The 283251-nt window shown below is 39.0% G+C and overlaps 5 long non-coding RNA genes, 1 other non-coding gene and 3 pseudogenes across 9 annotated transcripts; 4 read left to right on the forward strand and 5 right to left on the reverse strand.

Annotated features, from left to right (window-relative positions):
* Nucleotides 1–5770: 5770 nt before the first annotated feature.
* On the forward strand, nt 5771–11137 carry LOC145536832 (uncharacterized). The gene is made up of 3 exons (XR_014076039.1): nt 5771–8515; nt 9766–9993; nt 10405–11137. It is a non-coding gene; the product is annotated as an uncharacterized LOC145536832 (long non-coding RNA).
* A 26628-nt stretch (nt 11138–37765) lies between these two features.
* Nucleotides 37766–78450, reverse strand: LOC145536833 (uncharacterized). Its single transcript, XR_014076040.1, has 3 exons — nt 76478–78450; nt 40708–40807; nt 37766–40442 (listed from the first exon to the last, which is right to left on the reverse strand). It is a non-coding gene; the product is annotated as an uncharacterized LOC145536833 (long non-coding RNA).
* On the reverse strand, nt 58792–63034 carry LOC145536827 (dnaJ homolog subfamily B member 6-like; annotated as a pseudogene). Its single transcript, XR_014076027.1, has 2 exons — nt 63007–63034; nt 58792–62577 (listed from the first exon to the last, which is right to left on the reverse strand). The product of XR_014076027.1 is annotated as a dnaJ homolog subfamily B member 6-like (transcript).
* Nucleotides 78451–78485: 35 nt separating the features above from the next.
* LOC145536831 (uncharacterized) lies at nt 78486–188458 on the reverse strand. Its single transcript, XR_014076038.1, has 7 exons — nt 188321–188458; nt 123659–123714; nt 122298–122471; nt 114724–114885; nt 95576–95694; nt 81244–81406; nt 78486–78667 (listed from the first exon to the last, which is right to left on the reverse strand). It is a non-coding gene; the product is annotated as an uncharacterized LOC145536831 (long non-coding RNA).
* A 4228-nt stretch (nt 188459–192686) lies between these two features.
* LOC145537250 (U6 spliceosomal RNA) lies at nt 192687–192791 on the forward strand. The gene has a single exon (XR_014076281.1). It is a non-coding gene; the product is annotated as a U6 spliceosomal RNA (small nuclear RNA).
* Nucleotides 192792–201452: 8661 nt separating this feature from the next.
* On the reverse strand, nt 201453–280093 carry LOC145536828 (uncharacterized). 2 transcript variants are annotated; one of them, XR_014076028.1, is made up of 6 exons: nt 279868–280093; nt 253103–253206; nt 229990–230111; nt 207570–207710; nt 202981–203164; nt 201453–202412 (listed from the first exon to the last, which is right to left on the reverse strand). It is a non-coding gene; the product is annotated as an uncharacterized LOC145536828 (long non-coding RNA). The 2 variants fall into 2 exon arrangements; XR_014076029.1 differs by having other exon boundaries at nt 207582–207710; nt 279868–280031.
* On the forward strand, nt 213884–214633 carry LOC145536826 (small ribosomal subunit protein eS6 pseudogene; annotated as a pseudogene).
* On the forward strand, nt 245217–264196 carry LOC145536830 (uncharacterized). The gene is made up of 7 exons (XR_014076037.1): nt 245217–248547; nt 250181–250270; nt 253093–253218; nt 254408–254617; nt 254932–255255; nt 255649–255779; nt 256867–264196. It is a non-coding gene; the product is annotated as an uncharacterized LOC145536830 (long non-coding RNA).
* On the reverse strand, nt 268869–271115 carry LOC145536825 (AP-1 complex subunit gamma-like 2 pseudogene; annotated as a pseudogene). Its single transcript, XR_014076026.1, has one exon. The product of XR_014076026.1 is annotated as an AP-1 complex subunit gamma-like 2 pseudogene (transcript).
* Nucleotides 280094–283251: the final 3158 nt, after the last annotated feature.

A 283251-nucleotide genomic window follows, 5' to 3' on the forward strand; every position in this document is an offset into this window, starting at 1 on the left:
AAACTTCTTTATCCATTCATCTCTTGATGGAAACTTAGCTTGCTTCTGTATCTTGACAAGTGTAAATAATTCTGCTATGAATTTGAGGTGCGTGTATCTGTTGTAACAGTTGTAACATCTCTTCTTTCCTTTCTTCTTTCATTTCATTAATTGCTCTCTCTTCTTGGTGAGTATACCTAAAGTTTTGTCAATTTTGTTATTTTTCATGTAACCAGCTCCTTCATTGATCTTTTCTGTTATCTTTTTTAGTCTCTATTTCATTTATTTCTTCTCTAATCTTTCTTATTTCCTTCTCATACTAACTTTGGGCTTCATTGGACCTTCTTTTTCTAGTTTCCTGGGGTGCAAGGTTGTTGAGTCTTGTTTCTTGAAGTAGGCATTTATTGCTATGGACTCCCCTCTTACATATACTTTTGCAGCATCCCATCAATTTTGGTATGTTTCACTTCCATTTTCATTTATCTTAGGTATTTTAAATTTCTCTTTTGACTTTTTCTTTGACCTACTTCAATAGCAAAGGGGACGACAGAGGATGAGATGGTTGGATGGCATCACCGACTCAATGGACATGGGTTTGGGTGGACTCCAGGAGTTGGTGATGGACAGGGAGGCCTGGCGTGCTGCAGTTCATGGGGTCGCAGAGTCACACGCGACTGAGCGACTGAACTGACTGACTGACTGACTTAAATAGCATGCTGTTTTATCTCCATACATTTGTGAATTTTCCAGTTTTCTTCATATAATTAATTTCTAGATTATACAATTGTGGTCAGAAAATATTTTTGACATAATTTCAAGTTTGTGACCTAATATATGATCTATCTTGGGCAATGTTCCATGTGCACTTGAGAAGAATGTGCATTCTGTTGCTTTTAGGTGGAACGTTCTGAAAATATCTAACTCCATCAGGTTTGAAATATCACTTAAGGCCAGTGTTTCCTGATTGATTTTCCATGTGGATGATCTACATGTTGATGTAAGTGGGCCATTAACATCTCCTACTGTAGTTGTATTGCAATCTATTTCTCTCTTTAGGTCTGTTAATATTTGCTTTATATATTTAGGTGCTTCCATATTGAGTACATAAATATTTACAATGTTATATCCTCTTGGTAGATTGATCCCTTTATAATTATGTAGTATCCTTCTTAGTCCCTCTTTTTTTTTTATTGTTCAGAAAGTCCCAATTTTATTTGTTAATCTCTTATTACAATCTTTGTTTTAAAGCCTACTTTGACTGATATAAGTAAAACGACCCTAGCTTTCTTTTGATTTCCATTCATGGGATACCTTTTTCCAACCCTTTACTTTCAGTCTTTTTCTGTCCTTTTGAAAGGTTGCTGCTGCAAGCCTTGTGTTATGCCAGGATTCATGACCTCTGGAGGAGAGGATTTCGATCCGGAGCCAGAGACCAGGCTTGACCTCTTGGAGATTTTTGTGTAACAGAATTTTATTAAAGTATAAGAGAGAGAAAGCTTCTGACATAGACATCAGAAGGGGGCAGAAAGAATGCCCGCCTACTAGTTTTTAGCAAGGCATTTTCTGTCTGTTAGCGAGCTTCTAATCAGATGAAAGAAATATGTCAAGGCTGAAGGAGTTTCACCAGGCCCCTATTCCACAATATGCATTTTTGAGATAGGATGGCACGAGGTGTGTCATCTCTGGCCATAAAACAATTGACATGAATACTGGTTGAGTGGTTGAACCATTATCAGCCCAAGGTTTGAGAAAAGAAAAAAAAAAGGGTTAGTCTTAGGCAGAACCGGTTTTGTCAACAGAGAAAGGAACAAAAAAAAAAAAAACACCTGCCATTTGCAGTTTATTTCCTCCTGCCGCTTGGGGACCTCTGACCTTCCTACCTGTTACCCTCTCACTTTTATCTAAAGTGCATTTCTTGTAGGAAGCATATAGATGAGTCTTTTTCTTAATCTATCCAGTCTCTCTAGGTCCTTTGATTGAAGAATTTAGTCCACTTGCATTTAACTTATTATGCAATTATTATGCAATTAATTTATTAAAGTATGCACTTATTGCCATTTTGTTCACTGTTTTATATACATATATATAACAACTTAGTTTGATTCCATTCTAAACTCAACATGTTTACTCTCTTCCCCACATTTTATGTTGTTGACATCATATTTTACATCTTTTTTATTTGTAGTTATAGTTAACTACAACTTTAACTATTATAGTTATAGCTATTTTTACTACTTTTGTCTTTTAACTTTAATCCTATCTTTATAAGTGATTAATACACTACCCTGACTATATAAAGAGTATACTTACTGGTAAACCTGCTGTACATCCATCTTAACTTTAAGACTTTTACATGTGAATTCATTGAATATATTGTGTTTTATGCAGATGATATATTGACTCATTCTGCAGTTTTCCTTCTTTGCTTAGCTATATTTTTGAGATCTATGCATGTTGCTAAATGTAGAAGCAGTTCATCCTTTGTAATTGTTAGGTAGATTGCCATTATTTGACTCTACCACATTTTATTTACCCATGTCTCATGTGATAGGGAGAAGGCAATGGCACCCCACTCCAGTACTCTTGCCTGGAAAATCCCATGGACAGAAGAGCCTGGTAGGCTGCAGTCCATGGGGTCGCGAAGAGTCAGACACGACTGAGCGACTTCACTTTCACTTTTCACTTTCATGCATTGGAGAAGGAAATGGCAACCCACTCCAGTGTTCTTGCCTGGAGAATCCCAGGGACAGCGGAGCCTGGTGGGCTTCCGTCTATGGGGTCGCACAGAGTCGGACACGACTGAAGCGACGCAGCAGCAGCAGCAGCAGCAGCAAACCTTTACCTACATTTACCAGTTGGATTTATACTTTCACATGTTTTCTTGTTATTAGTTAGCACCCTTTCTATTCAGTTTAAAGGAATCCATTTAATATTTCTTGTAAGCCTGGTTTAGTTGTAATGAATCCCTTTAGCTTTTGTTTGTCTGGAAAATTCTATCTCTTTGTCAATTCTGAGTGATAACTTTGTGGAATAGATTTTTGGTTGGAAGTTTTTTCTTTCAGCATTTTGAATATATTGTCTCACTCCCTTCTGACCTGCAAAATTTGTGCTGAAAAACCTGCTAATAGTCTCAGGGAGGTCCCCTTGTATGTAACAGGTTGCTTTTCTCTTGTTTCTATAACATTCTCCCCTTGCCTTTAACTTCCGTCATTTTAGTTTGGTGGGCATTTCTCATTTTCCTTTACTTGCTGAGTATTTCTCTGCCCTTTCATCTTGTTTAGATTGCTGTGTTAGGCGTGGCCTTTCTGTATTCTGGTAGTTTGAAGTTCCTCTTTATTGTGGAGGTTCCTCACTGTGGGTGGGGTTGGACGGGTGGCTTGTCAAGGCTTCCTAGTTGGGGGAGCTTGTGTCGGTGTTCTGGTGGGTGGAGCTGGATTTCTTCTCTCTAGAGTGCAATGGAGTGTCCAGTATTAAGTTTTGAGATGTCTATGGATTTGGCGTGCCTCTGGGCAGCCTGTATATGGATGCTCAGGGCTATGTTCCTGCGTTGCTGGAGAATTTGTGTGGTATGTCTTGCTCTGGAACTTATTGGCTCTTGGGTGGAGCTTGGTTTCAGTGTATATGTGGAGGCTATTGGATGATCTCTTATTAATTAATGTTTCCCCTGGCTTTCAGTCTTATTCTTGCAGTAGCCTCAAGACTTCTCCATCCATACAGCATCAATCAATAATATAACTTTTAGGTTAATGGTGAAAAGATTCTCCACAGTGAGGGATACCCGGAAAGGTTCACTGAGTTACATGGAGAGATGAAGTGGGGGGGGGGGGTTGAGGTGACCAGGAGGGGAAGAGGGGGACTCAAACGTGGAGAGAACAGTGTAGCCAGTAAGCACTTCCCTCTGTGCTCTCCACAGTCTGGAACCCTCAGAGTGGTTCACAGAGATACATAGAGAGGGGGGAGGAAGGTAATAGAGGTGAGCATGAGTAGAAAGGGAGGAATCAAGAGGGGAGACAGAGATCTGGGCAGTATTCTGTTCCCGAAGTGTTCTCCGGTACCCAGAACACCCTCAGAGATTCACAGAATTGGGTTGAGAAGAGAAGGAGGAGGGTGGGAGATAGAGGTTCCCTGGGGGAGAAGAAAGAGCGTCAATAGGGGGAGAGAGTAATCAAGCCAGTAACCACACTCCTGAGTAAAAATGGGTCCTAAAGATTGGGTTCTTCACCATACACAAAAATAAACTCAAAATGGATTAAAGATCTAAACGTAAGACCAGAAACTATAAAACTCCTAGAGGAAAACATAGGCAAAACACTCTCCGACATAAATCATAGCAGGATCCTCCATGACCCACCTCCCAGAATATTGGAAATAAAAGCAAAAATAAACAAATGGGACCTAATTAAAATTAAAAGCTTTTGCACAACAAAGGAAACTATAAGCAAGGTGAAAAGACAGCCTTAAGAATGGGAGAAAATAATAGCAAACGAAGCAACAGACAAACAATTAATCTCAAAAATATACAAGCAACCTCTGCAGCTGAATTCCAGAAAAATAAACGACCCAATCAAAAAATGGGCCAAAGAACTAAACAGACATTTCTCCAAAGAAGACATACAGATGGCTAACAAACACATGAAAAGATGCTCAACATCACTCATTATTAGAGAAATGCAAATCAAAACCACAATGAGGTATCATTTCACACCAGTCAGAATGGCTGCTATCCAAAAGTCTCCAAGCAATAAATGCTGGAGAGGGTGTGGAGAAAAGGGAACCCTCTTACACTGTTGGTGGGAATGCAAACTAGTATAGCCACTATGGAGAACAGTGTGGAGATTCCTTAAAAAACTGGGAATAGAACTGCCATATGACCCAGCAATCCCACTGCTGGGCATACACACCGAAGAAACCAGAATTGAAAGAGACGCGTGTACCCCAATGTTCATCGCAGCACTGTTTACAATAGCCAGGACATGGAAGCAACCTAGATGTCCATCAGCAGACGAATGGATAAGGAAGCTGTGGTACATATACACAATGGAATATTACTCAGCCATTAAAAAAATACATTTGAATCGGTTCTACTGAGATGGATGAAACTGGAGCCCATTATACAGAGTGAAGTAAGCCAGAAAGAAAAACACCAATACAGTATACTAATGCATATATATGGAATTTGAAAGATGGTAATGATAACCCTATATGCGAGACAGAATAAGAGACACAGATGCATAGAACAATTTTATGGACTCTGAGGGAGAAGGTGAGGGTGGGACGTTCTGGGAGAATAGCATCGAAACATGTATATTATCATATGTGAAACAGAACACCATTCCAGGATCGATGCATGAGACAAAGGCTCAGGGCCGGGGCAATGGGATGACCCAGAGGGATGGGATGGGGAGGGAGGTGGGTGAGGGGTCCAGGAGGGGGAATACATGTAAACCCATGGCTGATTCATGTCAATGTATGGCAAAAACTATTACAATATTGTAAAGTAATTAGCCCCCAACTAAAATAAATAAATTTATAAAAACAAAAAGATTGGGTTCTTAAATGTACAAAATTGATATCAAATATGTAAAACAAACATTAAAAATCTAGAGTAGAGGTTAGACTCTTATAAAACTTACAATATAAAAAAAAGAAAAAAGGAAACAGTGTAAAAAGAAAAAAAACAGTAAAACAGTAAAAAAAGAAACAGTAAAAAAAGGAAAACAGGGAAAAAAACAGTAAAAAAAGAACACAAAAGGTATAAGATATATGTATGCAGTTTGCTTTAAAAATAGGGTTTTTTTTTTTTTGCAAGGTAATAGTGGGTTATGAAAATGAAAGTTAAAGGTGTAATAGAGGACTTAAAGAAAAAAGAAAGAAGAGAAAAAAATTGAAAAAAAAAAAGATAATAGTAAAAATATATATCCCGGACTTTCTCTGGAGCTGTTGTGAGCAGTGTGGGGTCTGTTCAGTTTCAGATAGATCCTTGTTCCTGCTTATACTTTTCAAGATCTATAGGCCCCTTTCAATGCAGTCGGTATTAACTACAGGGATTTTAATCTGTTGGCCTGTCACTTCCAACGCGCTTCCCTCTGTTTATTTGGCTTCTGTTTGGAGGTCTCTTCAGTATCTAATTTCCACCCTGCAACAAAGGGGCGGATGTGGTCTCTTTAGGTTCGCTTGTTCAGTCGTGCTGTGGGGAGGGAGGAACACTGCAAACCTATATCACTGGCGTGTGTGTGGCGAGCTCGCAGTGTCTCGGCCGCACTGGGTTCACCCCCGCTCACGGCGTGTGTGCTTTCCCCGTCTACCCTGCTCAGGCTTCAGGTTACTCGGCCGGGGAGTGGGCCCTGAGATGCGTGCACTTCCCAGGTCTAAGCCGCTCAGGTTCAGGCTCCCGGTTACTCCACAAAGGCGCAGACTCGGTTGCGCCCGCGGTTTGTGCCGTTCCCGGTCGGAGCTGTTCAGGCGGCCAGGAGTTTGGCGAGCGCACTCTCCCCTGTTGGGGCGGTGCGGCTTATCACCTCCCTGGTCCCCACCTCGGTTTACGGTCGCGCCCGGTTCCGGTGTGCTTTGTGTCGGTTCTGGGGAGCTGGTCTCTGGCTGCGACCCTCCCGGCGGCACCCTCCGGGATCTCAAGCAGTCTTTGCTTAGAAACTGGGAGCCTGTTTGCAGTTTGGTAGGGGGTGCCCTCTTTGGGGCCGAGTTTGCCCCTTTCCAGCTCTGGCTGGCCCCGCCTGCCTGCTGTGTCCGGCGAGGGGGATGGGGCAGTCCGCAGCCGGCTAGCTCTCCTCTGGTATCGCTCAGTCCTTTGTTCTGTGAGCGGGCCGGCAGTGCCTTAGAGTTGGGCTTTTCGCGGGATAGTTCTCTCTCTCTGGCTGTCCCACAGTTTAGGTTACTATCTCACGTTAGCTCCCTCAGATTGCCCTCAGGGCATTCGGCCCGGTCCTTACCCTAGGCAGTGCCGCCCGCTCCTCTCTGTTCAGCCCCCACTTGCTGGTGGCCGATGCGAGCGTCTGGGGTTCTTTGCTGGGAGTTGCCTTTAGGCACGTAATCTGTGGGTTTTATTTATTTTTTCCCCCAGCTATGTTGCCCTCCGAGATTCAAAATCTTCCCCCAAACCCGCCGGTGAGAGGGTTTCCTGGTGCTTGGAAATTTCTCCTCTTTTAGGACTCCCTCCCCGGGACGGGTCTCCGTCCCTAACTCTTTTGTCTTTTTATCTTTTATAATTTCTCCTACCTCCTTTTGAAGATAATGCGCTATCTTTGTGGATGGATGCCTGACGTCCTCTGCCAGCGTTCAGAAGTAGTTTTGTGAAGTTTGCTCAGCGTTCAGATGTTCTTTCGATAAATTTGTGGAGGAGAGAGTGGTCTCCCCGTCCTATTCCTCCGCCATCTTAGCCCCGCCTCCAACTTCTGTCATTTTAATTATAATGTGTCTTCATGTGGCTCTCTTTGGGTTCGTCTGGTAACTTTCTGGGCTTCCTGGATCTGGATTTCCATTCCTTTCTCAATTTAGGAAAGTTTTTAGCCACGATTTTTTCAAATAAGATTTCTGGCCTTTCTCTCTGTCTCTTCTCCTTCTGGGGCCCTATAATGTCGGCTTGTCTGCTTGATCTTGTTCTGTATGTCATTTAAGCTATCTTCACATTTAAATTATTTTAATATTTTGCTTCTTGCTGATCTTATTGGATGATGTGCCCTGCCTTGTTTCTGAATAGACTGATGCTTCTGCTTCATGTAGTCTTCTATAGGACCCCTCTAGTGTATTTTTCATTTCAGTTATTATATTCCTCAGTTCTGTGACTTTTATTTGGTACTTTCTTATATTTTCCACTTTTTTGTTGTTCTCAGTGTTCATCCATTCTTCTACCTAGTTCAGTAAACATTTTTATGACCATTACTTTGAACCATTTATCAGGTAAATTATATCTCTTTCATTATTTTTTCTGAAGTTTTATCTTGTACATTCATTTGGAACATATTTTTCTGTTTCTTAATTTTGCTTGACTATCTGTGTTGGTATCAATACAATATTTGAAACAATCGCCTCTCCCAGTCTTGGAGGAGTGGGCTTGTGTAAGAGATGAAACTTTTCATTCATTCCTGCCCCAGCCTTTTGTTATTTCTCAAACCTCTGTAATTATCCAAGCAGACTATTATATTTCTAGTATCTCCAAGTATATGAGAATGTGTGAATACTTGTTAGTGTCCCAAAGAAGGGATCTCAGCACCTAGATTCAGGGTGACTGAAAGCCAAACCCTCAAGCAGTAGCTTAACGCACTCCCAAGGGATTAGAAGCATTGGCCTCACTGGCCACCAAACCAGGCAATCAAGAGGTGTCTCCTGGGCAGCAGTCACAAGAATTCTGGCTCCAGAAGGGTGGATAAGCTCCTTTCTGAGAGATACCAGTGAACTGGAATAAGGCAAAGGGAGAATGCCATGATGTTATCTACAATCTACGTTCCTTGAGAGCAGCTCTGAAGACCACTAAATGTGCCCAACCCTGAAGCCTGAACCTCAGTCTGGAGCTCCAGGACAAGTAAGGTGGCCTCCTTCACAGAAAGACAGGGAGAGTATGAGTGCCTCATTCTGCTGTTCTGTGCAGTACCCTGCAGGTGCTAGCTTGCTAAGAACTGTCCCTTTGACTGATGTAGTCTTGTGGTACCCAGGAAGGCAAACTATTCTCGCCACTAGTGCCTCTAGGCATCAGCCACAAAGTCCTTGAACCAGACACATGTAAAACTCCCTTCCAAAAGACACTGGTTCTCTGGAACATGGCAGAGGTTAAGTATGAAGATAGTGCCTTCCCTCCCAGTTCTCTGGAAAGGTTTACAGTCAGCATCTAGATGCATGTTTAATTAGAACCCTGCTCCTCAGGCCACAGTTTTGATGATTAATTAGCAGGCCTCCTTCACAAAAAGATCAAGATTTTGGGTCTATTGTCTCTTGCTGTGACCTAAAGGTGGTAGTTATTTAGGAACTCTTTCTCCATTGGTAACAGTGGTAACAGTCCAGTAGGATCCATATTGTGCTTCCTTCTGGGTAGGAATATGAGCTTCCTTCTGGGTAACACAAATTATTACTGTCTCATGGGACCAGAAAAGATAGTTCCCTTGGTCTCTATAGCCAGACAATGAAGAGGCATTCCTTGAGTGTCAGCTGATCAAAATTGGGACATGACATGCATGTGAAGTCTCCTCTCTGGGAGATACTGGTGCTCTGAAGCATGATAAAGGGAGAGCACAAAGATGGTACCCAGCAGTCTCCATCCCAGGAGAGTTTTCTAGCAGGCTCCTAGATTTATGTATGAAATTAAATGCCTGCCCCTCAGGTCAAGGTTTTCATATAAGCAGGTGTAAGATAGCATTTAACAGGAGGCTACCTGTATGCTGCTTTCAGTCTTGCATAAATCCTTTGTCCCTCATAGCACCTGAAGGCAGGCGCTGGAGGAACCGCATGCGGTTCCTGGAATAAAAGGAATTTATGCATCTCATTCGTATAGAAAATAGCTTCTCCATACAGTGAATAGCAGCCATTTACAACTCTCTTCCCTTCTGATATGGAAAGTAACTTTTACAATCCCCTCCCTTGAAAATGATTCTAGCCTCCAGATTCCTGGATAACTTGTAAGATTTTTGATCCCTAGCTCTGCTAAAAAAGCTATCTTGTAAGACAGTACATATACACCCACAATATGTTGAATAAACGCCTTCGCTCCACCAGAGCACTGGTCCCCGTGTCTTTCCTCATTTCGTTCGCACACACTCTCTCTCTCCCTCTCCCTTTCAGGCTGCTTCCACGGAGCACAGGTGTCCGCCGTGTCTCGCCCAGGCGTTCAAGACCTCTTCGAGAGGGCACACTGAGCCTACGTAGATGGTGCTAGCTCTTTGTCCTAGAGTTATATTGACATACTGTGTAAACCAGGGAATATCAGCCTCTTTTCTTCCTTCTTTCACTTTCTTATTGGTCGACTCTGTACCCGCAAGTTCCGGTCCATTAAAGGACCACAACAAGCAGGTGAGTCTCTGTCACTTTATGCATTATTGGCTGCCTCTGAGTTGTACCCTGGGGCAGATAAATCAGAGCACCTGAGCACTTTAAGAGGTGTTTCTCAGATTGCTACTGTCTTGTGGGTCTCAGGATGTGAGCCCTGTTGGTTTTCAATTTTAGATGTTTGCGGGACTTGTCTCTCAAGCGCATATCTTAAAAGTTGGGATGTGTAATGTGGTGTCTGAACCCTTTGCTCTTCAGGGAGTAGCTCTGGGATTTGGGTTCCCTTCCACTTGTGGGTTGCTATGCCAAGGGTGGTGAGATTGCCACATCCTTTATGGTGAGATTGTCTCCCAGCCACTCCTACCTGTTTTGATATAGTTTTCTTCTCCTTTGCCCAATATATAGTCAACACGCAGCAAGACTTTGTCTTTTTAGAATGAAATTTTCCATATGTAGCTACAGACTCAGAGTGTGAGTGGGAAGAGAGTTCAGGATCTTCCTGTGTTGACATCCCGAATATTCATTGCAAGGACTGATGCTAAAGCTGAAACTCCAATACTTTGGCCACCTGATGCGAAGAACTGACTCATTGGAAAAGACCCTGATGCTTGGAAAGACTGAAGGCAGGAGAAGGGGACAACAGAGGATGAGATGGTTAGATGGCATCACCGACTCAATGGACATGAGTTTGAGCAAGCTCTGGCAGTTGGTGATGGACAGGAAAGCCTGGCGTGCTGCAGTCCATGGGGTCACAAAGAGTCAGACACGACTGAGTGACTCAACTGAACTGAACTGAAACTTGAATTCTTGCCATAAATTCTACTTGGCCATAATGAGATAGGCCTTATATATATATTGGATACACTGTACTAAATTTCTGTTGAAATTTGCATCTCTACTCATCATGGATATTGTCCTGTAGTTCTATAATTCTGTGGTGTGATAACAGAGCAATACCTCATGAAATGGATTGGTAACTGTTCCTACCTCACCTATTTTCTAATATTTGTGTAAGATTATTAATATTTCTTATTCAAATGTTTGATATGATTCACATCTGGACCTGAACTTTCATTTGTGGGAAGAATCTTTTACCAATTTAAATATGCTCATTGATATAAGTTGCATTTGTTTCCTATTGTTACTCTAAAAATTTACGACAAACCTAGTGTCCTTGTTGTTGTTCAGTTGCTAAATCGTGTCCAACTCTTTGAGACCTGGACTGCAGCATGCCAGGCTTCCCTGTCCTACACTATCTTCTAGAATTTGCTCAAACTCACATCCATTAAGCTGCTGATGCCATCCAACAATCTCATCCTCTGTCGCCCTCTTCCTGTCCTCAATCTTCTCAGCATCAGGATCTTCTCCATTGAGTCGGCTCTTCACATCAAGTGGCCAAAGTATTGGACCTTCAGCTTCAGCACCAGTCCTTCCAATGAATATTCAGGGTTGATTTCCTTTAGGAATGACTGGTTTGATCTCCTTGCTGTCCAAGTGTCTCTTAAGAGTCTTCTCCAGCACCACAATTTGAAAGCATCATTTCTTCAGTGCTCAGCCTTCTTTATGGTCCAACTTTCACACCCATACATGACTACTGGAAACACCATAGCTTTGACTATACAGATCTTTGTTGGCAAAGCGATGTCTCTTCTTTTTAATACACTGTGTATGATTGTCATAACTTCCCTTCAAAGCAGCAAGCATCTTTTAATTTCATGGCTGCAGTCACTGTATGCAGTGATTTTGGAGCCCAGGAAAATAAAATCTGTCACTGCTTCCATTTTGTCCCATCTATTTGCCATGAACTGATGGGACCAGATACCACGATACTAGTTTTGTGAATGTTGAGCTTCAAGCCAGCTTTTAAAATTTCCTTGTTCACCCTCATCAAGAGGCTTTTTAAGACACAGATATAAAGAACAGACTTTTGGACTCTGTGGGAGAAGGCGAGGGTGAGATGATTTGAGAGAATAGCATTGAAACGTGTATATTACCATATGTGAAACAGGCGACCAGTCCAAGTTCAATGCATTAAACAGGGCATTCAAAGCTGGTGCACTGGGGCAAACCATAGGGAAGGAATGGGGAGAGAGGTGGGAGGGGGGCTCAGGATGGGGGGGACACATATACACCCATGGCTGATTCATGTCAATATATGGCAATAACCACCACAATATTGTAAAATAATTAGCCTTCAATTAAAATAAATAAATTCATTTAGAAAAAGACACTCTTTAGTTGCTCTTCACTTTCTGCCATTACAGTGGTATCATCTACATATCTGAGGTTCTTGATATTTCTTTCAGCAAACTTGATTCCAGCTTGTGACTCATCCACCCTGGCATTTTAAATGATGTACTATGCATGTAAGTTAAATAAGCCAGGTGACAATGTACAGCCTTGTCATACTCCTTTCCCAATTTGGAACCAGTCAGTTTTTCCATGTCTGGTTCTATTGCTTCCTTGACCTGCATACAGATGTCTCAGGAGACAGATAAGGTGACCTGGTATTCCAATCTCTTTAAGAATTTTCCACAATTTGCTGTGATCCACACAAAGGCTTTAGTGTAGTCAACAAAGCAGAAGTACATGTTTTTCTGGAATTCCCTTACATTTTATCTGATCCAATGAATATTGGCAATTTGATCTCTGGTTCCTCTGCTTTTTCAAAATCCAGGTTGTACATCTGGATGTTCTTGTTTCACATACTGCTGAAGCCTAACTTGAAGGATTTTGCACATTACTTTGCTAGCATGGGAACTGAACACAATTGTACGGTAGTGTGAACATTCTTTGCCATTGCACTTTTGGGGGACTGGAAAGAAAACTGACCTTTTCCAGTACTGTGGCCACTGCTGAATCTTCCAAATTTGCTGACATATTGAGTGCCACAACAGATTGGGAAAGACTAGAGATCTCTTCAAGAAAATTAGAGATACCAAAGGAACATTTCATGCAAAGATAGGCTCGATGAAGGACAGAAATGGTATGGACCTAAGAGAAGCAGAAGATATTAAGAAGAGGTGGCAAGAATACACAGAAGAACTGTACAAAAAAGATCTTCACGACCCAGATAATCACAATGGTGTGATCACTCACCTAGAGCCAGACATCCTGGAATGTGAAGTCAAGTGGGCCTTAGAAAGCATCACTATGAAGAAAGCTAGTGGAGGTGATGGAATTCCAGTTGAGCTATTTCAAATCCTCAAAGGTGATGCTGTGAAAGTGCTGCACTCGATATGCCAGCAACTCTGGAAAACTCAGCAGTGGCCACAGGACTGAAAAAGGTCAGTTTTCGTTCCAATCCCAAAGAAAGGCAATGCCAAAGAATGCTAAAACTACTACACAATTGCACTCATCTCACATGCTAGTAAAGTAATGCTCAAAATTCTCCAAGACAGGCTTCAGCAATACGTGAGCCGAGAAATTCTGGATGTTCAAGCTGGTTTTAGCAAAGGCAGAGGAACCAGAGATCAAATTGCCAATATCCGCTGGATCATCGAAAAAGCAAGAGAATTCCGGAAAAACATCTATTTCTGCTTTATTGACTATGCCAAAGCCTTTGACTGTGTGGGTCACAATAAACTGTGGAAAATTCTGAAAGAGATGGGAATACCAGACCATCTGACCTGCCTCTTGAGAAACCTGTATGCAGGTCAGGAAGCAACAGTTAGAACTGGACATGGAACAACAGACTGGTTCCAAATAGGAAAAGGAGTATGTCAAGGCTGGATATTGTCACCCTGCTTATTTACCTTATATGCAGAGTACATCATGAGAAACGCTGGGCTGGAAGAAACACAAGCTGGAATCAAGATTGCCGGGAGAAATATCAATAACCTCAGATATGCAGATGACACCACCCTTATGGCAGAAAGTGAAGAAGAACTAAAGAGCCTCTTGATGAAAGTGAAAGAGGAGAGTGAAAAAGTTGGCTTAAAGCTCAACATTCAGAAAACTAAGATCACGGCATCTGGTCCCATCACTTCATGGGAAATAGATGGGGAAACAGTGGAAACAGTGTCAGACTTTATTTTGGGGGGCTCCAAAATCACTGCTGATGGTGATTGCAGCCATGAAATTAAAAGACGCTTACTCCTTGGAAGGAAGGTTATGGCCACCCTAGATAGCATATTTAAAAGCAGAGGCATTACTTTGCCAACAAAAGTCCATCTAGTCAAGGCTATGGTTTTTCCAGTGGTCATGTACGGATGTGAGAGTTGGATGGTGAAGAAAGCTGAGCGCCGCAGAATTGATGCTTTTGAACTGTGGTGTTGGAGAAGACTCTTGAGAGTCCCTTGGACTGCAAGGAGATCCAATCAATCCATCCTAAAGGAGATCAATCCTGGGTGTTCATTGGAAGGACTGATGTTGAAGCTGAAACTCCAGTACTTTGGCCACCTCACGCGAAGAGTTGACTCATTGGAAAAGACCCTGATGCTGGGTAGGATTGGGGGCAGGAGGAGAAGGGGACGACAGAGGATGGGATGGTTGGATGGCATCACTGACTCAATGTACATGGGTTTAGGTAAACTCTGGGAGTTGGTGATGGACAGGGAGGCCTGGCGTGCTGCAATTCATGGGGTCGCAAAGAGTCAGACACGAGTGAGCGACTGAACTGATGTGAACTGATACAATATAACTTAAGAATATTTATTACTCATTTGACAATACTTCCCATGTAATTTAACATACCAAATGAATCTAATTAGCTTAATATTTCTCTTTGGGGTATTTCAGGGGCCCTTTGAAGTGTCCTGAAATTAGATAGATGTCAAAAGACTTCATTAAATTTTGATTTAGTAAATTTTATCAATAAATATCAAGAGGTTAAAACACTCATTCAGATAGAATCATAGGTCACCATGAAACAATATTTATTCACTTAGCTGAAGCTACAATAAAAGATTTCAAAGTCTAATACGGAGCAGATCACTTAAAAGTAAGGAACTTAAAATCTGTTATCAAAGGTAGTTCATCATCTTAAGAAAACTTGTACTATGCACAAAACTCTTTTTTTAGTGTCTACTTTCCACAAACCTTTCTCCCTTTCAGTAGCCATTACCTAATTTTCCCATCCAGTAACAAACACCTATAAGTCAGACCTACTACCTTTTTCCTTAATAAAATGTCCTTATCTCATTTACATTTCTTTCCTTAAAAGTTTCTTCATATTGAGTTACTTTCCTTGCTGACAAATTTTCAACAGATATAATAAGATCTTATTCAGCTTATATTAAACCTAGGCACAATACAAGTATTATACTTAATGTTGATACTATCAGTGCTTACTTTTCTTTAAACCAATTAAATTGGAGCTTATTACAAATAAACCTCAGCAATACTATCCAAAGACAAAGACATATACTGAGACATACATATGTCCAGCCAGACACGACAAGATATCCAGCTTTATTCTCTAACCTTAGTCATGAATCAGATATCACAGTATAAAACTCACTAGTTTATAAATAGCAGTTGGAACTTTTTTAAAAAATTAAGGCTTCATACTCCTTTTTTCCCCTTCAGTTTCAGAAATTAAAGATGATCTACATAAGATGTGATCCTGAGATTTGTCTACCATGAGATGTGTCTACATAAGATGTGATCCTCAGGGTACAGGAAGCAAAAATCAGGTTCTTTATATAGGACTTATCCCTTCAGAACTTATTATTTTCTTTCAAGCGAACTTTCTCTGTGGGTTGGAATGAAACTGGTTGGAAGCCAGTGTAACAAATGTTTGTGTGTAACTTGGACCAACCTACATTGTCTTTTTTCTAGAGTAGTCAAATCCACATCTAAGCCTTCTAAAAAGACAGAATTAAGTAAAGGATCATTTTTGATGGTTAGAGAATGACTCAGGCGTTAAGCCAGAATATTGCTTAAAAGTTTTTTTTTTTTTCCCCAAACCCTTCCTAACAATCCAGAATTGATTTGTTCAATTTTTGCTTGCACTGTTGAATCTCTGTCCATTCTACAGTTTTAGGAAAAAGCTCTGGGATACATTTGAATTATCTTTGAGATAATTCCTTACATTCACTTTGAGCCTGTGTTTCCAAATCCACTAAGGGATGTTTCCATCCTGCTTCCTCTATTCATTCCCTTACTTTGCTTTCAGAAACTAACAGCTGTAATTGCTGATATAGATCTGAAAACTTGGGCTTGTAGGACTGGATGGTTAACCTGAATTCCTTAGCAAATCCCAATGGATCCTGACTTGGATCAGGAAATTCCTTAGTTAAAGCTTTAAGTTCTCCTTAAGGGAGCTATAATTACTTCTGATTTTTTTTTTCAATCCTTCTATGCTTGAGCAAGGGGAGCAGCATGATGTGGAGGCATTGGAAAATTTGGAAGAGATAGCATCTGGCCAGTTAATTCAGATAGAAGAAGATACTTGGGGGGAGCAGAGGGAGAGACAGTCAGTAACAGAGTACCCACAGCCTTTTTTGTTCTGATACAGTTTCAAGGGAAGTTTCTAAATACCAAAGTAAGTATTCCATTCAGTCTGCTTGATCTTATGGCCAGCTTGTTTAACTGTGTATATCAATTTTGGAATATCAAAAGAACCCCAATTTGGCCATTTTAGGTTGAGATCTCCTTTAGTATAATTTCCCCAGTTAACTATGTATTTGCAAGTATGAGCTCTGTACATATTATACATGAATCTGGCTGGAGTGTTAGTCAGAGGTTGGCTCTCTGAAGCTCCTCATTTCTGTCTTTGAGAGATTCTATTTCCCATTTTTTGTTGAATTTGTCAGGGATAAAATTCACTACTGAAATTGTGTGATGGGCCTGTGTGCTGCTTGTGAGCTTAATTCTTCCAAGCTTCACCCCAGACTCATTTCAGCTCTTCTTATATGTCTTGGTTTCTTTCTTTAGCAGTTTAAGGCCACCATGAGTGCTCAGATTGCCAATTTTTATCAATGACCCCTGGTGAGCAAGTGTTTTAATTAATGAGTGGGTTTCCCTATGGAACCACTGCCCAGTATGAGGACATGGCCTCTACCACTTCTGTAAATTTCTCACTCACCTGAGAAAGCCATAACTGGCCAGGAGGACTGTTGTCCCTTTTCTTTGGAGCAAAGGTCTCATGTATTAATATTTTCCGTTTTATCCCCACAATTTCTATTAAGGCAGCCGAATTGAGGAAGTGTCAGGTTGGCCTTTTACCTAACCGCTCAGCCAAGACTGCTTAGTCTCCTACAACTGAGCAAACCCTGCTATCTTTCAACCAGGGCAATGGGCTGCTGCTGGTACCAAACCTCCACTTCCTCATAGAGTTCAGGCAAAGGAGAGAAGTCCACTCTGGGTCACATCACTGGTTGCCATGCAACTATTGATTTTAAAAAAAGCACATTGTGAGAGCTGTGAGTTGTTTCATGTTGGACAAAATGAGGACTGCGGTCTGGGAAAAAGCATCTCAGATAGCTCTGAGAAGGGCATCCCAGGTGGCAGTAGTGGTAAAGAATCTGCCTGCTAATGCAAGAGACGTAAGAGACACAGTTTTGATCCCCGGTCAGGAAGATCCCCTGGAGGAGGGCATGGGAACCCTGTCCAGTATTCTTGCCTGGAGAATCCCATGGACAGAGGAGCCTGGAGGGCTATAGTCCAAAGAGTCGCAAAGAGTTGGACACGACTAAGTGACTTAGCACGGGTTTGGTGGAGGCGGAATACATGCAACCTAGCATATATTTTCCCAGAAGATTTCTACCAGTCTTGTGAAGCTTTTTCCAGTCACAAGTAACAGTCATCATCATGAGGGATTTTAGTGCTTTTCTAAATATGAGGAGATACAAGAATTGGGCTCCTTAAATTGGCTCCTGAAAATATCTATCTGAAGACCTGTCCTGCCAGTTTTACCCCTGGTACAAAGTGCCTCATTTCTGCTTTCCACTCTGAATTCCTTTCAGGGGGTGTTGAAGGTCGGTGGCTTCAGTAGCACATGATTCCATCCTTGTAGAGGTAGATGGCAAGTGCCCATGGCCAGTGCCAATTTGTAGTTGACACATGATAAATTAGCTTTGCAGGTGGCACTAGTGGTAAAGAACACGCTTGCCACTGCAGAAGACACAAAAGACTCAGATTTGATCACTGGATTGGGAAGATCCCCTGGAGGAGGGCATAGCAACCCACTCTAGTATTCCTGCTTGGAGAATCCCACAGAGGGAGCCTGGCAGGCTACAGTCCATAGGGTCACAAAGAGATGGACACAACTGAAGGGACTTAGCATGCACACAGGCATGATACATTAAACTCTAAAATTCTAGGACATAGAGCTCATAAGATAAATTTCAGTTTCATTATAAATCGTTGATTAATATTTTAGTATCTTTTAGGTGACAGACCTATTCTTAGGGGAACTAAAAGCAACTGTCTTTCTCTTGCAAATCTCTACAAATACCAGAATGTAAACATCCAGTCCCATCACTTCATGGCAAATAGATGGGGAAACAATGGAAACAGTGACAGACTTTATTTTCTTGGGCTCCAAAATCACTGCAGATGGAGACTGCAGCCATGAAATTAAGACACTTGCTCCTTGAAAGAAAATCTATGACCAACCTAGACAGCATATTAAAAGGCAGAGACATTACTTTGTCAAGAAAGGTCTGTCTAGTCAAAGCTATTGTTTTTGTAGTAGACATGTATGGATGTGAGAGTTGGACCATAAAGCAAGCTGAGCACCGAAGAACTGATGCTTTTGAACTGTGGTGTTGGAGAAGACTCTTGAAAGGCCCTTGGACTGCAAGGAAATCAAGCAAGTCAATCCTAAAGGAAATCAGTCCTGAATATTCAGTGGAAGGACTGATGCTGAAACTGAAACTCCAATACTTTGGCCACCTGATGCAAAGAACTGACTCATTGGAAAAGACCCTGATGCTGGGAAACATTGAGGGCAGGAAAAGAGGATGATAGAGGATGAGATGGTAGGATGGCATCACTGATATGATGGACATGAATTTGAGTAGGCTCTGGGAATTGGTGATGGACAGGGAAGCCTGGCGTGTTACAGTCCATGGGGTCGCAAAGAATCAGACACGACTGAGTGACTGAACTGAACTGAAATACAGTCCACAAGGATGAGACTGAACCTAATTAGCTCAATCAGGCAAGACCAGAAATCAAAGGAAAAAATGACAAAGTTGTAGTTTTAAAATTCAAAACGCCGAGAATAACTCCCTTAGCCAAGCTTTACAAATAGCAAAGCGTTAGTCATCTGAGCAAACAGCTTTAATGTATTCTAACTGTACTTTGTAAACTAGTCAGTCTACATAGTAATACCTGATTCATAACTTAGTTTTTTTTTCTGTTTTTTTAAACTTTGTATTATTGAGGGAGTATAGCCGATTAACAGTGCTGTGCAGTGTCAGGTGAACAGCAAAGGGATTCAGCCACACATATATATGTATCCATTCTCCCCAAATCCCCCCTCCCATCCAGGCTGCCACCTAATACTGAGCAGAGTTCCATGTGCTATACAGTAGTTACTCGTTGATTATCCATTGAAAATATAGCATTGTGGACATGTCTATTGCAAACTCCCTATCTGTCCCTTCTGCCTGGCAGCCATAAGTTGATTCCCTAAGTCTGTGAGTCTGTTTCGGTTTTGTAAGTTCATTTGTATCGTTTCATTTTAGATTCTGCATATAAGGGATGTAAGATAATACTTCTCCTTCTCTCTCTGATATACTTCTTTCAGTATGACAATGTCTAGGCCCATCCATGTTGCTGTAAATGCCATTATTTCAGCTTTTTAATGGTTGAGTAATATTCCGCTGTATATATCTACCACATCTTTATCCATTCCTCTGTCAATGGGCATTTAGGTTACTTCTATGTTTTGGCTATTGTAAACACTGCTGTAATGAACATTGGGGTGCGTGTATCCTTTGGGAACAACAAGGCTGTATATTGTCACCCTGCTTATTTAACTGCTATGCAGAATACATCATGCGAAATGCCAGGTTGGATGAAATCACAAGCTGGAATAAGGATTGCAAGGAGAAATCCCAATAACCTCAGATATGCAGATGATATCACTGTCAATGCAGCATGTGAGAGGGACTAAAGAGCCTCTTGATGAGGGTGAAAGAGGAGAGTGAAAAAGCTGGCTTAAAACTCAACATTAAAATTTAAGTTCATGGCATCTGGTTCCATCTGATGGGCGGGGCCACACTCAGTAAATCTTTAATCAATTTTCTGTTGATGGGCTCGGCTGTATTCCCTTCCTGTTGTTTGGCCTGAGATTAGACTATGGTGGAGGTAATGAAGATAATGGTGACCTCCTTCAAAAGGTCCCTTGCACGCACTGCCACACTCAGTGTCCCTGACCCTGCAGCACTCCACCGCCGACCCACGCCTCCGCCAGAGAATCCTGGACACTCACAGTCAGGTCTGGGTCAGTCTCTTGTGGAGTCACTGCTCCTTTCGCTTGGGTTCTAGTTCACACAAAGTTTTGTTTGTGCCCTCCAAGAGTCTGTTTCCCGAGTCCTGTGTAAGTTCTGTAATCAAATCCCACTGGCCTCCAAAATCAAATCCTTTGGGAGTTCTCAGTCCCTTTGCCAGATCCCTCGGTTGGGAAATCTGTTCTGGGCCCTAGAGCTTTCTTAACAATGCAAGAATTTCTTTGGTATACTTGTTCTGCAGTTTGTGGGTCATCTGCTCAATGGCTCTTTGGCGGGGTTAATGGTGACCTCCTCCAAGAGAGCTTATGCCACAGGCTGTGTGACACAGGTAGCTGCACCAAGAGCCCCTGCCCATGTAGCAGGCCACTAACGACCTGAACCTCTGCAGAAGATGCAAACACAGGTCTGGCTCAGTCTCTGTGGGGTCTGTGAACAAGACCCAGATTGCCCCAAAGTCAGTCTCTCCCATCCGGAAGATTCCATAAGTCTCTTATCCTTATCCATCAGAGGGCAGAGAAAATGAAAATCATAATCACAGAAACCTAATCAAACTTATCACATGGACCATAGCCTTGTCTAACTCAGTGAAACTATGAGCCATGCTGTGTAGGGCCAGCCAAAATGGACGGGTCATGGTGGAGAGTTCAGACAAAGCGTGGTCCACTAGAGAAGGGAATGGCAAACTACTTCAGAATTCTTGCTTTGAGAACCCCATGAACCGTATAAAAAGGCAAAAATATAGGACACTGAAAGGTGAACTCCCCAGGTTGGTAGGTGCCCAATATGTTACTTGAGATCAGTGGAGAACTAACTCCAGAAAGAATGAAGAGACAGAACCAAAGCAAAAACAACTCCCAGTTGTAGATGTGACTGGTGATGGAAGTAAAGTCCAATGCTATAAAGAGCAATATTGTGTTCAATTCAGTTCAGTTCAGTCGCTCAGTCGTGTCCAACTCTTTGTGACCCCATAAACCGCAGCACGGCAGGCTTCCCTGTCCATCACCAACTCCCAGAGTCCACCCAAACCCATGTCCACAGAGTCGGTAATGCCATCCAACCATCTCATCCTCTGTTGTCCCCTTCTCTTCCTGCCTTCGATCTTTCCCAGCATCAGGGTCTTTTCAAATGAGTCAGCTCTTCGAATCAGGTGGCCAAAGTACCACACAGTCAGCAAACACAAGACCGGGAACTGACTGTGGCTCAGATCATGAACTCCTTATTGCCAAATTCAGACTGAAATTGAAGAAAGTGGGGAAAACTACTAGGCCATTCAGGTATGACCTAAGTCAAATCCCCTATGACTATACAGTGGAAGTGAGAAATAGATTTAAGGGACTAGATCTGATAGACAGAGTGCCTGATGAACTATGGACAGAGGTTCGTGACATTGTATAGGAGACAGGAATCAAGACCATCCTCAAGAAAAAGAAATGTAAAAAGAAAAATGTCTGTCTGAGGAGGCCTTCCAAATAGCTGTGAAAAGAAGAGGAGCAAAAAGCAAAGGAGAAAAGGAACGATATACCCATTTGAACGCAGAGTTCCAAAGAATAGCAAGGAAAGATAAGAAAGCCTTCCTCAGTGATCAATGCAAAGAAATAGAGGAAAACAATAGAATGGGAAACACTAGATATCTCTTCAAGAAACTTAGAGATACCAAGGGAATATTTCATGCAAAGATGCGCTCAATAAAGGACAGAAATGGTAGGGACCTAACAGAAGCAGAAGATATTAAGAAGAGGTGGCAAGAATACACAGAAGAACTGTACAAAAAAAGATCCACACGACCCAGATAATCATGATGGTGTGATCACTCACCTAGAGCCAGACATCCTGGAATGTGAAGTCAAGTGGGCCTTAGGAAGCATCACTACAAACAAAGCTAGTGGAGGTGATGGAATTCCAGTTGAGCTATTTCAAATCCTGAAAGACGATGCTGTGAAAGTGCTGCATTCAATATGTCAGCAAATTTGGAAAACTCAGCAGCGGCCAGAGGACTGGAAAAGGTCAGTTTTCATTCCAATTCCAAAGAAAGGAAATGCCAAAGAATGCTCAAACTACCGCACTATTGCACTCATCTCACATGCTAGTAAAGTAATGCTCAAAATTCTCTAAGCCAGGCTTCAGCAATACGTGAATCGTGAACTTCCAGATATTCAAGCTGGCTTTAGAAAAGGCAGAGGAACCAGAGATCAAATTGCCAACATCTGCTGGATCATCAAAAAAGCAAGAGAGTTCCAGAAAAACATCTACTTCTGCTTTATTGATTACGCCAAAGCCTTTGACTGTGTAGATCACAACAAACTGCAAAATTCTTCAAGAGATGTGAATACCAGACCACTTTATCTACCTCTTGAGAAATCTGTATGCAGGTCAAGAAGCAATAGTTAGAACTGGACATGGAACAACAGACTGGTTCCACATTGGGAAAGGAGTCCGTCAAGGCTCTATATTGTCACCTTGTTTATTTAACTTATATACAGAGTACATCATGTGAAATGCCTGCTCGATGAAGCACAAGCTGGACCGGAATCTAGATTACCAGGAGAAATATCAATAACCTCAGATAGGCAGATGATACCACCCTTATGACAGAAATTGAAGAGGAACTGAAGAGCCTCTTGATGAAAGTGAAAGAGGAGAGTGAAAAAGCTGGCCTAAAACTCAACATTCAAAAAATGAAGATCATGACATCTGGTCCCACCACTTCATGGCAAATAGATGAGGAAACGATGGAAACTGTGACAGACTTTATTTTTGCGCACTCCAGAATCACTGCAGATGCTGACTGCAGCCATGAAATTAAAAGATGTTTGCTTCTTGAAAGAAAAGGTATGACCAATCTAGACAGTATGTTAAAAAACAGAGACATTTTTTGCCGACAATGGTCGGTCTAATCAAAGCTATGGTTTTTCCAGTAGTCATGTATGGATGTGAGAGTTGGACCATAAAGAAGGCTGAACGCCGAAGGATTGATGCTATTGAACTGTGGTGTTGGAGAAGCAGCCTGAGAATCCCTTCGACTGCAAAGAGATCAAACCAGTCCATCCTAAAGGATATCAGTCCTGAATATTCATTGGCAGAACTGTTGCTGAAGCTGAAACTCCAGTACTTTGATCACCTGATACTAACAACTGACTCATTGGAAAAGACCCTGACGCTGGTAAATACTGAAGGCAAAGGGAGAAGGGGGCAGCCAAGATTGAGATGGTTAGATAGCATCACCAACTGAATAGACATGAATTTGAGCAAACTCCCAGAGATAGTGAAGGACTGGGAAGGCTGATATGGTGAGTCCATGGGGTCGCAAAGAGTTAGACATGATATAGCGACTGAAGAAGCACAAATCCTTTCAAATCATGTTTTTCTTTGGATATATGCCCAGGAGTGGGATTCCAGGATCATACGTTAGCTCTATTTTTAGTTTTTTAAGGAACCTTTGTACTGTTCTTTATAGGGGCTTTACCTTTGCACCAACAGGGCAGGAGGTTTCTCTTCTCTCCACACCCTCTCCAGTATTTATTGTTTGTTGATTTTTTAATGACAACCTTTGTGGCTGGTGTGAGATGATATCTCATTGTATTAGGTTGGTGCAAAAGTAATAGCAGTTTCAGGCTCTGAATTTAAATCATTATAACTAGGCTCAAACACATCTTTATTAATCAAAATAGGAATCATTACAATCAACACATTTTTGCCAATGAGAAATAAGTTTGTTTATTCTTGCAGCAAAAAAAAAAAAAAAAAATCCATGCTTCAAAATTGATTGAACTCTTGGAAAACATTTTCTGTGATTTTAGAGCCCAAGAAGAGGAAATCTGTCACTACTTCCACATTTTCCCCCTCCAATTGCCATGAAGTAATGGAGCTGGATGCCATGATCTTAACTTTTTTAATATTTAGTTTTAAGCCAGCTCTTTCACCCTTCTTCACCCTCATCAAGAGGCTCTTCAGTTCCTCTTTGCTTTCTGCCATTAAAGTTGTATCACTCGCATATATGAGGTTGATGTTTCTCCAACCTATCGTGATTCCAGCTTGTAATTCATCCAGCCTGGCATTTCTCATGATGTGCTCAGTGTATAGGTTAAACAAACAGCATGACAGCAGACAGCCCTGTCGTATTCCTTTCTAGATCTTGAACCAATCAGTTGTTCCATACAGGGTTCTAACTGTTGCTTCTTGACCCATATACAGGTTTAAACTATATATCCACATGTGAAAGACTGAAACTGGACCCTTTCTTATACTTTTCACAAAAAACAAGTCAAAATGGATTATACACTTGGATTATAGATATATGACTTGAAAGTAATAAAAGCACTGAGGGAAATTTATAGAAATAACTGCTATATATACAAAGAAGAAAAATCTCAAATAAACAACATAAGCTTTACCCTCAAGGAACTAGAAAGAAAGAACGAAGCCCAATGTTAGCAGAATGAAGAAAATAATGAAGACTAGAGTAGAAATAAATGAAATTGAGAATATTTAAAAATATTAGAAATGGACAAAACTGAGTTTTTTCTAAAAAATATAAACCGCATCAAAAGATCATTAGCATTGCTAAGAAAACAAAAAGACACAAATAAAACCAGAAATGGAAGTGAAAACATCAAATAAATGCTTCAGAAATAAAAAGGATCAAAAGGGACTATTATGAACAATTATATGCCAACAAACTGACAACCTAGAAGAAATAAATTCCTTGTTGTTCAGTTGCTAAGTCATGTCTGACTCTTTGCGACCCCATGAACTGCAGCACGCCAGGCTTCCCTGTCCTTCACTATCTCCTGGAGTTTGCTGAAACTCATGTCCATTGAGTTGGTGATGCCTTCCAACCATCTTATCCTCTGTCGCCCCCTCCTGCCCTCAATCTTTCCCAGCATCAGGGCCTTTTCCAATGAGTCAGCTCTTCACATCAGATGGCCAAATATTTGAGCTTCAGCATCAGTCCAGAAACACACAACATACCAAGATTGAATCATGAAGAACCAGAAAGCCTGAATGGACCAATAACAATTTAGAGAGTTTGAATCAATAGTCAGAAAATTGTCAATAAAGAAAAATCTAAGACCAAATAGCTTCACAGGTGAATTATGCTAAACACTTAAAAAGAGTTGATATCAATCCTTCCTAAACATTTCCAAAAAATGAAAGAATGGAAACACTTCCAAAACGAACCCAGCATTACCATGATACCAAAACCAGAGATGCCACAAGAAAACTAGAGGCCAATGTTGCTGTTGCACATGGATGCAAAAATCTTCAACAAAATATTAGCTAATTGATTTTAACAGCATATTGAAAGGATTATATATCATGACCTGTTGGGGAGCATTTAAGAGGAGGCTTCCTGTGTGCTGTTTTTGATCTGTCATGAACACTCTGTTCCTTATTAATTCCTGAATATTCAGGAATGAGAGGAGTAGCAAGCTGCTCCCAAGACTGAGGAATGCACGCATTTCCTTCATTAGCTTTTCCATACTCAGAAAAGTAACTATTTACGACCCTCTTCCTTTTTGATATGGATCACATGGTAAAAGTGATTATTTCCTCTTTGATATGGATTGTCTTCTAGCCTTATGTTTCCTTGGTAATTTGTAAGTCTGGTCTTTTGATCTTTATCTTTGCTGAAAAAGCTACCTTGTAAGACAGTATATATACTCACACTATATTGAATAAAGTACCCTTGTTCCATCAGAGCTTGGGTCCCCATGTCTTTCTTTCTCTCTCTCTTTCTCTCAGGCTAATTCTCTGAGGCATGAAAGCCCGCTGAGCTCACTTTCTTGCCCGGGCTTTGAAGACCTCCTCTAGAGGGCGCCCTGTGCCTTCATGAAGCAGTGCAAGCCTTGTGTCAAAGGCTTTATTGGCTCTCTGCGTAAACCAGGGAATATCAGCCTCTTTCTCTCTTTTACTTTCTTATCGTCGACTCTGGACTGCCAGGTTCCAGTCCATTAAAGGACCTCAACAATGACCAAACTGGGTGCCTGGATGGTTTGACATACACAAATCAGTGTGATACACCTCACTGACAGAATGAAGGATAACAATCACATTATCAACTGGATAGATGTAGAAAAAGCATTTGACAAAATTTCAACACCCTTTCATGATAAAAACTCTCCAAGAAATTAGGTATGGGAGGAACTTACTTCAAAGAATATAGGTCATATATTAAAATCCCACAGCTAGAATCATATTAATTGAATAAAATGAAATCCCTTGCTCTAAAATCTGGAATAAGGAAAGAATGCTCAGCTCATCACATCCATTCAATACTAGAAGTTCTAGCCAGAGCAATTTTTTTTTAAAGACATAATTTGAAGAGGAAATAAACAATTTCATTTACAATAGCATCAAAAAGTATAAAATACTTAGAAGTAAACTTAACCAAGGAAGTGAAAGACTTCTACACTAAAAATTGTAAAGCACAGATGAAAAAAATTAAAGCAGACACAAATAAATGGAAAAACACCATGTTCATAAATTGAGAAAATTGTATTATTAAAATACTCACTCTTACCCAAAGTGATGTACATTTTCATTGCAATCTCTATCATATCCAAATGATATTTTTTACAGAGATAGAAAAATTAATCCTAAAGTTCATATAGAAGTATAAGACCCCAAATAGCCAAAGCAATTTTGAATTTTGAGCAAGACCAAAGGCAGATGCATCACACTTCCTGATTTCAAAACATATTACAAAGCTACAGTAATCAAAACAGTATAGGTCTGATATATATGGGATTCCCCAGTGGCTAAGAATCTGCCTGCAGTGCCGGAGATATGGCAGGAGCTGTGGGTTCAATTCCTGGATATTGCGAAGATATACACACACACACACACACACACACATATATATATGTATATATATAAACAGAACAGAGAGCCCAGAAATACAGAAATAAATACATGCAATTACTGGATCACTTACAATCAATCCTTGGATATCAGGAAGATACCTTGGAGATTATATATATATATATACACACACACACACACCAGAGAGCCCAGAAATAAATACATGTAATTACAGTCAACTGATCTTCAGCAAGGGTGACAAAAATACACAAAGGAGAAGGAATATTATTTTCAATAAACGGCAGTGGGAAACCTGAATATTCACATGTAAAATAATTTAATTGTACCCTCACCTTTTACCATAAACAAAAATCAACTGATAATGGATTAAAGAGTTAAATATAAGACTTGAAACTATAGGAATTCTATAAGAAAACATAGGAGGAAATATTGACATTGGCCTTGTCAAAAATTTCTTGTATATGTCACCAACATCACAGGCAACAAAAGCAAAAATAGACAAGTAGAATCACATAAAACTAAAACAGTGCTTCACATCAAAGGAAACAACCAACAAAATGAATAGGCAAATTATGTAATGGGAGAATATGAATATTTTAAAACAATACATCTGATAAAACTAATATCTAAAATATATAAGGAACTCCTAGAACTCAGTAGAGGAGAAAACCTGATTTAAAAAGATGCAAAGGACATGAACTGACATTTCTCCAAAGAAGACATGCAAATGTTCAATAGGTCTATGAAAAGGTGCTCATCACCAGTAATTAGTAGGCAATGAAAATCAAAACTACAATAAGATATCACCTCACATCTGTTAAGATAGCTATTATCAATTAACATAAAATATAAGAAATGATAGTGAAGATATGGAGAAAACAGAACTCTTGTATACTTTCAGTGGGATTGCAAATTGGTATAGCCACTATGGACAACAGTAAAGAGCATCCTCAAAAAGTAAAAATAGATCCAGATTCCATTTCTGGGTATATATCCAAAGTAATTAAATTTCGGGACTCAAAGAGATATCTGCCCTCTCAAGTTCATTACAGCATTATTCATAATAGTTCAGACATGGAAGCAATCTAACTGTCCACAAATAGATTAATTAAGAAAAGTATGGGAGGGGCAGTCCTGAGATGGCAGAGGAATAGGATGGGGAGACCATTTACTCCCCCACAAATTCATCAATAGATCATTTGAATGTTGAGCAACTTCCACAAAACAACTTCTGAATGCTGGCAGAGGACACCAGGCACCCAGAAAGGCAGCCCAAACTCTTTGAAAGGAGGTAGGATAAAATATAAGAGACAAAAACAGAGAAAGAAGATTTAGGGATGGAGACCCATCCTGGGGAGGGAGTCGTGGAGGAGAAGTCTCCACACAGTAGGAAACCCTCTCACAGGCGGGTCTGTGGGGAGTTTGGGAATCTCAGAGGGCAACATAACTGGGAGAGGAAAAAAAAAAACCCACTGAATATGCACCTGACCACAACTGCCACTGGAGAAGTAGCCCAGACACTCATGTCCACCACCAGCAAGAGGGGGCTGGGCAGGGAGGCCCAGGCTGCATCATTGGTCCTTAGGTTAAGGACCCGGCCTGAATGCCCTGAGGACAATCTGAGGGAGCTAACGTGAGATAGCATCCCAAACCTTGGGATTGCCAGAGAGACAGAAAAAAAAGAACTTTCTCAAGAAAGGCTCTAACATGCAGCCTAGTGTGCTCACAGAACAAAGGATTGAGAGAATACCAAAGGAGAGCTAGCCAGCTACGTATAGGCCCCTGCCCCCAGGCAGGCAGGAGACAGCCAGAACCAGAAGGCAAGGGGCTGCTGCAATCTCGGCCCCAGAGACAGCATCTTCCACCAAACTGTGAGCAGGCTTCCGGTTTTGAAACACATCTTCCTGGGATCCTGACGTTGCCATCTGCCAGGAGTGTCGCAGCCTGAGATCAGCTCCCCAGAGGAGACACATGGCACACCTGAGACGGTGCTCTCAAGGCGCACCAGGGAAACCGAGCAGCCAGGACCAGAGAGGTGATTAAGATGCATGGCCCACCTGCTTGCCAAGCACCCGGTCGCCTGAGCTGCTCAAACCTGGGAAGGGCACAAAGCACAGAGCCCAACCAGGTCTGTGTTCTTGCGGAGTACCTGAGAACCTGAGCAGTTTAGACCTGGGAAGTGCATGAAACGCAGGGTCCACTCGGAACAGTGCCTTGCAGAGCACCCTGAAGCCTGAGCAGTGTAGACTTGGGAAGCACATGCCACTTTGGGCCGTGGTAAACCCAGTGTGGTCCATACACTGTGAGTACTCCTCATACATGCCAGTGATATTTGTTTGCAGTGTTCCTCTCTCCCCACAAAACAACTAAACAAGTGAACCTAAACAAGTGGTTACCTTTGCCCCCTTGTGTCAGGGTAGAAATTAGACATTGAAGAGACATGCAAACAGAGGAAGCCAAAATAAACAAAAAAGAGGGAACTGGAATGGAAGTGACAGGTGAAACAGATTAAAACCCTGCAGTTAATATTGACTGCATTGGAGGGGGCCTGCAGACCTTGAGAACACGTACAAGCTGGAACAATGAACTATCTGAAACTGAACTGACCCCATACTGCCCACAACAGCTCCAGAGAAATTCCTAGATATATTTTTACTATTATCACTTTTTAATTAAAAAAAAATTCAGTTCTTTATTATAATTTTCATTTTTATAACCTACTATTATCTTGCAAAAAAAGAGACCCTATTTTTAAAGCTAATTTCATATATATTTTTTTTAATAATTTTTGTTATTGATTTTGTTTTGTATTTTTTATATTGTATTTTGAGAGTCTAGCCTCTATTCTAGACGTTTAATCCTTGCTTTTTGGTATTTGTTATCAATTTAGTACATTTAAGAATCTAATCTTCAGTATCCATTTTCACTTATGGATTTGATTACTGGCCTGATTGCTCTCTCCACTTTTGACTCTCCCTTTCTTTCCAGGTCATGTCTATTTCCTTCCTCCCCCATCTCTTCTCTACTTAACTCTGTAAATCTCTCTGGGTATTCTGGGCTGTGGAGAACACTTCAGTTCAGTTTAGTCGCTCAGTTGTGTCCAATTCTCCACCGTGCAGACACCACGGACTGCAACATGCCAGACTTCCCTGTCTATCACTAACTCCTGGAGCTTGCTCAAACTCATGTCCATCGAGTTGGTGAAGCCATCCACCCATCTCACCCTCTGTCGTCCCCTTCTCCTCCTGCCTTCAATCTTTCCTAACATCAGGGTCTTTTCCAATGAGTCAGCTCTTCGCATCAGGTGGCCAAAGTATTGGAGTTTCAGCTTCAGCATCAGCCCTTCCAATGAATATTCAGGACTGATTTCTTTTAGGATGGACTGGTTTGCTCTCCTTGCAGTCCAAGTGACTCTCAAGAGTCTTCTCCAACACCACAGTTCAAAAGCATCAGTTCTTCGGTGCTCAGCTTTCCTTATAGTCCAACTCTCGTATCCATACGTGACTACTGGAAAAACCATACCCTTGACTAGATGGACCTTTGGAAAGGGAAAACATGTACACCCATGGTGGATTCATGTCAATATATGGCAAAACAAATACAATATTGTAAAGTTAAAAAATAGATAAACAAACTAATAAAAAAATTCAATATAAAAAAGATATATGTAACACAGAATTTGCCATTTAACCATTTTTAAGTGTATAGTTCAATGTCACTGATTAATTATAATGTTGTATAGCCATCATCATTAATCTATTAAATCAGTTTATCTATTTCCACAAAAAAAAAAGAAAGAAAACACAGACAAGGTTTATAAACTCAAACCCAAAACAACAAAGTGCACCCAACATAGGAGCACTGCAACATGTAAGGCAAATGCTAACAAGTATGAAAGGGGAAATTAACATTAACACAATAATACTGGGAGACTTTAATACCCCATGGACACCTATGGATAGATCAACCAAACTGAAAATTAGCAAGGAAACACAAACTTTGAATGATATAATGGACCACTTAGACCTAATTGATATCTATAGGAAATTTCACCCCCAAACAATGAATTTCACCGTTTTGCTCAAGTGCACACAGAACATTCTCCAGGATCTTAGGCCATAGATCTAGCCTTGGTAAATTCAAAAAATTGAAAGCATTTCAAGCTTCTTTTCTGATCACAATGCAGTAAGATTAGATGTCAACTAGGGAAAAAACTATTGAAAATACAAACATATGGAGGCTAACCAACACGCTTCTGAATAACCAACAAATCAGAGAAGAAATCAAAACAGAAATCAAAATATGCATATAAACAAATGAAAATGAAAACATGACAACCCAAAACCTATGGGATTCAGTAAAAGCACTGCTAAGGGGAAGGTTCATAGCAATACAAGCTTACCTGAAGAAACAAGAGAAAAATCAAATAAATAATCTAACTTTGCATCTAAAGCAACTAGAAAAAGAAGAAATGAGGAACCCCAGGGTTAGTAGAAGAAAACAAATCATAAAAATTAGGGCGTACATATGACCCAGCAATCCCACTGCTGGGCATACACACTGAGGAAACCAGAATGGAAAGAGACATGTGTACCCCCAATGTTCATTGCAGCACTCTTTACAATGGCTAGCACATGGAAGCAACCTAGATGTCCATCAGCAAATGAATGGATAAGAAATCTGTGATACATATACACAATGGAATATTACTCAGCTATTAAAAAGAATGCATTTGAATCAGTTCTAATGAGGTGGATGAAACTGGAACCTATTATACAGAGTGAAGTAAGTCAGAAAGAAAATCACCAGTAAGTATACTAATGCATGTATATGGAATTTAGAAAGATGGTAATGATGACCCTATATGTGAGACAGCAAAAGAGACACAGATATAAAGAACAGACTTTGGACTCTGTGGGAGAAGGTGAAGGTGGGATTATCTGAGAGAATAGCATTGAAACATGTATATTACCTTATGTGAAATAGATCACCAGTCCCGGTGCGATGCATCAGATAGGGTGCTCAGGGCCGGTGCACTGGGACATCCCTGAGGGATGGGATGGGGAGGGAGGTGGAAGGGGGGTTCAGGATGGGGGACACATGTACACCCATGGCTGATTCATGTGAATGTATGGCAAAAGCCACTACAATATTGTAAAGTAATTAGCCTCCAATTAAAATAAATTAATCAATTTTAAAAAAGGAACACATTTCAATGAGTTCTAACGAGGTGAATGAAACTGGAGCCTATTATACAGAGTGAAGTAAGTCAGAAAGAAAAACACCAATACAATATAATAACGCATGTATACGGAGTTTAGAAAGATGGTAACGATGTCCGTATATGCGAGATAGCAAAAGAGACACAGATATAAAGAACAGACTTTTGGACTCTGTGGGAGAAAGTGAGGGTGGGATGACTTGAGAGAATAGCATTGAAACATGCATATTACCACATTTGAAATAGATCACCAGTCCAAGTTCGATGCATGAAACACGGCACTCAAAGCCAGTGCACTAGGACAACCTTGAAGGAGGGGATGGGAAAGGAGGTAGGAGGGGGTTTCAGGATGGGGGACACGTACACCCATGGCTGATTCATGTGAATGTATGGCAAAAACCACTACAATATTGTAAAGTAATAAGTCTCCAATTAAAATTTAAGAACAGAGAAAAACAAATTTGGTATATTAATGCATACATATGGAATCTAGAAACAAGGTACTGATGAACCTATCTGCAGGGTAGCAAAGGTGACGCAGATGTAGACTTGTGGACAGAGCAGGGGAAGGAAAGGGTGGGATGAATTGAAAGAGTAGGAGTGAAACATATATATTACCATATGTAAAACAGATAGCTAGCGGAATGCTGTTATATAGTACTGGGAGCTCAGATGGGTGCTCTGTGACAACCTAGAGGAGTGGGATGGTGTGAGAGGTGGGAGGAAGGTTCTAGGGGGAGGAGATATACGTATACCTATGGCTGATTCATTTTGATATATGGCAGAAACCAACACAATATTGTCAACCAATTATCCTCCAATTAAAAATAAACAAATAGGGACTTCCCTGGTGGTCCAGAGGTAAAGACTGTGCTCCCAATGCAGGGGGCCCAAGTTCAATCCCTGGTCAAGGAACTAAATCCCACGTGCTGCAACTAAGGGTTCACATGCCACAACTAAAGATTCTGCATGTCCAAATGAAGATCAAAGATACTGCATGCTGCAACTAAGACCCATTTCAGCCAAATAATTAAAATAAATAAATAAATATGATTTTTATAAGTTTCAGCAAAGAGCCTATTTGATCAGTTATAGTTATATAAATTATTAGGCCAAGTTTACTGAAACCAGACTTGTTTATTTGCCAGAATTTAGTTTTAATTTGGATATATTTGGTAGAAATGAGAGAAATTTTAGAGAGAAAAAGATTATGTTTCAATGAATATTAAATACCAGTTACACTAATGGAGGTCTGTATTTACTGACTCATTTCACAGATGGTTCTTTGATGTTATGCTTTAAGTTAATTAAATTATTTAAAGGACATTCTAAGTTTTGTTTCTGAAGCTTATCTCAGTAATCTCTGGATGAAGATCAGATGCCCCATGACCTGCATGCAGGGGATTATGTATACTGGAAAAGACACAATTTAAAGGACTGTCTCCAACCTGGATGAAAGGACTTTTTATCATGTACTCTTAACTAGCTCATGCACAGTAAAATAAGGGAAATTGACTCTTGGATTAATTCCCACTTGTAAATGCCCCTGCACCAGACTGGTCTATAAAGAGGACTGAAGACTTCAAACTCACCTTAAAACAATAATCAAAGGAAACCACATCTAAAACAGGCCAAGAAGAAGACAACATCAGAAAATAGCTTACCCAAGATGCTGGACCTGATTCATATGATCATTTAGTTTATAATGTTTTCTTGACTTCTTGGACATTTGCATATAGATCAAGTGGTTTCTATCATGGACGCAATCCTATGCTAATTTTAAAAATCAATCCAATTGCTGGGTTCTGGCCAATTACCTGTATGTAATACATACCTGCTCTGACCCTGGCCATAAATATGACTAAGTTACTCAAGCTCAATCAGAGCAACAAGCAAAAATTTAGCCAAGGAATAAACCTTGCCACAATTATGGGATGGATTTATGTGGTTAACACCAGGCTGTGGTCATTTAAGTTTTAAGGCTCTCCTTTATCTGGGAACAATCAAATTATACTGAGGATAACCAGCCTAGTAACATTAGAAATTGGGCTGGGATCCTTATGAACAATGCCAATGTATAATTTCCCTGAAAGATAAAGATTGGTACAGAATAGACAAAGTTAGATGATCTGAGAATATACTGGGCTACACTTGGCCACCTGATGTGAAGAGCCAACTCATTGGAAAAGACCCTGATGCTGGAAAAGATTGAAGGCAGGAGGAGAAGGGGAAGACAGAGGACGACATGGTTGGATGGCATCACCGATTCAATGGACATGAGTTTGAGCAAACTCTGGGAGATAGTGAAGGACAGGGAAGCCTGGCGTACTGTAGTCCAAGGGGTTGCAAACAGTCAGACATGACTGAGCAACTGAATAACACCTAATGGAAGTTCTTGGCTTAATTCTTACTTATGACTTTAATAATACTGCTAGCTATGTTATTTATACTTTGCCAGTTTTATAAGATTGCTGTTTCTTATATTACCAAATGTGTGACAGAGCCTCCTACAAAAATAGCTTTATATTAGATCAATGATTGTAAAAGTATAACTCTAGATATGGATGCAACAAGAGGGAATTTTTCCTGGACCATAACAAACTGAGTAAGACAGGTTGGCCCAGAACCCTTTGATTACTGTTGATAAGACCTAGTCCAGTAATAGCATAATGAGCAGACTATCAGCAAAACCTTCACCAAACATAGGAATGAGATTTCCTAGGACCATGGGATTGAAATGGTCATGAAATGTCTCCCAAAGTATGGTCAAATTTAGGAACAAGAGGGGGCCCTGTCAACTACAAATTGGCACTTGCCATGGGTACTTGCCACCTGCCTCTACAAGGATTAAATCATGTGCTGCTATAGCTGCTGATCTTCAACACCCACTGAAAGGAGTTCATTGTGTAGAGTAGAAATGAGGCACTTTGTGTTCAAGGAAAAACTGGCAGGACAGATTTTCACTTAGATATTTTCAGGAACTGATTTTATGAACCCAATTCTTGTATCTCCGCATATATAGAGAAGCACTAAAATCCTTCATGGAGATGACTATTCCTCATGACTAGCAAAAGCTTCATGAGATTGGTAGAAACCTTCTGGAGAAATATGTGCTTAGTTGCATGTATTCTCCCTTTACCAAAATCACATATATACTGATCTTTCCTCCCTGGCTCTTTGGAACAGTTTCTTAGAGCTATCGGAGTTGTTGTCTCCCAGGCTGCAGTCCTCATCTTGCTCCAAATAAAATTTAACTCACAACTTTTATGTTGTGCATTTTTTTAGTTGACACATGCCCTCAAAGGTTTATATAAGGCATTCAGCAAAGACCTTCTTTCTGAGATAATAAATTAAACCCACAACAAAATCACTATTTTTATTTGTATTAGCCCTTGAATGTTAGTTTCCAGTTTTTATTTATTTGTATGGCTCAGGTAACCCTATTGTTTTTCTTTAATATTTACTGAGGTACAGATTTATATGCTTTGTTTATAATACCACACAGGGGACGAATTCCCCAGTGAAACATGCCTATTCCACAATATAATTAAACAAAAGAGATCTAATCATCTTATTTAAGGTGCATTCAAGTATACCAATTTTATACACTTTCATCTCAATTCTGTCAACTTTTATATCATTAACTTTACTCTGCATTAGGATCATATCAACAAGCTTTGATCTTACAGGAGGAGTTTTAAGACTTTTCTTTTCCTTCATTTCATTTCCTGTCCATTTTACCCACTTTTATATAAAAGGCTCCAGGATCCCCACAGGGTTGTTGAGCCAAGGAATTCAGGCTCTTTGACCTAATTGTCACCCAAATAATTGCTGGTCAGGCATCTCAGTGTAAATTTTTTCAGCCTCTTAAATATTTTAAAACTGGGATAAATAGAATGCTCTTGTCTAGCTTTCAATGCTAGAGACTAGTAGGGAGTCCCTTTTGGCCCATTTAACTTTAAGTAGTGTAGTAGTATTAAAACCTGTTTAAATCACATAAATGTCCATTTTGTTTGTCTCATTTTAAATAACCATCTAAAGATTTCATTATTCACTTGAGATAATTCTTTAAAAATTTCTACCTTGATCACGTGTACCACAATGTTCATCGCAGCACTGTTTAAAATAGCCAGGACATGGAAGCAACCTATATGTCCATTGGTAGACAAATGGATAAGAAAGCTGTGGTACATACACACAATGGAATATTACTCAGCTATTAAAAAGAATGCATTTGAATCAATTCTAATGAGGTGGATGAAACTGGAGCCTATTATACACAGCAAAGTAAGTCAGAAAGAAAAACACCAATACAGTATATTAACGCATATATATGGAATTTAAAAAGATAGTAACAATGACCCTATGTGTGAGACAGCAAAAGAGACATAGATGTAAAGAACAGACTTTTGGACTCTGTGGGAGAAGGCAAGGGTGGGATGATTTGAGAGAATAGCATTGAAACATGTATATTATTATATGTGAAATAGATCGCCAGTCCAGGTTTGATGCATGAGACAGGGTGCTCAGGGTGGTGCACTGGGATGACCCTGAGGGATGGGATGGGCAGGGAGGTGGGAGGGAGGGTCAGGATGGGGAACACATGTACACCCATGGCTGATTCATGTGGATGTATGGCAAAAACCACCACAATATTGTAAAGTAATTAACCTCCAACTAAAATAAATTTTTTAAAAAAAGAAAAAATTTCTACCTTGTTGGAAATGGTATCTAGACTTTCCTTACAAGTTTTTCCTGTTAACATTAACTATTCTAATACTCTTATAAGCATCTGTAAGACCCACTGAGGGGAAGCAAAGACCACAAACGAAGCTTCTCAAGCCAGTTTTTCTTACTTGTTTTAAACTAAAGAATTTCTTAGGTTAATCATTAGATATATTTTTTCAATGTGTAATTTGATTTTTGTTTTTATAGGTACCAATAAAACAGCTGTTTATAATGAGAGTGCTCTAGATTCACTGATTTGTTAGTGTTGCCAACATTTGTCCATTAATAAAACCATTATATATATATAATATATATAGTGGTTCAAACCACTAAGACACAAGAGGTTTCTTCATAAGAGAGTGGGGGAGGATGTAACCAAAGTAAACTCTGGAGAGTTTACTTTCAAAAATAGCATGGCAGAGGTCAAGGTTTCAAAACATGTACATGCAAATGCACACGTACAAAGAAAGTCCTAGGAAAGTCATTTACATCTCAAAGACACTGAGAAATGCAAGTTCCCCTTTACAAGGCCTTTGTTTAAAGTCAGAAATCTGAAATGATATTTTTACCAAGCCAGCTTTTTAACCTTAACTGTGTATGTAATAAAAGAGCTCCCACATTTTTAGGGCAAAATATCCTTTAATTTCTAAATGAGTAAATACTAATTGATACTGATCTAAAAACCTGGGTTTGTAGGTCTGGATAGTTAATTCAAAATCCTTAGCAAATCCCAATGGATTTGGACTCAGATGGGGAAATTCTTTAGCCAAGACTCTAAGTTCTGCTGGGGTCCAGGGTGTGTATTTAAGCACCAAGGACAGTTTACCTCTCCTTGTAATATGTTTCACCTTAAAGGGAGATATAATCACTTCTGATTTTTTTTTTTCTAATCTTGTCTTGCTGGGGAAGGGAGCAGCAGGAGGCAAAGGAGTTGGAAGAGAAAAAGACAGCATCAGAGCCAGGTAATTCAGATAGAAGAGGATATATAGGAGAAGCAGAGGGACAGTCAGTGCTAGTGACCTTTTTTAGTCCTCATATAGTTTCAGCAATTTCATGTTGGTTTCCTGCAAAGAAGTTACCCTATCATTTCCTCTTTCAGATGCTTCTAAATACCAATCAAAATAAGCATTCCATTTAGTCTATTTGATCTTATGGCTAGCTTTTTCTAATTGTGTGTGTAAAAATATCAATTTTGAAATATCAAAAGAATCCCAACTTGGCCATTTTAAGTTGGGATCTCCTTTAGTATATTTTCCCCAAATAACTAGGTACTTGCAAGTGTGCGCTCCATACATACTGTACATGAATCTGGCTGAGGTGTTAGTCAGAGGTTGATTTTCTAATGCTCCTTGTTTCTCCACTTGACAGTTTCTATTTCCCATTTTACTTGAATTTGTCAGAGATAAACTTTACTAATGAAGTTGTGTGGTGGGCCAATGTGCTGCTGTGAGCTTAACTCCTCTAAGACATCAACCCAGTGTTGTTTCAACTTTCTTATGTGTCTTAGTTTTCTCCCTTTAGCAGTCTAAAATCACTGAGGTTTCTTGGATCGCTGAATGGCCAATTGTTATTTTAGATTCCTGGCGAGCGTTTTATTTAATGAGTGGGTTTCCCTATGGGACCACTGCACATTATGAGGACTCTCCTCCACCACTCCTGTAAATTTCTGATTCATCTGAGAAAGCTGTAACCAGCAAGGAGGAGTCTTACCCCTTTGCTTCAGAGCAAAGCTCTCATGTAACATCTTCACATTTCAGTTCAGTTCAATTCAGTCCCTCAGTCCTGTCTGACTCTGTGTGACCCTATGGACTGCAGCACGCCAGGCTTCCCTGTCCATCACCAACTCCCGGAGCCTACTCAAACTCATGTCCATTGAGTCAGTCCACCTTCAATCTTTCCTAGCATCAGGGTCTTTTCAAATGAGTCAGTTCTTCGGAACAGGTGGCCAAAATATTGGAGTTTCAGCTTCAGCATCAGTCCTACCAATGAATATTTGGGACTGATTTCCTTTAGGATAGACTGGTTGGATCTCCTTGCAGTCCAAGGGACTCTCAAGAGTCTTCTCCAACACCACAGTTCAAAAACATCAATTCTTCAGCACTCAGCCTTCTTTATAGTCCAACTCTCACATCCACACATGACTACTGGAAAAACCATAGCCTTGACTAGACAGACCTTTGCTGGCAAAGTAACATCTCTGCTTTTTAATATGCTAAGCTGGTCATAACTTTTCTTCCAAGGAGTAAGCATCTTTTAATTTCATGGCTGCAGTCACCATCTGCAGTGATTTTGGAGCCCCCAAAAATAAAGTCTGACACTGTTTCCACTGTTTCCCCATCTCTTTGCCATGAAGTGATGGGACCAGATGCCATGATCTTAGTTTTCTGAATGTTGAGTTTTAAGCCAACTTTTTCACTCTCCTCTTTCACTTTCATCAAGGGGCTCTTTAGTTCTTCTTCACTTTCTGCCATAAGTGTGGTGTCATCTGAATATCTGAAGTTATTGATATTTCTCCCAGAAATCTTGATTTCAACTTGTGCTTCATCCAGCCTGGCATTTCTCATGATGTACACTGCATATAAGTTAAATAAGCAGGATGACATTATACAACCTTGACGTACTCCTTTCCTGATCTGGAACCAGTCTGTTGTTCCATGTCCGGTTTTTACTGTTGCTTCTTGACCTGCATACAGATTTCTCAGGTGGCAGGTCAGGTGGTCTGGTATTCCCATCTCTTTCAGAATTTTCCAGTTTCTTGTGATCCACACAGTCAAAGGCTTTGGCATAGTCAATAAAGCAGAAACATGTTTTTCTGGAACTCTCTTGCTTTTTCAATGATCCAGCGGATGTTGGCAATTTGATCTCTGGTTCCTCTGCCTTTTCTAAATCCAGCTTGAACATCTGGAATTTCACAGTTCACGTACTGTTGAAGCTTTGTTTGGGGAATTTTGAGCATTACTTTCCTAGCATGTGAGATAAATGCAACTGTGCGGTAGTTTGAGCATTCTTTGGCATTGTGTTTCTTTGGGATTGGATTGAAAACTGACCTTTTCCAGTCCTGTGGCCAATGCTGAGTTTTCCAAATTTGCTGGCATATTGAGTGAAACACTTTCACAGCATCATCTATTAGGATTTGAAATAGCTCAACTGGAATTCCATCACCTCCACTAGCTTTGTTCATATTGATGCTTCCCAAGGCCCACTTGACTTCACATTCCAGGATGTCTGGCTCTAGGTGAGTGATCATACCATCGTAATTATCTTCACTTTTATCCCCACAATTTCTATTAAGGCAGCTGAATTGAGGGAAAGCATCAGATCAATCTTTTATCTAACCACTCAGCCAAGACCGCTCAGTCTCCTACAACAGAGCCAAACATTGCTGTCTTTCAACCAGCCCTCACTCCCAGTATCTTCACCTGGGCAGGCATTCCCTGGTATCTCTCAACTGGGCTTCCAGTATCTTTCAACTTTGAGGGAACAAGTACCTGTTATACACCGCCCAATAAAACTCAAGATCACCAAACAATACAAGAAATCTGAGAACCAGGGGAGACTTACTCATTTTGTCTGGAATCCTCAAGGAAGTTGAAGAGGGCTGGTACAAAGGCCCTGGTTCCTTGTGGAGTTCAGGTGAAAGAGGGAAGTCCACTCTGGGTCACTTCGTTGGTCGCCATATGGTTGGAAACAAAATTTTGCACAACGTTAGAGTTCCATCTGGGACAAAATGAGGACTGCAGTCTGGGAGACCAAGTTTCAGATAGCTCTGAGAAACTGCTCTGAAGAGGCAAGGGGTGGAGTCAGGTTAAATGGAAATTTTGCAGCAAAGGGCAGGTAGTCTGAACATCAAAACATTGTTAAAGAAAACCAGATACGTCAAAGGGCTTCCCTCATAGCTTGTAGCTCAGTCAGTAAAGAATCTGCCTGCAATGCAGGAGACCCAGGTTTGATTCTTGGGTCGGGAAGATCCCCTGGAGAAGGAAATGGCAACCCAATCCAATATTCTTGTCTGGAGAATCTCGTGGACAGAGGAGCTTAGCAGGCTACAGTCCATGGGGTCACAAGAGTCGGACACAACTTAGAGACTAAACCACCAAGGAATTTAGTGCTTTTCTATGTATGGAAAGATGCGTATCTGGGCTCATGGAAATCATTCCTTTGACATGCACATCACCTCTCTGGAGCCTGAGTCCTGTGTTTACACATCCTGAGTTTCCTCAGGGCTCACTGTAGCAAGTGCCTGCAGTCTGATGGCTGCTAGATGGCAGGTATTTTTTCCTTCCTGAGTTCCCTCAGTACTCACAGGCTCACCATCTCTGGTGGCCGCATTTGCTGGAGACTGTGACATCCTTGTTCACTGCTATGGCAGCAAATATTTCATTTCTCACTCTACATCCAGTTCCTGCCCATGTACTTTGAAAGCTTTTCTCCTTCTTGTAGTCCCTAAGAAGGAGCAAGATCATATTCCCAGGACTTCCTTCCATCCCCTTCCAGAGGGTGCTCTTTTTCAGAACAAATGAAAAACAGTGGGAAAACCTCCTGAGTGAATCTTTCAGCTTTTTTCCCCCACTCCATGAATGTATCAGGGATCCTTAATGGAGATCCTGAACTGGCCCTAGGCTCAAGGCAGAAGTAGGGACAGGAGTGGGAGTAGAGGGAAGGAAGCTCAAAAGGCAGAAAGGAAATGAGAAAGCAGGGAAGAAAAAACATTCTTAGTTTGAATACCCTTCCCTTCCCACCAGCTCTAACAATAACTATACACAGACATCTATATAACTTTCTACAGACCCTACAAGTCCCAGCCTTATCAGGCAACCTCCTCTCCTAACACTCTCCCCCTTCCCCTTTTTCCTCTCATTTCACACTTTTTGCCATAGAAATAAAGTACACTTTACATTTCTAGGTTTTATTTCTATTCTGGCCACTTTATAACCTCACTAAGGGCAATAAGAATTGAACCTCGAGGCTGCGAAGGATGGAGGCCCTGGAGAGGTTGAAAAGTTGTGCCACACTGGTCACACCTCAATCCCCAAGTTATTATAGCTGCTGCTGCTGCTGCTAAATCGCTTCAGTCGTGTCCAACTCTGTGTGACCCCATAGACGGCAGACCACCAGGCTCCTCTGTCCCTGGGATTCTCCAGGCAAGAATACTGGAGTGGGTTGCCATTTCCTTCTCCAATGCACGCATGCATGCTAAGTCACTTCAGTCGTGTCCGACTCTATGCGACCCCATAGACAGCAGCCCACCAGGCTCCTCTGTCCACAGGATTCTCTAGGCAAGAATACTGGAGTGGGTTGCCATTTCCTTCTCCCATTACAGCTAACAAACATCAATTTAATGACTTTGAGAACACAGAGGTCATTTTAAGGGAGCACAAGAGTCTGCCTGCAACTTTCTCTTCCCCAAGGAGGGCTGTTTTCCTTTACCAACTTGCAGGCTATAGAACATCAACCCACAAAAAGTGGCAGCGAGCACTTTGGAAGATTGGTCTACTTAATGAGATTCTAGAGTCCATATAGCTGTCATTTTCTTCCTATATGTGTCTGTTGGTAAGGTTTTGTAGTGTTTGAACCCAGATGTTATAATATGTGTTTTCAAATAAGGTGTCATGGCCCCATCCCCTCCCTCCAGCAGTTTCATTTTAAACCTCTAAACTGCTATGGGTGGCAGGGGAGGAAGGAACAGTTAGGGAATTTGAGATGGACAGGTAGACACTGCTAAAGCCTTTGACTGTGTGGATCAAAATAAACTGTGGACAATTCTTCAAGAGATGGGAATACCAGACCACCTGACCTGCCTCTTGAGAAACCTGTATGCAGGTCAGGAAGCAACAGTTAGAACTGGACATGGAACAACAGACTGGTTCCAAATAGGAAAAGGAGTACATCAAGGCTGTATATTGTTGCCCTGCTTATTTAACTTATATGCAGAGTACATCCTGAGAAACGCTGGGCTGGAGGAAGCACAAGCTGGAATCAAGATTGCTGGGAGAAATATCAATAACCTCAGATAGGAAGATGACACCATCCTTATGGCAGAAAGCAAAGAGAAACTAAAGAGCCTCTTGAAATGAAATGAAAATGAAAGAGGAGAGTGGAAAAGCTGGCTTAAAACTGAACATTTAGAAAACTAAAATCATGGCATCTGGTCCCATCACTTCATGGCAAATAGATGGGGGAAAATGGAAATTGTGACAGACTTTATTTTCTTGGGCTCCAAAATCACTGCAGATGGTGACTACAGCCATGAAATTAAAAGATGCTTGCTTCCTGGAAGAAAAGCTATGACAAATCTAGACAGCATATTAAAAAACAGAGACATCACTTTGCCGACGAAGGTCCATATAGTCAAAGCTGTGGTTTTTCCAGTAGTCATATACAGATGTGAGAGTTGGATGAAGAAGTCCGAGGGCCAAAGAACTGATGTGTTTGAACTGTGGTGTTGGAAAAGACTCTTGAGAATCCCTTGGACAGCAAGGAAATCAACCCTGAATATTCACTGGAAGGACTGATGCTGAAGCTGAAGCTCCAATATTTTGGCCACCTGATGCGAAGAGTTAACTCATTGGAAAAGACCCTAATGCTGGGAAAGACTGGAGGCAGGAGGAGAAGGGGACAACAGAGGAGATGGTTGGATGGCATTGCTGATTCAATGAACACGAGTTTGAGTAACTTTGGGAGATTGTGAAGGACAGGGAAGGCTGGTATGCTACAGTCCATGGGGTCACAAAGAGTCAGACACGACTGAGTGACTGAACAACAACAATCTACAGACTGCTATATTCAAAATGGATAACCAACAAGGACATACTATGTAGCACATGGAACTCTGCTCGAGGTTGTATGGCAGCCTGGATGGGAGGGAAGTTTAGAGGAGAGTGGATACATATATATGAATGGCTGAGTCCCTTCAGTGTTCACTGGAAACTGTTACAACATTCTTAATTGCCTGTAAGTGTACACATGCTCAGTTGCTCAATTGTGTCTGACTCTTTGCAACCACTTGAACTGCAGTTCACTAGGCTCCGCTGTCCATGGAATTTTCAAGGCAAGAATACTGGAGTGGGCTGACATTTCCTACTCCAGGGGATCTTCTTGACCCAGGGATCAAACTTGCATCTCCTGTGTCTCCTGCATTGGCAGGTGGATTCTTTACCACTGAGCTACATGGGAATATCCCAGTACAAAATAAAATGTCTAAAAAAAGTAAAAGCTCTGAAACTCTATGGTGCATGTACTAAATTCACAAAGTTTTTATCAGGTATAAAACAAACTATAAGGATATTTTGTAACTTGCAGAATATCCATGGAAGGGCAATAAGTAAATTCTGTTCCATTTGCCTGAGGGAAAAACAACTGGTGATCATTAATCTTAAGCCCATACATTTGGTCCATGGTAAAATGGCCAAGGGGAATGAAAAAGGGTGATGACTTAATCCAAGGGTCAAGAGAAGCCATAAAAATGTTAAGTATCTTGACCTTTAAATTGATTGGTTAGAAAGGATATAAAAACTGCTGTTAGTCCCGCCTTGGGGGGACTCTTTACCCCCTCTCAGTGTCTATGCCAAGAGCTTTGTACTTTCCTTCTGTTTACTAAATCCTATTTGCTTGCTACCATGAGTGTTTACATGTTCGTGGATTCCATTCTTCCGCTCCGTGGACAAGAACTTGGATTCCCGTCTCACTAGTAGGGTTATATTTCACTCCTGGACAATACTGCTGAAGTTTTTGAAGTTTCCTTGGTTCAATCCCTTCTTTTCCCAGCTATGCTGAATTTGCATCAGAATTAATAATGAATCCAGGGTCTCTTGATTTACTTTTGCTTGAGGGAGAGGGGGAAGCCCTTGGGCTGGAAGTGACTGAGTCTCAGGAAGCTTCTATGGAACAAAGAGGCTTCTAAATCTCTGTGCCTCCACATGCTAGATGTGTGTATGGGGAGGTGGTGTGAAGAATTGGATGGGATAGAGAGCAAATGCCTCACCCCAGGTTCTGTTCAGATGAACCCAGCATGACCATTTTAAACCTCAGATTCGCAGCAGCAGACTAAAGTGGTGCAGTGTTTTGTGCTTTGGACCTAGAGGAGAAAGTAGAAAAGCCTGTGAAAGAATGGCCTAGATAACTGCTGGTCTGTTTTTGTTTGCTTGTTTAGTTAGTTCTGGTGAAATAAAAATTCATAAAGAAAGTCAAGGAAAATTTAAGCATAAATTTTTTCACTGCCCTTTTGCCTTGTCTCTCCCTTCTATGCATTTTGTATCTGCATTATGCATTGACCAGACCTCCCCAAAGGCAGAAATACCTGCTCAACTATATACAGCAATACTCTCCTAATACCAGCAAGATAATTCTTTTGAAGATAATATATAAGGGGTCATGATGACCCACTACTTTGTTCAAGCAGATCTGGATTATGTAAACTGTCAATATACCATGTGATATATAACCTTCTAGCTCAAAAAACTATGTAACTGTGCTTTGACTTCTTAACAGGTAGAACAGTTTTCAGAGCTCTCTGAAAGACTATCTCCTAGGTTATACTTCTCATGCTGGCATGAATAAAATTTTTCACTTCTTTCATAGATGGACTACTGATTACTTTTTCATTGACATTTGCATGGCATTCCTGTCAGGATATCAGAAACACCTACCAGAGAACACCTGGAAGACACCACTAACTGGCTCTTTGTACCAACATGGGCCCTTTGAGACTCACTGGCTTCTCCTAATATTTTGATCTCACTGTTTGAGTGATCCTAAAATTTTTATTTGAGCTGTTTAAAATTAAGACTTGGAGTCTTAAGAAGCATTGGTGCATTTTCTTAGGTACGGACCAACAGGGATCTGGGCAGGTGGTCCAGGGAAACATAGGTGGCTGGGTTTTGCTAAATTTGGTTTAACTTTAGAAAAACAAGTTGATTATGGCCTGAACAAACCATTTGCTAGTGAAATGAGAGACTGAATTATTCAGCTTCAAAGAACAAGGGACATTTGTTCCTTCCAGCTACAAGACATCCTGAGGTGATTAAGAACCTAGCACAAGTATCTGAGGATTAATCCTTGTGATGTTTAGTGGTCCCATAAGGAGTTTCACTACACTCATTAAGTAAATACTGCCCTTCCAGGGAGTATGACAAAGGCTAATCACCTAGTGCTCCAAGCATCCATGGCAGTTTTAGATTGTCAGAGTTGAACAATTGAAGAGTTGAACTGATTGAAGGGTAACTCCTTGAGGAGCTAGACTCTGAAGTAGCACACATCCAATTAAACACATCATCCTCAGAAAGTTTATTCAGCTCATATCTCATATCTGAATTAGGCCACCAAACTAATAGTGGGAAGCTGTGCCTTGAAGGCCTAACAACTCCCAAACAAACAGGTACCTATGGGAAACTCAGCTGGGTTCATGTATAACATCAATGGAATTGACACCTTCAAGGATTTAACCAAATGGTAAGGTCTGACCAAATATAATTTGCCCCTGAGTTGGCCAAGGTGGGGCACTTTAGATTTACCTAAGTTAGTTTCTTTGCAATCTCAATTAGAAAAATCCAGCTATAAGATCAAACAGCCAGAATGGGAAGTGTATTTTAATCTGTATTTAATCATTTTGAAAGCCTGAAAGTGAGAGAATGATAAAACGGTCTCACTGCAAGAGACAAACCAAAAATTATTAGAAACAGGGGCCTAATAAGAAAGGAACTCAGAAACCATTGCTTATTCTCCCACTCTCTTTCCTCTTCCGTCTGGTTCTTCGAATTTTCTTCTTTTTGAACTTCCTTGTCCTGACCTTCCTGCTCTTCCACCTTCAGTTTGAAAGGAAGAACTTATTGAGTGTAAGGGAAAGGATAAAGACAGCCCTAAAAATTAGCTGTCCCCTTTAAGGAGAAAGCGGCAAGTAAAGGGGAGCTTGCTCTTATCTATATCTCTTGGACTAAGACAGAAGTTAAGAACTTAACTAAGGATTTTCCATATCCTTTATACGATCCTTTGAAATTTGCTAAATAATATGACCTTACAGTAACAACTTATGAGCCTGGATATTCAGACTTGTAACAGCTTATACAATTACTAGTCTCTGAAAATAATGCAAAATAATGGCTCCAAGAGATGGGTTAGAAGGCACTTATAGATGATTTTCATAAACCTTCACCAGAAATACAAAGAAATTGCCCACAACCTATATTAATCTATAAGTAAAATCTTTCCAAAGGAAATAGATTGGGCAAAAATCCATCATTGTAAACAAAAACCAGAAGAGACTTTTCTTGATTATTCCAAAAGATTTGAAAATATAGCCAAACAGCATTCCGGCACTCACCCAAAGAGTTTTCTGAGCCATCAGAATGATCCACTATTTTCCTTGAAGGAATAGATGAATTGATATGATTGGTAAAAAGATATGGACTTGATTGAGCTACTACGTATACTAATACACTTGTCACTGTTGCCGACAAACTCTCCAAAACTTTAGACAAAAGAGAAAAGGAAAAAGCTGCTAAAGTTATGAATATGCAGTTACAACAGCTCAGCAGTCCATTGAGACTACCTAGCCTAAATCTCACTCAATCTCGAAACAACCACACCTGCCTTTGGAACCAAGCAGAAACCTGCAGATCTCCCCTCCAAGTACAAAAGCCCCTTTCATGTTCATTGCCTTTTGTTTGTAGAAAAGTGGAAATCTCCCAGACCTCTGTGAGTCACAAAAAAACAAGCTCAAGTAGTTAATGATAAGGCAATAAAGTCACAGAATCAATATCTGATGCATATTCTTGAGTTGTTTTACAGATACTATTACTGCCACCAGAAGGAAAAAGCTAACTGCATGATAGCTAGACTTTAGCCATGACAGAAAATGCCTATCTTGCTGATGGCCTGAATCTATGTCTACCACAGTTCCAAGAATTATCCTTAAGAGAGTAGGATTAATACTATTGCTCGTAGGTATCACCTCACCACAGTCAGAACGGCCATCATTAAAAAGTCTACAAATCCTGGATAGGATGTAGAGAAAAAGGAACTCTCCTACACTGTTGATGGAAATGTAAATCGGTGCAATCATTATGGAGAACAGTATGGAGGTTCCTTTAAAAACTAACAATAGAGTTACCACATGATCCTGCAATCCCACCCCTGGCCATATATCCAGAGAAAATTCTAATTAGAAAAGATACATGAAACCCAATGCTCATACAGCACTACTCACAAGGACTTCCTTGGTGGTCCTGTGGCTAAGACTCTGCACTTCCACTGCAGGGAGCATGGGTCACAGTAGCCAAGACATGGAAGCAAATCTAAATGTCCATTAACAGATAAACAGGTAGAGAAATAGGGAGATACACACACACACGTATACAATGGCATATTACACAGTAATGAAAACAATGAAATAACGCCATTTTCAGCAACATGGATGAACCTAGAGATTATCATATTGAGCAAAGTAAGTCACAGAGAAAGACAAATATCATATGATATCATTTACTTGTGGAATATTTTTTAAAAATGGTATAAATGAACTTATTTACAAAACAGAAACAGACTCACAGACATAGTATACACACTTATGGTTACCAAAGGGGAAAGGTTAGAAGTAGGGATGATAACTTAGGAGTTTGCAATTAACATATACACACTACAATATATAAAATAGGTAGACAAGGACCTAGTATATAGCACAGGGAAATATACTCAATATCTTGTAATAATCTATAATAGAAAATAATCTGAAAAAGAATATATATATGTATGCATGTATAACTGAATCACTTTACATTTGAAACCAATGCAATATTGTAAACTAGACTTCAAAATAGGAAAGGAAAAACAAAACAAAAAACACCTTTGCTCATGATAAATATCTTTGTAGGTATCAAAATAATTATACCTTGTTCTACCCATATAAGTAAATGGGCAAACTAAAACTGTCAGTGAAGAGATGCTACAGAACCACACTGACATCTTCCACTCTAAGAATACAGCACCCTGTTAGCATGAAGAGACGGACCTTCACCCATAATCCCACAAAAATGGAATGATGTTCTGACAAGTGGGAATTTGTACGCAGCTTTTAGCAAGAAAGAGCTCTCTGCTTGAAAGAGCTCTCTGCAAGAAGCCCCTTTGTTCTGTCACTTTAACAAAGCTATATTGTAACTAATCTTAAAGCAGGCACCACCATGCTCTACTCATCTCTGGCCCTATCATACCATTCATATCTTTTGATCACACAATACTTTACCTAACCTGTTGGTTCTTTCATAGATCAAAGAAGTAGAAATGACAAAAAAGTAATTAACACATGCTCAGATTGTTTCCCTAGCTTCCCTTAACCTCTCAAATACCAAGGGAACTGTGTGAACAAGAAAGCATATAAATGGCAAAAACCATCACAATATAGCAATTATCCTCCAATTAAAATAAATAAATAATATTTTTTAATTAAAATAAGAGAAAGATCAAGAGAAGTCAACAAGCCTGCATGAATTGGGAGATAGAAATGACTCCGATCCACTGTGTCTATTTTTAACTGAATTACTTGCCCTTTTCCCTTTAAAACCTTTCATGGCCATGCAGAATCTTGGGAGTTAGTTTTTGGAAGACAAGAGTCTGCCTTCTCTCCAGATTGTCAGCATTCTAATTAAAAGCAACTTTTCTTTCTACCAACAATTGCCTCTTGGGTATTGACTTTCAAGTTGCAAGCTGCCAGACCTGAGTGTGGTAACTCCTTTATTGTGGAAAACCTGGACATTTTAAAAGAGACTGTCACAAATTTAAATACGATTTAGAACAAGGCAGGAATAACAAAGAATATGGGTGCTCTGAGGATTATGAGAAGGCATTCCTTATCCTAACTACCTTAAGGGAAATTAAAATAACAATCATATAGAAAACTTCTAAAGCCCTTGGATACCTGGGGGCTACATTATTTATTCTTAATCCTACCCTTATTCATTGCCCTCTTCCTCAAATTAAACAGTGCATTCAAATGATAGGGGTTTCTAATTTACCTATACAAGTTTTTAAACCAGAACAGTTACTTTTCAGTTAGGAACTATCATTGAAAGACATGTGTTCCTTTTGGTAAATGTGCTCCAATTCACTTGATAGGATGAGACCTTTCAGAGGCATACAATGCCCATATTATCTTTTCACCAAAGGGTGGAATGATTTTAGATTTATAAAACCTAGATGCAGACAAGAACATAATTACCAAGAAACTGATGGCAGTGAAAAGAGTACAGACAGATGGAGAGAAAGTTAACCATTTACTGTTACAAGTGTCTGAGGAATTGCGGTCATCCTCAGACATTAGGAAAATCAAATCAGCTATTCCAGTGGTTTTTCCAGTAGTCATGTACAGATGTGAGAGTTGGACCATAAAGAAGGCTGAGTGTCAAAGAATAGATGCTTTCAACAAGGGCGGGGGGGAGGAAAGAGAGGGTGAGATGACTGGAGAAAATAGCATGAAGCATATACACTACCATATGTAAAATAGATAGCCAATGGAACTTTGCTGTATGACTCAGGGAATTCAAAGACAGCTCTGTAAAAACACAGAGGCGTGGGAAAGGGTGGGAGGTGGGAGGGAGGTTCGAGGGGGAAGGGACATGTGTACATGTATGGCTAATTCATGTTGATGAATGGCAGAAATCAAACCAATATTGTAAAACAGTTATCCTTCAGTTAAAAATAAATAAATTTTTTAAAATCTTGTTTTCTTCTTCCATTTTGGTTTTTTGTCTTCAGAGACTAATCGTTGAACTTGTAGGGGAAGTTTATTAACAGTTAAATTGGGGTCAAGTTTAAGTAGTGGACATTCTCAGGGCTGGAGATAAATAGAACTTAAAGCAGCCTGTTTAGGTGCTGAGTCAGCAAGTTGATTCCCTTTAGCCTCTATTGAATCAGATTTGGAATGTCCAGGTATTTAGATAATGGCTAATTGTTTGGATAATTATGGAGTCTAATAATTCTTAGACTAATTTCCCATAGTTTTATGAATTGCCCTGAGGAAGTAAGAAATCCTCTTTCCTTTCAGAGCATTCCAAAATCTTGAGCCAGTCCAAAAGCACAGAGGACTATCAGTGTAAATATTTGCTATTTGATCTTTGGCTAATTGAAAGCCCTGATTAGAGCAATTAATTGAGCTTGTTGTGCCAACTTTGGTTCTGGTAAGTAAAAACTTCAATTATGTCAAAAGGGGACATTATTGTATATCCAGCTTGGTAATGTTCCTGTTCATCCTTTAAGTAAGATCCATCTGTAAACCAAATTAAGTCAGCATTATTGATAGGATTTCTTGTAAATCATTCCTAGGAGTAAGAAGATAATCCATTAGTAAAATGCAGTTGTGGCTGTTTTCTTCCTGTGGTTCTAGAAGCAAAGTTGTGGGGTTAAGATTAACTCATTGAGCCAAAGTAACATTAGGCAAAGAAAGCAACAATACCTTGAAAGAGGTGAGTATACTCACAGAATAGCGCTGAGTATAATGGGAGTTTAATGGAGATTCCACTGAATGTGGAACATGGACAGTCAAATGAGACCCGAACATGAGCTCTTAAGTAGTTTTGAACAAGAGAGCTGTTGTTGAAACAACTTTCATCCATCATGGGAGTTCTTTTCCCTGAATCTAGGTGGTGGCTGTACTATACTATGGGTTGATGCTGGTCACCATGTTTCTGAGTTAACACACCTTTAGGGCATTTCCTTTATCTTCATGCTCAAAGAGAAAAAATGCTAATTTATAGTTAGGATGGCCTAATGTCCAAGCCTGAGTCAATGAAGATTTTAAGACATCTATAGCCTTTTCTCTTTTCTATTGTCCATTCAATTAGGCTTGATTGGTTGTACTTAAGTAATACACAGAGGCTTCCCTGGTGGCTCAGATGGTAAAGAATCCACCTGATGGTAAAGAATCCGCCTGCAAGGCTAAGTGCACACACACACACACACACACACACACACACACACAAGCATAGACAAAGAAGTTGGGAAATGAGGGGGGAAGTAGGTACTCAATTCCTATAATATCCAGTCAAACCTAGAAATCCTCTCAGCTATTTCTTTGTTTCAGGGAGCAAGAAAGCCAGAATTCTCCTAATTCTTTCACAATCAATTAACAATCCTTCCTTGGATATCAAATGACCCAAATATTTCACGACTGGTAAACAGAATTGCAGTCTGTCTTTGGACACTGTATGGCCCTCAGAGGCTGATTGTTCCAACAGACGGATAGTATCTCTCTCAGAGCCCTGTTCGGTTTTAGAACACAAAACCAAATTCTTTACATACCAAATTAAAACAGAGCCATTAGGGAAGTGAGCAGCCAAATCAGGCTTAAGTATTTGAGAAAAATAAGTGGAGCCTTCAGTATAGCCTTATGGTATAACTATCCAGGTATACTGAAGATCTTCCCACACAATGGCAAAATAGTACTGGCTTTCTTCTTTCACTGTAGTACTAAAAAATGCACTACACAGTTCTATTACTGAGAAATAACAGGTAGTTTCTGGAATGGCTGAGAGCAGGGCGTGAGGATTAGGAAACACAGGGTGGCAAGGGATCACAATGCTATTTATAGCTCTCAGGTCCTGAACAAATCTCCAGTCTTCCTCATTTGACTTTCTTGCTGGTAAAAGCAGCCTATTATAAGAATTGGCACAAGGAATTATAAGTCCTTTATCAAAGAATTCCTGAATAATAGGAATTCCATTTAATGCCTCCAATCTAAGCGGATGTTGTCAAATATTGAGTAGAGGCTAGGAATTATCAATAGTTACTTTATGGGACTTGTTGTTCTTGTTTTTAATTAATTTATTTAATTGGAGGATAATTATTTTACAACATTGTGATGCTTTTGCCATACATCAACATGAGTCAGCCGCAGGTCCACCCATCCTGAGCCCTCCTCCCACCTTATCCCTCTGGGTTGTCCCAGAGCACTGGCTTTGGGTGCCTTCTTCATGCATCAAACTTGCACTGGTCATCTACTTTACATATGGTAATGCACATGTTTCAATGCTATTTTCTCAAATCACCCACCTTCACCTTCTTCCATTCAGTCCAAAAGTTTGTTATTCACATCTGTGTCTCCTTTGCTGCCATGCACGTAGGATCTTCATCACCATCTTTCTAAATTTCCTATATATGCATTAATATACAGTATTTGTCTTTCTCTTTCTGACTTACTGACTCTCTATAGTAGGCTCCAGTTTCATCCAGCCCATTAGAACTGACTAAAATGCATTCCTTTTTATACATGAGTAATATTCATTGTGAATATGTACCACACTTCCGTATCCATTCATCTGCTGATGGACATCTAGGTTCCTTAGTCACAAAGTCATGTCTAGCTCTTTGCGACCCCATCGACTGCAGCACACCAGGCTTCCCTGTTCTTAACTATCTCCTGGATTTTGCTCAAACTCATATCCATGGAGTCAGTGATGCCATCCAACAATCTCATCTTTCATTGCCCCCTTCTCCTGCCCTCAATTTTTCCCAGCATCACGGTCTTTTCCAGTGAGTCAGTTTTTTGCATCATTTGGCCAAAGTATTAGAGCTTCAGCATCAGACCTTCCAATGAATATTCAGGGTTGATTTCCTTGAAGACTGGTGGTTTGATCTCCTTTCAGTTCGAGGGACTCTCAAGAGTCTTCTCCAACACCACAGTTCAAAAGCATCAATTCTTTGGTGCTCAGCCTTCCTTATGGTCCAACTCTCACATCCATACATGACTACTGGAAAAACCATAGCTTTGACTATATGGACAAAGTGATGTCCACATTGTTGGCAAAGTGATGTCTCTGTTTTTTAATATGCTGTCTAGGTTTGTCATAACTTTACTTCCAAGGAGCAAGCTGTCTTTTAGTATCAAGGCTACGGTCACCATCTGCAGTAATTTTGGAGCCCAAGAAAACAAAAATCTGTCATTGTTTTCATTGTTTCCCCAACTATTTGCCATGAAGTGATGGGACAGGATGCCATTATCTTAGTATTTTGAAGGTTGAGTTTTAAGCCAGCTTTTTCACTCTTCTCTTTCATTTTTATCAAGAGGCTCTTTACTTCCTCTTCCCTTTCTGCCACAAGGATGGTGTCATCTGCATATCTGAGGTCATTGATATTTCTCCCTGCATTCTTCATTCCAGCTTGTGCCTCATCAAGCCTGGCATTTCACATAATGTACTCTACATAGAAGTTAAATAAGCAGGGTGACAATATAGAGCCTTGATGTACTCCTTTCCCAATTTGGAACCAGTCTGTTGTTCCATGTCCAGTTCTAACTGTTGCTTCTTAACCTGTATACAAGTTTCTCAGGAGGCAGATAAGGTGGTCTGGTAATCCTATCTCTTTATGAATCTCCCAGAGTTTCTTGTGACCCACATAGTCAAAGGCTTTAGAGTAGTCAATGAAGCAGATGGTTTTACGGAATTCCCTTGCTTTTCCTATGATCCAACAGATGTTGGCAATTTGATCTCTGGTTCTTCTGGCTTTTCTAAATCTAGCTTGTTCATCTGGAGGTTCTCAGTTCACATACTGTTGTAGCCTAGCTTAAAGAATTTAGATCACTACCTTGCTAGCATGTGAGATGAGTGCAATTGTGCAGTAGTTTGAACATTCTTTGGCACTGCCTTTCTTTGGGATTGGAATGAAAACGGGCCTTTTCCAGTCCTGTGGCCACTGCTGAACTTTCCAAATTCACTGGCATATTGAGTGCAACGCAATATGCATCATCACAGCATCATCTTTTAGGATATGAAATACTCAGCTGGAATTCCATCACCTCCACTATCTTTGATCATAGTAATGCTTCCTAAGGCCCACTTGACTTCACATTCCAGGATGTCTGACTCTAGTCCAGTGATCACACCATCATGGTTTTCTGGGTCATTAAGATCTTTTTTGTACAGCTCTTCTGTGTATTCTTGCCACCTCCTTTTAATATCTTCTCTTTCTGTAGGTCCATACCATTTCTTTCCTTTATTGAGATGAAACTTTCGTGGGCCTTTATAGTGGGTAAATGTCTTTTGCATGTGGGGAGGTTGTATATGATTTGTGGCCATATGGGGAACCTATAGCATTTTAAAATTCACATGTACATGACATAAAATTAATCATTTTTGTGGTTTGGGGGACATTCACTAGGATCTCCAAACATCACCACTAATTCCAGAATATTTCTGTTGATACCCTCACCCCCAAAACCAAGCCATGCCTATTAGCAGTTAGTTCTAATTTGTCTCTCCTCCCACATCCTAGCCATTACAACTCTACAGATTACTGTCTCTACAGATTTGTCTATTCCAATTATTTGGTATAAATAGAATCATATGATACCTAACATTATATAAGGTTTCTTTCACTCAGCATGTTTTCGAGATTTATTCATGTTGCAGCATGTATCAGTTCTTCATTTTATTGCTGTATAAAATGCCATTGTATGGTTATGCCTCATTTATTTGTCCACATCCATTTTATTTCTTCATCCAAAAGTGAATGTATATTTGCATTGTTTTCATTTTTGGCTATTATGAATAATTCTCTTATAACCAGTCATGTTCAAGTATTGTATGGAAATATGTTTTCATTTCTATTGGGTATATGCCTAGGAGTGGAATTTCTGTATCGTAAGGTAACTTTATGTTTTTGAGGAACTGCCAAACTTATTTTCCACAGCAAAAGCACCATTTTATATTCCCTTACAGTTGCCTTTTTAACCAACTGATCACTTGGTATTGTGTTGATTAATTTTCACATTTTTTTTTCAAAATTTCCTTCTTCTATAAATTTCACATTTCATTTCATTTTAATTACAACACTTGTTTTGTGTGACTAAAATTCTTCTAAAAAATTATTAAGACATGTTAATGACCTAAGATATAATCTATCTTGGACAATATTCCAGGTTCACTTGAGAATAATGGATATTCTGATGTGATTGCATGAAGTGTTCTACAGGTAACGATTAGGTCTGCTTCGTAATTAGGGATGTTCAAGTATTCCATTTCCTTGCTGATCTTCTATCTACTTTTTCTTTCCATTATTGAAAGTAAGGTATTGACATATCAAACTATTGTGATTGAACTACCTATTCCTCCCTTCCATTCTCTCAGTTTTTACTTTATATGTTTTAGAGCTCTATTGTGAGATACATATAAGCTTAAACTGCTACTTTTTTTTTTTTTTACCATGGATTGATGATTTCATCATTATATAATGTCCTCTCTCTCTAATGGCAATTTTATCTCAGTCTTTTTTGTATTATATTAGTATAGGAACTTCAGCTCTCTTCTGAGTACTGTTTCCATACACTATCTTTTTACTTTCAAGCTATTTGTGTCTTTAAAACTAAAGTATCTGCAAACAGTATTTAGTTGGGCCACTTTTTAAAAATCATTCTCTGCCTTTTAATTGGACAGTCTAATCCACTTACATCCAAAGTAATTATGGATAAGGAAAGACTTATTTGTGGCATTTAGATATTTAATGTTCCATATATCTTATGTCTTTTTGGTTTTTCCATAACTTATTTTATTTCCTTTTTTAGTACTGAATATATTCTAGTGTATTTTCATTCCTTTTACTATATCTTTTAGTCATTATTTGACTGGTTGCCTTAGGATTACAATTAACATCTTAATTTATAACAATCTAGTTCAGGGTAACACTGACATAATTACAACAGTATACATTTTGCTTCTGTATATCTCCATTCCTTTCCCAATCTGTATGCTATTAATGCCACAGACTACATTTTTATCTTTTTATTCCTTTATTGAAGGATAATTGCTTTACAGAATTTTGTTGTTTTCTGTCAGACCTCAACATGAATCAGCCACATGTATACATGTATCCCCTCCCCTTTGAAACTCCCTCCCATCTCCCTCCCCATCCCAATCCTCTAGGTTGATACAGAGCCCCTGTTTGAGTTTCCTGAGCCATACAGCAAACGCAAGTTGTCTATCTATTTTACATATGGTAATGTAAGTTTCCATGTTACTCTTTCCATACATCTCACCCTCTCCTCCCCTCTCTCCACGTCCATAAGTCTATTCTCTATGTTTGTTTCTCCACTGCTGCCCTGTAAATAAATTCTTCAGTACCATTTTTCTAGATTCTGTACATACGCATTAGAATATAACATTTATCTTTCTCTTTCTGACTTTCTTCACTCTGTATAATAGGTTCTAGGTTCAGCCACCTCATCAGAACTGACTCAAATGAGTTCCTTTTTATGGCTGAGTAATATTCTATTGTGTATATGTACCACCACTTCTTTATCCATTCATTTGTCGATGCACATCTAGGTTGCTTCCATGTTCTAGCTGTAGTAAATAGGGCTGCAATGAACAATGGGATATATCTGTCTTTTTCAATTTTGGTTTCCTCAGGGTATATGCCTAGGAGTGGGATTGCTGAGTCATATGGTGGTTTTATTCCTAGTTTTCTAGGGAATCTCCATACCCTCTATCATAGAGGCTGTATCAATTTAAATTCCCAACAGTGTAAGAGCATTCCCTTTTCTGCACACCCTCTCCAGAATTTATTGTTTGTAGACTTTTTGATGATGGCCATTCTGACCAGTGTGAGGTGATATCTCATTGTACTTTTGACTTGCATTTCTCTAATAATGAGTGAAGTTGAGCATCTTTTCATGTGTTTGTTAGCCATCTGTATGTCTTCTTTGGAGAAATGTCTGTTTAGGTCTGTTTCCCACATTTTGATTGGGCTGTTTGTTTTTCCGGCATTGAGTTGTATGAGCTCCTTGTATATTTTGGAAATTAATCCTTTGTCAGTTGTTTCATTTGCTATTATTTCCTAAGGGTTGTCTTTTCACCTTGCTTATAATATCCTTTGCTGTGTGAAAGCTTTTAAGTTTAATCAGATCCCACTTGTTTACTTCTGTTTTTATTTCCATTACTCTAGGAGGTGAGTCATAGAGGATCTTGCTTTGATTTATTTCACTGAGTCTTCTGCCTATGTTTTCCTCTAAGAGTTGTATAGTTTCTGGTCTTACATTTAGGTCTTTAATCCATTTTGAGTTTATCTTTGTGTATGGTGTTAGGAAGTGTTCTAATTTCATTCTTTTACATATAGCTGTCCAGTTTTCCAAGCACCATTTATTGATGAGGATGTCTTTGCCCCATTGTATATCTGGCCTCCTTTGTCAAAAATAAGGTGCTCATAGGTACATGGGTTTATTTCTGGGCTTTCTAGCTATTAGTCTATATTTCTGTTTTTGTGCCAGTACCATACTGTCTTGATGACTGCAGCTTTGTAGTATAGTCTGAAGTCAGGAAGGTTGATTCCTCCAGCTCCATTCTTCTTTCTCAAGACTGTCTATTCGGGGTCTTTTGTGTTTCCACATGAATTGTCAAATTTTTTGTTCCAGTTCTTTGAAAAATGTCATTGGTAATTTGATAGAGATTGCATTGAATCTATAGACTGCATTTGGTAGTATCGCCATTTTCAAAATATTGATTCTTCCTACCAGGAACATGGAATATCTCTCCATTTGTTTATGTCATCTTTCTTTCATCAGTGTCTTATAGTTTTCTGTGTGCAGTTCTTTTGTCTCCTTAGGCAAGTTTATTCCTAGATATTTAATGCTTTTTGTTGCAATGGTGAATGGGATTGATTCCTTAATTTTTCTGATTTTTCATTGTTACTATATAGAAATGCCAGTGATTTCTGTGTATTGATTTTATATCCTGTAACTTTGCTAAATTCACTGGTTAGCTCTAGTAATTTTCGGATACTATCTTTAGGGTTTTCTATTCACAGTATCATGTCATCTGCAAACAGTGAGAGTTTGATTCTTTTCCAATCTGGATTCCTTTTATTTTACTTCTCTGATTTCTGTAGCTAGGACTTCCAAAACTATGTTGAATAATAGTGGTGAAAGTGGACACCCTTGTCTTGTTCCTGAACTTAGGGGTAATGCTTTCAGCTTTTCACCATTGAGAATAATGTTTGCTGTAGGCTTATTATATATGGCCTTTACTATGTTGAGGTAAGTTCTTTCTTTGCCCATTTTTTGAAGAGTTTTAATCATAAACGCATCCTGAATTTTGTCAAAGGCTTTTCAGCATCTATTGAGATTATCATATGGTTTTTATCTTTCAGTTTGTTAATATGGTGTATCATATTGATTGATTTGCATATATTGAAGAATCCTTGCATTCCTGGAATAAACCCAACTTGATCATGCCGTATGAGCTTTCTGATGTGTTGCTGAATTGTTTGCTAAAATTTTGTTGAGGATTTTTGCATCTATGTTCATCAGTGATATTGGCCTGTAGTTTTCTCTTTTTGTGTTGTCTTTGTCTGGTTTTGGTATCAGGGTGAAGTTGGCCTCATAAATGAGTTTGGAAGTGCTCCTTCCTCTGCAATTTTTTGAAACAGTTTTAGAAGGATAGGCATTAGCTCTTCTCTAAATGTTTGACAGAATTCTCCTGTGAAGCCATATGATCCTGGTCTTTTGTTTTTGGGGGAGATTTTTGAACAGGGCTTCAATTTCAGTGCTTGTAATTGGGTTGTTCATAATTTCTATTTCTTCCTGGTTCAGCCTTGGAAGATTGAACTTTTCTAAGAATCTGTCCATTTCTTCCAGGGTAACCATTTTATTGCCATATAGTTGTTCATAAGAGTCTCTTATAATCCTTTCTATTTCTGCATTGTCTGCTGTAACCTCTCCTTTTTCATTTCTAATTTTGTTGATTTGATTCTTCTTTTTCTTGATGAGTCTGCCTAAAGGCTTGTCAATTTTGTTTATCTTCTCAAAGAACCAGCTTTTAGTTTTATTAATCTTTACTATTGTTTCTTTCATTTCTTTTTCATTTATTTCTGCTTGGATCTTTAGGATTTCATCCTTCTACTAATTTGGGGAGTTTTTTGTTATTTTTCCAGTTGTTTTAGGAGTAAAGTTAGGTTGTCCATTCGATGTTTTTATTTCTTAAGGTAGGATTGTATTGCTATAAGTTTCCCTCTTAGAACTAATTTTGCTGCATCCCATAGGTTTTGAGTTGCTGTGTTTTGTCATATATTTCTAGAGATTTTTTTTATTTCCCTTTTGATTTCTTCAGTAACCTATTGGTTATTTAGAAACGTGTTGTTTAATCTCCATGTATTTTTGTTTCTTACACTTTTTCTTGTAATTGATATCTCATCTCATAGAGTTGTGGTTGGAGAAGATGGTTGATACAATTTCAATTTTCTTAAATTTACTGAGGCTTCAGCAATACATGAACCGTGAACTTCCAGATGTTCAAGCTGGTTTTAGAAAAGGCAGAGGAACCAGAGATCAAATTGCCAACATCCGCTGGATCATCAAAAAAGCAAGAGAGTTCCAGAAAAATATCTATTTCTGCTTCATTGACTATGCCAAAGCCTTTGACTGTGTGGATCACAATAAACTGTGGAAAATTCTGAAAGAGATGGGAATACCAGACCATCTGACCCGTCTCTTGAGAACCTGTATGCAGGTCAGGAAGCAACAGTTAGAACTGGACATGGAACAACAGACTGGTTCCAAATAGGAAAAGGAGTACGTCAAGGCTGTATATTGTCACTCTGCTTATTTACCTTATATGCAGAGTACATCATGAGAAACGCTGGGCTGGAAGAAACACAAGATGGAATCAAGATTGCCGAGAGAAATATCAATAACCTCAGATATGCAGATGACACCACCCTTATGGCAGAAAGTGAAGAAGAACTAAAGAGCCTCTTGATGAAAGTGACAGAAGAGAGTGAAAAAGTTGGCTTAAAGCTCGAAGTTCAGAAAACTAAGATCATGGCATCTGGTCCCATCACTTCATGGGAAATAGATGGGGAAACAGTGGAAACAGTGTCAGACTTTATTTTGGGGGGCTCCAAAATTACTGCTGATGGTGATTGCAGCTGTGAAATTAAAAGACGCTTACTCCTTGGAAGGAAGGTTATGGCCAACCTAGATAGCATATTTAAACGCAAAGACATTACTTTGCCAACAAAAGTCCATCTAGTCAAGGCTATGGTTTTTCCAGTGGTCATGTATGGATGTGAGAGTTGGACTATAAAGAAAGCTGAGTGCCGCAGAATTGAAGCTTTTGAACTGTGGTGTTGGAGAAGACTCTTGAGAGTCCCTTGGACTGCAAGGAGATCCAATCAATCCATCCTAAAAGAGATCAATCCTGGGTGTTCATTGGAAGGACTGATGTTGAAGCTGAAACTCCAATACTTTGGCCACTTCATGCGAAGAGTTGACTCATTGGAAAAGACCCTGATGCTGAGTAGGATTGGGGGCAGGAGGAGAAGGGGATGACAGAGGATGAGATGGTTGGATGGCATCACTGACTCGATGGACATGGGTTTGGGTAGACTCCGGGAGTTGGTGATGGACAGAGAGGCCTGGCGTGTTGCAGTTCATGGGGTCGGAAATAGTCGGACACGACTGAGTGACTGAACTGAACTGAAACATCTGAGCACTCACACAAAGTGCATGTATAGATTTAGAACAATTTTAAAGACCAAAACATATGGAACTATTATGAGGTCCCAACAATAAACTTGAAAGTCTATGACAAATAGGGGATCCAGTGAACTGTTCATAAATAGTTTAGATTAGGTACAGTTGACTTCATTTTAAATCTTCAACAAATGTTCCTATTAATCCTCAAATATGTATAAAACGGGCTTCCCTGATGGCTCGGTGGTAAAGAATCCACCTGTCAATGCAGGAGATGTAGGTTTGATCCCTGGGTCAGGAACATCCCCTGAAGAAAGAAATGGCAACCAAATCCAGTATTCTTGCCTGGGAAATGCCATGAACAGAGGAGTCTGGCAGGCTACAGTCCATGGGGTCACAAAGAGTCAGAAACAACTTAGCGACTAAACAACAACTTTAAACAAGTTAATATTTCAGTTAAATGCATGCAATTACTCTTTACCCAAGCATAGCTGCTGCTCCTTGCCATTTTATTGTTAAGGACTTGAATTGACCATCTTTTTCAACTTCTACTCTTTCTTGACCATTCTTGACAATTCTCTTTGTAATGATTTTTCTGCCATTAATTTAATAGAAGTTGATATAAACTTAAAGTTGCCCATCCCACTGCCACTAAATGATGTGGAAGAGAATGAAGTGAGGTCCCCGTGACCTAGTGAACTGAAGAATGTAAATTTGTGTCAAAAGAAGAAATTCTGCCTCCGAAACTTGGAAATCCACCTATGGCTGAGAAAAATGACCCTATGCCCATTGTTTCCATGGGGCCCCTTGAATTCCCCAAAATGTCTTCAAACAGGTCTTTGAAGAAGTTTCCAGGACTCTCCATCAAATAATTTCCTGACGACAAAATTTGGATTATGAAATGTGTAGCCAAACTCAAATGGCCTGTCAAAATGACTTCCACCTCCATCACTTGTTTGTGGTATACTTGTCATAGACGTCCCATTTTTTAGTATCTCATGAGTAAGTGAAAGTCACTCGGTCGTGTCTGACTCTTTGTGACCCCATGGACTATACCGTCCATGGAATTCTCCAGGCCAGAATACTGGAGTGGGTAGCCTTTCCCTTCTCCAGAGGATCTTCCAACCCTGGATCGAACCCAGGTCTCCTGCATTGCAGGTGGATTCTTTACCAGCTGAGCCACAAGCGAAGCTCAAGAATACTGGAGTGGGTATCTTATCCCTTCTCCAGCAGATCTTCCCGACCCAGGAATCGAACCGGGGTCTCCTGCAATTTGCAGGCAGATTCTTTACCAACTGAGCTATCAGGTAAGCCCTAGTATCTGATAACACCTCATATGCCTCAGGTATTTGAATTTTCTCTCCTCTTCTTTATTCTCAAGATTTTTATCTGGTTGCTAGGCTGTTGACAGTTTTCAATATGCCTTTTTAATATCTTTGGCTAAAGCATGTTTTTGCATTCCTAGAACAGTAGTCCACTGTTTCAGCAAGCTTTTAGAAGGAGTCCAAGGATATGGAAGCAGGTAGCAAGAAGAAGCAGTGGTGGAGTGGTGGACTGGGTCTCCTGTTGGTTGAATCTGGCATAGCTGCACTGGTGATGGCAGTGCAGATGGCAGCTCCTCAAGATTTCCTTTCTCTCCTTGGATTTAATTGTTTAGATACTATTATAAATGGAATTGCACTCTTAATTTCATTTTTGGATTATTTCTGCCATACAGAAATACAACTGGTTTTTGTTTTCATCTATACACTGCAATTATGAAAAACTTGTTTTCTAGCTCTAGTACATCTTTTGTGGAGTCTTTTGGATTTTTTAAAGGTTAGGTCATATAATCTGTGAACAGAGGTAGCTTTAGCCCTTCATTTTCAATGTTGATGCCCACTTTTTGCCTTGTATAATAGCAAGAAATGAATGGCAAATGATGAAAGTGCGTATCCTTCTCTTGTTAGTGATCTTAGGGGTAAAATTGCCTTTCAGCAATGAATATGATGTTAACTGCAGGGTTTTTCATAAATGCCCCATATCATGTTGAGAAATTTTCTCTTATGTTCTTAGTTTTCAGAGAGGCTTTCTCATGAAATGATCCTGGAATTTGTCAAATGTCTTTCCTGCATCAACTGAGATGATCATGAGGCCGTTTTTCCCTTTGCTGTAATCATATCAAGTACTACACTGATTGATTTTCTCGTGTTGAACCAACTTTGCATTCCTGGAATAAATTTGACTTGTTCATGATGAGTAATCGATTTAATGTGCACCTGGATTTGGTTTGATAACATTTTATTGAGGACTTCTGTATCTATATTCATAAGGGATATTGAACTTATGAATTTTCATCATTATGGTTTTATTTGGTTTTGTATCAGAGTAATGCTGCTCGCACAGAATGAATTAGCAAGTGTTCCTGTCTTCTTAATTTTCTGAAAGAGTTTTATAAGTATTGTTTTTATTTCTTCTTAAATGTTTGGTGGAAATCTCACCAAAATTAATTCAGGACTTAATTTTGTTGTCACATGTTATGTTAGTGATTCATTCTTTTAACTTGTTATGGGTCTGTTGAGATTTTCTATTTCTTCTTGAGTTAGTTTAGGTAAATTGTGTATTTCAAGAATCTATCCATTTTTTCAAAGTTATCTAATTTGCTGGTGTACAATTTTTCATACCATTTCATTTTTTACAATCCATTTAATTTTTTTAAGGTCAGTAGTCGTGTCACCACTTTCATGTCTCATCTTATTTATACATATTCTCGCTCTTTTTCTTAGTGGACAGGGAAGCCTGGCGTGCTGCATTCCATGGGGTCGCAAAGAGTCAGACATGACTGAGTGACTGAACTGAATTGATGGAAGTTGAACTGAACTGATGGAAACTGTATTCTGAATTGAGGAATCTCCATAGCATTTTCCATACTTGGCTGCACAGTTTCCATTTCCAACAAAGTGTATGAAGGTTCCTTTTCACTATAACCTCATCGACATTTGTTATGTCTTACCTTTTTAATAACAGCTATTCTAACAGGCATGAGGTAATATCTCATGGTTCTGATTTTCATTTTACTAATAATTATTCATGCTGAACATCTTTTCATGTGCCTGTCTTCGTTGGGAAAATGTCTTCTGTATGTCTCCTTTGGGAAAATGTCTATACATTTCCTCTGTTTTGTTGATGATTTCCTTTGATAGGCAGACTATTTAGTTTGATGTAGTCCCATTTGTTTATTTTTGTTTTGTTCCCCTTGCCCGAGGAGACACATTCAGAAAGACAATGCTGAGACTGATGTCAAAGGGCATACTGTCTGCTTTCATCTAGGAGTTTTATGGCTCCAGTTCTTACATTCAAGGCTTACATACAATTCGTTTCCAGTTTCAGTCTGGTTTCATTTTTTTACCATCCAGTTTCCCCAACACCACTGAAAACAAGACTGCTTTTCCATTGTATGTTCTTTGCTCCTTTACCATAATTGTCCATATATGTGGGCTTCTGCCAATACTATGATGTTTTCATTACCATAGTTACATAATACACTTTGAAATCAGTGAGTGTCATACCCCCAAGCTTGTTCTTTCTCTCAGGATTGCTTTGGCTATCTGGGGTAATCTGTGGTTCCACATAAATTTTACAATTTTTTTGTTCTGTTTCTGTGAAAAATGTCCTTAAGATTCTGTTAGGAATTGTACTGAATTTATAGACTACTTTAAATAATATGGACATTTAAACAATGTTAATTTTTCCAATCTATGAGCAAAAAATATCTTTCCATTTATTTGTGTCTTCTTCAACTTCTTGCAACAATGTCTTATACTTTTCAGAGTACAGGTATTTCACCTTATTAAATTTATTGCTGAGTGTTTTATTCTTTTTGGGCTTCCCTTGTGGCTCAGCTGGTAAAGAATCCTCCTGCAACGCAGGAGACCTGGGATCAATCCCTGGGTTGGGAAGATCCCCTGGAGAAGGGAAAGGCTACCCACTCCAGTATTCTGGCCTGGAGAATGCCATGGACTATAGTCCATAGGGTAGCAAAGAGTCAAGACACGACTGAGCAACTTTCACTTATTCTTTTTTGATACAACAGTAAATGGGACAGTTTTCTCCACTTCTCTGACAGTTCATTATTAATGTACAGAAATTCAACAGATTCCTGTGTATTAATTTTGTATCCTGCAACTATACTGAATTCATCTCTTACTTATAATAGTTTTTTGGTGAAGTCTTCAGGGCTTCATGATCTGTGCTTGATGAAAGTGGTGTGTTAAGTCTGCTATTATTATTATATTGTCAATTTCTCCCTTTATGTCTGTTAATTTATATAATTGCTTTATATACTTAGGTGCTCTTATATCGGATTCATAAATGTTAACAAGCAAAATATCCTATTCTTGTGCTGATCCCTTTATCATAGTAAAATGTCCTTCTTTGTCTTCTGTTAAAGACTTTGCTTTAAAGATTTTTTTCTGATATGATTATTGCTATCTGCCCTTTTCCTAACATTTCCTTTTCCATAAAATCTTTTTCCCATCCCCTCATTTTCAGCATCTATGTGTCTTTAGTTCTGAAGTGAGTCTCATGTAAGCACATATGTATGGGTCTTATTTTTTACCTAATCAGCCACCCTAATGTCTTTTGATTGGAGCATTTAGTACATTGACATTTTAAGTAATTATTGATAGGTATGTACTTATTGCCATTTTATTACTTATTTTCTGATTATTTTTGTCAGTCTTCCCTGTTTTTTTTCTTCTTTTAGTTTCTTCCTTTTTGGTTGGTTGATTTCCTTTTGTGGTATGCTTGTTTCCATTTCTCTCACTGACAGTAACACAATAATAGTAGGAAACTTTAACACCCCTACTTACATAAATGGATAGATTATCCAGACAAAAACTAAAACACTGGTCTTAAATGACACATAAGACCAGTTGAACTTAATTTATATATTTATAATATAATATTAATATATTAATTATATGTTGATGTATATATTATAGTAAATAATATATAATAACATATATTAACTGATTTGTATTTACATATTATGTTAACAATATTTATTAAATATATACTATACTAATATTGCATTATAAATATATATTCTTATATATTTATATATCATTTATATATATAAAGCATTATATCCAAAAGTAGTAGAATATACATTCAAGTGCACATGGAAGATTCTCTAGGATAGGTCACATAATAGGCCACAAAAGAAGCCTCAGTAAATTTAAGAAAATTGAAATCATGATAAGCATCTTTTCTGAACACTATGAGACTACACATCAACTACAAGAAAAAAACTGCAAAGAACACAGAATGTGAAGGCTAAACAATATGCTACTAAACAACCGATGGATCACTGAAGAAACCAAAGAGGAAATAAAAAACTACCTAGAGACAAATGAAAATGAAAATATGACAGTTCAAAACCTATAGGACACAACAAAAGTAGTTCTAAGAAAGAGGTTTATAGCAATATAAACTTGCCTCTGGAAACAAGAAAAACATCAGTAAACAAAGTAACCTTATGCCTAAAGGAATTAGAGAAAGAAAAACAAGACCCAGTCAGGAGAAGTAAAGAAATCATAAAGATCTCAGCAAAAATAAATGAACTAGAGACTAAAAAAAAAAAAAAATCAAACTAAAATCTGGTTCTTTAAAATGATAAACAAGAGTGGTAAACCATTAGCTAGATTCATCAAGAAAAAAAGGGAGAGGGCTCAAATCAGTAAAAATAAGAAATGAAAAATAAGTTATAACTGACATACAGAAATACAAAGGATCATAAGAGACTACTACAAACAACTATATTCTACTAAAATGGACAACCAAGAAGAAATGAACAAATTCTTGGAAATGTACAATCTTCCAAGACTGAATGAGGAAGAAATACAAAATATGAACACATCAATTACCAATAATGAAATTGACAGTAATTTTAAAACTCCCATCAAAGTCCAGGACCAGAGAGTTTGTCAGGTGAATTCTACCAAACAGTTAGAGAAGAGCAAACATCCATCCTTTTCAAACTACTTGAAAAAATTGCAGAGAAAGGAACACTTCCACACTCATTCTATGAGGCCAGCATCTCCTTGGTACCAAAACTAGACAAAGTTATCACAAAAAGAAAAGAAAAGAAAATTACAGGCAAATATAACTGATGAACATAGACGCAAAAATGTTCAACAAAATATTAGCAAACCAAATCCAACAATATAAGGATCACATAACATGAACAAGTGGAATTTATTCCATGGATGCAAGGAATTTTCAATATCTACTAATCAATGTTATACACCACATTAACAAATTGAATAAAAATCATGATTGGGGGTACTCTTTCTGCCCCCTTCTGATGCCTATGTCAGAAGCTTTCTCTGTCTCCTTTATACTTTAATAAAACTTTATTACACAAAAGCCCTGAGCGATCAAGCCTCGTCTCTGGCCCTGGATTGAATTCTTCTCCTCCAGAGGCCAAGAATCCTGGCGTCTTTTCGTGATTCAGCAAACAACCTTTCATCTTAGGGGCTCATCTGGGATTCTTCAGGACAAGGTAAGGATGCTTGGAGCTCTAGTTCTCCTAGCGAACATGTTTTCTGCTATACTTTACTAACTCTACGGTGTGCTAGTGTGAATGAATGAAATGCCCTGTGTGAAGCAGTGAGGAGCCCTGCTCTGCGGTTCCACGGTGACCTCATACAGCTTATGGCAGAAACCTGTCGGGGGTTCATACCGACCTGCCAATGCCAAGAGGTACCCAGTGTTTCCTTTGGACCGACCAGAAATGGGCAAAGCGTGTGGACCGAACTCTCCTTTCTTGGTCAAACTTTTCGGTCTCTTTGACCATTTCATAACTCCTTGGAAATTAGAAGTACTAACCTAATCTATCGGATCATAGACTTTCAAGGGACTTGTGATCTATGCTGTTACTGCGTACTGTGACTTAGGTCCCAAGCTTGGATTGGTAGTCAGGAAGCACCTAGCCTCGTTAGGAAATGAAAGTTCGGAAGTTAGACGGAGCTCTAGCTACAAGAACATCTCTTAGGTTAAAGGATATTCAGATTGGAACTGCAATGTTTATTTCTTTTGGTAGCACTGGCTCTTAGTGGACCAGAAGAAACACTTATACTGGTGTGGTGACACGTGGAAGGAACATCTCAGTTTTATGTTCATATCAGTCTTATTGTGGTCAGGAATATACTCAGGGACATGCACAGGCACTCAGGTGATGAATGTTTCCCCCAGCGGTCTTAGCCTGGGAGGCATTCCGGAAGGTTACTCTGATTGCACTCTGGGTGGCATCAGAGGCAAGCACGGTTTTAATGGTGAAGAGCTGGATGTCAGTTAAGGATGCCATCAGGTCTACCCCTGGTGCATCCCCACCCCATCTCGGTGGTAGAACAGAGAGGGATGAATACGGATAGGGATGCCATCAGGCCTACCCCTGGTGCATCCACACCCCACCTTGGTGGTAGAACCGGGAGGGACGAGTATGTCCCCTGCGTCGCTAAGGGACAGACTAAGTCTGACCAGGAAGGAAAAGCTTTGGTGTAAAGTCTGTCTACACCCCCATCTAGAGCAGGGAGGGATGCCTCCAGTAGAAAGAGGGCGCTGGTCGCTTTTTTTCTCTCTTACAGATGGGAGCTAATAATTCCAGCCTCACTCCTTTAAACTGTGTACTGAAGAACTGGGATAGATTTGATCCCCAGGGCTTAAAGAAGACACACCTGGTCTTCCTATGTGATATTGCATGGCCCCGGTACCCACTGGAGGACAGCGAATGGTGGCCAGTTGGAGGGTCTCTTAAGCATAATAATGTTTTACAATTAGACCAGTTCTGTAGAAAAAAAGGGAAATGGGTAGAAGTAGCATATGTGTTGCCCTTTTTCTCTCTGCGAAATATGCCAGACTTGTGTCCTAAGGGTATAGATTTGGGTGTGACTCCTTCAGCTCCCTCCTGTCCTCCTACTTTGCCCCTGTACCCAGGGCTCCCAACTGAACAAACTGAAAGCCAGAGAAACCCCACAAGAAGGGCTGCCTTGGTCTCAGTGGAAACCCAAACTGAGATTCAAACTGCCCATGCAGAGGTCCAAACACCTCCTGTCTCAGTGTGATCTCAGACCACTCTGGTTTCAGTACAAACTCAGACCATCAAAGTAAGAGATGAGAAGGAGGACAGGAGACAAGGAGATAAAGTGAAGCAGGTTTCTCCACTCCATCCCTGGGATCATATGCGCAGAGCAGCCAGAGAGACTGAGGAACAGCCGCACAAGCTGTTGCCTCTTCATGAAACACCCACCGGGAGAAATAACCAGTCTATGAGAATTAATAAGCCCTTTTCTTATCAAGAAATACAAAGAATTAAGGAGGATCTGGGAGACTATTTAGAGGACCCAGAAAACTATATTAGAGCTTTTAAAGGTGTTACTCTGCTTTATGACCTTACTTGGAAGGATGTGATGTATATCTTGGGACAAATGCTGACTCCCGACTCAAAGAGTCGGGTTTTGGGGAAAGTGGTTGCTTACAGAGATGAATGGCTTGGTAATGAATCAGTAGAGAAGAGGGAAGACGAGATAGCCGCCCTTCCCACTGGGAATCAGGCGGCCCCAACTATAGAACCAGACTGGGACTACAACACAGCTAAAGGAAGATGAGATCAGAGTCATTTTGTCAGATGCATTCGTGAAGGACTCAGGCAAGTGCGTGCTAAGCCTTTAAACTATGGCAAATTGGCAAGCATAGAACAGGAGGAGAAGGAAGCTCCTGGCAAATTCCTAGATAGACTGAGAAAAGCCCCTCGCAGATTCACTGAGATTGATCCCGAAAATGAGGAGGGAAAAGTGATCTTGAAAGATAGATTTCTCACTCAGTCGGCTCCAGATATCCGCCGTAAGCTATTAAAATGGGTGTATGGACCTAACCAGTCTTTACATAATCTGTTACAACTGGCTCAGACAGTCTATTATGGTAGGGAATATGAGGAAAAGAAAGAAAGACAGAAAAAGACAAAGGAACAGGCTGAAGCCTTCGCAATGGCTGTAAGAACTGTTCTTAAACAGCCTGAGAAAAATGCCCAGAAACACCCAGGTGAAAAGGGATGGGCTTGCTATTACTGTGGAAAGGAGGGGCCTGAGGCATGCAGGCCACCCCCAGCTCCATGTCCGGTCTGCAAAGGACCACAGCTCCATGTCCGGTCTGCAAAGGACCACACTGGAGGAGAGACTGCCCCCAGAGGCGTAGGTTTCAGGGGTCGGACTCTCAAGACAATCAGGACTGAAGGTGCCCGGGGGTCCCCACACAAGCTCCCGTCCTAATTACACCTGAGGAACCCCGGGTATTAATAACTGTGGGAGGCCAATCCGTCGATTTCCTTTTAGATACTGGGGCGACTTACTCCTTGCTTACTGAAGCCCCTGGCCCACTTTCTTCCAGATCCGCTTCCGTAATGGGACTGTCTGGATGAGCCAAAAGGTATTACTTCTGTGTTGCTGTCAGTTGTGACTGGGATTCGGTGCTATTTTCACATGAGTTTCTGATCCTGCCAGAATCGCCCTCAACTCTTTTGGGGAGGGGTATACTGAGTAAGGTCCATGCCTCTGTTTTCATGAATATGGAGCCCTCCCTTTCTCTCCCTTTAATTGAACAAAATGTAAATCCTATAGTATGGGCTGATGGAAAATCTGTGGGTCAGCACAAAATGCTATTCCTGTAGTTGTCGAGCTCAAAGACCCACACTTATTTCCACATAAGAAGCAGTATCCACTGAAGCCTGAGGTTAAGAAAGGGTTAAAACCCATTTTTGAGAATTTAAAGGAGCAGAGACTATTAATTCCCTGTAACAGTCCATGAAACACTCCTATTTTGGGTATAAAGAAATCAAATGGTAAATGGAGACTAGTTCAAGATTTACGAATAATAAATGAGGCTGTAGTTCATTTACACCCCGTTGTGCCTAATCCTTATACTCTATTGTCTGAAATATTTCTCAGTGATTGATTTGAAAGATGCCTTCTATTCAGTGCCTTTGGCGGAGGAAAGTCAATTTCTATTTGCCTTTGAAGACCCTACGCAGCCAGCTTCTCAGTTAACCTGGACAGTTTTGCCCCAGGGATTTCGTGACAGTCCTCACTTATTTGGACAAAGTTTCTCACAGGATCTACACAACTTTACTAGTTCTGAAGCGGTGATATTACAATATGTAGATGATATTTTGCTCTGTGCTGAGACAGAGGAAGCTTATTCACGAGCCTCAGGAGATTTCTTAAACTTTCTGGCAGGCTGCAGTTACAAGGCATCAAGAGTAAAGGCTCAGCTTTGTCAACAATCTGTTAGATATCTGGGCTTAATCATATCAGAAGGGACTAGGGCCATAGGTCCCGAGAGAATTAAATCTATACTAAATCATCCCCTACCTATGACTTTAAGACAACTGAGAGGATTTTTGGGAATCACAGGCTACTGTCACATTTGGATTCCGGGTTATGGGGATCTTGCCTGGCCTTTACATAAACTTATAGCTGAAACTCAGCAGGCCCAAACCGACAACCTGGTTTGGTCTCCAGATACTCAAAAGGCTTTTAAGGTTCTTCAGACTGCTCTCCTGCAAGCTCCCACTTTGAGCTTGCCCACAGGGTCAGAATTTAATTTGTTTGTCACTGAAAGAAAAGGTATGGCCTTGGGAGTTTTGACACAGCCCCGAGGGCCTCACCAGCAACCTATTGCTTATCTAAGTAGAGAATTAGATGTAGTTTCACCTGGGTGGCCCCATTGCCTAAGAGTAATTGGGGCAGTGGCTTTATTAGCACCTGAAGCTTTAAAAATAATTAATGGACGAAACCTTACTGTATTGACTTCTCATGATGTGAGCGGAATCTTAAATTCCAAGGTCAATATTTGGATGACAGACAGTAGGCTTCTTAAATATCAGTCGTTGTTAGAAGGACCAGTAACTCAGCTCTCAGCTTTTCAACAGGCATTAACAGAACTCTGGGAGATGACTTCTGACCCAGCCTCTGAGTCAAGCAAGCCTCTATTTGAGCCAGGAACTGAGGTCCTCATGAAAACATTGGGGTCTGCGGAGCATTCCCCTCTTAATCAGTAGAAGGCTTCCCGTGGTGGACATCTCCACTTCAAGGAAAAGACTTTCTCCAAGTGTGCGAATACCTTCAACAACTATTATATGTGATGCCTCTTCTTCAACCGATGACATCTAACAACCTTAAGATAGACTGATGTAACTATGGACATAATGTGACTTTTCATTTTGATTTTAACTTGGTTAAATGACTATTTTGCCTTACGTCTGTAACTGTATAATGGGGTTTTCTAACCATCTAAAAGCTTTTAAGTTACAGATGGTTGTCCGAGCTCCTACGAGTGCCACAGCCTCCTCCAACTATTACTTGGGGCCCCTGGATCACAGACCCTCAATATGAAGGTTAGGAGAATATGTTGCCTCAACAATTTAGGGAATATGCCCCTAAACAGCAGGAAGTAGTTATGGAACAAAATCAATGCCCCTTTCCCTTGGCAACATAATTCTCCTAAAAGAAAAGGGGGGAATGAGAGAGTCCTTTCCTAGGCAGGTTGATAAGAAGTCTAGGGGTCCCCAAGGAGAGAGGGGTCTGGAATTCTCAAGGAGGAAGAAGGACAAACTTTTTTTTCTTTTCTCTCTACATTCCTTAGGATTATATAACAATAATGTATCCTGCCTGAGGACAGTCTCTGGATTAAACTCTCTGGATTCTAATTCTGTTATCTTAAAATGTAAATTATGGGAGTAGGTCTGTCTTTACAAGGATTATAACAATAATGTATCTTGCCTGAAGGACAGTCTCTGGATTAAACTTTCTGGCTAATCCTGTTATCTTAGAGTGTATAACTCCACTGCTAACACTAGCAAGGAGGTACTCTTTCTGCCCCCTTCTGATGCCTATGTCAGAAGCTTTCTCTATCCCTTTTATACTTTAATAAACTTTATTACACAAAAGCTCTGAAAAAAAATCATGATTATCTCAATACATGGAGAAAAAGCTTTTGACAAAATTTAACATCCATTTAGGGTAAAAAAAAAAAAAAAAAAACTCTCTAGAATGTGGGCCTAGAGGGAACATTCCTCAACATAATAAAAGCCATATATGACAAACTCATAGCTGAAATCACATCGATAGCTAAGATCAGGAACCAGACAAGGATGTCTACTCTCACCAGTTTTATTGAGAATAGTATTAGGAGTCCTAGCCGTAGCAATCAGACAAGAAAAGAAATAAAAGCAATTTGAGTGATTATACTTATCCAGTTTAAAATTTCTATTTAGTTATTACTCTATAATTTTTCTTTTAATTGATATCCTCAATTTGGTAAGACATTTTCTCATACTTTAGTTTGTTAGATAATAGTTTTCTTTAGCTCTTGAACACATTTAAAAAAACCAACTTAAAGTCTTTGTCTTGAAATATGTCATTTGTACTTCCTCAAGCAGGTTGTTTGTATCGATTTTTCTCTGGTCAATGTGCTATATTTTCCTTTATTAAAATGTCTTATAGTTCTTCTTGAAAACTGGATGTTTTGAATATTATAATATGGCAACCATAGAAATTAGATTGTCACTCCTCCCCAGGATTTATTATTGCTGCCTATTGGAGAAGTTGTTGATCATGTAGTGATTTTTTTTTTAATGTAAGAAAAATAATTCTCAAATTTATTTTAAATGGTAGCCTTTTAACACAACCATTCTTTTTTCATAAGTTTTATAAGTTTCATAAGTATAATTTACAATGTGTTAACTTCTGCTGTACAGTAAAGAAACTCAGTTATACACAGTTATATATTCTTTTATATTACATTTTATCACAGGATATTAAATATAGTTCATTGTGCTACACAGTAGAACCTTGTTTACCCATCCTATATATAATAGTTTGCATTTACTAACCCTAAACTCCTTAATCTTCCCTCTTTTATCCCCTTCCCTCCCCCTTGACAAACACAAGTCTGTTCTCTATCTCTGTGAGTTTCTTTCTGTTTTGTAGATGTGTTCATTTGTGTCTTATTTAAGATTTCACATGTAAACAATATCATATGGTATTTGTTTTTCTCTTCCTAATTTACTTCACTTAGTTAACTTAAGCTTTCTTAATAATGTTTTTTCTTTCTTACTAAATCACATGGTATTATTTTTATATTTTCCCCAGTTCCTCTCAACAGTCATTTGAATCTACCTGTGGTTCTTTTATTTTGTAGACATTAATATGCATGTTTCTCTACTATAGGTTGGCTACTTTTATTTTCTCAATAATAATAATAATATTTGGGTGGATTTGTAAATATTCAATCTCCTTTTTATAGCATTAATAAAGATGCTACAGAAACTGAACCAAGTATAAAACCAGGTCCACAGAGCTTAGCAGTGCAGGTGGATGTCAAAGATGTAGAGATTTGCTGGAATGTGATTAAACTTTTCTTCAGCAATGGCTCAAAGATGAGATGCTTAGAGAAAGGAAAAGATAAAACATCACTCTGTATAGCAATATGATTGTGTTTCTTCAGATTCCACAATCTTTCAATGAGTTTACTAACCACATTACTAATATATGTGGTAAGCTGCTACTTATAACTAGACTTATAACTAGTCTTCTATTAAAGTCCAAAGTTTTTAACTGGAGCTGGAATGGAAAAACATCAGAATGACTAAGTTACTCAATTACCAAACTAAGCTACAACCAGCATACCACTTAGGTAAATAATTTCATGCTTTTAAAATTTAAACCAAGCATGCTATTTTCCCCCACAAATTAAATCTATTATCTCACAGTTTGTTAAGTTTAAAATAATAATTTTAAAAAAGCTACTACAAATATACTAGCAAAACTGTATAAGAGCATGAGTGTATGTTAGGGGGAGGGAAGAGACAGAGTAGTTATATGCATAGCTACATAATTATTTCAATATCCCTTTGATTTTACAAATTTATATTTTATAGATTTCTCATTATTACAAATACAGCTGACTCTTGAACAATGTGCAGGCTAGGGCACCAAACCCTCATGTAGTCAAATACCTGCATATAAGTTTTGACTCCCTAAAAACTTTACTAATAGCCAACTGTTGACCAGAAATGGTACTGATAACATAAACAGTCAATTAACATATATTTGTATGCCATACATATAATATACTATATTCTTACCATAAAGTAAGCTAGAGAAAAAAATGTTATTATGAAAGTCATAAGGAAAATGCATTTACAGTACTGTATTAATTGATATCATAAGTTAACAACATCTGTTTATAAGATGAATTGTCTGTCAGTACCCACGTCAGTATTGTTTTATATGATACAAAACACTACAGATATAATACATATTGTTAACACTAGACATCAAAAATTAAATAATGTAAAAAAATAAATTCATATTTACAAGTATAATGATTGATACATTGATAACAGAAGCAACAATATGACTGCTTTATGTTAGCCTAGTGTAATCGATATGACTATATACTAATGAATGAAACGTTATAAAAATTTTATAGCATACAATATTACAATCATACTAATAATACAGTATTGGAAACATTATTACACTCTTAAAAAGCCACTTATCTGTGATGATAAGCTGATATACGGTTTCTTCAATTATAAGAGAGATATAAGTATACTGTAATACAATGTATTTCTTTGAAAGTAAAGTTATAAAACAGTAAGGCAACTAACCAATTATTAATTTTATATTAAGTGTCATTCACATTATGCCTATGTAAGGATAGGTTATCCACGTCAGTACAAGTCTTATATAGGATGTTCTATACAATGAATACTTATGGGATGATGACAAGAAAAGGTCTCATATTAGACACACAACAGTTAAGTTTCTATAGAGAATTATGATTACTTACTATCATTAAGTGGAAATGGATCATCATAAACTTCATCCTCACCATTTATATGTTGAATAGACTGAGGAGGAAAAGGAAGAGTTGTTCCTGCTGTCTCAGGAATGGCAGAGGCAGAAGATGGAGGAGGTAGAAGGGGAGGCAGGAGAGGTAGGCACTTTACAGGTAACTTTACAGAAATACATCATAATTTCTGTCTGAATTTTTTGCCTTTTCATTTCTATAAAACTGTTTCTATATGGTACAAATCCTTCTTCCACTGTTTTAGTTTCAGCACCTGTATCATGGAAGGGTCCATGTTACAAAAGAAGTCAAAAGTAGTCGAGTAACTGGACACTCTGCTAGATTGTCTAATGTCAATTTGTTTTCTGGCACTGCTACTAAGTCTTCTTCCTTGTCGTCTGGTACTGGTTCAGAAACACTCATCTACATCAAGTTGTTCTCTCTTAATTCTCTGGTGTGGTGTCTATTAGCTCTTGAATTTCTCCAAGATCCATCTCTTAAAACATTCACCCCTTCCCATTTTTTTTTGTCATATCCACAATCCATTTCATGATTTATTTGATTGGCTCTGTAATAAATCCTGTGAAGTCATGCGCAACATCAGTTGTGGACACAGTTTTCTCCATCAGAAACTTATTGGTTGGGGCTTAATGGCTTTTTATATAACAATGATGACATGTCCGATGGTGTAATTCTTCTAGACTTTCAAGACACTCTATCGTGGATCTCTTCCATAGCACTGGCAAACTTTTCCATATAGTACTGTGTGTGTAATGAGCTTTAAATGTTCTCAGGACCCTCTGATCTACAGGCTGAATTAGAGACATTGTGTTTGGGGGCATAAATCACTTTGACGCCTTCAGTATTGAACTCATGGGGTTCTGGACCACCAGGGGCATTGCCCAATATCAGAAGAACCCTAGAAGGCAGTCCCTTACTGGCAATATATTCCTCGACTTCAGGGACAAAGTATTAATGGAACCAATCCACAAAAAAGGGTTTTCATCCAGGCCTTCTGCTGTACAACCAAAAGAATGGCAGATGGTATTTATCCTCTCCTGTCAAGGCTGAGGGGTTAGCAGCTCTATAGATAAAAGAAGTCCTGTTCATAAACTCAAATCCATTTGCACAAAACAGAAGTTAACCTATCCCTTTCTTCCTTAAATCCTGATGTTTGCTTCTATTCATTACCAATAAAAGTCCCTTGTGGTATTTTCCCCAGGATAGGGCACTTCTGTCTATATTTTAAAAACCTGCTCAAGAAGGTATCCTTTCTCCTCAGTGATTTTCTTAATGTTATCTGGGGACTTGTCTGCAGTTTCCTCAATGGCAGAAGTTGCTTCTCTTGTTATCTTGACATTTTTAAAGGCTCAGTTCAGTTCAGTTCAGTCGCTCAGTCGTGTCTGACTCTTTGCGACCCCATGAATCACAGCACGCCAGGCTTCCCTGCCCATCACCAACTCCTGGAGTTTACCCAAACTCATGTCCATCAAATCGGTGATGCCATCCAGCCATCTCATCCTCTGTTGTCCCCTTCTCCTCCTGCCCCCAATGCTTCCCAGCATCAGGGTCTTTTCCAATGAGTCAACTCTTCGCATGAGGTGGCCAAAGTATTAGTTTCAGCTTCAACATCAGTCCTTTTAATGAACACCCAGGGCTGATCTCCTCTAGGATGGACTGGTTGGATATTCTTGTAGTCCAAGGGACTCTCAAGAGTCTTCTGCAACACAACAGTTCAAAAGCATCAACTCTTCGGTGCTCGGTTTTCTTCACAGTCCAACTAAAATGATCAAACCATACTTTGTGGACCTTCATCGTTCTTTCACTTTGCCATATACTAACATTGCTTTATTTTGAATATAGAATCTATAGGTGGTGACTTACTTATATCCTGCACCTACACAGAAGCTGCATTTTCAATATGAGATTAAAAAAAAAAGTTATTTCACAAAAAGTGCAAGGTTTTTAGGTCTGTTGTTAGCCACAGCAATGACTTTCCAAATTTCCCTTTTTTTTTTTTTTTTACAATGGATTTTTATACTGGATTTATCTTGAAATGGCAGGTATATGTAATGTCATTCTTGTAATGTCACAACTTTTCCCTGCTTCTTGGGAGTACTTCCAGCATCATTAGTGGCATTTCAAATCAGTATCATGATGTTACAGCAATACAAGGTTTACGGTATTTCACTAATATGAAAAAGACACAAAAACAAGGAAAAATCACTTTGTATTGTGATACATAATTTGCTGGAGACAAACTACTCACACAAACATGATTAACAACACACAGTGTTTCAAACACATCCTCCCAACACTTCTCTCACTGCCATAGCAACAAGTGTGTTGTGTGCTCAGTCGCTGAGTCGTGTCTGCCTCTTTGCAACCCTATGGACTATAGGCCATCAGACTCCTCTGTCCATGGGTTCTCCAGACAAGAATATTAGAGTGGCTTGCCACATCCTTCTCCAGCAGATCTTCCCAACCTAGGGATTGAACCCAAGTCTATGCTGTCTCCTGCATTGGCAGATGGTTTTTGTTTTTTGTTTTTTTACCACTGAGCCACCTGAGAAGTCTGCAACAGGAGGTGGCTGCAAAACAGAAGCGATGGTATATGATTCAGGAGGACTATATCACAAAAGGTATTGCAGGTTTCTTCCTTGATCTCTCTCTTGGATTATTCACACTGGAAAAAGCCAGCTGCTGCACTGATGCCCACATACAAGGAATGAAGTATCCCTACCAAAAGCAATGTGACTCAGCAATGTTACAAGTGAATCCTACAACCCAGTCAAACCTTCAAATGATTCCAGTCTCATCAGATTACCTGGCTCCAATATTCTCAGAACTGCTGTGCCAGAACTATTAGCTAAACTACATGGAAAGTTCTCACACCTACAAATTGCAAGGAAATTAATGTTTGCTGTTTTAAGCCATCATATTTTGGAGCAATGTTTTCTTTTTCTTTTTGGTCGCTCCAGACGGCTTGCAGGATCTTAGTACCCTGACCAGCGACTGAACCCAGACCCCTGGCAGTGAAAGTGTGGAATCCTAATCGCTGGACCACTGGGGAAATTTTTTACACAACAGTAGATAGCTCATAAACATACTTGCATTGAAAACAAAAGTATTAAAATTTTAAAAGCAATTCTGAAAAATACACTAGATGATAATCCTTTCCAATGGTAACCAAAAAAGATATTTGTAGAACAGGTCAAAGAGTATTCAAAAGGATTCAAGATATAGACAGCTTCTCTGTTAAAACTCTGAAATGATCTCCACAGAAAAGGAGACATTTATAAGCTGAGTGTCAATTTCCAGCATGAAACTCTGAGTTTGAGGGGGTTTCTGAGCTTGAGGAAAACTATGTGACCACAAGGTGGCAGTAACATACAACGAGCTTTATTTGCGTGCTACTTCAATAGATTTGTATGAACGATGGGGTATGTGGAATTTATTCAGAGCATGAGACTTTCCAGAGGCCCATCAATCAGAAGGATAAGAGGGCAAAAGAACTCCCAGAAAAAAATAGGGAATAGGAGAAGGGACTTATTGTCGAGATGATATCACTCAACAGCAAGATGCGGCATTTGGTTCAGGGAGCTCTGAGGGCATCACTGGCTCGGGCTTCATTCATACTACCAGGGCTTACCTTATTTGTGGCCAACAGATTTGTTAGTGCAGTTTTTCAAAGTATACACATCAGGCAAGCCCTAAAAGGCTAAAAAATATGCTTATAAGGGCACATTTAAAGCAACTGTGTAAAATGTATTATTTGTAAAATGTGTTAATAACTGAGTTAAACACTGGTGGGCTTTCATGCTAGTTATTCTGGCCTGCTGTGAAGGAAAAAATGTAGGGCCAATATACTGGGACTCTCTTTGGCTTATTTATATAACAGCACACCCTACCACTTCGTATGTAGACAATCTTGGTAAGTTGTTTAATAGAAAATGTCATTCAATACAAAATAACCTTTTTCCATTTTAGGTCACAGGGATTCTTCATTGGGTTCTCTATAGGTTAAATAAATTAAATAAGGATTAAACTCTTACCTTGGAAAAATACTTGAAACATAGGTTATTTACAGACAACCAACTAAGTCTCACTTTAAATCTTGTATTTGTTTTCTATTCCTGAATAAAATTACCATGAACATAAAAGCTTTAAATAACACACATGTATTTTATCATGTTATCTGTGTGCCAAAGATTCGGGACACCTTAGCTGCCTCCACTTAAGAATCTCACTAGACTGTAATCAACATGTTGGCTAGGCTGTATTCTCATCTGAAGGAATAGTTAGGAAAGAATATACTTCCAAGTTCATTCAGGTTGTTGACAGAATTCACGTTCTTGTGGCTATATAACCAAAGTTCCAGACATTTTGCTGGCTGCCAGCAGGAGACTGATGCACACAGTACCTGTTTCCCATGTGTCTCCCCAACATATTCGCTTACATTTTCAAAACAGTAATGAGTTTCTTCCTGCAGTCTGATAAGACAGTTTTATATAACATGATATAATCATAGAAGTGATTTTGGATCATATAATATAACCTAATCAAGCCAATGACATTCCATCACCTTTGCCATTGTTTACAATTTGCTAGTGGTTAGAAGTCACAGGCACTGTGTGTACACAAGGGGAGGAGAATAAACAAAAATGTGAACACTAGTAGACAAGAAATCATTAGGGGTTACCTTATGGTTTGTCTGCTACAACTTTTTTTTTCTTTTAATTGGAATAAGAGGAGCTGTTACTTACACATGATATCTCCCAGGGCCTCCCTGGGGGTTCAGACGGTAAAGAATCCACCTGCAATGCGGGAGACCTAGGTTTGATGCCTGGATTGGAAAGATCCCCTGGAGGAGGGCATGGCAACCCATTCCAGTATTCTTGCCCGGAGAATCCCCATGGACAGAGATGCCTGGTTTAAGAAGATACCCAACTACTATCAATTTTATATACATATATGTATGTATATGTATATATATATATACACATACACACACACACACACGCACACACATATACACTTGTGCCTCTGTTGTTATATGGGCTTCCCAGGTGGCCAAGTGGTAAAGAAGTCATCTGCCATTGTAAGAGATATAAGACACGTGGGCTCAATCCCTGGGTCGGAAAGATCCCCTGGAGTAGAAAATGGCAACCCACTCCAATATTCTTGCCTGGGAAATTCCATGGACAGAGGAGCCTGACAGGCTACAGTTCATGGGGTTGCAACGAGTCAGACGCGACTGAGCAGTTGAGTACATACATAGACAGTTGTTACACATGACATGGATTCTTGGGAGAGGCCAGTGTCAGTTCAAGCCCTTGCAAGCGACTGAACCATAAAAAATGGATGCTGAGGAAGCAAAATTACACAGTAGTTTAAATGTTCAACAACATATAAAACTAATCCTCACAGTAGTCAACTTCGTAATACTATATCTCGTTCTTTCTACATTTTAAAAAATACGCCGATAAAAGGAATATAGAGAAATACGAACGTTTGGGGGAACCAAATAAGAAAATGCATAACAGAATATCATTTATAAATTGTTTGAAAATATAGGATTATGTCATTACATCATCATAATGAGTTCAATTAAATGTTTTATATCTATATGATACCTTGCACTGAATCATTTTAAAAAATTAAGATCTCACAGTTGTTAAATTAATTTGACTAATGGAAAACTAATGTTCAGAGGAGCCTCAAGTTGAAGAATAAGTTCTGCAAAAAGGTTATTTGTAATGTATTTTTTGGTCACTTATTTCAACAGTAAATCATACAAAAATAACTGAAATTATTTAGTAGGTAGACAGTGTACTAACTGCTTGGATCAAGTTTGGAATACTGTTACTTCTACAGATAAATTTGAGAATTGGCATCCTTACTATTGATGAGTCTTCAAATCCATAAAGTATGTTTCTCAATTAATTGACTGTTTTTTAGATTTCCTTCCCATTTATGTCACCACAGAGCTCTCAGTAGAGTTTTCTGTGCAATACTCTAGGTTCACATTAGTTATCTATTTTACATTATAGCGTATATATGTCAATCTCAATTTCCCAATTCATCCCAGATCACCCCCTCACCATTTACCACCTTGGAAAACATGTCAGTTTTCTACATCTCTGGCTCTTACTTCTGCTATGAAAATAAGTTCATTTTTCTAGATTTCACATATAAGTGATATCATACAATATTTGTCTTTCTCTTTCTGATTTACTTCACTCTAAATGACAATCTCTAGGTCTATGCAAATGTCATTACTTCGTTCCTTTTTCTACAGCTGAGTAATGTTCCATTGTATATATGTACCACTTCTTCTTTATCCACTTCCCTGCTGATGGACATTTAGGTTGCTTTCATTTCCTGGCTATTGTAAATAGTGTGTAATAAACACTAGGGTACATGTATCCTTTAGAATTATGGTTTTCTCCAGATATATGCCAAGGAGTGGGATTGCTGGGTCATATGGTAGCTCTATTTTTAGTTTCTTAAGAAACTTGCATACAATTCTACATAGTCGCTATACAAATTTACATTCCCACCAATAGTATAGGAGGGTTTCCTTTTCTCCACAAGCTCCCCAGCATCTACTGTTTATAGATTTTATGACAGCTATTCTGACTGGTGTGAGGTCATAGACCTCTCACTATAGTTTTGATTTGTATTTCTCTACTAACTAGTAATGCTGGGTGATTGACTTCCTCCACCAAAATTTACAAGTTGAAAGATTATTTAAAAACAAATTTTAATTGAATCATAAATATGGGTTTATTCAAATTATATATTTTGAGGGAGGTTATACTAGTTGGTGTCTTAATATCTTTAAATGTCTTCAAAATTTGTAATAATGTCACTTATTTTATTCATAATATTGATAATTTTATCATCTCTTTTTTCTTGGAGATTGTAGCAGGTAGCTTACCAAATTAATTGATTTTAAAAAGGTTTGCTTACCTTAACACCAATGGACACATCATCTACACTGAAAACTAATAACAAAACACAAGGCTTAAATTACACATCAGACCTTATAGATTTAACTGTGATATAAATCCTGTGACTTATAGGACACTCCATCCAAAAGCAACAGAATACACTCTCTTCTCAAGTAAACATGGGACATTCTCCAGGGATTCCAACCTGGGCCACAAATCAAGTATCAGTAATTTAAGAAAATGGAAATCATATTAAGTAGCTTTTCGAACCACAATGCTATGAAATTAAAAAACAATTATGGGGAGGGGGATGTAAAAAACACAAACACATGGAGGGTAAACAATGTTTCTAAATGACCAATGGCTCACTGAAGAAATAAAAGAAGAAATAAAAAATACCTAGAAATGAATGACAACAAAAACACAATGACGCAAAACCTATGGGATGCAGCAAAAGTTCTAAGAGGGAAGTTTATAGCAATATAATTGTACCTCGGCAAACAAGAAAAACCTCAAGTAAACAGCTTAACCTTATACCTAAAGCAACAACAAAAAAGAACAAACAAAACTGAAATTCAGCAAAAGCAGACAATTCATAGCAGAAATAAATGAAATGGATATGAAGAAAACAATAGCATAAATCAATGAAAAATGAAAGCTAGTTTTTTGAGAAGATAAACAAAATTGATAAATCTTTAGCCAAGACTCATCAAGAAAAAAGGAGAGGACTCAAATCAATAAAATTAGAAAAGAAAAAGGAGAAGTTACAAATGACACCACAGAAATACAAAGGATCATAAGAGAATACTACAAGAAACTATATGCCAATAAAACAGACAACCTAGAAGAAGTGGACAAATTCATAGAAAGTTCAAATTCACAGAAAAGCAGGGAATGCCTTTGAAGGAAAGCTGGGCAGCCATGCTGAGTCACACAATGGGTGGCGCCACCACTGTTGCCTCTCATTCCCCACACGCCAGAACCAGCAGCTGAGCAATAGTGAAAGTGAAAGTCACTCAGTCGCGGCTGACTCTTTGCAACCCCATGGACTGTATAGTTCACGGAATTCTCTAGGCCAGAATACTGGAGAGAGTAGTCTTTCCCTTCTCCAGGGGATCTTCCCAACCCTGGGATCGAACCCAGGTTTCCTGCATTGCAGGCGGATTCTTTACCAGCTGAGCCACAAGGGAAGCCCAAGAGAAAGATGCTAAAGAAGGTGGCTCTTCAGTGCCTGATGCACTGAGCAATAGACAAGGACCAGCCAGGGAAGCTCTTTGAGCACCAGCTGCCAGAGGCTAGAAAAGAATCCTAACAGAGCCATACCTCCTGCATCTGTGACCACCAACTTTCCTGTGCTTCTGATGCCACTGGGGTCCCTACAATCTAAGCAGCTCTGCAACCTTCACACCCAGAACCTACTGGGTCAACCCAAGTTTTCCACTGCAGCATCCAGAGGAAACTCCTATGAATAGCCCACGTGTAGAGGTGGGAATAAAACTATAATTGAGCTCCAGAAGCAGAGAGACTAAGGTAGAAAATCAAAAACTTTTCCATCAGCTGCACAAGCTGCAGACTACATCCACACGATCGACTGTGCAGACTCTTGTGTCTGAAGAATATATAAAAAGACAATGAGTGGTTCCACAAAAGAAAACATTCTAGCTCTGGCACCTATGGACATTGGAGGCAAGCACACATGGGAGTAGGGTCAGATTAGAGTCCGAGCTGTAACCACAGGGACCACAGCAGATCCAAAGACCAGCCCTCCTCAGCACTGAAGGTCTTCCTAGGGAGGCAGAGATGGGCTGTGGCTCACAAAGGGGGGAAGGACACTAACAGTTCAGACCCTAGGAAAACATTTATTATTATTTTTTGTTTGGATTCATTGTTATTGATGCTGGATTTCTTTTTCTTTCATTTTTACTCCCTTCTTTTTTCTTTGTTGTTGTGGTTGTTTTTATTATGATTATTTCTACTTAGGCTCTTGGGAATTTTTTTTCTAATCACACTTTTATTTCCTTAATATATTTCTCTGTCTACTTTGGTCTTCTGCTGTTCTATGTATTTGAGGGTGTTCTCTCTTTGTTGTAGCTTTTCTTTAATATATATGGATCTTTTTATATACTTCTACTTAACTTTGCTTTTCTATTCTTTTCACCATTTTTGTTTATGTGTTTTGTTTTACTTGCTTTATTCCTCTCTTGGCACTCGGCTTTTGTTTCATATTCTGTTTTGTGTTTCAGTTTTGTTTTTAATTGGTTGATATCATGTTTAGTTTCTTTTGTTCTCTGGGTCACTCTCTCGTACTTTTGTCTTCTTTGGTCTGTCTTTTTCCTTTGTTTCTATGTATATATCTGTGTGCGTTATGTTCCGTTCTTTTTGTTTCTGTTTGTCTGATTTTGCTTTTACCATTTGTCTGGGCTTCGTTTTTTGTTTCTTGTACTGGGTTTATTGTACATTTGTTTTAATCCCCTTTATTAATATAACAAATGGCTCATGCGGTCTTGGTACTCTGACCAGAAGTTGGGCCTGACCGTCTGGAGTTGGAGTGCCCAGTTCAGGATGCTAGTGCCAGAGTAATCCTGACCCCAGAGATTATTAATCATGAGAACTTCCACAAAGGCTTCCATCTGAATCAAAGACCTGTGACCACAAAACTGCCTGCAGCACACAGGGCTGGACACCTCACCCAAACAACAAGCAAGACGGTAATATAAAACCAATCATGAACAGACAGGCTGCCACAGACGCCACAATACACACCACCTCCCCTCCACACACCAAAACGCAGGAACAAGTACCTCCCAACACAAAGCCTACACAAGCAACTAGATGAACCTCACCCACCAGAAGCAGAGACCAAGAGCAAGAAGTATGAACCTATAGCCTGAAGAAAGGAGACCTCAAACACAGTAACTTAGACAAAATGAAAATACACAGAAATATCATGCAGATAAAGGAATAAGGTAAAACCCCACAAGACCAAATAAAGAAAGATGAAATAAAAAAAATTACCTGAAAAAGAATTCAGATTAATGATAGTAAAGATGATTCAAAATCACAAAAACAGAATGGAGAAAATGAAAGAATCATTTAACACATTTAACAAGGACCTAGAAGAAATGAGAAATAAGTGAACAGTAATGAACAACTTAATTACTAGAATTAAAAACATTCTAGAAGAAATCAATACCAGAATAACTGAGGCAGAAGAATGGATAAGTAACCTGGAAGATAGAATGGTGGAAATAACTGCTGAAAAGCAGAATAAAGAAAACAGAATGACAAAGAATTGAGGATAGTCTCAGAGACCTCTGGAACAATATTTAATGCAACAAAATTCTAATTATTGGGGTCCCAGAAGAAGAATCAAAAGAGAAAGGATCTGAGAAAACATTTGAAAAGATTATAGTCAAAAACTTCCCTACAATGGAAAAAGAAACAGTCAATCAAGTCCAAGAAGCACAGAGAGACCCTTACAGAATAAACCCAAGGAGAAACACACTGAAATACATATTAATCACACTAACAAAAATTAAACACAAAGAAAACATATTCAAAACAGCAAGGGAAAAGCAACAAGTAACATAAGTAATATACAAGGGAATCCTCATAATGTTGAGAGCAGAACTCTCAGGAGAAATTCTGCAGGCAAGAAGGGAGTGACAGGATACATTTAAAGTACTGAAAAGGAAAACCTACAATCAAGTTTACTCTATCAGCAAGGATCTAATTCAGAATCAATGAGGAAATAAAAAGCTTTACAGATAAGAAAAATTTAAGAGAACTCAGCACCACCAAACCAGCTTTACAACAAATGCTAAAGGTACCTCTATAGGCAAGAAACACAAGAGAAAAAAAGACCTACAAAAACAACCAAATCCAAAACAACTAAGAAATGCCAGCTAGAAAATATTTATTAATAATCATTTAAAAGGTAAACAGAAACAGATTAAACACTCCATCCAAAAGACAAAGACTGGCTGAAAGGATACAAAAACAAGACCTGTATATATGCTGTCTTCAAGAGACACAGAATTAAAGTGAGGAGATAGAAAAAACATTCAATGCTAATGGAAATCAGAAGAAAGCCAAAGGAGCAATTCTAAAATAAGACAAAACAGACTGCAAAATGAGAATATTAAAAAGACAAAAAATGACACCACATAATGATGAAGGGATCAATCGAAAAAGAAGACATAAAAACTCTGAATACTGATGCAAAGAAGAGCATCTCAAAACATAATGCTAAAACTCATAAAAGGGGAAATTAACTGTAACACAGTAATAGTAGGGGACTTTAACACCCAAATTACACTAATGGACAGATCATCCACACAGAAAATCAGTAAGAAATTAAGTAGTGTTAGTGGTAAAGAATTGCCTGGCATACAAAATTTGCCTGACATATGGATGGATTTGCCACACATACGAACAGACATACACACCAAGGGAACAGAAAAGGGAGCCTTGAAATAAATCCACATACATATTGTCAATTAATCTTTGACAAAGGAGGCAAGAATATACAATGGGAAAAACTCTCTTCACTAAGTGGTGTTGGAAAAGTTGAACAGCTGCATGTAAATCAATGAACTCGGAACACATCCTCTTACCACACACAAAAATAAGGATAATAGCTGATCTTTCAATAGAAACTCTTCAGGCCAGAAGGGAATGGCAGGACATACTTAAAGTGATGAAAGAAAATAAACTACAACCCAGATTACTGTATCCAGCAAGGATCTCATTCAAATATGAAGGGGAAATCAAAAGCTTTACAGACAAGCAAAAGCTGAGAGAATTCAGCACCACCAAACCAGCTCTCCAACAACTGCTAAAGGATCTTCTCTAGAAAGAAAACACAGAAAGGTGTATAATCTCGAACCCAAAACAATGAAGTAAATGGCAACGGGATCATACGTATCAATAATTACCTTAAACGTAAATGGGTTGAATACCCCAACCAAAAGACAAAGACTGGCTGAATGGATACAAAAACAAGACCCCTATATATGTTGTCTACAAGAGACCAACCTCGAAACAAGGGACACATACAGATTGAAAGTGAAGGGCTGGAAAAAGATGTTTCACGCAAATAGAGACCAAAAGAAAGCAGGAGTAGCAATACTCATATCAGATAAAATAGACTTTAAAACAAAGGCGGTGAAAAGAGACAAAGATGCACACTACATAATGATCAAAGGATCAATCCAAGAAGAAGATATAACAATTATCAATATATATACACCCAACATAGGAGCATTGCAATATATAAGGAAAATGCTAACAAGTATGAAAGGGGAAATTAACAATAACACAATAATAGTGGGAGACTTCAATACCCCACTCACACCTATGGACAGATCAGCTAAACAGAAAATTAACAAGGAAACACAAACTTTAAATGATACAATAGACCAGTTAGACCTAATTGATATCTATAGGTAATTTCACCCCAAAACAATGAATTCCACATTTTCTCAAGCACACACGGAACGTTCTCCAGAATAGATCACATCCTGGGCCATAAATCTAGTCTTGGTAAATTTAAAAAAATTGAAATCATTCCAAGCATCTTTTCTGACCACAATGCAGTAAGATTAGATGTCAATTACAGGAGAAAAACTATTAAAAATTCCAACATGTGGAGGCTGAAAAACACACTGCTGAATAACCAACAAATCACAAAAGAAATCAAAAAAGAAATCAAAATATGCATAGAAAAGAATGAAAATGAAAACACAACAACCCCAAACCTATGGGACACTGTAAAAGCAGTGCTAAGGGGAAGATTCATAGCAATACAGGCTCACCTCAAGAAACAAGAAAAAAGTCAAATAAATAACCTAACTCCACACCTAGAGCAACTAGAAAAGGAAGAAATGAAGAACCCCAGGGTTAGTAGAAGGAAAGAAATCTTAAAAATTAGGGCAGAAATAAATGCAAAAGAAACAAAAGAGACCATAGCAAAAATCAACAAAGGCAAAAGCTGGTTCTTAGAGAAGATAAATAAAATTGACAAGCCATTAGGCAGACTCATCAAGAAACAAAGGGAGAAGAATCAAATCAACAAAATTAGAAATGAAAACAGAGAGATCACAACAGACAACACAGAAATACAAAGGTTCATAAGAGACTATTATCAGCAACTATATGCCAATAAAATGGACAACTTGGAAGAAATCGATAAATTCTTAGAAAAGTACGACTCTCCAAAACTGAACCAGGAAGAAATAGAAAATCTCAACAGACCCATCACAAGCACAGAAATTGAAACTGTAATCAGAAATCTTCCAACAAAGAGAAGCCCTGGACCAGATGGCTTCACAGCTGAATTCTACCAAAAATTAGAAAAGAGCTAACACCTATCCTACTCAAACTCTTACAGAAAATTGCAGAAGAAGGGAAACTCCCAAACTCATTCTATGAGGCCACCATCACCCTAATACCAAAACCAGACAAAGATGCCACAAAAAAAGAAAACCACAGGCCAATATCACTGATGAACACAGATGCAAAAATCCTTAACAAACTCCTAGGAAACAGAATCCAACAACATATTACAAGGATCATACATCATGACCAACTGGGATTTATCCCAGGGATGCAAGGATTCTTCAATATCTGCAAATCAATCAATGTAATACACCACATTAACAAACTGAAAAATAAAAACCATATGATTATTTCAATAGATGCAGAGAAAGCCTTTGACAAAATTCACCATCCATTTATGATAAAAACCCTTCAAAAAGCAGGAATAGAAGGAACATACCTCAACATAATAAAAGCTATATATGACAAACCCACAGCAAACATTATCCTCAATGGTGAAAAACTGAAAGCATTTCCCCTAAAGTCAGGAACAAGACAAGGGTGCCCACTCTCGCCACTACTAATCAACATAGTTTTGGAAGTTTTGGCCACAGCAGTTACAGCAGAAACAGAAATAAAAGGAATCCAGATTGGAAAAGAAGAAGTAAAACTCTCACTGTTTGTAGATGACATGATCCTCTACATAGAAAACCCTAAAGACTCCACCAGAAAATTACTAGAGCTAATCAATGAGTACAGTACAGTTGCAGGATATAAAATTAACACACAGAAATCGCTTACATTCCTATACACTAACAATGAGAAAACAGAAAGAGAAATTAAGGAAACAATTCCATTCACCATCGCAACGAAAAGAATAAAATACTTAGGAATATGTCTACCTAAAGAAACAAAGGACCTATATACAGAAAACTATAAAACACTGGTGAAAGAAATCAAAGAGGACACAAATAGATGGAGAAATATACCATGTTCAGGGATCAGAAGAATCAATATAGTGAAAATGAGTATACTACCCAAAGCAATCTATAGATTCAATGCAATCCCTATCAAGCTACCAACGGTATTTTTCAGAGAACTAGAACAAATCATTTCACAATTTGTATGGAAATACAAAAAGCCTCGAATAGCCAAAGCAACCTTGAGAAAGAAGAATGGAACTGGAGGAATCAACCTGCCTGACTTCAGGCTCTACTACAAAGCCACAGTCATCACGACAGTATGGTACTGGCACAAGGACAGAAATATAGATCAATGGAACAAAATAGAAAGTCCAGAGATAAATCCACACATCTATGGACACCTTATCTTCGACAAAGGAGGCAAGAATATACAATGGAGAAAAGACAATCTCTTCAACAAGTGGTGCTGGGAAAACTGGTCAATAACTTGTAAAAGAATGAAACTAGAATACTTTCTAACACCATACACAAAAATAAACTCAAAGTGGATTAAAGATCTAAACATAAGACCAGAAACTATAAAACTCCTAGAGGACAACATAGGCAAAACACTCTCCGACATACACCACAGCAGGATCCTCCATGACCCACCTCCCAGAATATTGGAAATAAAAGCAAAAATGAACAAATGGGACCTAATTAAAATTAAAAGCTTTTGCACAACAAAGGAAACTATAAGCAAGGTGAAAAGACAGCCTTCAGAATGGGAGAAAATAATAGCAAATGAAGCAACGGACAAAGAATTAATCTCAAAAATACACAAGCAACTCCTGCAGCTGAATTCCAGAAAAATAAACGACCCAATCAAAAAATGGGCCAAAGAACTAAGCAGACATTTCTCCAAAGAAGACATACAGATGGCTAACAAACATGAAAAGATGCTCAACATCACTCATTATCAGAGAAATGCAAATCAAAACCACAATGAGGTACCATTTCACGCCCATCAGAATGGCTGCTATCCAAAAGTCTACAAGCAACAAATGCTGGAGAGGGTGTGGAGAAAAGGGAACCCTCTTACACTGTTGCTGGAAATGCAAACTAGTACAACAACTATGGAGAACAGTGTGTAGATTCCTCAAAAACCTGGAAATAGAACTGCCAAATGACCCAGCAATCCCACTGCTGGGCATACACACTGAGGAAACCAGAATTGAAAGAGACACGTGTACCCCAATGTTCATTGCAACAGTGTTTATAATAGCCAGGACATGGAGGCAGCCTAGATGCTCATCAGCAGACAAATGGATAAGGAAGCTGTGGTACATACACACAATGGAATATTACTCCCATTAAAAAGAATACATTTGAATCAGTTCTAATGAGGTAGATGAAACTGGAGCCTATTATACAGAGTGAAATAAGCCAGAAAGAAAAACACCAATACAGTATACTAACACATATATATGGAATTTAGTAAATCAGTAAAGATAACCCTGCATGCGAGACAACAAAAGAGACACAGATATACAGAACAGTACTATGGACTCTATGGGAGAGGGCGAGGGCAGGATGATATGGGAGAATGGCATTGAAGCTTGTAAATTATCATATGTGAAACGAATCACCAGTCCAGGTTCGATGCATGATACAAGGTGCTCGAGGCTGGTGCACCGGGATGACCCAGAGGGATGGGATGGGGAGGGAGGATGGGAGAGGGGTTCTGGAAGGGGAACACATGTACACCCTTGGCGAATTCATGTCAATGTATGGCAAAAGAAATACAATATTGTAAAGTAAAAAAAAGATAAATAAACTAATCTAAAATTTAGAAAAAGGGGGGGGGCTTAAAGACTTAAACATAAGACAGGACACTATAAAAGTCCTCAAAGATAGCATAGGCAAAACATTGTCAGACATAAATCATACCAATGTTTTCTTACGTGAATTTCCCAAGGCAATAGAAACAAACAAAAACAGGAACCTAATCAAACTTACTAGGAAAAAAAATAAAAAGGAACTTAATCAAACTTACTAGGAAAGACTAGAGGTTTCTTCAAGAAAATTAGAGATACAAAAGGAATATTTCATGCAAAGACGGGCACAATAAAGGACACAAATGGCATGGATCTAACAGAAGCAGAAGATATTAAGAAGAGGTGGCAAGAATACACAGAAGAACTATACAAAAAGATCTTCATGACCCAGATAACCATGATGGTGTGATCCCTCACCTAGAACCAGACATCCTGGAATGTGAAGTCAAGTGGGCCTTAGGAAGCATCACTATGAACAAAGCTAGTGGAGGTGATGGAATTCCAGTTGAGCTATTTCAAATCCTAAAAGATGATGCTGTGAAAGTGTTTCACTCAATATGCCAGCAAATTTGGAAAACTCAGCATTGGCCACAGGACTGGAAAAGGTCAGTTTTCATTCCAATCCCAAAGAAAGGCAATGCCAAAGAATGCTCAAACTACCTCACAATTGCATTCATCTCACATGCTAGCAAAGGAACGCTCAAAATTCTCCAAGCCAGGCTTCAACATTATGTGAACCATGAACTTCCCGATCTTCAAGATGGACTTAGAAAAAGCAGAGGAACCAGAGATCAAATTGCCAACATTCGCTGGATCATCGAAAAAGCAAGAGAGTTCCAGAAAAACATCTATTTCTGCTTCATTGACTATGCCAAAGCCTTTGACTCTGTGGATCAGAAGAAACAGTGGAAAATTCTTCAAGAGATGGGAATACCAGAACACCGACCTGCCTCCTGAGAAACCTGTATACAGGTCAAGAAGCAACGGTAAGAACCAGACATGGAACAAAAGACTGGTTCCAAATCAGGAAAGGAGTACGTCAAGGCTGTGTATTGTCACCCTGCTTATTTAACTTATATGCAGAGTACATCATGAGAAACGCTGGGCTCAATGAAGCACAAGCTTGAATCAAGATTGCTAGGAGAAATATCAATAACCTCAGATATGCAGATGATACCACCCTTATGGCAGAAAGTGAAGAAGAAAAAGAGACTCTTGATGAAATTGAAAGAGAAGAGTGAAAAGGTTGGCTTAAAAATCAACATTCAGAAAACTAAAATCACGGCATCCAGCCCCTTTACTTCATGGCCAGTAGATGGGGAAACAGTGACAGACTTTATTTTTTGGCTCCAAAATCACCACAGATGGTGACTGCAGCCATGAAATTTAAAGATACTTGCTCCTTGGAAGAAAAATTATGACCAATCTAGACAGCATATTAAAAAGCAGAGACATTACTTTGCCAACAAAGGTCCATCTAGTCAAAGCTATGGTTTTTCCAATAGTCATGTATGGCTGTGAGAGTTGGACTATAAAGAAAGCTGAGCACTGAAGAATTGATGCTTTTGAACTGTGGTGTTGGAGAAGACTCCTGAGAGTCCATTGGTTTGCTAGGAGAGCCAACCAGTTCATCCTAAAGGAAATCACTCCTGAATATTCATTGGAAGGACTGATGCTGAAGCTGAAACTCCAATACTTTGGCCACCTGATGCTCACTGGAAAAGACCCTGATGCTGGGAAAGATTGAAGGTGGGAGGAGAAGGGGACGACACAGGATGAGATAGTTGGATGGCATCACGAACTCAATGGACATGAGTTTGAGTAGGCTCCGGGAGTTGGTGATGGACAGGGAGGCCTGGCGTGTTGCAGTCCATGTGGTCACAAGGAGTCGGCCATGACTGAATGGCTGAACTGAACTGAACTGAATCAAACTTACAAGGTATTGCACAGCAAAGGAATCCATTAAAAAAAAAAAAAAGAAAAACCACAGGTCAGTCTCCCAAGGGAAGAAAAATAAATGGAGGAATTCCATTGGGGTCCAATGGTTAGGACTCTGTACTTTCACTACGCAGGGTATGAGTTCAAACCCAGGTCAGGAAACTATGATCACACAGCTGCATGGTGCAGTCACAGAGAAAATAAAAATGGTTCCTAATCAAACTTACAAGCTTTTGCACACTCAAAGAAAACATAAACAAAACACAAAGAAAATCTACAGAATGGGGAAAATACTTGCAAGAGATGCGAATGACTAGGGCTTAATTTTCAAAATATAGAAACAGCAAACACAACTCAACAACAACAAAAACAGACAACCCAATCCAAAAATGGGGAGAAGACCTAAATAGATATGCCTCCAAAGAAGACATAGAGATGGCAAAAAGGCACATGAAAAAATGCTTATCACCACTATGTATTCTGTTCAGTTCAGTTGCTCAGTCGTGTCCAACTCTTTGCAACCCCATGAACCGCAGCACGCCATCTCTTTCAGAATTTTCCACAGTTTATTGTGATCCACATAGTCAAAGGCTTTGGCATAGTCAATAAAGCAGAAATACATGTTTTTCTGGAACTCTCTTGCTTTTTCGATGATCCAGGGGATGTTGGCAATTTGATCTCTGGTTCCTCTGCCTTTTCTAAAAGCTGCTTGAACATCTGGAAGTTCACGGTTCACGTATTGCTGAAGCCTGGCTTGGAGAATTTTGAGCATTACTTTACTAGCATATTAGAGAAATGCAAATCAAAACTACAATGAGGTACCACCTCACACTGGTAAGAATGGCCACCATTAAAAAGTCTACTTGCCTGTGCTATACACTAGGTCCTTGTTGGTTATCCATTTTAAGTACAGCAGTGTGTACATATCCATTCCAAATTCCCAAACTATCCGTTCCCCCTAATGTTAAGTGACAGCCTGGATGAGAGAAGAGTTTGGGGAAGAGTAGATACATATATATCTATGGCTGAGTTCCTTTGGCTGTTCACCTGAAACTATCACAACACTGTTAATCAGCTAAATTTCAATATAAAACAAAAAGATTAACAACAACAAAAAAACCCAATAACAAGGACGTGGGAATTTACCTGGCTGTCCAGTGGTTAAGATTCCACATTTCGACTGCAGGGATCACAGGGTTCGATCCCTGGTTGGAGAACAAAATTCCACAGGCTGTGTAGAGCAGCCAAAACAAAACAAAAAACACCTAAAAAGGGGAAAAAAATGTCGACAAATTACAACTGCTGCAGAGTATATGGAGAAAATGGAAACCTCCTATAGTGTTGGTGGGAATGTAAGGTGCACCCACTGCGCAATATAGTATGGAGGTTCTTCAGAAAAGTAAAAGTAGAAATACCATATGATCCAGCAATCCCACTCTTGGGCATATATCCAGAGAAAATTATAATTGAAAAGGATACATGCATACATGTTCATGGCAGCACTAGTCACAATAGCAAAGACATGTAAACAACCTAAGGTACGGTGACAGACAAAAGGATAAAGATGGTATGGTACACATACACAATGGAATAACACTCAGCCATGAAAAACAATGAAATACTGCCATTCACAGCAACGTGGATGCAACTACAGATTATCAGACTAAGTGAAGTAAGTCCGACAAAGAAAAATACCATATGATATCTATATGTGGAATCTAAAATAGGACACAAATTAATCTACGAAAAAAAACAAATTCACGGACATAGAAAATAGAATGGTTGCCAAGGGTGAGGGCTTTAGGGGAGGCATAGAGTGGAATGTTGGATGGAGGAGCCTGGTAGGCTGCAGTCCATGTGGTCGCTAAGAGTCGGACACAACTGAGCGACTTCACTTTCACGCATTGGAGAAGGAAATGGCAACCCACTCCAGTGTTCTTGCCTGGAGAATCCCAGGGATGGAGGAGCCTGGTGGGCTGCCGTCTATGGGGTCGCACAGAGTTGGACACGACTGAAGCGACAGCAGCAGCAGCAGAGTGGAATGTTAGACTTCCTTCCACTTCATCCAACAGATGAAGACTATTATATATAGAATGAATAAACAAAAAGGTCCTACTGTATAGCAAGGAGAACTATATTCAACCATAATGGAAAAGAATATTTTTTAAAAGGCATATATATATATAACTGAATCATTTTGCTGTACAGCATTGTAAATCAACTATACTTCAATTTAAAATTTTTAAAAAATAAAACACTAGAAAAAAAGAAACTAGCCAAGCTTAAATAATGCTTTCAAAAATGGATATAAATTTGATTTGATTTATCCATTAAGAACGTATGAGAGTTTCAGTTTTTTCACATCTACCTCAGGATTTTGTATGGTCAATGTTATGTATTTATAGCTCTTCTATCAAGTAAATGATGGTATCCCATCCTGCTATTAATTTGCATTTCTCTAATTGTTAGCAATTTTCAATACCTTTCCATGTCCTTGGTGATACATCAGTAAAATGTTCCTACATGCATTTTGCCCAATTTCTAATTATATGGTTTGCATTTCTATTGTTGAATATTGAATATATAAATAGTAACATTCCCAGTGACACACTAGTGGTTCGTGGATATTTTCTCTGAGAATACAAATTATCTTTCCGTTTTCTTCATAGGGACTTATGCAGAGCAAAAGTATAACATTTTAATGTCATCCAATTTATCAATTCATTTTGTTAAACGAATATTTTTTTGGCTATCATCATTAAGAACAATTTGCCAAGTGCTAGGTCAAACAAATTTTGTCCTATAGCTAAGTCTAAATGTTTTATACATTTGGGCATTTTACATTTAAATCCATGATCCATTTTGAGTTAATCTGGGTAGATGTGAAGTTTAGGTCAAAGTCCACTTTTAAAATTTATGCCTGTTTAATTGATCCAGAAACTAGTATAAAAAAGACTGATCCATGCAATTATCCTTCAATTAAAAAACAAATAAAATTTTAAAAAAGACTGTCTTTCATCCAGTAAATTGATTTTAGACATTAGTCAAAATTGGGCTGAGTATATTTCTGAAAATCAATTTCTGGGTTCTCTTTTTTGTTTGTTTCATTAATATATGTCTCTTTTCCTCCACCAAAACCATGTAGACTTGATAAATGATAACAGTTTAATGATGTAAGATCAGGTAGAGAACTGTTGCTGGGAATGAAATTGGTATTGCCCCTATGGAAAACTATATGGAGGTTTCTTATGATACAGCAATCCACACCTGGGCACAATAGTCAGAAAAAACATAAATATATAATTTGAAAAGATACATGCACACCAATGTTCATAACGCACTATTTAAAATAGATGAGACATGGAACCAAACTAAATGTCCACCAACAGATGAATGGATAAAGAAGATGTGGCATATATATATGTGTATATATATACATATATATATATGGAATATTAGTGAACCACAAAAAATGAAATAATGCCATTTGCAGCAACATTTACTAAGTGAAGTCAGACAAAAAAAGATAAACATCACATGATATCACTTATATGTGGAATCTTTTTTAAAAATGATACAAATTACCTTATTTGCAAAATAGTAATAGACTCAGAAAACTACATTATGGAAATCAACACAAAATTGTAAAGCAGTTTTCCTCCAATTAAAAAAAAGAGAAAACTAAGTTATGGTTACCAAAGGGGAAAGGTGGGAAGGATTAATTGCAAATCTGGGATTAACAAAAACAAACTACTATATATAAAATTATCAACAACAGTCTACTGTATAGCACAGGAAACTATATTCAATATCTTGTAATAACCAATAAAGGAAAACAATTTTTAAAAAAACCATAAATACACACATATACACACATAACTGAATCACTTTGTTGTAAACCTAAATCACTGTAAACAACTATACTTCAATAAAGTAAATTTTAAAAATCAGGTACAGAGGTAATGCTCACTGTAGAATTCTTTCAATTAATTGTTTATTCTACTTACATTTTCTCTCCTATTGAGGGACATCTTAACTGCTTCCAAATTTGGTCATTAATGAATTAAGCTGCTAAAAGTATACATGAGCAAGTGTTTGTGGGGACATAATTTTACAGCTCCTATGGGTAAATACCTGGAGAAGGCAATGGCACCCCACTCCAGTACTCTTGCCTGGAAAATCCCATGGATGGAGGAGCCTGGTAGGCTACAGTCCATGGGGTCGGTAACAGTCAAACATGACTGAGCGACTTCACTTTCACTTTTCCCTTTCATGCACTGCCGGGAGCCAGCTCACGACATCCCACCCATGACAGAGTCATGAAGAAAAGACCTCACGAGCAGAGCAACTCAGGCCTCAGGGATTCTTGGAAGGCTGCCTCAGCGCTCACCTTAATGATATCTCTCTTTCTGATGCTTGCTATAATAAACCTCTTCTTATTTTCTGTGACTTAGGTAAAAGGCCTTTCCTGATCTCTTCGTAAATAGATCAATCTGGAACCCTGATCGATGCGGCCCCCGAACGGTGGCACCCTATTAGATTATCTAGGATATAGAGTATTTTAATCTAAACTCCTCTTGCTAGCATATTACTTTGTTTAATAAATAAGCCTGTGCCTTTGGAGCTAATGTACATGACTGCTCCTTAATAATAAAACAGCATTGAAGAGCCTCCACACAGAAAGCCCCTATGGGCACAAAACCCTTCGCAGGAAAAAAGGCTTGTTGGGAAATATAAAAAATATTGCTTTATGAAACTGTTACTTAGTCTATATTTACTCACTATGTTTTTACTCTTAACGTATTTAGCCTATATAATGAAAGCATAACAGTTAAAAACTTATATAAATAAAAGTTTAGCTTTAATACAAATAATAAGACAATTGTTGATATAACTGATGATTCTTACTTAGAGCTGACCTTCAGCTTGCTGTTCTATGACTTTATGGGACCACATTCTTTTCTGTTAAGTTCAAGGCGTAAAATAAATTACCAAAAACAGGTTTTACCTTAAAACTTTCTATTGATGAATTCTTTCCTGCTGTGCCTGATGCAAAAATGTTCTGACTGATCAACCCTTGTCAATGGCGAGTCACGAGATGTTAGCAGGCCCCCAGGCCAGAAGATGATGTAAACAAAATGAGACTTTTTGTAACTAAAGACATGCAAACGGTTTCGATGAGGGTCAAAACTGCTGGCCCATTAAGCTGAATTGGTTTGCCCATTAAGCTGAATTGGTATGACTCTATACATTTGTTTCTATGTACCACTAAAAATACAAAAGCTGTCTTAAAAACAATAAAGTTGGGAGACACTTGGAGACGCTAAGATTCACTGTGTCTTCTCATTTCGCATCGCCGACGCCGTCCTTCCTGAGGGAACCCCTGGACCAGCTGGAGCTGGACTCTGGCAATGCACTGGAGAAGGAAATGGCAACCCACTCCAGTATCCTTGCCTAGAGAATCCCAGGGACGGCGGAGCCTGGTGGGCTGCAGTCTATGGGGTCGCACAGAGTTGGACATGACTGAAGTGACTTAGCAGATGGGTAAATACCAATAACCACAACTGGAGAATTGTGTGGTAACGGTATGCTTACTTTTGTAAGAAGCCACTGAACCATCTTCAAAAGTGGCTTTACTACTGTGCATTCCCACCAACAATGTACAACAATTGCTGTTACTCCAGGCCCTCACCAGAATGTAGTTTCTAAGTGTTCTGATTTTCATCATTCTAATATGTGTACAGTGGTATCTCCTTTTTATGTTCATTTGCATTTTCCTGATAACATATTTCCCACCTGTATATTTTCTTTGGTGAGATGTATGTTAGTTCTTCTATTTACTATTTAATCAGAGTGCATTCTTACTATTGAGTTTTTATTAGAGTTTTTGTACAACCTGGATAGTCTTTTATCAGATGTTTCTTTTACAAATATTTTCTACCAGTCTCTGGCTGATCTTCCTATTCGCTTAACATTATCTTTTGCAAAGCACAACATATTAATTTTTTTTAAACTTTTTATTTTCTATTGGGAAATACCCAATTAACAATACTGTGATAGTTTCAGGTGAACAGCTAAAGGGTTCAGCCATAGGTACACATGTATCCATTTTCCCTCATAGTCTTCCCTAGTGTCTCAGACGGTAAAAAGTGTGCCTGCAATGCAGGAGACCCAGGCTTGATCCCCGGGTCAGGAAGATCCCCTGAATAAGAGAATGGCAACCCACTCCTGTATTCTTGCCTGGAAAATCCCATGGACAAAGGAGCCTGGTGGGCCACAATCCATGGGGTCACAGTGTCAGACATGATGGAGCGACTAGCATACATTCTCTCTCAAACTCCCCTCCCATCCAGGCTGCCACATAACATTGAGCAGAGTTCCATGTGCTATACAGTAGGTTCATGTGGGTTATCCATTTTGAATATAGCAACAACTTTTTAAGTTTAATGAAATCCAGCTTTTCAACTATATATTTCATGAATTGGGCCTTTGGTGTTGTACCAAAAATACACTGCCAAATCAAAGATCATCTAGGTTTTCTCCTAGATGACATGACTGAGTGACTAACCCTTACGGTTTAGCACAGGGAACTCTATTCAATATACTGTAAAATCCTACAAGGAAAAGGAATCTTAAAAATATACGTATATTCAGTTATACATATGTATGTATATATTTATGTATAACTGTATCACTGTGCTATACACCCAAAACTAACACAACATTGCAAGTCAACTACTTTTCAAGTAGAAAAAACAAAACAGAAATAAACCCATGCACTTATGATCAATTAATCTACAACAAAAAGGGGCAAGAACATAAAATGAAGACAGTCTCTTCAATAAGTGATGCTGGAAAAACTGGAGAGCTACCAGTAAAAGAATGAAATTAGGGACTTTCGTGGTGGTTCAGTGGTCAAGAATATGCCTTTCAACGCAGGTTTGATCCATGGTCGGAAAACTAAGATCCCGCATGCCAAGGGGTAACTAAGCTTGCATGCCCCAACTACTGAGCTCCTGTACTCTGGAGCCCACAAACCATAACTAGAAAGCCCACATGCCACAACTAAGACTGAATGCAGCCAAATAAAGGAGGAATGAAATTAGAACATTCTTGAACAACACATACAAAAATGAACTCAAAATGGATTAAAGACCTAAACATAAGAGTGAAACCACAAAACTCCTAATGGAAAACACAGGCAGAACAGTCTGACATAAATCAATAGTAGGAATAGTTTACTGGATCTCCTATCCAAAATCGAAGGATATAAAAGCAAAAATAAACAAATGGGATCTAATTAAATTAAAATGCTTTTACACAGCAAAGGAAACTATTAATAAAATGAAAAGACAACCTAGAGACTGGGAGAAAATATTTGCAAATGATATGATGCATAAGAAGTTAATATTCAGCATGTATAAACAGTTCAAATAATTCAACAAAAAAAACAACCTGATTTTAAAATGGGCAGAAGAACTGAACAACCATTTTCCAAGGAGGAAATGCAGATGAGCAACAGACACATGAAAGGATGCTCAACATTGCAAATCATCAGGGAACCGCAAATCAAACCACAATGAGATATCACCTCATACCTTTCAGAATGGCTATCATCAAAAAGTCTATAAATAACAAACATTGGTAAGGATGTGGAGAAAAGAGAACCCTAGTACACTGTTGGTGCAAATGTAAATTAGGGCAGCCACTATGGAGAATAGCATGGTGTTTTCTTAAAATACTAAAAAATTAGAGTCACCATATTATTCAGTGATCCCACTCCTAGGTATATATCCAGAGAAAACTCTAATTTGAAAAGATACATATTCATCCAATGTTCCTGACAGCAGTATTTCTAATAGCGAGACATGAACGCAGCCTGTTTCCATGAACAGATGTACAGATAATGTGGTACATATATAGAATACCACACAGACAAACAAACGAAATAATGCAATTTGCAGCAACATCCATGGACCTAGAGATGATCATACTAAGTAAACTCAGACAAAGACAAATATAATGCTTATATGTGGCATGTAAAAAATTATACAAACTAACTTGTTCCAAAACAGTAATAGATTCACACAGAAACGAAAACTTATTAAGGATACCAAAGGGGAAAGGGAGAAAAAAGGATCAATTAGGAGTTTGGGATTAAAATATACACTAATATGCACACTACTATATATAATGTATAAGTAGATAACCAACAAGGAACTACTGTATAGGACAGGGAACTACAGTCAACATCTTGCAATAATTTATCATATAAAATAAACTTGAAAAGAAAAAAATATATATCTAAGTAATTTTGATGTATGCCTGAAGCTAACACATTGTAAATGAACTGTATTTCAATAACGCTTAGAAATACATAATTAAAAAAACATTGCCTGTGTAGGATTTTCTTAATAAGTTCCTTCTTTTTTCTTTTTTAAAAGAATTATTTACATTGGAGGATAATTACTTTACAATATTGTAATGGTTTTTGCCATACATCAGTATGAATCAACCATAGGTATACATATGTCCTCTCCATCCTGAACCCCCCTCCCAATGCCCTCTCCACCCTATCCCTCCAGGCTGTCACAGAACACTGGCTTTGGGTGCCCTGTGCCATACATTAAATTCACACTGGTTATCTATTTTACATATGGTAATGTATATGTTACAAAAGTATTCTCTCAAATCATCCTGCTCTGTGCTTCTTCCACTGAGTCCAAGAGTCTATTCTTTATGTCTGTCTCCTTTGCTGCCTTGCATGTAGGATAATCATTACCATCTTTCTAGATTCCATATATATGTGTTAATATACAGTATTCGTCTTTCTCTTACTTTGCTTTTCTTTCACTCTGTATAATAGGCTCTAGGTTCATCCACCCCATTAGAACTGACGCAAATGCATTTCTTTTCATGGCTGAGTAGTATTCCACAGTGTAAATGTACCACAACTTCCTTATCCATTCATCTACCAAGGGACATCTAAGTTGCTTCCAAGTCCTAGCTATTGTAAACAGTGCTGCAATCAACATTAGGGTATGTGTGTATTTTTCAATTCTGGTTTCCTCAGGGTACATGCCCATGAATGGGATTGCTGAGTCACATGGTAGTTTTATTCCTAATTTTGTAAGCAATCTCCATACTGTACTTCATAGTGATTGTATCAGTTTGCATTCTCATCAACACTGTCAGAAGGTTCCATTTTCTGTTTTCAGTTTTTTCTGATGATGGCTATTCTGACCAGCGTGAAATGACACCTCATTCTGGTTTTAATTTGCATTTCTACAATAATGAGTGATGTTGAGGATCTTTTCATGTGTTTACTAGCCATCTACATTACTTTCCCAACAAAAGTCCGTCCAGTCAAGCTATGGTTTTTCCAGTAGTCATGTACAGATGTGACAGCTGGACCATAAACAAAGGCTGCATGGCAAAGAATTGATGCCTTCGAACTGTGGTGCTGGAGAAGACTCCTGAGATTCCCTTGGACTGCAAGGAGATCAAACAAGTCAATCCTAAAAGAAATCAATCCTGAATATTAACTGGAAGGACTGATGCTGAACCTGAAGCTCCAATACTGTGGTCCTCTGATGCGAAGAGCCAGCTTATTGGAAACGATCCTGAACTGGGAAAGATTGAGAGCAATAGGAGAAGGGGACAACAGAGGACAAGATGGTTGGATGGCAACACCGACTCAAAAAAGAAGAACTAAAGAGCCTCTTGATGAAGGTGAAAGAGGAGAGTAAAAAGGTTGGTTTAAAACTCAACATTCAGAAAACTAAGATCATGGCATCTGATCCCATCACTTCATGGCAAACAGATGGGGAAACAGTGGAAACAGTGACAGTCTTTATTTTGGGGGGCTCCAAAATCACTGCAGATGGTGAACGCAGCCATGAAATTAAAAGAGCTTGCTCCTTGGAAGAAAAGTTATGATCAACCTAGACAGCTTATTAAAAAGCAGAGATATTACTTTGCCACAAATGTCCATCTAGTCAAAGCTATGGTTTTTCCAGTAGTCATGTGTGGATGTGAGAGTTGGACTATAAAGAAAGCTGAGCACTGAAGAATTGATGCTTTTGAACTGTGGTGTTATAGAAGACTCTTGAGAGTCCCTTGGACAGCAAGAAGATCCAACCAGTCCATCCTAAAGGAAATCACTTCTGAGTATTCATTGGAATAATGAAGCTGAAACTCCAATACTTTGGCCACCTGATGCGGAGAACTGACTCATTTGAAAAGACCCTGATGCTAGGAAGGATTGAAGGCAATAGGAAATGGGGATGACAGAGGATGAGATGGTTGGATGGCATCACCGACACGATGGACATGAGTTTGAGTAAGTTCCAGGGGTTGGTGATGGGAAGCCTGGCATGCTGCAGTCTATGGGGTCACAAATAGTTGGACACGACTGTGTGATTAAAATAAACTGATACTTCCCAGGTGGTGCTAGTGGTAAAGAACTCACTTGCCAGTGTAGAAGATGCAAGAGATGCGAGTTCAATTCCTGGGTCAGGAAGGTCCCTTGGCAGAGAGCATGGCAACCTATTCCACTATTCTTGCCTGGAGAATCCCATGGACTGAGGAGCCTGGCAGGCTATGGTCCCTAGAGTCGCAAAGAGTCAGACACGACTTAAGTAACTTAGCACGCAAATATACACACATCCATAAAAATTATTTTCCATGATATGTTATTACAAGATATTGAATAGTTTCCTGTGCTATACAGTAAATCAATGTTGCTTATCTATTTTATGTGTAGTAGTTTCTGTTAATTGCATACTATTTTTTTCTAATTTTTAAATTTTTAATGAAGTATAGTTGATTTACAATGTTGGGTTAGTTTCTGATATACAGCAAAATGAATCAGCTATACATATACATATATCCCCTTTTTTGGATTTCTTTCTTATTTAGGTCACCACAGAGCACAGACTTCCCTGTTCTATACAGCAGGTTCACATTAGTTATCTATTTTAAAAATTGTTGTTTAGTCTCTAAATCGTGACCAATTCTTTTGTGATCCCATGGACTCTGGCCCGCCAGGCTTCTTTATCCATGGGATTTCCCAGGCAAGAATACTGGAATGAGTTGCCCTTTCCTTCTCCAGGGTATCTTCCCAACCCAGGGATCGAACCCGCATCTTCTGCATTAGCAGGTAGATTTTTTACCACTGAGTCACCAGGAAAGCCTATTTTATACATATGTGCTCAGTTGCTTCAGTCGTGTCCGACTGTGCTACCCTATCGACTATAGCCTGCCAGGATCCTGTGTCCATGGGATTCTCTAGGCAACAATACTGGAGAGGGTTGCCATGCCCTTCTACAGGGGATCTTCCCAACCCAGGGATCAAACCCACATCTCTTATATCTCCTGCATTGGCAGGAGGGTTCTTTACCACTAGTGCCACCTGGGAAGCCCATTTAATACACAGTATTGTATATATGTCAATCCCAATCTCCCAATTTATCCCACCCCTACTTCCTCCCTTGGTATCCATACAGTTGTTAGCTATTTCTGTGTCTCTATTTCTGCTTTGCAAATAAGTTCAACTGCTTCATTTTTCCAGATTGACTATATTAGCAATATAATACAATATTTTTCTCTTTCTGACTTAATTCACTCTGTACGACAGTCTGTAGGTCCATGCACATCCTGAAAATAGCACAATTCCATTCATTTTTATGGCTTAGTAATATTCTACTGTATATATGTACCTTATCTTCTTTATCCATCCCTCTGCTGATGGACATGTAGGTTGCTTCCATGTCCTGGCTATTGTGAATAGTGCTGCAATAAACACTAGGGTGCATGTATAATTTTGAATTATGGTTTTCTCTGGATTTATGCCCAGTAGTGCAATTCCTGGGTCATATGGTAGCTCTATTTTTCGCTTTCTAAGGAATCTCCATACTGTTCTGGATAGTGACTGTATCAATTCACTTTTCCACCAAAAGTGGAAAAGGGTTCCGTTTTCTCCACACTTTCTCCAGCATTTATCATTTAAAGATTTTTTGATGATGACCATTCTGACCAGTGTAAGGTGACACCTCAAGGTAGTTCTGACTTGCATTTCTCTACTTAATTAGTGATGTTGGGCATTTTTCATGTGTTTGTTGGCCATCTGTATGTCTTCTATGGAGAAATGTCTATTTAGGTCTGCCATTCATTTTTTGATTGGGTTGTTTTTTTGAGATTGAGCTGCATGTGCTGCTTCCACATTCCTAATGTATCCATCGCCAACCTCCCCTTGACCATTAGTAACCATAAGTTTGTTTTCTATGTCTGTGGGCCTGTTCTGTTTGGTATACAGATTCATTTGTATTATTATTTGATTGAACATATAAGTGGTATCATATAGCATTTGTCTTTCTCTAACTTACTTTATGAAATACAATATACTCTATGTCCATTTGGGTTACTGCAAATGTCAACATTTCATTCTCTTCTATGGCTGAGTAGTTTTCTATTGTGTATATACCACATCCTCTTTATCCATTCATCTGTTGATAGACACCAAGTTTGCTTCCTTATCATAGCTACTGTAAACAATGCTGCTAAGAACAGTAAGTCGCACATATATTCTCTAATAGTTTTCATTTTCTTTGGATATATATATACCCAGGAGTAGAGTTGCAGAGTTCCAAAGAATAGCAAGGAGAGATAAGAAAGCCTTCCTCAGCGATCAGTGCAAACAAATAGAGGAAAACAACAGATTGGGAAAGACTAGAGATCTCTTCAAGAAAATTAGAGATACCAAAGGAACATTTCATGCAAAGATAGGCTCGATAAAGGACAGAAATGGTATGGACCTAACAGAAGCAGACGATATTAAGAAGAGGTGGCAAGAATACACAGAAGAACTGTACAAAAAAGATCTTCACGACTCAGATAATCACGATGGTGTGATCACTCACTTACAGCCAGACATCCTGGAATGTGAAGTCAAGTGGGCCTTAGAAAGCATCACTACGAAGAAAGCTAGTGGAGGTGATGGAAATTCCAGTTGAGCTATTTCAAATCCTCAAAGGTGATGCTGTGAAAGTGCTGCACTCGATATGCCAGCAACTCTGGAAAACTCAGCAGTGGCCACAGGACTGGAAAAGGTCAGTTTTCGTTCCAATCCCAAAGAAAGGCAATGCCAAAGAATGCTAAAACTGCCGCACAATTGCACTCATCTCACATGCTAGTAAAGTAATGCTCAAAATTCTCCAAGCCAGGCTTCAGCAATACGTGAACCGTGAACTTCCAGATGTTCAAGCTGGTTTTAGAAAAGGCAGAGGAACCAGAGATCAAATTGCCAATATCCGCTGGATCATCGAAAAAGCAAGAGAGTTCCAGAAAAACATCTATTTCTGCTTTATTGACTATGCCAAAGCCTTTGACTGTGTGGATCACAATAAACTGTGGAAAATTCTGAAAGAGATGGGAATATCAGACCATCTGACCTGTCTCTTGAGAAACCTGTATGCAGGTCAGGAAGCAACAGTGAGAACTGGACATGGAACAACAGACTGGTTCCAAATAGGAAAAGGAGTACGTCAAGGCTGGATATTGTCACCCTGCTTATTTACCTTATATGCAGAGTACATCATGAGAAACGCTGGGCTGGAAGAAACACAAGCTGGAATCAAGATTGCCGGGAGAAATATCAATAACCTCAGATATGCGGATGACACCACCCTTATGGCAGAAAGTGAAGAAGAACTAAAGAGCCTCTTGATGAAGGTGAAAGAGGAGAGTGAAAAAGTTGGCTTAAAGCTCAACGTTCAGAATACTAAGATCATGGCATCTGGTCCCATCACTTCATGGGAAATAGATGGGGAAACAGTGGAAACAGTGTCAGACTTTATTTTTTTGGGTTCCAGAATCACTGCTGATGGTGACTGCAGCCATGAAATTAAAAGACGCTTACTCCTTGGAAGGAAGGTTATGGCCAACCTAGATAGCATATTGAAAAGCAGAGGCATTACTTTGCCAACAAAAGCCCCAGTCAAGGCTATGGTTTTTCCAGTGGTCATGTATGGATGTGAGAGTTGGATGGTGAAGAAAGCTGAGCACCGCAGAATTGATGCTTTTGAACTGGGGTGTTGGAGAAGGCTCTTGAGAGTCCCTTGCACTGCAAGGAGATCCAATCAATCCATCCTAAAGGAGATCAATCCTGGGTGTTCATTGGAAGCACTGATGTTGAAGCTGAAACTCCAATACTTTGGCCACCTCATGCGAAGGGTTGACTCATTGGAAAAACCCTAATGCTGGGTAGGATTGGGGGCGGGAGAAGGGGACGACAGAGGATGAGATGGTCGGATGGCATCACCGACTCGATGGACATGGGTTTGGGTAGACTTCGGGAGTTGGTGATGGACAGAGAGGCCTGGCATGCTGCAATTCATGGGGTCGCAAAGAGTCGGACACGATTGAGCGACTGAACTGAACTGAACTGAGAGTTACTGGATCATACAGTAGTTCAAAATAATTGGTTCTGACAGTATTTAGTAGCTTGCTATTTCAGTAATGAGACATATTTTTTATGCTCTCTACTCACCCATCCCCACTGACATCAACTTACAGCCTCTTTTATAAATAAATTTTGATTGAACACGTATGTATTCATTGATTTGCATGCTTTCCACGACTATAGAGTTCAGTAGTGTGACAGATATCATATGGTTTAAGGCACAAGATTTAAGACATTTACCATCTGGCACATTAATGGAATAAGTTGTTGGTCTCTCTATTAAGATATCATCAAAGAAGAATTACATTAATTTATTTAAATAGTACGAAGCATGAGGAAACATCTTGATAACCAAAAATATCACTTCTTTTTTCTGCTTCATTTCACATTTAACCTCAGGAAAACATCAATTTATTTGAGGCTGTTATACTTGCATGTTCCAAAACATCATCTCTGTATTTGTACTTTCACTATGGACACTTTTACATAACAAAATCCATTTGAGATTCATCTATATTGTTATCATTTCAGTTCAGTTCAGTCGCTCAGTCGTGTCTGACTGTTTTTGACCCCATGGACTGCAGCATGCCAGGCCTCCCTGTCCATCACCAACTCCCAGAGTTTACCCAAACTCATGTCCATTGAGTCAGTGATGCCATGCAACATCTCATCTTCTGTCGTTCCCTTCTCTTCCCACCTTCAATCTTTCCCCACATCAGGGTCTTTTCAAATGAGTCAGTCCTTCACATCACACGGCCAAAGTATTGGAGTTTTAGCTTCAACATCAGTCCTTCCAATGAACACTCAGGACTGATCTCTTTTAGGATGGACTGGTTGGATCTACTTGCAGTCCAAGGGACTCTCAAGAGTCCTCCCTACCACCACAGTTCAAAAGCATCAATTCTTCAGTGCTCAGCTTTATTTATACTCCAATTCTCACATCCACACATGACTACTGGAAAAACCATAGCCTTGACTAGATACCCTTGCTTTTTAATATGCTGTCTAGGTTGGTCATAACTTTCCTTCCAAGGAACAAGCGTCTTTTAATTTCATGGCTGCAGTCACCATCTGCAGTGATGTTGGAGCCCAAAAAAATAAAGTCTGACATTGTTTCCACATCTATTTGCCATGAAGTGATGGGACCGGATGCCAAGATCTTAGTTTTCTGAATGTTGAACTTTAAGCCAACTTTTTCACTCTCCTCTTTCACTTTCATCAAGAGGCTCTTTCGTTTTTCTTCACTTTCTGTCATAAGGGTGGTATCATCTGCATATTTGAGGTTATTGCTATTTCTCCTCGCAATCTTGATGCCAGCTTGTGCTTCATCCAGCCTAGTGTTTCTCTTGATGTACTCTGCATATAAGTTAAATAAGCAGGGTGACAATATACAGCCTTGACATACTCCTTTTTCTATTTGGAACCAGTCTGTTGTTCCATGTCCAGTTCTAACTGTTGCTTCCTGACCTGCATACATATTTCTCAAGAGGCAGGTGGTCTGGTATGCCCATCTCTTTCAGAAGTTTCCACAGTTTATTGTGATCCACACAGTCAAAGGCTTTGGTATTAATAATTCATTATGCTTTTTTTGGAGAGTAATGCTACATTAACTGGATGTAGAATATTTTATAGATCCACGAACCTGTTGTGAGCCATTTGACTTCTTTCAAGTTTGGGCTGACAAAATAAAGCTACTAGTTATAAAGGTATACATTAATGAATACTTCTATACAAGAAGAAATGTTGTTATTTCAACTTAGATAAATACATATGAGAGCAATTGCTGGGTTATATCATAGCTATAGAATTAATTTTATTAAAAAAACTGACAAATTGCTTTTTTTTTTTATTTATCTATCTTTTAACTTTATAATATTGTATTGGTTTTGTTATACATTGACAAATTGCTTTTGCAAGGTACCTGTTCCATTTCACAAACAATGCCTAAAGCTTCCATTTATTCTATATCTTTAGCAGCACTTCGAAATACTGGGTTTTTTGACTCAGCCACTCTAGTAGAGATTTATTGATATCACAGTGATTTCTAATTGGCATTTCCTTACTGACAAGTGATGTTAAGTATTTTTCCATTTGCTTACATATCACTTTATCTTTAATGAAGAAGAATATTTCCATCTTTTGTACATTTATTTTATTGTACCTCATGTACAACAAAGTTCAATTTTTCATATCCTTCTAGCCTCTAAAAACTACTCTGTCTTTATAAGTTTCGCATTTTAGACATATTGCATAAATAAATCATGCAGAAAGAGGCATCTGAATCTGGCTTTCACTTGAATAGTATTTTCAAATTCACCCATGTTAAACAATGTATCAGTACTTCATTCTTTTTATTTATTTATTTATTTTTTAATAAATTTATTTATTTTAGTTGGGGGCTAATTAAGCTCCGGTACATATACAGAATGGAATATTACTCAGCCATTAAAAAGAATACATTTGAATCAGTTCTATTGAGATGGATGAAACTGGAGCCCATTATACAGAATGAAGTAAGCCAGAAAGAAAAACACCAGTACAGTATACTAATGCATATATATGGAATTTGAAAGATAGTAAGGATAACCCTACATGTGAGACAGAATAAGAGACACAGATGCATAGAACAGTCTTATGGACTCTAAGGGAGAAGGTGAGGGTGGGACGTTCTGAGACAATAGCATTGAAAGATGTATATTATCATATGTGAAACAGAACACCATTCTTTTTATTATACTTTATTTCACTTTCTTGATAGTATCTCTTCAAGGACAAAAGCTATTGTATTTTGATTTTGCTGCTTGTGGTTTAGACTTAATATAAAATCTAAGGTTCTGTAGATGTACAACTATGCTTTCTCTTAAGAGTTGTGATGTTAGCCTTAAAATTTAAGTCTTTGATTCATATTTTACTCATCTTTGCAAAGTGTGAAGTTGCTGGACCAAATTTATTCATTTCTGTGGCGATATTCACTTGTCCCAACATTATTTGTTGAAAAGACTGATGTTCCCCACTGTAGTGTCTTGACACTTCTTGTCAGGAAATCAATTAATAATATATAAGTGGGTACACTTGTGGATTTTTCATTTCTGTCCTTCCATATACTTATATAATCTGTATGTTTACCCTTACAATTTTACCATGAGGTCTTAATTATTGGATCTCTGTACTAAGCTTTTTTAACAGCTTACTGGTTTCTTTTCTTAAATTTTATTTATTTTTGGCTGCATCAGGTCTTAGTTGTGGCACACAGGATCTTTGTTGCAGCATGCAGGTTCTTTTGTTGTGGCACGGGCTCCAGAGTGTGTGGGCTCAGTGGTTGTGGCATGTGGACTTAGTTGCCCTGCGGCACATAGGATCTTAGTTCCCTAACCAGGGATCAAACTCATGTGCCCTGCATTGGAAGATGAATTCTTAACCACTGGACCACCAGGAAGTCCCTGTACTGAGATCTAAAATCAGGAAATGTGAGTTTTCTAATGTACTTTTTTCCCTAGACTGCTTTGTCTATTCTGTATCCATATTTCCATATGAATTTTATACTCAGCTTGCCAATTTATACAAAAATGCCAGTTGCAACTGAGGTGTCACTAACTCTCTAGGTCAATTTGAAGACTAATATCAATTGTATTCATTTCTGAACGCTGCCTAACAGTCAACAACTGGAAAGCTTAGCAAAGAAAATTTAGTTCTTCCACAGTTCTGGAGACTGGAAGTCTGAAATTAAACCGTCATGTTAACACAAGTAAAATTAATTATCTCACAGTTCTAGAAGATAGAAGTCTGAAATAAAAGCACTCACAGAGTCATGTTTCCTGTGAAGGATCTAGGAGAGAACATATGCCATGTCTTTCTAAGCTTCTATTGTGGCCATCTGTTGTGGCCTTCTTTGTGCCTCTGTTCTTGAAGACACATCACGTCAATCTCCGCCTTTGTAATTACACAATATTTTCCCTGTATATCTCTGTCTCTGTGTGCCCTTTCCTCTTCTAAGAATACCAGAAATACTGGATTAAAATCCCAATCTCCCCAGTATGACCTCAGATTAACTTAATGACATCTACAAAGCCCCTATTTTCAAATAAGGTAAATTCGTAAGAAGCAGAGATTAGAACATTAACATATCTATTAGGGATACATAATTCAATTGATGATACCATCTTAACATTACTAACTCTTCCAATCCATGAACATGAGGTATGTTTTGAACTGCTCAATTCTTAAATTTCTTGCAATATGGTTCTTCTGGATCTCAATGTAAGTCTTACACTTATTTTGTTCAGCTTATGCCTAAGCATTTTATATTTTGGATACTATTGCAAATTGAATTGTTTTTGTATTTATTTATTCAGATTATTCATTGCTACTATACAGAAAAATAACTCATTTTTCTATAGTTTCTTATATCATGCAATCTTTCTGAATTCATGTATTAGGTCTAATTATGTAATGTGGGTTACCTAGGATTTTCCATACACAAAATCATTTCATCTGTGAATATAGTTTTTATGCTTCAGTACCAATCTAGATGTAATTTATTTTTCTTGCCTAGCTGACCTGGATAAAAGTTCTACTATAACGTCAAACAGAAGGAATAAGAGTAGACATTCATATCTTGTTCCTGAACTCAGGGGAAAAATACACAGTCACTGAGTACATTAGCTGTAGGTTATTCCTAGATATATATTATCTGGTTAATAATGTGTATTACCTAACTTCTCTTCCTAGTTTGTGAAATGTTTTCAATATGAATAGGAACTGGATATTTCCAAATGCTTTATATGCATCTATTGAGTTTATGTACATTAAAGAAAAAAACAGGGTTACTTCTTTTAATGTCATATTTAAGAGCATTTCATAAATATGTTGGAAATATACTCTTTCACTCTATGACTGCTTTTTTCATTTTCCTAGCACTTTCCTTTGAGAGAAAAATTTAATTTTTGTGAAGTCAAATTTACTTATTTTTTCACTTATGGGTAATCCTTTTGGTGTGCATGCGTGTATGCTAAGTCACTGCAGTCATGTCTGACTCTGCAACCCCATGGACTGTAGCCCACCAAGCTCCTCAGTCCATGGGGATTCTCTAGGCAAGAATACTGGAGTGGGTTGCTGTGTCCTCTTCCAGGGGATATTCCCAACCCAGGGATCAAACCTGCATCCCATATGTAATACCATAAATGGTATTAACTAAATTTTGTTTTCCAAATATTCATGGCTAGTACACTGAAATGCATGCCCTTTATTGGTTTTTCTTGCCTTATAGTATTGGCTAAAACTTCCAGAGCAAATTTGAACAGTAATGGTGAAATCTAAGATATTCTCCCAGTTTCTGTTCATAGAAAGGGAAATCATTCTGTCTTTAATGATTGATACTACCAGTGTTTCTGAGATTCCACTTATGACATTAATGAGGTTGCCTTCTATTCTAACTCTGCTAAGCATTTTTATTATGAATAGGTTTCAAATGATGTCAAATGCTTTTCTTTTTGCACCTACTGAGATATGCTTTCTTTTCCAGTTATATGATTGCCTTCCAAATACTGAATTACTCTTTCAGTTCTGAACCAAATCATTCTATTCTCCTTTAAAAAGGCATGCTCTTAAGGGAAACTATTTTATCACGGTGAAACAAACCTCACAAAAGGGAAATACCCAACTTTTGTTCCCTACAGCCTTTGATATAGAGGAAAGAAAATACCTAACTCCAGAATTCTTGAGCCTCTGACAGGAGGAAGTTCAGTTCAGTCATTCAGTCGTGTTCAACTCTTTGTGACCCCATGGACTGCAGTATGCCAGGCTTCCCCGTCCATCACCAAGTCCTGGAGCTTACTTAAACTCATGTCCATCGAGTCAGTGATGTCATCCAACCATCTCATCCTCTGCATCCCCTTCTTCTCCTGCCTTCAATCTTTCCCAGCATCAGGGTCCTCCAGCTTCTGACAGGAGGAAGGGAAGCACCCAAATCCAGCCCTTTCTAGCCTTCCTGTCCAATCTGAAGTGGGAAAAAAGCAAGAATCATTTGGGAAGGTCACAGACAAGGGATATAGGTCAACTAAAAGACTAAAAGACTGAGACTTTATAATCACTTATAATCATAGGATTATAAATGCTACTCTTCTCCCCTACATACCATACCAATATATTAACAAAGCTCCTCTTTACACTTTTTAGAGTTCTCCTTGGGTTGCCTCCTATTTCCAGGGATTATACTGTACTTAAGAGTGAAGAAACAGGGGGGAATGTTTCTATGTCACCCTTTCTAAAACAGAAGTCCTGGTACTTGTTTTATAAATAAAGTCTTAATGGAAAATAGACACACTCATTCATTTATTGTCAAAGGTGACTTGTGCTACAAAAACAGAGGTAAGTAGTGTCAGAGATCAGGATGTAAAAAGCTTAAAATACTTTTGATTTGGTCTTTACAAGAAAAGCTTTCTGATCCCTGTGTTAGAGGGCATAATGATAAAATCCCAATAGCAACAAAAAGGATAAAATATTATGAATAAGCAGAACAAAAATGTTTAAAATATATACTAAGATAACCATAAAATACACATTAAAAATTCAAAAATAGCCTTAGATAAATAAAAAGACATCCTTTGTTTTTGGATTAAGCTGTCTCATGATCTTCAAGACATTATTTATAAGTTTATAAATTTTACAAACATAATTTTATAAATGTAATTAAATTCTCCCAAAAAAAATCCCAATGAATTTTACAGAGGTACATGAATGGATCCTGAAATTCACATGGAAAAATAAATTCACATTAATGTCAATGGAAAAGAACAAGAAAGTCCAGAAATAGATCCAACTATATGTAAAAGCTTACTGTATCACAGTCTATATGCAGTTAATAATGTATTGCTTTACATCTTGCAGTGTTATAAGCTCATAGCTCTTTGTTCTTTGTTACTTTTTTATATATAATACATGTATAAATGTTATAGACATCATAAGATAATGTTATAGTTTTAATTTTTAATAAGGCATTCATCTTATAAAGCTATTAAGAGAGAAAAGGGGGAAAAAATAAACGGTTTTGTATTTACCCAGATATTTACCAGTTCTAATGCTCTTCATTTTTTTCTGAAGATCCAAGTTTCCATGAAATTTCATTTACTTCCATCTTAAGAACCTCCTTTATTGTGTTATAATATAGATCCATTTGTAATAAATACTCTTATAGCTTTCCTTATTGAAAATACCTTTATCCCATTTTCATTTTTGAATATTTTCACTGGATATTCATCAAGGGTTGACAGGTTTGTTTCTTTTTTCCCCCCTAACTTAAAGTTGCTGTTGTATGCCGTTTCACTGAAATGGTTTCTAATGAGAAGTCAGAAAGTAATAGGATCATTGTGCCTGATTATATGTAACTTTTCTGTTGCTAAGATTTACACTTCGTGTTTGGTTACAGACACTTTAATTATGATGTGCTCAGGTGGACTTCTTTACCTTTATCATACTTAATATTTAACATATTCTATCTGTAAATTTTTACATTTATTCGAGTTTGAGAATTTTTCAGTCACTAACAAAAAGTTTTTCCCCATCTCTCTCTCTCTCTTTTATCTCTTCTGATATCCCAATTACACAAGGTTCTGTGGCTCTGTTCAGTTTTTCTCACTCTTTTTTAACTCTTTTCTTCACATAGGATAATTTCTATTGATCTGGCTTCAAGTTCACTTTTTCTTCTGTCATGTGTGTGTGTGTATATACACACACACACACACACGCACACACACATATATATATAAACAAAAGTTAAATCCCTTCAATGAACTTTATATTTCAGAAATTATATTATTCCTTTCTAAAATTTCCATTTATTTCCTCTTCATGAGTTCCTTGTTGAGAGTTCCCATTTTTCTGCTGATATTTTCATGCATTGAAAATATGTTGTTTCACTTCTTTGAGAATAGTTTAAAATGCCCACTTTAAAATACTCAAATCCTAGTTTACAATTTTGGTTTACCTTAGAGTAGAAACTTTCTATTCTGTAAAGAATGTGTAACATTTTTTTTACCAAAAAGGTTCTTCATAAGAATGAACACTGTAATCCATAGAAAGGCCACTATAAAAATAATGCACAAAATATAAGCTAAATATAATAGAAAAAAATAGAATTTTAAAAATATCCAACTGTTCCCAGAAAAGCAAGAAAGGAGGAACAAGGAAATTAATAATACAGGAAACAAATAAAAAGCCAAAACTAAAATTCTAGACCGCAGCTGAGGCACATCAATAACTACATTAAATGTTAATGGAATAAATGCTCCAATTTAAAAGGTAGAAACTGTTAAGAACAGATTTAAAAATTAAGATAAACTAAATATGAAGTACAGAGATTAACTTTAAATGTAAAACACAAACAGAATGAAATGGATGGAAAAATGGTATCACGAGGAAATGATAAGTATAAGTAGTTGCATTAATAGTAAATAAAACAGATTTTAAAACAAAACTTATTACTAGAAATCAAGGATTCAGACTGGGACTTCTCTGGCAATTCAGTGGGTAAGACTCCACACTCCCAATGCAGGTTGCCCGGGTGTGATCCCTGGTCCGGGAACTTGTTCCCACATGCCACAACCAAAAGATCCCACAGAAGGCAACAAAATCCCCAAATACCGCAACTAACACCCAGCACAGCCAAAAAAAAAAAAAAAAAGCCCAGTAAAGGACTTATTCAACAAGACAGAACAATCATACATGTATCTGTACTCAGTAACAGAGTATCAAAGTACAGGAAATCAAGACTGACAAAAGACAATTCCACACTCATGGTTGCTAATTTTAAACCCCTCTCTAATGGAATTCCAGTTGAGCTATTTCAAATCCTAAAAGATGATGCTGTGAAAGTGCTCCACTCAATATCCCAGCAAATTTGGAAACCTCAGCAGTGGCCACGGGACTGGAAAAGGTCAGTTTTCATTCCAATGCCAAAGAAAGGCAATGCCAAAGAATGCTCAAACTACCACACAATTGCACTTATCTCAAACGCTAGGACAGTGATGCTCAAAATTCTCCAAGCCAGGCTTCAACAGCACATTAACCGGGAACTTCCAGATGTTCAAGTTGGATTTAGAAAAGGCAGAGGAACCAGAGATCAAACTGCCAACATCTGCTGGATCATCAAAAAAGCATGAGAGTTCCAGAAAAACATCTATTTCTGCTTTACTGATTATGCCAAAGCCTTTGACTGTGTAGATCACAACAAACTGTGGAAGATTCTTCAAGAAATGTGAATACCAGACCACCTGACCTGCCCCCTGAGAAATCTGTATGCAGATCAAGAAGCAACAGTTGGAACTGGACATGGAACAACAGACTGGTTCCAAATCAGGAAAGGAGTATGTCAAGGCTGTACACTGTCACCCTGCTTATCTAACTTATATGCAGAGTTCAGTTCCATTCAGTCACTCAGTCATGTCCGACTCTTTGCGACCCCATGAATCGAAGCACGCCAGGCCTCCCTGTCCATCACCAACTCCAGGAGTCTACCCAAACTCATGTCCATCGATTCTGTGATGCCATCCAGCCATCTCATCCTGTCGTCCCCTTCTCCTCCTGCCCCCAATCCTTCCCAGCATTAGAGTCTTTTCCAATGAGTCAACTCTTCGCATGAGGTGGCCAAAGTATTGGAGTTTCAGCTTCAACATCAGTCCTTCCAATGAACACCCAGGACAGATCTCCTTTAGGATGGACTGGTTGGATCTTCTTGCAGTCCAAGGGACTCTCAAGAGCCTTCTCCAACACCACAGTTCAAAAGCATCAATTCTTCGGTGCTCAGCTTTCTTCACCGTCCAACTCTCACATCCAAACATGACTACTGGAAAAACCATAGCCTTGACTAGACGGACCTTTGCTGGCAAAGTAATGTCTCTACATCATGAGAAATGCTGGACTGGATGAAGCACAAGCTGGAATCAAGATTGCCAGGAGAAATATCAATAACCTCAGATATGTAGATGATACCACCTTTATGGTAGAAAGCGAAAAAGAACTAAAGAGCCTCTTGATGAAAGTGAAAGAGGAGTGAAAAAGTTGGCTTAAAGCTCAACATTCAGAAAACTAAGATCATGGCATCTGGTCCCATCACTTCATGGGAAATAGATGGGGAAACAGTGGAAACAGTGGCAGACTTTATTTTTTTGGGTTCCAAAATCACTGCAGATGGTGATTGCAGCCATGAAATTAAAAGACGCTTGCTCCTTGGAATAAAAGTTATGACCAACCTAGGCAGCTTATTGAAAAGCAGAGACATTACTTTGCCAACAAAGGTCCATCTAGTCGACGCTATGGTTTTTCCAGTGGTCATGTATGGATGTGAGAATTGGACTATAGAGAAAGCTGAGCGCTGAAGAATTGATTCTTTTGAACTGTGGTGTTGGAGAAGACTCTTAAGAGTCCCTTGGACAGCAAGGAGATTCACCAGTCCATCCTAAAGGAAATCAGTCCTGAATATTCATTGGAAGGACTGATGCTGAAGTTGAAACTCCAATACTTTGGCCACCTGATTCGAAGATCTGACTCATTTGAAAAGACCCTTAGGTTGGGAAAAATTGAAGGTGGGAGAAAGAGGGGATGACAGAGGATAAGATGGTTGGTTGGCATCACTGACTCAAGGGACATGAGTTTGAGTAAACTCTGGGAGTTGGTGATGGACAGGGAGGCCTGGCGTGCTGCAGTCCATGGGGTCGCAAAGAGTCAGACACTACTAACCGACTGAACTGAACTGAACTGATGCAACTGAGAGACCCACAAAAAAATTTAGGAATTTATACATGCATAACAGATATGAACAATGTTAACAATCACCGAGATTCAATTTATGTTCTTAGATACTACACCAAAAATGACATAATGCACATTATATCCAAATGTACCAGGTAGTTTTACCAAGATGGACAATATTCTGGACCATACTACAGTCCAAGTATAAATAAAAACATTAAGATCATACAAAATATAAAGTAACAGGAAACCCCCAAATATATGGACGCTAACCATTCCTTTAAATGAACACTGACTCAGTGAAAAAAATTACAAGAAAAACTAGATGACATTTGGCACTGAACAATAATGAGACGATATTTTAAATCCGTGTGTGTGTGTTAAGTCTCTTTAGTCATGTCCGATTCTGTGCTACCCTGTCAACTGTAGCCTACCAGGCTCCGATGTCCGTGAGATTCTCCAGGGGATCTTCCCTACCCAGAGATCAAACCCACATCTGTTACACGTCCTGCACTGGCAGGCAGGTTCTTTACCCCTAGCACCACCTGGGAAGCCCTTTAAATCTGTGAGATCAGCTAAATAGAGAAATTTATGACTTTAAATGTCTATGTTAGAAAAGAAGGAAGGTCTCAGATCAATGCTCTAAGCTGAGGGCTAGGGTGGGGGAAGGGCACTGATCTATAACCCCCAGGCCTGTGTTGTCAGAACACAGTCACATTCACTCATTTAAGAATTATCTACGGCTGACTTCTGCCACAATGCCAGCACTAAGCAATTCTGAAAGGCCATATAGTCCATAAAGCTACAATATTATGCCGTCCTCTAATAAAAATTTTGCTTAAGCTTCCGCCTTATCAAAGTAGGAAAGGAAGACAAGTCAAATTCAAAGCAAGCAAAAGGAAATTATAAAGAAAAGAACAGAAGTCACTGAAATAAAATTTGAAAAACATTAGAGAAAATAAAAAAACTCAGAACTGATAAACTAGATTAAAAAAGAAAACATCATTTCAACCCTCAAACAACAAAAAAACCCCACAAATTTCTAATATCAGGAATTAAATAAGGAATATCACTACAGATGTTTCATACATTCAAAAAATAATACAGGGATATTATGAACTGATATGTAGTTTCTAAGAAGTACTATTAAAAGGAAAATTCAAAGTGCAATATGTTAAAGAACAAATATATCATGCTACCTATTGTGTGAGAAGGGAAAATAAGAAAACATATATCTGTGTTGGCAGAATAGAGCAGAAGACAATGAACCTGGTTACCCATAAGGGATGAAGAGACAAATGAGGTAGAATGGATACAGGAGAGAGTGATTTACATTTCTCTGAATGTAACCCTTTGTATATTTTTTACTTATTAAAGCACATTACTATCCTAAATATTCAAAAAATAAAATTATATCAATAAGAACATAATGGAAGGAAAACTAAAACTAAACAAATGAACACAGTTACATTTTGAGTTTAGACCATAACCACAGGGAAAGAAGGAAAGGAGGCAAATGAGATGGGAAAAAGGAAGAGAAAGAAGAAGGATCATGGCAATGGACAAGGAAAGGGGAAGAATGGAATGAAGGGAGGGAGGGAGGAAGAAAGGATGGATTCAAATATCTTATAAACATAGTATCTGACAATATACCCTCAGTCTTGGGGGATGCAGTGGGGTGTCAGGGGGTGAGCAGCGGAGATGTGAAAATAAACCCTTAGCTATTTTTAATAGATTTGTTTATTGACTTTTGTGTGAAGCAGTTTTGAAAATATTTTAGATACATTGTAAGATTGCACAATTGAGTAGATATTTTTGATGTTGTGGGAGCCAGTTTTCTCACTGTGCACAGACAGAAAAGACAAACATGGAGTGAGGTAAAGCAAGAAAGAACACTATAAGGATGGATTAGAACTGAAGGTACAGTATGAACAAACAAAAACATGTATATGTTTGTGTGTATATATATTTATGTATTTGTGTGTATATATGCATGTACTTTCTAACTCTATACACTGAAAGAGCTAAGAATAAAAGACCTCAGGAGCAATGAGCAACCAAGCACCAAAGTCTTGGTTTGTAAATACTATCCCTCCATTAAAAGGAACCAAGGCTCCTAGAAAAAACAGACAATTGCAGGATGAGGCAGGATAGGTATAAGATGAATCTTATGATGACAAAAGTAAGGAAATGTTCAAATAAATGTTAGGGACATATTACAAGCACATAATAAATAGTTTTCAAGGGCTCCCACTGGCCATATCTAGAACATTTTGAACATAAAAATAATTAAGAAATATAATGAATTATAAACCATTGAAAAAAGGCTAAGAATTTCAATCCCTCATAATAATAAATCGAGGAGAAGGTAGGTCTTGTTCTTATAGTATTTTCCTGAGGCCTGACTGGTAAATGTGAAGGCAGTACTAGAGTTACAAAACAACCGGAGTAAAGAATGGGCAAGGAAAAAGGCTAAGTACAGGGGGATTTTTTATGGTATGCAAGATATTTTCATGATCTCAAAATGTCTCACTACATTTTGATGGAAGCATTAACAATGTGAATATTCTGGTTGCCATACTGTACTACAGTTTTGCAAGGCTGTAGAAATGCTGCAGATTAAAGAAGACTAAAAAGATTATGACAGCTAAATTTAATATTTACCTGTAGGCTGGATTTTGGAGAAGGAAAAGGCAACCCACTCAAGTATTCTTTCCTGGAGAATCCCATGGACAGAGGAGCCTGGCAGGCTACAGTCCATGGGGTAACAAAGAGTCAGACACGACTTAGCGACTGAGCAGCAGCAGGCTGGATTCAGGACTAGACGGGGTAAAAATGCTATAAAGAACATTGTTATGAAATGTGAAGAATAGTTTAGAAATATGAGGTTGACACATGTACTGTGGTTATTAAAAAAAAAAAAACACTTTGTTTAGAAAGTATCCACTGAAGTATTTAGGTGTAAAGGACCAAATAGTCTAGAAAAAAAAAATTTTTATACAGAGTGGAAAGGGAGGAGCACAAAAGAAACTAGTAGTGGAAAATCTAAACAACAGACAAATCCTGATAAGAGAATACATGTGTTCCTTATATTACTTTTGGTATGTTTTTGTAAGTTTAAAATTACTTTCAAGTGAAAAAAATTTTTTAAAGGAATGATATCCAGAATATTTTTTAAAAACTACTATAGACTGGAATTCAGAATATTAAAAATAATACTATCACAAATCAATTAACAAAATTAAAAGACGAAACAACCCAAAAGATAACAGTAAATGATAAAAACAGAAACATTCAGAAAAGGTAACCAGAATTATTAAAAAGCATATGAAAAGATCTTCAACATCACTAATAATTAGTGAAAGGCAAATTAAAGCACAAGATATAATTTCATATCAATCATATTGGCAAATTATAAAAATAATAACAAAGTTTGCAAAGAATAAGCAGAGGGAAAAGGGATATGGAGAGGAAAGAAAATGTTACTGAGAAATCAATATTTTCATATTCTTTGGTGAGAGTGTAAATTGGGACAATCACTCTGAAGAGTAACACATATTTCACTTTACATACTACATAATTTCATTTTAACAAAAACACTACAGAAATTCTCATCTGTGCATAAGAAATCCTCTAAAGATTTTACTATAGCTTGGTATTTCATAGTAAATAACTGGAAACAACCTAAACATCTATCAGTGGGATAACAGATCCACTGTATTTTCACCAAGCGCACTATGATACAGTAATTGAAATGAATGTGCTAGACTAATATACTTATCAATATAGATGAATCCCAGAAAAGACACTGTAAATAACTACTATGGCTACACCACTCCATAGTTACTGAATATCCTGTACCTCAAAAATAATGATGAGTGAAAAAACCAAGTTGTGGAATACATAAAATATGATAGAATTTTAATAAGCTTAGTAGCAAGGAAAAACTATTACTATATAACTAAGCCATGAAAGTATTTTAAAAAGCACATGGTAATGACATACAACTTCAGAATAGGACTTACGTGTGGCATGTGATGAAGAGGGGGCTTTGACCGCACTGTTTAAAGTTTTTAAAAATCTGAAACAGAATATGATAAGGTTTAAGGTTTGTTAAAGCAGGGTGGTGATAACAAGCACTCCGTTTGTCATTCCCAATATATTCTGTTTGAAATATTTCATTTAAAAATTTCAGGAAACTCAAACAGGGGCTCTGTGTCAACCTAGAGGGGTGGGATGGGGAGGGAGATGGGAGGGAGCTTCAAAAGGGAGGGGAATGTGTGTACACCTATGGCTGATTCATGCTAAGGTTTGACAGAGAACAGCAAAATTCTGTAAAGCAATTATCCTTCAGTAAAAAATAAATTAATTAAAAAAAATTTAGATGGCTTACTTTCCAGGAGAACCAGAGGGTAGAAGAGACTCAACTCTTAAGGAGCACACCCAGAATCTCACATACTCTGAGATCCTGAGAAGAAGCAATAATGTGAAAGGAGCCTGGATCAGATGCTCCTGCTGATCCTGCAGAGGCTCTGGGAGAGGCAAGAGGCAACTATAGCTCACCCTGGGGTCACACATGCTGGCAGTAACTATCTTGGGGAGCTCATTCTGTCAGGAGGATACTGGTGCTAGAGAGTACCATTTTGAAATCTTCCCTCTAGCTTATTAGGGATGGAACTGGCCCCACCCACCAGCCAGTCACCATCAATACTGGGATGCTTAAGATCAAGCAGCTAGCCAGATGGCAACACAGACCCACCCACCAGCAGGCCTTAGGACCCCTTGAGCACCTAGCCACCCTCAGACATAGGCCACCCACCAGTGCACCAGCACTAGCCCAGGGATGCTGAGGGCTTACAGTCAGCCAGAGAGACCCAGCTCACCTACCAGTGAGTGGGCAGACACCAAATCTGAGACCCCAGGTTCCTGCTCACCTACCAGTGAGTGGGCAAACACCAACTCTGAGACCCCAGGTTCCTGCAGCCAGAGACACCAGGACCCAGTTCTGGCTATCAGCAAGCGGGCATTAGCCCCAGGATATCGAGGGTTCTGGCTGCACCCACCAGTGGGTGGGCACTAACCCTGGGATCCCCTGCACCCTGGTTGTGCCCACCAGTGAGAAGGCACCAGCCCTAGGACCACCACAGCCCAAAAGCCTACTACTGTCAAGACCCATCACATGCACCAGAGGCCGCACCAACTCTGGGACCTGCTGGGCCCCAGCCTCATGCACCAGAGGAGTTGACATCAGTTTCAGGGTTCCCCAGGGCCCTGCAGTCAAAAACCGTGGGACCTGGCTCTGCACACAAACAGATTGGTACTAGCCCCAGGAAGACTGGGACCCAGCCTCACCTACCAGCAGGCCAACAGCTGCACTGAGACACTGTGGGCCCTTTAGTCAGCTACCCCAGGATCCAGCCCACTTACCAGCTGACCAACACCAGGTTTGGGACACTCCAGGCCCTTCAATGATGAGTGGATAAAGAAGATGTGGTATGTGTACAAACACACACAAACATACACACTAAACAGAATATTACTTAACCAAAAAAAAAAAAAGGAAGTCTGACCTAGAGGGTATTATGCTATAGTTCAGTTCAGTTGCTCAGTCGTGTCCAACTCTTTTCGACCCCATGGACTGCAGCACACCAGACCTCCCTGTCCATCACCAATTCCCGGAGCCTACTCAGGCTCATGTCCCTTGAGTCAGTGATACCATCCAACCATCTCACCCTCTGTCATCCCCATCTCCTCCAGCCTTCAATCTTTCCCAGAATCAGGGTCTTTTCAGATGAGTCAGATGTTCGCATCAGGTGGCCAAAGTACTGGAGTTTCAGCTTCAGCATCAGTCCTTCCAATGAATATTCAGGACTGATTTCCTTTAGAATGGACTGATTGGATCTCCTTGCTGTTCAAGGGACTCTCAAGAGTCTTCTCCAGTACCACAATTCAAAAGCATCAATTATTATTACGCTAAGTGAAATTTAAAAAACAAAACAAATGAACAAATATAACAATACAGAAATATAAATACAGAGAACAGATGGTTGCCAGAGGGGAATGAGTGGGCAAAAGAGACAGATAGATGAGGGTAAGTTTAAGAGGGGCAAACTTCCAGTTGCAAGATAAATGAGTCACAGCTATGAAATGTACAGTGTGGGAAATAAAGCCAATAATTATATAATAGCTTTGAATGGTGACAGATGCTAAGTAAACTTATCATGATGATCATTTTGAAATATACATAAATATGAAATCAGTATGTTTGCTGTATAACAGGAACTAACAGTATTGTGGGTGAATTATACTTCAAAATAAACTAACTCATACAAAAAGACACCAGATTTGTGGCTACCAGAGATTAGAAGGATGGTGCTGGGGGGACTGGATGAAGGCAGTCTAAAGGTACGATAAATAAGCACTTATATAAGATAAATAAGCTCTAGGGATGTTAGGTACAACAAAATAAATTAATATTGATAAATGCTACATATGGAAACTCTTAAGAGTAAACCAATCCTGAGTCCTCATCACAAGAAAAAAATTTATTTCTTTAATTTTGCATATATATGAGGTATGGATAGTCATCAAATTCACTATGGTAATCATTTCATGATGCATGTAAGTCTAATCATTATGCTGTACACCTTAAAAGTATACAGTGCTATATGTCCATTATATCTCAATAAAACTTAAAGAAAAATATAGAAAAATATAAAATGAAAATGAAAAATATCGGTAAATTAAAAAGTTACAAATAATTTCATTAACCTAGAATTAAATCACTGTTGCTAGGTAGGGAGAGGTGAATTGATTGGAAAGGAGCACAAGGAAACCTTCATAGGTGATGGAAATGAAACACTTATGATGCTTTAGGGGTACAAAATTTGCCACCCCAAAATGTTTCTCTTTGGCATGAGGATTAATTTTGGCTGATTATTTATAAATAACAGAAGACTCTGGAAGACTTTCTTCATACCTATCCTGAAACTACCTAAAGAATAAGGATTAAGGGCCTGTTCCTGGAATAAAGCTATCACCAGAAATATCTGCAAATAATATGGACTAGCTGTGATGGGAGGAAATTCAGCAAGACCTAGAGATCAAGAATCTACTCCCTGTCAGGTTCTCTGCATTTACATACCAATTGTTTCCTTTTCCATTTATCTGTGAGGTCCCAAACCACTACCCTCAACAACCTCTTCTGTCTTTAGCTAAAGATGGTATTCAAAGTGAAAGTTTCAGCCATTTTGACCAGTTACTCAATATTCCTGGCTCTGCCTCAAGTACACATATTCTTGAACTTTTGTTTGATTTTTCTCCTGTTACTCTCCTATAAATCAATCATGTCAATTTAATTATTAGACAGGCCAGAAGAACCTATAAGGTTAGAGAAAAATTTCTTCCCAACAATACATTCTAATATGTGTAAACTATACTTCAAAGTTTTAAAGTGGGATTATATGAGCTTTTATTTTAAATAGTTCAATCTTACTTTACTTGTTTTAAAAAAGAAGAGAAATAAAATGACACTAAAGCACTTGCTGAATTTCAGATGCTGTTTCACAAGAAATGTAACTTTCAAAATGACATCTTAAAGTCTTTTTGGATGAAAAAGCATTAGTGTATAAAACATATTTTTATCACATATTAAAGTTTTCAACTACAAATTGGCAATTGCTAACTACAAGGATTGGAGAAGGTAATGGCACCCCACTCCAGTACTCTTGCCTGGAAAATCCCATGGACGGAGGAGGCTGGTAGGCTACAGTCCACGGGGTCGCTACGAGTCGGACACGACTGAGCGACTTCACTTTCACTTTTTACTTTCATGCACTGAAGCGACTTAGCAGCAGCAGCAGCAGCAGCAACTACAAGGATTAAATCATGTGCTGCTGCAGCTGCTGACTTTCAACACCCCCTGAAAGGAGTTCAGTGTGGAGAACAGAAATGAGGACAGGACTGAGCGACTGAACTGAACTGTGCCGGGGCGGGGTGGGGTAAGGGTGTGGAGACTGGTACGACAGGTTTTCAGACAGGTATTTTCAGGAGCCAATTTTATGAGCCCAATTCTTGTATCTCCTAATATCTAGAAAAGCACTAAAATTCTTCATGGTGACTTCTTCAACTGTTCCTTGTGACTAACGAAAGCTTCACGAGACTAGCAGAAATCTAGAAAAACATGTACTAGATAGCATGTACTCGCCCTTCACCAAAATCACGTATATACTGTCCTTCCCCTGACCTCTTCCCTCTCCCAGAGCAGTCTCTCAGAGTTCCTTGAGGTACTATCTCCTGTGCTGCAGTCCTCATTCTACTCCAAATAAAACTTAACTCACAACTCTTACGTTCTGCATTTTCTTTAAGTCTACAAAGTACTGACGCTATACAGTGAAGAATGAGGATAATTACTTCCACAACTCCTCACAAAAGGACAAATTTCTGTGGCTCATGCATTTCTATTTTCTTTTATAACACATTTTGTAGTGTAACCTTAACTCCCTCAGTTTTTCCTCTACTTACCATGGATTCAATGTTTACCACCAGCGCTTTTATAACAGTTAATTCTACTCCTATTGTTGACAAAAAAATCAACAGTCAATCTATGAAGGAAAAGGAAAATTTTATTCAAGTCAAATTGAGGAGTATAACCCAGTAACAGCCTCTCAGGAAGCTCGGAGAACTGTTCCACACATAAGAGGTCAAAACTTTTGGGACAGAAAGGTGTACATTAAATAACATACATAGTTTGCACAATTCAGATCTCTAAGTGGTGGACATTGTGACTCCATACAAGATTAAGAAGGAATGTTATCTTTTAAAGAGTTGTCTGGTTGGTGCTAGGAGAATGTTGCTCCTTATGATTGAACAGGTATTTCTGCTGATGGAGAGGTTTGGTCGATGCGTTACGCAGATACACAACTCACGGAAGATGGGAGAGAGGAGGCCAGACAACAGAGAAAAAGCTTTAGTTTTAAATACTCCTTGACTTGCCTTAAAATACGAATTTTTATATTTTTATTTACTTCTTGATTGACTATATTTCACTGTTAAATACCTTTTTCAAGAAAGGTTCATGGATGCTAATTTCGCGAATAATTTTTTATTTCATTATTTCTATCTCCTTAATATTTGAAAGACAGCTTTTCTCTTTTGAGTGATATGGTAACAAATTTGGTGACATCTTTAAAGATGAATTCCAGTCATCATGGTGAACTTAGAGTTCTAAGGGAAACCACCCCTCACACAACTCAAAGTAGAAAGTGAAAGTTGCTCAGTCCTGTCCGATTCTTTGCGACCCCATGGACTATACAGTCCATGGAATTCTCCAGGCCAGAATACTGGAGTGGGTAGCCTTTCCCTTCTCCAGAGGATCTTCCCAACCCAGTGATCTATGTCTCCTGCATTGCAGGCAGATTTCTACTCAAAGTAGAAATGCTGGATAAAACAGAACATACTGATAAAAGATCAAAGAGAAAAAAATAAATTCCTCAGATACCAGAAACAAAGACAGAACTCAAAGCCACTGATGTGAAGTCTAGGTAAGAAGTGTGGTCTCCAGAAAGTAGAAGAGCTTGGGGCAGGGCTTCCTCAGTGGAAGGTCTTACAGGACAGACAGTGACAATTCAGTTTCACAGCCAACATATAAACGTACCCTTCTCCCACCATTGCCAATACTAGTTGTCTATTTAGTTTTATTCCAATCTAGCAGGTAAGAAAATATTGCACTTAAAACGTAATTTGCATTTCCTTCAGTATATTTTCTATACTTATTATTGATTTGGACAGGCACTTCCAGGGAATTATCTACTCATATCTTTTACCCATTAATCGACTATTTTTCTTACAAACTCTTTGAAACAGCAGAGATAGAAACCCTTTACCTTTTGTGTGCAACACAAATTAGTTTTCTTTCAAATTCTGTTTAAGGTGTATTTTACCATAAAAGTTATTTTGGAACTTCAATGTATCTTTTAAAAGGATTCAAGTCATGCTTTATCTGGGGTCTGTAATTTTCACAAGTTAAAAAAAAGCTGAATTTTCATATATATTAAAAAATTCAAAGTCCTCATATTTTTATTAACTCTTCTACTTCATGCACTCATAGCCTAACCTTAACAAGTTTAGTATCAACAATCACCTGGATCATATCCTCTCCTCAATTTTCTCCAAGTTTGTTTTTTCTTCACGGCTCAATTTGCTAGAAACGAAGGACTTTGGGGCAGACGAAGCAGTCTTCTGACTAAAGAATATTACCTACCTATCATAATGATAAAGGGGTTAAGCAAGACTTAACAATGACGAAAGCCTCAAAACAAATTAAGCAAAAATTAACAGAACTTCAAGAAGAAATGGACTAATTGCAATTACATGTAGAGATTTCAATATATTTCTCTCTATAATTGATATAAAAAGTGGACAGAAAACATATAGATTGAACAACTCAATCAACTAACTTGACCTGGCTGATATTTCTGTAACACCAGCCAACAGTAAAACACATATCCTTTTTTAAGTACATACTGGGCATTTTTAAGATAGATCATAACCAGGACTATAAAACAATCTTAAGTAAATTTGAAAGAATGCAAATAACATAAAGTATATTTTTGACTATAAGAGAGTTAAAATAGATAATCCAGAAAGATCTCTGGAATATCTCCCAAATATATTCAAGCTAAACAGCACACTCATGGATCAAAGAAGAAATCAATGCAGAAATTAGAAGTAGTTTAAACATAATAAAAATTAAAGTAAATCAAAATTTATGGGGTGCAACCAAAGATGTACATAGGAGAAAATAGCATAAAACCCCTATATGAAGTCTTAACTCAGTGACCTGACCTTAAGAAACTATCAAAAGGGCATATTAAACTAAAGGTAAGTAGGAGGTAAAAATAAACAAACAAAATCAATGAAATTGATAACATAAAATAATAAAGAAGATCAATGAAACCAAAATGTAGATCTTTGGGAAGATCAATGAAATTAATAAACTTCTGGCCAGGCTGATTAGAAAGCAGAGAAAATGAGAGAAAGCAGGACAGCATTACCACAAATGAGAAAGCTGACATCACCTTATTATATACATATAAAAAAATGATAAGTGAATTTTAAGAACAAGTTCTTGTCAATAAACTCAACGACTGAAATGAATGGTCATATTCTTTAAAAAATGCACACTATCAAAGCTCACTCAAATATAAGTATATAACCTAAAGATATACATTAAACGTTAAAAATCTTCCCCAAAAGAAAACATCAGGCTAAGATGAATTCACTGGTGAATTCTACCAAATATGTAAGCATGAAATAATATGGATTCTACAAACACTATTTCAGAAAATTAAAGAGGTATTACATCCCAACTCATTTTAATGAATTAGGCCACAATCATGTTGATACTAAACCCTCACAAAGACATAAGAAAAATACAGAGGAATCTCCCTCGTGAAAGTAAATGCAACAATTAACAAACTTTGAGCAAATCTAATCTAACATCTTGACAAAGTAAGGTTTATCCCAGAAACTCAGACATGTTTCACAATTCAAAAATCAATGTAGTTAGATACATTGAATTCCAAAAGAAAAACCACATAATCATCTCAATGAACATAAAAATAGCACCTCACTAAATTCCAAGCTCATTCAATACTTTAAAACTCAAAAATCTAAGAATGAAAACAACTTATTTAACCTAATAAAGGAAATCTACAAAACAAAAACCTATAGCTACTAATATCTTTAAGGTGAAAGTCTAAATGCTTTCCCCTAAAGGGAATAAGACAAAAACGCCCATTCCTACCACTCCTGTTCAACACTGTATTGGAAGTTCTAGGCAGTAAATAAAGGGAAAAAACTAAAGAAAATGAGATTAGAAAAGAAGTAAAATTGTACTTATTTGCAAGTGAAATAATCTTATGAGTAGAAAGTCCTAAGGAATCCATAATAAAACAAAAAAACTAACAAAAAAGATTAGGAAGCAATAGATTACACGATTTAAAACCCCAAATCAATTTTGTTTCTATACTACAGTAAGTCATCCAAGAATGAAACTGAGAGCTCCGTTCTGAATAGCATCAAAAAGAATAAAATATCTAAGAATTTTAACAAAAGAAAAGATTTATACTTAAAAACTACAAAACACTGCCTGGAAAAATTGAAGGATATATATAAATGGAAAGAAAGTTATGAAAATCTACGTTTGGATTAGAACACTCTCATCAAACTGATCTACAAAGTCAATACAATCTATGTCAAAATCCCAACAGGCTTTCTTTTTTTTTTTTTTTGTAGAAAATGGCAAATGATCCTAAATGCAAAAAATACAGAATACCTGAAACAATTCTGAAAAACAACAAAACTATTAGGTCTTTCATCACAGATTTTTTTTTTTTTTGACCACACCCCAAGGCATGTAGGTCTTAGTTCCCCGACCAGGGATGGAACTCTTACCCCTGCATTGGAAGCATGGAGTCTTAACCACCACTGGACCATCAGGGAAGTCTCTCATTACCAGATTTTAAAACTTTACCTTAAATTTACAGTAAACAAGACACTGAAACATTGATAAAAGATTAGATACAGAAAATAACTGATATATTGGGCTTTATCAAAATTAAAAATCTTAGTGCTATGGATAAACACTATAGAAAACGAAAAGACAAGCTACCTTGTGGGAGAAAATATTTGAAAATCTTATTTTTCCTAACTTTGTGTTCAAATTCTGAAGATACAATAAGAAAAAAATTAGAAATGGAGAAAAGGTTTAAATGTTATTCCTTCAACTACATATGAATGAGCAATAAGCAAATGAAATGATGCTCAACCTCATTAAGCTTAATGAAATGCAAAATAAAACCACAACAAAATACCACTTCACACAAACTAAAATGGGTATAATAAAAAACACAGGCAGTAACAAGTGATGATGAGGATGTGGAGAAATGTGAACTTTCATATATTGTAGGTGGGAATGTAAATAGTACAGGCAGTTTGGAAAACAGTTTGCAGTTTCTTTAAAAGCTAAATAAATATGACCCAGATAGTCTACTCCAAAAAAATCTACACAAGAGAAATGAAAATATACAAGAAGATGTACATCAATGTTCACAGCAACATTTATTAACAGACAAAAGAAAAACAAAAAGGGGAAACAAATGAACTTTGTCAAGTGCCAAATGGAAAAAACAAAAATGTAGTATATTTATAAAACTGAATAATATTCAGCTCTAAAACAGGAATAAAATATTGTGATATGCTACCACAAGGATCAACCTCAAAAAGATTTTGAGAATTCTCAGGCAGTCCAGTGGTTAGGACTCAGTGCTTTCACGGCCTTGGTCCCAGGTTTAATCCCTGGAGGAATTAAGGTCCTGTAAGCCTTGTAGCATGGCCAAAAAAACAAAGAAAAAAAAAAGACTTTAATAAGTGAAGAGGGGGGTCAAACTATATAAACATTATATAATTTCATTAATATGAAATATCTAGAAAAGGCTCATTTTAGATAGATCAGTGGTAGCCTGGGGCTGAGGACAGAACAGGACTGAATATAGATAGGCTTGAAGGAATTTTTGGAACTAGTGAAATGTCCTAAAACTGGATTGTGGTTAACAGATGCACACGGTACACAAATTTAATGAAAATAAGTGAATTGTGCACATACAGTGAATAATTTTTTGGTATGATATTATATCTCAATAACACTTAAGAACCAAATTGAAATTTTAACTAAAAAATACATCACCTACAACAACAAAAAAAATTCACTTAAGATCTCAATAGCAGAATGGAGACAGGGAAAAAGAGTCACTGAATTTGAAGACAGAAATTACCCAATCTGAACAACAACAACAAAAAAGGCTGAAACAAAACAGAGACTCGGGCCCTTTGGGGCAATATAAAAAAGTCTAGTATACAAGTCTTCAGATACCAGAATGAGAAAAACAATATACTGCAGGAAAAAAATATTTGTAGGAGCCAAAAATTTCCCAAATTTGATTGAAAGATAAATATACATATATATATTCAACCACCTCAGCAAGCCCAAACAAGATAAGCTGAAAGAAAAATCATTCCAAAATATTAGCCAAACTGCTAAAAAAGAAAAATAAAGAAAAAACTTGCAAGCAGCTACAAAAATCAACACTTTTCCTATGGGGAAACAATGATTCTAAACAACTGCAAATTTCTCATGAGAAACAATGGAGGAGATAGATGGTAGCAAAGTATCTTTATTTAAAGAGCTAAAAGAATAAATAATGGTTACCTTATCTAACATCTCCTTATCCAATAAAAACGTCCTCCAGGAATGAAGGTGAAATGAACACATTCTTAAGATGCAGGAAAATGAAGAAAATTCATTTCAAGCAGCATTGAGATGAAATGATAGAGTTCTTTATTCTTGAAGGTAAATAATGACCAGAGGGAGCTAGGATCTTTAGGAATGAAGGAAGAACAACAGAAATGGTAAGTGACTAAATGACCATTTTTCTTCTTCTAAATAAGTTCTTTAAAATATGTAAGACTCTAAAATAATACAGTCTGGTGGGCTTTCAAAACATATAAAAGGAGATCAGTCCTGAATATTCATTGGAAGGACTGATGCTGAAGCTGAAATTCCAATACTTTCGCCAGCTGATTCGAAGAACTGACTCATCTGAAAAGACACTGATGCTGGGAAGATTGAAGGCGGGAGGAGAAGGGGATGACAGAGGATGAGATGGCTGGATGGCATCACCGACTCAATGGACATGGGTTTGAGTAAACTCTGGGAATTGGTGATGGACAGGGAGGCCTGGCATGCTGCAGTCTATGGGGTCGCAAAGAGTCGGACACAACTGAGCGACTGAACTGAACTGAACTGAAGACACATGGCAACTACTTTTAAAAATATGAGGGAGTTTAAAGAGATCTAAGTGTGTGTTTTACCTGAAGTGGTAAAACATTAAATCTATACAAACTGTTAGGTGATTAGTAGGTCTGTATATTGTAATCTCTATAGCAATAACAACAAAACAAATTGAAGAGATGCAACCAAAAGTTTTAAAAAGAACATTAAGTTTTGAAGTGAAGTTGCTCAGTCATGTCCATGCATGGAATAATAAAAAAAAGTTGAAATAATGCAAGTGAAAAAATATCAACAAACAAAAGTAACAAGGATGACAAAGCTCAGATACATTAGAAACAGCATCACTATGTTCCTTAAGAGAAGAAAAAAAGCTTGACAACTGCAAATTAATGATTTTCTTGACCTTAAAGTTAAGCCACTGTGGCAAAGAGTTATGAAGAAATTTAGAGAAGGTGCCTACAGGGAATGATAGAGCAACTGATTACTAGAATAATGCCACAGAAAGTCATATAAAAGCAGGTAGGAATATTAAACTACAAATTATAATCAATCATTAATGGCCAAATGCAGGGTTCCATGAGAATGAGAAGCCCCTCAAGGTTTCAAAAACAGGTGTCAGGTTGTACTGGCCTGCAGTCTTTATCAACGGGTGGCCCCAGGGAAGATCACAGAGACAGATTTCATTTGTGCTGTATGGGGAAGGGGGAGCAGCAACTATGGGTGAAATCCTGCCAGAGGTATCTCTTCTCTCTCTCTTACAAAAAATAAATAAATAATAAATTCTGAATCTCAAAGTAAGCTCACCAAAACCTGTGGCCTGAAGCACTGGGTAGAGTAATAGACGGCAGACCAAAATTAATACCAGGCCCATCTCCCCTAAGGAACAAAAGCCTAAATGCACAATGTGGGGAAACCCAGTGGTGGAAACCAACTACATCTGGGTAAGGGAGGAAAAAAAACAAACCTTTAGCCCTAGGGGAGGAACACGAATACAAGCTGGGAGCAGCATTAAATATGAAGGTGCAAGAAAACATGTACAGACCATACTCTAAGACCCAGAATCAAAGAGCCAGTTTAAAATTCAAATAATACACAAGAGAAAACTGAAGAGGAAAGACACTCTCTGGGAAGAAGTGCAATGGGGGAAAACCAAAGCCAAGCAGGGACAGAGAAATAAGTTATCATTATATGTGCCAGAGTCCCGCTCCAGCTGGTCCAGGAGTCCCCAAGGGATGAATGGCGTCGGCAAAAGGAAAAGAAAGGGGACAGAGAGTTTTTTGATGCCCCAAAGACCATAATCTTTATTGCTTTAGTCTCTATTTATATAGCACATGATTTTCTATGTAATGATTCTTACAATATTTTTCCATTCAGATCAACATCCCCTGATTCTAAGATGTGTTAAAAGTTTTTTCTTAGTCTATTGTCACATTTTGGTTACATGTTTACCCCGAAACCTATTTTATTTTTATTTTACTAAAACATAATCTATAAATCATATTATTCCATCTGCTTATTTTGTACAGCCTGCTACTACAGTGAGTTCAGCGTCTTGCTTCAATGACTAAAAACTATAGCGGTGGCTAAGGGCAAAGTTTTTCATAGTACAGCCATTGTCAGTGGTGGCTTGTTTACCATCTACCCACATACCACAAGACTATTTCTGGCAGGGGGAAGTCTTTTGCAGTTTACCTAGAAACTATTTACAATACAATTTATATGTATCTTTTCCATTTATGCTTAGATTCTGAGGGAAAAAGGCAATTGGCTTAGTTTCTGTAACTTTCCCTGATACATGACCCAAATTTTCCAGTCATCAATAACAATTTCTTCATGAGGCCAGGTCACAATAGGCTTAGGGCTTGTTTTCCAAATGATCATGGCCTTATTCCCTGGCTGAATGTTAGGGACCCACCAGTCAGGGGCCTCAGTAGGTTTAATCATTTTTGGAATGTTTCTCTGGGGCAAGGGATCATTTTTCTTTTTACTGGACTCTCATGATCTCATCATGGAAGCCCCTACAACTCCAGCCATCAAAGAATGAAACAGAGTTAGCCACAACAAAAGCATAGAAACAGGACGGAGGGAGGGTTCCGATCCTAGAGAGAAACTGCATTGCAGTTTCTTCTTGAGTGGTGCCGTGACTTTGTCATCCGGCAGTACATCCAGAACAGCTCCAAACAGAAAGAAAGAAACACAGCTAGCTACAACAGAAGCATAGAAACAGGAAGGAGTGAAGGTTCTGATCCTGGAGAGAAACGCTTTGCAGTTTCTTCTTGATTGGTGCCGTGACTTTGTCACCCGGCAGTAGTTCCAGAACAGCTCCCAACAATATGGTTCAAAGTTTCTAGTGCACTGAGATAACATAGTAACAAGCTTCAAAAAAAGCCCACTTCTCACTAGTTTGATACAAAATTCCACATTAAAAGCCGAGATAAAGGAAAGGTATGTTTTTCTCAAAGAATAAAATATATTTACTTCAATATCCACTATCTTATATAACATATCTGACTTTCAACAAATTATAATGTAAATCAAAAGAGTGATAAAAATAAATGCCTGAAAAAGTGTAATCTTTAAAACCAGACTCAGATACAAGATGTGGGAACTAACAGAAAAATTTAGATAACTAGGATAACATGTTTGAAACATAGGCAACAGACAAGATCCCGTAAGTAATATCAGAAGAGAGGCAGAAACTATAAGAAGTAATCAAATTAAAATGGTAGAAATTAAAAATGCATTAACAGAAATCAAGAATGCCTTTAATGGACTCATAATTATATTCAACACAAATGAATAATCAGGAAACTAGAACACAGGTTGACAGAAACTATCCAAAGTAAAATACAAAACTAAGAGGAAAAAAAAAACATTCAGGACAAAACAACGGAGACAGTAAAAAGGTCAGTGGATTGCCAGAGGTTAGGGGATGGAGGGAGGGATAAATAGGCAAAGTACAGAGGATTTTTTCAGGGCAGAGATTCTGATTAATAGTTTAATCTTGGGTATACTGTCATTATCAATTTGTGCAAACCCATAGAATGTACAACAGCAAGACTGAACCCTAATGTAAACTGGACTTGGAGGATGATGGGTTAATGTAGGTTCATCAGTTGTAGCAGAAGTACCACTGTGGTGGGGAATGTTGATAATGAGAACGGCATTACATATGTGAGGGAAGGGAATATATGGGAAATCTCTGTACCATCACTCAACTTTACTATGAACCTAAAACGGCACTAAAAGAGCAAATTCTGTTTTTATAAAAAATGACTTTAACTCAAATCCATACAAATAAATAAACAGGGCCAGAAAGTTTAACTATATAGGTAAAAATAAATGACAGAATATAATGCTTTACTCTTTAATTCTAAAATGATTTAAAAGAGAACTGGATAGAGACTTTCCTGGCAGTCCAGTGGCTAAGACTCCATGTTCCCAATGCAGGGGGCAAAGGTTTCATCCCTGGTCAGGGAACTGAGATCCTGAATGCTGCACAGTGCGGCCAAAAATAAAAATAAAAAAGAGAGAGAGAACTGCATAAAAGATATAAGTATAAAACAACTATAAAACAGTACTTTGGGTTATAACATGTAAAGATCTCATTTGCACGGCAATAGCACAAAGAAGAGAGGATGCAAAAAAAAAGAATATTGGAAGATTTCACACAGTATTGAACATGAATTAGTATTAACCTGAAGTAGATGGTTTCAAGTTAATCTCCATATTATAATTTCTTGAGCAAAATTAAAAAGCACACTAAAAGTAAGCATTCCTATCGCCTGCAATTGGTATGTATAGGTTTTAAAATTTTTTAATCATTCTAATATGGGAATAGGGATATCTTTTTTTTAATTGAATTCCACTAATTGCAAATGAGCACCTTTTCACTGGCTCATTTGCCATCTCTGTATTTTCTTTGGTGAAGTGTATGTTCAGATCTTCTGCCCAATTTTGTCTTCTTTTGTTTTCTTATTGTTGAGTTTTAAGTTGTTGTTGTTTAGTTGCTAAGTCATGTCCGACTCTTTGCGACATCATGGACTGGAGCCAGCCGGGCTCTTGTGTCCAAGGGATTCTCCAGGCAAGAATACTGGAGTGGGTTTTAAGAGTTGTCAGTATATTAAAGTTCTTTATCAGACAGGGGTTTTGCAAAATGTTCTCCTGGGTGTGTTAGTCACTCAGTCACATCTGACTCTTTGCAACCCCATGAACTGTAGTCAGCCAGGCTCCTCTGTCCATGGGATTTCCCAGGTAAGAATACTGGAGTGGGTTGCCATTTCCTTCTCCAGGAGATCTTCCCAACCTTGGGATCGAACCTGGGCCTCCTGCATTGCAGGCAGATTCTTTACCATCTGAGCCACCAGGGAAGTCCCAGAATGTTATCCTAGTCTGTGGCTTTTGTCTTTTCATTCACTTGACAGTGTTTTGTCAGAGCAAACTTTTTTTTTGGCTGCACCCCACGGCTTATGGGATCTTAGCTCCCCAACCAGGGATTGATTGAATCCAGACCGCCTGCACTGGAAGCATGGAGTCCCAACCACTGAACCACCAGGGAATTCCCAGAGCAAATATTTTTAATTTAAGCCCTACTTATCAATTTCTTTTCTGATGTCATGTCTAAAACCATCACCAAACCCCAAATCACATGTTCTCCTGTATTTTCTTTCAGAAGTCTTACAATTTTCCATTTTCTACTTGGGTATATATTTCATTTTCAGTTCATTTTTGTAAAAGGGTGAGGGCCTCAAAGTAGGTTCACTTTTTAACCTGTGGACATACAATTATTCCAGTACTTGTTGATAAGACTATCCTTTTACCATTTTACAGCTTTTCTGCCTTTCTCAAAGATTAGTTTGCTATATTGTATGGATTATTTCTGAGTTGTCTATTCTGTTCTATTGATCCATGTGCCTATCCTCTTACTAGCTGCATGTTGCTGTCATAACTACAGCTTTATATATACAGTAAGTTTTTAAATCAAGTGGTATTGAAACCAACGTTGTGCTTCCTCTGCACTATGTTACCTGTTATAGATAATTAGCCTTTCCATAAAAGGTTTAGTCAGCTTATCAACAAAATATTTTGGTGGAATTTTGATGCAAATTACATTGAATCTATAGCTCAAAGTAGGAAAATTTGACATTTTAACAATATTGAGTTTTCCAAACCATGAACAGAAAGTATCTCTCCATTTAGATCTTATTTGATCTCTTTCCTTAGAATTTTCTAGGTTTTCATCAATAGATCCTGTACATATTTTGTTAGATTTACACCTAAGTACTACATTTTTGTTTGGTGCAACTGGAAATGTCATTTTTTAAATTTATTTGACTGCACTGGGTCTTAGTTGTGGCATGTAGGATCTTCGATCCTTGTTGCAGCATGCAAACTCTTAGTTGTGGCATGTGGGATCTAGTTCCCCAAACAGGGATCGACCCAAGGCCCCCTACATTGGGAGTGCTGAGTCTTAGCCACTGGACTACCAGGGATGTCTCTGGAAATGGGAATTTTTTTAATTAAAATTCCAATTGTTCATTCCTGGTATGTAAGCAAATTATTGACTTTTATATATTCAAAATGTATCCTGAATCCTTCTTATTCTTGATTATTAGTTCTACATTTGGGGGTTAGTTTTATTACTCTTTCGTAACTTTGCCTTAAAGAACTACATCACTACTTAGTATACTTGTCTCTCTTACATTAATAATTAGAGAAAATGTGCATCTCTTTATGTCATAGAGGTGTATTTAAATGCAACAATGTTTCCAATACTGTATTATGAATATGACAGTAATATTGTACACCATAAAGTTTTAATAACACTTCATTCAGTATAATAAAGGTTATCATATTGATTACACCCAGCCTCAGTCCTGTTTCTGCTTAAAGCCAGTGCAATTTTTGTTGATGCAGTGAAAAAAATAAGTTGTCCATTGCTCATCCATTAGACTGGGATACCCTGTCTACCTCTAGCATTCCTGATCTTGAGTGCTGGCTATCCAAGTCACCATTTTCAGTTAATGGACAGAATCCCATTTGTCCCATGTTAGAAACAAGAATCCATTCACCCTTTGCATTAATGTTAAGAAATGTTAATTAAGTGAGAGCTTCATATCAGACAATTAGCTTATAAGTCTAGTTACTCATAATCTTCTCAATTCCCTGTCTTTAAGGCAGAAACCATTTCTCTGTCATTGCTGCAGTACCCACAATCCTAGTTTTCTGGACAGTGCATATTCACTGAGCTGACCACCTAAACTCTTTGCACTGAGTGAAGTTGTAATTGCCCATAACCCTGCTTATTGGATTAGATTCCAGTCCAAAACCCTCTTGCATTCAGCAAAGGGCACAGAAAACCCAATTTTTTTGGTTAATGTGCTCAGTCCCAGTTGTCATAGCCTTGTCCTTTAAACAAAGGCATCCTACCAGTTTTGCCCTGCTTCTGGGGAGTCCTGTTCTTGGACAATTAAAGTACCCAATCATAATTTTACACTGTTTCCCCCACTAACCAATGATCCTCCATCCTAATTTGCATTGCTCTTAAGCATTGCTGACTACCTGAGACCATGTTCCTTGAATTATTAATGTGTAGAATCCCAATTGTTCATTACACAAGTCCTTTGCAACTTCTTTGCAGTGTAGCAGAAGTGCTCATCCTAAAAGTCACTTACTTTGGAATATTAACAGATTCAGTTGTTGTTGGTCACAGTCCTGCCTAACAGGTAAGACCCAGCCACGCTCTTTTCATTGCCCCTAGGTAGTGCCGACTACCTGCCACCTTGGATTAATATGTAAAATTCTCATTTCCCATGATCCTACCCATTAGTCTAGGATATCTCTTATCTCGAAGCCATTTCTTCTGAGGAGTTCTGATTACCCAAAGTCCCTTCTCTTATTAAAAAACTGATGTGTATAATTGCATATATCCATGGCCCCATGCAATAAAAAATGAAATCCCACACTTGGTGGAATATTGCTGCGTCGTGCAGATTATTCAAGAACTCAGCTCTTGGACGGTTAATTTGCATAGTTGCAGTTGTCCGGAGTCCTGTCCGTTTAAATGGGCCATTGTATCCTATTTGCAAGCTACGTGGGTTAAACTCTCAAGGGCCCTTCTCTTGAATTTATAATGTCCATAACTGCTTTTGTCCATGTCCTGTAAACTAGTCACACCAGTCCACTTTGTCTTCCACCAGGGCACCCTTACTACTTAAAAAGTCTGAACTAGAACAGTTTATGTGCACAAACCTAATTGATTACACCTCAGCCTTTTGTATCAGGAACTCTGCATCATCTTTACTTCTGAAAGGTGCTAATTACCCAAGGCCATTTCCTAAAATTGTTCACTTGCAAAACTGGAATCCCTAGAGACTCCTTCCTTTTAACTAGAATCTCGTCCCCAACTAACTGCCTTTGCATTACAGCAGAGGATACTTGGGGCAGTTAATGGGCTTGTTTGCACGTAGAGACCCTTTGACTGGTTTAGCATCCATTCCCCTACTGAATGATTTGCAGTACCACAGGCAGTACAAAGGAATGATAATGGGCTTACAACAGCTACAGTCCAGTATGTTAATCTAGAAACCCATCCCCACCTAACTCTGTATGACTGCATAGGGTACTTGTGACTGTTAATGAACTTTATTGGAGCTACAGTTCCTTTTGTTAGTCTAGAATCTGTTCCCTTCCTGCTTGATTTCCATTACCACAAAGGGTACAAGGGACTGTTAATGTGCTTAAGTGGAGTTACAGGCCTTTAGGTTAACCTAGGATCCCATTTGCACCTAACTCCCTTTTTATTAATGCACAGCACATGTGGGACTTATTCATGGGCTTAATTGCACTACTGTCCCTTTTGTTAGTCTAGAATTCCATCACTCTACTCAGTTTGCATTACTCTAGAGTGTACCAGAGACTGTTGACATGCTTTTAAATGCATCTGCAGTCTCTATGGAGAAGGCAATGGCAACCCACTCCAGTAATCCTGCCTGGAAAATCCCAAGGACAGAGGAGCTGGGTAGGCTGCAGTCCATGGGGTCGCTAAGGGTCGGACACGACTGAGCGACTTCACTTTCACTTTCACCATGAAGCAATCATACTGCTGCTTCTTCACTGTCAATGCATGAATCATTATACCTATAACGATATATTAACTTTTGTTTTTTACACTATGTTTTCATTTTTGGTATCTATTGTCAGTAATATGGAAGAGGGCATGGCAACCCAGGATTCTTACCTGGAGAATCCCTATGGACAGAAGAGCCTGGCAGGCTACAGTCTATAGGGTTGCAAAGTTGGATATGACTGAAGCGACTTAGCACGTGAGTAATATATATAACATTTATAGTGTTTTGTATCATACAAGACTGATGGAGATACTGAGAGACATCTTGTAAACAGATGACATACGCTTATGGTCTCGACAAATACAGTAGAGTACCATAAATGTATTTTCCTTATGATTTTCTTAATAACATTTTCTTTCTTTTAGCTTACTTTATTGTAAGAATAAGTATATAACACATATATCATATAAAATATGTGTTAACTGTTTATGCTATAGGTAAGGCTTCTGTTTAAGTTCTTGAGAAATCAAAAGTTAATATGTGGAATTTCAACTGCTTGGAGGATTCATGCCCCTAACCCTTGCACTGTTCAAGGGTCAACTGTACTTGCAAATCACTTATCTGCTAAGAGCCTAATACCCAAATTATACCAGAAGTTATTATAACTCAGTAATGAGAAGGTAAACAATCTACTTAAAAACTTGACAAAATATTTAAACAGACATTCCAGCAATAAAAAAGATATATAAAAAGCTAATAAAAACATGGAGGGAATTCCCTGGCAGTCCAGTGGTTAGGACTCCTCACTTTCACTGCCGAGGGCAAGGATTCAATCCCTCGTCAGGGAACTAAGATCTGGCAAGCAGCAGGGCAGAGCCAAAAAAAAAAAAAAAGGAAATATCCCGTAATTCATTAGTTATTAAGGAGATGCAAATTGAAAGTACAATGAGATGTAATTTTATTACAACAGAATGCAGTAACATATGTAGAGAAAAATGTAAAAATCATTAACCATACTACACTGCTGGTGGGAATGTAATATTAAGGTTAATTTGAAAAAGAATTTGAAAATTCCTTAAAAAGTTAAAGATAAATTATCCAATATGATCCTAAAATTCATACATAACAGAAGTGAAAATATCCACACAAAGATTTCCATGTGAATGCTCACAGAAACATAATCTATAATAGCCAATAAAACAGAAACAATCTAAACTCACAAGTGTTTAATGCAGAAGCAAAAACTGGTATACTCATATAACTGAATATTATTTACAAACAAGTGAAATGTTGATACATATAAAAATACAGATGTTTTTAAATAATTAACCTATGTAAAATAAATCAAATACAAAGACTACATATTATATTATTCCTGTTGTATAAAAGGTCCACAAAAGGCAAATCTACAGAAACAAAAGTAGATTAATGTTTGCCAGTAGTTAGAGGTAGGAACAGAAATTGTAAACTAATATGAGGAATGCTACTGGGATGGTGAAAATGTTATAAAAAGGAATTAGGGTAATGCTTGCAGAACTCATTAAATTGATTAAAAAATATTTAATTGTATACTTTAAATGATCAAATTAAATGGTATGTAAGTTTTATCTCAAAAAAAATTCGATTTTTAAAATTGGAATGGTATCACACCAAAAGAAAGATGGACATTGTCATATGGATAGCCAAGCCACATATCTATTTACTCTAATTATTTGACTTAAAAGGTGGTTCACATGGTAAAGCATCTGCCTGCAGTGTGGGAGACTTGGGTTCGATCCCTGGATTAGGAAGATCCCCTGGAGGAGGGCATGGCAACCCACTCCAGTATTCTTGCTTGGAGAATCCCCATGGACAGTGGAGCCTCACAGGCTACAGTCCACAGGGTTGCAAAGAGTCGGACATGACTGAGCAATTGAGCACACACACAAAACCCAACCACGAACTTACTGTGAAACACACACACACAAACTTTGCATATACACAAAGATTAAAAGTGATGAAACAAGATATAGCATGAAATAGTAACCAAAGTAAAAGGTTGAGAAGCTATACTAATTTGAAACAAACATCAGAACAAGAAAGATTATCATAGAATAAAGAGGAATAACATGGAAAGATAAAGGAATGACATCTCTCAAAAGATAGAATAACTCCATATGCATATGCACCTAACAAGATTTTAAAAATACAGAAGACAATAAATGATAGATGTGAAAGGAAAAAACAAATTCAAAAGTATTTTGACATTTCAGCATTGTTCTCTCAAAAGTTAATACAGTCAGAAAACCAGAAAAAATATGGAAGGCCTGAACAAAACTATCAACCACCTTGATATAATTATAGGACACACCAAACAACACAATAAAATACATATTCTTCTAAAATACACGTTTAATATGATGAAGCCAGATCATGTTCTGATCGATAAAACAAATCTTACTGAATTAAAAAAATAGTAATATAAAGGGCATTCTAGAACATAAAATTAATCTAGAAATCAACAACAGAGACACATCTGGAAAATTCCCAAATAAATGGAAATTAAACAACAAATGTCTAAATAACAGAGGTCAAAGAGAAAATCTCTAGGAAAATTAAAACTGAAGACACTGAACTAAAAGACAATGAAAATATAATACATAAAAATCTGTGGGATGCAGCTAAAGCAGTGCTAATAGAGAAAGGGCTTCCCTGACAGTTCACTTGGTAAAGAATCTGCCTGCAATGCAGGAGACCCCGGTTCAATTCCTGGGTTAGGAAGATCCCCTGGAAAAGGGAAAGGCTACCCACTCCAGTATTCTGGCCTGGAGAATTCCATGAACTGTATAGTTCATGGGGTCACAAAGAGTCGGAGATGACTGAGTGACTTTCACTTCACTTCATTTCACTTCACAGCACTAAATACCTACACTGGAAAATAATAAAGACCTAAAATCAATAACCAAAGTTTGTATTAAAGAAACTAGAGAAAGAAGAGCAAATAAAAGGAAGAGGAATAGTAAGAGCAAGCAAAAGGAAGAAAATAGTAAAATCTAGAACAGATACAAAAACACCAAAAAAAAAAAAATCAATAAAACCAAAAGTCGGTTCATTAAAAACCTTAAATAACATAGGTTTCAACTGCATGGCTCCACTTAGACAAAGTTATTTTCAGACTTCCCCAGTGGTCCAGTGGTTAAGAAGTGAAAGTGAAAGTTGCTCAGAGAGTCCTGTCCAACTCTTTGCGACCCCATGGACTAGACAATTTATGGAATTCTCCAGGCCAGAACACTGGAGTGGGTAGCCTTTCCCTTCTCCAGGGGATCTTCCCAACCCAGGGATCGAATCCAGGTCTCCCACACTGTAGGCGGATTCTTTAGCAGCCGAGCCACAAGGGAAACCCAAGAATACTGGAGTGGGTAGCCTATCCCTTCTCCAGCGCATCTTCCCAACCCAGGAATCGAACTGGGGTCTCCTCCATTGCAGGCAGATTCTTTACCAACTGAGCTATTGGGAAAGCTGAACTCCACCAGTCAATTCAGGGACACAGGTTAGATTCCTGGTCCAGGAAGATTCCACATGCTGAGGCAACTAATCCCATGCCTCGCCACAACTACTGAGCTCATGTGCCACAATTACTAAAGCCTATGCACCCTAGAGCCCGAGCTCCAAAACAAAAAAAAGCCATAGCAATGAGAAGCCCACACATCACAACTAGAGTAGACTCTGCTCACCGCAACTAGAGAAAGTCCACACGAAGCAACAAAGACCCAATGCAGCCAAAAATAAACAACAAATAAACCTTCAGAAAGCAACAAATTTGTTTTTCAATAGTACATACAACAATACTACATGATCAACAATTGGTTGAATTCGCAGATACAGAGGATATAGACAACTCGTCTATAAGTTATACATAGATTTTCTACTGTGCCCAGGGTTGGCTGACCAAAATAAACAACAAAAAAGAAACCACCAAAGATAAACTATAAATTATCAGTATTACAAATAATGCCCAAGACTTTATAAGGAAAATAAAGTAATACTACAAACAACTTATGCTTATGAATTTGATAAATTACATGAAATGGAATAATTATTTGAAAGATGTAGACTACCAAAACTTGCTCAGGAAAATCTGAATAGCCCTATATCTTGTAAATAAATTGGACTGGGAAGTTAATAACCTACCAAAGGTGAAAAATCCAAGCCTAGATGGTTTCATTGGTGAATTCTATCTATCAAGGAAGAAATAACACAAATTCTACACAATCAATTCCATTAAAAAGAAAAGGAGTGAACAGGATCCAAATATGAAACCAATACTACTACCAAGTTCACAAATCCAGAGAGAAACATTATCAGAAAATTACAAATCAATATCTCTAATGAACATAACAGATATAAAAACTGTCACAAAATGTTAGCAAATCAAATCCAGTAGTATTAAAAAATACCATAATCAAGTGGGTTTCATCTAAGGAATGTAAAGTTGGTTCAACATTCAAAAATCAATGAAATTCCATATCAACAATTTAAATAAGGAACACCGGGACTTCTGTAGTGCTCCAATGGCTAGGACTCCATGCTTTCAATGCAGAGGGCCCAGATTCCATCCCTGGTCAGAGAACTAGATCCCACATGCTGCAACTAAAGATCCTGAATGCCGCAACTAAGACCTAGTGTAAAGAAACAAATATTTTAAAACAAATAAATAAATAAGAAAGACCATGCAGCCATCTCTATACATTTAGAAAAAGAAACTCGAAAAATTCATACTTTCATGGTAAAACACTCACAAAACTATAAACAGAATGGGAACTGCTTAACCAAATAAAGGGCATCTATATAAGACCTACAGCTAACAGATACAGGAAAGAAGGAAAGTATGCCCTTCCTATCTACCCTACTTAACATTGTATTGGAAGGTCTATCAGATCAATAAAGCAAGAAAAACAATTATAAGACACACATGTTTAGAAAAAAAGAAATTTTAAAGGCCTTTATTTCTTTATCTGCAGAAAAAATGTGTCCATCCAGAAAATCGCAAATAATCTACCAAAAAAAAAAAAACCCTGTCTCTTAGAACTAAAAAGTGAATTTAGCAAGGTTGAAGAATATAAGGTCAATAAGCAAGAGTCAATTATGTTCGTATATAGAGCTACAAATATTAGAAGTTTAAAATAAATAAAAAAATAAAAATAACACAACTTATAATACCATTCAAAAAATGAAGTTCTTAATATAAATAAAATGTGTACAGCATCTGTATGCTAAAAACAACAAAATATTAATGAAGTAATCAAAGAAGATCTAGATAAACAGGGAGAAATACCATGTCTATGAATCAGAAGATTTAGTAAGGTATCAAATCTACCCAATCTCATCTATAGATTCAATGTCATCCCATTCAAAATCTCAGCAATCTTTTTGTAGATTTTCTAAAAGGTATTTTTGCAGATTACAGTAGGACAATAAAATGGAAATAGACCTCAAAGACACAACACAAAGGGAAAATTTAACCTAAAGGCTGACAATCATTTAGGAAAACCAGAGGCTACTACCCTAGGTAAGCACCCCTGCTCACTAAGTAGGTGTGTCACTCAGAAAAGCAAGCCACTTCCTCTATCCTCAGCTCCAGATCAGCAGTGCAGAGGTTCTGCCAACGGGTAGAAATAGGCTATAATAACAGAGCACAGAGGTATCGCCAAGGGAACCAAGTTAATTTGGAACACACTGGGGGAAAGTTGAATCCAAAAAGTACTCTTATGGTGCTGCTACTTCTACTGCTAAGTCCCTTCAGTCGTGTCCGACTCTGTGCGACCCCACAGACGGCAGCCCACCAGGCTCTGCCGTCCCTGGGATTCTCCAGGCAAGAATACTGGAGTGGGTTGCCGTTTCCTTCCCCAGTGCATGAAAGGGAAAAGTGAAAGTGAAGTCGCTCAGTCGTGTCCGACTCTTAGCAACCCCATGGACTGCAGCCTACCAGGCTTCTCCGTCCATGGGATTTTCCAGGCAAGAGTACTGGAGTGGGGTGCCATTGCCTTCTCCAAAGTACTCTTATAAAGAATAGAAATTTTGGTGGTAAGCAATTAAGAGGAGACTGGCAACTGCATGAGAGCAACACACTGAAAGAACACCAGTTATAAGTTTACCAGAGAGAACCAGGGAAAGAGATAGGTAAGAATAGCCCTTCTGAGGTCTGTACATATGCTCTCAGACTATAGTAAAATTAAACTAGATTGATAACTAAAAGAAAATTGAGAAATTCCCAAATACATGCATTTTAAATAACACACTTCTAAGTAGCACACGGATCAAGGAAGAAATCTCAAGAGAATTTAAAATAAATTTTGAGCTAAATGAAAATAAAAATACAATTTGTTAAAAGTTGCAGGATACAATGTAAGCAGTGCTTAAAGGGAAATTTATATACTGATTGCATACATTAGAAACAAATAAAAATCTAAAACCAAAAATTTAAGCTTCCACTTTAGGAAACTGTAAAAGAAGAACAAATTAAATCCAAATTAAGCTTAAAAAAAAAAAGAACACAGCAGAAATCAAATTAAAAATAGCAAATAAGACAAAATCAGTAAAACCTAAAGCTGATTTTTTCAAAATAGCAAAAAAGTCAATAAGCCTCCAGCAAAGATAACTATGAATTAAAAATAAAGAAGACACTAATCACTAGTATCAGAAATGAATGAGGGGTGGGCATCACTATAGATTCCATGGACATTAAGAGGATAAGAGAAAAGCATTGTTAGGGGAAGCACACTGATTGAAACCGCCCATCCTAGCCAGGTACCATAGTGACTATTTGCATGACTTGTTTTATGACAGGAGGTTCTGGTAAGGAACATGGAACTAATAAGCCTCCACCAACCGGAAGAGTTTGGGAAAGGTCAAAAGGAGACACCACATCCGACCACCTCCCAGAATCCTCCTCTCTGGCATCCATCTTGGCTGAACAAGGCGTGCACCACCAGGAAGGACTCTGAGTCAGAACGACTGGCTAAAGACAACCCAGAAACTAATCCCATCACTATAAAACCGGACTGCAAGCCATGTGACAGAGCAGTTCTCCTGGGTTCCCTTACCCTCCTGTTCTCCGCCTGGGCGCCCTTTCCCAATAAATCTCTTGCTTTGTCAGCACATGTGTCTCCTCGGACAATTCATTTCTGAGTGTTAGACAAGAGCCCAGTTTGGGGCCCTGGAAGGGGTCCCCCTTCCCGCAACAGTATGAGTAATTATAACTACAAACTTGATAATCAAGATGAAACAGACCAATTTTTTAAAAGAAACAATCTGCCAAAACTGATACAAGAAAAAATATACGATTTCATTAGGCCTATATCTATGAAAGAAATGGAATCAATAATTAACAGCCTTCCAAAACAGAAAGCACCAAGTTCAGATGAGTTCACTGGTGAACTTAATCAAACATTTAAGATATTACACCAATTCTCTACAATTTGTTCCAGAAGATAGAAGCAGAGGGAGTACTTCCTCATTCTATGGAGGCCAACATTACCCTAATACCAAAACAAAAGACATTGCAAGAAAACCACACACCAATATCTCTCATTAATATAGATACACAAATCCTCAGCAAATAAGCATTCTGAATCCAACAAGATAAGACAAGAATTATACACCATAAGGCGCTTCCCTGGTGGCTCAGATGGTAAAGAACCTGTTTGATGGTAAAGAATCTAATGCAGGAGACCCAAATTCAATTCCCTGGTTGGGAAGATCCCCTGAAGAAGGGAATGGCTACTCACTCCAGTGTTCCTGCCTGCAGAATTCGATGGACAGAGGAGCCTGGCAGACTACAGTCCATGAGGTCGCAAACAATTGGCCATTACTGAGTGACTAACACTTTCACTTTTTTCACACACACCATGACCATGTGGGGTTTATTCTAAGTATGCAAGGCTAATACAATGTTAGAAAAATCTATGAATGTAAGCCACTGCATCAACAACTAAAGAAAAACCATTGATATGATATGATCATATCAATAGATACAGAAAAAGCATCCAACAAAACCCAATATCCATTCATGATTAAAACTCTGAGCAAACTAGGAATATACGGGAACTTCCTCAACTTGATAAAGAGCATCTACAAAAAAAAAAATACAACTAATACAGTTAATGGTGAGAGACTAGAAGAATTTCCACAACAATCAACAAGAAGTCAAAAAAGGCCCCTCCCACCATTCCTTTTCAACACTGCACTGGTAGTTCTAGTTAACATAACAACAACAACAAGGATAAAGAAAAGGAAGTAAAAGGAATACAGATTGGGAAGGAAGAAATATAACTTTGTCTGGAGATAACATGCCCAGCCATGTAGAAAATCCTAAAGAATTAACCCCCAAAAATTAATAAATTTTAAAAACTTGGAACTAGTAAGTCATTACACCAAGGTTGAAGGATACAAATTTAATATACAAAAGTCAATTGCCTTCCTATATACCAGCAATAAAGAAGTGGCATTTGAAGTTAAAAACACAATAATATTTACATTTGCACCCCCTCAAAATAAGGATATAAATCTAAATATGTATAAGATCTATATGAGGAAAACTACAAAACTCTGATAATAGAAATAATTAAATAAGCAGAGTTACATTTCATGTGTATGGAGAGGAAGAGTAAATATCATCAACAAGTCAGTTCTTCAAACTCAATGAATGTTACAGCAGGCAGGTAGCTAGGTGTGAGCAGAGAAATGGGGGCAGGGGCCAGGTGGCCGGAAATCATGCAACTTGTAAACCGCAGGGGTCCATAGACAGACAAAGAAAAGTAAGAACCTTCACAATGACTGGAAATTGGATGATCAGGGTCCCAGTAGCAGACAAAAAAGGTGGGGAAAGGCAGGAATCTCCTGAGTCCAAATGCAATCTTTTTCTCATTGTGCTCCTATTTTGATAACGATAACTTTAGCCTTACAGATAAGTATGCATCATGCACCAACACCATAATACTTCTGATATAAGCTAAATGAGGACAAAAATCCCTCCTGCCCTGGGGAAAATGGAGCTGGAATGAAAATTCTCCCCCTTCATTTCTTTGCCCCTCATAAACCACTTGCCAAAGAGCCCAAGGGCAGCAGCTCCTCACCTGCCAGCCCACTCTGAGAACTTATTCATGCTTAAATCAACTTCCACTATACTTCCTCAAAATCTCTGCTTCTTCTCTGAATTTTTTCTAGAGGAAGAAAGAACCTCAAATTTACCAGCAACAGACAGATTCAATCCAATCCAAATCAAAATTTGAGCAAATTATTTTGTGGATATCAAATACTGATTTTAAATTTTATATAGAGAGGCAAAAGATCCAAAAGAGCCAGCACAATACTGAAGAACAACGTAATGGGACAGACATTCTAATTTAAGACTTACTGTAAAGCTATAGTAATCAAGATGCTGTGCTACTGATGAAAGAATAGACAAACAGGTCAGTAGAAGAGAACACAGAGCATAAGCCTAAAACTAGACCCACATGAATGCAGTCAACTGATTCCTGATAAAGAAGTAAAGACAACAGAAGAGAAAAAAAGTCTTTATCAATAAATGGGACGGAACAATTGGAAATCCACATGCAATAAAATGAATCTAGACAGATTTTACACTCTTTACAAGTGAAAAGTGAAAGGGAAGTTGCTCAGTCGTGTCTGACTCTTAGTGACCCCACGCACTGTAGCCTACCAGGCTCCTCCGTCCATGGGATTTTCCAGGGAAGAATACTGGAGTGGGTTGCCATTTCCTTCTCCAGGAGATTTTTCCAACCCAGGGATTGAACCTGGGTCTCCTGCATTGTAGGCAGACGCTTTACCATCTGAACCACCAGGGAAGCCCACCTTTACAAAAATTAACTCAAATAGATCATAGACATAAGTATAAAATACAGGTAAGGCTATGAAATTCTTCTAAGGAAACAGGAGAGAATCTAGATGATCCTGGATATGGTGATGACTTTCCAGATACAATCTCACAGGCAAGATTCATGAAAAAATAATAGATAAGTTGGTCTCAGGGATGGTTTCGGGTATCTCCTCTTGTATGAACCTCTGTCCATAGTTCTTCAGGCACTCTATCAGAGCTAATCCCTTACAACAAGAAGAGATAAGAAAGCCTTCTTAAGGGAACAATGCAAATAAATAAAGGAAAACAATAGAAGGGGAAAGACTAGAGATCTCTTCAAGAAAATTACAGATACCAAGAGAACATTTCATGCAACACTATGGACCTAGCAGAAGCAGAAGTTATTAAGAAGAGGTGGCAAGAATACACAGAACTGTACAAAAAAGGTCTTAATGACTTTCAAACTACTGCACAACATTCTTAAACAATATTCAAACTACAGCAAGATTGTGCTCATTTCACATGCTAGCAAGGTAATGCTCAAAATCCTTCAATCTAGGCTTCAACAGTACATGAACTGAGAACTTCCAGATGTTCAAGCTGGATTTAGAAAAGGCAGAGGAACCAGAGATCAAATTACTAACAACCACTGGATCATAGAAAAAGCAAGACAGTTCCAGAAAAACATATACTTCTCCTTCATTGACTATACTAAAGTCTTTGACTGTGTGGATCACAACAAACTGGAAAATTCTTAAAAAGATGGGAATACGAGACAACCTTATCCACCTCTTGGGAAATCTGTATGCAGGCCAAGAAGCAACAGTTAGAATCAGACATGGAACAACGGACTGGTTCCAAACTGGGAAAGAAGTACGTCAAGGCTGTATATCGTCACCCTGTTTATTTAACTTACATGTAGAGTACATCATGTGAAATGCCGGACTGGATGAAGGACTGGATGAAGCACAAGCTCGAATCAATATTGCTGGGAGAAATATCAATAACCTCAGATATGCAAATGACACCACCCTAATGGCAGAAAGTGAAGAGAAACTAAAGAGCCTCTTGAAGAAGGTGAAAGAGGAGAGTGAAAAACCTGGCTTAAAACTCAACATTCAAAATACTAAGATCATGGCCTCCTGTCCCATCACTTCATGGCAAATAGACAGGGAAACAATGGAAACAGCGGCAGACTTTATTTTCTTGGTCTTCAAAATCACTGTGGACAGTGACTGCAGCCATGAAATTAAAAGACGCTTGCTCCTTGGAAAAAAGCTGTGATAAACCTAGACAGCATATTAAAAAGCAGAGACATTACTTTGCCAACAAAGGTCCGTAAAGCTATGGTTTTTCCAGTAGTCGTGTGTAGATGTCAGAGTTGAACCATAAAAAAGGTTGAGTGCCAAAGAATTGATGCTTTCAAACTGTGGTGCTGGAGAAGACTCTTGAGAATCCCTTGGACAGCAAGGAGATGAAACTTGTTAACCCTAAAGAAAACAACCCTGAATATTCACTGGAAGGATGCTGAAGCTCCAATACTTTGGCCACCTGATGTGAACAGCCAACTCACTGGAAAAGACCTTGATGCTGGGAAAGATTAAAGGGAGGAGGAGAAGGGGGGAACAGAGGATGAGATGGTTGGATGGCATCACCAACTCAATGGATATGAATTTTAGCAAACTCTGGGAAACAGTGAAGGACAGGGAAATCTGTTGTGCTGCAGTCCATGGGGTGGCAAAGAGTTGGACACAACTAAGCAACTGAACACAACATAGTTGGACATCAGTAAAATTAAAAACTTCTGCTCTGCAAAATACACTGTCAAAAAAAGAGAGAAGAGAAGGCACAGACTGGAGGAAATATTTTTAAAACATGTATCAGATAAAAGATTGTCATCGAAAATATATAAATATGTTTAAAACAATAAGCAAACAAATAACCCAATTAAAAACTGGGCAAAATGCTTGAACAGAAACACCTCATCTAAGATATACAGAAGGCAAACAGCATATAAAAAGATGCTCTACATCATTTGTCATTAGAGAAATGCAAACTAAAGTAACAGTGAGAAACCACTATTCACCTATAAGAATGATCAAAATCCAGAATACTGATAACACCAAATGCTAGCAAGGATGCACAGCAACGGGAATTTTTTCATTCACTGCTAGTAGGAACGCAAAATTGTAGAGCCACCTTACAAAATATGTGGGTAGATTTTTACAAAACTAAAGATGCTCCACGCAGAAGCGAGGCGGCTGCGACGGCTCCGCGCAGAAGTGTGGCTGAGAGGTGCTAGGCTGGGCCAGGGGCCGGGGGCGGCGGCCGACAGGAGCAAGGCGGGGCCGGGGGCCGGGGGTGGCTGCGACAGGGGCTAGGCCAGCCAAGGGCTGGGGGCTGCAGCGAAAGGAGTTACCCAAGGCCCAAGGAGCAGGGGCTGCGTGGGCACAGGAGGGCCGAGAGGAGTTACTCCACATTCAAGGTCAGGAGGGGCCGTCGTGAGTAGATACCCCTTGTCCAAGGTAAGGAGCAACGGCTGCACTTTGCTGGAGCAGCCGTGAAGAAATACCCCACATCCAAGGTACGAGAAACACAAGTAAGATGGTAAGTGTTAGGAGAGGGCATCAGAGGGCAGACACACTGAAACTAAAATTACAGAAAACTAGCTAATCTGATCACACGGACCACGGCCTTGTCTATCTCAATCAAACTAAGCAATGCCGTGTGGGGCCACCCAAGACGGATGGGTCATGGTGGAGAGGTCTGACAGAATGTGGTCCACTAGAGAAGGGCATGGCAAACCACTTCAGTATTCTTGCCTTGAGAACCCCATGAACAGTATGAAAAGGCAAAAAGATAGGACACTGAAAGATGAACTCCCCTGGTCAGTAGGTGCCCAATATGCTAATGGGGATCAGTGGAGAAATAACTCCAGAAAGAATGATGGGATGGAGCCAAAGCAAAAACAATACCCAGCTGTGGAGGTGACTGGTGATAGATGCAAAGTCCGATGCTGTAAAGAGCAACATTGCATAGGAACCTGGAATGTTAGGTCCATGAATCAAGGCAAATTGGAACTGGTCAAAAAGGAGATGGCAAGAGTGAACGTCAACATTCTAGGAATCAGCAAACTGAGATGGACTCGAATGGGTGAATTTAACTCAGATGACCATTATGTCTACTACTGTGGGCAGGAATCCCTTAGAAGAAATGGAGTAGCCATCATGGTCAACAAAAGAGTCCAAAAGGCAGTACTTGGATGCAATCTCAAAAACGATAGAATGATCTCTGTTTGTTTCCAAGGCAAACCATTCAATATCACAGTAACCCAACTCTATGCCCCGACCAGTAATGCCAAAAAAGCTGAAGTTGAACGGTTCTATGAAGACCTACAAGACCTTCTAGAATGAACACCCAAAAAAGATGTCCTTTTCATTATAGGGGACTGGAATGCAAAAGTAGGAAGTCAAGAAACACCTGGCATAACAGGCAAATTTTGCCTTGGAGTACAGAATGAAGCAGGGCAAAGGCTAATAGAGTTTTGCCAACAGAACGCACTGGTCATAGCAAACACCCTCTTCCAAGAACACAAGAGAAGACTCTACACATGGACATCACCAGATGCTCAACACTGAAATCAGATTGATTATATTCTTTGCAGCCAAAGATGGAGAAGCTCTAGACAGTCAGCAAAAACAAGACCGGGAGCAGACTGTGACTCAGATCACGAACTGCTTATTGCCAAATTCAGACTTAAATTGAAGAAAGCAGGGAAAACAACTAGTCCATTCAGGTATGACCTAGATCAAATCCCTTATGAGTATACAGTAGAAGTGACAAATAGATTTAAGGGACTAGATCTGATAGAGTGCCTGATGAACTATGGACAGAGGTTCCTGACAGTGTACAGGAGACAGGGATCAAGACAATCCCCATGGAAAAGAAATGCAAAAAAGCAAAATGGCTGTCTGAGGAGGCCTTACACATAGCTGGGAAGAGAAGAGAAGCAAAAAGCAAAGGAGAAAAGGAAAGATATTCCCATCTGAATGCAGAGTTCCAAAGAACAGCAAGGAGAGATAAGAAAGCCTTCCTCAGCGATCAATGCAAAGAAATAGAGGCAAACAACAGATTGGGAAAAACTAGAGATCTCTTCAAGAAAATTAGAGATACCAAAGGAACATTTCATGCAAAGATAGGCTCGATAAAGGACAGAAATGGTATGGACCTAAGAGAAGCAGACGATATTAAGAAGAGGTGGCAAGAATACACAGAAGAACTGTACAAAAAAGATCTTCACGACCCAGATAATCACGATAGTGTGATCACTCACCTAGAGCCAGACATCCTGGAATGTGAAGTCAAGTGGGTCTTAGAAAGCATCACTACGAACAAAGATAGTGGGGGTGATGGAATTCCAGTTGAGCTATTTCAAATCCTCGAAGGTGATGCTGTGAAAGTGCTGCACTCAATATGCCAGCAAATCTGGAAAACTCAGCAGTGGCCACAGGACTGGAAAAGGTCAGTTTTTGTTCAAATCCCAAAGAAAGGCAATGCCAAAGAATGCTAAAACTACTACACAATTGCACTCATCTCACATGCTAGTAAAGTAATGCTCAAAATTCTCCAAGCCAGGCTTCAGCAATACGTGAACCGTGAACTTCCAGATGTCCAAGCTGGTTTTAGAAAAGGCAGAGGAACCAGAGATCAAATTGCCAATATCCGCTGGATCATCGAAAAAGCAAGAGAGTTCCAGAAAAACATCTATTTCTGCTTTATTGACTATGCCAAAGCCTTTGACTGTGTGGATCACAATAAACTGTGGAAAATTCTGAAAGAGATGGGAATACCAGACTATCTGACCTGTCTCTTGAGAAACCTGTATGCAGGTCAGGAAGCAACAGTTAGAACTGGACATGGAACAACAGACTGGTTCCAAATAGGAAAAGGAGTACGTCAAGGCTGTATATTGTCACCCTCCTTATTTAACTTATATGCAGACTACATCATGAGAAACGCTGGGCTGGAAGAAACACAAGCTGGAATCAAGATTGCCGGGAGAAATATCAATAACCTCAGATATGCAGATGACAACACCCTTATGGCAGAAAGTGAAGAAAAATTAAAGAGCCTCTTGATGAAAGTGAAAGAGGAGAGTGAAAACGTTGGCTTAAAGCTCAACGTTGAGAATACTAAGATCATGGCATCTGGTCCCATCATTTCATGGCAAATAGATGGGGAAACAGTGGAAACAGTGTCAGACTTTATTTTTGGGGGCTCCAGAATCACTGCTGATGGTGACTGCAGCCATGAAATTAAAAGACGCTTACTCCTTGGAAGGAAGGTTATGGCCAACCTAGATAGCATATTGAAAAGCAGAGACATTACTTTGCCAACAAAAGTCTGTCTAGTCAAGGCTATGGCTTTTTCATTAGTCATTGATGGATGTGAGAGTTGGACGGTGAAGAAAGCTGAGCACCGCAGAATTGATGCTTTTGAACTGTGGTGTTGGAGAAGACTCTTGAGAGTCCCTTGGACTGCAAGAAGATCCAACCAATCCATCCTAAAGGAGATCAATCCTGGGTGTTCATTGGAAGGACTGATGTTGAAGCTGAAACTCCAGTACTTTGGCCACCTCATGCGAAGAGTTGACTCATTGGAAAAGACCCTAATGCTGGGTAGGATCTGGGGCAGGAGGAGAAGGGGACAACAGAGGACAGAGGATGAGATGGTTGGATGGTATCACCAACTCGATGGACATGGGTTTGGGTAGACTCCGGGAGTTGGTGATGGACAGGGAGGCCTGGCGTGCTGCAATTCATGGGGTCGCAAAGAGTCGGACACAAGTGAGCAACTGAACTGAACTGAAAGATATTATTACAATATGATCAGCAATGAAGTTTCTTGATATTTACCCAAGGGAATTGAAAATTTATGTTCCCACAAAAACCTGAACACTGATGTTTGAAGCAGCTTTATTCATTAATTGCCAACACTTGGAAGCAACCGAGATGCCTTTCTGTAACTGAATGAAGAACTAAACTGATATATTGAGAAAATGAAATCTTATTCAGTGCTAAAAAGAAATGAGCTATCAAACCATGAAAAAGGAAGCAGAACCTTAAATGCATATTACTAAGTGAAAGAAGCCAATATGAAGAGGCTATATATTGTATGATTCTAGTATCTGACATTCTAAAAACGATAAAACCACTGAGATAGTAAAAAGATTGATGGTTGCCGGGGTCTAAAAGGGAGAGAAGTATGAACTGGCAGAGCACAGAGGATTTTTAGGGCAGCTATAGAAAAACCAAGAAACTAGGATAGCCAAAAAAATTTTGAGGAAAAAAAAAAAAAGATTAAAGCTGGAGCACTGACACTACCTATGTTCAATGTTTACTTCAACACTTACTATGCAGTATCAGCCAAATGACTGACACATGGGTCAGGGGAACAGAATAGGGTATCTAGAAAGAAACCCATATATATATATTCAACAAAGAGTCCTTGAATTATTAAAGTATAAGGGAATAGGTTGACTTCAAAAGGGCATAAAAGAAACTTTTTAGGTTATGATACAATTCCATATTTGGATTGTAGTGATGTCTATACTATGGAATGTGAAAACTCATACAACTCTAAACTAAAGACAGTGAATTTTACATTATATAAATTATACTTCAAAAAATCTAAATAAAAAATTTACCAGACACTACATAATGAGAAAATCAAAATCATGATATAAATATATTAAGATAACAGAAAAGAACAGCAATGAGCATGTATATAACATACCTGAATTCAAGATGGGGGTAAGAAGGATATGTACATGAAGGAAAGTTAAATCATCATCTAGAATGGGCAATTAATAGATAATGACTAAAACTTAAAAATAAAGCTATACTAGCATATTATTCAGATAGATGGATCTAAGTAACCAAAAGATCAAAGTTCAAAGTGATTTAGTTACCTTTGAGAATGGAAAATTAAGGGGTAAGGGAAATAAGACATGTGGCTTTTTCTTTTTTTTTTTTAAACAAACTTAAAAAACTATATAACTCTACTATATGCATGTTGAACTTTTATTTCTAAATTTAAATTTTTCAAAGTATATCCACTTGGTGAATATGTGCCACTAGTTCACTGGTACATTAAACTACTGTCTAGTTAATCTATAAACTGCATTTTACATAAAGGTAGCTTCCCCAGTAGCTCAGTGGTAAAAGAATCTGCCTGCAATGCAGGAGATGCAGGAGATACTCGGGTTCAATTCCTGGGTCAGGAAGATCCCCTTGAGAAGGGAATGGCTACCCACTCCAGTATTCTTCGCTGGAGAATCCCACAGACAAGAGGTGCCAGGCATGCTAGAGTCCATGGGGTTGCAAGAGTCAGACACAATTTAGCCACTAAACCACCACCACCAAGAATTCTTTAAAGTATCCCCAGGTGGGGATGGGGAAACTTCTACATATGAATGAAAAGCATCTTCCCTAAAACCAAACATTACCATAAACAGCAGGCAGCCATCTAGAATGAGAAAGCCCATGCACAGCCAGAAAGACCTAGGGTAGTCAAAAATAAATTAATTAATTAGAAAATAGTTAATTTGCTGATTCAATAATTTGGCTAATTAAATTAACTAAAATATTTAATGTTTCCTTTAAAAATATTACATGTATTTTTAACATTTACATTACATGTTAACATAAATAACAAATTTTTCTGGGAAATGGCTGTATTTTCAAACCCAAACAACCTTATGGATGAATGATGTTGTTTTTTAGCTCAGCTGGTAAAGAATCCACCTGCAATGCAGGATACGATGGTTCGATTTCTGGGTCAGGAAGATCTCCTAAAGAAGGGATAGGCTATTCACTCCAGTATTCTTGGGCTTCCCTGATGGCTCAGATGGTAAAGAAGCAGCCTGCAATACGGCAGACCTGGATTCGATCCCTGGGTTGGGAAGATCCCCTGGAGGTGGGCATGGCAACCCACTCCAGTATTCTTCCCTGGAGAATCCCCATGGACAGAGGTGGGCTATAGTCTATGGGGTCACAAAGAGTCAGACACGACTCTGCGACTAAGCACAGCACAGCACACATATACTTTTGCATATATTCTTAATGTCTAGTTAAAAAGACAGCTAGAGCCTCATATCTGTTTCTGCATTCAAACTACTATGAAATATTTCACTTGGGTTGAAATATATGAAAAAACTCCTGCCTAACAAATTCATAGTTGAAAACAAATATATTAAAATCCTTTCAGATAATTATGGATAGTTTTCATCGATAGCATACCAAAATTCAACATGTAGTTTATCAAAGATTAGTTGAAATGTAAGAATCTGAAACCATATCAACAAACTGTTCATACTCAGTTATATAATGGTTAGGTAGCATCACTGACTCAATGGACATGCTGCTGCTACTGCTGCTAAGTCGCTTCAGTCGTGTCCGACTCTGTGCGACCCCACAGATGGCAGCCCACCAGGCTCCCCCGTCCCTGGGATTCTCCAGGCAAGAACACTGGAGTGGGTTGCCATTTCCTTCTCCAGTGCATGAAAGGGAAAAGTGAAAGTGAAGTCGCTCAGTCGTGTCCGACTCCTAGCGACCCCATGGACTGCAGCCTACCAGGCTCCTCCAGCCATGGGATTTTCCAGGCAAGAGTACTGGAGTGGGGTGCCATTGCCTTCTCCTCAATGGACATGAGTTTGAGCAAACTCGGGAGATAGTGAAGGACAGGGAAGTCTGGCATGCTGCAGTCCATGGGGACGCAAACTGCACGGACACAACTTAGCGACTGAACAACAACAAATATTAAAATACATCAATCTGTCTTACTTTTCAATGGATATTTGACCCATGCATGATTTTGGAACATTCTACAGAGGCCCTTTGTTGTGGCAAAGGGGTTTTGCGTAACTCGATGAAGCTATGAGCCATGACATGTAGGGCTACCCAAGACGGATGGGTCATAGTGGAGAGTTCTAATAAAAGGTGATGCACTGGAGGAGGGAATGGCAAACAACCCCAGTATACTTGCCATGAGAACCTCATGAATTATATAAAAGGACAAAAAGATACGACACCGAAAGATGAGTCCCCCAGGCCTGAAGGTGTCCAATATACTAATGGGGAAGAGCGGAGGAGAACTACTAATAGCCCCAGAAAGAATGAAGTGGCTGGGTCAAAGCAGAAATGACAATCAGCTGTTGGTGTGTCTAGTGATGAAAGTAAAATCCAATGCTGTAAAGAATATTGCATAGGGCCCTGGAATGTTAGGTCCATGAATCAAGGTAAATTGGATGTGGTCAAGCAGGAGATGGTAAGAATAAACATTGACAACTTAAGAATCAGTGAACTAAAATGGATTGGAATGGGCGAATTTAAATCAGATGACTGTGGGCAAGAATCCCTCAGAAGAAATGGAGTAGCCCTCATAATCAACAAGAGTCCAGAACGCAACCTCAAAAATGACAGAATGATCTCAGTCCGTTTCCAAGGCAAGCCATTCAACGTCACAGTAATTCAAGTCTATGCCCCTACCACCAATGCTGAAGAAGGTGATCAGTTCTATGAAGACCTAGAAGACCTCCTAGAACAATCACCAAAAAAAGATGTTCTATTCATCATTGGGGATTGGAATGCAAAAGCAGGAAGTCAAGAGATACCTGGAGAAAACCGGCAAGCCTGGCCTTGGAGAACAAAATGAAGCAGGGCAAAGACTAACTGAATTCTGCCAAGAGAATGCACTGGTCATAGCAAATATCCTTTTCAACAACACAGGAAACAACTTGACACATGGACATCACCAAATGGCCAATATCAAAATCAAACTGATTACATTCTTTGTAGCCCAAGATGGAGAAGCTGTATACAGTCAGCAAACACAAGTCCTGGAGCTGACTGGCTCAGATCATCAGCTTCTGATAGCAAAATTCAGGATTAAACTAAATAAAGTGGGGAAAACCACTAGGCCAACCAGGTATGATGTAAATGCCCTATGAATATGCAGTGGAGGTAACAAATAGATTCAAGGGATTAGAACTTGTAAACAGTACACCTGAAGAACTATGGACAGAGGTCCATAACATTGTATAAGAGGCAGTGAACAAAACTATCCCATAGGAAAAGAAAAGCAAGACGACAAAGTGGTTATCTGAGGAGGGCTTCAAATAGCTAAAGAAAGAAGAGAAGCAAAAAGCAAGGGAGAAAGGAAAAGGTATACTCAACTAAACACAGATTTCCAAAGAACAGCATGGAGAGAGACAAGAAGGCCTTCTTCAGTGAACAGTGTATAAAATTACAAGAAAACAACAGAAGGAGAAAGACTAGATATCTCTTCAGGAAAACTGGAGGCATCAAGAGAACATTTGGCCCAAAGATGGGCACAATAAAGGACAGAAACATAAAGACCTAATGGATGCTGAAGAGATCAAGAAGAGATAGAAAGAATACACATAACTGTACGAAAAAGATCTTAATGAACCAGTTTATTAAAATAACCAGATTATTCATTATTATAATGAACCAGATTATTATGATATTATAATGAATCAGATCATTATTATCAGTAACCCAGAGCCAGACATTCTGGGCCTTAGGAAGCACTGCTGTTAATAAAGCTACTGTATGCAATGGAATTCCAATAGAACTATTCAAAACCCTAGATGATGATGCCATCAAGGTGTTGCATTAATATGTCAACAACTCTGGAAGATGCAACAGTGGCCACAGGACGGGAAAAAGTCAATCCTCATCCCAATTCCCAAGAAGGGTAGTACTAAAGAATGTGTTAACCATTGGACAATTGCATCTCCCATGCTAGTAAGGTCATGCTTAAAATCTTGCATGCTAGGCTCCAGCATTATATGAACCAAGAACTTCCAGATGTCCAAACTGGGTTTAGAAAAGGAAGACGAACCAGAAATCAAATTGCCAACATTTGCTGGATCATAAAGAAAGCTAGCAAACTCCAGAAAAACATCTACCTATGTTTCATCAACTATGCCAAAGCCTTTGACTGTGTGGATCATAATAAACTGTGGAAAGCTGTTAAAGAGATGGGAATACCAGACCATAGTACTTGTCTCCTGAGAAACCTGTATGCGGGTCAAAAAACAACAGTTAGAACCCTCTATGGAACAACTGATTGGTTCAAGATTGAGAAAGGAATACGACGGGACTGTCTGCTGTCACCCTGTTTGTTTAACCTATACGCTGAGCACATCATGAGAAATGCCAGGCTGGATGAGTTACAAGCTGAAATAAAGACAGCCAGGAGAAACATCAACATCAGATATGCAGATACCACCACTCTAATGGCAGAAAGCAAAGAGGAACTAAAGAGCCTCTTGATGAGTGTGAAGGAGAAGGGTGAAAGAGCCAGCTTAAAACTAAATATTATGAAGAAGGGCATGACAACCCACTCCAGTATTCTTGCCTGAAGAATCCTATGGACAGAGGAGCCTGGCAGGCTACAGTCCATGGGGTCACAAAGAGTCAGACATGACTGAAGTGACTTAGTATGCACCTATCTTCCACAGCTCGATCAAAAATATAAATAAATAAATATTAAAAGATAAAAAATAAATAAAAAATATTTTAAAAACTAAGATCATGGCATGAAGCCCCATTACTTCATGGCAAAAAAAAGGGTGAAAGGTGAAAGTAGTGACAGATTTCCTCTTCATGGGCTCTAAAATCACTGCAGATGGTAATTGCAGTCATGAAATCAGAAGACGTTTGCTTCTTGGCGGGAAAGCTATGACAAACCTAGACAGCGTGTTGAAAAGCAGACATTACTCTGCTGACAAGGTCCATATAGTCAAGGTTACAGTCTTCCCAGTGGTCACATATGGTTATGAGAGCTGGACCGTAAAGAAGGCAGAGTGCTAAAGAATTGATGCCTTCAAACTGTGGTGCTGGAGAAGACTCCTGAGAGTCCTTTGGACAGCAAGGATATCAAACCAGTCAATCTTAAGGGAAATCAACTCTGAATATTCACTGGAAGGACTGATGATGAAGCTGAAGCTTCAGTATTTTGGTCATCTGATGCAAACAGCTAACTCACTGGAAAAGTCACTGATGCTGGGAAAGATTGAGAGCAGAAGGAGACGAAGGCATCAGAGGATGAAATGGCTGGATGGCATCACTGATGCAATGGACATGAACTTGGGCAAACTACAGGAGATGATGAGGGACAGGGAGGCCTGGCATGCCACAGTCCACGGGGTTGCAAAGAGTCAGACACAATTGGGCGACTGAACAACAACTACAGAGGTCATCTGGAAAATACTGGTTCAAAGAGTAACAGATTTTCAAAATGTTGGCATATTTCATTAAATAATATTTTAAAAATCACATTCATTAAAATCTCATCTTATGTCATCAAAAAGTCTTCTAATATTGGGAAGCTATAAAGTTCACACAGGTGGATACAAGTTTACAAAAATTCTAAATTTTGTTTGAAAGCTCAAATTTAAGATGGCTAACAAGTAGTATCAGTTGTTTTCCTTGAAGGAATAAACTTACTTCATTTATTTAGGAAAAATATATATGCCTAATACCCAAATATGAAAACTCATAGCTTGTCTATCAGTAATTGTTATAAGTAAAATGCTGAAAGTGAAAAAACTTAGTAACACAGTTTGCAATGCTTCAGGCGATTTTCCTCAAGGTGATCATCACAATTCAGTTTGCAGATGTACTTCAAAGACTTCCCTTTTCATCACACAATATTAAGACATACTCTTAATAAAATTTATAACATTTACTGTTCAAAGGTATTTTTTAAAGAGTAACTGGCTTTTCTTTTAAACTACAGGTACATGGTAAAGAACACCATGTCTACTGGTAGTTTGCTTCATACTCAGGCAGAAACAGATTTATTTTCTGCTTCTCTGACACCATCACTGCAGATATCAACACAGCAAAAACAAATTTAACAACTTATTACAACTTTTTTTCCCACTTTGCAGATCCTTCAAAAAGCTGAAAAATGTTTTATACTGTTGGCCACCACCTCAGGTGATACATTCCCCTAGATTTACTCTCACCCTATTGTAGCTTACTGCCCATTCCCAACAGTACTACTGATGTCTAAACAATGACAACTTCACTATAATTTAACCTAGTATCTTATAGGAAGCAAGGGATCAAAACAGACAATCCATTCATTCCCAAATCAATAAAGGTCTGCCACCTCTCACAGAAACTTAAGCTGTGTCTTCTGAATTATGTTCTCAATTAGCTGAAAGTTTTAGACCATTACCAAGCTTCCTTTTTTTTTTTTTTTAACTTTGGAAGGGAATCCTAAATGCATAACATATATTTCTACCTAACAAAACAGAAGATGTAAATATAACAACCTTTTCTGGATGCCCCCTACATTAAACTGCCTCAGACAACTCTGTTTTATATGTTTGTCTCCTCACTTGCAGTCATAATGATTGCTGTATCATACTATCAACCCTCTTCTAAAAGTGCCATGAACCTAGAAACCATATTTATTAGAATTATGTATTAAAGGCTCCAAGTGAGGGATACATTGAAATGTATTCAGTACGTTGGACATAGCTGATTTTCTTTCAGTTGTACAAAATCCTTTTTATTCTACATCTCTGTTGTGTGCAAGACAAATTAACTGGCTAAACAAAAGAATTCCAGACATTAAGATACTGTACTTGTGTTTAAAATGAAGGTTTATCTAGATAACTCGAAAACCACACAAAAAGAGGTTTGACAAATCAACAATTGAAGACCAGTGTTTTAAATAAACTTTTAAGATAATTGTAGATTCACATAGTTTAAAGAAACAGTAAAAGATAACCCTTTTATTATTTATCCACATTCTTCCAATCCATCAGTATCCACCAGGGTATCGATAGTCAAGATGCTGAACATCTCCATTAACACAAAGGTACTTCATGTGATCTTTTATAACCACATCCACCATTCTCCTTTATCCAACCTCACCTCTAAAACTTAAAAATCACTACTCTACTCCCCGTTTCTATAATTCTGTCATTTCAGAATATTATACAAGTGGTAGCATACTTTGGAAATTGGATTTTTTTTTTCCCATTCAGCATAATTCTCTGGGGATTCATCCAGAGAACTGTGTGTTATCAACTTCATTCTTTCTTATTCCTGAGTGGAATTATGTGTGTTGAGAGTTTGGCTAAGCTATTCCATAGGTTTAATGCTCTGGCATCCATTTTGTTTGGCCAAGAGGCCTGAGGGTGCCTTGAACTGACACTAGTCCCTCTGTGCAAGCACATGCCCTCAATAACAGTCTGTGGAGTCACCAGCAAATTTAAGTCCTGATACAACTGCTCCAATGATCACTGTAATAAACAGTCCCCCCTGCCTCTCAGGGTTTTTCCCTTATATACCCCTTAAATTAGACTCTTGCTCTTTTTGGTTTGTATTGATCAGTTCAGCCTTAGCCCAGAAACCCCAAAAGCACTCTACCTATAGACCCTAATAAAGGCAAATACCTCAGGTCCTGCTCAGCTCTCTCTGCCTGCACCCTGCCTTGACCTTGACCTCTCCCCATGTGGCCCCTCAAGACATGCTATGTACTTACCTTCAGGATTTGTGAGTGATAAACTTCTCTATTTCATTTTTCCTTGTGGTCTCTGGTTGAACCTTGGCTCATCATCCAACAACACCCTAAGGGGCTCCACTTAACAAATGTTAATTTAACAAAGTCACAAGCATGTGTAATGAATGTACCACAATATATTTCGCTATACAATCAGTTAAAGACCTCTGGACATTTCTATATTGTTACTATTGAGAATAAAGATGCTATGAATATTCATGTACAGGCTTTTGTGTCAACGTAGATTTTCGTTTCTCTGGGATTTAACTTTTTTTTTACACTCAAGAGTATAAATGCTGCATCACATGGTACCTTCATGCTTGCTCTAATAAGAAAACTGTCAAACTTTTCCAGAATGGCTATACCATTTTACATTCCCATCAGGAATGTATGAGTAATCCAGATTTTCTGTATCCTAATCAGTACTCGATGTTAGAACTATTTTTCATTTTAATCATTCCAGTAGATAAATGGTTATATTTTCTGTGGTTTTATTTCAAACATGGCTAATGAGTGAATATCTTTTCTTTTTTCTCATTTAATTTGCGTATCTTCTTTTGTGAAATACCCCTTCATGTCTTTTGTACACATTCTAATTGGATTGGTTGCTTGGTTTTTTACTATTTGACTTCCAGTTTATGTATTCTAAATACTAGCAACTTAAGAGGTATGCAGTTTACAAATAACTTCTGCCACTTTTTAGCTTCTTTTTTACATCCCCTTAACAGAGTCTTTAGCAGAGTAAGAGTTCTTAATTTTATTAAGTTTACTTCATCAATTTTTCCCTTTACAGGTCATGTTTTTGGTATCAAGTATATGAACTCCTTGCCTAGTCAAATATTCTATACTTTTTCCTATGTTTTCTTCTAGAAGGTTTATAGTTTTAAGTTTTGTGTTTTACCCTAAGTCTGTAATTTGTTTTTAGTTCATTTTTATATGACGTGTGAAACTTGGGTCAAAGTTCATTTTTTTGCCTATGGATATCCAGTCTTCCCTAGTGGCTCAGACAGTAAAGAGTCTGCCTGCAATGCAGGAGACCCAGGTTCGATCCCTGGGTCAGGAAGATCCCCTGGGGAGGGGAATGGCAATCCACTCCAGTATTCTTGCCTGGAAAATCCCATGGACGGAGGAGCCTGGCAGGCCCCAATCCATGGGGTCACAAAGAGTTGGACACAACTGAGCAACTAACATACTCACATCCAGTTGCTCAAGCACTATTGCTAAAAAGGCTCTCTTTTCATAGTGAACTATTTTTCCACTTCAGTCAAAAATTAGTTGGGCATAATTAATTGTATTTGTCTATTTCTCAGTTCTCAGTTTTTTTCTGCATTGATCTACGTGTCTATCCCTCTACCAATATAAAACTCTCTTGATTATTGCTGCTGCTGCTGCTGCTAAGTTGCTTCAGTCGTGTCCGACTCTGTGTGACCCCATAGAAAGCAGCCCACCAGACTCCCCCATCCCTGGGATTCTCCAGGCAAGAACATTGGAGTGGGTTGCCATTTCCTTCTCCAATGCATGAAAACGAAAAGTAAAAGTGAAGTCACTCAGTCGTGTCTGACTCTTAGTGACCCCATGGACTGCAGCCTACCAGGCTCCTCCATCCATGGGATTTTCCAGGCAAGAGTACTGCAGTGGGTTGCCATTGCCTTCTCCATGATTATTGCTAGGTATTAACAATAGTTTGATGAACATGAACTTGGGCAAACTCCAGGAGATGGTGAGGGACAGGGAGGCCTACGTGCTGCTCTCCATGGCATCACAAATAGTCATAAACGACTGGGTGACTGAATAAAAACAATTAATAACAGAATGATTCCATCAATTTATTCTTGATCAAAATTGTACTAGCTATTCTAGGGCCTAAGCCTTTCACTATACATTTTAGAATAAGCTTGACTATACCTAAAATAGAAAAACATACTAGGTTTTAAACAGGGATCCCATTAAACCTATATTACTCTGGAGACAGCTGACATCTTTACTAACTTATCTAATTTATGAACATGGTAGGTATCTTCAGTTTTTTTAGGTTTTCCTTAGTTTATTTCATCACCATTTAGTGATTTCCAGAATACAGATCCTGTACATGTTTAGTTAAGATGAACAAAGCTAGTGGAGGTGATGGGATTCCAACTGAGCTATTTAAAATCCTAAAAGAAGATTCTGTTAAAGAGCTGCACTCAATATGCCAGCAAAGGCCACAGGACTGGAAAAGGTCAGTTTTCATTCCAATCCCAAAAAGGGCAACGCCAAAGAATGTTCAAACTACCGGGCAATTGTACTCATTTCACATGCTAGTAAGGTAATGCTCAAAATCCTTCAAGCTAAGCTTCAACAGCGCATGAACCAAGAACTTCCAGCTGTACAAGCTGGATTTAGAAATGGCAGAGGAACCAGAGATCAAATTGCCAAAATCTGTATAATGTAAGAGAATTCCAGAAAAAAACATCTATTTCTGCTTCACTGACTATGCTAAAGCCTTTGACTGTGTGGATCACAACAAACAGTAGAAAATTCTTAAAGAGATGGGAATACCAGACCACCTTACTTGCCACCTGAGAAATCTATATGCAGGTCAAGAAGCAACAATTAGAACCAGACATGTAACAACAGACTGGTTCAAAATTGAGAAAGGAGTACATCAAGTACATCAAGGCTGTATATTGTCATCCCGTGAGATAGACCATAAAGAAGGCTGAGCGCCAAAGAATTGATGCTTTCCAATTGTGGTGCTTAAGAAGACTCTTGAGAGTCTCTTGGACTGCAAAGAGATCAAACCAGTCATTCCTAAAAGAAATCAATTCATTGGAAGGACTGATGCTGAAGCTCCAATACTTTGATCACCTGATGAGAAGAGCCAATTCATTGGAAAAGACCTTGATACTGGCAAAGATTGAGGGCAGGAGAAGGGGACAACAGAGGATGAGATGGTTGGGTGGATCATCGACTCAATGGACACGAGTTTGAGCAAACTCTGGGAGATAGTGAAGGACAGGGATGCCTTGCATGCTGCAGTTCATGGGGTCACAAAAAGCTGGACAGAACTTAGCAACTGAACAACAACAAATATCTAAGTATTTTATTTCCTTAAAGTAGTTGCAAATTATATTCTACTTCTAAATTTCACTTTCCACACATTCACTGATAGCATACAGAAATGAGATTTTCTGTATTGATCTTGTAGCCTGTGACATTGTTGAAATCACTAAATCTAGGAATTTCTTGGGTTTCTGTAGATTCCTTGAGATTTTCTACACAGACATATGTTATCTGCAAATAGGAACAAATTTCTTTCTTTCTTACTAGGATATCTTTTATTTTCTTGCTTTACTACAGTGGCTTGAATTTATGGTACTCTGTTGAATAAAAGAGGGGAGAAAAGACATCTTTTTCCATTTTCTTGACTCTAAAGGTAAGTATTCAGTCTTTCATCATTATGTATGATAGTAGCTATGGGGTTTCTATAGATGCTATTTATCAAGTCAAGGGAGTCAGCCTATATTCCTCATTTTCCAAGAATTATCATGAATGGGAATTTGATTTTGCCCTATGACTTTCTGTCATCAATATAACCCTATGATTGTTCTTCTTTAGCCTATTTATGAAGTGTGTTATATTGATTGACTTTCAAATGCTAAATTACCCTTGCATATACTTCGGAAAATTCCACTTGGTTATCATGTATAATTTTTTTTATATCCTATCAGATTCAATCTGCTAATGTTTTGTGTAAAGTATTTTGGATTTAAGATGATGAAATATACTAGTCTGTAGTTCTGTGGGGTTTTGTACTAATTTTGAATGTTTTTGTACCCTAATTTCATATCACCGTAACACTAGTATCAAAATGAGTTCTATATTTTAATGAGATTGTGTAAACTTGGTTTTAATTATTCCTTAAATAATTTGCAGCATGTAACAGTGAACTCATCTGGGTCTTGAGATATCTATTTTAGAATCTTCCAAATTACACTTTCAATTCTTTAATTGCTCTGGGACTATTCAAGTTGTTCATTTCATCTTGATTTAGATTTCATAGTTTGTTGATTTTGAATAATTCGCCTTCTATGTCTAAGCTGATGAATGTATGAGTATACAGTTGTTTGTATTATACCCTTATTATTCTTTCAATGGCTGCAGGATCATTCCTAATACCATGGCTTGTCTTCTCTATCTTTGTTATTCTTGCAAGAAGTTTACAAACTACACTGAACTTTTATTCTGCTTAGTTTCTCTATTGTTTTCCTATGCTCAGATTCATCCATTTCTTACCTTATTTTTTCCTTCCTTTTGCTGGTTTTGGTTAAATTATGTTATTTTACTAGTTGGAGACAGAAAATAGATTACAAAATTGAGACCTTTCCTCTTTTCTAATGAAAGTATTTAGTGGTATAAATCCCCCTCCATACAATGTTTTAATACTGTGTCACACATTTTTGATAGCTGAGCTTATATTTCTTTCAGATACATATCAGTTCAGTTGCTCAGTTGTGTCCAACTCTTTGCGACCCCATGAACCACAGCACGCCAGGCCTCCCTGTCCATCACCAACTCCCTGAGTCCACCCACACCCCATGTCCATCGAGTCAATGATGCCATCCAGCCATCTTGTCCTCTGTCGTCCCCTTCTCCTCCTGCCCCCAATCCTTCCCAGCATTAGGGTCTTTTCCAGTGAGTCAACTCTTCACATGAGGTAGCCAAAGTATTGGAGTTTCAGCTTCAACATCAGTCCTTCCAATGAACAGCCATGACTGATCTCCTTATATATGCACATAAACATGCATGCACACACATACATAAAAATTTCCCCGTTGAGACTTCATCTTTGGCCCACAGAGTATTTTAAAAAGTATTGTTTAATGTCTAAGTGGTTAGAGAGTGTCCTGTTATTTTTCTATTATTAACTTTTAGTTTGAGTCCACTGAAATCAGAATATACTATTTATGATTATGATTACAATTGTCTTAAACTTGTTAAGGTTTGTTTTATGGTTAAGGTTTGGCCTATCTTGGTAAATCTTCCAATTACTATGGAAAATATTATATACTATAAAACAGCATGTATTATTCAGGAACAAAAAGAAATGAGCCATCAAGCCAAGAAAAAACATGAATGAATCTTAAAATGCACACTGCTAAGTGAAAGAAGTAAAGTGAAAAGGCTACACATAATGTATCAATACGATTCCAACTGTGTGACATTCTGGGAAAGGCACAGCAATGGAAGTAGTAAAACTGTCCGTGCTTGTCAGGAATTTGGGGGGTGGGGTAGGATGAGAAGGCAGAGCACAAAGGATTTTTAGGGCAGTGTAACTACTCTTGTATGAAACTGTAATGATGGATGCATGTATCTATATATATTTGTCAAAAATGAATAAAGCGTATAATACAAACAGTGAAGCCTAATGTAAGCTTTTGTTTTTGTGGTTTTTACTCACCAAGTCCTGTCCAACTCTTTTGTGACACCATGGACTGTAGTCCGCCAGGTTCCTCTGTCCATGGGATTTCCCAGGTAAAAACACTGGAGTGGGTTGCCATGCCGTCCTCCAGGGGACCTTCTTGACCCCAGGGATTGAACTTGCGGCTCCTGCATTGCAGGTGGATGCTTTTAGCCTGGTGGGCTGCTGTGCATGGGGTCTCACAGTCGGACACGACTAAAGCGACTTAGCATGCATGCATGCATTGGAGAAGGAAATGGAAACCCACTCCAGTATTCTTGCCAGGAAAATCCCATGGACACAGGAGCTTGGTGGGCTACATACAGTCCATGGGGTTGCAAAGAGTTGGAAAGGACTGACATGACTGAGCATGTACACATGCACTCTGTGTACATGCACTCTGTGAAAGACAGTACAAAGAGGGTGGAAAGACAAGGTGGATTTGGAGAAAATATTGTGAAACATATATGAGATAAGGGGACTTGTACTCAAATAAACAAAGACCTCTAAAAACTCAATGATAAAGTAAGCAACTCAGTCAAGAAAATAAACACAACATCTGAATAGTTACCTCACCAAGTAAGATACACAGATGGTAAATAAGGATATGAAAAGATGCTCAACATCATAGGTCACAAGAGAAAGGGCAAGTCACTCAGTTGTGTCCACCTCCTTGCGACTCCATGGACTGAAGTCCATGGAATTCTCCAGGCCAGAATACTAGAGCGGCTAGCCTTTCCCTTCTCCAGGGGATCTTCCCAACCCAGGGATCAAACCCAGGTCTCCCACAATGCAGGTGGATTCTTTACCAGCTGAGCCACAGGGAAGCCCAAGAATACTGCAGTGGGTAGCCTGTCCCTTCTCCAGGGGATCTTCCTGACCCAGGAATCAAACCCAGGTCTCCTGCATTGCAGGCGGATTCTTTACCAACTGAGGTATGAGGGTAGGTCATAAGAGAATTGCAAGTTAAAACAATGAAATGCCACTACATTAGAATGAATGATGTAATAATTAAAAAAAAAAAAAAAAAGACACACGCCAGCCAAAACAGCAACAGAAACTCTCATTCATTGCTAGTGAGAATGCAAAACACAACAGCCACTTTGAAAGATAGTTTGGCAATTTATAACAAAATTAAACATACTCTTAACACACAATCCAGCAATCATGTTCCTTGGTATCTACTCAAAGGAGCTGAAAAGTTTTGTCTACACAACAATCTGCATATGACTGTTTATAGTAGCTCTATTCAAAAAGCTATGGACTTTAGTTAATAATAATATATAAATCACCAAAATTTGAAAGCAACCAAGATGTTCTTCAGATGGTGAATGTTAAGTAAACGATGGTATGTCCAGACAATGCAATATTCTTCAATGTTAAAAAAAAAAAAAAGTGAGCTATCAAGCTATAAAAAGACATGAAGGAACCTTAAATGCATATTGTTAAGTGAAAGAAGACAGCCTGAAAAGGCCATATACTGTATAATTCTGACTACATGACATGGAAAAGGAAGGCAAATCTAGAGAGACAGTAAAAGGATCAGTGCTTGTGAGGGGTTGGGAGGGAGGGGTGCACAGGAGAAGGAGGGATGAATAGAAGGAGCACAGAGGAAACCATTCTGTATGATACTGTAATGCTGGATACATGACATAATGCATTTATCAAAACCCATAGAGCTGTACAACACAGTGAACTTTAAAGTAAACTATGGACTACAGTTAATAAAATATATGAATAATGATTCATTAGTTGGAACAAATAAACCACACTAATATAAGCTGAGCAAACATGCAATCTGTGTGATTGGGGTGAGGGGTAGTATCATAACACTATCCATAGAGAGTTTCCATAGGAACTCTCTATACTATCTGCTTGATTTTTCTATAAATCTAAAACTGTTTATAAAGTAAAATCTATTCATCTTAAATGTTTTTAGTTTAAGAAAAAAGACAATTAAGTATCTAGTAGGGAGAAGGGGAACAGGTCTTCTCCAGAATCATCCACAGCAGTATTGAAATGCCTGAGAAAAACAGAGCAAGTATAAAAAAATTCTGAGAAAAAGAAAGCATGAACTAAACTTATTATGCTCATTGCTATTAAAGTATAAACACAAAAGAAGTCGTTGTCCAACTTTAAAAATACTCAGAAACAAAAACACCTATGAGAATTTTATGGAAGAAAAACACAAAATTATTTTTAGATGAAATTGACAGACAGCTACTAAAATTTATATGGAAATGAGAAGTCTAAAATAGTTAAAGTAATTTTTTAATAACATTTTTAAATATTCTCCTGTTACTTTTATTTTTTTTGGTTGCACTGGGTCTTCTTTGCTGTACATAGGTTTTCGTTAGTTGCAGAGAGCAAGGGCTACTCTCTAGTTGAGGTGCACAGGCTTCTCATTGTGGTGACTTCTCTTGTGGAGTACAGGCTCTAGGTGCATGGGCTTAGTTGCTAAACAGCATGTGGGATCTTACCGGACCAGGGATCAAACCCATGTCCCCTGCACTGGCAGGCAGATTTTTATCCACTGTATTACCACCAGGGAAGTCCCTAAGCAATTTTCTTAAAAGAGAAAAAAGTTGGAAGGACATAAAGTACTTGACATCAAGAGTTAACAAAAAAGCTACAGTAACCAAAAGCATCGCATCGCTTGCTTGCTTGCTTAATCGATCAGCTGTGTCCAACTCTTTGCAATCCTTTGCACTGTAGCCCGCCAAGCTCCTCTGTCCATGGGATTCTCCAGGTAAGAATACTGGAGTGGGTAGCCATTCCCTTCTCCAGGGGATCTTCCTGACCCAGGGATCGAAGCTGTGTCTCTTGTGTCTCCTGAATTGCAAGCAGATTCTTTATCCTGATTGCAAGCCATTTCTTGGTATCTCTTACTTACTAGTAAGAGGGAAAAAACAAAGATCAATGGAACAAAATGAAACAGAACCAGAGCAACAAATATGCAACCAACTGTTTCTGACACAGGTATCAAATCAATTCAATAAGAAAAGGGAAATCTTTTCAAGCAGTAATTCTAGAATAGCTGAATATCCATATGCAAGAATAATAAGCATTGACCTTAACTTAATGCCAAATGCAAAAATTAACCTGAAATAGATCAAAGAAGTAAAACTATAAAACTTCTAGAAGAAAACATTGAATATTTTCCCCACCTTGACATTATATAAGTATTTGTTAGATAAAACACAAAAAGGATAAACCATTAAAACAATTATAAAATGAATTTCATCAAAAAAAATTGATTTTTGAACAACATCCTTTAAGAAAACCAAAAGGCACACCAGAAAATGAAAGAAAATATTCACAATACATATATCTGACAAAGGGCTTCTATCTGGAAAATATAAAGAAATTTTCTACCTCAATACTAAGACAGACAATCCAATAAAAAATGGACAAAAAATTAGGACATTTCACCAAAGAAATAGATTTCAAATAGCACATGAAAAGGTACTTAATATCGTAGTCACTAGGGAAATGCAAATTAAAATGACAAGATACTACTACACACCTATCAGAATGGCTTTAAAAAAAACCATGAAGTGCCAGTGAGGATGGAAACTCTCATATATTTCAGGTGGAAATATAAAATGGTAAAGTTTTTTTTTTTTTTGGAAAACTGTCAGTCTCTTATACACATAAATATACTCTTACTACATGACCCAGTAATCCTACTTCTAGGTATTTCCCAAAGATAAAAATCAAAATATATCTCTATACCAAAACTAGTATCCAAATACTCATTGAGGCAAAAACTGAAGACACCAAAAAGTCCTTTGGCAAGTGAATGAATAAACAAAAAAATAGTGCAATAAAACTATGGCACTGTCAATTTTAAATTATTTGTTAATGATATCTAAATTGAAAAAAAGACAAATAACAAACTTGGAGACAATATTTGCAATTTATCCCTTTAAACATATAAATAATTATTTGAAATTGCAGCAAAAAATAACCAAAAGTCCAATAGATATAGTTTATCTATACTTTAGAAGAAAAGAAGCAACTACTTGCAAAACAAAAGCTATAAAAATGATACTTCAATGAGAAAAAGTTCAAACCCCAAAATTTTTTAAATGCAAATTTAAAAAACACTGGGATGTCACTGCTCAGCAGATTGGCAATATTTTTAAAATATGAAAATTGGGAAATCTGAATAAGAACAATGGGCTGTATCAATGTCAATCCTTGTTTTATTTCAAGTTTTACAAAATGTTACAATTGGTAAAAACTGGGTAAACGATACATGGGCTCTCTCTTTATTATTTCTTACAACTATATGTGAATTTACAACTATTCCAAAATAACCACACCATTGTATATGATAGTGAAAAGACTGAAAAAAGTTTAATTAAGAGAGCCTTGGTTGAATATGGTAAACACATATAAAGGAAAAGTAAGAAGTCACTGCAAATAGAAGCATGTATGCATATCTAATGCATTATGTATGCATATATATGTACTTATAACCATGGTTTATTTTTAAATGCAAAAACTATAAACAGCATGTTTGATAAGATCCTACATTTGCTTAAAACAAGTACAAACGTACATGCACATTCACATATATATTATGTATAAGGAAAACACATTCAGTTGGTGAAGCTGTGAGGACATAGGCACTCTCACACATGGCTAGTGCAAATGCAAACTGTACAGTCATTTTGGACGGATATTTGGCAATACTTACAACAGCAAAAGCAATTAATAACTCTTATACGAGTATCTACCCTCTAGATACATCTTCAACAATATAAAAATTTATATACACAAATTTATTCATTGCAGCCTTGTTAGCAACTGGAAAACACTAGAAAGAATCTGAATGCCTATACATAAGAGATTAGCTAAATAAACTATACTTCATGCAATCAATGAAGTATATGGCAATATAACTAGCAGGTAAAGAACCAGCCTACCAATGCAGGAGATGCGAGTTTGATCCCTGGACTGGAAAGATCCCCTGGAGGAGGGCATGGCCACCCACTCCAGTATTCTTGCCTGGAGAATCCCATGGACAGAGGAGACTGGAGGCTACAGTCCATAGGGTCACAAAAGAGTGGGACACTCAACAACCAACTCCAAGCAGGAACCCATCCGGTTTTCCCAGGACAGACTCCTCCCCCATATACTTCTGCTGTAGCTCCTCTGTGAATAATAACAGTACCCAAATAACAGTACCTCATGCATATTTCCTGAGTTTTTCAGATGCTAAATGCCACCATCAAATGGAACAAATTAACTACTTGATCATGCAGATATGGAGCCTAAGGACTGGTAATGTTGACGGAAACAAAAGAATTGTGCAGGAGCTGATCCCAGTCACTGGAACGCCCCTCCCTCACCCTGTCTTTAAAAATGCTTTGCTGAAATCCTTGGGGAGTTGGGTGTTTTTTGAGCAGGAGCCACCCATATCTCCCTGCTTGGCCCTGAAATAAACTTTTCTCTGCTCCAAACTGGACATTTTGGTTTCTTTGGCCTCACCATGCACCTTCTTCAGTAACAACAACAAAACTGAAAATATACAAAGTATTTTCTCAAACCATAATATAATTCAACTAGAAATTAATAACACAAAGATGACAGGAAACTCCTTAAAGAAGTTAAAGTTGACAATTACATTTTTCATCCTCAGAAGTTAAATCTTTCTTATATCTTTCATAATTCAACTTAACACTTTTAGTCGTTCTTCTACATTCATAACAATTGTTTTATGCTCAAAATTCTTCAAACTAGGCTTCAACAGTACATGAACTGAGAAATTCCACATGTTCAACCTGGGTTCAGAAAAGGCAGAAGAACCAAAGATCAAATTGCCAACATCCATTGGTTCATCAAAAAAGCAATCGAGTTCCAGAAAAACATCTACTTCTGCTTTCTTGACTAGGCCAAAGCCTTTGATTGTGTGTATCACAACAAACTGTGGAAAATTCTTAAAGAGATGGGAATACCAGACCACCTGAACTGCCTCCTGAGAAACCTGTATGCCAGTCAAGTAGCAACAGTTAGAACCTTGTATGGAACAACTGACTATTTCAGGATTGAGAAAGGAGTATAAGGTTGTTTATTGTCACCCTGTTTATTTAAAAAGATTGCTGGGAGAAATATCAACAACCTCAGATATATGGATGATATCACTCTAATGGCAGAAAGTGAAGAGGAACTAAAGAGTCTCTTGATGAGGGTGAAGGAGGAGAGTGAAAAAGCTGGCTTAAAACTAAATATAAAAACTAAGGTCATGACATCCAGCCCCATTACTTCATGACAAATAGAAGGGGAAAAGGTGGAAGCAGGGACAGATTTCCTCTTCTTGGGCTGTAAAATCACTGTGGATTGTGACTGCAGCCATGAAATAAGATGACTATTGCTTCTTGGCAGGAAAGCTGTGACAAAGCTAGACAGTATGTTAAAAAGTAGAGACATCACTTTGCCAACAAAGGTCCATATAGTCAAGGCCTTTCCAGTAGTCACGTACAGTTGTGAGACCTGGACCATAAAGAAGGCAGAGCACCGAAGAATTGGTGCTTTTGAACTGTGGTGCTGGAGAAGACGCTTGAGAGTCCCTTGGATAGCAGGGAGATCAAGCCAGTCAATTTTAAAGGAAATCAACCCTGAATATTCATTGGAAGGATTGATGCTGAAGCTGAAGCTCCAGTACTCTGGCCATCTGATGCAAAGAGCCAACTCATTGAAAAGGACCCTGATGCTGGGAAAGATTGAAGGCAGAAGGAGAAGATGAAGACAGAGAATGAGATGGTTGGATGGCATCACCGATGCAATGGACATGAACTTGGGCAAACTCCAGGAGATGGTGAGGAACAGGGAAGCCTGGCATGCTGCAGTCCATGGAGTCACAAGGAGTCAGACACAACTTGCCAACTGAACAACAATCTGAAGAAAATAAAAACACTAACTTGAAAAGACATTTGCTCTCCCATGATCACAGCTGCATCATTTACATAGCTGAGCATGGAAACAACTTAAATGTCCACCAATAGATTAATGGATAAAGAAATTGTGGGATGGGTGTGTGTGTGTGTGTGTGCATGCATATATATATATATATATATATACACACACACATATATATATACATATACACATATACATATATATATATATACACATATATATACATACATACATAGATATATGTATATATATGTATATATATACATGCTTGCTTGCTCAGTCGTGTCCAACACTTTCTAACCTTATGGGCTACAGCCTGCCAATCTCCTCTGTCCATGGGATTTTCCCTGCAAGAATACTAAAATGGCTTGCCATTTCCTCCTCCAAGAGATCTTCCCAACCCGGGGATCTTCCCAACCCAGGGATCAAACTCGCGTCTCCCACATCTCCTGCATTGGCAGATAGATTCTTTATCACTGATCCACTGGGGAAGCCCATGCCTGCCAATGCAGGAGACAACGGTTTGATCCCTGAATTGGGACAATCCCCTGGTGAAGGAAATGGCAACCCACTCCAGTATTCTTGCCTGGGAAATCCCATGGACAGAGGAGCCTGGCAGGCTCCATGGAGTTGCGAAAGAGTTGGAAACAACTTAGCAACTAAACAACAACAATGTGTATATATAATATATAAATACAATGGAATGTTAGCCATAAAAAATAATACAATCTTGCCATTTGTGACAATATGGATGGACCTCAGGGTATTATGTTAAGTGAAAGAAGTTAGACAAAGACAAATGCTGTATGATCTCTTATACGTGAAATCATTTAAAAAAAAAATCATAGATACAGGGAACAGACTGGTGGTTGCCAGAGGCAGGGGTGGAGGGTGGGAGAAATGGGAAAAGAAACTAAGAGACCTGTAGAAACTATCAAGCATACCAACAAAATGAGAGATCCAAAAGAAAAAGAGGGAGAGAAAGGGATAAAGAATATTTGAAGGAAAAAAAAAAAAAGAAGTCAATGTTGACATACTCACTAAGAGACCAGACATGTTCTCCAGCATCACATCTCTGAAAAATTTTCCCTGGGATGTGTCCAGCAAGGCCTGCAAATCTTGACTGAAATCCACACTTACTTCCTTGCTTTCTAAAACATCATGGATACTTTGCTTCTAAGAGGGCATCCCTGACAAGTTCTAAGGGAGGGTAGTTGACTTGATAGCATTGTAGAAGGGGACTATATGCATAGCATTTGGTGTTTCAGGCATATGCGTCTTTCTGCTGACTTTCCACGTGCCCTTAGACATAATCAGGGATATAGATTTATACATTGTAAACAACAATTATTTATTGAAAAGAAATATCACATGAGGTATAGTGTAAAATTACCTGGAAATGTTCAAATCAAATAATTCACACTTCCAGACAGGTTATTATAAAATTTGAGAACACAAAACAAAACTGTTTTCCCCATCCATTTCAAGTACATCTACAGATACATCATAAACCAAACAAAATCCCTGAGCTGCCAATATTTAACCATGACTATAGGTGGATCAGTCCCCAAATAAACCTCAAGTTTCTCATCTGCAAAATGCTTTACCAATTATTTAGAATTTTTAAGAGTTCCAATGAGTTGATGAGTAAAGTATATTGAGTGTAGCAAATATGAAATAAACAGAAGTGATAGTTCTATTTTTATTAAAATGACAGACAATCTTGAGGAAATATTCAGAATCCTGTAGGACTAAACAGGCTTCATATATAACTTGGGATCTGAAGTTGTAACCTCTCTCATCTCTATACAACTCAGGTATTCATTATAAGTTTTAAGACATACAATTCAGAAACATAAGCCACGAGACTTCTGTATTGAATGATGGGCCCAGTCTGACTCCTCTCAATTTTCTCATTGATCTCCAAGTATCAGTTATCATTGTCTGCTTTGTATCTTCATCTTATCAATCTGTGAAAGGGTTATAGATTTAGTCTGATTTAGTCAATTAAAGCTGTTCTAATCCCTCAATATTCTTCACAGGTCCCCAAATTATATTTCTGTAAGCTATTTTCTTATCCAAAATGCAGACCAAAACTAAGGAAGCAATATTCTCTGTTCTTCATTCAGTTTTCAAATTCAAATAAAGGGTAATTATGAAAAAGGAGTTTATGAAGAAACAATGCCCAATCTACATTATCTTAAGAAATCTAATGAACCAGAAATAGAATAAATTCAAAGAGATCCACACTGAGCCATAGTATAACCAAAATGTTGAAACCCAAGAAAAAGAGAGAATCTTAAAATTAAGAAAGGTAACTCACCAACAGAAACCATGGAAGCCAGAGGCAATGCAATGACATATTTTAATTGCTGGGGGGTAAAAGAGCTCTGAATCAATGACTCTATTTCTCATAAAACAATCCTTCAAAAAGAAAGGAAAGAGATTAACATATGGCAAGACAGCATGAGGAGCTCGAGTGTCCTGTTCCCCACTGAAACTGATGAAAACTATTAAAAAAAAAAAAAAAGCAACCGTTTAAACCCTCTGGAAGTGGTTTTAAGAACAAACAACAAATGAAGAAATATCTATTCAAGAACATCTTTTAAAATTCACTAAGGAAGGTGAGCCTGTGGTATCTGAACCAAGACTACTTTCTCCCTCCCTCCCTCTCCCATCCCAGCTCAAGGAGAGGAAGACTACTCAAGACTCCTGAATTCAAGACAAAAAACTCCCTCTCCACCACCACCCCCAAGTCCCATTTAGAGGGCTTTCTTCTCTGGAAGAACAGGGCATTGGAGTTTCCCATCCAGCTACCCAGCCTGTTGCTAGGGCTGAGTCCTGAACAACTGTGGTTTAGAGGTAGGGGTTCCCTTCTGCCACCTAATCCACAGTGGTGGAATGAAGACTTTTACTGGATGTGGTATGTGGAGAATACTGGGGCCCTGAACATCCTTGCCCTGGGTTGTGAGGAGTAAAAGGTAAACTGAGAGGATCTCCGGTTGTACTCTCCCCTCCACTAAGCACTCAGCTAACAAAACAGAACTGTCACTCAGAAACTTGCCATTGTCCCTACCCCCACCTGCAGAGATCAGACTCAAAGCTTTTGCTTGAGGGAAAAAGTAGACTTTAAAACAGATAGCTCCTATTCTCTTCTCAAAGGAACTGAACTGACTTCATTTGCAAGTCTATGGAAAAAGTCAAGCCTAGAGGAGCACTGAAAAAAAAGCCAGGTTGTAAAGAAAATCTGTATGCAGGTCAGGAGGCAACAGTGAGAAATGGACACGGAACAACAGACTGGTTCCAAATAGGAAAAGGAGTACGTCAAGGCTGGATATTGTCACCCTGCTTATTTAAATTATATGCAGAGTACATCATGAGAAGCGCTGGGCTGGAGGAAGCACAAGCTGGAATCAAGATTGCCAGGAGAAATATCAATAACTTCAGATACGCAGATGACACCACCCTTATGGCAGAAAGTGAAGAAGAACTAAAGAACCTCTTGATGAAAGTGAAAAGGTGGCTTAAAACTCAACATTCAGAAAACTAAGATCATGGCATCTGGTCCCATCACTTCATGGCAAATAGATGGGGAAACAATGGAAACAGTGACAGACTTTATTTTGGGGGGCTCCAAAATCACTGCAGATGGTAACTTCAGCCATGAAATTAAAAGACACTTGCTCCTTGGAAGAAAAGTTATGACCGACCTAGACAGCATATTAAAAAGCAGAGATATTACTTTGCCAACAAAGGTCCGTCTAGTCAAAGCTATGGTTTTTCCAATAGTCATGTGTGGATGTGCAAGTTGGACTATAAAGAAAGCTGAGTGCTGAAGAATTGCTGCTTTTGAACTGTGGTGTTGGAGAAGACTCTTGAGAGTCCCTTGGACTGCAAGGAGATCCAACCAGCCCATCCTAGAGGAGATCAGTCCTAGGTGTTCATTGGAAGGACTGATGTTGAAGCTGAAACTCCAATACTTTGGCCACCTGATGCGAAGAGCTGACTCATTGGAAAAGACCCTGATGCTGGGAAAGATTGAAGGCAGGAGGAGAAGGGGACAACAGAGAATGAGATGGTTGGATGGCATCACCGACTCAATGGACATGAGTTTGAGTAAACTCCAGGAGTTGGTGATGGACAGGGAGGCCTGGGATGCTACAGTCCATGGGGTCTCAAAGAGTCAGACACGACTGAGCGACTGAACTGACTGACTGAACTGTAAAGAAAAGCAATTGGGAGAAGATTCAAAATATACACCAAACTGTAGGTCAACGAGTTTGCAGGTGAGAAATGGGGAATAAGGCAACTGGGAAGAACCCTCTTGGAGCCAGAACAAATATCAAACACTAACCTGTACTAATTCTTCAAAAGACCCACAGTTTGATTGAATTAGTTTTCAGAGTAGTTTATGCCCTTGGGCATTATGCAAAACAATTAAAGGATCAGTGAATGGAGCTTGGCTGCTGGCTGCTGGGTGTGGTCAGAGAAAGACAGCTCTAACAAAACTCAGTCATCCCAGGGTGATGGTGGGTATATTCAAATTGCACCTCCCTCAAGAACAACATCAGGGACCTAACCTTGTGGGAAAGGAAACTATAAAGAGATACCATTTCACACCCTCTAGGATGATAACAAGTGCTGGTGAGAATGTAAACAAGTTAGAGCCCTCATACTGCTGAGTGTAAAGTGGTGCAGCCACTTTGGAAAAACGTCTAACAGTGTCTCAAACTATTAAGCACAGAGTTGCCATATGATCCAGTAACAACTCTTAAGTATACACCTATAGAAATGAAAACATATTTCTGTACAGAAACTTGTACATGTTTTAGCAGAATCATTCTTGATAGCCTAAAGGTAGAAACAACCCAAATGTCTGGATGGATGAACAAAGGAAATGTAGTATATCCATTCTATGAATGGAGCCATAAATGGGATATAAAGTACTGATACATGCTACAACATACATGAACTTTGAAGAAGTATGTTAAATGAAAGAAGCCAATCACAAAAGGCCATATATTATGATTCTATTCATATGAAATATTCTAAACTGGAAAATTTTATAGAGATAAAAGGAGATTAGTGGTTACCTAGGGCTGGGCAGGTGGGGTTCAAAGGGGTATTGGCTTATGGCTAAAGCATATGGACTTCCTCTTGGAGTGATGAAAATGTAAGATTTGGTGATGGATGCACATATACTAAAAACTATTGAACTGTACACTTTAAATGGGTGAATTGTATGGTATGTGAATTATATTTCAATAAATCTATCAAAAGGGAACTGAAGGAGACATTAAGACATTCCCAGATAAACAAAAGCTGAGGAAGTTCACTGCTAACAGACATGCCCTACAAGAACTGTCAAAGGGAGTTCTTCAGAATAAAATGGAAGGATAATAGTCGAACTCGAAACTATATGAAGAAATAAAGAACACGGGCAAAGGTAACTACAAGCGATCCCCAAGTGGTTCAGTGGTAAAGAATCTGCCTGCCAATGCAGGAGACCCAAGAGACTCAGGTTTGATCCCCTGGGTCAGGTAGATCCCCTGGAGGAGGAAATGGCAACCCACTCCAGTATCCTTGCCTGGGAAATCCCATGGACAGAGGAACCTGGTGGGCTACAGTCCATGGGGTCACAAAGAGTTGTATACAACCGAGTAACTGAGCATGCATGCAGCAGCAGCAAAGTTAACTACATAGGTAAATATAAAAGCTAGTATTATTGTATTTCTGGTTTGTAATCCCTCTTATTTTTTTCTATATGATTTAAAAAGAAACAGACAAGCTAATCCTAAAATTCATATGGAATTACAAGAGGTCCCGAATAGCCAAAACAATCTTGAGAAAGAACAAAGTTGGAGAATTGACACTTCTCAATTTTAAAAATTAACACAATCAACAGTAATCAAAAGTATGGCACTGGAATAAGGATAGGCACAGAGACAAATGAAATAAATTTGAAAGACCTGAATAAACCCAAACACCTAAGCCAACTGATTTCAACAAGGGCGCCAAGACCATTCAATGCGGGACAGTCTCTCCAAAGTGTCGTGCTGGGACAACTGGCTATGCACATGTAAAAGAATGAAATTGGATCTCATATCATATATAAAAATAACTCAAAATGGATATATGACATAAATATAAGAGCTAAAACCATAGAACACTTAGAAAAATACATAAAGATAAATCTTAGATTTATTTGGCAAAGAATTCTTAGATTTGACACCAAAAGTACAAGCAACAAAAGAAAAAATAAAGCAGACTTTAAAAATCTGTATACCAAAGGACATTACCAGGAACGCATAAAAAACATATACAGAATGGGAGGAAATTTGTAAAATTCTACATATGAGATATATATACATGATCAGACTATCCAGAATATGCAAAGAATTTGTAGCTCAACAACAAAAAGACACTCAAATTTTTTTTAAATGGGGGGGAGGGGGGCAAAGGACTTGAATAGACTTTCTTTTCTCTACAAAGAAAATACACAAATGTCCAATAACACAAATACAAAATATCCAGAATATGCAAAGAATTTGTAGCTCAACAACAAAAAGACACTCAAATTTTTTAAAAATGGAGGGGGAGGGGGGCAAAGGACTTGAATAGACTTTCTTTTCTCTACAAAGAAAATACACAAATGTCCATTAAGTGCATCAAGGTGGCCAAAATCATTGGTGATTAGGGAAATTCGAATCTAAACCACAATGATATAACACTCCAAACACACTAGAATGGTTGTAATTTTTAAATTAAAAAAAAAAAAACAGGAGATAACAAGTGTCGGCAAGGAAGTGTGGTAATTCTATGTTTAACTTACAGAGAAACTGTCAAACTATTTTCCACAGTGGCTGCACGATTTTACATCCCAGCAGCAATGTATGTGAGCTCCAATTTCTCTACTTCCTTGTGGACACTTGTTTCCTGGCTTAATTTTTTTTTTTTAATTAGATTCTGCCCTCAAATTTAGAAGAAATTTCAACTGGTCCCTGTTACTGCAGCCCAACACTTAAAATTCAACTTTTAAAAATTTCCCTTCAAAATGTATAAAAACTAACCCATACTAGAAAAAGTTCACTACATCACAAAAGTTTAAGAAATGCATGGGAAAAATAATCACTTTACTTTTTTTCTTAAATATTTATTTGGCTGTACCTGGTCTTAGTTGCCGCAGGCAGGATCTAGTTCCCCGAACAGGGATTGAACCAGGCCCCCTGCATTGGAAGCACTAAGTCTTAGTCACTGGACCACCAGGGAAGTCACAAGAATCCATTTAAAATAATGGTTACTTCTGAGGAAGAAGGAAGGGATGCAATCAGGGATGGGTACACAGAGCACTCCAACTATAATGGTAATGTTTAGTTTTTTATATAAGTTTGGCTGGTGAGAAAAGAGGTTCACTGTGTTATTCTTTATATGTTTCTATATGTCTTAAGTATTTCATAACATAGTATAGAAGGCCCCCCAAAAAGACAAAGAAAAGAAAGTTTATCCAACATTCCTTCATCACTCACTGCTGTTGCTGCTTAATCACTTCAGTCCTGTCTGCCTCTGTGCAACCCTATGGACTGTATAGCCCTCCAGGCTCCTCCCTCCATGGAATTCTCCAGGCAAGAGTACTGGAGTAGGTAGCCTATCCCTTCTCCAAGGGATCTTCCCAACCCAGGAATCGAACCCGGGTCTCCTACATCGCATGCAATTCTTTACCAGCTGAGCTACCACTGAAGCCCTCATCACTCACCACCACCATCACCAAAAACATGAAATTATACTAGACAGAGTATTCTATACCTTACATTCTTCACATAACAATCCATTAGAGTATTCTCTAGATCAATAGAGGTAAATCTGTTTCCACAGTTGCAAAATATTTCATAATATGAATGTCCCAAGATTTATTCAAACACTCTCCTACTGACGGATATATAGGTTGTTTCCAGTTGTCACAAAAACAAAGCTACAAAAGCATCCTTGTTCATATATCCTTACACACTGGTACATTTATTTCTGTAGAATGGATTCTTAAAAGTCAGAATATTAAGTTCCAGTATTTAGTCAAGCAGTATTTGTGTCTTTTTATTTCCTTACATATTGTCAGATCATTTTTTCAAAAGGTTGCAGCAATTCATAGTCTTTCCAGCAATGTATGAGTAAGATGTGGGCATTTCTTGAGGGAAATTTCTTTTAACCACATAAGCATTTAATAGATCAAATCCAGTTTTACTGTCTTCCCCTACAGTAAACATGTAATGATATTATGCTTAACATAAATTTATTTTCACCAAGAGATTTGAACACTGGAAATTTATCTCTTTTCTTACTTAGTGAGTAAACAAGCTAACAATTCACAATATAATGTAGCAACTCCCCGAAATATTATCTATACACACACACACACCCACCTCGATCTCTAAGATGTTTCTCGGACAAATGTTAAGTATTATAAGACCAAAAGTCCTCATTTGAAGTATATATAAAGGGCACAGAAAAAAATTATTTTAATCTAGCCCACCGTGAATACATTACAAACTGACTGGTTTATCAAAACTAAATTTGCACATGGAAAGGCAGCCCTTAGGAATTAAGGACCCGCAGGTCCAACAGGTTAGGCAGTTCCTGAAAGCGCTTTAGGGAGAGAGAATTTTGCGGCGGCATGGTGTCAATAAAAACCCGATTAAACAAATTTTAAAAAAAAAGGAAAACGACCCAGAATACCCACTAGGAGCTAGTTTCTGCAACCACCTATCCTCATCCGTGATAGTAAGGTGATTAAGGAGAGAGAAATTACTCTCCAATATTTTGAAGAGAGAGAAAAATGAAATGTAGGCCGGCTCCTCCCCCACTCAGTCAGGCCATGCGATGCCGAAGTGTGTAACGTTACTAATGGTCACTTTTCAACTCGATGCGAGGTTCAGCACTCACCTCAACACAAATATCCGCAAGTTCCTGGACATTCCTTAGGAGACTCGTCCTTTGGCCGTCTTTTCACATAAAGTATGCCTGCAGCGCTTACACCCTATGCAAATGCCGCCATCTTAGGTTTTAGATGAGCCTTAGGGTATAGGGCGATAGAAACCTGGGCTAGGCGTCACAGTCAAATAGGCCCCGCGCCGAACCGCCGTGCACTCCCAAAATGGCTCCCCTCGGCAACATAACCCAGCCGCCCTGCGGCCCCTCCCCTAGTGTTCTGAGAGCTTGCGCTTCCTGTTACAGCCTTTATCGCCGCTGAAATTACCTCCTTATTCCTCGTTTTCTTTTCCTTCATTTCTTTTTTATTTTTCCATCCCAAATTTCTTTTACCTTTGTCCCGACCCCTTTCCACATTTCTACATATCTCTCGTTCTAGTCAACTTTCACCTCACGCACGTGTGACATTTTTTAATACACAAATTTATCTTTCTGTTATTTTACCAAAGTATCACAAAATGGTAAGGTAAACTGAGATCTGATTTTTCGTATTTTATAGATGAGGAAAATAAGGCTCAGAAAGTGAAAGTGTTAGTCATTCAGTCCTGTCCAATTTTTGTGACCCCATGGACTGTAGCCCACCAGGCTCCTCTGTCCATGGAATTCTCCGGGCAAGAATACTGGAGTGGGTTGCCATTTCCTTCTCCAGGGGATCTTCCTGACCCAGGGATGGAACCTAGGTGTCCCACGTTGCAGGCGGTTCTTTACCATCTGAGTCACCTGAAAAGCCCAAGTCTCAGAGGTGAACCAATTTTCCAAAAGCTGCAACAGCTAGTGACTGTTACAGTGTACAAAACCTAATTCTTTTCACTCCACTGAGTTCTGTGCTCTTACATAGATCACAGTCTATTTCAACCAACAAATTGAAAATAAGAGAAAACTCAAGACAAATATGGGAAGGCTTTAGGTCTAAACTCATACAATAGATCAATGACAAAACTGAATTTAAAACAAGATACTTCCTTGTTTATGAATAAATCTGTAACAGAAAACATCTTTGTAAAGGGGTTGGGATGCTATTCTCCAGCCCCAAACTCCTTTTAGACTTTAGCTCAAGTCTTGATTCCTCTAGGAAGCCTCTATACTTATCAAAACGTTTATCTTTTTTGGTCCCTCTCCATGAGGGAAAATGTACTAGCTGGATGTAAGCCACCAAAACATTTTTTAAAACCTAGGCTGAAACTTGTTTGTAATACATTACATGTGAATGGTGTGAAAGGTTAGTGGGGGAAGGTTTGTGCGGCACAGCTAAGGAAAAGACAATTTAGAGGTCTTAATTCCTTTCCAAAGTAATAGTTTCTAAGCTCTAAAGGTATCTCTAACTTTCTACAAGAACCCAGCATGGAACACCTCATTCTATTCATATGCATCATTACTTTCTTTATACTGATAATGTCACCCTCAAATAGGAGGTAATGGTAGAGAATTGTATAAACATCTGGGCCTCGATGTGTGGCCATTCTTATGTAAAATACAGCAGAGAGCCAATTTGTGTTGTCAGTAATGCGTGTAGTGAGGTGAAATGGTCTTAACTTAAGCTTAAAGTACATCCTTGCCTGGGGTTTAGACATATTTGAGCACGATTTGGAAACTGGTTGGTAGACACCAGAAATCAATTGCAAGAGGAACTGCTGAACTCTTGAGAAAGAAGTCACTTTAAGAGAGGATGGGGTCAGGCCGGCAACCTAGGATAAATGGAAGATCAATTCTGAGTATTGCAGAGAATTTGTGGCTTCAATTAACTTTATTTCCATCAAGTGGCATATCTCTTGGTTGTACAACAAAATGTATTTATTTTAAGCTAGGTACACAGCATCTCTCTGCAGTGATTTAACTATAAATAGAAAGGTAGTGAAGCCTATGACAGGTTTGCTCTGATGCTCTCGGGATGTTTTCTGTCTGGAACAAATGACCATTTAGATTTTAAAGAAATACATATAAGTAATTAGCAGGACTCATTATAGAACAATAGGCTTGTGAAGCTGCTAATCAATTTTGGATGGGGAAAAGATCACTGGATGCACTGATTTTATTTAGTGGTGTTTCAAACTGAAAGGTGCCGGACCCAGAGATCTAGGGGCAGAAAAGCCCTATTGATTTCAAGGTGGAAGCCAAGGTGAAAGCTTCATACCCTAGCCCCCACCCACTCACATTATCCCTAGTTGGCCTGCCTTAATTCCAACCGGAGGAAAAAAATGCCTCCAGAAAAACAACAGAGACAGAGTTTGGTTTACTCTTCAAGACTGATCCTCTTAGCTTCCTGGATTCTACTGGTCCAGTCAATACCTGTTCCATTCTCGACGCGAGTCCAATTTTCCTCTTTCATAAGTAATTGTTCCAAAAGTAATAAACTGTCTCCTGAAAAGATATAAAATTCAAATAGGCAAAAGAGTTGGAGTTTCACCATTATCCAGGCATGTTTAGCAGGCACTTACTTACAAAGAGCACTCAGTTGGAGAATTTACAAAGAAAATTGCACAGACCTCCGGGACAATAGTTTCTGTTATCTTTGCATTCATAATCTAAAACAAATAAGTGAATAATGGCTCTATAAGTGACAATCAAAATAATTGATGCATGTGAAGTTAGACTGCATTTGATTTGAATACATTCATTTTGAAACATGAATTTGATGTGGCAAATGGGAGAGCAGATATAACAGTTTATTCATTCATTAATAAGAACTTACATGTAAAGAATAGGGCTACACGAGAGGATAAGAAAGAGTATTAATAGTACAAATATAAATGCACCCAAGTACTGGTGTTCAAGGGGATTAGATTCAGGTTGGAGAGGGGAAAATAAGAGGAGTTCTAAGGAATTATAAGCAGTATCTTTGTATCAGGCATTGTACTAGATACAAAGTGGGAATAAAAGTGAGGCTTGGATGTGTTAGCCTCAGGGAATTTACAGGCTACTGGGGAAAAATAAAACCTGAAGTTTGGTAATATTTTTATTAGGGGACTCAAAGAAATGAAAAGTATTTAATACATACATCTCAACACTTAAAATGGTGTATAAAGTCATACATTTTGCAAGGCTGAACTAAATGATGTAGTAAATGGAAAGAACAACAACAAAAATCTATGAATGTACTGCAAACTAATGAGGGCAATATATTAGAAGGAAAATATATCATGTTTTTGTTCAGCTGCTCCGTCATGTCTGACTCTTTGCGACCCCAAGGACTGCAGCACGCCAGGCTTCCCTGTCCTTCACTATTTCCTGCAGCTTGCTTAAACACATATCCATGGAGTCTATTGACTCAGTGACTCCCCCCCCACAATCTCATCCTCTGTTGCCCCCTTCTCCTCCTGCCCTCAATCTTTCCCAGCATCAGGGTCTCTCCCAATGAATAGGCTCTTTGCATCAGGTGGGCAAAATATTGGAGCATCAGCTTCACCAGCAGTCCTTCCAATGAATATTCAGGGTTGATTTCCTTTAGAATTAACTGGCTTGATCTCCTTGCTGTCCAAAGGACTCTCAAGAGTCTTCTCCAACACCACAATACAAAAGCATCAATTCTTTGGCACTCAGCCTTCTTTCTGGTCCAACTTTCACATCCATACATGACTACTGGAAAAACCATAGCTTTGACTAGACGGACTTTTGCCATCAAAGTACCCCCTTTGCTTTTAAATATGCTAAGTTTGTCATAGCTTTTCTCCCAAGGAGCAAGCATTTTTTAATTTCATGGCTGCAGTCACCATCTGCAGTGATTTTGGAGCCCCCAAAAATAAAATCTCTCACTGCTTCCATTGTTTCCCCATCTATTTGCCATGAAGTGATGGGACCAGATGTCATGATCTTAGTTTTCTGAATGTTGAGTTTTAAGCCAGATTTTTCACTCTCTTCTTTCACTTTCATCAATAGGCTCTTTAGTTCTTCTTTGTTTTCTGCCACAGGAGTGGTGTCATCTGCATATCAGACATTACTGATATTTCTCCCAACAATCTTGATTCCAGGTTGAGCTTCATCCAGCCTGGCATTTCACATAATATACTCTGCATATATGTTAAATAAGCAGGGTGACAACATACAGCCTTGTGCATGCATGCTAAGTCACTTTAGCGGTGTCCGACTCTGTGCTACCTTATGGACTACCAGACTTCTCTGTTCACAGGATTCCCCAGGCAAGAATACTGGAGTGGGTTGCCATACAGTCTTGAGACATCTAAAAATCCACTATTTACATTATGTGTAAAGTTAACTTATCCTGAAGTCCTTTTATAAGTTTTTTAATTTTTTAAATTGAAATATAGATGACTTACAATATTATGTTAGTTTAAGGTGTGCAACAGAGTAATTCAATATTTTTATGGTGCTCGCTTCAGCGGTACATATACTAAAATGTGTGATACAGAGAAGATTCACATGGCCCCTGCGCAAGGATGACACGCAAATTCGTGAAGCGTTCCATATTTTTTTGGATTAACTCACATATTTGTAGAAGTTTCTTCAAAAGTTTTGTGTAGTTAGTCAAAGTGAAGCAGAGAATACCCTGATTTGAAATAATATTAATAACAACAGTATATCTTAAGGTTCTATATCAAAGAGTAATAAACAGGTTAAGAACTAGATATCTAAGGACAAGACACATGCTTCATACTTTGTTTTGGTTTAGTTAGAGAAACTGTGTTCTCAAATGGAATATTTTGCAGAAACCCAATATGTAAAACAAACTAAAGTGATATCTTATTAAAATAAATTATTTGTATGCTGAAAAAAATATTTTTATGGATTATATTCCATATAAAATTATTACAAAATATTGGCTATATTCCGTGTCCTATACATTGCAACCATAGAAGCAGAAGATATAAAGAAGAGATGGCAGGAATACACAGAACACCTATACAAAATAGAACTTCATGACCCAGATAATCATGATGGTGTGATCACTCACCTAGATCCGGACATCCTGGAATGCAAGTCAAATGGGCCTTAGGAAGCATCACTACAAACAAAGCTAGTGGAGGTGATGGAATTCCAGTTGAGCTATTTCAAAACCTAAAAGATGATGCTGTGAAAGTGCTGTACTCAATATACCAGCAAATTTGGAAAACTCAGCAGTGGCCACAGGATTGGAAAAGGTCAGTTTTGATTCCATTCCCAAAGAAAGGCAATGCCAAAGAATGCTCAAACTACCGCACAATTGCATTCATCTCACATGCTAGCAAAGTAATGGTCAAAATTCTCCAAGCCAGGCTTCAACAGTACGTGAACCATGAACTTCCAGATGTTCAAGCTGGATTTAGAAAAGGCAGAGGAACCAGAGATCAAATCGCCAACATCCTCTGGATCATCGAAAAAGCAAGAGAGTTCCAGAAACACATCTACTTCTGCTTTCTTCACTACGCCAACACTTTTAACTGTGTGAACAACAACAAACTGTGGAAAATTCTTAAAGAGATGAGAATAGCAGACCACCTGAACTTCTCCTGAGAAATCTGTATGCAGGTCAAGAAGCAACAGTTGGAACTGGACATGGAACAACAGACTGGTTCCAAATTGGAAAAGGAGTATGTCAAGGCTGGATATTGTCACCCCACTTGTTTAACATATATGCAGAGTACATCATGAGACATGCTGGACTGGATGAAGCACAAGCTGGAATCAAGATTGCCGGGAGAAATATCAATAACAGATATGCAGATGACACCACTCTTATGGCAGAAAGCAAAGAAGAACTAAAGAACCTCTTGATGAAAGTGAAAGAGGAGAGTGAAAAAGTTGGCTTAAAACTCAACATTCAGAAAACTAAGATCATGGCATCTGGTCCCATCACTTCATGGCAAATAGATGGAGAAACAGTGGAAACAGTGACAGACTTTATTGGGGGGCTCCAAAATCAGATGGTGACTGCTGCCATGAAATTAAAAGACGTTTGCTCCTTGGAAGAAAAGTTATGACCAACCTAAACAGCATATTAAAAAGCAGAGATATTACTTTGCCAACACAGGTCCATCTAGTCAAAGCTATGGATTTTCCGGTAGTCATGTATGGATGTGAGAGTTGGACTATAAAGAAAACTGAGTGCCAAAGAATTGATGCTTTTGAACTGTGGCGTTGGAGAAGACTCTTGAGAGTCCCTTGGACTACAAGGAGATCCAACCAGTCCATTCTAAAGGAGATCAGTCTGAGCGTTCATTGGAAGGACTGATGCTGAAGTTGAAACTCCAATACTTTGCTACCTGATGCAAAAAATTGTCTCATTAGAAAAGACCCTGATGCTGGGAAAGATTGAGGGCAGGAGGAGAAGGGGACGACAGAGGATGAGATGGTTGAATGGCATCACTGACTCAATGGACATGAGTTTGAGTAAACTCTGGGAGTTGGTGATGGACAGAGAGGCCTGGTGTGCTATAGTCCATGGGGTCACAAAGAGTCAGACACGACTGAATGACCGAACTGAGCTGAACTGAACTGTGAAGGCTTATTTCTGAATTCTCAATTCTATTGGATTGATGTATATGTCTAACTTTATGTCAGTATCATGAGTTTTAATTTCTGTAGCTTTGAAGTAAGTTTTAGAAGCAAGAATAATGAGTGCTACTACTTTATTTCCTTTTCCTTGAATTCTTTTAGCTATTCTGATCTCTTGCAATTCCTTATGAATTTTAGGATTAGCTTGATAATTTTTTAAGTAATCAAGGTGGGGTTTTGATAGGGATTGTGTTGGATATGTAGAAAATTGAGGAAAATAATAACATTAAGTCTTCCAACCCATGAACAGGAAATGAATGTTTTTGCATATACATAGGTTTTCTTAATTTGTTTTCAGTGACATTTTGAACCTTTCTATGAACAAGTTTTGTAATCTTTTGTTGAATTTGTTCCTAAGTTTTGTTATTCTATTTTAAATGGAATTTTCCTAATTTATTTTCAGACTTTTCATTGCAAGTGTATAAAGCTGCAACTGATTGTTATATATTGGTTTTGTATAGTACAACCTTGTTAAAATTGTTTATTAGTTCTAGTTGTAGTAGTTTTGTATGGATTTCTTAGGACTTTCTATATACAAGATTACATCATTTAAAAATAGATATAGTGGACTTCCACGGTGGGCCACTGGCTTAAACTCTATGCTCCCAACGGAGAGGGCCCAGGTTTGATCCCTGGTCAGTGAACTAGACCCCTCATACCTCAACCAAGAGTTTAAATGCTGCAACTAAACATCCTGCATGCTGCAGCAAAGATTGAAGATCCCGCATGCCACAACTAAGACCCAGCACAGCCAAATAAATAAATAAAATTATTTAAAATACAAAATAGATATAGTTTTATTTCTTTCTTAATTTGGATGCCTTTTATTTCTTTTTCTTTCTGAATTGCCCTAAACCTCTACTGCAAAGCTGAATAGAAGTGGTGAGAGCAAACGTCCTTAGCTTGTTCCTGATCTATGGAAGAAAGGGATTTCATAGGTGCTGTATTAGCTTCCTATTGCCACTATAACAAATTACTGCAGTTAGTGACTGAAAATAATACAAATTTATTCTCTTAACACTTTTGGAGGCCAGAAATCTGAAATCAGTTTCACTTAGTTAAAATCAAAGTGCTAGCAGGCCTGTGTTCCCTCTGGAGGCTGCAGGGGACAATCCGCTTCCTTGCATTTTCTTCCTTTAGAGACTGTAGGCATCCCTTGGCTTACGGGCTCTTTTTCCATCTTCAAATCTAGCAGTGTAGCATCATCTCTAATCTCTCACCTCTATTTCCTGTCTCTCATCTTTTCTCTTTGACTCTGATCCCCTGTCTCCCTTTTAGAAGGAACCTTGTGATCACACTGGGCACATCTGAATAATCCAGCATAATCTCCCCATCTCAAGATTTTAATCACATCTGCAAAGTATCTTTTACCATGTGAGACAACATGTTTACAGGTTCTGGGACCTCGGACAAGGACCATTATTCGGCCTACCAAAGATACCCTTTTGGGGTAACTTCCCTTCTATTTCTAGTTAGGTGTTTGTTTGCTTTTTTCATGAAAGAGTTTGAATTTTGTTAAAGGTTTTTCTACACTTATTGAGATGATCCTGTGGTTTTAGTGCTTTTTCTATCAGTAGGGTGATTGATTTTCCTGTGTTGAACCAACTTAGCATTTCTGCAATATATCCCACTTGGTTGTGATGTATAATCCTTTTTATATTTCCAGGTCCAATTTGGTAGTATTTTGTTGAAGATTTTTGTGTCTATATTCTTACGAGATATTGGTCTGTAGTTTCCATTTCACATGTTTTTATCTGGTTTTGGTATTAGGGTAATTTTGGTCTCAGAGAATTAGTTGAAAATTGTTTCTTCCTCTCCTGTTTTTTGGAAGAGTTTGTGAAAGACTGTTGGAGAAGGCAATGGCACCCCACTCCAGTACTCTTGCCTGGAAAATCCCATGGATGGAGGAGCCTGGTAGGCCACAGTCCATGGGGTCGCTAAGAGTTGGACATGACTGAGTGACTTCACTTTCACTTTTCCCTTTCATGCACTGGAGAAGGAAATGGCAACCCACTCCAGTATTCTTGCCTGGAGAATCCCAGGGACGGCGGAGCCCAGTGGGCTGCTGTCTATGGGGTCGCACAGAGTCGGACACGACTGAAGCGACTTAGCAGCAGCAGCAGTAGCAGTGAAAGACTGTTAATTCTTCAAACATTTAGTAGAATTGACCAGTGAAGCCACCTGGGCCGGGGTTTATCTTTATGGGCTTTTCTTTGATTACTATTTCTCTCTCTTCACTTTTAAAGGTGTATTCAGATTTTCTATTTCTTCTTAAATCAGTTGTTGATAACTTTTCTCTTTTTTCATGCTACCTATCCATTTCAGATGAAATTTCTACAGGACTTAAGTTATCAGAATGTTTATGAGCCAAGTTATTGGTTGCTTTTTTTTAAAGTCAGAAGTATTCATAGAAGATAACTTTTCTCTGCTTAAAAATGAACATTGGACTTCCCTCATGGCACTGAAGAAGGAAATGGCAACCCACTCCAGTATTCTTGCCTGGAGAATCCCATGGACAGAGGAGACTGGAAGGCTACAGTCTATGGGGTTGCACAGAGTCGGACACAACTGAAGTGACTTAGCAGGTAGGCAAGCATGGCACAGTGGACAGGAATCCACCTGCTAATGTAGGGGACACTGGTTCAATCCCTGGTCCAGGAATATTCCACATATTGAGGAGTAACTAAGCCCATATGCCACAAATACTGAGCCCCACTCTAAAGCCCATGAGCCCCAACTACTGAGCCTGTGTGTTGCAACTACTGAAGCCTGCATACCTAGAGCCTGTGCTCTGCAAAAAAAGAAGCCACCACAATGAGAAGCCCATGCACCACAACAAAGAGTAGCCACTGCACACTGCAACTAAAGAAAACCCATGCAAAACAATGAAGACCCACTGCAGTCAAAAAAAAAAAAAGATTGTGAGGATACTTTATTTTTTCATAGCTCCACTTCAAATGTGAAGTTAGGGCATCTATAATTTCCTCAATTTCAATTTGATACACATTTTCTCCACAATAATTGATGCTCTCATCTGGTGACATGAACATTTACGAATTATTTACTATTTTTCATTTATTGTTGATAAAGTTTTACATTTATAAAGCATACTTTCCAAGTTGGTTTTTTTATTAGCATTAAAAATATATAGAAAATGTATATGAGAACATACATATATTCTTTTGCTTCAGGCTCATATATGGCTCAGCACAGCACTGCCAGTCTCTGGCTTTACTTAAAATTTCAATATTTTTCTCACCATGGATCTATTGGACTAATTTTATTTTTTTAATATTGCATTTCAACTTCATGTCCACTAGGATGACTGTAATAAGAATGTAGGAAAATTAGAACTCTGATATATTGTTGGTGGGAATATACAATGAAGGATAGTTTGGCCCTTTCTCAAAAAGGTAAACCTAGAGTTACCACATGACCCAACAGTTCTACTCTAAGTATATGCTCAAAACAAAATATGATATCTTGGGGCTTCCCTGGTGCCTCAGATGGTAAAGAATCTGCCTGCAATGCGGGAGACCCAGGTTCAATCCCTGGGTTGGGAAGATCGCCTGGAGAAGGGAATGGCAGTCCACTCCAGTATTCTTGCCTGGAGAATTTCATGGACAGAAGAGGCTGGCAGGCCACACAGTCCATGGGGTCACAAAGAGTCAAAAGTATATGCCCAAGACAAAATATATATCCACACAAAAATCTTGTTCATAACTGCATTATTCATAATAGTAAAAAAAAACCCCACAAAAGTCCATCAACCCATGAATGGATAAACAGAATGCAGTACATCCATTGAATGGATGAACCTTGAAAACATTATAATAAATTAAAGAAGCCAATCCCAAAAGTATAATTTAACTTACATAAGGTGTCTAGAATAGGCAAATCCATAAAGACAGAAAATACACTTGTGGTTGCTTAAAACTTAGAGGAGAGGAGTTGAGGTTGAGGAGAGTGGGGACTGACTCCTAATGGGTACAAGGTTTCTTTTTGGAGTGATGAAAATGTTCTTAAAATATATTATGGTGATGGTTGCACAACTCTATAAATATGCTAAAAAACTATTTTATTGTGCACTTTACATTTAAAATAAAGCTGTAAAAAATATTCTCATTTTACATATGATAAAAAAAGAAGTTAAGCTGAATTATAGTCAAGACTAGAATCCAGGTTTCATTGTGTTTTCACTGCATCCTGCAATTCTTGCACACAGATCCCTGTTTATTCTCATCAGGTCACAGTGCTGGAGCTATAAGTGTGGCTGGATGAGTTTAATTTTCTATCTTCCTTCACATCCTCAAAATTTTCTCTCCTAGATATTCCCAAAGCCTCAGCCAACACTAGAAAAGAATAAGGGAGGCAAGAGTGAATAGGTCTTTAGCCAAAGGATATATACACATTATACTGGATATACTAGAGTTCCCCATAATGAGCTCTGCGCCAGCTTCTTGCTTTTGGTCAAGTAAACTAATAAACGGCATTATTAGTCATCTATAAACAAAAACCTCAATCTATTCAAACATGAACTGAAGCTCTCTGCCTGTTACACTCTATGAAATTTCAAGGAAATCCAAAACATATGTTTCTGATTTATTTGCACTTACCTCATAAAAATGTTTAGAAAGAGTTATGTGCTGCCCCAATGCCTCTTTTGGCTTCTTAAAAAGTCTTTTAAGTTATCTTTTGCTATTCTTAAAAGTAGATCCTTCTGTGCCAAGGATGGCTATTTGTTTTTGATATGCCAGAGTGCTGCACTATGACTCAAATAGGCTTTGCAATGTGAATAATGTTCAAAAGCTTCAACCAAAGACTGAAAAGCAAAATCCTAAATTTTGTCATAATAACCTCACTCAGATCTTGGGCTTCCAAATCAGACCACCTTCACACTTTGAAATTAGATTCTAGGCATACCCTGGAGACTCAGATTTTAAAACATTTCCAGGTTCACTCTCCTCACCTTTATACTCTTCTACTTAAACGTACAAGAATTGCTCTTCCTCGGTGATCACACAAAAAGATACTGGGCTTCTAGTGAGGCAGATAGGATTAGGCCTTAGACTAGAGAAACTTCGGCTGAAATGGTTTAAAGATGGCCCTAATATTCCAAGACTGTAAATCCCCGGATGCTAAAATAACTGAGATTTTAGATATAACCTGATTCACCCTAGCTGGTAGGGCTAAGGAAACTGAGAGGCAAAAAAGACTATAAAAAAGTTTGAAAACTTCTCTGGTGGTCCAGTGGTTAAGAATCCACCTGCCAATGCAGGGGACATGGGTTTGATCCCTGGTCCAGGAAGATCCCACGGGCCAAGGAGTAACTAAGCCCATGCACCACATCTACTGAGCCTGAGCTCTAGAACCTGAGGGTCATAACTACTGAGCCTACCTGCTGCAACTACTGAAGCGCATGCATCCTAGAGCCCATACTCTGCAACAAGAGAAGCCACCACAATGAGAAGCCCACACAACTGCAACTAGAGAAAGCCAGCACAGAGCAACAAAGATCCAGTGCAGCCATAAATAAATAAATAATTTTAAAAGGTTTCTAAGGATTTATAACAGCAATAACTAATGTTTATGTAGTATGCCAAATATTAAAGAGATTTACATATATCTGCTTATTTATTTGTGCAGCAATCCTATGAAATTGGTACAATTATCCCATTTTATAAATGGAAACCAGAGGTTAAGCAATTGCCCCCAAGGTCAAACAATTAGCAAGTGACAAAGACTAAGACTTAAAAACAGCCAACTAGGATCTGGGGCTTCCCAGGTGGCTCAGTGGTAAAGAATCCACCTGCTAACGCAGGAGTTGCTGATTGGATCCCTGGGTTGGGAAGATCTCCTTGAGAAGGAAATGGCAACCCATTCCAGTATTCTTGCCTGGAAAAACACCATGCACAGAGCAGCTTTGTGGGCTGAACCCAGTACATGGGTTTGTCAAGAGTTGGACGTGACTTAGTGACTGAATGACAACAGGAACAACTAGGATCTAGATCCATGAAATGCTATCCTATATATGACTTTCCTAAGAAACTAGTCCCTCCCTTCACCCTCCCAAATACCAGCTCTCAGGTGCCTGGAACTCTACAGATAGATATTGAGATCTCCTTTTAACGTAAGGCTTTATATTCTATTAAAATGAGTACAGTCTCGTTCCAGAATGAATGAGGTTTGTTTCAAAGGCTTGCTTTTAAGTTCTTGGGAATTTAGAGTGCATTTTCCTATAGAAACAACATTATACATAGTAGTTAAGTTCTTACACCAGACTGCAGAAATCTAACTTTTGGAAAATTGAACCATAAAAATAATATACCTGACATGAGCCTCAGGCATCAGAAGAAGAAAGGTCTGCTGTTCATGGCATGGAGTATAGGGGGAGGAAAGGAAGAGAGTTACTTTTCCTTTCTTGAGCATAAATCCAGTCCATCAGCACAAAATTCAAATAAATAGGGTTGCTTTTTGTAGCCCCTTGCTTTATAGACCTCCTCCCCCCCAGACTCTTGAGTACCAAAACCTTCAGGCTCATCCTAGGAGATCACATGTGTACTTTTACTACAAAACAAAATATGTACTTTTGCTACACATAGTAGTTTAAAATAACAGCTATTTATTAGCTCACAGTTCCTCTGGGTCAGGAGTCTGGTATGGTTTAGCTGGATCTTCTGCTCAGGGTTCACATGGTTAAAATGAAGCTATTGATCAGGGCTGCAGCTCTCATCTGGACTTTGGGGTCTTCTTCCAAGCTCACTCAGGTTGTTGACAAAATTCAGTGTTTTGCATATATAGGACTGAGGTTCCTGATTTCTTGCAAGGTGTCAACCAGGGTCCACTCTCAGGTCTAAGAGGCTGCTCGCATGCCTTCCCACTTATCCTCTTCTATTTTCAAACCAACAACAAAACACTTCTCAGTGCATCCAATCCCACTAGCAGTTCAATTCTCTGACGTGTTCTGCCACTAGTTGGAGAAAACATTCTACTTTTAAAGAACTCATTGATTAAATCAGTCCCAACTGTAGATAATCTCTCTATTTTATGGTCAAGTGATATAGGACTTTAATTTCATCTGAAAAATTCATTTACAGCAGTGCCTAGATTAGTATTTGACTGAATAACTGGCAGAAGGTGTGTGTACACCAGGAACCTAAGAATCTTTGGAGGCTAACTTAGAATTCTATCATACCACTGAAATCTGTTAGGCCTCACAGAGTGACCTACCCTCTATACCAGAACACAAACTCCCATCCTTCTAGAGATACATGTATACATAGAGAGAAGATACTTATTAATCTAAACACATTTCCATATAGTGTATTTTCAGGCAGCATAACAAATTCATGAGAAAAACTCAGGCCATTTGGTGAACAGTATTTTGGGGCAGAGGGCCATCATGAAGTCAGGCAAGATCTATTTGGGATCTTATTCCTACCCTCTTCCTGTCCTGTAAGCTGTTCCTATTTATCACAGTTTCCCCCCCACACACAGATATTTTCTGTAAATTCACTTCTTTTTCTTCTTTATGGTTCAACTGCCAGTTGCATCAGGGACCCTGGAGAAGAGGGAGAGAGATAAAAGAATGGGAGAACGGAGATGATAGTAGATGATTGCATGAAAGTGTCATTTGTGAATCAAGCATTTATAAGTTAGAAACTGTACAAAATATGATTTCAGATGTTGCAGGAAAACTCCTTGTCCTACATGGTTTCACATAACAGTTCACAAATGCTCAAGAATGACAAGTCATGAGACCGTCTTATCACCTTTAATTAGGGCCTTGAGAGCAAAGTTTGAATTCCTTAAGGATACTTGTCATTCCCTGAAGAGGCCTTGATTTCATATGAAGGCAAATGATCTCTCTCTCTCTGTCTGTCTTGTCTCACTTGCTCTCACTCTCACTCAAAGTTCAACTCAAATTTTCAATTGTTTTTCACTTGTCCTGTACTTTCAAGAGGATAGTAGGACCTATTTCTGTTTCATATACCTAATTTAACATATCACCACAAGCAAAATCAGGATTTCAACTCATAAACCAACTACTAATTCCTCCGTATTTCTGATCCTTTTATTCACACTGCTAAGCACTCTGGAGTTATAAAAATATAGGATACCATACTCACCTTAAAGTAGCTTAGAGTCCAATGTTGTGTGTTAGTCGCTCAGTCATGTCGCACTCTGTGACCCCACGGACTGTAGCCCACCAGGATCCTCTGTCCATAGGGTTTTCCAGGCAAGAGTACAAGAGTGGGTTGCCATTCTCTCCTCCAGGGGATCTTCCTGACCCAGAGATTGAACCCAGGTCTCCTGTATTGGAGGCAGATCCTTCACCGTCTGAGCCACCAGGGAAGCCCTGGTGGAAGAGTCCCATAGAGGACCCAGAACATGTAGAAGCAACCATGCAATCAAGGTTGTAAATACCAAACAGCTATCATTGCTCCCTGAATAAAGTCCAAGCTCTTTAGCCTAGAGGTCAAACCACCTCTGTGTGCTTATGTCTACTCCAGGCTCATCTTTTTCTACTCTCTATCTACTTCACCAAAACCAGTTTACACAGTATCCTATACCCATGCTGTGTATCTTACTTTTGCCTGAGCTGTCCTTGCCTCCCACTCCTTACTTTTCACCACTTCAAATTTTACACATCCTTTGAGACTTGAGTCTTGAAAATTTTTGTGACCACAGCAGTCTTTCCCTTCTCTGAACTGCAGCACTGGCTATTGGTACCACTCATTTCACCCTTGGAATACAACTGTCTTGGGTGCAACTTTTAAAAAATATATATATTCTCTTTAGTCTTTTCTCTCCCATCAGATTCTAAGGGGATTAAGCGTCTAAATTTTTAAATTTCTATGTTTTTCATAAGATAGCCTGGCTCAGTGCTCAGTTAAAACTTGGTTAATCTACTGATCAGAGTCAGGAGAGGGAATAAGAGTGGTGGGAAATGACTTTCTAAGGGACATTGAGGCCTCTTAGAGAAGTGTAACCATGGCTCATGAAATACTCACTCTAGGTAGCTATTTTAGGTATAAAAACCACAAAAGGATCGATTTTTTCTCTCAGAAGAATAAGCTTGTCTCTATAGTAAATCTGGCCAGGCTGTCCTGAGGAGGCTATACAGACTTGAGGTCATGTCATTTCTTGATTCGCCACTTCATCTCTCAGGAAAGACAATGCCTCGATCTAAAAAAGCTTATTTCTAGAAAGAAAATAACTTTAATAGAAATTTAAAACTTGTACAGTAACTTTCAGAAATGGGTCCAACCTGATGTTTTAAATGAAAGAGACAGGATAGGGTCCCAGGGCTTTCCCCTCACTCTTTTTCCTGCCTCCAGGTACTTCTAACAAAAACTTAAACTGTCTAAGTACAAAAGCGTTATCTTACTTACAGTTTTAATTTGCAGAGCAGGGCTTAGCACAATGCCCTGCATTGCGTGTGTGTGTGTGTATTATATATTATATATATACAAATATATTCACACTCAGCAAAGAAAGGTTTCTTGAAATGGAAAGTTAAACATGGACTCTTAGAAGTTACAGATAAATGATATCTAGTATTGGAAACAGGACAGAGTGGGTGTTTTGACTAATCAGTCAACCACCAACAATTAATAAGTATCTCATATAAGACTCCAAAGCTGCTACTTCAAGGGATACAGAGATGAATAATACATGATCTTTGGATTCCAAAATTCACAGACTCATTGCAAATAGTAGTCATACTCACAAATGAAAAAATTCCAGAAAAATATCAACTTAGTGTAGAAGCAAGAATCAAACTATAACTCAGGAATAGGGCTGGGTCATTATTGACGATTTATTTATTTGTGACCTTGGACAAATAATCTCTCTGAATGTATTTCCTCCTTCTTGTTCCACCTAACTCATAGGGCTATGTAGTAGTTTAGATAAGTGAGAGGATCTCACGTATGCAAAATAATATAAAATGCCAAGCTAAAGTAACATACAGTTAAAATATCATATTGTTATTAAACAGGTTGGTTCAGATTATAGGTGTGACCTTTGGTGCCAGCATCAGCACAACAAGAAACCCAGGCAGGAATTCCTGAAGCAAAGAGGACAGTTTCCTTGCTCACCTCTTATTTACCAGTTTTTAAAATAACTTTATTGAGGTATGATCAATACACAAAGGCTGTACATATTTATTGAATAGGACTTGATGAATTTGGAGAAAGAAATGGCAACCCACTCCAGTATTCTTGCCTGGAGAGTCCAATGGACAGAGGAGCCTGGCGGTCTAGTCCATAGGGTCGCAAGAGTCAGACACTACTTAGCGACTAAACTACCATCACCACTTGATGAATTTGGAGGTAAATATATACATGCAGCCATCACCATGATCTGTGTCATAAACATATACATCAACTCTGAAACTTTCCTCCTGTCTTCTTATTATTTTTTGTGTGATAAGAACACCTAACATCTACTCTCTTAGCAAATACAGTACAGTATTGTTAACTATGGGCACTATGCTGCACAGTAGATCTCTAGGACTTACCCATCTTGCACAACTAGAACTTTGTACCCTTTGACTAATACTTCCCCATTTCCCCTTCCCCCTAACCCCTGAAAGCCACCATTCTACCCTCTGCTTCTGTGAGTGTGACTATTTTACAGTCCTCATATAAATGGTGTCACGTAGTATTTATCCTTCTGTGTCTGGCTTCTTTCACCTAGCATAATATTATCCAGGTTCATGAAAGAGGACAGCTATTAATAAGCAAATCATTCCCTGTTTCCTCCATTTTCTTTCCCGGCAGCCTCCCTCTGTACACACACATTTATATTCCGATGAAATCAATTTTTATTGAAGGTTAAATGTAGTCTTTAAAAGTTGTGAATGTCAGTGACAAAATGATAACTTGAGGAACATGGATGCAAATTCCCAAAGTCATCTCCCAACCATTTCCCATTTAGAGATAAAAAGATTCTAAATCTGGCCTAGTCCTTGCCCTCAAATAACCCTAGATGGCCAATTGAATATCTCCCAGGGAACAGAGAAGTAACAGAAATGAGTTAAATTATTGGATAGAAGACAGTAAGGAGTTATAGAGACTACGGGCAACTAGACAACGCATGTTCCATATGATGACATTTTTACTTAAAAATTGAGGAAACAATGAACTTGAAGACAAAATCTCAAAAGACCTGTCTACTTACTCAAAAGGTTACCCTAAAAAACCACTTAGTTGCTCTTTTGTCTTTTTCTTGGCCAACTGGTACCCACCAAGCCTAATCTCTTTCCAGCTTTCTGCACATTTTTCATTTAAAGAAAGTGGACCTGGCAGTGGCAGTGAGGAGCACTCTGGATAGGGAAACTGGAAATCTGATTTTTAGTCTCAGTTCTGACTCTCTTTTCCCACTTGCCTATTCCCAAGTACACATCCTGAATATACTGCACAAGCTGACAGTAGGTCTTTGAGCCTCGGTTTCATTAACTATGGAAGTAAAAGACTTCGATTCTGGCCCCTAAAATGCCCTTCAACTGAGATGTTCTGTATTTAAACTTGGGCTGAGGAAGATGCAGTATTGGTAGCTCTTTTTCTGTTACTCATGCCAGAATTCCACCTGTCCCTGGTCCTGGGAACAGCCACATAACTTTGGATTGACTCAGACTCAGAGGAGTCAGCTTTCTTTGGATAAAAAGTTTCTTCCTGACAACCTGTTGTCAGAGAAGAGGGCTACCTTTGCAGGAGGAAACCAATTAATACCTCTTTGACGCCCTGCCGCTGATGCAAGCAAGGAAGAGGGATTGGATGCGAGAGGTGAAATCCAAGAAGTGACATCTAAGGAAAGTGACAAATGCCAGCAACAAAGATATCTGGGAGATCTTTGGCCTTTGGCCGTCTTTGCTTTGCAACGAAGAGATATGTGGCCCATATCTACCTCAGTCATGTCCTAGTTTTCTGTCGACTTTCACCTGGTGCCTATCCCGGAGTATCCCATCCCGGGTAGCCCCTCAACAGGAACATCAAGATAGTGGTGTTGGGGGGAAGCCATGTGGGGATCACTGTGAGTATGTGTGTTTTGGGTAGGAGGACAGAGGGCAATGAAATTCTGGGGTCACCTCTCCTCACAATACAGTGAACAACTGAGAGGTCTGGCCGATGAGGGAGACTGAGAGGAGAAAGACAAAGGAATTTCACCAAGAAGGATGCTGCCAGTCAAGTGGAAGGGGGTTGTGTGGTCCCAGAGCCAATGGGTAGGCTATTTACATAGGAAAAACAGAGAGGAGGGAGTTTGGGGCTGAAAAAGAGGAATTAGGTAATTGCCCCTTGGTCCAGGGAACAGTAAACTTGGGGAGAGGGAGTTGCAGTCCCTCCCCTCCAAACTCATTCAACAGGTGGCTCAGCTGCATAGGCAAAAGAGAGCTAAACTCAGTGATGCCCTTCACTACTCCACCACCCAGGCACCCTCTACCCATGGAGGGGAAATGTGTGGCTTTCCCTACTGCTACTGTCACTTGTTTCCCTCTCTTTCTGCTCTTTCCTAGTGCTTGGCTAAGAATTTTTTGAGGGAGGTGGGGTGGGGAAGTTACCGTTCTCCAATTCTTGCCTGTCTTAGAAAGGAACAAAAGTCTACTCAGGATCAAACAAGTCAGTCCTTCAACCCAAGAAACTGTCCCATCTCCAAGGGCTCTTAAAGCAAGAAGTCAAGAGAAGGGTAGGGTAGCATAAGATGTTGTCTTTACCTTGTTCTTTACCTTGTTTTACAGCCCTGGTGGTCGGCTTCCTCACTCATCATTTCCCTGGAGGATATGAGGCCAATACTGGTAAGTGGTTCCTAAGTCTCTTCTCATCACTACTCACCTCGAAAAACAGGAAACAGATGCCTTGTGGAGAAATAAAAACTCCCATTAGTTCCTTTTCCACCCTCTCCCCACACCCCATATCAGAATTCCACCAATTTACTCCTCTTCTTTGTCTCTAATCTTTGTCTTTGTCCTTCAGATGAGGCCAAAGCATCAAGAAATGAGGCATTCAAGCCAAAACCTTCTAAGGGAGGGGCTATCTCCTTAGATTTCCATGGGCCTCCCTCTTTCAGAAAATCTATCCAAAGATGTGAAATTAAAGGAGAAAATCTGAGAAAGTAAGGATAGCATACGGTAAAAGTACACTTTTTCAATCAGAAAGTGCTATCTAGGAAAGACAGAAAAAACAGATATCACATACACATTTTTCCTCTCTATGTTCGTTTCTATCTTCTGTATGTGAACATGTATGTAATGTGTATATGTGTGTACTTAAAGTATAATGTATGTGATTATGAGAGAAGAATTTATGGTTTTTTCGGTTGGCATTTTTATTGAATAATATCTTAATTGATTTTTATTGCAGTATAGTTACTTTTTACAATGCTGTATTAACTTCTACTGCACAGCAAAATGATTCAGCCACACATCTACATATATCCCCTCCTTTTTGGATTTCTTTCCTATTTAGGACACCACAGTGCATTAAGTAAAGCTCTCTGTGCTATACAGTATGTTCCCATTAGTTAAGAATTTAAACTAAGCTGCATATAGCATTACTTTCCTGGCACTCTAGGAGTTATGCCAATTGTTTTCCCAGGAAGTGATTAAATGACTTCAAGAATTATTTTTCTAAGATTTTCTAGGTTGATACCATGGCAAGCTGGCAGAAGATGTGCTAACATTTCCAAGAGTCAAGAGAAGTGCTGCGCTAGAAGCCCCAAGGGCAGTAAGTGAGTGGTATGTTCACTGCAACCAAGCTCAGCCAGCCCTCTCCTTTATGAAACTTTCCTCCCTTGGACCTTGGCTCTGGCTGATTAAAGCACTACTATTCACTGAATTTTCTGTGACAGATCAAGGGGGAGCCCAATTATCTAGATGCCATTTTACAAAGTATCAGCCTAGGGATTACATGCCCAAGTGATAGCCATGTATCCAACCCTAAGACTAGACCAAAGACAGGGTATTGGTGGCAGTGGGCAAGAGGGAAAAGTAAGCCTTCAGAAAAATTAGAAAGCAGGCGAAGCTGAATCCTTGCACCTCTCCTTTTCTGAAAGATGTATCCCTCTCAGGCGTTCTGTCTACCCATATCCCAACTTTCTCACCTGACATCTAAAACCTGATCCATTTCTCATTAATGAATGGATTGTAGACCATTTTCCCACTCAAACAGCTATTTCAGTTCTGAAGACCCTTAGAGATTATGTGTCTACCAGTCTCGATTTTCATCTAGGAAAATGAGTTCAATAATATGGAAGTGACTTGCCCACAGTCACACCACAAATTGTAGAACTGAAAATTACTCCAAATTCCTTGATCCATATTTTCTACTACAACCCAGTGAGTCTTAATTTCTGTTCTGTTAGTTAGGTGCCTTATAGTCCCACTGTATTTCTATAGAGTGGGGAGCAGATCTAGCTCCAGGTTCAGGGTACATGTGTTTACATGTAAGAACTCTTTCTACCAATCTCCTCATTGGTTTAACTGTATGTATGTCACACTGGCTCCAGCAAAACTCATTTCCCTGTCAACGTCCAACTGCCCAATATGATGAGGGAGAAGAGCCTCCCAGTGGCAACCTGGTAGGAGGATTCTGACCTATATAACTCTTCCCATGGTTTGAGTCCCTCCGTATTGACTAGACTGGCCCCTGGAAGAACAATTGTTTTTGAAATTACAAGAAATATGATAGTGAGTTGAAAGCCACATATATAGGCCCAGATACCTCAATATTAAAGCTGAGTAGTAAGCAGGAAGGCCAGAGATTCCCGAAAGAAAACAGAAGATATTTCCTGTTTGAAACCTCCTTGGCATTTTTATTCCTTATGCCTATCTCACAAAGTGTAAAAATGACACACCTCTCACATTTCTGAACAAGGTCTTCAGATTTTTATGGGTATTTCCACACCAAGAAGTCAGCTTCTCCATTACTTGGAAAGATAAAATGAAACCAGAAAACTTGGAGTGACCTCCAAAACCACACAGAATCCATGCAATGCCAAAAAATCAGATGAGTTCTTTTCGTTTGAATATTTTAGTGTTTATCTCCACATCGATCAACTCACTGCCTTGGTAAACAAATTCTGTTTACACCATCCAATTAAACTCTTAACCATGGCCATTGGTAAGAATGTCATATAATAAAGCATTTATTTCTTAGGCATTCGCTATTAGAATGGTATCATATTTAACACTAAGACTTTCAAGACATCATATTTCAGAGTCTTACAATATCCCAATCATTTTGAGAAAATTCCTTTAGATAATTCTTCTAGAGCTGAATCATTGTAGGTGAGATTTAGCGGAGAAAATGAATGTGAATATATTTAATTAATAAATTTAATTTCCCATCAAACGTATAAAACTAATACACAACATCCTGCTCAAAACAATGCTAAATATTCAAAGATATTTCAGGAACATCTAGAAAGATGAATAATAGTTTGTTCATTTCCTAATTAGTTCTGAGACTGCCATGAAAGCCTTTAGTCATTACATATCTGAAATCTACTTTTAAAAAATGGTACACCTAATTTTATAAAAGACAAACTAAACTTCCAGCGAGTTTCAGTATATTGTCTACAGACACACAATAAGATTTCAATTTCTTCTGAATCCCAATCCACATCACACTTCCCTTCAGGTTCACCTCCTAATTTACTCATTCAAAATTTTTGTTCATTACTCATTAACCAGAAAAAGGGGGGAGGGGGCTGAGATGCATGTCTGAATGTTTGTTCTACTTATCCTTTTAAAAAATATTTTTATTTATTTATTCATGGCTGCACTATGTCTTCGTTGCTGCCCACGGGCTTTCTCTAGTTGCAAAGAGTGGGGGACACTCTTCATTGACAAGCGTGGACTTCTCATTGTGGTGACTTTTCTTGTTGTGGAGCACAGGCTTTAGGTGATCAGGCTTCAATAGTTGCAGCTCATGGGCTCTAGAGCACGGGCTCAGTAGTTGTGGTGCATGGGTTTGGTTGCTCTGCTGCATGTGGGATTTGCCCAGACCAGGGATCAAAGCCATGACTTCTGTATTGGCAGGAGGATTCTTAACCACTGGACCACCAGAGAAGCCCTGTACTTATCCTTGACTTCTCCAGCTACTTCTTCGCGTGTTCTTTAGTTCTTTTTTATGGCCATGGTTTGGGGCTTGTGGGATCTTAGGTCCCCAACCGGAGGTCGAACCTGAGCCCTAGGCCGTGAAAGAGCAGAGTCCTAACCACTGGACTGCCAGAGAATTCCCTGTTCCTTAGTCTTTAATGCCTCAACTTTGATTTTAACAAACAATGCCACTTGTAAATGAGACTTGGAGAAGGAATGTGGAGGAGAGAAGATAAAAGGAAAGGAGACTTAGTCTGGAATGTGTTTATCTTTCTTCTTGGATTGATCTTTCTGATGAAGAGGAAAATTGCTACTTAGTTCAGCTCCTAAAGAAGGCTAGAGATTTGGGATTGTGCTGTGAGGGGAAAGTAAGGGATGAGAGAGAAAAGATGGGAAAGAAAAGAGGAGTAAGTGAAGATAAGTAGTAGGTGAATGTGGGTACAAGTCTGGGAAGTGAGTAGGGTCCAAATGTTAGGGTAGAATGATAGCATGTGCTGAGGTGAGTGTCAAGGAGTGGGAGGGAAGGTGGGGAGCAAGGAGAGATAAGTGTTGAAGGAGAAGCCCTAAGGTTTTAGTCTCAAGTGCTGCACATTTGAGCTACTGCAGTTCAGAAGTATGTGTGTTCATTTGTGCACACGTATGTGATTAATAGCTGGCATCCCAGAATTCTGTGCTCACACTAAAAAATGAATCTCTATTCACATGTTTTCCCAAGAAGCAAAACAAGAGAAAATAAGTTAGGTGGATCTTTGCAGTTTTTTAACAGAGATTTTCACCTGAGATTGGCCCCCAGAACTTCCAAAACCATGCACAGCTGATCAGAGTGTTAATGGTGGAAAATACCCCATTAGTAAATGTAGCCTTAAGGAATTTACAGAGAAGTTGTTTAGTGTTTATTCAGAGTAGCAACCTCTAATCTTCCTCACTCAAGGAATCTGGAGGTGGAGGGTAAGCAAAAATATGAATATGGATCTTTCAGACATTTTTCTTTCTTAAAGTGGTAAGGATAAACTCAGCTTTGTCTTATCAACTGATTTTTCTTTCCCTACTATTTCCACCCAGGATGACCCTACCTTCATCTGTATATTTCCAACTCAGGTATTTGGACAGCTTTGCTTATAAGAGGTGCAGGCCAGAATCATGCTGTTCCCATGTTTGCCCCTACAAACCAAACTCTCTGGAATCCATCCATATTTCATTCTACTTCTCAGCCTCACCTTTTTTCATTTATGCAAAAATAGTAATGTTGTCATCTTCCCTGAGCAAATCAATTGCTCCTTCCCATGAACTGATGACTTGGTTTGTGTCTATTTTGTCACAGATTATAAAAGCTACCATCTTATGCACCTCCTGTTCCTTGATTCACGTGAGCCTCAACATCCCCATGCTGCTGGTAGCCAATGAGCCTTTCTTGCCTCTTTCGCTTTTCCCTCTTCCCTCATTCTTACTGTCCTGAGAAGGCCTTTTCCATAGAAGGCATTAACTCTTAATCCTTGCCCAAGTCTCTGTTTTCTAGGAAAACTCAGATAATAAAAATACTGTTTACCTTACAGCAGCGGTCCCCAAACTTTTTGGCACCAGGAATCAGTTTTAGGGAAGACAGTTTTTCCAAGGACCAGGGTTGGGAGGATGGTTTCAATATGATTCAAGTGCATTAAATTTATTGTGCACTTTATTTCTATCATTATTACATCAGTTCCATCTCAGATCATTAGGTATTAGATCCCAGAGATTGGGGACCCCTGTGAGACATTGTACAGGTTCCCAGTGACTTGGATAGCAAGCTCTCTGCCAGGGAGTATGTTTGATACCTTCCAGAAGTTGTGTCAGGAAGTGAACCCAGAAAACTCAACTTGGTGACAGGGTCAACTACAGTACTGAAGTCAGTGGGGATGGAGGGGGCAGTAATATTGGCGTGAACAGCAGCAGTGGGGGCAATGCAGAAAAACAGAAGGTGGTTCATTTCTCACCTGTCTCCTAAGTCTTCCTAAATCTCCCAAAATACAAACAGGCACTGACCTCTAAGAACAGGGCATCTACTACCTGTATTTGAAAAGTCAGAAATAGTGAGCTAAGAATTGGAGCATTTTTTTCCTTTCTCTTCCTGTATTATTTAACTTCTTGGTTTCTGAGTTTGTGGTTTTCTGCTCTCATTGATTATTTCTATGGAAGCAGAAACTTTCTCAGAAGATCCATCCCTTCATACTCCCAGATACCTCTTCATCAGATTACATCTGCCCTTAGCTCAGACAATGTAGAATTGGGTCCCCTGAAATTGTCACTACTGCTTAGTACTGTAGGGAATACACCACTTGTGGCTGGTTTTTAGGTCTTTTTTTCCTCCTCTCCATCTTATTCATTTATTTTTTTTAATTTAAAAACTATTTATTTGGCTGTGCTGGGTCTTAGTTGTGGCACATGGGATCTTCAGTCTACACTGTAGCATGCAGGATTTTTAGTTGTCGCATGTGGGATCTAGTTCCCTGACCAGGGATAGAATCTGGGCCGCCTACACTGGGAGCACGGAGTCTTAGCCAGTGGACCACCAGGGAAGCCCCTTATTCATTTATTTTTAAAGTCTAAAAATGACCTTGTTCCTAAGATTTTGTTTGGGTTTCTCTTCTTTTCCCCAAGATGATCCCAGAGACTGAACAGCTAAGTGTAAAAGAATGAAATTAGAACATTTTTCTCGTACCATATATGAAAATAAACTCAAATGGATGAAAGACTTAAATGTAAGGCTGGACACCATAAAACTCCTAGAAGAAAACAAGAAGTCTTAATATATTTTTTGAATCTATCTCCTTAGGCAAAGGAAACAAAAACAAAAATAACCAAATTAGACCAAACTAAACTTAAAAGCTTTTGCACAGCAAAAGAAACCATCAGCTCTTTTTTGTGGTGCCGTGGAGGCTGTCAGCTGCTTCTGAATGAAGCTGAACATCTCTTTCCCGGCTACTGGCTGCCAAAAGCTCATTGAAGTGGACGATGAGCGAAAACTTCGAACCTTTTACGACAAGCATATGGCCACAGAAGTTGCTGCTGACGCTCTGGGTGAAGAATGGAAGGGTTATGTGGTTCGAATCAGTGGCGGGAACGATAAGCAGGGTTTCCCCATGAAGCAGGATGTCTCGATCCATGGCCGAGTTCGCCTGCTACTGAGTAAGGGGCATTCTTGTTACAGACCAAGGAGGACTGGAGAGAGAAAGCGCAAATCTGTACGGGGTTGCATTGTGGATGCCGATCTGAGTGTTCTCAATTTGGTCATCGTGAAAAAAGGGGAGAAGGATATTCCTGGACTCACTGATACTACAGTGCCTCGTCACTTTCGTCCCAAAAGAGCTAGCAGAATCCGCAAACTTTTCAATCTCTCTAAAGAAGATGATGTCCGCCAGTATGTGGTGCGAAAGCCCCTAAACAAAGACGGTAAGAAACTTAGGACTAAAGCACCCAAGATTCAGCGTCTCATGACTCCACGAGTTCTGCAGCACAAACGCCGGCGTATTGCTCTGAAGAAACAGCGTACTAAGAAAAATAAAGAAGAGGCTGCAGAATATGCTAAACTTTTGGCCAAGAGAATGAAGGAGGCCAAAGAAAAACGGCAGGAACAGATTGCCAAGAGACGGAGGCTGTCCTCTCTGAGAGCTTTTACTTCTAAGTCTGAGTCCAGTCAAAAATGAGATGTTCTAAAAGTAACAAATAAATAAGATTAGACGTGAAGAAAAAGAAAGAAAGAAAGAAAGAAACCATCAGCAAATCAAAAAAAACCAAAAAACAAAAAAAAAGCAACAACTACTAAATGGGAGAAAAATATTTGCAAATGATATGTCCAGTAAGGGTTTCATATCTAAAATAAGTAAATAGCTCATATTCAAAATGAAAAACCACATAAAAAATGGGCAGAAGATCTGAAATAGACACTTTTCCAAAGAAAACATATAGATGGTCAACAGGCACAGGAAAAGTGTTCAGCATGGCTAATCACCACAGAAATACAAATCAAAACTACAATGAGATAGCACCTCACATCTGTCAGAATGGCTATTATCAGAAAGACTACAAACAACATATGCTGGAGAGGGTGTGGAGGAAAGGGAGTCCTAGTATACTTGCCTTGAGAACCTCATGAACAGTATGAAAAGGCAAAATTATAAGACACTGAAAGATGAACTCCCCAGGATGGCAGGTACCCAATATGCTACTGGAGATCAGTGGAGAAATACCTCCAGAAAGAATGATGGGATGGAGCCAAAGCAAAAACAATACCCAGCCGTGGATGTGACTGGTGATAGAAGCAAAGTCCGATGCTGTAAAGAGCAATATTGCATAGGAACCTGGAATGTTAGGTCCATGAATCAAGGCAAATTGGAAGTGGTCAAACAGGAGATGGCAAGAGTGAACGTCGACACTCTAGGAATCAGCGAACTGAGATGGACTTGAATGGGTGAATTTAACTCAGATGACCACTATGTCTACTACTGTGGGCAGGAATCCCTTAGAAGAAATGGAGTAGCCATCATGGTCAACAAAAGAGTCCGAAACGCAGTACTTGGATGCAATCTCAAAAACGACAGAATGATCTCTGTTCGTTTCCAAGGCAAACCATTCAATATCACGGTAATCCAACTCTATGCCCTAACCAGTAACGCTGAAGAAGCTGAAGTTGAACGGTTCTATGAAGACCTACAAGACCTGTTAGAACTAACACCCAAAAAAGATGTCCTTTTCATTATAGGGGACTGGAATGCAAAAGTAGGAAGTCAGGAAACACCTGGAATAACAGGCAAATTTGGCCTTGGAATACAGAATGAAGCAGGGCAAAAGCTAATAGAGTTTTTCCAAGAGAACGCACTGGTCATAGCAAACACCTTCTTCCAACAACACAAGAGAAGACTCTACATATGGACATCACCAGATGGCCAACACTGAAATCAGATTGATTATATTCTTTGCAGCCAAAGATGGAGAAGCTCTAGACAGTCAGCAAAAACAAGACCAGGAGCTGACTGTGGCTCAGATCATGAACTTCTTATTGCCAAATTCAGACTGAAATTGAAGAAAGTAGGGAAAACCACTAGTTCATTCAGGTATGACCTAAATCAAATCTCTTATGATTATACAGTGGAAGTGACAAATAGATTTAAGGGACTAGATCTGATAGACAGAGTGCCTGATGAACTATGGACAGAGGTTCGTGACATTGTACAGGAGACAGGGATCAAGACCATCCCCATGGAAAAGAAATGCAAAAAAGCAAAACGGCTGTCTGAGGAGGCCTTACAAATAGCTGTGAAAAGAAGAGAAGCAAAAAGCAAAGGAGAAAAGGAAAGATATTCCCATCTGAATGCAGAGTTCCAAAGAATAGCAAGGAGAGATAAGAAAGCCTTCCTCAGCGATCAATGCAAAGAAATAGAGGCAAACAACAGAATGGGAAAAACTAGAGATCTCTTCAAGAAAATTAGAGATACCAAGGGAACATTTCATGCAAAGATGGGCTCAATAAAGGACAGAAATGGTATGGACCTAACAGAAGCAGAAGATATTAAGAAGAGGTGGCAAGTATACACAGAAGAACTGTACAAAAAAGATCTTCATGACCCAGATAATCACGATGGTATGATCACTTACCTAGAGCCAGACATCCTGGAATGTGAAGTCCAGTGGGCCTTAGAAAGCATCACTATGAACAAAGCTAGTGGAGGTGATGGAATTCCAGCTGAGCTATTTCAAATCCTGAAAGATGATGCTGTGAAAGTGCTGCACTCAATATGCCAGCAAATCTGGAAAACTCAGCAGTGGCCACAGGACTGGAAAAGGTCAGTTTTCATTCCAATCCCAAACAAAGGCAATGCCAAAGAATGCTCAAAATTCTCCAAGCCATGCTTCAGCAGTACGTGAACCATGAACTTCCAGATGTTCAAGCTGGTTTTAGAAAACTAGAGGAACCAGAGACCAAATTGCCAACATCCGTTGGATCATTGAAAAAGCAAGAGAGTTCCAGAAAAACATCTATTTCTGCTTTATTGACCATGCCAAATCCTTTGACTGTGTGGATCACAATAAACTGCGGAAAATTCTGAAAGAGATGGGAATACCGGACCATCTGATCTGTCTCTTGAGAAACCTGTATGCAGGTCAGGAAGCAACAGTTAGAACTGGACATGGAACAACAGACTGGTTCCAAATAGGAAAAGGAGTACGTCAAGGCTGGATATTGTCACCCTGCTTATTTAACTTATATGCAGAGTACATCATGAGAAACACTGGGCTGGAAGAAACACAAGCTGGAATCAAGATTGCCGGGAGAAATATCAATAACCTCAGATATGCGGATGACACCACCCTTATGGCAGAAAGTGAAGAAGAACTAAAGAGCCTCTTGATGAAAGTGAAAGAGGAGAGTGAAAAAGTTGGCTTAAAGCTCAACGTTCCGAAAACTAAGATCATGGCATCTGGTCCCATCACTTCATGGGAAATAGATGGGGAAACAGTGGAAACAGTGTCAGACTTTATTTTTTTGGGCTCCAAAATCACTGCTGATGGTGATTGCAGCCGTGAAATTAAAAGATGCTTACTCCTTGGAAGGAAGGTTATGTCCAACCTAGACAGCATATTTAACAGCAGAGATATTACTTTGCCAACAAAAGTCCGTCTAGTCAAGGCTATGGTTTTTCCAGTGGTCGTGTATGGATGTGAGAGTTGGACGGTGAAGAAAGCTGAGCACCAAAGAATTGATGCTTTTGAACTGCGGTGTTGGAGAAGATTCTTGAGAGTCCCTTGGACTGCAAGAAGATCCAACCAGGCCATCCTAAAGGAGGTCATTCCTGGGTGTTCATTGGAAGGACTGATGTTGAAGCTGAAACTCCAATACTCTGGCCATCTCATGCGAAGAGTTGACTCATTGGAAAAGACCCTAATGCTGGGAAGGATTGAGGGCAGGAGGAGAAGGGGATGGCAGAGGATGAGATGGTTGGATGGCATGACCGACTCGATGGACATGGGTTTGCGTAAGCTCCAGGAGCTGGTGATGGACAGGGAGGCCTGGCATGCTGCGATTCTTGGGGTCGCAAAGAGTCGGACACGACTGAGTGACTGAACTGAACTGAGTATACTGTTGGTGGGAATGTAAATTGGTGAAGCCACTGTGGAAAACAGTATGGAGATTTCTCCATTTTGGCTATAGTGAATAATATTTCAAATTTTCTTCTGAAATTGTTCATTGCCACTGTATAGAAATACAACTGATTTTATATCTTTCACTACTGCTGAATTGATTTATTAGCACTAGCAGTATTTTTCTGGATGTTTATGATTTTATATACATGTGTAAAAGATCGTGTCACCTATGAATGAAGTAAGCTTACTTCTATTTTTCCAGTTTGGGTATCCTTTATGTCTTTTTCTTGCTTAATTGCTTGGTTAGAACTTACAGAACAACGTTGAATAGCAATGGGGGAAGTAAGCACCCTTGTCTTGTTCTTGATCTTTGGGGAGAAACTTTCAGATTTTCACCAATGAGTCTCATGTTTGCTGGGTTTTTTAAAAAATAAATGCCCTTTATCATGTTGAGGAAGTTCCTTTCTATTCTTATTTTGATGACTTTTATGATGATAAAGCATTGGATTTTATCAAATGCTTTTTCTGCATCAATTAAGATAACCATGTTGTTTCCTATATTTCATCAATGTGGTATAGTATTACATTGATTGATATTCATATGTTGAAGCACTGTTGCACTCCTGGGATAATTACTCATGATAATTACTCATGGTTATAACCATTATGTTATTACATTATGTTATAACCATTACTCATGGTTATAATTTTTTTTTTTTTATAAATTTATTTATTTTAGTTGGGGGCTAATTACTTTACAATATTGTAATAGTTTTTGCCATACATTGACATGAATCAGCCATGGGTTTACATGTGTTCCCCTTCCCGGACCCCCCACCCACCTCCCTCCCCATCCCATCCTTCTGGATGATCCCATTGCCCCGGCCCTGAGCCCTTGTCACATGCATCGAACATGGAATGGTGCTCTGTTTCACATATGACAATACACATGTCTCAATGCCATTCTCCCAGAACGTCCCACCCTCACCTTCTCCCTCAGAGTCCATAAAATTGTTCTATGCATCTGTGTCTCTTATTCTGTCTCGCATATAGGGTTATCGTTACCATCTTTCAAATTCCATATATATGCATTAGTATACTGTATTGTTGTTTTTCTTTCTGGCTTACTTCACTCTGTATAATGGGCTCCAGTTTCATCCATCTCAGTAGAACCGATTCAAATGTATTTTTTTTAATGGCTGAGTAATATTCCATTGTGTATATGTACCACTGCTTCCTTATCCATTCGTCTGCTGATGGACATCTAGGTTGCTTCCATGTCCTGGCTATTGTAAACAGTGCTGCGATGAACATTGGGGTACACGCGTCTCATTCAATTCTGGTTTCCTCGGTGTATATGCCCAGCAGTGGGATTGCTGGGTCATATGGCAGTTCTATTCCCAGTTTTTTAAGGAATCTCCACACTGTTCTCCATAGTGGCTGTACTAGTTTGCATTCCCACCAACAGTGTAAGAGGGTTCCCTTTTCTCCACACCCTCTCCAGCATTTATTGCTTGGAGACTTTTGGATAGCAGCCATTCTGACTGGTGTGAAATGATACCTCATTGTGGTTTTGATTTGCATTTCTCTAATAATGAGTGATGTTGAGCATCTTTTCATGTGTTTGTTAGCCATGTGTATGTCTTCTTTGGAGAAATGTCTGTTTAGTTCTTTGGCCCATTTTTTGATTGGGTCGTTTATTTTTCTGGAATTCAGCTGCAGGAGTTGCTTGTATATTTTTGAGATTAATTGTTTGTCTGTTGCTTCGTTTGCTATTATTTTCTCCCATTCTGAAGGCTGTCTTTTCACCTTGCTTATCGTTTCCTTTGTTGTGCAAAAGCTTTTAATTTTAATTAGGTCCCATTTGTTTATTTTTGCTTTTATTTCCAATATTCTGGGAGGTGGGTCATGGAGGATCCTGCTGTGATTTATGTCGGAGAGTGTTTTGCCTATGTTTTCCTCTAGAAGTTTTATAGTTTCTGGTCTTACATTTAGATCTTTAATCCATTTTGAGTTTATTTTTGTGTATGGTGTTAGGAAGTGTTCTAGTTTCATTCTTTTACAAGTGGTTGACCAGTTTTCCCAGCACCACTTGTTAAAGAGATTGTCTTTTCTCCATTGTATATTCTTGCCTCCTTTGTCGAAGATAAGGTGTCCATATGTGCGTGGGTTTATCTCTGGGCTTTCTATTTTGTTCCATTGATCTATATTTCTATCTTTGTGCCAGTACCATACTGTCTTGATGACTGTGGCTTTGTAGTAGAGCCTGAAGTCAGGCAGGTTGATTCCTCCAGTTCCATTCTTCTTCCTCAAGATTGCTTTGGCTATACGAGGTTTCTTGTATTTCCATACAAATTGTGAGATGATTTGTTCTAGTTCTGTGAAAAATACCATTGGTAGCTTGATAGGGATTGCATTGAATCTATAGATTGCTTTGGGTAGTATACTCATTTTCACTATATTAATTCTTCCAATCCATGAACACGGTATATTTCTCCATCTGTTTGTGTCCTCTTTGATTTCTTTCATCAGTGTTTTATAGTTTTCTATATATAAGTCTTTTGTTTCTTTAGGTAGATATATTCCTAAGTATTTTATTCTTTTTGTTGCAATGGTGAATGGTATTGTTTCCTTAATTTCTCTTTCTGTTTTCTCATTATTGGAGTATAGGAATGCAAGGGATTTCTGTGTGTTAATTTTATATCCTGCAACTTTACTATATTCATTGATTAACTCTAGTAATTTTCTAGTAGAGTCTTTAGGGTTTTCTATGTAGAGGATCATGTCATCTGCAAACAGTGAGAGTTTCACTTCTTCTTTTTCTATCTGTATTCCTTTTATTTCTTTTCCAGCTCTGATTGCTATGGCCAAAACTTCCAAAACTATGTTGAACAGTAGTGGTGAAAGTGGGCATCCTTGCCTTGTTCCTGACTTTAGGGGAAATGCTTTCAATTTTTCACCATTGAGGATAATGTTTGCTGTGGGTTTGTCATATATAGCTTTTATTGTGTTGAGATATGTTCCTTCTTTTTTTTTTTTTTTTTTTTTTTTTTTTTATAAATTTATTTATTTTACTTGGGGGCTAATTACTTTACAATATTGTAATAGTTTTTGCCATACATTGACAAGAATCAGCCATGGGTTTACATGTGTTCCCCTTCCCGAACCCCCCACCCACCTCCCTCCCCCTCCCATCCCTCTGGATCATCCCACTGCCCCGGCCCCGAGCCCTTGTCACATGCATCGAACATGGAATGGTGCTCTGTTTCACATATGACAATACACATGTCTCAATGCCATTCTCCCAGAACGACCCACCCTCACCTTCTCCCTCAGAGTCCATAAAATTGTTCCATGCATCTGTGTCTCTCATTCTGTCCCGCATATAGGGTTATCGTTACCATCTTTCAGATTCCATATATATGCATTAGTATACTGTATTGTTGTTTTTCTTTCTGGCTTACTTCACTCTGTATAATGGGCTCCAGTTTCATCCATCTCAGTAGAACCGATTCAAATGTATTTTTTTTAATGGCTGAGTAATATTCCATTGTGTATATGTACCACTGCTTCCTTATCCATTCGTCTGCTGATGGACATCTAGGTTGCTTCCATGTCCTGGCTATTGTAAACAGTGCTGCGATGAACATTGGGGTACACGCGTCTCATTCAATTCTGGTTTCCTCGGTGTATATGCCCAGCAGTGGGATTGCTGGGTCATATGGCAGTTCTATTCCCAGTTTTTTAAGGAATCTCCACACTGTTCTCCATAGTGGCTGTACTAGTTTGCATTCCCACCAACAGTGTAAGAGGGTTCCCTTTTCTCCACACCCTCTCCAGCATTTATTGCTTGGAGACTTTTGGATAGCAGCCATTCTGACTGGTGTGAAATGATACCTCATTGTGGTTTTGATTTGCATTTCTCTAATAATGAGTGATGTTGAGCATCTTTTCATGTGTTTGTTAGCCATGTGTATGTCTTCTTTGGAGAAATGTCTGTTTAGTTCTTTGGCCCATTTTTTGATTGGGTCGTTTATTTTTCTGGAATTCAGCTGCAGGAGTTGCTTGTATATTTTTGAGATTAATTGTTTGTCTGTTGCTTCGTTTGCTATTATTTTCTCCCATTCTGAAGGCTGTCTTTTCACCTTGCTTATCGTTTCCTTTGTTGTGCAAAAGCTTTTAATTTTAATTAGGTCCCATTTGTTTATTTTTGCTTTTATTTCCAATATTCTGGGAGGTGGGTCATGGAGGATCCTGCTGTGATTTATGTCGGAGAGTGTTTTGCCTATGTTTTCCTCTAGAAGTTTTATAGTTTCTGGTCTTACATTTAGATCTTTAATCCATTTTGAGTTTATTTTTGTGTATGGTGTTAGGAAGTGTTCTAGTTTCATTCTTTTACAAGTGGTTGACCAGTTTTCCCAGCACCACTTGTTAAAGAGATTGTCTTTTCTCCATTGTATATTCTTGCCTCCTTTGTCGAAGATAAGGTGTCCATATGTGCGTGGGTTTATCTCTGGGCTTTCTATTTTGTTCCATTGATCTATATTTCTATCTTTGTGCCAGTACCATACTGTCTTGATGACTGTGGCTTTGTAGTAGAGCCTGAAGTCAGGCAGGTTGATTCCTCCAGTTCCATTCTTCTTCCTCAAGATTGCTTTGGCTATACGAGGTTTCTTGTATTTCCATACAAATTGTGAGATGATTTGTTCTAGTTCTGTGAAAAATACCATTGGTAGCTTGATAGGGATTGCATTGAATCTATAGATTGCTTTGGGTAGTATACTCATTTTCACTATATTAATTCTTCCAATCCATGAACACGGTATATTTCTCCATCTGTTTGTGTCCTCTTTGATTTCTTTCATCAGTGTTTTATAGTTTTCTATATATAAGTCTTTTGTTTCTTTAGGTAGATATATTCCTAAGTATTTTATTCTTTTTGTTGCAATGGTGAATGGTATTGTTTCCTTAATTTCTCTTTCTGTTTTCTCATTATTGGAGTATAGGAATGCAAGGGATTTCTGTGTGTTAATTTTATATCCTGCAACTTTACTATATTCATTGATTAACTCTAGTAATTTTCTAGTAGAGTCTTTAGGGTTTTCTATGTAGAGGATCATGTCATCTGCAAACAGTGAGAGTTTCACTTCTTCTTTTTCTATCTGTATTCCTTTTATTTCTTTTCCAGCTCTGATTGCTATGGCCAAAACTTCCAAAACTATGTTGAACAGTAGTGGTGAAAGTGGGCATCCTTGCCTTGTTCCTGACTTTAGGGGAAATGCTTTCAATTTTTCACCATTGAGGATAATGTTTGCTGTGGGTTTGTCATATATAGCTTTTATTGTGTTGAGATATGTTCCTTCTATTCCTGCTTTCTGGAGGGTTTTAATCATAAATGGATGCTGAATTTTGTCAAAGGCTTTTTCGGCATCTATTGAGATAACCATATGGTTTTTTTCTTTCAATTTGTTAATGTGGTGTATTACATTGATTGATTTGTGGATGTTAAAAAAACCTTGCATTCCTGGGATAAAGCCCACTTGGTCATGATGTATGATCTTTTTAATATGATGTTGGATTCTGTTTGCTAGAATTTTATTAAGGATTTTTGCATCTATGTTCATCAGTGATATTGGCCTGTAGTTTTCCTTTTTTGTGACATCTTTGTCTGGTTTTGGAATTAGGGTGATGGTGGCCTCATAGAATGAGTTTGGAAGTTTACCATCTTCTGCAATTTTCTGGAAGAGTTTGAGTAAGATAGGTGTTAGCTCTTCTCTAAATTTTTGGTAGAATTCCGCTGTGAAGCCGTCTGGTCCTGGGCTTTTGTTTGCTGGAAGATTTCTGATTACAGTTTCGATTTCCGTGCTTGTTATAATTTTTTTAATATGTTGCTGGAGTCAGTTTTCTAGTATTTTGTTGAAAAGTTTTGCATTTTTGTACATAAGGGATCTTGGTCTGTAGCCTTCTTTTTTAGGACGTCTGTCTAGCTTTGGTGTCATGGGATGAGATAGAAGGTATTTCCTACTCTTTTAACTGGTGTTAATCCTTGAAACTTTTGGTAGATTTCACTAGTGAAGCCATCTGGTCCTGGATTTTTCTTTGTTGGAAGGTTTGACTTAACTGATTTAACTGCCTTACTTGGAATAGGTTTGTTCAGGTTTTCTATTTCCTCTTGAACCAGATTTGGTAGCTTGTGTGTTTCTTGGAATTTTCCCATTTCATCTGGGTTATCTAAATTTTTGGCCTTCAATGGATCATAATAATCACTTATTACTATGTAATTATAGTAGTCACATTATTATAATAGTAATCACTTATTATAATCTTACAAAAATAAAGAAGGTGAAGTCTTTTTCTGTTAGACTGTAGCAATGTCTATAAGGGTTTTTTTTAAATTATAAAACAAGGCCCATTTTCAAGAAGAATGGAACTGGAGGAATCAACCTGCCTGACTTCAGGCTCTACTACAAAGCCACAGTCATCAAGACAGTATGGTACTGGCACAAAGATAGAAATATAGATCAATGGAACAAAATAGAAAGCCCAGAGATAAACCCACGCACCTACGGACACCTTATCTTCGACAAAGGAGGCAAGAATATACAATGGAGAAAAGACAATCTCTTCAACAAGTGGTGCTGGGAAAACTGGTCAACCACTTGTAAAAGAAAAAACTAGAACACTTCCTAACACCATACACAAAAATAAACTCAAAATGGATTAAAGATCTAAACGTAAGACCAGAAACTATAAAACTCCTAGAGGAAAACATAGGCAAAACACTCTCCGACATAAACCACAGCAGGATCCTCCATGACCCACCTCCCAGAATATTGGAAATAAAAGCAAAAATAAACAGATGGGACCTAATTAAAATTAAAAGCTTTTGCACAACAAAGGAAACTATAAGCAAGGTGAAAAGACAGCCTTCAGAATGGGAGAAAATAATAGCAAACGAAGCAACAGACAAACAATTAGTCTCAAAAATATACAAGCAACTCCTGCAGCTGAATTCCAGAAAAATAAACGACCCAATCAAAAAATGGGCCAAAGAACTAAACAGACATTTTTCCAAAGAAGACATACAGATGGCTAACAAACACATGAAAAGATGCTCAACATCACTCATTATTAGAGAAATACAAATCAAAACCACAATAAGGTACCATTCCACACCAGTCAGAATGGCTGCTATCCAAAAGTCTACAAGCAATAAATGCTGGAGAAGGTGTGGAGAAAAGGGAACCCTCTTACACTGTTGGTGGGAATGCAAACTAGTACAGCCACTATGGAGAACAATGTGGAGATTCCTTAAAAAACTGGGAATAGAACTGCCATATGACCCAGCAATCCCACTGCTGGGCATACACACCGAGGAAACCAGAATTGAATGAGACGCGTGTACCCCAATGTTCATCGCAGCACTGTTTACAGTAGCCAGGACATGGAAGCAACCTAGATGTCCATCAGCAGACGAATGGATAAGGAAGCAGTGGTACATATACACAATGGAATATTACTCAGCCATTAAAAAGAATACATTTGAATCAGTTCTATTGAGATGGATGAAACTGGAGCCCATTATACAGACTGAAGTAAGCCAGAAAGAAAAACACCAATACAGTATACTAATGCATATATATGGAATTTGAAAGATGGTAATGATAACCCTATATGCGAGACAGAATAAGAGACACAGATGCATAGAACAGTCTTATGGACTCTGAGGGAGAAGGTGAGGGTGGGACGTTCTGGGAGAATAGGATTGAAACATGTATATTATCATATGTGAAACAGAACACCATTCCATGCTCGGTGCATGAGACAAATGCTCAGGGCCGGGGCAATGGGATGACCCAGAGGGATGGGATGGGGAGGGAGGTGGGTGGGGGGTCCAGGAAGGGGAACACATGCAAACCCATGGCTGATTCATGTCAATGTATGGCAAAAATTATTACAATATTGTAAAGTAATTAGCCCCCAACTAAAATAAATAAATTTATTAAAAAAAAAAAAAACAAGGTCCATTTTCTTCCCCCTGACACAAGTAAGCCACAATAGTTGTGCATGCTGCCACCTCCACAGCAGATGTCCAGCTGAGAAACGGGGAGTGGTAAGTGGGTACAAAAAAATGACACAATACTCTTATCTTTTTTTTTTTTTCTTAAAAGCAATCTTTCTTCATTAAGCACTCCTCTGGTTGCTCTTAGTTTTTTTTTTTCCCCTTAGATTCCAGAATTCTGAAAAAGTTGATTCTAAAAGTTTCCCCAACCTAATGGTGGTTGCTTTAGTTGATGGATAAATCCTTGGAGTTTCCTCTCCTTCATTCTTAGTGACGTCATCCCTCCCCCCAACATTTCATTTTGATTATGAAAACTTTCAATCACACAGAAAATATAAAGAATAGTACAGTGAAGACCTACCACAAAAATTGTACCATAGACATGTTGTTATACTTGTTTTAAATCACATAACCATTTATCTATGAATCTCTCTATCAGTCTATTAACTTTTCTTATGCTTTGATGCATTTCAACATAAATTGCAGACTTCCATAAACCCTCTTGTTCTTTTTTGATAAACATAAAAACTTCTCCCAACATCCTGATCTACCCTTCAAGGACACCATAAGTGTTGTGTGTGTGTGTGTGTGTGTGTGTGTGTGTGTGGTGGGACAGGACTACAGGAATGTCCCACATACTCTGATGAGGTTAGTAGAATCTTGAACTAGTTAAAAGATCCTCAGGGCATGTTGCCCAACTTTTTATCTGATCAATCTCTCCATAGCATCACCACAGAATCCACCGTTGTCTTATATACCTTCAGGGATTGGCATCTCACCAATTCTGGAAGTAGACTGTTCCATCTTTGGACAACTCAAAATATTCAGGCATCCTTATTCAGACATCCTAGAGCTACACACATGGGGCTTCCCTGATAGCTCAGCTGGTAAAGAATCCGCCTGCAATGCAACAGACCCGGTTTCGACTCCTGGGTCGGAAAGTTCCCCTAGAGAAGGGATAGGCTACCCACTCCAGTATTTTTGGGCTTTCCCCGGTGACTCAGATAGTAAGGAATCCACTTGCAATGTGGGAGACCTGGATTCCATCCCTGGGTTGGGAAGATCCCCTGGAGGAGGGTATGGCAACCCACTCAGGTATTCTTGCCTGGAAAATCCCATGGTCAGAGAAGCCTGGCCGGCCACAGTCCAAGAGGTCACAAAGGGTCGAATACGACTGAGCGACTAAGCACAGCACAGCACGGAACTACACAGAAGATTAATCATCTCTCTCCCACTGCAGATAGTTCTTATGAGTTGTAAAGAGTCCTTCCTCAAGTATTCCCTTCTCCATAATATGTCCTGGTTCCTTTAACTACTCAGTTCCCCATCGGCCTGCTAATTGGACTCTGAATGCTTTACCAAAGTCTTCTTTAAATGGCATGAGTCGAAGCCATGTACAAACTCCCATTAAGGTGGGCTGTTCGGATTAGAGGTAGTTGAGTAATTTTCTTTCACTCTTAACTGAACATGTATAAGAGGTTTCCCCTTTGACTCAGACCTTAGCGGAGCTTGGTGTAAGACGTTGGCTCCTTTCCCCCAAGCGACTCAGTGTTTCTTTGATTATTCCATGCTGCCATCTGGTGGCTCAATCAGGTAGTTCCTGCCTGCCCCTCCCCCTCGCCTTCGAACTATGAGAGCGGGGGAGAGGAGGTATAGGTTAACAAAATAACAATCCTAGAAGTAAAATAATCGAAGTCTTTTGAAAAGAGGACTTGAATCCTGCTGTGTGTCCTACATTTGGGAGAACCAAAGTAGAGGGAGTGGGCACAGTTAGGGTACAGCCCCAGAAAATATGCTGAGAATATCCCATTTCGGTCCAACTCTAACTGACTTTCAGCAAGTCACTTTTCCTTCTAGTGTCTCAGTTTCCATGCCTGTGATCCAAACAGATTTATCGAATGAAGTCAAGCAGAACTGAAGGCAAAGCCAGGCTGTGAAAGGAAGAAAGTGAAGTGGCTGAAAGTGGGGGAGGGAGGCAACAGGAAGGAGATAAATAAAGCCTGAACCTGATAAACAGCAAGAGAGTGCTGGGTTGCTGCAGGGTATGCTGGGCCCTAAGCATATATTTCGGGGGCTTACCTTTCTATATAAGTAGTTCTTTCTGTAAAACTCATTGGCCCAAGAGAGATGTAGTGATTTAGCAATGAAGATTTAGAATGATGGATAAAGAAGAGGTACTGATATACTTGTTTATTAAACAGTTCATGTGGAAATTCTCCATAAGGGCTGAGTACCATCTCTTCATTTTTAGGTCTCGAGACCATTTCTTCATGTTTTTTATTGTCAAATGAACCATACTTCTCTAATTTCACGTCTCCCCTTACTAGAAAAAGGTAGCAACACTTACTATTTCCAGAACAAAGGCTCTTTAGAAACTGTTTGTGTCCTCTGCATTTCGTTTAGCCCAAGTCTTGGCATCGGACCTTGGTAACCTAGAGACTTAAAATGTCCTGTGTCTGATATGAATGAGAGTACCCCAAATCAGCATATCAACACCAATTGAGGGCCTAATCTCACCCGATCCCATGAAAGATTACTGTGACAGCCGATGGGAATAATCTACTGGTCTGGATACCCTCTTGGAACAAGGGCCTAGCTGCAGAACTCCAGGACAACCAGGGTAACTTGTCTTTTCACCTTTTAAGGTGTTTTTGTGAAATGAAAGGTTTTGATTTCAAAAATTCACATTTATCCATTTTGTTGTAGTCGATGCTTTTTGAGGTTTGTTTTAGAAAATTTTCCCTAAATCAAGGTCTAAAAAGTATAGAACATTTCCACAATTGGACAGGCCTAGTTACCCTAATCATTGGTAGCCCGTGTAAGACACAGTAAGTTGAAACAGGTTAAATGCTATAGTGAGGTCAGATTCGGGATGATACTATTAGTTAGTGTCCTATACAGAAGGAGCTTAGGACTGTTCTTCATAGTGTTGCTGCTGGTTACAGTTGACTTGCTGTTTACCTCCTGCTGATTAGTCTAGGTTGAGATCACAGGTGTTATATAATAACTACTTATATTATCAAATCATTTTTTTCTGCTGACTGAACGTTATCAAAGTGAATGTAGCTTATTTATTGCCTTTTACAGGTATGGTTTTCCTGGTAGCTCAGTTGGTAAAGAATCCGCTTGCAAAGCAGGAGACCCAGGTTCAATCCCTGCGTGGGGAAAAATCCCCTGGAGAAGGAAATGGCAACCCACTCCAGTATTCTTGCCTGGAAAATCCCATGGACAGAGAAGCCTGGCAGGCTACAGTCCATGGGGTCTCAAAGAGTCGGACACGACTTAGCGACTAAACCACCACTTGCTGCCACTAGCTTTTAAATCAAAACCAAAGAAAACAACATTCCTCAACCTCAATTTACCACTCTATGTGATGAAAGACTCTTTTTCTCTCTTTGTCTCATTAGAAACTTGTGAAAGATTAAATTAAGGTGGAATCGTAAAGACTTACAGAGATACATGTACCATATATACGAATCCCATTTCCTGCCCCAAATCCGGAGAGCATAGCAGATTTGTTTGAAGGTAATTGTTTCATAGGTTAGTTTCTGAGTGTTCAGAGAGGGTTCAGTGGAAAATTACACCACTTTTACAATACAGTATTCCTAATGGCAATCCACTCCAGTAGTCTTGCTTGGAAAATCCCATGGATGGAGGAGCCTGGTAGGCTACAGTCCTTGGGGTCGCAAAGAGTCGGACACGACTGAGCGACTTCACTCACTTCACTCACTATTTGGAATGACGAATCAGAGTACCATTTTGCGTGAACCAAGAACACTTAGAAGATGGAGTGTGTCCTTTAAGGAAAAAATTTTTGCATACTTTATAACTTACCTGGAGACTGGAGGGCATAGTTACCTGTTAGTATTTGGGTTAAGTTACACTTTCCAGTTCAGCCACTGAGACGGCAATGTATCCTTTGATTTTCCAGGAGTTGTGTGTAATAGTTAGTTGTTTCCCTCAGGTTCTCGGTTATTTCTCTGATAAACAATGTAGGACAGTTTATGAGATTAGTTGCTTCTCACCGAAATAGCTATGTTTCTGAGGGCAGCTTTGGCTTTATATGAGCATTTTCCTACCAGTTACTGGCAGCCAGTGAACTTCACTACCAGTGAACTTCACTACTGTATTCTTATGACTGCTTCAATGTTGGGGTCATCAGATTCATGGAGGAAGTAGAAAAAATACTGAAGGTAAAGGTTTCACAGTGTAAAAGTTACAACCAATATAGATTAGTTAGGGGCTAAATCAGCATTCTGTGAAATGATTTTTCTTTCCTCTCTCTTGCTCACTTAGAAGTACTTCCATTCTTCTATTTTCAGGGGCCACAGAAACGCACAGTGTTGGAGTAGAAAATACACTGACTCAGAACTACAGTGTGTGACTTTGAGCGTATCACCTTTCTGGGTCTCTTTTCCGAGTAAACCCTCACTATCACATTAGATAACTAAAGGAAAAGTCCCTAAGAGGGCTCTAACCTTAATGTATTGCCCCTTCCTAGCTTCTTTGGTTCCTATGTCGGGTGGAGAAGTTACACAGGAGAAGTTACACATTCTGACTAAATGAGGTATTTGGATAGTTCATTAACATATCAAAGCTCTACCCCCCTCCTTCCTCCTATTTCAAAACCAAATTAAGCTAAAACCTTTTCATTTGTTACACTGTTTGGGAGAATTTTAGCATAGTTATTTAATTTGATTTACTTAAGGTCCCTATTTTAGAGACACAACCCATTGAAAACCCTTTGAAGTCATGGCTCCTGGACTAGAAATGAAGCCTACATGTTGCTATTTTCTTGAACTCTCTTTTTTCTTGTTCCTGGGTGAATTTTTGAACCGGCTAAAGACAAATACGACTGGCTTTCAATCTTCTAGGCCACTCCTCTTCTACTCCCTCCGCCCTCATTCCCCTCCCTCTCACTTCTTAAAGCGCTGCACTTTGCTGCGACCGCCATATTTCTTCTTTTCCCGAGATGGAAGCTTATTAATATTGGGTCTCTTTGCCCGTGTGGTTCTTTCTGGAACATTTTCGAGACCCCAACCATGCCTTATGACGTATTTCTTGGAAAAAATTTCACCAAAAATTCATAAAATATTTTTAAAAACCTTAACTTTCTTCTAGCATTTTCTTGACACCTTCTCACTATTTTACAGATACTTGGGGATATTTTTAGGCAATTTTCCATTTTAAAGGACGTTTTCTTTGGAATGATTTTTGGTTGACTCTTCTGGTTTTTTGTGGTTTCTTTTTCTTTTTCTCCTCCTTTTCTATACTTTTTGCCCATCGGGGCTGTGGATACCTGGTTTTAGTGTGTATATAGATAGGTAGATAGAAATATTATTATTGTCATTATTTTTTTTACCCAATGGGGTCATGGATACCTGCTTTTTTAATTTTTTTTTTTTAGTTTGCCCATCGGGGCCACGGATACCTGCTTTTAATTTTTTTTTTCCCTTAGCCCATCGGGGCCTCGGATACCTGCTGTGTACCCCCTCTGTCCCTAACCCTCTGGCCCATCGGGGCAATGGATACCTGCCTCTTTTTTAAATGTGTGGTGTTTTTTTTTTTGCCCATCGGGGCCTCGGATACCTGCTTTAATTTTTTTTTTTTCCTTGCCCATCGGGGCCTCGGATACCTGCTTTAATTTTTTTTCCTTGCCCATCGGGGCCACGGATACCTGCTTAGATTTTTGTTTTATATCACTCATCGGGGCTTTATATAGTTGGAAACGTGTTGGGTTTTGTGGTTCGTTGTACTATCTGGAATGTCTACAAAATTTTGCTGCTAATCGTTTGTGTTGTGTGAGTGGACCTACGGCTTTGGTTAGGACATGACTTTGCAGTTAGGCTAGAGGGTTGGTTAGGCTGGGGAGGAAAGATGGCGGCCACTTCAGATTTGCCGCCCAGCCTGGCTGAGGGGTAACTGTGCTAAGTATCAACTAGGAAGGTAAGATGAATAATGAGACAGGCAAAGGAAATGGTATGCATTGCATGAGTTAAATGTCTTGAATGAGCTGACTTGGGTCATGTTAGGAGCTTGGCATGAATTGTGGTATCATGAGGTGGAAAAACAGAGGATCATCCTATGTCATAGTACAAGGGTCTAACGGAAAATGAGCGGGAGAAAAATTAGGCACAGTGTTCAAAATGGCGATTTTGACCTTGCAGCATTGCTTAGCATGGCTCTCTGCTTTGTTAGTGTGTTCAAAATGGCGGATTCATTTTGCCGCAGTGTTCCAGTGGCGGGAAGCCATGTTATGGGTGTCTTTGTTCTCGTGTGCAGCATGGTGGTGGAAATATTCTGTTACATAGTAAAAGATGGCCACGTAAGTACTTGCCGCAGTCTAAAACATGGCGGGCTTTTGTCTCTGCCGTGTGCATTTCCTTATAGGTTTTGCTGCAGGGACAATATGGCTGACCTTGTCATGTGGCTATCATGGCAGTTTATTACGTGGATAACGTGGCAGGGGTGTTTGACCGTTACATTCTTGGCGGGCTTTGCATCTGGAGGGCCTGCCACATTGTTAAAGATGGCGTCCTTTGCTGCAGAAAAAGTGAAAGGAGGGATTGGCAGTGTTGGATTGCCGCGTGACTCACCCAATCAGAAAGGGTGGTAGAATTGGTCACAGCCAGTTAGAGGATGGACTTAGATGAGTTAGCATAGCACCTCGCTACCGTCTCTATTCAGCCAGTCAGGACTGGCCACATTTGTACTAATCTCAGTGGGTGGTACCAAAGTCTTTCCAAGGACATTTGGCCTTTCCTCCTCCTCCCTCCCCTCTCACCGGCTCCCTCCCCTCCCTCATTGCCACTTGCAGTGCTGGATATTAGGTTGTGCAGGCAGAACCTCACGCCATTCCTCTGCATTGGTGCCGAGGCCGAAGCCCTTCCCCCACTTCCCCCTCCCCCGCCCCCTGCTCTTCTGCGCTGTGGCCAGGGGCAGTGCTCCATGCCTGCTAAGTGTGAACTTGGCAGTGAGTCGTGGCAAGGACCAGAATGGATCGCAGATGATCGTTGGCCAACTGTTGGCAGAAGAGGAATCCCTGCCTTCCTCAAGAGGAACACCTACCCCGTGGCTAATACTGGGGTCGGATTTTGATTTCTATTTATTTATTGGATGTCAGTCGTACATAGTTTGATTATGTGGTTTGCTAGTGTTCGATTTCAGCCTTAAGTGACTAGTATGGAAATGTGTTTAGGGGCTTTGTTTATTTGTAGAATTCATTTAGTTACATTTAATGGCTTTTCATATTTGGGTTCCTTTAAAACTCCTTAAAGTTTTCAATTTCTTTTTTACAAACCCCTCAAACTTTTTTTTTGTATTTAGATATTCAAAGTCAAATAATATAGCATTAAGAAAAAATTTTTTACTAGTTTTTTACTTTGAAATTGACTTCATAAACTACTTCCCTTTGGATTTTTGAAGAGTCTTATAGCATAGAAGTAATTAATTAAAAATTTAACATTATGACCGAATGTGAAAAGGAATATTTGAAGGTCCACTCAGGTCCAGGCCTTGCTTTGTCCCCACTCTTAATGCTGCACTAATTGACTAATGATCCATCTACCTGCAGGAAACCAGTTGTTGTGAATTTGCTTCTATTTGAATGTATTATATCGTAGAATTATTGTTCATAATTTCAATTTTCTGTGGTCTCCTGCCTCCACAGCCCCTAGCTCCTCCTCAACCCTGTTCCCAGCAATCCCCTTTCTGGCCCCAGCCCCTGCCCCAGCCCCTACCCCGGCCCCTGCCCCAGCCCCTACCCCGGCCCCTGCCCCAGCCCCTGCCTGGCCCTTGCCCCAATCCCAGCCCCAGTCTCTGGCCCTGCCCCAGCCCCAGCCCTAGCCCCAGCCCCAGCCCCAGCCCCAGCCCCAGCCCCAGCCCCAGCCCCAGCCCAGCCTCAGTCCTGTTCCTGCTTAAAGCCAGTGCAATTTTTGTTGATGCAGTGAAAAAAATAAGTTGTCCATTGCTCCTCCATTAAACTGGGATACCCTGTCTACCTCTAGCATTCCTGATCTTGAGTGCTGGCTATCCAAGTCACCATTTTCAGTTAATGGACAGAATCCCATTTGTCCCTTGGCCCATGTTAGAAACAAGAATCCATTCACCCTTTGCATTAATGTTAAGAAATGTTAATTAAGTGAGAGCTTCATATCAGACAATTAGCCTATAAGTCTAGTTACTCATAATCTTCTCAATTCCCTGTCTTTAAGGCAGAAACCATTTCTCTGTCATTGCTGCAGTACTCAACAATCCTAGTTTTCTGGACAGTGCATATTCACTGAGCTGACCACCTAAACTCTTTGCACTGAGTGAAGTTGTAATTGCCCATAACCCTGCTTATTGGATTAGATTCCAGTCCAAAACCCTCTTGCATTCAGCAAAGGGCACAGAAAACCCAATTTTTTTGGTTAATGTGCTCAGTCCCAGTTGTCATAGCCTTGTCCTTTAAACAAAGGCATCCTACCAGTTTTGCCCTGCTTCTGGGCAGTCCTGTTCTTGGACAATTAAAGTACCCAATTGTAATTTTACACTGTTTCCCCCATTAACCAATGATCCTCCATCCTAATTTGCATTGCTCTTAAGCATTGCTGACTACCTGAGACCATGTTCCTTGAATTATTAATGTGTAGAATCCCAATTGTTCATTACACAAGTCCTTTGCAACTTCTTTGCAGTGTAGCAGAAGTGCTCATCCTAAAAGTCACTTACTTTGGAATATTAACAGATTCAGTTGTTGTTGGTCACAGTCCTGCCTAACAGGTAAGACCCAGCCACGCTCTTTTCATTGCCCCTAGGTAGTGCCGACTACCTGCCACCTTGGATTAATATGTAAAATTCTCATTTCCCATGATCCTACCCATTAGTCTAGGATATCTCTTATCTCGAAGCCATTTCTTCTGAGGAGTTCTGATTACCCAAAGTCCCTTCTCTTATTAAAAAACTGATGTGTATAATTGCATATATCCATGGCCCCATGCAATAAAAAATGAAATCCCACACTTGGTGGAATATTGCTGCGTCGTGCAGATTATTCAAGAACTCAGCTCTTGGACGGTTAATTTGCATAGTTGCAGTTGTCCGGAGTCCTGTCCGTTTAAATGGGCCATTGTATCCTATTTGCAAGCTACGTGGGTTAAACTCTCAAGGGCCCTTCTCTTGAATTTATAATGTCCATAATTGCTTTTGTCCATGTCCTGTAAGCTAGTCACACCGGCCCTCTTTATCTTACACCAGGGCACCCTTACTACTTAAAAAGTCTGAACTAGAAGAGTTTATGTGCACAAACCTACTTGATTACACCTCAGCCTTTTGTATCAGGAACTCTGCATATCTTTACTTCTGAAAGGTGCTGATTACCCAAGGCCATTTCCTAAAATTGTTCACTTGCAAAACTGGAATCCCTAGGGACTCCTTCCTTTTAACTAGAAAAGGAACTAACTAACTGCCTTTGCATTACAACAGAGGATACTTGGGGCAGTTAATGGGCTTGTTTGCACGTAGAGACCCTTTGACTGGTTTAGCATCCATTCCCCTACTGAATGATTTGCAGTACCACAGGCAGTACAAAGGAATGATAACGGGCTTACAACAGCTACAGTCCAGTATGTTAATCTAGAAACCCATCCCCACCTAACTCTGCATGACTGCATAGGGTACTTGTGACTGTTAATGAACTTTATTGGAGCTACAGTTCCTTTTGTTAGTCTAGAATCTGTTCCCTTCCTGCTTGATTTCCATTACCACAAAGGGTACAAGGGACTGTTAATGTGCTTAAGTGGAGTTACAGTCCTTTAGGTTAACCTAGGATCCCATTTGCACCTAACTCCCTTTTTATTAATGCACAGCACATGTGGGACTTATTGATGGGCTTAATTGCACTACTGTCCCTTTTGTTAGTCTAGAATTCCATCACTCTACTCAGTTTGCATTACTCTAGAGTGTACCAGAGACTGTTGACATGCTTTTAAATGCATCTGCAGTCTCTATGGAGAAGGCAATGGCAACCCACTCCAGTAATCTTGCCTGGAAAATCCCATGGACAGAGGAGCTGGGTAGGCTGCAGTCCATGGGGTCACTAAGGGTCGGACACGACTGAGCGACTTCACTTTCACTTTTCACTTTCATGCATTGGAGAAGGAAATGGCAACCCACTCCAGTGTTCTTGCCTAGAGAATCCCGGGGGCGGGGGAGCCTGGTGGGCTGCCGTCTATGGGGTCGCACAGAGTCGGACACGACTGAAGCGATTTAGCAGCAGCAGTAGCAGCAGTCTCTATGTTTACCTATAATCCCATTCCCAACTCAATCTCTTTGTATGACTGCAGTGGATACTTGGGACTGTCAAAAGGCTCTGTTAGTTACAGTCCCCTAGTTAGTAAAGACTCCCATGCCCTCCTACTTTATTTGCATTAACAAAAAGGGCGCAATGAACTTGTAATGGGCTTTATTACAGCTACCATTCTTTCCATTAAGCTGCAATCAGTTCCCTTCTTACTGAATTTGCATTACCACAGAGGACTCAGGGACTGTTAATGTGCTTAAAGGCTGCTGCAGTCCTTTATGTTAACCTAGGATTCCAACCATCTCCCTTTCATTACTGCAGAGACTACAGAGGACTTGTTAATGGATTTAACTGTACTACTGTCCCTTATCTTTGGTGCGTAGTCCATGCGTGCAATTGTGTCCTGCCAGGCTCCTCTGTCCATAGGATTCTCCAGGCAAGAATACTGAAGTGGGTTTCCATGCTCTCCTCCAGGGGATCTTCCCCACTCAGGAATCAAACCTGCATCTCTTAGGTCTGCATTGGCAAGCAGGTTCTTTACCACTAGCCTTGGACCCCATCCCCTCCTAATTCCCTTTATATTACCAAGGAGGACACAAGGGACTGTTAATTTGCTTAGATGCAAGTATAGTCCCCCCCCCCCTGCTTTTTTAACCTAGGATCCCATCCCCCACCTAACTCCCTTTTCCTGACTGCAGATTACTTGGGTTAAAAGTAACTACAGTTCCTTCTGTTAGTCTAGATTTCTATCCACTCCTACACAATTGCATTAACACAATGGACTGTTAATGTGGTTAAAAGCCGCTACAATCTCTTATGTTAACACAGGATTCTGTCCCCAGCTAACTATTTCACGACTGCAGAGGGTATTTGGGACTGGTAATGCACTTACCTGCCTATACGGTCTCATCTGTTGGTCTACTTTCTCATGCCCTCCTACTAATTTGCATTATAAAAGAGGGTATAAGGGACTGTTAATGTGCTGTACTGCAGCCACAGTCCCTTCTGTTAATTTAGAATCATTTTCATTCTTACTGGATTTGTATTACCACATAAAGTAACCGGGACTGTTAATGTGCTTAATCCAGCTACAGTCCTTTATATTAACCTAGGATCCCATTCCCACCTAACTCTTTTTATTACTGCAAAGCCTACAGGGACTTGTTAATGGGCTTAAATGCACTGCTGTCCTTTTTGTTAAGTCTAGAATCCTATGTCTCCTACTCAATTTGCATTGCCCCAGAGTGTACAAGAGACTGTTACTGTGCATAAATGCATCCACAGTCTGTTATGTTTACCTATGACCCCATTCCCAACAGTCAGTGACTCCCTTGCACTACCACAGAAAGTGGAAGGGACTGGTACTGTGCTTAAAAACAACTGCAGTCCCTTATGTTTACCTAGGACCCTATCCCATCCAACTCCCTTTTAATGACTGCAGAATGTACTTGGGACTATTGATGGGCTTAACTGGAGCCACTGTCCCTTCTATTAACCTAGAGTCAATTTCTTTCTTACTGGATTTGTAGTACCACACAGAGTAACCAAGACTGTTAACATGCTTAAATGCATTTACAGTCTTTTATATTTACCTATTTTAATTGCATGACTGCTGGAGAAGGCAATGGCACCCCACTCCACTACTCTTGCCTGGAAAATCCCATGGACGGAGGAGCCTGGTAGGCTGCAGTCCATGGGGTGGCTAAGAGTCGGACACGACTGAGTAACTTCACTTTCACTTTTCACTTTCATGCATTGGAGAAGAAATTGGCAACCCACTCCAGTGTTCTTGCCTGGAGAATCCCAGGGACGGGGAGCCTGGTGGGCTGCCGTCTATGGGGTCGCACAGAATCGGACACGACTGAAGCGACTTAGCAGCAGCAGCAAGTATTTTGTGGTGGTTTTGGGGTTAGAACATACGGGTACTAAAACCTATCTGATAAAAAAAATACCTTCAGCTGGGAGGTGTTCTGGGTTTTTTTTTTCCTAAGCCAGATCTGAGAGTATGGATTCAATTTAAGACTTTTAGGCACACCATTACCACCACCAAACTTAAATGATGAGCTTAGCAGCAGCATTGCATGACTGCAGAGGTTACTTGGAATACTTAATGGACTCAATTAGAGCTACAGTCTCTTCTGTTGAGATTCCCATGCCCTCCTACTCCATTTGCATTACCAAGGGGGATACAAGGGACTGTTAATGTGGCTAAATGCAATGTCCTAGGATCCCTCCCCCACCTAACTCCCTTTTCCTGACTGCAGATTACTTGGGACTGTTCCTGTGCTTAAAAGTAGCTAGTTCCTGCTATTAGTCTAGATTTCCATCCACTCCTACATGATTTGCATTAACACAGGATATATAGACTGTTAATGTGCTTAAAAGCAGCTACAGCCTATGTTAACCTAGGATTCTGTCCCCAGCTAACTACTTTCTCATGACTGCAGAGAGTATTTGGGACTGGTAATGCACTTACCTGCCTATGTGGTCTCATCTGTTGGTCTACTTTCCCATGCCCTCCTACTAATTTGCATTATAAAAGATGGTATAAGGAACTGTTAATGTGCTTTACTGCAGCCACAGTCCCTTTTGTTAATCTAGACTCATTTTCATTTTCGTTCTTACTGGATTTGTAATTACCATATAAAGTAACTGGGACTATTAATGTGCTTAAATCCAGCTACAGTCCTTTATATTAATCTAGGATCCCATTCCTACCTAACTCCCTTTTTATTACTGCAGAGCCTACAGGGACTTGTTAATGGGCTTAAATGCACTGCTGTCCTTTTAGTTAAGTCTACAATCCCATCTCTCCTACTCAGTTTGCATTACCCCAGAGTGTACAAGAGACTGTTACTGTGCATAAATGCATCCACAGTCTGTTGTTTGCCTATGACCCCATTCCCAACAGTCAGTAACTCCCTTGCACTACCACAGAAAGTGGAAGGGACTGGTACTGTGCTTAAAAGCAACACAGTCCCTTATGTTTACCTAGGACCCTATCCCACCCAACTCCCTTTTCATGACTGCAGAGGTTACTTGAGACTATTAATGGGCTTAACGGCAGCTACAGTTCCTTCTGTTAATCCAGAATCAGTTTCCTTTTTGCTGGATTTGTATACTACATAGGGGAACTGGGATTGCTAATATGCTTAAATGGAGCTACAGTCCTTTATGTTAACCTAGGATTCTGTCTCCATCTAACTAGTTTTCATGACTTCAGAGGGTACTTGGGACTGTTATTGCACTTATCTGCTTATACAGTCTCATCTGTTGGTCTAGATTCCCATGCCCTGCTACTCAATTTGCATCATAAAAGAGGGTATAAAGGACTGTTACAGTGCTTAAATGCAGCTACAGTCCCTTTTAGTAAGGTGGGATCCCATTCCCACCTAATTCCCTTTGCAGCATCCCAGAGGCTCCCAGGGACTTTCAGTGTACTTAAGTGCAGGTCCAGTCCCTTATATTAACCTTGGAACCCATTCCTACCTAATTCCCTTTTTACCACTGCAGAAGGTGTTTGGGACTGTTAATGCACTTCCTGCCTATACAGTCTCTTCTGTTAGTCTAGATTCCCATGCCCTCCTAGTAAATTTGCATTATAAAAGGATACAAGGGACTGTTTGTATTTTTAAATGTAGCTATAGTCCCTTATGTTAACCTAGGATCTCATTCCCACCTCACTCCCTTTTCATTACTGCAGAGCCTATATGGGACTTGTCAGTGTGCTTAACTGCACCATTCCTTCTATTATTCTAGGAACCCATCCCTCCTAGTGGATTGGCATTATCCCAGAGTGTTCGAAGAGGTTGTTGCTGTGCTTAAATGCATCCACAGACTATGTTTACCTATACCACCATTCCCACCTAACTCCCTTGCACTACCACAGGAGGTAAAAGGACTGGTACTGTGCTTAAAAGCAACTACAGTCCCTTATGTTTACCTAGGATCCTATCCCACCCAACTCCCTTTTAATGACTGCGGAGGGTACTTGGAACTGTTAATGTGCTTTACTGTAGCCACAGTCCCTTTTGTTAATCTAGAATCATTTTCGTTCTTACTGGATTTGTATTACCACATAAAGTAACTGGGACTGTTAAAAATGCTTAAATAGAGCTACAGTCCTTTATATTAATCTAGGATCCCATTCCTGTCTAACTCCCTTTTCATCACTGCAGAGGGTACTTGGGGCTGTTAATGCACTTACCTGCCTATATAGTCTCATCTGTTGATCTAGATTCTCATGCCCTGCTACTCAGTTTGCATTATGAAAGAGGGTACAAGGGACTGATATGGTACTTAAATGCAGCTACAGTCCCTTATGTTAACCTAGGATCCCATTCCCACCTGACTTCTTTTTCATTAATGCAGAGCCTATATGGGACTTGTCAAAGTGCTTAATTGCACTGCCATCACTTCTTAGTCTAGGAGCCTATCCCTCCTACTCGATTTGTATTGTCCTGGAGTGTAAAGACTGTTAACATGCTTAAATGCATCTACAGTCTCTTATGTTTACCTATGATCCCATTCCCATTTAAATCTTGGTGCATGACTGCAGAGGTTACTTGGAATAGTTAATGGGCTCAATTAGAGCTACTGTCCCTTCTGTTAGTTGAGATTCCCATGCCCTCCTACTCAATTTTCATTACCAAGGGGGATACAAGGGACTGTTAATGTGCCTAAAAGCAATGACCTAGGATCCCATCCCCCACCTAACTCCCTTTTCATGACTGCAGATTACTTGGGACTATTACTGTGCTTAAAAGTCCCTAACAGTTCCTTCTGTTAGTCTAGGTTTCCATCCATCCCTACATGATTTGCATTAACACAGAGTGTTCATAGACTGTTAATGTGCTTAAAAGCAGCTACAGTCTTATGTTAACCTAGGATTCTGTCCCCAGCTAACTACTTTTTCATGAATGTGCAGAGGATATTTGGGACTGGTAATGCACTTACCTGTCTATACAGTCTCATCTGTTGGTCTACTTTCCCATGCTCTCTGACTAATTTGCATTATAAAAGAGGGTATAAAGGACTGTTAATGTGCTTTACTGCAGCTACAGTCCCTTATGTTACCTAGGACCCTATTCCCACCTAACTCCCTTTTAATGACTGTAGAAGGTACTTGGAACTGTTAACATGCTTTACTGCAGCCACAGTCCCTTTTGTTAATCTAGAATCATTTTCGTTCTTACTGGATTTGTATTACTACATAAAGTAACCAGGACTGATAATGTGCTTAAATCCAGCTACAGTCCTTTATATTAATCTAGGATCCCATTCCCACCTAACTCCATTTTCATTATTGCAGCGCCTACAGGGACTTGTTAATGGGCTTAAATGCACTGCTGTCCTTTTTGTTAAGTCTAGAATCCCATCTCTCCTACTCAGTTTGCATTACCCCTGAGTGCACAAGAGACTGTTGCTGCTGCTGCTGCTCCTGCTAAGTCGCTTCAGTCGTGTCAGCCCACCAGGCTCCGCCGTCCCTAGGATTCTCCAGGCAAGAACACTGGAGTGGGCTGCCATTTCCTTCTCCAGTGCATGAAAGGGAAAAGTGAAAGTGAAGTCGCTCAGTCGTGTCCGACTCTTAGTGACCCCATGGACTGTAGCCTACCAGGCTCCTCCGTCCATGGGATTTTCCAGGCAAGAGTACTGGAGTGGGGTGCCATTGCCTTCTCCGCAAGAGACTGTTACTGTGCTTAAATCCATCCAGTCTGTTATGTTTACCTATGACCCCATTCCCCAATAGTCAGTAACTCCCCTGCACTACCACAGAAAGTGGAAGGGACTCGTACTGTGCTTAAAAGCAACTGCAGTCCTTTATGTTTACCTCAGACCCTATTCCCACCCAACTCCCTTTTAATGACTGCAGAAAGTACTTGGGACTGTTAATGGGCTTTATTACAGTTACAGTTCCTTCTGTTAGTCTAGATTCCCATCCACTCCTACATGATTTGTATTACTACTGACTGTACAAGGGACTGTTAATGGGCCGCAGTCCCTTCTCTTATTCTGACATTTATTTTTACTTGATTTGCATTACTGAAGATGCTACAAGAAACTGTTAATGTGCTTAAATGGAGCTACAGAGTCTTACATTTATCTAAAATCCTGTTCCCGCCTCACCCCCTTGACGTGATTGTAGAGGGTACTTGGGACAGGTAATGGGCTCAATTAGAGCTACAGCCCCTTCTGTTGGTCCCGATTCCCATCCCTTCATACTTGATTTGCCTTACCACAGTGAGTACAATGGAGTGTTAACGGGCTTAAAAGGACCTACCGTCCCTCACGATCCCATTTCCACCTAAACCCTTTCCTGCCTACAGAGGGTATTTGGGACTGTTAATGAGGTGTATTGCAGCTGCATTCCCTTCTGTTATCGTACATTCCCATGCCCTCACACACGATTTGCAGTACCACAAATTGTACAAGGGACTGTTAAACGTGATTAAATGCAACAGCAATTTTTTATATTAATCTAAGATCCTATTCCCATCTAACTCCATTTTCATTAATGCAGAGCCTACATGGACTTGTTAATGGGCTTATTTGCACTGCCCTCTCTTCTGTTAGTCTAGATTCCCAGGCCATCCTCGATTTGCATTACCAAAGAGAGTATAATGGATTGTTAATGTGCTAAAATGCTGCTACAGTCCCTTACATTAACCTAGGATATTATCCTCAAGTAAGTCTTTTTGCAGGATTGCAGAGGGTGCTTGGGGCTGTTAATGGCCTTCAATACCACTACATCACTTATGGTAACCTAGGATCCTGTTCCCAACTATTAATATCTTCCTTTTCATTACTGCAGAGCCTACATAGAACTTGATAATGAACTACCATCGTTCCTTCCCTTTGTTTAGATTCCCATCTCCTAAAGATTTACATTACCACAGAGGATACAATGGACTGTTAATGTGCCTGTACAGTTCTTTTCCCTCCCCCTCCTTTTTAAAACCCGGGATCCTATTCCCACCTAACTCCCTTTGCATTACCAGTGACTGTACAAGTGCCTGCTAATGTTTTTAAATGCAGTTACAGTCCCTTATGTTAACCTAGGATCCCACCCCTAACTAAGTCCCTTTGCATGATTGCAGAGGACACTTGGAACTGTTAATGTGATTCACTGCAGCTACATTCCCTTATCTCATCTAGGATCCATTCTCTTCCTTCTTGATTCGCATTATCAGAGAGGATAGAAGGGATGGTTAATGTACTTAAATGGAACTATAGTCCCTTATGATAATCAGGATCCTATTTCTACCTAACTCCCTTTGTATTACTTCAGAGCATACATAGGACTTTTTAATGGGCTTAATTGCACTACTGTCCCTACTTTTAGTCTAGATCCCCATCATTCCTACTCTATTTGCATTACCCCAAAGTGTACAAGGGACTGTTATTGTACATAAATGCAGTTACAGTCCCGTGCTTTAGTCTAAGATTCCCTCTCCCCCTTTAATTCTCTCTACATTACCGAAGGGGATACAAGGGACTGCTAATGTGCTTAAATGCTGCTTGCAGTCCTTTATGTTACCTAGGATCCCATCCCCACCTAACTCACTTGCCAAAGAGGCTACAAGGGACTGTTAATGTGTTTAAATGCAGGTATAGTGCCTTAAGTTAACATCAAAATCCATTCCTGCATTACTTCTTTTTTTTCAGGACTGCAGATGGTAATTGAGACTGATAATGAGCTTTATTGCACTTACAGTCTCTCTTAGTCTAGGATCCCATTCTCTCCTACTAGATTTACATTACCACGACTGTACAAGGGACTTTTAATGTGCTTAAATGCAGCTGTAGTCCCTTATGTTAACCTAGGATCCCATTCCCACCTGACTCCGTTTGCATCATCCCAGAGGCTACAAGGGACTTTCATTGTGTTTAAATGCAGGTCAAGTCCCTTATGTTAAGTTCAAAGTCCATTCCCACCTAACTGCCTTTTTATCACTGCAGGGGGTACTTGGGACTGTTAATGGGACTGTACTTGCTTATCCAGTCTCATTCGTTGGTCTCGATTCCCATGCCCTTCTACTCAATTTGCATTATAAAAGAGGGTACAAGGGACTATTAATGTGCTTAAATGCAGTCCTTCTAGGATCTCACCCCTCTCGACTCACTTGTGTTACTTGTTGGTATTTGGGACAGAAAGGTGCCTAAATGCAACTGTAGTCCATTTTGTTAACATAGGATCCCATGCCCTCTAACTGTTTTAACATTACCTGGGAGTGTATTTGGGACTGTAGAACTGCTTAATTGCAACTGTGGTCCCTTCTCTTAGTCTGGAGTCCATGCCCTCCAGCTGTGTTTATATTACCACAGAAGGTACTTGGAACCCGTGAATGTGCCTAAATGCAGATGTGGTCCCTTTTGTTAGTTTAGGACCCCAGGACTTCCTTTAAACTATTTGTGAAGGCATTTGGGACTGTCAAGGTGATAATTGCTGCTGTGTTCCCTTCTGCTGTCTAGGATCCTGCTCCCTCTTACCTCCACTTCTTTGCCTTACACGGAAGGGTTTTGGGTGCTTAACTGTAGCTATGGTCCCTTCTGTTAGCCTAGTTTCCATTCCCTTTCTACTCCCTTTGCTTACCACAGAGGGTACTGACTATTGTGGTGCATCTCATCCTCTCACATTACACCTTAGGGTCCCGAACACTAAGGCCCCTCTTTTTGCGCTTTTTAATGCGCAATTGCATTTGTTCCTCTTCCTCTGCAGTGTATAAAGACTCCACTCATTTCCCTTGTATTCAGTAGTGGATGTCCTTTACTCAAGACCTTTGTACTAGAATAGAGTGAACCATGACAACTGACCACGAATATATTCTTTCACTTCAGTCCCTTGTATTGTCTTATAAAAATATATATTAATTACCTCCATTACTTTTTTCTGGGAGTATTTACATGCAAAATTCCAGTGTTTAACGCCCTTCTCTTTAAATCAATATCCCTCCTTTTTTGCATTATATCAGGGGATGTTAGTGACCCAAACTCTTTCTGTTGGGACTCAATGTGCATGTGCCCTCATGATAAACTAATATATTGAGTTTTTAGTATTAAAGCAGGGACTACTGACTAGTTTTTCTTTTGGACATTAATGTGCAAAATTACACTAGGAACCCATCCCATTCCACCTCCTTTGCATTGGGGTCCTAATCAATTGCCTGCTTCTTCTGTACAGTTTAAATGTGCATAATTTCAGTAGTCCATGCTCCCTTATGTTAGACTAGGATCCCATATCCTTGCCCTGTTTACATTACTGCAGGGACTTCTGACTAGCTAAGATTCACTGTCTTGGACTGTTAATATATGTACTTACGTTTGCTCCTGTACCTGTACCTCAGGTAAGGACCCTCCCCATTCTATTTAGATTTCAGCGGGAGGTGCCTACTATTCAAGATCTTACACACTTGCAGTTAATGTGCACAATCTTAATTGTCTTGTACACATTCTCAGTTGTCCACAGCTGTTGCTTTTTAGATCAGAGCCCTTTCACTTATTGAAGCACAGGTTAACTTAACACCTTAAAGCCCTTGTTCTGGGACTGTGACTATGTGTAATTACAGTTGTCTATGGTCTTCTGAGTTAACTTGTCTCCCTGACTCTTTTCATCCTCTTTGCTTTACTGCATGGGGTACTGTCCACTTAAGGCCCCTTTCTCAAATATGTGTAATGACAATTACATTATTGGGGCTTCATACTCCCTTTAAGATTCTTATATTTGTACAAGGTATATGATTTTAATTGACTACACCATGTCCCTTCAACATTAATTTACATAATTGCAACTTAGTTCATCTTATCCTGTTGCCTTCCCTTTCCTTAGCTCGTGAATGTGCATTAGACTAGGACATCTCCCCCTCACTTCCTATGCCTTCCAGTAAGTTTGCCCATTGCTAAGACCTTTCCATTCGGACAATTAATGTGCAGAGTTTCACTTTCCCATAATCCTGTTACTTCTAGGACTATTGTATCTCCTTTGTAATAGTGCAGGGAATACTGTTTCCCTGCCAGGATCCCTTACTGTTAATATACATAATAGAAATTCTTGTCTTTATCAATATACTTTGGTAATACTCCCTCACCCAGCTATCATGACCTCAGCTCTTGGACAATTAATATGCACCAATAATATATCAAACATATGATCTTTAGATAGGACCCCTGTACCCTCACTATGGATCAGGAGTACTGACTTAAGGCTTCTTTTTTTGACTCTTGATGTGAATATTTGCAGTTATTATCTATACACCCTTCTATTAGAGTAGGACATCATTCCCTCATACCCCCTTTGTATTACTGCATGGGCTGCTGATGACACAAAACTTTTACTGGGACTGCTGATGAGCGCAATGGCAGTTGGCAATGGGTTTTTCCTCCCTGGCCTTGTTAGGCAAGTACTCCCAGCTCTAATTTCTCATGGTATAATAAACTATAAACACTGCACTATGCTGTGAACTTGTCCATCAAAGGGCAACCCACATTCCCACTACTTTTTCCTTGGCTCCAATGTATCAAATTCCAAGTAATCATGGCCTGGCCCTTATCTTCCCTCTTCAAACCCCTTGCCGCCCTTGGACACTTCTTATGGATTTTTAATGTTCACAATTTCAGGTGTCCATGTATCCAGATAAGATTATGCCCCCTCACCCCTCCCACCCCTGCCCTGCCCCTTTTGCATTGTTGCTGGGAAATGTTGACTGAACAAAACTCTTTTCTCTTGGATTTACAATGTTAACAGTCCCAGATGTCATTGTTCTGCCCACTTTGCATTTCTATAATTCCCAGTTTCACTTTCCTTGGTCCCACCCATCAGACACAGATGCTTCCACTTCCTTCTTTGCCTTACTTCTGAATAGTGCTGACCACCCACAGCCCCTTCTGTGTTATTAACACAGTACTGATTGTCCCACTTTTTAGCCCATCAGCCCAAGATCTCCCTACCATTTTGATGTTTGTGCAGTATGGACTACCAAAAGCAGGCCTGAACTAGGTGACTGGGCCTTCACTCCTTTTCCTGCATTTGTTAACGATACCAGTTCTGATTATTGTCATATTTTGGGGACAGAACCGATCCTGATCCCCTCTGTTACTGCTTTACTAGGCAACATGCTCAAGGCAAGTCAGACTCAAGGGAACTGGATTGCTACCCTTTATTTTGGGTTTTCATTATATATAAGTATCATTTGAAAATTGACTCTTCCTTTCAAAGCAGATTGCCTGGCTATGTCTCTCCTTTCCTCTTGTATATTGCCATTGTATAGTGCCAATTGCCAGGATACAACCAAAACCTTTTTTTTTGTTTTATTTTTTAAGAAAGACATCTGGATTGCAGGGTGGAATTGATAAGCTGGTCATTGAAATTTTGAAGTCTGTAAATCCATTTATATCATGTACCTGATGACCAGTGTCTCTCATTTTACTAAGGGTGGTGAGTCTGTGGATAGACCACTGTGACTTTGATAGTTTAGTATATTACCAAAAGAGTTCTAGAATGGAGCTCTTAAGACCAGTATCTTTGGGCTCTACCACCATTTTCAAACCACTCCTTGTTTGGCTTCACCAGTATTCACTTCTAGGAAAAACTACCTAAACTTCCTAATCGTTAAATTTCTTCATCTGGAGCGCCAACTAGTCTGTATTTATTTCAAGAAGGTTGCTGTAAAAGGATAAAATAAGAGAACGTGCTGAGGTGCTTTTGAAAACCATAGATCACTTTGTTTGATTAATCTATTATATTTTATGTATCCTGTTTAATTCTGCTATTTTAAAGTTACCTAAAGCACCACATTGAAGTGAGGACTTAGAAATGATGGAACCAGTTTCCTCATTTTATATGAAAAGAAAAATAAGCCAAGGTCTAATCAGTCTTTTGGATATAAATTTCAATAGTGAAAATGAATACAAATGAATAATATCCCAGCCTCTAGCGTACAAGGTGTTTGGCAGAGAAGTATTTAAATGGAACTGCTGAAGCAAGTAACTAATTATCACCACAGCAGTTCTTTGTAATCACTGAAAAAGGATACTGTTGTCTGAGAAGGATGTCAAAAGATCGGCCCAGCTCAGGGTGCAGTTTGCACTACTAGCTCCTTGGACAGCTGTAAGAAGAGTCTCTGGCTCTTTAGAATACTGTAAGTACTACTTTGTAGCTATTAAATACTCTTTTCCCTGTTCCATTTTCTTTCTCTTAGATGCTACCCATACAAAAATTGGAGAGTCCTATAAGTCTCCTTCCATGTTTCTACCTCATCTGTAATTTATATATCACCATAGGAGTTAACATTTCCCTGGTGGCTCAGACGGTAAAGTGTCTGCCTACAATGCAGGAGACCTGGGTTCGATCCCTGGGCTGGGAAGATCCCCTGGAGAAGGAAATGGCAACCCACTCCAGCATTCTTGCCTCGAAAATCCCACGGACGAAGGAGCCTAGTAGGCTACAGTCCACGGGGTCGCAAAGAGTCGGACACGACTGAGCGACTTCACTTCACTTCATATGAGTTAACAAAATTACAAAAGTAATATTGTTTATCTGGCCCTATACTAGGCCATATTGAAGTGAGGGATAGAAATGCTATAGTCCTAAATAATCTCATCCCCAATATGGTTATATTGTTAAAAAAGCTAATATAAGCACACTTGAAATAACTGTAGAACATAATAATCAAGTGCTGTCTTGTGTGAATTATGTGTTATAGAGTTCTAAAAAATGAGCACACTAGGGTTTGATGTTGATAGGGTGAACTTGAGGTGGGTTAACTGTGTCTTTGGTCCAGGACATGATTACTATTACAGCCACCTAGGTAGTGTAATTGGTTTATTTTAATGTCATTTGGTTTTTACCTTTTTTGAATGCATGGAAAGTGGTTAGAAATAACGCCTGGCCATTGTGTTTGGCTATATCCAGGCTGGCAAATTGTTGATTGTTTTAAGCTTGAATTTTTCAAGCTCTAGGGATTGGGAGTATAAATCTGATATGTTAGAACTTTGTACCCTTTTTATTCTCTCTCTGCCCGAGAACAGATGAGAATAGCAGTGTCTTTTTAGTTTGAGATATTTGTGGATCCTGTTTGGCAAGAGGGCAATATGTTTTCTAAGAAGACCATGACCTTCCCCTCTTCCCTTTCATCTTTTTCAACAAATACTTTTGTGAGCTAAAAAGATTAGCCTCTCTGGTGTAAAAAGAACAAAGATCCAACTGAAAAAATATTAACATCAAATTTGAAAACTATTTTTGGTGCATGTCCATGTATCCCAGCAAGAGCAAGAAGAATTGTATTAATGAGGCTGGCTTCTCTTACTGCCCATTTTAATTCCTATCCATATTTCCTCACAGCTTGTTTCCCCCAGCCAGTGCCTAAAGATATTTGTCTGACTGACTGGAGGTAATATATGAATAGTCCTGAGCCTTCTTGTTTCTCAAACTGAAGTAATTTGTCAGGATGCAGCACCTTTTAAAGAAGCAAGTTTTTTTGAGATCCTAAAGAGTAAATGTTTTGAGTAACACTGACTTAAGTTATTTGAAATGTAAACATGGTTTCCAATTTCAAAATAGATTTGTCAAAGATATAATATTTTATATAACATTTTAAATAATTTATATAGAACTTGGAGATTGTGAGAATATATCCACAAACCCCCAGGGTTCTTATCACCCCAATTTGAGAAACACTGGTCTGTGCTTATGAAATCTTTTATTGTAGTTACTCAAGTTATCATTCAATATTAATATACAGCTACAACTATTTATTGGACTTTGTTTTAAAGGGATGAATTCTGAGCTGGTTCCCCCCCACTCAAGAGGAAGGATGGATCAAGTTTAGGTGGATTGAAGCCTGCACTGAACAGCATCCAAAGGTGAATCTTGGAGTTTTGTTTCAGTTCATTGCTTGAAATAAAATCTCTAGCAGTTGTAGAAAGGGATGCTCTGGGAATGCGGGCATCTTCAAATTTGAGATAATCCTTGTGCTAATTCAACAAATATTTATTAGACCAAGCACTGGAATAAATAGTAAAATCAAAGACATAGTTCCTGTCCAGGAATCTGCTATCTCATAGTGGATACAAAAGTGAACAAATTATTATGGTGTTGGGCAATTTGATGAGTACCATAAAATTATGGGGAAATTCTGTGGTTCATAGAGGAAGAAGAGTGGGGGAAAACACTGTTACTAAGCAAAGTGATGGCAATGGGGAAAATGCAGGGTGTGCCTAGGGAGTACCTTAATCAGTTGGGTCAGGAGCTGTGTAATCTGAGGGCTTACAGGCACTATTCCAGTATTCCTTGCTTTTTACAAATGCATTTTAATGAAGCATTAGTTTTCTTAGATGGAGTGAATCACTATTCTTTTTCATGGATTTGGGGGCAGAAGGAGTGAGATTCTGGAAAGATTCTGAAAAAGTTCTGAACTGAGAATAAGAACATCTACCTTTTGGTTTTGACTCTGATGTTGAATCAAATCACCATCCATCTCAACTTCAATGTCTAGGGACTGCTGATGAATTAAGACAGGGGCTTGAATTGAATACCTCAACCCCTGAAAATTATGTTTTATCATTTTCAAAGGGTCAAGAAAGAAAGCAATTAAAATTTTTGGGATTTCTCTAAATGGTTATTGTGATTTCTGATTTTCCTCATTATAGAACTTTAATATATAGGATTGGAGGGAGTTTCCTGACCCCGGTTTTATGTGTCTTTTCTCATATTCCCCTTGAGCTTTTCTTCTATTTTTCTGTAACTTGTCTACATATCTCTCTAATCACCTCCCTAAGAGTTATAGAAGATTTTAAGACCCAGGGCTGCTATGATGAAGTATTAATAATTTCTTTTGAGAGCACTTGGGCCCTGGATGGGAGTTTGTGACTTGAAGTAAACAGTCAGAAGTTAATCTGTGGTGGCTGCTAAAATGCTATATGTGAAAGCATCCTGGGAAAATGTTTTACCAGCTTGAAGTGAAGAAAAGTAATATCTGAACTTAACTAACTGTTCCCACAAATCTTATAAGCTCAGATGGCAAGAGTATAGACGTGTATTGTTAAACAGAGCTTATACCTTTCTCTGCCTCAAGTCTTAAGGACTCAATAGAAGAAAACTATTTTCCCACTACTGTATATTTGGCTACAGACAATTGGCACTTAACACTGGCGTCCTTCAAAATCCAACTCAACTTAAATCTCAGGTATTTGTATGAAACTTACCTGACCTGCTAAATTTAACAAAACTAGAGGACTCTGATGCTAGAGTAGCCAAACTCAGTAAATACAATTCAGAGTGGCTCAGAAGATCTTGGGAGACTGGATTAGTTGTTTCCTTTTAGGTACATTAACTAAGCAGTGTATAGATGAACTTGAGTTTGGATTCATTAATTTTAAGATTCTTTGGGTAAATTTGATTGCATATGGATTGTCCACTTACCATCATTAATGGAGTTTCAAGGAGCACAGTAAATATGTATGACCTGCCATGTTTAACTGGAAGTCTATATTTTGGGATGGATTGTTTAATCTTAGGTTAAATAAGGATGGGGAAGGATTTTGCCAGAAGACTTTGAAGCCTGTTCTCATATTGAGAACATTATGGAACACCAATTTGGCTTTATTGGACCTCTTATCTAAAGAATGCATGCATGCTCAGTTGTGTCCAATTCTTTGTGACCCCATGGACTCCTCTGTTCATGGAATATTTCCAGGCAAGAATACTGGAATGGGTTGCCATTTCCTACTCCAAGGGATCTTCCTCACACAGGGATTGAACCCGTGTCTCCTGCATCTCCTGCATTGGCAGGTGAATTCTTGACCACTGAGTCACATGGGAAGCCCTATCTAGAGAATAGAGTTGAAAAAGTGATGTTTTACATTCTAGGATTTGTTTGATGATGACATAAAGATCCTCATAATGTGGTAATTCTTGATTAAGGATCTGGAAGCCATACCTGGTTCTTTCCATACTATGCTGCTGCTGCTGCTAAGTCGCTTCAGTCGTGTCCGACTCTGTGCGACCCCATAGACGGAAGCCCACCAGGCTCCGCTGTCCCTGGGATTCTCCAGGCAAGAACACTGGAGTGGGTTGCCATTTCCTTCTCCAATGCATGAAAGTGAAAAGTGAAAGTGAAGTCGCTCAGTCGTGACTATACCATAACATAAAAAATACTTTCAAGATTGCAAACCTGACTTAGACCTTCTTCAGTGACCTCCTATCCTATAGTAAGGGCCGGTAACCAATTATTAAAAATGATCAAGGCAATTTTACTTCCAGCCAGCAGTAGCAATTCCTCTGTTGCTTTGCATCTTGAAGTACTTTTAGCACCTTTAGGCCACGAACTTAGACAGCCCTCAAGGTGGCTATTAGTTTGACTCATACTTTCATTTAGCTCTTTTTTCTATACTTGCTTAGTTCTTCTGTGATACTGCCAGTGCTGGCCATTACAGGACCTTAGGGAGACAACAAGCTAGAGATGAGAGACAAGAGATACCTATATCTAATGCTTCAGGTTAATGCTTCTTAGTGGGTTTTTTTTTTTTTTAATTGTTGTTGAGGTTTTCTCAGCATTTAAAAAAAAATTGTTTATTTTTTTAATTGAAGGATAATTGCTTTACAGAATTCTGTTGTTTTCTGTCAAATCTCACCATGAATATCATATTGAACCCTGCCTTGTCTTTCTTCTCACGGACATTCCAAGAACATCATACCTGAGGACTGCAAGCAACTTGAAGAAGCTCCATATTCAGCAGGTCTTTCCTTTTGAGAATCTGGATAAGCTCCAACCAATCTAATAGGGTGGCTTGCAGTTTCCCTGGAGAAAAAGGTAGTGTAAGGAGCTTATTGTGTGAATTCTGTCTTTGGGTTTAAAGGCTTTAACTTCCTATAGCTCTCCTTTTAAAAACAGAACATGAGCCAATTTTCATCAATTCCTATACATTTTTTCTTTTTGAGTATAAGGGTAGAATAATAGAGACCCAAGGGCCTGTGTAAGCTACATTATTGGAACCTTGTTTTTCCTTTTGCATAGATTTGCTTAGTTGTTGTAATAACTGGGGTTTTACGTGCCTGTAGCCATTCTTGATTTTTTGAATATCCTGGTACTTTGGTGGTACCTCATTTATATAAGCTATTCAAGAACTATACCATGTAGATTGAGAAGAAAACAATTCTGTTTACCTTGACAATGCTCTAACATCTTACCGCTTAATATACAAATTATTAATAAAAGAAGGGAATGCTACAAAAGTAGGTGAGAGAGATGCACTTTTGTTGAGATGGATTGCTCAATTCTTTCGATAGTACTTTATAAAAGAAGCCTGAGGCAGTGTGAAAAATTCTTACAGAATTCATATGGTCAGACCACATTGGAATTCTTCTCAAGTGGCTTGATGGCTCTCTTGATAGAGAAAGCTAGCTTCTCCTTTTATTATTTTCAATCCCTTAATTTCTTGACCTCTACTATATTTTTTGAGAACACAATGACATTAAAAATCCATGCTCTCAAGCAGGGTCACCAACCTCCAGGATCTAATGCCTGGTGATCTGAGGTAGAGCTGATGTAATAATAATAGAAATAAAGTGCACAACAAATGTACTGTACTTGAATCATCCCAAAATCATTTCCCCAACCCTGGTCCATGGAAAAATTGTCTTCCATGAAACTGGTCCTGGTGCCAGAAAAGTTAGGGACCACTGCTCTTAGAGGATTATTCATCAGTAGAGACTGGTGACTAAAACAAAATATGGGAATTTTGGTAATTATTCAGCTCTAAATTGCTCTTGGAAATGAGGGGAAGTACAGGGAATGGAGCTTGAATGAATAGAGGAATTTGCATGTTGCTAGGCTGGTAGTTATTAATAAAATATAAAGCTCTACACAGTTCTAAATCTGAAGTCCTTAATCTGAAGAAAAGGGTAGACATAGTTTAATTTAACCCTTAGTTACTCATTGGGACAGACTTTCCCAGTGTACTGCATTTCAGTAATTTATTTTTCTTTTATCTCTTTTCCAGATCTACCTCAAAAGAATAGGCCTGTTGCTTTACAGTGTTAGTGACCCATTCCCTTTGACGATTCCTAGGTGGAGATGGGGCATGAGGATCCTCCAGGGGAAAGACTCACTACCACTGAGCAACAACTCTAGGCCAGGAGGTTCTACCAAGATTCTTTCCTGGGCCCAGTTAAGAAGGTGAAGTCTCAAGACAACCGTCACACATCCAGAGGTGGGTAAACTGTCCCTAAAAGCATAATAAATAGTCTTTAATTTCTTGTTTTTCAGTACACATTGCACTTAGATTGGTTATTAGATTGATTATTAGATTGCATTTAGATTGTTTAGTCATTGTCATCTGTCTGCTTTGGTAAAAACAAACAAACAAACAAACAAACTGCTTCCTAATTAACCTGGGAAGTAACTGAGAGTGACATGGGTTAAAATGACGATGTGAAGAAAATAGCAGGCTGCATTAGTTAAGGTGTTTAGGATGGGACTGTAGTATGTGGTAGAGGCTTACAGCTAAGTTTTTCTTTCTTTTAGGAGAACATGGATGATGACTGACACATCTGTGACACTGATCATGGGCAGATCATCATTCTGGACCCTCTGATCCCCGAAGTCTCCCTTGAGGCCCTGGTTGGAGAACTTTGCCAATCATTTACATACTTCAAGATGCCTTGGGAAAGCCGTGGGACAAAACAAAAACCAAGCTGTTTGAGAAGATATAACAGAGATTTATCTTTTTATGCTCTGCCTGCTAATTGACAGAACCTTCACAACTATGAATGGGAATGTGATTAGAAGTGGCACAAAGTTGTCTATCATCAGACTGGATCTAAAGAACTAGCACACTGTGTACTCTAGGTCAGTGATGAGAGAGGATGGTTAGGGGGATGTAGGTTGGGAGGTAGAGGTAACTGTTCAGTGTAGAAAGTCCTGATTGCATAGGCTTTGTACAGATTACTATCCAATTAAAGGAATAAGGCTGTGATTGATGATGTTGTTTCCAGTGCCTCACCAAGTGTTCTTAGGCAAGACATTTTCCTATTTATGCCATAGTTTCCTATTCTGTTGAATGAGGCAGTTATATTAGTTTTATCTCTAAGGATCTAAAAGTGTCAACTTTATACTTTTCTAAGCTCGGTAGAGACAATTTCTATAGCTCATTAATTTGGATCTTCCCATAACTCTAGCACAATACTCAGTTAATACTTCTTCATGGCATTTACATGGTTTCTTTCTTGTTTTCTTTTGTAGCTCCTGGTTGTTCCCTTCATATTTGCCAAATCATTATCTTTCTCTGAAGCAGTGCAAAGAGCAAGAAATGTGAACACACCAAGGAAGATCAGCATGCCTGGCATGCTAGCATTTTAGAATAGCAGACTGAAGTAAGTTGTTGGTGTAATCCTATGAGGATTACTTTAGAGCTAATGGCTGTTTGATGGAGGTTTGTGTGGGATGACGTATAGTGATCTGTGGTGGAAGAGGTGCTGAATGTGAGATGGGAGGATGATCAATAACCTATATTTTAACAGTTGGTTTCACTAAAGCAACTCAAAAGATAATATAGTCTGTGTACCAGTTGTGTCATAGGGTAATTTAGTTTCACCTTGTCTGTTTATCTTTTCTACATAGATCTTTTTGCCACCCATAGAGGCCTAAACATATAGAAACTTAAGCCAAAAACGTTTTTGTTTTTTGCTGAAAGGCTGGCCTCTCTCACTCTTGTGAGCGAATCTGCAGTTCGGATTTAATATTAAAGAAAACCTAGTCCCTGAAGCAGCCATTATAATCGTCAAAAGTATGAAAATCAAGTCAATTTTCTAAAGGAATGGGGAAAGGTGAAGATATAAAATGAGAGGATTAACTAGGTGCTCTCTAAAGGCCCTTTACTATGTATAATATTCACTCATGTGTGGCACCTTATTTGGCTCTCGTGGAAATCTTGGGAAAGTTGTAGCAGAATGTTGAGGCACATATTCTGTGTTTACCTTTGCCACTCATTACGTGAACAACCTTTTGGCAATTTAGAGTCTGATTAGGCTTGTCTGTTTGTGAAGCTTAAATGAAATCATGTATGTAAAGTGCTTAGTACAGTGCCTAGTACATGGTAGGTAAAAGGTAACCTAAGAAGTCTCATAAGTTCATTTGACACAATACGAGTGACCACTGATACCATCTAGTAGCACAGAGTTGGCGTGGTTTGGGTCTATGTAAAAAATTCCCAAATTAAAAGTTTGTAAGTAGAAGAGTATCTGTGTTGGTGGTAATTGTTATTATAATTATTATTGTTAGTAGTAATACAAATGGTACTGACACTAATAACAGATTATTGCAATTATTAATGTACTTTTTTGTTTTCTCCTCTTTGTGATGCTTCTTGTGCCTATCGTGCTCCTCACTGTATTTTGTCTCTTCTATTTCTTACCCTTTTCCACTGAATGTCTGCCTTTGCTTATCTTTTAAACTCATAAGTGTGTATTTGTTTGCTTGTATATTTCTTCTTTGAATGTCTTGGTCTTTCTTGTCTAACTAAAGTATGTCTTACTCATTTCCATGATTCTCTTGCTAGTTTCTTCTCTGTATATCTTTGTCTCATTTACTTTTTTGTACCCATGAGTGGTCTGTGTCTTGTCTTAGATGTCTCTCTCTAGTTTTTTTCATTTTGTTACTGATTCTCCTTGCTCTGCTAGATCTAGCTCTTCTTTCACTGTTCTCTTTGAGCCTCCTGAGTTATGTGCTGTGTGCCTTTTGCTCATTTCTTGCTATGCCTGCCTCTCTTCTTTTTCTCTTTGTGAACTCTGTCACCCGTTCCCCTTGTTGGTTTGACATTTCACCTTTTCTGATACTGGCTACCCTCTGCTGTTTCTACTCTTTATCTTGCATATTTCTCTTTTCTACATATTCTTTGTGCCTTTCTTGGGCCATTTTCTCTTTTATTTCCCATGCTTTGTGTGCCCCAGTGTCTCTTTGTTCTTTGTGATTTTCAATTTCAGCATTCATCTCTGTTCTCTTGGTTCTTCTCTCCTTTTGCCTTTCTATTCACTTTTGAGTATTTCTTGAGTCTATGTCTCCCCCTCTTTGATTTCATGCAATTCTCTCTCCTTGCATATTTTTCTGTGCATGTGTGTGTGTGCTCTTGTGTGTGTTTGTAAAGGGGCCTCCTAACCCCTTCCAGTAGGTGCAGAGTGTCAGCTATCAAAATAAGCATTGCAGAGCTGTTCCTTATGCCAGGCCGTTCCTGTGAGATGATCCAAAACCAACAGAAGGTCCAAGGGTCTAGACTGGAGTTGGATAGAAGACTCAAGTCTCAGTGAGACAGAAGGCCAAAGACCCAGGATGGAATTAAAAAACCTTGGTTTGAAGACCTATGGCCCAAAAGATGGAAGTGCCCAAGCACACATAAAGAGCTAAGACTCAAACCTATCTATATAAGACAGAAGGCAGATATTTCAAGACTAAATTAGATGAGAAACTGGAGGTTCATAACAGAGATACCAGGAAGGAAATAAGCCCTAGGACCAAAGGAAATTCCAAGACGAGAATCTTAAACCCCAGCTCTTTTCTATTGCTCTTTTCCCTACTCTTCGACATTTTCAGTTCTCCCTTCCTTCTTCTCATGTCTCCATTTAAATCTACTTCTTTTGAGATGTCCTTTTTGATATTGCTGTTAACCTTTTAAAAAAAAAACGTATCTTTAGATCAGTGATATTATTATGCTTGGGCCTGTTTTTATTACAGTTTTGAGCCACTTATTAAGTTTTTGAAGTTTTAAACTTCCATTTCTCTTCACCTCCTCTCCACTTGAGAGGGACACATAGCTGACATTATATTTCAGTCCCCTCTTTCCTCAGAAGCTCTAGGCTGATGAGAGAAGGAAAGTATCAGGTTCAGTTATTGAGGGGAAACAAAGTGCCAAGCTATCTAGAGAAAATGTGAAGAGATGCTCCAGGCCAATGAGAAGAATTAGATAAGAAATATACAGATGTGCCAGTTTGCTGAGAAGTGCCAGCCAGCAACATCTTGCTTCTTTGAGCTTGGGTGACCAGGACACCTGAGGTTTGGGGTTCTTACTGATGGTTATGAAGGAGGATTGGGCCTAACACATAGTGAGGCCCCAAGGAAGGAGCATGAACTCCCTGCTCATAGTAGTGGCCTGATAATGTGGTAAGCTGTATCAGTTCTGTCTCTGGGTTTAATACCTACCTCTAGGCTTAAAGATGAGAAAATTTGGGAATATTTAGCAGGTTTAATACTTTCCTTGATTTTTTTCCTCTTACCATAAGGAAAGATAATTTTAGTGATAATATATATGAAAGCACTGTAAAACACAGAAAAAAAGCCAGTCATTCTCATTAATAATGTATTGGCATCCATGCACAGCTAACATTTGAAAATGCATTGTCAGTTGTGAAGCATTATGTAAATCAAGGGTTATCACACCCTTTTTGTAAAGGGTCAGATGGCAATTATTTTATACTTTGCAGGCCATATGGTCTCTTTGCTTTTTTTTTTTTAAAAAAAAAAAAGTGAATATGGTCTGTGGGCCACAGTTTATCACTCCTGATGTAATTGCCAGGGATTGTGTGCTGAACAATAATAATTTCTTTCCTTGTGCCTGTCCCTGTACACACTAAGGATATAATGATTACTTATGGTCATATCCAGGTGATATGAAGAAAAATATGTGAGTGTGAGTTATAAACTATTATGCACTTTAAAAGTGTATCACAATTTTCAGAGTTGATGAATGAACATTGATTACGTGGTATATACATTTCTAGGCACTGTATATACAAAGAAAAAAAGCGTGAATAAAGTGCTTTCTCAAAAGTATGTAATACTATACAGATATTAGGAATTAAGTCTATGATAAATGAGTAATTCATGTATTTGTGGCCATTGTGTTTCTGTGGCTATGGTGATTTTGAGTAAAGATGTAGTATTCCAAGTCACAGAAAAGAAAACATTGTTCAGTCGCTAAGTCGTGTCTGACTCTTTGTGACCCCATGAACTGCAGCATGCCAGGCTTCCAAACCCTTAAACTATAAAGTATACTGCAAACACAAGGGATTTAAGCTATTGTGAATACTTATAATGTGCCAGACAATATTCTGGGCACTACAGATGTCAAAGGAAAAAAATGTTCTTATTATAGAATAATTAAAAATTTTAGATAGGCAGTACATTTTAAAGTGCTTTGTACTGAAGTGCTGTATAAGTACCAATGGGCTTATACGTTTATGAATGAATGAATAAGTATTAATTTCCTTATATATGCCAGCTATTGTTTCAGGTACTGTGAAATCCAAGACAATGCTCCCAAGTAGTAAGAGGGATGTTTATGTCCTATACTACTTACATATAAGGAATTAGATATTACTTATTTTAATCAATAAAGACTTTACTGGTGATGTCAAACTAAATAATTACCAGTATATTTTCCCAGGTAACAGGAAAATGTAATGAATGAGATTGAGCTTTCTAACTATAAAATGCTACATAAATATAAAACATTAGGTGTTTTCTCTGTGAACAAAACTTACATGAGACAGACATTTGTTTGTCTGTGTTAGTCGTTCAATCATGTCTGACTCTTGCGACCCCATGGACTGTAACCCACCAGACACCTCTCTCCATGGATTTCTCCAGACAAGAATACTGAAGTGGGTTGTCATTCCCTTCTCCAGGGGATCTTCTCGACCCAGAAACTGAACCCAGGTCTCCTGCATTGCAGGCAGATTCTTTACCATCTGAGCCACAGATTCTCATTGTGTGCTTGACCCACTATGAGAAAGGTAGTATAAATAGTTATATAAACTGAGAGTTTAGATACTTGGTAAATGAATGGGTCATTAATATCAGTTGCCTACTATGTGAACTCACTGTTATAGGCACTAAAGAGATACACAAATTTATCATTTTATTGTGCCTACAGCTGAGAATAGGCAATACATATGTCAGTATTTTGTGAACTCTAAAGCACAATGTCCCTAAGTGTAACTTGATTTCCTCAGTTGGTATGCCTAATACTAGGCTTACAAAAGTTACTTAAAATAAAAGTTACTTAACCATTGCTCAGCTTATTTGATGATAAAAACATGGGCAGAATGGAATTGTGCAAGGCAGTATGCTGAATGCTGAATTAGGTGGAAAGATAAAATGCAGACCAGAAGGCCACTTGCTCCCTGGCTTGACTGAAGGAATGGAATTTTTTGTATCATTGTTAATTATTGAACACTTCAAATATGATACATAAACGACTAAATGTCTGATGAATGCAAGACTGGATGATAATTATGTGCCAGTCTCCTTGATAAGCATAAGAGATATGAAGATAATCCATCTTTATTGTGTTCTGGGCAGCAGAAAGTAATGTATAAAATCAATTTGTAGGTCTTAAACTGGCCTACATATATAAGCCATATCTGCTGAATGAACATTGATTACTTACTCTTTCTTATTTCAAGAGATAGCAACTAGGGATGCAAAAATTCATTGTCTATATTGTTGAACCTGCAACAGAGATCTGTGTAAATTTTACAAAGCTTACTGTTCTATACAGATCTAAAGAATTAACTGTTGGCTTAAGGAATGGTTACTGATTACTTTCTATCTATAAAGCTCAGAACTGTGTATGCTCTAGGATATAAAAATGACTCTCCTTATCAGATGGAGTAAATAACATGTGTGGGACTCCAGAATAAAAGTTACTTAACCATTGCTCAGCTTATTTGATGATAAAAACATGGGCAGAATGGAATTGTGCAAGGCAGTATGCTGAATGCTGAATTAGGTGGAAAGATAAAATGCAGACCAGAAGGCCACTTGCTCCCTGGCTTGACTGAAGGAATGGAATTTTTTCTTTGTTTGTTTAAAAAGCAAGATGTTGTCACTCTCCATTGGTCTTTTAAATGCTGAATGCTGAAGATGGAGGTGAATTCGATCCACTCTGGCCTGGCATAGAGACATTGAAAGAGTAAAAAATGGTTCAGGTTGGCTTTTAAATAAATTTGATGAACAGCATCTTTTATGTAAAATACATCATTCTAGGTCCTGAGCATAAGAGAAGTGAAATGGGCCTAGTCTAAAAGGCTTTAAATAGATCAAAGATCATAGCTGAAGATCCAAAAACATCTTTGAGTAAATATTTGAGTTCCTGTTCTCTAGATCCTATTCCTGTTTCTTGAATTCTTGTTCCTGTTTTCCTGGTTAAGTCTGGTCCAGAAAACCTATTGACTTGCCTTGGAAATTTAAAAAATAGAAAAAAAAATATGGTTCTTTCAATGTAAAATGAAGATATTTTTCTTGGTTCTAGAAAGTTTCAATGTCATGTGCTCATTGACCTAGATTGAAGCCAGAAGATTGATAAAAGGCCTCAGAGTTTGTCCTTTAATTCATTAATATTCTGTTTTTATTATAGTTAAATGGGTAAGATGAGAATTAAGATTATTATGGCATAGAGTCAGGAAGACAATAAAAAAGATTCTTCTTAGATTTTCCATATTTTGTAAATTATTCACTTGAATGAAGTACTGTTCTTAAGTGCTGAGGAAAATGAAGAGATTTAAAAGACCTAGACCAAAATATACTTTAATCTCACTAGTTCATGGAGGACACACAAGAACAAATCTAATAGGAGATTGCAGTTCTTTCATTAGTTGAAAAAACTAAAGTAGCTGTGATGTTAAGATACTGAGATGGAATGATTAAACAGATCACCTTCTCTTTGACATGTTTTGTAGAGAAGGAATAAGCTTTTCAGTTATTCATACGAACATTGAAGAAGGTGATGCTAAATGAAATAGATCTGGTACAAAAGGTAATTTGTCTTGGAGATGCAGTTAAAAAAAAACAAGAAATGGAGTGAAACTTCATTGAATGAGTATCTATTTCAAGGCATTGTGCTAATTCCTAGACAGAAAACAAAAAAAATCTTGACTGAAAGACACTTACTTGACTTGGAAGCTGGTATATAAGAGAAGAGGTTATTGTTAATTTTTTTCATTTATTCATTCATTCTACAAGTGTGTTTGAGTGCCTATTGTGTATAAGCTCTTTAGCTGGGTTCTAGCTAGGTTCTCTAGCTAGATTCTCCTTAGCTAGCCCCCAGAGACATCAGAAAATGAATGCCTTCCCAGAGAACTTGTAAAATTTGCCTTTTGGCCTATTTTCTGATTAGGGCTATGGCTTACATCCTCAATAATATTGTGTTTTAATTCCTACTCCATCTTCAACCACTCTGGCCACTACAATAAGCAGGGGTTTTTACTGAGCTTGCTCCTTAAGTTGCAAGATCCTTCCTTATAATAAAACAGTTCAGTTTTCCTAATCCATCCCTCATGAAAAATGGTTGTGACCATCGTGGGCCGAAAGAGGGATGAGAAGCAACTTATTCCCAAACCTCAGTCTCATTGGTACCAACCTTGAAGAACCACTCATACTCAAATCACAATTGGTTTTGAAACACACAGTTTTGTCTATGACAAATATATACTGCCTAAGTCTTTTTTAAAAACAATCCTCCAATATTACTTATCAAGTTTGGAGATGGAGACATGATTTGTGTTTTGCAACAACAGCTTCTCAACTTACAACTTAGAAATCTTTTCTTTTTCACTATCAAAACCTGCTTAAGATAAGACTTGAAAATAGCCTAACAATTTTACCATGCTTAAGTCTTAAGAATAACAGAAATTGAAAGTATTTGGCTAATGTTGGAGGGGAAAAAGTCTATCTACATCTAGAGCCAAATGGGCTTTGGCCTTTTCTATTTTTAAATCACTCACAGAGGGTGGGATAGGAGGAAGAGTGAAAGAAAAGGTCAAGCCTGATTCTAAAAAGGGTTGATCTTAAAAGCATTGCTACCTCCAGATCTAACTTGGGGATTGCTGTTTTTAGTGTAATTCAATTTTAATAACTGGTCACCATTAAGATGATGACAAAGTCCTTTGTCCCCACTCATTTCTAAAAGTTTTTTAAGAAATAATTTTTGGCTTAATGGCTATCAGTTAAGCCTTGGGTTATATAATTATGGAATTTATTAAATCTATGTGACCTCTCCATCATAAGGTAGTCTTAAAGCTAAATCAGTGCACTACATAGAAAGAGGACTTTATCGTTCTCTATAATTCATACATACTTTCAAAGCATCTAAACTTTAAAGTTTACATGGCAAGACAACAACAAATTTGTAAATGTAGAAGGAAATAAAAGAATGGCAGGGGATAGTTGCTGGAGGGAGCAAATTTGAAGGGGATTTGGGGTAATGTTTGTAGTTTTTGCTTTGTACATTTTTTTTTAGGCATAAGGTGTATCTGATGTTAATAATGTCTGGTGTTTAATATGTACTATTACCTGGATCCAGTAACTCCCCTTTCTCCAGGTAGGGATGAGAGATGCATTATTGGAAAGGAGAAAGTAACAGTCTTTGTTTCACAGTTTCTGGCATCCCAAGGCCACCACTACTGATAGACAAGAGTAATAGAACATTCTGTCATCTGATTTTTGTGGCATAAATGTTGTGAACAGTTTTTTTTCCTTGAGAAATAGAAACGGCTTTACATCTACCCTTTTACCTTAAAGAGATCTATGCCAAAATGCTCTGATGAATGGAAGACACACTTGGACTTGTGAACTGATGTGAAGTACATAATATCTGAGCCTTGGTTGTTTTGAAGATTGAAAAGTCTTGTTCAGTTTGGATGACCAGCAAAAAAGCAACCTAAAGCTGTCTATATCTCACAACTGAGACAAACTGGGGAGTTTGTTGTTTAATGTCAAATAAAAATGTACTGTTTTGAAAGCTTTGTTTTTGATGCTAAAACAAGTTCTACCTCACTGTCCTTTCCTAACCACACTAGTTACCTCAGTTTTTAAAAAAGATTATCTTAACCACTCAGCTTGGGTAAGTGATTTGAGGTCTCATTCCGCCCCACCCCCAGCTTCAGTTGCTTTGGTTAGAAATGCTGAGAAGCACAGACCCAATTTTAAAGACGTGAAAAGCAAAAAAATTATTGATGAACAAGGGTGGGATAGGAATAGGGCATAGAAATTTTAAGGCTATGGGAAGTAGGATGTATCCAGAAAGGTAATCACTGTAATTAGAGTAACAGGTCCAATCCTTGAGTAGCTGAAGGGATCTTTGATGTTCCAAAAATTAAATACCCAAATGTTAGATTGGTGACTTCATAGGCATATGACCCCATGCAATGTTTATAGGCAAGAGTTTCTACTCCTTTGTTGGCATCTTATGCCATTCTTAGTTGGGCTAGAGACAGTGCTCAGCTCCCTCTTACAAATGTCAATCACCACACTTTTTCCCTCATCAAAGGTGTTTTTTTTTTTTTTTTAACATGTCCATCTTTGGAATAAGACTTGCTGGCATAATGGCCAGTGTAGAGGAAATAAACCTGTAAGGGTAGTCACAGAAGAGGCCGCAGGATTTAGGATAGTACAGCACAGAAGGAATCTTATCAGGCAGGGACTCTCATATCCTAGAGTTCCAAAACAGATGTTAATCTGGTGGGAAGGACAGTCTGCACATTACCTGATGGGCTGATTGATCAGATACCAATGCCCTTTAGTTGCTTCTATGATCCTTGCCTATATTCCAGTCCTTTGTCATCTTAGTGTTTGCACCTATTCTGTCAAGTGCTCTCTATTTCCTAATGTCTCTGAAACATCACATTCTCACTTTTATTAAATTCTTCTGTGAGGTGATTTCCAAGGTACACGAAGGCCTTATTTCTCAAGCCTGTATCTCCCTTTATTGATAGCTGATGTCTGATGTTCCATTATCTGGAGTTGAGTTTCTGATTCTCTAATATATGATAAAGCAGGGACAGTTTTTCTTTTTTTATCTGCACAGAAACAACAGTGCCTTGCCCATAAGAGATGCTCAACAAATACCTGTTGAATTATACTTAAACTTCAGGACCCTCTAGGAGAGTAAACATGACATTCCATACTTAAGGCTGCTGCTGCTGCTGCTAAGTCGCTTCACTCATGTCCGACTCTGTGCGACCCCATAGACGGCAGCCCACCAGGCTCCACCATCCCTGGGATTCTCCAGGCAAGAACGCTGGAGTGGGTTGCCATTTCCTTCTCCAATGCATGAAAGGGAAAAGTGAAAGTGAAGTCGCTCAGTCGTGTCCAACTCTTAGCGACCCCATGGACTGTAGCCTACCAGGCTCCTCCGTCCATGGGATTTTCCAGGCAAGAGTACTGGAGTGGGGTGCCATTGCCTTCTCCATACTTAAGGCAAGAACAACTAATAACATCCCTCCTAATCCATAGCAGATGGTATTAAAAGAATCCTAACATTCGTTTTATGCCTAGTCCCAGGAGACTGCTGGTTGCCCATCAAAATATATTCTCCCCTTGTTTAACATGTGGCTGCTAAGCTAGACTACATTTCCCAGCTTCCTTTGTAGTTATATGTGGCCAGATGATTATAACTAATGAAAAGTGAATGAAAATGATGGGTGCCATTTATGGGCCTGGTTTAGGGTATGATCCCCTCTACCTTCTCACCACCTACAAGCTAGACAGTGGCTATCCACCTTCAACCTTTCAGATGACAAAGCATTCCTTTTGAGATGGAAGTACAATGACTTGAGAAAAAACGAAGTTGCCCTTCTGCTCTGAACTTTTTAAATTGAGACTGTCATGTCTCAGTGACAGGAAATAATATTTATTTAAACATTGAGCTGTTGATTTTCATTCTTACAGTAGTCTATTCTTTTCTCCATAACTCAAAACAACTGGATGCAGCACCACAATCCTTTATACAGCATTTCATATAATTGCTACTAGTAATAAACTTTCAGTTATGACCTCAAAAAAATCTCTTTTGTTCCTCACCCTACTGTCTTTAAGATATGTAAGATTTTAGTTGTGCTGTTGAGGCCTACTACTAAGTCTTCCACTTTGTTTCCCAACAAAATCAGTAATTTCAGAACTCAGCTACGGTGACTTTTACAGATTATAGATCTACCATCAAGCTGTTGTTCATGATATACAAAGGGGAAGCAAATGGTTTTAAGTTCATCAAGCGATAGACTTGGTACTGCTTAACATAATTAAGCCTTCCAAATGTCTTCAGTAAGTCCATAATTAAAACAGTCAGATGGATCACCACCTTCAAATAAACAAAGCCAAAAGGGAAAAGGAGGCTGAGTAGTACATTTAAGAATGTTTATTTAATCCTTACTAAATGTTAGTGTTAGGCACTGGTAAATTAAACTCTAACAGACATTGTCCCTGACCAAAGGTAACTTAAAATCTATTAGAGGAGACCAGACAAGAGCCAAGGAAATCTAAACATAGTTATACACTGTCATAAGAACATTAATAAGAAATAGGATGCAGTGATAAGTGAGAGGGGCATATTTACTTTAGAAAGGGTAGCTAAGAGAAGGAATATATGAAAAGGTCATACTTAAAGACAAACCTCAGGATAAAGAAGTCAATCCAAAGGGAATGGATTGTACTTGTCATGTAAGGTAAGTAAACTATAGTCAGCAAACTACAGGTCATGGGTCAAATCTGATCTGTTATATATATATACATATGCAGGTCAGGAAGCAACAGTTAGAACTGGACATGGAACAACAGACTGGTTCCAAATAGGAAAAGGAGTAGGTCAAGGCTGTATATTGTCACCCTGCTTATTTAACTTATATGCAATGCAGAGTATATCATGAGAAATGATGGGCTGGAGGAAGCACAAGCTGGAATCAAGATTGCCGGGAGAAATATCAATAACCTCAGATATGCATATGACACCACCCTTATGGCAGAAAGTGAAGAGGAACTAAAGAGCCTCTTGATGAAAGTGAAAGAGGAGAGTGAAAAAGTTGGCTTAAAGTTCAACATTCAGAAAACTAAGATCATGGCATCTAGTCCCATCACTTCATGGGAAATAGATGGGGAAACAGTGGAAACAGTGTCAGACTTTATTTTTGGGGGGCTCCAAAATCACTGCAGATGGTGACTGCAACCATGAAATTAAAAGACGCTTACTCCTTGGAAGGAAAGTTATGACCAACCTAGATAGCATATGAAAAAAGCAGAGACATTACCTTGCCAACAAATGTCTGTCTAGTCAAGGCTATGGTTTTTCCAGTAGTTATGTATGGATGTGAGAGTTGGACTGTGAAGAAAGCTGAGTGCCGAAGAATTGATGCTTTTGAACTGTGGTGTTGAAGAAGACTCTTGAGAGTCCCTTGGACTGCAGGGAGATCCAACCAGCCCATCCTAAAGGAGATCAGCCCTGGGTGTTCATTGGAAGGGCTGATGTTGAAGCTGAAACTCCAATACTTTGACCACCTCATGCGAAGAGTTGACTGACTGGAAAAGACCCTAATGCTGGGAAGGATTGGGGGCAGGAGGAGAAGGGGAGGACAGAGGATGAGATGGCTGGATGGCATCACAGACTCGATGGACATGAGTTTGGGTAAACTCCGGGAGTTGGTGATGGACAGGGAGGCCTGGCGTGCTGCGATTCATGGGGTCGCAAAAAGTAGGACACGACTGAGCGACTGAACTGAACTGACATGAATCTGCCATGGGTGTACATGTGTTCCCCTTCCAGAACCCCCTCCCACCTCCCTCCCCATCCCATCCCTCTGGGGCATCCCAGTGTACCAGCCCCGAGCACCCTGTATCATGCATTGAACCTGGACTGGCGATTCGTTTCACATATGATAATTTACATGCTTCAATGCCATTCTCCCATATCATCCCGCCCTCGCCCTCTCCCATAGAGCCCAAAACACTGTTCTATACATCTGTGTCTCTTTTGCTGTCTTGCATACAGGGTTATCTTTACCAATTTACTAAATTCCATATATATGCATTAGTATGCTGTATTGGTATTTTTCTTTCTGGCTTACTTCACTCTGTATAATAGGCTCCAGTTTCATCCACCTTATTAGAACTGATTCAAATGTATTCTTTTTAATGGCTGAGTAATATTCCATTGTGTATATGTACCACTGCTTCCTTATCCATTCGTCTGCTGATGGACATCTCGGTTGCTTCCATGTCCTGGCTATTATAAGCAGTGCTGTGATGAACATTGGGACACACGTGTCTCTTTCATTTCTGATTTCCTTGGTATGTATGCCCAACAGTGGGATTGCTGGGTCATATGGCAGTTCTATTTCCAGTTTTTTGAGGAATCTACACACTGTTCTCCATAGTGGCTATACTAGTTTGCATTCCCACCAACAGTGTAAGAGGGTTCCCTTTTCTCCACACCCTCTCCAGCATTTATTGTTTCATTGTTTTGGGGTGAAATGTCCTATAGATATCAATTAGGTTTAATTGGTCTATTGTATCATTTAAAGTTTGTGTTTCCTTGTTAATTTTCTGTTTAGTTGATCTGTCCATAGGTGTGAGTGGGGTATTAAAGTCTCCCACTATTATTGTGTTATTGTTAATTCCACCCCCCTTTTTTTATGGCTTTGCCCCCTTGGGCTTTATTGGGCTTTCATCATTTGTGGGGTTTCCCCCACCCCAGTTTCTGCAGCAGCAAGCACAGGACCAGAGTGCCACCTGCTGGTCATCCTCAGATATGGCTCCAAGTAGCTGGGGCTCCTGATTTGGGGACACAGGAGGATTTCAGGCTCTGAGTGGAGGCTGAGTTATTGCCATGTCTCCACAGGCAAGTTGTTCACCTCAAAGATTTCCTGTACATACTGGCCAAAGTGGTTGTAGGTGAGGTGCAACTTCAGCCGCAAGGGAGCCTTGTTAGGATTGAGAATTCTGAGCAGCTGGGTCATTGGAAGGCCACCCTGGGCTGAAACAGTGCCTCCACTGGAGGCCTGTAGCTGCAGCTGGAAACTCTTAGGCACAGCCACCTGGCAGATGAAGTGCGTGACGTCACCCCGAGGTGTTGGTGGCAGTGACAGTGATTAACAGCAAAGTAGGTGTTCCAGGGGGTCGAACAAAATAAAGATTCAGCTGAAGTCCTTCACGCTCAAATACTTTGAGATGTGGGATGGGAGCATGGGTTAGGGGAGCACAGGGAAGGTCAAGGAGGTGTATCAAAGTGTCTCCTGGGGTGGGATCCAGGGGGGGGCGGTGCTGGGCATTCTCAGAAGGGCCATCCAGGAGATATAACAGATCCAAGAGCTTTGAGGCCTGGGTCCCTGTGGGGACAGGGGCTGCTTCCGAAAGCTGGGCTACTTCTTTGCTTTCTTTTGTTTCCTCATCGACCTGAGGGCCATCCCGGTCCACAAGAGGCATCTTTTCCAGGACAGCAGCCCTCAAGTGGTCATACTTCCAGAAGAGGGTATTGTACTCCACCACCTGCTGCTGCAGCTCCACGTCCTGGCAGCTCCCTCAGATGGACATCACCTGGCAGTTGCGGTTGTTGTCCCCATGGAGCCGGCTGCTGAGCTTCATGAGGGCTGTGAGGGCATATCCCCTTGGTGGCTGGCAGGGACATTTGGGACTGCAGCACCCTTTCCAGCAGTGCTAATACCTCCTCTTCCTCCACCTGCAGGGGCTCAGTTTCCTCACAGGTGCCCTCCAGCAGGAGGTCTCGGTATTCCCTGATGCACCAGGCTGCCACCTGCACCAGGGGTTGCTGGGAGATGTCCTCAGCCAGGGTGCTGTAGAGGTGGCGCACGGAATAGGCGTGGAGCTCCTGGGCGCCCCCAATCAGCTGGGTCAGGTTGGCCACTGAATCATCATGCACATAGGAGCCTGCCGTCATCAGCACGTGGAGGATGGTATCTATGTGCCACCACTTGGTTGGGGCAAACTTCTCTGCTGCCAGTAGGATGCCAGATGCACAGTCGGCCCGTAGATCAGGGGGGCAGGACTCCAGAAAGCCCTGCAGCTCCTGGGTCATGGCTCGCACATTGGAGCTATTCAGCAGGGCCAGACTCAGTTCCAGGGCCTGCTGGCTGACAGAGGCATCAGGTTCCCACAGACATCCCACCATGGTGGGCCGGTGTTGCTACACAGCACTGTGATCAGACTGTGCCAGCTTCAGCAAGGATGTCAGGGCCACGTATCTAATGTTCCTGTCACTGTTGAGTAGGAAGCGGCCAAGAATGTTGACAGCTAGAACCCTCAGGCCCGAGGCAGAGGGGATGTCCATGATAGTCAACACCATCTCAAACAGAACTGCATTGCCCGCATTTTGGCTGGTGTCTGTGTTTGTGGCTACCTGGGCCAGCAAGTCATTCATGGTCTCACTGCTCTCCTCGTGGTTCCAGCCCAGAATCCGAAGCAGACGAAGTATCTGGACCTGCAGGAATGGGTCGCTGACTCCAGACACACTGTGTTTTGTGGAGCATCCTGTCATCACCAGAGTCCGGAGGGTATGCACTAGCTGGGGTACCACCTTTCGAAAGTGCTTGAGGGCTGCAGGGCTTCGTTCGCAGAGCTCGGTGATCAGCGTGATGGTGCCCAGCAGGATGCCATGGTGACGTTCATGAAGCAGCTGGGCACAGAGTGGGAGGAAGATGTCAGAGAGTTCAGAGACCTTCCGGATCATGTGCACTGCAGTCAGAACAGCCTTCTTTCGCACATAGGAACTGGGCTACAGAAGCAGCTTCTCCACCTCCAGGGCCAAGTCCTGGCACATCTCAGCAGAGCCCATGGAGCTCAGTGTGCACAAGGCTAGGCCTTGGACAGCCTCAATCCCCTGGCTCAGGTCACTGTCCAAGGTGGGCGGGGTAGCCTAACATGTGGACGTAGAGCAGTTTGGCCAGCTGGTGGTGGCTGTGCAGAGGGTCCCCATCGCGGAAGGAGGCCCGGATGTGGGTGCACTCTTTCTGGATCACCTCCCGCTCCTGGGCCTGGGTCTTGGCCTCAGACACGTGTATCCCATTGTTCATGGCAGCACTGTTTATACTAGCCAGGACATGGAAGCAACCTAGATGTCCATCAGCAGACGAATGGATAAGGAATCTGTGGTACATATACACAATGGAATATTACTCAGCCATTAAAAGAATACATTTGAATCAGTACTACTGAGATGGATGAAACTGGAGCCCATTATACAGAGTGATGTAAGCCAGAAAGAAAAACACCAATATAGTATACTAATGCATATATATGGAATTTGAAAGATCGTAACGATAACCCTATATGCGAGACAGAAAAAGAGACACAGATGCATAGAACAGTCTTATGGACTCTGTGGGAGGTGAGGGTGGGACAACCTGAGAGAATAGCATTGAAACATGTATATTATCATATGTGAAACAGAACACCATTCCAGGTTCGATGCATGAGACAAATGCTCAGGGCTGGGGCAATGGGATGACCCTGAGGGATGGGATGAGGAGGGAGGTGGGAGGGGGGTTGAGGATGGGGAATACATGTAAACCCATGGCTGATTCATGTCGATGTATGGCAAAAACCACTACAATATTGTAAAGTAATTAGCCCCCAACTAAAATAAATAAATTTATCAAAAAAAAAAAGAATTAAACAGACATTTCTCCAAAGAAGACATACAGATGGCTAACAAACACATGAAAAGATGCTCAACATCACTCATTATTAGAGAAATGCTCAAAACCACAATGAGGTACCATTTCACGCCAGTCAGAATGGCTGCTATCCAGAAGTCTACACGCAATAAATGCTGGAGAAGGTGTGGAGAAAAGGGAACCCTCTTACATTGTGGGTGGGAATGCAAACTAGTACAGCTACTATGGAGAACAGTGTGGAGATTCCTTAAAAAACTTGGAATAGAACTGCCATATGACTTAGCAATCCCACTGCTGGGCATACACACCGAGGAAACCAGAATGGAAAGAGACACGTGTACCCCAATGTTCATCTCAGCACTGTTTATAATAGCCAGGACATGGAAGCAACCTAGATGTCCATCAACAGACGAATGGATAAGGAAGCTGTGGTACATATACACAATGGAATATTACTCAGCCATTAAAAAGAATACATTTGAATCAGTTCTATTGAGATGGATGAAACTGGAGCCCATTATACAGAGCAGCAAGCCAGAAAGAAAAACACCAATACAGTATACTAATGCATATATATGGAATTTGAATGATGGTAACAATAACCCTATATGTGAGACAGAATAAAAGACACAGATGCATAGAACAGTCTTATGGACTCTGAGGGAGAAGGTGAGGGTGGGACATTCTGAGAGAATAGCATTGAAACATGTATATTATCATATGTGAAACACAACACCATTCCAGGTTCAATGCATGAGACAAATGCTCAGGGCTGGGGCAATGGGATGACCCAGAGGGATGGGATGGGGAGGGAGGTGGGAGGGGGGTTCAGGATGGGGAACACATGTAAACCCATGGCTGATTCATGTCGATGTATGGCAAAAACCACTACAATATTGTAAAGTAATTAGCCCCTAACTAAAATAAATAAATTTATTAAAAAAAAAAAAGATACTCATGAAGTCATTATTTATAATACACAAACACTGAAAACAAACTAAATACCAAACAAAGTGAAAGAAATAAATTATGGCATATTCAGACATTGTTCTGCTATTAGTTTCAAAGAGAATATATTGATATGGGAAAATATGAAAGTGTAAAGGCAGCATACTTTGAAAAGTTTTAATTATATACATGTATACATAAAAATGTAGTATATAGTAAAATTATGGGAGATTTTAATTTTCTTCTTCATACTTCTATTTCATATATTTTCTAGTAGGTGCAAGTATTTTTATAATAAAGAAAAACTAATCTTAATGGCCATATTTTCCATCCATCACACCCTAATACAAATCCTTATTTAAGCATAAACTGATTTAGTTCTGGTTGCATTATCTGAACATAGTGAATCTAACTTATTCTTGAAATGTTTTCTGAATTTTTAAAGAAATTAATATCATTCTGGTTCAACATAGTAAAAATGAGAAAAAAAGTCAGTAGTCGTATCTAAACAAAATACAGGACAGGTTTTATAGATTCTTACTTAGAGTTCTTAACATGGTGGTATCACCTTGGGCAATATGAAGGTGCTGCTTTGGGTGCATGACAAAACTTTGTTGAAAGTTATGAAGTAAAGATCTGTTCTAAAATAACGTGTTGGATCTCCCTGCTTGTGGCTGTGTTTCACTAGATGGGGTCTTTGATGCTACTGTTTGGAAGCCTGGTCAGTTTTATTAACACCATCACTTCATCATCATAAACAGGCCCTCAAAGGCAAAATAATTTTAAATACACCTATGTCACAAAATCATCTCATGGACACTCAGAATGTCAGATTTAAATGAGGCTGTAACAATCGTTTAGTTTATGGAATCATTAAATCAAGCGTTCATTATTACTAGGTAACATCAATGAATGCAGTAGGTGTGGACTAAAAAAATGCACAACCTAACAGTTGAGAGTTGTCTTATTTGGTGGACAAAATTGAGGCCTTAACCCCAGGAGACAGCCTCTCAGGTAGTTCTGAGGGACTACTCTGAAAGGGAGCAGGAGTTTTCCAATAAAAACCAGGTAGCTGGAACTTTAAATACAAAAAAATTACAGTTAATTAAAGAAAACCAGACATCTAAAGTTAATGAATTAGGTGCTTTTGTGTGTATGGGCTCACCAAAATCACTCTTTTGATATGCACCTTAACTAGTAGGGCCAGTATCCTCCATTGTGAATCACCTCAGGATGCACAGTTGGGGGTGGCTGCAGTGGCTGCTGGCTTGCAGGCTGCAACATCCTCCTTTGTTTACTGATATGGCAAGTGACATTTTTCATCCACATAGGTCATTAGTAAGAAAACACTTCCCTTCCACAAACAAGGCACTCTCTCCATACCTCCAACCAAATGAATATTTAATAATACATGTAGCTACCATGGTCTGCATCTTTTCCTCAATTTTGAAAGAGATACAGGTTCAAGAAATATATTGCTTCCTTTTCAACTACATCATAAAACAAACAAAATAATCTGAGTTTCAGGGAGACAAGAGAGAATAGTATTACACTGGGAAAACAGAAAATAAATGCTCCAATCTCACACCAGTCAGAATGGCCATCATCAAAAAGTCTACAAAGAATAAATGCTGGGAAAGGTTTGGAGAAAAGGGAGCCCTCCTAAATTGTTGGCAGGAATGTAAACTGGTACAGCCGCCACGGAGAACAGTATGGAGGTTCCTTAAAAAACTAGAGTTACCATATGATCCAGCAATCCCACTCCTGGGCATATATCCAAAGAACACTCTACTTCAAAAAGACACACGCAACTCAATGTTTATAGCAGTACTATTTACAATAGCCAAGACATGGAAGCAATTTAAGTGTTCATTGATAGATGAATGGATAAAGATGTGGTAATATACATACAGTTATAAAAAGAATGAAATAATGCTATTTGCAGCAACATGGATGGACCTAGAGATTAACATACTAAGTAAAGTCAGACAAAGACAAATATATCACTTATATGTGGAATCTAAAAAAATTATATAAATGACCTTATTTATAAAACAGAAACAGATTCACAGATATAGAAAACCAACTTATGGTTACCAAAGGAGAAAGCAGGGGTGGGGGGGAGGCAAAAATTCAGAGCTTGAAATGAACATATACCCACTATATATAAAACACCAAGTTCCTGTTGTATAGCACAGGGAATTATATCAATATCTTGCAATAATCTATAATGGAAAGGAATCTGAAAATATATATATAATAAAATAAAAAGTATACATGCATATAACTGAATCACTTTGAAACTAATACCAGATACTAATATCACATTGTAAACCAACTATACTTCAATTAAAAATAAAAACCAAAACACAAATTGATAGCATTGCATTGTGCAAACGTACCAAAATTTACTTACTTGGTCCCTCTTAATGGCTTATTTTCCAAGTGTTCTGTTCTTATAATGAGTAATGCTGATGTCCATATTCTTATTACATATATATTTGCACAAATGCTCCCCACACCCATTTGTTGTCATTGTTGTATAAAGATCAATATTGTTTCAACTGTATGTGGTCAAGATTATCAATCATTAAAAAATGACAAAAAAAAAATGAATACTCCATCAAAAAGAGGCAGGTTGCTACTCAGCTCTTGCTGACTGTTCACATGTGGAATTTCTCAAGAAGACAGAAATCTGGTTTTCTACATGAAATCACTTAAGTGCTGGCAACTAATTCAAAATGTGTGAAAAAAAAATTCTGCAGGTCAAAAAGACGTGTATCTGAGAACTGGTTATAGTTTAGTTTGCAACCTTGCTCTAACCCAACCTCCTACCTTGGGGATGATGGATAAAATCAGACTAAATGACCTGATTTTTGCTAGAGGTCACTCGGGTGATAGAACAGGGATAACAACTCAGATTTATGATAGTTACAACTGGAGAATTTTCTATCCCCCAGAGAATTTCCTATATTTAGGTAAGTGAAGTATCCCATAAACTGTTAAATATTATTTAATGGCAGATTTAAAGGCCTGGCTCTGCCCTCAATAATATAAAATGCAATGTAAAAGTGTTTCTTACATAGCACATCCTATACCACATTCAAGAAATTATCAATGAAAAGTATAGCTCTTTATCCACCCATATAGTAACATTTCAAAAAAGAATTTTAAAACAAAACATGCAACTTCTCTGTAGGTTTAAGTGTGTCATCTTCAATTTAACATTTTGAAATTTATAGTCTTTGAAATGTTCAATACCATTGACAAAGATACTGGGAAACATTAAACAGTTTTTCTTGTTATGAAACATTTTGCTGTTTTGCTAAATTTGCAGAAGTTTGGAATAAGTTTTTAAAAATCTAGTATTATTGCATGTTAACCACCTTGAGTTAACACTTAGTGTCATATAGTCTGCTAACAAGAGTCAAAACTTTTGCCAAGTAGGTTCGCATTTCAACATTTCTTGCATTAAAACATTATACTTAGTACGGTGGAAATCCACTGTTGTGGTCCTTTAATGGACTGGAACTTGGGGGTACAGACTCCACCGATAAGAAAGTGAAAGAAGGAAGAAAAGAGGCCAAGCCGCATGAAGGGGACAGGGGAGGGGGGAGAGAGAGAGAGAGAGAGAGAGAGAGAGACATGGGCACCATTGCTCTGATGCAACAAAGGCGTTTATTCAACATATTCTGGGCATATATATACTCTCTTACAAGATAGCCCTTTTTAGCAGAGACAGGGATCAAAATCTAACAAGTCATCTAGAAAGCCAGAGGCTAGAATCATTCTCAAGAAAAGGGGTTGTAAAAGTTACTTTACATATCAAAAAAGAGGAGACTTGTAAATGGCTGCTCTACACTGTATGGAATTTCCATAGGAATGCTGCTGCTGCTGCTGCTGCTAAGTCGCTTCAGTCGTGTCCGATTCTGTGCGACCCCATGGACTGCAGCCCACCAGGCTCTGCTGACCCTGGGATTCTCCAGGCAAGAACACTGGAGTGGGTTGCCATTTCCTTCTCCAATGCATGAAAGTGAAAAATGAAAGTGAAGTTGCTCAGTCGTGTCCGACTCTTCGCGACCCCATGGACTGCAGCCTACCAGGCTCCTCCATCCATGGGATTTTCCAAGCAAGAGTACTGGAGTGGGTTGCCATTGCCTTCTCCCCATAGGAATGAGATACACGAATTTCTATTATCCCCAAAAGCCGGCTTGCCAGCTCTCTGGCACCTGTATTCAGGTGCTGTTAAGGAACACAGAATTCATGCAAGACTGAAAACAGCACACAGGAAGCCTCCTTTTAAATGTATCCTGACAACTGCTCCTGTTTTATTGTATTTGTAAAAAAGGTCCTGACCATATGAGTTTGTTTAATATCAACCAATCTCATAGAAAGGCAACAGTAAACAACAAATCAAGTAAGTCACCAAGACAAACACCAAAGTTACAGTTTCAGACCTGATGCTGTGAAGAATATTTTGAAATCAACCTCGTGGGTTTAGCCCAGATAATTAAACTGATAGTTGCTCAGCTAGAGTCTCTAGATAAGTGAAAGAAGGTGGATTTTTTAAAAAAAAGTTGTACATACAGTGAGATCATAAATGAATTTTGACTTGTACCCAGTTGTAGGTACTAGGATTAGATCGAACAGGAGTAACACAATATTGAGTAGAATCTCAATCACAATCAAAAGGGAATCATTTCTTAACAAGTATATAGTTAGCAATTAATACAGGTTACAGAAGGTAAAGTCTTATTAGCACGTCCTTGTAAAATGTCCGTTCCAAGTTTCAAGTTTTTAGGTGTTCGAAACAAGTTTCTTATTGATTATCGGCCAATTGTTTAACTGTTTGAACACACAACACACGAATGATGGGATTACTGTGATTGCATTTACCCTTCTTAGTTTACGTAAGTCGCAAGGAATTTGGAGTGGTGAGTTCGGACAAGTACACATGGAATATCAAAGATTTTTACAAATGCTGGTCGGGGTCTTTGTCTAAGAGAAGACTCTGCCTTGGGCCCGCCGGTGCATTAAACTGCACTCCACTATCTGCATTGTCTTTCTGAGTGAGTTTGTTTCCCAGAATGTGTGGCTACAACAATGTGAATAAAGTTTCTCCCTATTAAATTAAGGGGGGCATCTATCACATAAAGTTTTAATGTTGTAGGTTGGCCTTCTGGTCCCTCACATGGATATATTTGAGTACTTTGATAAACCTCCTATACTTTAGTTTGAGAAATTTCTGCAATTTGGCAAGAAATTTTTTGTATAGGCCAAGATTTGGGCCATAAATGTTTGGAAATGATAGTAATATTAGATCCAGTGTCGAGGAGACCAGAATATTTCTTACCATTTTGATATTTATATTTGGTCGGGCAAATTCAGATATTAATGAAGTCCACAAGGACTGCTTTTGATCTGTACCGCCGAATCTGCCCGTTTGTACATCTTTAGAGGAGTTAATAGAGATATAAGGAAAAAGAAATAACTGAGCCATTTTTGTCTCCCTTTTTAAATTGCCATAAAATCTGGGATGACATCACAATTTGAATTTCTCCTCTATAATCTGAATCAATTACTCCAGGGTGAACAGTAATTCCTTTAGAAGTCAAACTAGAGGGGCCAAGTAAAAGACCGAAAGTTTGTGGGGGCAGGGCTTCAAACAGTCTGGTAGGTATTGGAGAGGGGACTGTTTGAGGGTTTGAGGGAAAAGATGGAATTTTTCCCTGGTTATTGTTGGAGGTGACCTGGGTGGTCCCCTGCTTGGAGTTTTTCGGAATAGGTTTCCCTTTCATTCAAATTTAGATTCACAATCTTTGGCCCAATGCATACCTCGCCAGTAGCGAGGGCAGACTTTGGAGGGTTTATTATTAACCTTCTTAGAGCAATCCCTTTTTAAATGGCTTTTATCTCCATATGTAAAACATCTTTCATTTCCCTTTTCAAGGGCAGCAACCATTCTTTTAGCTAGCATTTGCATTTTTTGAGTTTCTGATCCTAGATTGCAACAAGCCTTCAAATAATCTATAATAGTCCCTGCCTCCCAAATAGGAGCTATGGCTTTTTGGCATTTTTGATTTGCATTTTCATAAGCAAGTAGTTTCTCTAGCTGTCTTTTAGCTTCTTTTCCAATTACAGTACTGGAAATAGCAGTTTGTAATCTAGCTAAAAAATCAGCATACGTTTCATTAGGTCCTTGCAATATTTTAGTGTAGCTACCTGTAGGTTCCCCTTGAGGAGTAATTTGTTCCCAAGCCTTAAGGGCCACTGTTTTTGTTTATGCAACAAAGTAGGGCACTGTACTCGAGAATGTGGGCCGTACATAGCCATAGTCTTCTTTATTTGTTGCATGGGATGAAAGTTAATAGCCTTATATTGAGGTATTACGTGCCCTTGAGCATCGGGATTTCTTAAAACTGCTAAAGCGGAAAAACCACTGGCTTCAGAGACCTGTGATTGTAAAGCCAGCAATTTAGAAAGCCTCCGTCGCGAAGGAGATGGCTTAAGCGAGTCGTTGTTAAAATCATTAGGTTCTAGCAAAGGAGAGGCTTTTAAATTTGCCTCTGTTGACAGACGGGGAGCGCTTGGAACAACCGAGGGAGGGTTAGTAAATATATCATGTTGTTCCAGTAAGGTTTTATCATTTAGTTTATATTTATGTAATAAGTGTTCTGCCTGTTGTTGAATATCTGCAGGGCCAGGATTACCTTGAAGTGGCAGAATCATGGTTTCAATAGGAGCCCATACAGGCCAGAAATCTGTAGGAATGTTTTTTCCCTTTCTGGCAGCTCGTTTAGCATTTTTTTTGACCTGGTGCCAAATTTTTAAATCAATATCGCTTTCCTCAGGGAACCAAGGGTAACATTCAACCACTGTTTGAAGGCCAGTCTCTATTTCCTGGCGCAAAACTAAAAATCCCTGAGCTTTAAATAAGTGATAAAGTAAAAATAAGTGATAAAGTAAAGTAAAAAAGGTGTTTGGGCTTTCCCGCAGTTATATTTACGTCCTTAATATTTACCAGTCTCAACAGGCTCGCCGTTATACCCATGTCTTTAGTACTTACCAGCTTCAATGAGCTTTTCCGGGGTCACTCTGCCCGACCTGCCGTATCCCAAGTCCCTGTTCTGGCACTCCAATTGTTGTGGTCCATTACTGGACCGGAACTTGGGGGTACAGACTCCACCGATAAGAAAGTGAAAGAAGGAAGAAAAGCGGCTGAGCCGCATGAAGGGGACGGGGGGAGGTAGGGGAGAGAGAGAGAGACAGCGGCACCAGTGCTCTGGTGCAACAAAGGCGTTTATTCAACATATTGTGGGCATATATATACTCTCTTACAAGATAGCCCTTTTTAGCAGAGACAGGGATCAAAATCTAACAAGTCTAGAAAGCCAGAGGCTAGAATCATTCTCAAGAGAGGGGGCTGTAAACGTTACTTTACATATCAGAAAGGAGGAGTCTTATAAATGGCTGCTCTTCACCGTATGGAATTTCCATATGAATGAGATACACGAATTTCTATTATCCCCAAAAGCCAGCTTGCCAGCTGTCTGGCACCTGTATTCCGGTGCTGTTAAGGAACATAGAATTCATGCAAGACTGAAAATAGCACACAGGAAGCCTCCTGTTAAATATATCCTGACCATCCACTTGTACTTTATTTTTATAATTCATAAGTAGGCATGCAAGGTGAATGCAAAGTTGTTTAGAAACAAATTCCTATTTAGTCAAATGCCAAACACTGGGCACAACAAAGGCCTACAAAACCAACAGAGAGCATGAATTACTTACAGTATTAGGCATAACACTAGCAACTGTGGGAGGGGCAATATGCAAAACAAACATTTTAAAAGGAATCCTTAGTTACCTTATAATGATGAAAGCAGGGACAGAAGAAGGAAGATGCACCAAAGAACACACAATTCATTAACAGAGATTTGCACTTTATTGTAATTTTGCATCCTGAGATAATAAAATTTAATATCTGACAATTGAACAACGACAGAAGCAGCAGTGAAAGTTTCAGAGAGGCAGGTATCCTTCCTTTTGGCACAGCTGTATATAGGTTGAGTTTTTCCAGGAGAGTCACTCCGGAACTCAAGGGAGAAAAAATGATTCATTCCACAGGCTATATAACAATACAAGATGCATGAAAGTTCTTGGCTTAAATGGACATATTCACTTTTACCCTTTTCTGGTAAAACTGTCTCAACAGGAATCCTCTGCCCCAAAGTAGAAATCCTAGGTTTTTCAGACAGATATTTTGATCAGTGCCCACCTTCTAGCAGGATTTCCTGTTTTTGCAGCTGACTCACATTTGTACGTGGTTAGTTCAAGGATGGTAAACTAGCTTGGAGATCACATAATTTCAAACATTTGTAACTGGTTTCAAAGTCCAGGTATTAAATCAATTTTATACTATTTGCTTACTATAAAATGAAAAATTAAAAAATTAAGCAAAGATCAAAGCAAACAAAATAAGCAGGAATACAAGAAACATTTGAGAAATTATTGCCTTAACTCATGTTGACTTTATACACAGAACTACTTTGAGACTCAGAAATTGGTGTTTACTCCAATGCTAGAACACGACATCATAACACTTTTCACACTTGCAATCCTGTGTGTGTATATGTATGATTTACACATATACACTCAGATAAATTAGCTCAATTATATCATCCTGAAACAGAAAAAAACTGAAGGCAAATTCTAACCTGAAGTTATATAGCCCAATCTAGCCAAAACACACACACATACTTTAGCATTTCATTATTTAGGGACTAGGTAAGCAACCTGTGGAGGTCAAATAATTTTGGTTCCTTTATGAAAGTGGCTCCCAACATTTCTGCCATAAAGATTCCTTTATTATTCCTTCCCCATATTTTCAAGTATTTTATTTATTAAATTGCATATAACAATAGGCTTTCTCATTTAAAAAAATAATTAAAAGCCTAACCACCATTCACAGTTTCTGATCAATATAGATAACCAGTGTTAGAATTGAAGAAATATAACCAAAATGTGTAAAAATTCTGTCTTAGTTGGCTTGTGCAGTAGGAATGCTATGGGTAAATGTATGATTTCTAGTATACTTTTTGAAATACTGAAAAAGGTTCAAGGATGACCCCACTGCTATTTTCATCTGCCCCATGTTGAGAACCATTGGTTTATATCCACGTGCTTTTCCTCCCTAAATCAAGTATTATAACACAATATAACACAATTATAACACAATTATCCATGTTAACACATAAGGGATTAATAACAAAATTACTACCAAAACTAGATTAATTGCAATACTCATTCTGTAAGGTTTGACTGAGAAAGAAAACATAACAACATAGATTTAAAGGACTCTATTCAGAAATTACAAAATTATGATATACAATATATCCTTCAGTCAATTTCAAAAGCACATTTATATATGAAAAAATCCTCAATTCCCCTGTGAGGTAGGTCCAGATTATTGTCCCCACTTCCACCATGAGGACATGAGGTACAGAGGAATTAAGCAGCAGAGCTAAGAATTAAACCAGAAGTGACTTGGGTTTGACTTCTATACCACTTTCCTTTCTGATATTATTAATTTGTTCCAACATATGTTTTTGAGGATATGGAAATAATTAAGACACTGAAGCAGATATTGGATGGGATATAAAATTCTTTTTCACATCAATGTCAAGGTGGGTCTTAACCATACCTCCACAACTGTTGCAGCCATAATTCTTGCTCAGGTACCAACTGCATATATAGTCAGATTCCACATAGGTAAAGCCCATAGACCTCAGTCCTCAGTTCCTAGGGAAACTACAATCATTTTTATTACCAGGGAGGTGCTGAGATCTCACAGGCATCAGGTTCTTTGAGTCTGTATGATATGAACACATACCAGCTAGGTGCCTGTTGGCAAATCAAACTTTTATTGTGTGCAAGGCACTGTGAGAATTTCCATGAAGGGTAGTAGATTTGAGAAAAATCATTCTGAGATTCTGTAGAGTAAAAACTTCCTAAGGATTCCTAGTATCACAGAATGTCAGGTGACCTCTAATTTTCTGTCCAGCTCTAGGTTCAATCTCATGATTTTACAGATGAAGAGACTGACATGTAATGTAAGTGACTTGCCTGGAGCACATTAGATCATTTCCTCATACAGTATGAATCTGACAAAGTCCACAGAAAATGGAACATATTCTCAGGTTGCCATCATAAAAATGAAAAGGCTGGCTCAGAATCAGGAAAAGAGAAACTAGGGGCAATATAGGAAGATGTGTATATATAATATACACACACACACATATATATTCCACATATTACATGGACAGGTATTATTAATAAAATCTATTCATTATTCATTTTCTATGGAAAATTTTCCAATAGTTCATCATTTAAAGTAACCCAAAGGATTTGACAATTGTTACACAATGGATTAAAGTAGAATTTTATAAGC

This window comes from Giraffa tippelskirchi, chromosome X (assembly GCF_054371585.1).
Source record: "Giraffa tippelskirchi isolate mGirTip1 chromosome X, T2T-mGirTip1v1.2.pri, whole genome shotgun sequence".
Lineage (NCBI taxonomy): Eukaryota > Metazoa > Chordata > Mammalia > Artiodactyla > Giraffidae > Giraffa > Giraffa tippelskirchi.